Source organism: Carassius gibelio, chromosome A7 (assembly GCF_023724105.1).
Source record: "Carassius gibelio isolate Cgi1373 ecotype wild population from Czech Republic chromosome A7, carGib1.2-hapl.c, whole genome shotgun sequence".
Taxonomy (NCBI): domain Eukaryota; kingdom Metazoa; phylum Chordata; class Actinopteri; order Cypriniformes; family Cyprinidae; genus Carassius; species Carassius gibelio.
The window spans coordinates 31547149-31774577 of NC_068377.1; the positions used below are offsets into that span (position 1 = coordinate 31547149).

The window sequence follows — 227429 nt, forward strand, 5'->3', positions numbered from 1 at the left end:
TCATTTGAGGCGAGGACTAAACTTTTAAAGTGTATTTTATAAGAAGCGAAGAGTGTTAGCTCTCAAATTCCAGCCATCTGCCTGTCTTTTTTTAAACCCACAAGTTGTCAGGGCTCTATATCACTCTGTCAAGGAAGAGTGAGTGCATTGTTTCTCTTGTCTGCAGGCGAGATTTGGCAACTTTCTCTGGTGTAGATTATCATCAGATAAATAAACAGACTCCTCCATCAGGCCAAGAAGTGGAAGACAGAGATTCATTACTGAGGGCCTGCAGACAGGCGGGTACAGGCTTACACTGTCTCGCCAAAGGAAGTGGCTCAACTTGAACATGCATTTCTCACATTCAATCTATAAATCTGCCACTCTATTTAATTTTCTAATCTTAGTTTCCCACATTTCCCGTCTTTCTCGCTTTCACTTCCATTCTCTCAAAATCTCACTCTCTCTCTCTTTTTCCCACACAAAAGTAGTGAATCTTTTTTAGCCAATCTTGCCTCAAGTTAATTATTAGAACTTATAGACAGCGCTCAAAGGTACTGACTGTGACAACCAAATGTTGCACTGGCTCCTGGAACAGACAGGGACCCATATTTAACCTAGAATTTATAATGGGTGCCAGACTGAACGAGTTGGGTGTGATTTATGGAATCTTGGTTTTCAAGAAAAAATTGTAATACCTTTTAATAATCCATGCATACCTCATATAGCTTATGTGAACCTCATCTGTATGTGTACCTCAGGAATTCCATTTGCATATTTATTGTTTTTAGACACAGAAAAGACAGTACTACAAGTTTTTGTAAAGTGGCCATATATGTATTTCCTATAGAAATTTGAGCATGGTATTTTATTTTGTAGAGGTAATTCAGAGTATTTATATTTTTAGATTTATTTATATTAATATTAATCTTATTTTGTTCAGTATATAATAGCAATGTATTATTGTTGCTGATAATATTTATTTCCTACATTTTTGTTTGTAATGCTGTCACTTTAATTTTTTTGTGTTTTATGTGTAACAATTCTGTATGTAATGTATAAGGGTCAATGTACCACAAGATTTTGTCCTTAAAAAAAAAAAGTCTATATAATTAAAAAAGAAAAAATGAGAGGGTGGGGAGATTCCATACATATAGTACCAGACAAAGTTTGGCCACACCTAAATTTAAGTTTCTTGTGATCTAAAAGATTACAAACAGGCCTTTAAAAAAAAGGTCTCATTCCCTCAAAAGGAAGCAGTGGAAAAAAAAATGCTTTTGTGAGATATGCCAGACCTGTCTGCAATAATCATGGCCAAATAATCTGCAAAAGCTGCCAGCAATTAAAATTTCTCGCATAACAAGTTATATAGTTACAAACCAATTCATTATAGTTACAATCCAATATGGTTAATTGTGACCCCCTTTATACATACAATTATATTACACATATAGTTTTTTTGGGTCATGCATTCTTGGGTTAAAATAAAAATTATTGGGTAATAAAAATCATGACATTTTACTTTATGAATCTTTTCATCCCACTTTTTCTCTGTCATCTCTTGCAATCTCTGCAACTCTTCCCCTTCTTTATAGAGTTGAAAATGTCAAAATGAATATATATTTAAAAGCCACATTGACACAGACCAGATAAAGAGAGGCCTCCTATTGACAAATAGGCCAATGGTTGGCTGCTTTATGTGTCAATGAGTGTCGTGAGTTGTGAGCTGGGATGTTTTTAATTTTGGCACAGGTGGTGTGGTCTGAGAAAAACCATATTGCAATGCTTTCACCTGTTTGAGCTTCTCTCAAACGTCCTGTAAATCATTCAGTATCCTGACTAAAATACTTCTTATAATTTTTTTCATCTTTCTTTTTCTCCTTCTCTACTGTTACAGGCTTGATGACATCATGTCCAGATATCACTCCCCTCCTTTCCAGATACTCTTCTACCTCCTCTTCACCCTCTTCCCTCTCTCCCTTCTTTCTCCTCTTCTTTCTCAGTCTCCTCTCAGCTGGACCTCTCCTCATGACCCCTGCTATCACCTGGATGGGCGTCCACGCCACTGCCTATCTGAGTTCATCAATACGGCCTATGGGGTACCTGTGACGGTGGAGGACCTCCAGCAAGGACCCAAGACGAACATTAGCACTTTAACAGATCTTCATAACCCTCACAATCTCACGTGCTGGACGGCTGCCGAAGGCTTGGGGGGTGGGGACTTGACTTTAACAGTTCCCCTTGGCAGACGCTTTGAAATCACTTACATTAGTCTTCAGTTTTGTCAACAGGTGGAGTCGGTGGAATCCTACTCCATATCCATCTTGAAGTCAATGGACTTTGGCAGGAGCTGGCGCCCCCTACAGTTTTATTCAAGCGACTGCATGGGCACATTCGGCCGTCCTGTGCAGTCCATCGCTCAGACAAAGCACCAGGAGACGGAGCCGCTATGTTCAGATCCCAGACCATTGCAGAAGCATCGTGGAAATGTCGTGCTGGCCTTCTCGACTTTGGATGGACGTCCTTCCTCGCCAGATTTCGACTACAGTCCAGGGCTCCAAGATTGGGTGACTGCAACAGACATAAGGATAGTATTTCATCAGTCATTGGATAAAATTGAAAAGCAAGAAGAGAAACTCAACAAAGTGAGAGGCACATTTGGATGGAGGGAAAGAGGAGACAAAGCTCTGAGGTTTGGTGAGAAAAGCACTGGAGTTAAGACCTCTGAAATTTGGAAAAACAGGCAAGAAATACAGACTCCTACACAGAGAATTAGAAACAAAAGCACTCTGCACCAAAGTGGCCACAACGTTACTCGAAAGGAGATGGGACCTCAAGGAAGAGTGGGAAGGGGACGTAAGAAGGACAGTAACAAGCCATGCCAGGACGGCACATGTGATTGGTCCCTAAATATTCCTGAGCAGGGCTCCAAAGGGCAAGAGTTGAGGAGAAGAAGAAACAACGCAGGGAGGGGAAAGTCCCATTCTAAATCGAGAAAAAAAAATGCCCCACGCAACCTCGTTTCATCATCACGTTATGCCCCATTGAAACCCTCTCTCGCGCTTTCCGACCTGCAGGTCGGGGGAAGATGCAAGTGCAATGGCCACGCCTCTCGCTGTCGACGAGACAACCAGGGGCGTGCCGTGTGTCAGTGTGAGCATCACACATCTGGGCCGGACTGTGATGTGTGTGAGCAGTTTTTTTACGATCGCCCGTGGCAACGGGCCACGCCCAGCCAGCCACACCCGTGCGTCCGTGAGTCCAAACCTGTGTGTCTGCTTAAATGTCTGTTTTTACATAGTATTCAGTGCTATTTACTTGTGGAAAAATAGTACTTTCCACACAATATCATGTAAACAAAAAAATATAATTAAAAATCTTCATTATTTAATTTAAAATCCATTGTAAAAAAAAAAACAAAAAAAAAAACCCTTACTCTTAATGAGTATTTTTGCTTACTTTACCAGTTCAAACCACTAAAATTATTAAACTTGCAAAATTTAATAAAAATGTGTAACTCCAACACCTTTTATTTTACTTTGGATGATTACATTTATTTTATACATCTATCTTTTACAATCCGGGCTAGTAATTAGATCAAACTCACTCTCATTTGACAAAAGCTGCAAAGCAAGTAAAGTAATCAGTAGTGCCACATATTAAGACATGATGCATCCAAAATCACATTCTGGAGGTACTACATCTGATTTTGAACTCACTTCATTGTTAAAAAAAATATTTATATGGTATCAATATGGGTAGTATGAATGAAATTTGTACGTACTACATCTGCCATGTTGTTACTATCATGTGGCCTACCAGCGTCAGTTGCGTTGCTTGACTGCTAAATCCTCTCCTGTGGCCTCATGGGATAGTAAAGTGTCCATCGATAGCACACTTCAGAATCCAGGCAGAAGTAGTAGGCCATCTGGATACTTTTTGCCTACTGTTTTTGGAGTACTGTGAATTCAGACATACTACTCTTTTTGCATGTTGTTTTTCATATACTATACAGAAGGGAAGTATTTGATTTCGGATGCAGCATTGTTGTCAGATATTATTAACCTTATTCAGTTTTGCTTCTCAAATAAATTTGAACATACTAGAAAAATCTCAAAAAGAATTTCCATTACTGTATTGAAATTAAAATGTTATTTTTCACTCCTTTCACTTCTATTTTATAACCCTCTATCTGCCCTCACCTTTGTCTGTTTCTCTCTTTCCCAGCATGTGAATGTAACGGTCACTCAACTAAGTGTAGGTTCAGTATGGCCGTGTATCAGCAGTCTGGTCGAGTCAGTGGAGGCATTTGTTTGAAGTGTCGGCATCACACAATGGGACGCCACTGTCAGTTCTGCCAGAACGGATATACCCGAGACCACAGCAAACCGCTCAGCCACCGCAAGGCCTGCCAACGTCAGTAACAAATTATTTGTCTGTGTGTTTTATGTGGAAATCATGTTAAAGCTGGTCTATACATGATGAGTGAATCATTCTTGCCGTTCCACTAGTGAAAAGAAAAACATGTTTCTTTTTTGGCTTTGCCGTCTGTGGGGTCTGAGGTGTGTGAAAGGCAGCGTAGTCTGCGTCTATGTTTTGGCTACACTATGAGTGATGGAATGTGCACTGACACTTGCCCTTTGACTGCTCTCATATCTATGGCATGCTCACTGAGAAATTTAGTCAATGCCCCAGTATAACATCAGTTTATACTGCGTGCTTGTGCATGAATATCATGCATCAATGTTTATTTGTAATTTAGTGTGCAAGTTCATACAATTTATACAAAATCTAAATTATATTTTTAAAATACCATAACATCTATGGAAAATGCTAACAACTAAATATTTGAATTAGGTGATAGAATTATCTTAGAAATTTGGAAACTGAAAGATTTAGAACTTGTTAATGTTAAAACAGACCTGACCTTTTAAGCATGTCTAAATGTTTGTAGAATGGTTAGAGCTTTGTTTGGATGAAGAAAGGTTGAGCAGAAGCAGAAAAGCAGATCTTTCCTCTCAATGATCCCCAGCCATCACACATATGTTTTATGGGGAAAATCTTGCTCAGGGGTCAATGAGATGTAAATTACAACTGAAGACACAAACTACAGCTGCCTTGTTCTGTGTAGTATTACTCGTCACTTCCCTTCATGTGTCTAAAGCCGCTAGTCTCACACTAATACCCTTAGTCTCACGAAAAATATCTTCTCTCTTCCTTCCATTTTTTCCTGCATCTTCTTTCTACATTACTCTTGTGTGTTCTTATAAAATTCCTAATCTTTTTTCTTCACTTTCATTCTTTTCTTTTTCTTTGTCTCCCTCAGCATGCAAGTGCCACCCCGTGGGTGCAGTGGGCCGTTGGTGTAACCAGTCCACAGGACAGTGTTTGTGTAGAGAAGGAGTCACAGGACAGAGGTGTAACCGCTGTGCCCCGGGATACAAGCAAGGTCATTCCCCTCTCCAGCCATGTATTCGTAAGTATCACACCTTGCATTTTGATTGTATTTTGTATAAAATTGCTTGCCATAACAAGCAATGTATCTAGTAATGACATACTGATATATTAGCCAAGATTAGTAATCAGCTCATATCTGACCATCGACTGATAACCATGTTCTCTTGATGAACAGACATGTTCATCTCCCAACCTAGTAAGTTTCAAATTGTAGTCAGTACATGCACAGTTTTAATTGAGCTACAGCCTGTTTTTGCCTAGACATGCTGCAGTCTTAATTTGTATGTCAAGTGTGCATGACACAATGGATAAAATACATATCACACATCAGGGCTTTGTCTTCTAGAGCATGCGCACAACACAGTCCCATTAACACATATACATACAGTTCAACATCATGGTCTGACTATAAAATTAGACTAGTGCAATTTCAGTGTGGTTTAAACATGTACGTCATATTTTCTTTAAAAAATCATTTATTGCTTTAGCATAACTTTTGCATTTTTTAATAAAATTAGCAGCCAATCCTTTTCAGCTTTTCAGTAAACTATTTCTGTTTCCATTTTTGTGAATTTGAGTAAACGTTTTATAAAACAAATTTATTTTCATTTCATAAAGTCTGTGTACATCACACTTGCTGATGGATCATATGACACTGAGCATAAGAAATTTCTTTCAAAAACATTAAAAACCGCTTTACCGCCTAAAGTCCATTTCCATCTGCTATAGTGTTTTTCCCCTGGTTTATTTTTCACCTCAACTGCCCTTGACCCAATTTAACTCCAAACTTAATATCATTGTCCTTTTGCAAACTGCTGTTTGTTTATGAAGGATTTAGTAGAATCTGCTTTCCGAAACTCTAATGCCTTCCTCTCATTCCTGTAAATAACTGGTTCCACACAAAGTCCTGAAACTTCTCAGGTGGTGCCACATGGCTTTCATCAACATTACAATAAGGTTTCTTGGATTTCTAGGTGCAGAGTATTGCTGCATTTTTATTTCTCAAATTTCACGTAACGGTGCAAGCCTCAGGGAAAAGGATGCAATGGTATGGCGAACAGCACCTGTCGTGGTGCACAACCAGACCTGTTTCCCTCCCAAAATGACAAACACATAATTCTTCACAAGTTACAGCTCAGAGATAGAAGAGCTTGTTTGTTGTTCTACATGGATCATCTCAACGTGGATATTTATAGCATGAGCTCCCGTCTTTCCTGCACCAAAGGGCGAGCCGCAGCTAAAAACATAACCAGAAGCAGTGGAGCAGGAAACACAGTGTGGGGTTTTTACTTTGGATAACAGCGACCATGAAGTCTTATGTTATCCACATTTAACTCTATCTTTATAATACACCCTTTAAAGCAAAAACACTAAAATGAATTTAAAGCAGTTTGAGGATTGATATGAGTTATTGCTGAGCGTTTGGGGGGTTGGAAGAGGAGGATAAGGTGTCAGTGTCCCAGCTGTGTCAGAGATATGGGCAGAGGTACAGAACTCATGGGTAATATATGGTTGAGCCAGCGTTGCAGACCATGGGCCGTGTGTATGCGTGTGTGACAGAGGGTGTCCTGATAGCCGCCCTATTGACCTTTAAGACCACACACATGCATGAAATTGTCCGGGCTCACACACTGTGACAAAAGTATGTTTGTTTTTAACACAAGCATTCCACATACACTAAAAGACTACAGGGCAAACTGCAGTCAGAGCACACACGTCCCCTTTCTCCCTCACACACTCACAAATGGCAAGTATGCCCTAATGAGCAACCGCAGGGATTAGAACGAGTCACCCACAGCGGAGGTGTGAAAAAGAGGGAGGACAAAATGAAAGGCACACAAATAAACTTGTCACTGCTTGCTGTAATTTAATGAGACCCTCGTCCCCCTTTCTCTCTGTCTGTTGTTCGTTCAGGTATTCAGGAGTTTGCACCACCCACCCCAGTTTACCAGCCTCAGTACAGCATTGGTAAGCGATTGGTTCTTCCTTAGAAACAAACACACACACAAATTGTATTTTTTTAATTTAAAATATTAAGTTAATGATTTGATAATGTTATGTTTTGTTTACATATAATATAGCCAAAGCTTCGTAAGCAAAAGGAATGACATAAAAAAAAGAAAAGAAAAAAAAAGTGAAATAATATTCAAATAAGATGCACAGTCAACATAATAAATCATGTTAAATGTTATTTACTGCCCCCTAGTGGATTGTGTAACACAATTGTTTTTATGTTGATAGGTACAGACTGCATATGGTTCATTATTATTTACCCATTCAGTGTCAATATAGCTTTCTGACCGCATTAATTTCCCTGATAAAAATATTTTAATCTTTAGATTAATTTAGAACTATGTCTCTCTTAATAAACTGCACAATTTGAATTATTCATGTTCCTATAGTTAATAGTGTGGGATAAGTAATGCACCATATTTGACATATTATTAACCTATTTATAATTAATCATGATAGTTGTCTTTGTAGAGCTGCTTTGCTAGTCTGTTTTCTCAATACACAAACTACAGAATTACTCTTTTAGGCTGGCTTAAAATACCTTTAACTGTCTCTGCAATTACTCGAACAATCCATTATGATATAGAGTCACATCTTCTGAAATTGAAAGAGTTCCACACTGCAGTGCACACTGGCTCAGACTTAGAAGCTTTATTTAAAACTATATTGTTGTGTTGTTGGACCACTAGCCTCTAATGACTCCCTACAAGACCCAAGTATTGACACCAAACAGAGATAAGACTGAAAAATATATCCCTTTTTTAGGGGCCTCACAGAAATCTCAGATTCCCAAATTAAGTATTTTCCAAAGTGATACTTGAAATCTGAAATCTTGAAATCTGCCCTGGTGACCAGCAGAAAGTAAAAACCTCAGAGGAGACATTTTCTTTCTGAATAAAATTTGTTGTACCATTGACAGCAACAGAATATTGTGCAGTCTGCTATGATCATGGTAATATATACCTGCCGCAGCCGCTCTGCTAATATTAATATAACACTCCTGGACCCCTGTGCTCTATTAAATACTTGAATAGAGATATAGAACAGCCCTTAACTTTGCATTAGAAAGATTGATACGGTTGGTCTAGTTTGTACAAAATGTAATTAAAACATAAATTCCAGAATATGTGTGATTATTAACCTTTTCATTATTGCTTTAAGTAATAAAAAGTTTACAGAAGTTAAAAAAAGTTTTTATTTATTTAATTATTTTTAAGTGTGATTAAATTCTCTCCCTTTCACTGCAGGGGAGAAATGTCTTTCTTACTGTCCACCTTCCCAAGCAAGAGTCAAAATGAATTTAGAGATGTACTGTCTCAAGGACTATGGTAAGTTCTAAGGAATTTTGTTTATGTCTCAAAATAGAAAATAAAAAAGGCAACCGTGTAAGTTAAAATTAAGAAACAAAGTCACACACTATGTGATATAAAGTCACAGTTAAGGGAAACACGGTTGCAATTGTGAGATATGTAAATTACATAAAGAGTCAACTGCCTTTCGATTGTTTTCTGAATATGGTAGAAATAACTGGTGTTCTGACAATTTTGGCTATAGATTTTGCTACCTGCCATTGAAACAGTAGGTAGCACAAAGCAACAACAAAACATGCTACTCATCAGATTATGCTTTATTAACACGTACACCTACTCCAACCTTTTCCTTACATTAATGCAAATACAATAATTATGTGTTGTTCAGCATGAGAAAATTGCCGCAATATTGATGTGCACATGCTCAGTAAGCCCTGGTAGGACAATCTGAGGGGTACGATGAAATGCCAGGACACCAGTCCAATGTTAGGAAGAATTAGGATTTTTAAAGTTTTTGAAAGAATTCTCAACAAGACTTATTATTACTATTATTATTTTTAATCAAGTATACGGTAGAACAGTTATATTGTAAAATTATTTTAAATATTATTTCAAATTCTTTTTGTTTTTCGCCTGAAATCACCAGCTCTCCATTGAAATGAATGGGATCAAGTCACTTTGTTGTTGCGAGTCGCTTGTGGGAACGGGGCTTAACGTCCTTGTATGTTTTCTGTCATACTTCTGTCCCAGTGCTGAAGGTGCAGGTCAAAAGTAAGGAACGTTCTGGTCCCTGGTGGCAGTTTTCCATATTGGTGCAGTCAGTTTTTCGCATGGGCTCTACACATGTAAAGCGAGGCATTCAGGCCCTCTGGATTCCAGATCGGGACCAGAGCTGCGGTTGTCCTGCGCTTCAGATAGGTCGCACCTTCCTCCTGATTGGAGGGGAGGAAAGCAGCCAGAGTTGGGTCCCTGAGGAGAGACGGTTAGTTGCTGACCGCACCACAATGGCTTTGCAGTGGAGGGAACACTGGAGTCCCAAATTAAGAGGCTTCCGTGGGCAAGACACTCGGGGAAAGTGCCCACAGGGAAACACCACTGCACAGAAACACTCTCACCCAAACTCATACGAAGAATACATACCCCCACATCTTAACAAACTGCAGTCTGAGCCACACAGACCAAATAAACGTACACATACGGTGCATAAACAGCATCATTTAACCACACAATCTGGAGGATCAGACTTCACACACACACACAAAAGAGGAGGAACTCAGGGCACACAAAGAAAAGACACAGAAACTCACCTTGAGGAGGACAGCGAGGCTGAAAACGTCACTCAGGAACCACAACATGTGTTGCAGCACACCCAGGATCCTTTCTCAGGTACTTCAAAGACGAGTCAAGCCAATGAGCATGAGCAGTACCACCCCACAGCATGTCCAACATGGTCACCTGGGCCAGCTGTCTAACAAATTTAGATATTGTGAGCAGGAATAGAAAAGAAAGTTAAAGGAATTGTAAAAAAAAAAAAAAAGCCAATTAGCTAAAAAAAAAAAAAAAAAAAACTTGCTCTCAGGACATCCAAAATGAAGATGAGTTTTTTTCTTCATTGAAACACATTTGGAGAAATTTAGCATTAAATACTTGTTCACCAATGGATCATCTGCAGTGAATGGGTGCCGTCAGAATGAGAGTCTAAGCAACTGATAAAAAGATCTCAATAATCCACAAGAAATCCAGAAAACTCCAATCCAACAATTAACATCTTGTGAAGTGAAAAGCTGTGTATTTGTAACTTTTCTGATGAAGAAACAAACTCATCTACATCTTGATTGACCTGAGGGTGAATAAATGAACAAATATTCATTTTTGTGAACTATTCCTTTAAGAAATGCCTGAGGTGGGCTTGAGCTTCACAGAGCCAATCATAACAACTGAATACTTTTGTGGGAGTATTTTTGTATGGTGTGCTATATATAAATATTCATCCCCAGATTACAGAGCTATTTGTATTATTATTATATAAATATATTTGTTTTTCAGATTAAACATGCAGGCATTTTTCATGTCACATTCTCTGAGAAAGAAATTTTGCACTTTCCCTCTAGAAAGAGATGAGTCTAATCCAAACATTAAAAGATTTAAAATCGCATGTTTTCTCAAGATATAATTTAAATGTAATCCTGCTCAGTCCGCAGTATTTAGTCTGACAGTGAGACATGTGAGACTCTTATTGCTGGATTGTAAGAGGCACATTGTTTTCAGATCAGCAGCTGACAATTTTGTCCAATCTGGTCTCTATCACTGACAGACATGTTAAGTGTGGCTAAAGATTGTGTGCACACAGTTAGTAATTACATTTTCTATTGTTTTTGTAAATTTCTGTGGCTATCACACACACATATATATATATATGAATCACATTGGCAGTGAATTCAGAATTTTTAAGTCTCATTGTGACTATTTTAAGCTAGCTATCATATAATATGTAAATGTTATCATTATTTGTGTAACAAAATGTGACAAAACTTTTTTTTCTGTTTAAATGAACGCTCTACCTCATAATAAATATTGTTAACAAGCCTGGTAAAGTAGTTTATTTAATTAATACTTACATTTAATAATTGTCAAAGAATAGAAGGTAAAAAATCTGTGGAAAAATGTAGGAAAATGAGAGGGAAAGATAACATGATTCATTATTATATAAATATAAGCCATAATGAAAAAGTTCACACACATGAGACTGAGAGGGGAAAGACAACTGGAGAGACCGTAAAAGCGAGCGAAACGGCCAATGATGCACCTGCTTTGTTCGCACAGGAAACACCTGTTCCCAGCCTTCCTGCCTGGCAGACTGACGACAGTTAATTTACTGTAAAAAAAATCTCCCACAGTCTGAAGGGCCAATCTGCCCTTGTTTTGAGAACTATATTGCATAACTCTCGTGCCCTAATATCCACATGTCCTCTATTTTGTCTAGCAGCAGTATGTGTATTGGGTTCACACTCTCTCAGAGCCTCGTGGACACACAGTTGTGAGATGACATGGCATGTGTGACATTTTGGTCCCATAAACAATGTCATAAACAAACTCACCTGTATATTTAATAATGAATTTAAAGTAATGTCATGGGTTCCGTACAAGCTCAATAATCGAGAGCACCTGTGGAATAATTGTCCTTATAGTTGATTACCACAAAAATGAACTTCCTCTTACCTCTTATTTTCTTTAAGAAAAAAAAAGAAAAATAGGGGGAAAAAATCTTAAAATGGAAGGAAGAGTGAAGGAAGAGTGGAAAAGCGAAGGAATGAACCGATCTGTAAATGATAAAATACTGTTCCAGAAGTCAAACTAGATGTAAAGCATGATAACATGATTATACTGTAAAAATAATCTTTTTACTTATCTTCTCTGTGAAAAATTATATCCCATTGTAGGAATATTTTACCTTTTCTGTGTAAAGCTGTATTCTACTGTAGAAATCATTTACCTCATAGCCATGTGAGTGTGTGTGTGTGTGTGTGTGTAATGGAAGTTAAATTGACTGTTGAGGACATTTTATAAAAAACTTAATTCTGTCAACAAAAACTTCCTAAATCAGTTTTGAAATTTGGAAGTTATTAAAATGGCGTGATCTGGAACCTTTATACAGGTTATGCCCTTTTAAAGACCATAAGTCTATCCCTCACAGCCTCTTTACATTCACATAAAATTCAGTTTGGTTTCTAACCTGACTAAGCTCTATATTCTTTTAAAAACACAGAAACAGACTGAATACACATGGGATGAACGCTGAGTTCTGGACACCGCGTGTTTACTGCCTGGCAAGAGGAATTTTTACGAGACATGAGGCCTACAGTAGTTTACAGAGGCAAAGTTCAACAAGCACTACCACACTCACTCACGCTCACTCGCTCTTACTCTTCTGTTCTTTCTCACAGTGTGAGTAATGATACTGCTGACTGAACCTCAGTTTAATAAGCCTTCCCGAACATGTTGCTAACACAATCTCATTGAGATCACGCACACATACACAGACAGTCACAGGGAACCAGATACACACGCGGCTTCTGTTAACCCGAGAGTGAAGAGGTCAATGCAGTTGATCCCTTGCATGCATGCCTCTCATACGAACACACTGCGTGCATGGCAACAAGATTCCTGCTAGCTGTTAGCTCTAATAAAACCATTGCCACCTGTGGTAAATATCTACTAGTTCACTGTACCACACTGATGAACCTTAACAACAAACATAATGATCATCAAAAAAGTATTTAAATATTTATTGATTTCTTTAAATGTAAAAAAAAAGAAGCATTTTAATATAATACAGTATGATAGTAAAATATAATGCAACATTTAATTTTTTTCACAGCTCTCAATCAAATTAAATTTTCGGCCCTTTGTATTAAAAAGTTTGGGTACCTCTGCCTTTCAGCATCATTTATTGTGAAAAGTGGTATTAATATATTTTATATTGAATTATTATTTTAGAATTATAATTTTAAATAAATCTGTATTTTTATATTGAACTTAATACGTGCTTACACTTTTTTTAACCCACTGCTTACTGAAGTAAACTTTTTTTTTGTACAATGACAATATAAAGCTGAAAACAATTCGTTTTTACTATTTTTAAATAGTATACAATATATAGAGCTGCTCTGTATATAGTATGTGAAAATACAGCGCTGCGTTTATATTTTTGGTAGGTGTTCCGTGGCAAGTGAATCGTCATGTTTAGGGGTGCTTGGGATCCAAATGTTTCAGACCCTTACTAGAGTGATCTATATTTCATCTGTAAGCATCTGATGTACATTTCAATCAAATCTTAGTTTCAGTTTGACCCGCTACAGAGATGCACCCGTTACTAATAATGTCTGTCTTTCATTGTGTTTTTCCCATTCAGTCCATCATTCACTTCTTTTTTTTTTTTTAATGGCAAGATCTTTTTTGATCGACCCTTCTGCGTTAGCACTTAACCACATGAACCTGTTTTATTGGTGGCTATTTTCACGTGGGATCAATGATTTCATTTGTAACTCATTTGATGCTGTGTTGTAACCGGGGCATGTCTGGATGGTGTTATGGCACACATCTGACATTGCTGCACTTTTCCTTCCTGGAACGCTGGGAACGGGAGCACATTTCCAACTTTGGATTATAGATCAAAGTCAAAATCAGGCGGAGGGAAGAAGACTGAATCCCACCTCGGCCAGGTGGGGCATAAGCTGAAGTGAAAAGAGGTTAGGAAGCACGGATCACTTTGAAGTGCTGGTGCATGTCATGGTGAACTTGGTCTTGTTGAAGCTGAACCGCTGCGGATTGATTTGCATGGAGGTGGGGAGAGGGGGTGGGAGAGTGGCAGAGTTATTGGTGACCCCCACAAGTGTGTGTGTATGTGTGTGTGTGAGTGAGAGAGTCGGCCATATGTGATAGGATATTACAAGTGTCTCACTTCACCTTTCTCCCCTATTGCCCTCTTGGCCCACCCAGAGACTCAGTTTCAATGAAGTCCTCGTCAGCAGTTGCGCTTACAAGAAAATACTTTTCTGTCCTGGCTCAAATGTCACTGGAGTGACAGGTTCTCTCCAGTGTTACTTTTTTAGTATAACTGAAATACAATTATAGGTTAAATCAATATTTTGGATTATTATTTTTTTTTTATGTGAAAGTTAGTAATTTTATTGTAATTAATTTAATTGTATTGTATGCTTTTGTTATTTTAATTTTATTTCATTATTTTTTATTTTTTTATAATTTTTTTAGTTTTTACCATATCTATAGTTCTCTCTCTCTAACAGTAACTAGTCAGTTATTCTTCTTAAGTGTCCATATTCGGACCTGTAAAGGAGTGGTAAAACTCAAGGTAAAACTCCTGTTTGCACAAATTTCTATTGGATTGACAGGATTTTGCATGCAACATTTTGCAGAACAACGGTAAATGTGGCAGCACAATAATATTAAAGCACTAAAATATAGTCAACCCATGGTCATGTCACTTTTAATGACATTAAACGCTTGAAAATAACATATTAAACATATGTAATATAAAGTGAGTTAAACAGAATTTGTACAAATTTACAGACGACCATGGATACGCAGACAGAAAAGGAGTCTGGTTGCTGAAGACTCATGTCTCTATCTCATTAAAGTCCAGATGTTTTGCGAGAAGAGCTTCTGGAAGGTTCTGACACTGCAGATAGAGAAAAATCACCTGAACCTGATGAGAAACAAGAACATATACAAGTTAATAAATAAATAATTTAAACAAAAAAATCATGTGAGAGGATGCAGTGCCTCCTTCAGTCTATGACTGGATCATTGCCCTGTCAACTGTGATTGGCCACTTAATCTGACACTTTGTTAATGGTCACATCTGATACTTACAGATGGTCTACAAATCAATTAATTATCATAATACCTACAAAATAAAAATGAATTAACCAATGATGGCAAAAATGTGACAATTAATAATAATAATATTCAAACAACAAATAAGGCTGCATAATTAACTGAAATCTGAAATCAGGATATAGCTAAGTGCATAAACTCAATGTAGATCTAATGTAGATGTATTTAAATAAATATATATTATAAAAACAAGCTTTACATATAAAATATAAAAATACATTATGAAATTAAGACATAAATATTATATGTATAAATATTATATATACATATATATATGTGTGTGTGTGTGTGACTAATTATTCATATATATGTCACAAATATTATTTTTGTAAATGTACAGTTGTACCGTAATATTAATTACTATTATTTTAATTTCCATAAATACAGAATTGTTATTTTACAGTGGGTTTCTTATTTTGTCTTATTTTGTCTTATTATATCTCAGCAAAAATGTAAATAAATAAAAAAAATTATCAGAAAATTTTTTTAATCACAATCACTTTCACATTTCCCCAAATTATGCAGCCCTAGTTGAAAGCAATTTTTTTCAAAGAAAATGATAAACATAAAGAAGATTAAAAATGCATTAACTTGCTGAAATTTTAATTCAACTAAGCTTTAATAAGTGTCCATATGAACATAATTTTTTTTCCAGAACAAGTGGAAATGTAATGAACATAAATTGGATTAAAAAAGAAAATGGTAAAAAAACACACAGACAGGGGATTTTTCCTCCTGATTTCATAAGTCCACACCACTGTAGGGAAGATACACAAGTATCCACTCAGTGTAGAAAATTGTTGTTTCACTTCTTATAAAGCAAACCCCAGAACAGAGAAAACTGCATGCGTGTATGTAAGTGGTCAGGCTTCAAGGAAATGTTTTCACTCGACTATTTACAATACCACAGTTCTACAATGGACACATCAAACTTTTATTTAGTAATTAAAAAAAAATATTGAACTCACCTGAACCTCCACTTCTTGAGATATGTCGACACGGGCCACTGGGGGGCGCAAGAGGCTGGGGCCAAACACTGTGGCCAAATTACTCAGAGACATTTTATTCTCTTCCTTTCTCTCTGCAACACTGAGAAACACAAAAAAGAAAGATGTACATGAGAAGGTGAGACAAATAATAAAACAGAGAAACACCTTTTTCTTATTTACAATCATCAGCGCCGAAAGATATTCAGGTCAGTCTGAGGTGAAACTAAATCAGTGTGACTGTTACGAGTTGAAAGGATGTTTTGTACCGTCTCAGGTGATGTAAGAGGAAGAGGAGAGTGTTGCGGTTTACATCTGGTAGAGTCTGCAACAGAGTCAGCATGCTGTCAGCCCTGAGATATGGATCAGCAATGTCTGCCACAACCGGATTGAGTGAGAGATGCAAGTATTATAACTTTGAATGCTTCAACATCTTCATCATCATAATGCACAGTATACTTTTCTCACACTGCATGTTTACGCACAGACCTGTGCAACTGTGTGTTTGGGTGTGTGAAGGGCTCACCTAGTGCATCTGCAAGCTCTTTGAAATACTCAGAGGGAATAAGAGGTAAAGGAAGTTCCCTAAAGTACAGTTTCAGAGTGCCAGACACAGCATTCACATCTACAGTCCTCAGTTTACTCACAGCCTCACGGTAATCTACAGAAAGAGAGAGAACAGCACACTTTTCAGATAAGTACTGTGAGAATCTGCAAACAGTTTGAGACACACACTCACTAGTGTTGAATGCATGTTTTAGTGCTTGTATCTCGCTGCTGACTCCTGAGACCCTGTAGATCCCCTCTTCATTCAGACCCCTCCTCTCAACCTCCTCCACGCAGGAACGGACAATGTGAGGGACCAGCACACTCTCTTGCCTGTAAACACAAACACAGCCTTCAAACACTTCTTCTTATTCCATTTTCCTTTTCCTCTTCCTTTTTTGATGACGAAATACCTCTGTTTCTACATGTCTTTAAAAAAAAAAAAAACAAGCATCACAAACGTGCACACTAAGCACTTCAAAATCTCACGACGGAAGGAAGTTTATTAGTTTTGTAACAGTCCTCAGTATTTGGACACTTCGATCACTCTCAAATTACATGAGTTTCATTACATTACAAACATAAAATTTAGTTCACACGGGTGCTTAACAAAATAACCACAGTTCATCACATTATGGATGCTACATTGATGTTTGACAACTAGAATCTACTATTTCTATGTACGCTACTGCTCAGAAGCTTGGGGTTAGTAATATTTCTAATACTTTAATAAATTAAAAAGTAAATTTAATAAATTAAAAAAAAATTAATACTTTTATTTTGTAAGGGTAAACTCACATTGCCACTTGTCCAATCGGTACACAGAACACTGGTTCCTGTACTAGAGGGGCGGTGCTTGGAGGCTCAAGAGGGTGGGGCATGTACTTGATTGACAAGGTTACATCAACCTGGCCCAAAGAACAAGTGATTTTCTTCCATTTCTTAAGCATGTTGTCAGGGTCCAGCTGTAAACACACACACACGTATACACACACATAAGGTACCTTTCTGCATTACATTAATAACTAAATGGTCAGACTGAACCAAAACTGTACATTTGTGCAATAGAATCTAAAGCTTATGACTGTTTTATGTGAATACTTTTAAAAATTATTTAAAAAATCAGGTTTAGTGTCGCAACAAAAATACCGGTTAAAAAGGAAGATTGGTAGGTGATGACAAGAGGTTCATGTTTGGATGAACAACTCATTTAAAATAACACAAAATGAAGTAAACAGTACATGAACTCACATTTAATACCGCCCTGCCCACAATCTCATCCTGTGTGCCATTCTCATACTGAGACACTAACACCAGGAACAGCTGCTGAGCTCCATCCACTTGAAACACAAGCTCCTATACACCATAACACAAAGTGATCAATTCAAATCAATTCAGTCTATTAAACACAAAGCAAATCGCAGAATGCATGATCTTATTTCTAAAAATTCATATTGACATCCCCCGACTCACCTCCTCCCATTGCGGTGTAACACAGAAGGCTGAAAGGCAGGTTTGTTTTCGCCTGTCGTAAAACTCAAAGCCGTCCACCTCCACACACATATATGCACCTGAAAGGTCAAACGAATTTGAGACAGGAAGCTTACTGGAAGGTATTTTTATGCTTTTTTGGGCACATTGTATTTTTGCGCTCTGCTACCGTGGAAACAGTGTTTGATGAAGCAATACATAAATGCTTCACAAGAATATATATGATGGGTTTGTGGGTTTGATGTGTGGCTCTGAAACTTCTATTCTTGTAGAGACAACGCATGTTTTGTCACTTACTGCTCAGGTTTTGCAGACCACACGCCGAATGAACCATAACATATAAGCTCCCACAGATATGTGCACTTTCATCTGGGAAAGACACAACAGGAGAGAGAGAGTGATCCTTGTGAACAAGTGTGAGTGAGAGGACTGTGACAGCACTATTTACTGAAAGAAAGATACAGAGGGTGCTTTACTGGACTGAACGCAGTGAAGGGGAGGTTGTTGAGTCATTCTGAGTTTGATACAGGAACTGGTAACAGACAGCAGGTCTGGAGGAACCATCTCTATACCTGGGAAACACACACACACACACATGCATGCATGGGGTTATAATCATACAATCGTCAGAACAAAATACACAGTTGGATGAAGGTGCACTCACAGTTTCCACTCTGTTTCTCAATGGCTTCTTTCCACTCATTCAGGTCATACAAAGAAAATAGACGCATAGTGTGACTCTGTGGATGGAAAAAGCATATTTGACCAATAAAGAGAGACGTGTATCCATCTATCTATCTATCTATCTATCTGTCTATCTATCTATCTATCTATCTATCTATCTATCTATCTATCTATCTATCTATCTATCTATCTATCTATCTATCTATCTATCTATCAGGGCAATATACCTTTATACCTTTTTTTTACTTTCACACAATGCTTTGTCTGTTTTAAATATTATTCTAGTTAAAAATGACAGTTACATGATTTTATTCTAATTAATTAATTATTCGAATTTAAATTCTGAATTAGAATGTAAAAGGCATTCTGAATAATTACGTTTGATGTGAAAGGGCGTTTAATCTAGTCATACTAATAGTGTTTTTGTTCACAAAAAATGCTGGTTCCTCTCAAGACTTCTTCTTCATCCAAATAAACAACCTAAGGAGTTTTTTTTACTTGCCACTGTCACCTTTAAGTTCATTTCAATTAATTTGAGGTATTACCGATGTTTCTGTTAAACTCCATATTAACTGCTTTGGAAAAACGATATCATATCAACTATATCATGAAAGATGAAAATTACGTTCTTTACAAAATAGAAATAGAATAGAAAATAATTAATGCTTGTTGGATAGTTAGGATGTGCTCGAGTGTGTTCACACGTGTGAAAGTGTTGTGCTTTTACCTTTCCACTGGTGCTGTGTAGGTCTAAAGTTACAGATGGCGTGTTTGTTAAGAGCCAGATCTCACACTCTTCAAGTTTGCGCCTCAAGCGATCAACAGCACGAGAAACTGACACCTTGCCTCCTTTCTGCAAAAAACACACATAAATATCTTTCTCTCTGAAAGGGGACTTCCTACTTGACTTTTTTTTAGATTTGGCTAGCATCTAGGCTACTTTTGTCTAGTTAAACGGCTGAAAATCTCTCTTAGTCACGTATGAATGGCCTTACCATGTGTTGCTGGAGTGCTTGATTGAGCTGGTACATTTTGGCTCTTGTTTTACTAATTTTCACTTGGTATTCTGATGAGGGCAGATGTTCAGCTGCCCAGAGCAGCTTCAGGCCGACCAGCGGCAAGTACCAGCAAAACCTGTACTGTGCCTGCCTCCTTCATATGAAAACACAGTTAAGTCCATACACTATACACATTCACAACATATCAGACTACTGTGTTTAAAAAATCTAATTATTATGTAAAACTGTGGCTGTAACCCATCACTTTAGGAACTACTAATTACTTTTGAAGTACTAATACATACGTTTAAATTACTAATATTTACATTTAAGGTATTATGTGTATCATTAAAGGGTAAATAAAATAAGTGCTTCTGATGCCCAAAAAAAAAAAAAAAAAAAAAGTATTATCTGGACATTTAATTTTAATGGACAACTTGCACTGAGTCTCGTGACGCACTTCCGTTTTAAAATAATACAGCTCAGTTATTTCCGGTTAGATATATTTTCCGTGTGCCGTAATCATCTAGTTGACTTAACTGCCTATTAAAATGAGAGTCTGCACGTTGATTTCAACATCCGGACATTTTCCGAGACAGGAGAAGAGATTTTCTGATGATTACTGTGTGCAGATTTTTTCTAACTCAGTGGAACGTGTATGCACGTGTATTTCCCTGTATGCAAAGCCAATTATGAATATTCAAAGTAGTCGCACTGTCAATATGTTACTTATTATGTAAATGTTTAACATAGTTACATTTCTTCAAGGCGGTTACCGAACATTTATTCAGCCATTTTAGACATTAGAATAAGAGCAACCAATGCACACAAGCTATAATCCTCTTACGAAAATTAGCCATGGTTTTACTACACACACAAACACGTGCAATTTTTTTTTCTATTGTACACTAGCCATAGTTTAACCATGTAGTTTACATTTGTTTTACTTAAACATAGTAATAAACTGCTTTCTCATAAGAAATGGTCTGTATGCAGGTGCGCTAAATGCTGACCGGAAACTCCAGAGCTGTACTGAGTAGAATGCACAAGTAGTTGTGCAAGTAGTCCATTGAAAACCCCTGGTATACAAAGTATGGTGTCATATTTTGAGGTGAGCTGTGAACTGTGGAGACTCACCCTGCAGTTGTCAGTCTGGCACATAGCATCATGTCTGTGTACAGGAAGAGGTGTCTCAGGTAGTGCCCGTTCTCACACACATCTACCACAAACCCATCCCGAATCAGCTGACGTCTCTGTGGATGTGCACACATGTATATATGATTATAATGAACCCTAAATATTAAAGTTTAATAATAAAGTTTTTAAAAAAATCTCCATTTGAGTAAACATATCGCGTGAGCTGTGGGGGTACCTCTCCTCTGCTCAGCTTGACAGAACGTTTGCACTGCGACCGTTCATTGACCCCAGACAGGAAGCTGCTGGAGAGACGGAGCGCTTCCTGCAGCGTGATGCTGTCGGGGTGATCAGGGGGCGTGTGCTTCCACAGATCCTGAGGAGGACAGCGCAGAATGTTGACAAATCCATAGGCATGGATCAATATTAATAAATGAATGCAAGCTGTGATTTTAAACAGCGTCTCACGTGCAACACGAGCGTGGTTTTCATCACTCTGTCTAACGGTTTATACAGGAGAGCTGTGGAGTCCAATGTATGAATTATTAAATCTTCCCAGTGTTTAAAAAATATTCAAAACCATACAGGGAAGCCAAAAATGAATTATTTACCTTCAAATGTGTACTTGGTCTTGACATTGTCTGACCCTTTGGAGGACATCATACTCTAAAGATAACAAGAGACAAAGGTAACTGTGTGGTTTCCACTAAAAGACAATAGAGACAACAAAAAGGGAAGAATAAGACCTCTGCAAGCGTCCTAAACCGCTGATCTGACTGCATGCACTTCTGCACGATCTCCACTGCATTCTCATAGTTGTCAATGAAGCCCCGATAAACTCCTAACTGGTTGACCTGCAAAATGACATCAAGCTATTATACAATATACAAACAAATAAATATATCTGTGCTTTGTAGTATTTTTTTCCAACTGCCTGTTGGGAAAATGTGGGTTGCATAGAGTTTGAAAATGATAGCGGGTTCAATCTGATCGAACTCAACTTTGAATTGATGCAACAAATTTCATAATTGCTTCATAATACACTAGGCATGTAATGATGCATCTCGAGCCAGTTTCAAATCTATACAAATATGTGACGATTGAAGGGGGTTGAGTTGCCAAATGAATTGAGATACAATTTGGGGTGGGAATTTAACATGAAACTTTGTTTGGATCGTGATCAAAACACAGGGGTTTCCTCTCATTTTAAATGGAAAGAGTACTGGCAAAGCCTTAGATTGTTGATATGAAGAGCTTTCTTTTAGTTGGATTATTTATTTGATTTGGGGTTTGTTTTTTAAATTTCAGTTTAGATTTGTTATTTGACATATTTCAATTTCACAATGAAATGTGCATCATTTTGTCCAAGCAATATAAAAGGACACATTTCCATTTATAATTTAACTTAACTTTAATTTGGTAAAAAAATAAAATAAAAAAAATAAAAAAAAGTATTGTCAAATCACGATCGTGAATTGTGTCACAATTTGAATTGCATGACCCATTTCATACCCATAATACCCCAGATAATAGGTCGAGAAAAAAATGAGCTATATTTAACTATCATCACCGCTGTCTGCTCTGTAGTATTAATGATTGTGTGATATGATAAGTTTCACAGCATAACTATCCACAGGTTTGCATATAAAACAACTCACAAACTTAAGAAACAGGTCTCCCACAGATAAAAGTTGCATCACTGGGGCCTCCACCGTCTCCAGGCCTTGTTGTGCCCCTGGATCTATCACTTCATCAGGTTGTAATCTGGCCCTAAGGCTTGTGAAAAAGTCCTTGTGTAGATCTCTGAGCTCAGGGATTTGATAAAACACAGTCTGGACCTGCTTAGTGGACAACACAGGTTGAGAGGTTCCCGCTGCTGCCTTCAAAGCTTTCATGGGCTGCAGAGAAAGTGTAATTATAGAGAAAAAATTGAAAAATGTCAAAGAATGAAAGTAAGATTGGGAACTGAAATGAAACTTGTGCTGAAAATAGCTGATGTAACTGAAAAACACTTTATAAATACATGACAGAATGAGCATTAAGAAATCTTCATGGGTAAATGCCGGACACGATTCCCGTGAGGAAGTGGTTGTGAAACAACACTTTTCATGCATTCTGTAATTCAAACATTATGCTGCATGTCATCCTGGACTTTTTGGAAACTCTCTAGTTTAATGATAACCACTAATGGTTTGACTAGAAAGGGAAGCAATACTAAGAGAAACAGAAGTTGACCTACAGGAAGTGGCAGATGCGACAAAGTTTCTATTTAAAAAACATGTATCAGACTGGTAGAGAATCATAAAAAATAAGTGCTAAAGGATGTTTTGAGCTTGAGAAGAACTAACTAACTAAGTATGGACCGAAAAACTATGAATATACCTGAGGCGTTTGCAAACAAAGCAATAAATTGCTACCAGTGCCACAAATGGCATCACAGTCAAGCTTTATGTTTTTAATAAAGGAAGTATCTTATATGTAGGCTTAGTAACATACACTAAATATAACATTTATCTTTCTCTGATATCTGATGTTTACCACAGCGGTTTGTACTTCATAACTTCCAATTTAGAAAGTCTGTAAAGTTAGAGTCTTCTGATACCATGTTGAGGAAGTCCTTAGGCCAGGAAATAATATTTATAAATATGCGCAGAGAAACGAATGGAGAGAAAAAAGCGTCATATTACCGTAAGCAGTGTCTCAAGCTCTGTCAAGTAGATCTCCTCACTGATCAGAACCCCTTTCAGAACCACTGTTCTCTTCTGAAGCAGGTCATCTGGACTCTCGGTTGTCTGGAAATCATTAAAACATTGTCCTCAAGCCATATAACTGAATGGTGACCATGCTGGAGATTCACAACATTCAAATAATCCAGCACTAAGAATAAAAGCCAGTCAGCTCAGTAGGTGGAAACATGTAAATCATGTATTTGAATTGTTTAGTGCATCATCGTGATAAACGCCAGCGACAGTAGCAAAAATAGCAAATAGGCAAGAACTCAGTGATACATCATTCAAATCAGATTCATAAAATCTGTAAACATTCCATGCACTGCAGTCTTACTGGAGTAGTTGGCAAGAACGGCTCAGTTTGCAAAGGGCTTTGAGAAACCCATTCTGCCTCGTCAGTGAACACATCCTGTAGTAATTCAGAATCCACAATTTCATCCTCAGTCACTGTCAGAAAAACATAACATGATTTATAGCTATATAAGAGAGTAATAGATGAACAATGGCAGTTCAAAACTATTTATTAGTCATTAAATTTTAAATAAAAAAGGTTGAAGTTAACAAACCAGACACATATTTTAAGGATGTGTGAATTTGGGTTGAATGGTCTCACCAGGCGAGATGCCACAGCCCTTCAGATATTCCACAGCCTCCATGTAGAGCTCCATAAGCAGCAGCAGAGAGCTGCCAGAGTCACGGTGTGCCGCGCTACAGTTGTCAGTGTGAAGTGAATCCTCTCGCTTTCACACTGACAGTTGATTGTGGTTACTAAGCTCATGTTCTTCCTGCTTCCTCAAACAGTGCAATAAGATATAGGCGGGGGACGTGCAATGTTCATTAAAACAGAAAATAATGTCACATTTCCAATGACTGTTAAGACATGAAGCAATGTCAGCTCACCTGCTTTGAAAAAAAGAGGAAAAATGTAATCTTATACAGCTGTCCATTTGGGGTCAGATTTCTATTAATTTTATTTATTGCAGTTAGTTTTTTTAAAAGAAGTCTCTTAGGCTGCATTTATTTGAACACAAATACAGTAAAAATAGTAATATTGTAAAATGTTATAAAAATAAATTAGATAACAGTTTTCTATTTTGATTTTTTAATATGCTGATTCGGTGATCAAGACACATTTCTAATTATTATTAATGTCAATAACAGTTCTGCTGCTTAATTTTTTTTTTTTTTGTAAAACATTTATTTTCAGGATTCTTTGATGAATAGGAAGAAAATAACAATATTCTTCATAAAAGTATTAATTTCTTTCAAATTGAATTAATCAATCTTTCTGAGCCCAAACATTTGAAAATGTAGTGTGTCCGTTTACAACAAAAGCAACAACGACTATTTAGTTCAAATGTATTTTATTAATTATTATAAAAAGGCAAAGAGAGAAAGGTTTATATTTCAATCTCACTAGAAAAGTCCATTTGTGTAATGTGGAGGTCACTCACTGTTCAACAATGCCACCTACTGATCAAGAAATACTGAAAGCACCCTACATACAGGTCCTCCTCAAAAGATTAGCATATTGTGATAAAAGTTCATTATTTTCCATAATGTAATGATAAAAATTAAACTTTCATATATTTTAGATTCATTGCACACCAACTGAAATATTTCAGGTCTTTTATTGTTTTAATACTGATGATTTTGGCATACAGCTCATGAAAACCCAAAATTCCTATCTCAAAAAATTAGCATATTTCATCCGACCAATAAAAGAAAAGTGTTTTTAAAACAAAAAAGTCAACCTTCAAATAATTATGTTCAGTTATGCACTCAATACTTGGTCGGGAATCCTTTTACACAAATGACTGCTTCAATGCGGCGTGGCATGGAGGCAATCAGCCTGTGGCACTGCTGAGGTGTTATGGAGGCCCAGGATGCTTCGATAGTGACCTTAAGCTCATCCAGAGTGTTGGGTCTTGCGTCTCTCAACTTTCTCTTCACAATATCCCACAGATTCTCTATAGGGTTCAGGTCAGGAGAGTTGGCAGGCCAATTGAGCACAGTAATACCATGGTCAGTAAACCATTTACCAGTGGTTTTGGCACTGTGAGCAGATGCCAGGTCGTGCTGAAAAACAAAATCTTCATCTCCATAAAGCTTTTCAGCAGATGGAAGCATGGAGTGCTCCAAAATCTCCTGATAGCTAGCTGCATTGACCCTGCCCTTGATAAAACACAGTGGACCAACACCAGCAGCTGACATGGCACCCCAGACCATCACTGACTGTGGGTACTTGACACTGGACTTCAGGCATTTTGGCATTTCCTTCTCCCCAGTCTTCCTCCAGACTCTGCCACCTTGATTTCCGAATGACATGCAAAATTTGCTTTCATCCGAAAAAAGTACTTTGGACCACTGAGCAACAGTCCAGTGCTGCTTCTCTGTAGCCCATTTCCTGCACATGCCTGTGCACGGTGGCTCTGGATGTTTCTACTCCAGACTCAGTCCACTGCTTCCGCAGGTCCCCCAAGGTCTGGAATCGGTCCTTCTCCACAATCTTCCTCAGGGTCCGGTCACCTCTTCTTGTTGTGCAGCGTTTTTTGCCACACCTTTTCCTTCCCACAGACTTCCCACTGAGGTGCCTTGATACAGCACTCTGGGAACGGCCTATTCGTTCAGAAATTTATTTCTGTGTCACTTGAGGGTGTCAATGATGGCCTTCTGGACAGCAGTCAGGTCGGCAGTCTTCCCCATGATTGCGGTTTTGAGTAATGAACCAGGCTGGGAGTTTTTAAAAGCCTCAAGAATCTTTCGCAGGTTTTTAGAGTTAATTAGTTGATTCAGATGATTAGGTTAATAGTTAAACCTTTTCATGATATGCTAATTTTTTGAGATAGGAATTTGGGGTTTTCATGAGCTGTGTGCCAAAATCATCAGTATTAAAACAATAAAAGACCTGAAATATTTCAGTTGGTGTGCAATGAATCTAAAATATATGAAAGTTTAATTTTTATCATTCCATTATGGAAAATAATGAACTTTTATCATAATATGCTAATTTTTTTTAGAAGGACCTGTATATATTCCAACACAAAATGCCGCAGTTTGAACCCACTTTAAGAAATCAGTAAATCAGAAACAGTACATATAAAAATGTTCACCTTTGTCATCATGGCCTTAGCTAGGGTTTGAAAATTAGTGAGGTCTGAGATGGGTATAAGGTTAAGAATTGTGCTATAATACTGCCTACACTCAATCTTTAAAAGAGACAAGTGATGCAAATGTTTGTGAAAATTTTTCTTTCTGTTTTGAAGGGATGAACACTGTTAAATCATAGGCTACCATATTTGTTACATCAAGTTCAAGGGGTGAATAATTTTATCAGTTGTTTATTAATCATACAACAATAAATATGACTATTATGGTTTTAATTAATAATCATTGCTATATATATTATAACTGTCTCTTTTATGATTTTTTTTTAGTAGTTAAATTTTCACACTGAATTACATTGCATATAGATTTATTTATGGCTATTGTTTGCATAGAGTATTTCATTTCATTCGGTTACCTACTTTTTCTAGAGATCAGATATAGTGTTAGTGTTAAAACAGCCTATAGTGTTAAATACTACTGTTTTTGACAACATTGATAATGTTTCTGACAGATAATATTATTACATTTTTGGAGTTTGCAGAGTCAAAACTAATCAAGTCAGTTTTCAGGGATGCAATCTGGACCGTTTAAAAGATCAAATTCAGGATCGTATAAATGACATGTAAGTTTTGGTTTTGATTAAAATGTGCTCTGATTTCGGAGTTGCAGTGAAAAAGCCTTGTGTCATCTCACTCCACAATTATTAATGAATAACGTCTGTCTGCTGAGCCCTTATAGCCCTTTTATAGTATAAAGTGCGGCTGTCGACGTTTAAATCAGCACCAGTATGGCATTATTTTAATGACAAACACCATACACCAGCAGTGTGTGTTTAGTAACGTTGTGTTGACTGATTGGATGCAGTGCATGCACACGTGTGCTTGTTTATTAAAAACTTAGCCAGTGCCATTTATGTTTGAAACCCGCCAAAATTACCCAAAGCGAGCCCAAATTTTGTCTACCCGCCCAAGCCAATTTTTACCTGCACAATCAAATTCAAAACTGCCCAATTGGGCTGAAACTCGCCCAATCTGGCAACAATGGTCTCCTGGTAAGTGTAAGACTACTGACACCTAGTGGTTAGTTTTAGTACTAGCAGATACAAATACATTCTATAACTAAATGACCAATAATACAAGATTTTCAGAACTTTGTTTTCCCAGATGCTCACGCGAGCCTGTGAAATTAGGAGCTTTAAACTTTAAAATAGCTTTTAAAAACCAGGAAAGTTCCTCCTGCCACACCAGAATCTCTGCTGTATATGGATGCCTGTCCACAGGGGTTTTCCAGTGTTTTGGAGCCAGGGAGCCCTTGCAGAGAAGATTTTTCAAGGACACCCTCATGATTACAATAGTTTATTGTGGGTAGGAGTATAATGATTGTTTTATTTTTTGTTTTAAATGGTCCCCATTTTATATGATTTGTTTAATAATACAGCACAATAGTTTGTTCAGAAGCACAGAAGGTTGTTCAATGGTTTATATCTTCAGAATGTCACTTTACAGTGACACTTTACAGTTTACTATTGTACAGTTCTAAAATTAACAGAGGTGCCAAATGTGGTTTAGTGTTCGTGTACACACTTACTACTTGAAAAGAAAATGAAACCGAAAGTAAAATGGAACCGCTCTGACGGGCTGACGTCGGAGCTCTGTACACGCACAACTACGTCACACGCACGTTGACGAGACTAAGAAACTTATATAAACACTATTTTATAATATATAAACACTTTTTGACATAATATGCATTATATAAGTTACTTTGGAATAATTCAGCACATCTCAGAAAATTAGAAACACGTCTCAGAACAAATAGAAAACGACAAAGACAATTATGAAGACGTTGAAAAGGCATAGATGGCTATGGGTCTGTATGTTATCTCAGAAACACTGTTCGCTGAATTTAAATCGGGAGATTTTGTAAACAATGTTTACTGAAGGCTGACCGTTTACTCCTACGCCGGGCCTTCAACTCATCTACCAACATTCTGTAGAATCTGCACACCACAAACCTTCTGTGCCTGTTTGTAACAAGAGAATCCTTGGTTGGAAATTGTGGCATTGTAAATGTTTGTTGCAATGGCTTCCCCTCAGCACACACAGCTGAGTCTCTGTAAAATCCTGGAGGGGGCACTGAGGAACCAACTAAGTTCTGAAACTACCATCCGTCCTCTTAATGGAAAAAAATGGGCAGTACTTCTTCTGATAAAAAAGTTACAAAAAATAAAAAATAACCGTGAAACAGTTACTAATAAATAAATATAGCAACATTTTACATGTTTTAAAACAATAAGTCATTTAATCCATGCAACAAAACTTTGGCCTTTCTATGAAAAAAACAGTAGGTCTCTCTTTGCACAAATATTTAACTCTTTTGCCTTTGCCAAGTGCTTGAACTGTCAAATACTTTTAATGGTTATGTTATTGATATGTCACACAGAAAAGATGTGCTATGAAAACTATGGTGCTGTGTTTCCTCTACATTTATTTATAATTCAAAATGACTGAGGATGGACCAATTGATGCTTCATACTCACCTGGTTCCGGTTTGTATTTTGAATCAAAAGTAACTGAATGCCTTTGTATGTGCAACATTAATTTGATTTTTGTACCATTCTGCATGATGCCGGATAGGAACAAATTAAGATAATGTTTCTAACATCATATAACCTCAGGGACTGGTCGGATTTCTTGCTCCATTTTGAAATGATGGATGCCCATTTCCTTTTCTAATGGTGGAGCAGCTTACTAAGTACCTTTAAAACCACCAAATTAAATGATATTTTAATGAATCTGTAAGTCAAATAAAATCTAGGCATCAGAAGAAGTACAAAGGAAAATGTATGGAGAATTGAGGGAAGCAGAATGATGAGAACAAATCAAAAAGTATAGTGCAGTATACTCTTAGAAGAAAAGGTTCAAAAATTAACCTTTTGATGTTCCTGTAGATTGCAACTGTGGGGGAACCTTAAAGGTTCATTTTTTAATCTTTTTGAAAAGGTTCTAATTGGAACCTTCACTTAAAGGTGCATTAATGACCCTCATCAGTTCCTTTATGAACCCCTTTCTAGATACCAATAACATTGTTGTTATTGTTGTTGTTATTATTATTATTATACACTACTAATCCAATGTCACTATAAACACAGAACACCATGATTGTCCATAAACTTTTTAATACATAAATATGTATTACAAACTGAAAAAATATCTCCCCCAGCTGCTGTTCTTTGGCTCTCACTGATCTCTGTTTGTGCCTCAAGACTCTGTCTGTGACTCTTACCCCAACTGACCTTGACCTCTTTTGATACAAATCTTGACCAGATAGATCCTCCATCTACAAAATAGACAAATAAACATATACATGAAACATTCTCACAGGATAATAGAAATGTAAGTATTAAAGTGTCACACTATTTTTAGCAAACCTACCTCTACAATGGTTGCAATATTTTTTGATGGACTCCTGGAAAATGATCTCTTTTCTTACTTTACTGAACATGCAGCAAATGTAAGTTTTTCTTCAACATTAATCAAAGGTGTTCTTTCTTTTTTATTATTTGTTTTTAAGCACATCCTCTGCCAGTCTTTTGTCTCAAGAACTGGTATTTGGTAACAAGGGCTGAAGACAGCTTGTGTTCACCTGTTGCATACCTGAAAATAGAGAAAAACTGTTTTATGTATATGCGCATTTAATTAAACAGAGCTTGAATTGTTTTTGATACAGAAAACCTCTGGTCTAAAGTCTTTTTATTATTATTATTATTATTTTTTTTTTCTACAAATAAGCAATATGTAGTCTTGAGATGGATCCAGGTGGAATATCTACAGGAATTCCTACAAAAAAAGTTCACAGAAAGGTGCATATTAGTATGGTAAAAGCAACTCAATGATTTGCAAAGATAACAGTATAGTTCAGCTAAACATACTGTATGTAGACACCTGACCTAACCATCACAACTGAGCATCCCATTAAAAATGGGAATGCAATAAAGTTGCATTGGAATAACAACCAAATAAATAAATAAAAGAAAATGTCAAAGTCACTAAGTTCTTCCGTACATTCCATTAAATAATTATAATAGTAAATAATAATTAGTGAACGTGTCCACATATATTTTTAAAAACGTGCAGAATAGTAACTTACTCGTGGTGTCTGTGGTCTTGCTGGCATCTCAGTATTTAGGTTTTCTTGTAATCTTATAAATTAAACTTCATCCTTCATTTTTTGGGAATATTTAAGCTTTCGTAGTCTTAGTTAGATTCATTAAAGTGTCTCCATCAATTTCAGTATTTGTTAAAACAATAGAAGTCATAAAATTATATTTATAAAGTTAGAGTTAGAAAGGCAGTTATAAAGTACATACAAACAGTGTTATTTTAATTTGACATACTACCTTTATATAGGGACAATGGTGTCTCTTCTGAGGATTGATGATAATAGCGTCCTGCTGTCGTCCAGGTTCAGTTCCTCAGGAATGAAGTAGCAGTAAATTAACAAGCAATCAGTGTAGTTCACAGCGCCCTCTGCTGGTGAAAATAACCAATACACGAGTGCTCTGATAACAGGCAGGCTAAAATCTTGAAATAAAACAAAAATCTTGAAATAAAACATCTGAGAAAAGGTCTTGAGGTGTTTTAAAATTAAAATTAAATTAAATTAAATTTATGCATTTAGCAGACGCTTTTATCCAAAGCGACTTACAGTGCATTTAGGCTATCAATTTTTATATATCATGTGTTCCCGGGTAATCGAACCCCCAACCTTGAACTTGCTTGCTTGCTAGCGCAGTGCTCTATTAGTGCTCTAATATTGTGGCCACATTAACATCTTGTGTGCTTAATTCTGTGGCACATCGTCATTTATTCATTATGTAACACACAGTTATGTCATTAGCTAGGTGTTATTTTCATAGCTTTTCAAAAAGGTCATGGTTCATTTGATGTCTCACCTCAGATATTCGTGCTGCTCCACTCATTGCCGCTGTTTGCTCTAGGGGTGGGCGGATCGATCTAAATATTGATAGTATGGATGCCAACCCTGGTATTGGTAACGGATCGATACAATTGTAATTGAATCGATATTTTAATTTACATATATCTCATCCACGTTCATTATAATTTGCTCATGTCTTTTACCTCTACAATCCTGAACAAACGCTGCTTTTTCATCCTGGCCAGGCGGCAAGGAAGTCGACCGGAAGTTGAAGTCGGCCGTGTGCCGCCATCTTGTAGCAGAACTTCACTTGCGTTAGCATTCCCATTGAGTCCCATTCATTTTGGCGTCACTTTGACAGCGAATAACTTTACATCTGAGGCATTTAAAGACTCCGTTTGTCCATTATTTATTTCTAAAGATACACGACAATGTATAAAGGGCTCCATTACCTTCTATGTACATTATAGCCCCGTAGAAACAGTTTTTGTAAAAATAGGCTAATGATTGCGTCATAACCACTCGACTCTCTGGCGTTACATTTTAAAATACTATACAAAATGATTAATCAGAATACTTACCCCTGCTCACTCATAACAAAGAACTCCCCGCTCAAGCTCGCCGTCTCTGCAAGATTAATGATGGCAGTTTGCACGCACAGCTACTAGAAGATTTACATCTGTCAGACAGGTTGCTGACGTCGTCAAGCTTCGTTTGAGTCTGCGCGTCAGAAACGGAAGTGCTAAAAAACACTAAAAATGGGCTTCACTTGAGTTCCAATGGGGTCGCTGTGTCCATTTCTTTTACTGTCTATGATCTTGGCCCACATTGCTACTCCTCCCCCTCCTGCTGCTCTGCTGTGATTCGTTGTTGTCGTCACGTGACTCACTGACACAACGTGCTGAGGAACAGTGAACAGAGTGAGCGAAGCTGATAGTAGTGGTGGTCGATACTGTAAATTTGGTCTCGTTCTTTGTTTGTTCTTCAGAAATAATTGTGTGCACTTTATTTCATTTGCTTTTAAAACCAGAAAAAAGGGAGAGATTTTTTTAATTCTTTATTTATTTTATGTTAAAAGGCTGTAAAGAATTAATTCTACAGTGCCTAATAACTAATAATTTTGTGGACTTCAATACATTAATACAAAATATTGCCCTAAATAATTGAACATTAATTCACCTCAGAAATAATGACATAAATAATTTTTTTTTTTTTTCTAAGTATCGTATTGGTATCGGTATCAGCAATACTGACCCTGTATGTATTTGGTATCGGATCGCCCACCACTAGTTTGTGCTTAACGTTTTTTCCACGCGATCTCTGATCTGCGCATAACAGATTCAGTGCTTTGCGTTGCGTTACGTATTAAGCTCAGAAACCTTCGCCCTGGTTTAAATGCATATGTTTTGAGCATTTTTATTCTCAAAATCAAAACAATATCGTAATAATAAAAGTAATAATGATGATGATGATAATGATAATAATAAAACAATTACTAATAAGAAAGAAAGAAAAATAGATAGAAAGAAAGAAAGAAAGAAAGAAAGCAAGCAAGAAAGAAAGAAAGAAAAATAATATTACTGATGAAACCTTACACAACAAATATAGATATGCTTCACATTTGAAGGATTGTTACAAAATGACAATGGTGTTCCTCAATAATATAAACATGTCTAAAAAGGTGTTTGAGCTTAATTAGTAGGCTTTCTGAGATTTGAAGGTTAAATGTGGTAATGGGAAAATTTTAAGGATGTACGGCTGTAAAATATGAATATAGCATATTGAAACACAAAGTTTGTTTTTGGGGATAAGAGTTTCACTTCACCCTCTCCATTTAACACAGAATAGCTTCTGGTTCATTTATGAACATAAAACTGAACTTAGTTTTTTGTGATTTTTATTTGTGTTCTAAAAATTGACAACAACATGGCGCACTAAAGATTATTGTGCAATTTAGAGATATGTGAGGCGGTCACGAGTACAGACGAAACACACATCACAACGAGTAAATGAATAAGAGTAAATGATGCTGAGTGTGTAAATTAATAATTTACTAATGTAACAGTGTTAGGCAAATCGTGTTCTAACTGTACTCATAGTCTTTACATTACATCTTAGAAAAAAGGTTCATGAAAGAACCTTAAATATGCTAGGTTCTAATATGAACCTTTTACCAAAGCAAAGGTTCTTAAAATAACTGCCAAATAACCAGTGGATCATTATAGAACCCTTAAGTTCAACTTTGAACCTTTTTGATAGCTAGAAGTTAATTTTTGCACTTAAAGGTTCTTTGAACTCTAAAGGTTCAATCTCTTCTAAGAGTGATATATGTTTAGGTTTTACAAGAATGGAGAGGGAGAGGAATACTGTACAATTAAAAATGAGCTGGGGAACTATTAGATTAGAAAGGGGTTTATGTGTAGATAACAACCGGCTAGATGCTACTTAAGTAATAATTAGAAAACTAAATATTGATTTAAGTTGAAATATTTCAACGCAGAGCTCCTGTGAACACAGACGGACATTTAAGGGATACGGTTTTTACAGAACATTTCACCACATAAATAATTAAGGCAATAAAACAATTATTGTATCAAATCTCACCAGTTTGTTAGTTCTATTATAATCCGTTACAGTGTACAAAAAAATCGTAGGATGAAATGATTAAACAATTGTACACCATTTTGAATCTGAGTTTTAATACTTTATTAGCTAAACAAACGCAAAGCTTCCACCAAGAAAATCTGTTCCTAGAAAGAGTACAGCGCCGACTTCAGTTACCCGGATGAGCCTGTGTTATCAGCTTTTACCAGCTGTTATCGAGCAATAACATACCTCGGAATGTCACGACTGTCCAATCAGAATCAAGTATTCCACAGAGCCATGTAATAATAACAATTGATTAAATTATTACAATTTAACATGTATTTAAATAACTACATTATGTGTATATTTACTTTTGAGTTGAATACATAATTAATTAACAAATATGTAGTAAAATGTTTCGATCATTGGGGTGTGGGGCAGGCACCCCATCCACAAACCCACCCCTTCATCTATTACCAGCAGCAGCCTCAACCATGTGGGCTTTTGCCGCTGGGCCTCTGAGACCTGTGATGAGCAGCACCCCTCACAGCATCCTCTGAGCACCTGCTGCCTCTGCACACAGAGTGCCTGCTTTACACAACATCAGTGCTCTGAGATTTCAACTATTAGATTCTTTCGCATTTTATGTGAATAAATCATTTAAAAATACAATTCTGTCTGTGGCAAAATTTCTACTTGCATATAGTTCTTGTACAGCATGTATTATTTTCATTAGAAGTAGTTTGCTATGGCCACAGACTGTTCATTATTGGTCTCAAGTCTCAAGTCATTTCAAGATTTCACTGCTGCAATCTGCAACGAGACACAGACATATGAAGCAGAGCTGAATCCAATTTTTTTTCATGTTCTGACATGAACACAAACACAGGATTAACCTTTGAGGTAGCCAGTCAACCGACATACTGTATTTGTGGACATACCTAGAATCACACGACATATTTGAACTAAAAACTTGCATATAATGGACCAAATAGACATTTAGTCGTCTAATACATTTCAAAGTCACCATAATTTTTACATAATGTTAGAATGCTTTTATGTTTAATGAGATGCCTGTTTGTTTTTGTTGAGTAAAACAAAATAATACAGGTTTGAAAAGAAGGTGAGTAAATGATGACAGAATTTACATTTTGGTGAACTATCCATTTAAATGGAATTAACACTGTAAGTCAATCTGTGGAAAATATCTGTGCATAGTGGATTCAGTAGCTGAATGTGTTTTAGGAGAGCGGTATAGATTGTAAATAATATATAGTATTAAAACAAATCAATTCAAAAAGTGCGATTTCTGTGCTTGTATCTTCAAGGAAAAAAAACAACTCTCTTGTTTCGACCATTTTGCCCAGGCTGCATTTTTTTCTCAAAAACAAGCAATTTCTCAGAGCTTATCTTGATTTATCCAGACTGGACCTCTCCCACTCTCTGCACACATTTCCTGTCTATCCACTCTCTTTCTCCCAAGCAGCAGAGGACAATGTGCATAAGAATCTGTGGGAGTGACAGCCTTTGAATGCTCATTTCCTGAGAATAATGGATGGTATGATGGCTCAACTCCAAACTGAAAAAGTGAAAAGCCACAAACGGTAGTCCATTATTAGCCTGCAAACACAAACCGAAACCGTGTTAAGTGTGTGTGTGTTGGGTGTGTGTGTATACCTACCATATTTTGGGGACAAATTTGTACCCAAGAGTGAGCTAAACCTAACAAAATTTCAAAAATACTTCCTTTGGGGACTTCCTCATTTGTTAAACTGGTTTAAAAATAGAAAATACAATGTTTGTTTTTGTTTTTTTGTAAATACAAATGCATAAGGTTTTCTGTAAGGGGTAGGTTTAGGTGTAGGGTTGGTGTAGGGCAGGGGTAGGCAAGTTCGGTCCTAGAGAGCCGCAGTCCTGCAGAGTTCAGCTCTAACCCTGAAAAAAACCTTTACCTAGATGTAGCCTTAGTAATCCTGTAGACGTTGATGAGCTTGTTCATGTGTGTTTGATAAGGGTTGAAGCTGAACTCTGCAGGACTGCAGCTCTTTAGGACCGAACTTCCCTACCCCTGGTGTAGGGCAATATCACATACAGTTTGTACAGTATAAAAACCATTGCACCTATGGAATGTTGCCATTTAGATAAGTAAACGTATGTGTGTGTGTGTGTGTGTGTGTGTGTTTTGGGGACAAATAGCACAAACAGTTTGTACAGTATGAAAACAATTATGCCTATGGATAGCTAAGTAAACATGTGTTAGTGTGTGTGTATGTGTGTGTGAATGTCCAGATTTAGATAGCGATGTAAACATGTTTTTGTCTGTGGCTATGTGTGTGTTAGTTTTGTGGTTAAAGTGATTCTAAAAGGATGGTGCTGTGCAAGTACTAATTTCGTTTGTAGTCTGAGAAGTAGTCCGGCATAAATATAAATTCTAGGTAAAATAGAGCATCACAGTCCCGACCACAGCCCAAGAGAGCTCTGGTACCAGAAGTAAATTTCCCATTCATTTCTCCCATTGACTTTCGGAAAAATCCGTATCTAAAGAGTTTTAGAGCATGTGTGAGGATAACCAGCTACGGCTGAACTTATAAGCATAAAACATATAATTTCGAATGAAAAAATTAAGAGAAAATCCAAAAAAAGTCAAAGGTACAAGACTGTGTACATATTATCATTTCGAGCGCAGGAACTACTCATCCCATAAACCACCGCGCCTCATTGAATTCGACTGAAGCCTCAACCGCGAACGAGGCAACGAGCCTTTTGAGCGACTTCCAAATCTGATGACGGCCGCCCGCGCAAACTTTTTCTCCAGTGAATTTAATTTTATATAGTGAATTTACAATCGTGTAAATAAATAGTGTTTCATATAAGTATTGTGTATTGATTTTTATATTTATCATCGTGTATTTTATATTGTGTGTGTGTGTGTGTGTGTGTGTGTGTGTGTGTGTGTGTGTGTGTGTGTGTGTGTGTGTGTGTGTGTGTATGAAAGCGGTTAACAATAACGTCAGCAACATGGTGCATTGCTTTGTACCTGACTGCAATCACCGCTCAGTCGTCAACACATGTCGTTGTATTTATTTTTTTATTAATGATCTTCAGTCTTCACGGACCTTCGCGGGGTTTAACCAGACGGTTACACGAGCTCCACCAATCAGATGCATCACTGTGGGATTGTGGGTAATGAAGTACTTAGCCAAGACATCGCGAATAAAAGGCATTTATATCAAAACAGGGTTAGTGCCCCATGATCCTTTTGCGTTTATATGAGCATATACTATCGCTTAGTACAGCTGTAGCTGGTTTTAAGTCTACCATGTATGGTTACGTTTTTATGGCTAATACCCAAAATGTCAATGCAGAAATTGCATTGAATTTTTACTTCCAGCACCAGCTGTGGGCAGGACTGTGATGCTCTACATGTCGTGGGTTACAGGAACTTCCCCCACTGCCTTGAGGTTAGTAGACTGATAGGAAGTTGTCCTACAATTCAAAGTGCAGAAGTGAAACTTCTGCTTCACATGAAACGAAACTATGTACTGTTTAAGTTGTTGAACTGTTCAAACTGCTCAAATGATACAGATGTAAAGCAGGACAGTGATTGTTCATAGTTTGCCTCTGACAGTTTGTAAAAGCCATTCTAGTTCTTCGTGATTAATTTACTATACTGAGCCTTATTTTTTTGTTCAGGAGGCAGAATGCATTCTCTGTGTTGTGGTGATCTTAATCTTTTGCATGTCGCTTACACAGCCAAATCTCTCAACCATAACCAACTGAGTGTGTGTGTGTGTGTGTGTGTGTGTTTGTGTTTGTACTTATTTCAACACTGCTATCAATGCACATTCTATCATGCTTGGAGTAAATAGATTTATTAAGTTTCAGTTACTTTCCTAAAGCAATTACTTTATTTGAATAGTTTAGTTTCTTCATATCATTAATGTACATTGGGATGTTTTGTGTCATATCAAATGCTATTTTCTTTTTTATTGATCATTTTAGTGTTGTGTGTTACAATGGTGTTTTGTCTATGTGTTTATGACCATGTGCACCATCTATAAATGGGTACTGGTCAAGTTTTATTGACAGGTGGTGATCTTATGTGTCTTTAGAAAACAAGTCAGTTCAAAAATCGCAATTTCTGTGCTTGTATCTTCAAGAAAAACACGACTCTTGTTTCGTCCAAATCTCAAAATCAAAATCAAAATATTTGTAAAGTAAATTTGAGGTAAAACGAGATTTTAATCGTTCTAGATTGGAATCTTTAGATTATATCACTTAAAACATATCGCTATAAATTATATTATACATGTATAAACATCTATTATATTAAATGAAATACCTTATTCAGGGCATTACTAAATAAAAACAAATGAAAGTCTTTTTCCATCTAAACAAACATCTGAAAACAAGAGCTTGATCCATGAGATCATCAAGAGAAAGTAAACATTTTCACAATACCTGTAGGCCTCTGTGGTAAAGCCTCAGTACTTGGAACTCACTACATATTTATAAACGTTTAAAGAATTTTGCAGTAATGGGGAAGCTTTTTTTCATTAGCATAAATAGAGTCAAACAGGATGTGAACAACCAGAGAACTTTTGCCTGGGCAACATAGCACTGCATTCTCAGCACATGCTAAGATTAATGTTTGTAACAATTTACTACAAGTTTTGCAAATATGCAAAGTATGTTGCAGCTGTGAAATACCATATTCAGAATTCAAGAGTCTTTTATTTGCATTTTGTGTACATGACTTTTATATAGAAATACACAAATGAATATGAATATGAAAATAGATGGTGTCACAAGTTTTGGTCTTGTTTTCACACCTAAGATTAAGAAGAGTAAGCACTTGCACAAATATAATCAAACAAACATGGCAGAACAGGTTTTATAATTACCTTATTTTATCATTGAAATGTTCCATCTAATACAAAACTGAATGATTGTAAACCTGTATTTGTACTATAACATATTGAAGCAACAAAGATCTGTTTTTCATGTAACATATGTCTATGCTGTGCTTATTTTTTGTAATTTTTATCAGAATGAAAAAAGTGAGTTACAAATATCTGAGTATTGGTTGCAGAACATAAGAGAAAAACATTGCAAAAAAACAAACAAACAGTGAAGCATGAGTGAAGTGAAGTGACTTTGCTGTTTCCATATCACCACTAGGTAGAGAGGGCATCCGTTTTCACCACCTGCACCTACTTTTTACCCACACTACCAAGACTCACTGCAAAACTCTAACTGTGTATGATTTGCTGGGTGACTACAGCGCCAGAACGAGCACGAATCTTGATTTCTCGAGACATCTGACACCAGGCACAAGTATAACAGCAGCAGACAGTGCAAAGGTCATCACAGCAGGAACCCTGAGGAAGAAAGCGTTTTAATAATACCACTGAATTCATATATGTAAAACATTTTAGTATTAGTTTCTTAGTATTAGTTAAGTATGAACTGGTTTGACCAAAACAAGTTCTTATCCCTTTACCCACAACTGTGGGTGTTATCACTCTGCATGACATATTTCCTGTATTTGACCCAAATGTGCAAGAGAGTGTGAAGACAGCAATACTTCGCTCTTTAAAATAATCTTTAAAATGTCTGTTAAGTAGTCTCTTTGTAACAGACGAGATAATTTAATTGTGGTGCTTCTAATTAAGTGACAAAAATCAGTTGCAAATGTTTAAAAAAATATACATACCTCTGCACCAATAGAATATGCAGTACTTTATGTCTTACTATACCACATTTTTTGGTAATATATAATCAATTAACTTAAACTATAATTTCCCTTGATATTGCATAATTTCGAGGCATGTGAGATCATGAATATGATGGAATAAGGGATACACTTCATTTCTCCACACTGAAGTGGTATTAGAGAGAGAGTTGATTAAAGGTCCCTTCACACCAAGAAAAAATACTTCAAAGATAACTAGATTAATAAAGTTATGAACAAACTTTGAGGTTGACTTGAGAAATCCTAGCCTGAAAGTTTGAAGCTGTAATTGGTAAAAATAAAAATGGTTTAAATTTGAAAGTTTAGTTTTAGAAGACCTGGAAAACCTGCAGTATTTTTATTGGCATGTTATAGAGAATTGTAACATTGAAAAAGAATAATACGATAATAATGTCTGTCCACAATATTATGAAATAAATGCTTTAATAGATTATTAAAGACAATAACAATCCCCATATCTGCTGATTGGCTTCATCACTCTGTCTCCTCTCCACCAGTAAGCTGGTGTGTGGTGGGTGTTCTGGTGCAATATGGCTGCTGTCGCATCATCCAGGTGGATGCTGCAAACTGGTGGTGGATGAGGAGATACCCCCTGACTATATAAAGCGCTTTGAGTGCCTAGAAAAACGCTATATAAATGTAAGGAATTACTATTATTATTATTATTATTATTATTATTGTTATTATTATTATTATTATTATGAAATGTGTTTTGGAGTGTTATGTTGTATTTATTGTCTACTGGCCAGTATTGTTCTTTGACGGTCAATTGAGCAACAAGATCACAGCGCATCTCATTTCTTTCAAAGATGTGTCCTGTTTTCTTGGGTCCTTCTGAGTTCATTCTTTCAAAGTAACCTGTTAAGATGGGTCTCCACGAGAATGCACATTTGTTCTTTGCTTTCTTGGAATTGAGAAACTGCCTTAGACTCAGAAGAAGAAGAAATAGTCAATCTGAAAGTGATTCGGTGACATCGTTACTCTGTGCCAGTGTGGTTATAGATTTTTACTTTTAGAAAAAAAAATTTAAAACAAGATTTTTGTTGTTATAGTACTACTTATAGTCCTTAGTGTGAATGGGCCTAAAAAAATAGCAAATTTTAAAAGAAAATGTTGAAACTAGTGCACACTTCAAAAAAGATACTAAAATAAAAGGTCAACTGAGGTTAACACATGATAAGTATACAACAGGCTAAGGTGAGATGATTACTGTAGGTCTTCTATTCCTGACATGATTTCCTTAAATAGCGTTGACGAGTACTGTGCGTTCACACCGCCGCTGTCGAGAGCGTCAAAAAACGCTCTGACCTGTCCTGCTCACAACGCTGCAGGAAGATTCGTGAGAGCTCTGACTCTCTGACACAGATCAAATTCTTGCATCAGTTCCCTCGATTTACTATTTAGTTCAGTTGATTTATAAATTGTGTGCACGATTTACTAATTAATTCCCTCGATTTTATAAATTGTGCGCACGATTTAGCAAATCAAGGGAACTCAATAGTAAATCGAGGGAACGCAATAGTAATCGTATGCACTTTTTAGCACATTGAGGGAATGAATTAATAAATCATGCACACAATTTATTTATTTTTTCTTGCATGTCATGTGTAGGGTTCCGTATAATGTAAAAAGCACCGTAAAAATACTCTGATGCAAGTAAAACTTCTGCAATTAAAATGTTACTAAGCCCAAGTAAATATAATGAAGTATAAACATTACTTAATGTAAATATAATCAGGGAAATTAGTTTAAAAGTAAACTGGGAGTCTGGGACTACTGTACTATTATTTATTATATCATTAGTTTACTATTCCTATATCGTTACTGCACATCAGCAACTCACCAGGAACATGAACAATCTCAGACACCTTGGTCCACGTATCATTTTTAGTTTTTTTATGTATTTTTTATGTCCCTTTACACAAACAGGGACACATCATAGATTATTGCAAACCCACCACAGCAATAATCAACCTGTCCTCTATTTTGCTTGAGAACTAATGTGGTCAGAGCTGCGTTCTCTGGAATCCTCTCAAGCGGTGGACCTCTACGTTCCGATTGGTTGCTGCCGAACTGCGTCATAGCTCATTACCATAAAGTTGCCCTGATTTCAACTCTTCACAACACTCTCAACGACCAGCAGGTCAAATTCAAAACACTGTAAATATGTTAAGTCATTGTAGTAGTAATAACTGCCTCTTTTTGCCCCAAAAAGTTTCATGACCAATACATTTTATCATGTCAACGGCTATTGGCAGGTGTGGCAAAAAGTAAGTTTTAGACCCTGGTTATACATGGCTAAAGACTAAAGTCATAGTGCACTTCAATCATTAATGAAGGTTTATAGTGCCTCTGACATAGATGAAATACTTCAGTGATTTTATTGTAAGCATTCAGGCTTTTATGTGGTTATGCTGTACTACCATAAAGTCAGGGCTATATGCTTACATTTTTAATGAAAATAAACAAAATAATTCATTCTAAATGGATGATTCATTCAGGAATGAAGCAAGTGACTGTCTTTAGAAATGGGTCACGCAATCACTGATTCACCCAATTCATTCAAACGCAGATTCATTCACAACCAAAACACCGCTGTGTTTCTGAGATGCACAATGGCTTGGAACAATTTTTCATTGGCCAAATAGATCAAAACAGACAATATAGTGTTTAAAGAAGTGTTATATATAATCAATATCACATTTGCAATCGTGCTGATAATTAGGGAAAACTGCATTCTTATTTGTGTGCTTACTGAACTATATGGTATTTTATAAATGTGACCCTGGAGCACAAAACTGGCGTATATTTTTAGCAATAGCCAAAAAAAACATTGTATGGTTCAAAATTATTGATTTTTCTTTTATGCCAAAAATCATTACGATATTAAGTAAAGATCATGTTCCATGAAGATATTTTGTAAATTTCCTACCGTAAATATATCAAATCCTAATTTTTTATTAATAATATGCATTGCTAAGGACATAATTTGGACAAATTTAAAGGCGATTTTCTAAGTTTTTAGATTTTTTTGCACCCTCAGATTCCAGATTTTCAAATATTTGTATCTTGGCCAAATATCTCCCTATCATAACAAACCATATATCAATGAAAAGCTTTTTATTCAGCTTTCAGTTGATAAATATAAATTTCTAAAAATTGGTCCAGGGTCAAAAACATAAACTCTGTAACCTTGTAAACACAGACACAAAAACAATGTTCAATCACTGAAGTTGTAGCCTGTAATACACTACTTTTTCATGTTTGCTGTGATGACTAAATTTGTGAAAAGTAGCCATTAGCAGTTTTGCAGTGTAGATGCATTTTGGAAGTTGTAGTTTTTAATTTGACTGTATTATTCAAGTATTTATGAGCTTTGATTGTATCACTTCGCAGCTCTGGCCCAAATATATTTTTAAAGACACAGGCAGTTTTTGAATTTCTAAATTGTGTGATTTCACTGGTTTTGAAACAACTGCCACTTCTCTTTGTCTTTCACTGGGAACCAACTTTACAAACATCTGTTCTTCTGTTCTTAAAAAAACAAGAAGTGGGTGAATTATATCGGGTGGAAATGGGGAAATGAAATCTCTCCTGGGGTTTTCACTTGTAGTTGTAGTAGTTAAAGCACTTATTAAAGAAAAAGATACAAATAAGTACAAATTCATTGAAATTCCTTGTATACAAGTTTTCAAGGACACTTTAGAGATTGGCATAACATAAGTCACAATGGGACCATTCACCAAAATATGAAACTTCTGTCATCATTTACTCACCCTCATGTTGTCCCAAACCTGTATGACTTGTTTTCTTCCGCAAAACACAAATTAACATATTTTGAACCAATGATGAACATTTTGAACCAATTATGTTCTGGACCCACATTAAAGCTGCAGTAGGTAACTTTTGTAAATATATATTTTTTACATATTTGTTAAACCTGTCATTATGTCCTAACAGTAGAATATGAGACAGATAATCTGTGAAAAAAATCAAGCTCCTCTGGCTCCTCCCAGTGGTCCTATTGCCATTTGCAGTTACGGACCGCTCCCGGTAAGAAATCAACCAATCAGAGCTGCGGCCCGAAACTTTGTTTATGTTCAAAATGTAGAAAAAGCGAGTACACCATGAATCCATTTTCCAAACCGTGTTTTTGGCTTGTCCTGAATCACTAGGGTGCACCTATAATAAGTGTTTATATTGTGACTATTTTAGATTGCTTCGGGGGTACCGCGGCGGAGTAACCTCGTACCTTTGTGATTCTTCATAGACATAAACAGAGAGAAGTAGCTCCGGCTACAATGTTCTTCCGCAAGACGCAAGCAGTTCTGTTTATTAACCGCTAGAGCGTCAAAAGTTCCCTACCGCAGCTTTAAATGGACATAAACAGTCAACTTATTTTTCAGTTTGTATTTCACAGATGACAATATAATAGAGGTTTAGAACAAAATGAGAGTGAGTAAATGATGAAAGGATTATAATTTAGATTGTACACATGCAGCCAAACACCTGAGCCATAAATGCAATGTGACTAATGACGTCATGACAATGCTGTTTGGAGAACAGTAGCCTGCTTTTAGGAACCCTGTCTTTTTTTTTATAAATCACCCTTCTCTCAATTTCATGTGTGTATGAACTCACATTAATGTTATATTGTTCTCTCATTTTCTGACGCAGACAGCAGGAAACCAGCAGACAGCAGTCCAGCAAGGGCATGCAGAAACACCAGCCAAACTGAGATGCAGTCTGACACTGCATACAGGGGAAACACCAAAGGGCACAACAACCTGAAACACACAGGAGGGTTGATTTAGTTCTGGGCCTGCAGTAAATTTAAAGGTGAGCTCTTTTACACCTTCGTCCAAGTTGGAGGTTGAACAGATCTTGCTGGTGCTGCATTTTAGCATTTTCTAAAGTATTATCAATCTGATCTATCTATCTATCTATCTGTCTCTCTCTCTCTCCGTGTGTGTGTGTGTGTGTGTGTGTGTGTGTGTGTCTCTAATATATATATATATATATATATATATATATATATATATATATATATATATATATATATATATATATATATATACACAAAAACACAAGTTTAGAACATGACATCTGAGACACACACACCCTGTGGTTTAGAAATAAAAGATATTCTAAAGTTAACTAGATGATATCATAAAGTTGACCTACATCAATTATAAATTTTTTCCAATTACATTTTGTGCTTTAACAAGAAGGTGTGCATACTTTTTGCAGTAATTCCCAGCGTTTACGCAGAAGTTATAGATTTCATAACATCAGAACAGGTTTGGAATCAGGCAGGATTTACCATTCAAACAAGTTACAACAAAGAAAAGGGATCCGTGAAATTCATGGGTCAGTAGGTGACTTACAAGTGCCCATATCAGAACAGCAGTCACAGAGGCCTGTAGTCCAGGTACCAGATGAGACATGCTGGGTTGTCACAATAGTAGTAGATTGTACTGCCATGACTGTAAGGGACGGAGGGAGGAAGCAAGGGTTGGGGAGGGGATGTGGGGTGAAGGGAGAGAGAGAAAAGGAGATGAAGACTGTGAAATTTAAAGGGGTCATTTCATTTTTTCTTTCTCTTTGGAGTGTTAAAAACACTTCCAAAAGAGAAAACAATTAGAAATCAGTGGTTAAGTACCTACAACACTGTTCTGGAACAGTTCAACCCAATTATTCAGATGTGTGCAGCCCATTTTATGGAGAATGAGGACCGTTTCAAGGAGGAGTAGCTTACAATGACATTGTCTGTAAAGTGGGGCAATTCCAACTTTGCAAGGACAGTCTGGGGCATCTTGACTCAGTCTGTAAGTATGTTTACATATTTACTAATGATTCAAACACAAGTTTTGAGCACTGTAGAGTAGCGCTTGTTGTTTGTCGTTTCTCCTATCACAAATGCAGACATGGTTTCAGGAATTCTGAAAATTACAATGCATTGGACAACTGGCCAATCAGAGCACACCTCATTTTTCAGAACTATGAGCTTTGTAAAAATCCTTGCATTTCAGAAAGGCAGGGCATAGAGAAACAATAATTTACAGTACTTGGAAAATAATGTGTTTTTGAACCTTAAACACCATAAACACATTGCATTACATCAAATAATGTTATTTTTGGCAACGTCATATGACCCCTTAATCATGCCTTATTTCAGGTTTAGAGGTGCCAACCTATTTGGAATGTGTTTTTTTTTTACAAATTTCTTCCGCACATTCTATATCCCATTGAAATGTAAACTGAATTCAGAGCTTGTCATTAACTCCCTTAAAAGCTATAGAGTTTTGAATGTGAAGGTTAAAGGTACAGTTAATTGTTTCCACAATGAGATTACTGAAGAGGAAAATAACTGGTTGGACAATTTAAGAGATAAAATAGGCCTACAACTTCATGAAAATGTATTCTACTCTTATATATAAGCATTAAGTAGCATATAAAGCGATCAGACTGTGATTATTGCCATAGTAAAATATTTCGATAATTAAACAATAGAGACTTAGCAGGGTCTCATAGAAATCTTTTCGCATTAAACACTCGATCATTTAAAGAAACAAATCCTTATTATGCAATTATTTAGTTAAATTTCGATGGCTTTTTGGTAAGATTTCTTAAGACAAATATAAACTAGATTGAAACATTTCGACATCTTAGTAAATAAACGAATGATTTACCTTGCTTTCAGTTGCTGTGGTGGTCTGCAGTGAAATGAAACCAAACTCGAAGGTCCTGCCACAAAAAAAAAAAGAAAAAAAAAAAGTTTTTGCTTCAACTGCTTCAGCGGAAGGCGTGTCAACAATGTAGACAGTAACAAAGTATTTACTTGAGGTTTTTCTTCTTCTTCAGAACGCCTAGAAGTGATTTCCCAGCATATGTTTTTTTTTAACAGTGACCAGTTGCAAATGTGATATTTATACTACACTTCAATAAGTTCAGCATCTCGGTGTTTGACTTGAAGCATAGCACTGACTGTTCTGTGTATGACGTCAAAGTAGGCTACAACAAGAGCAATTAGAGAGCATTTTTGAAACTTTTGTTTTGATGTAATTTAATTATTGCTGTTTTGCTTATGTTGTTGTTTAACCATTGTTGCCGTTGTAAAGTTATATAGCTACAGTTATGTTGCTGGGTTTTAATTTAATCAAATGTGGATGAATAGCTTTACGTAGATGTGCGCACACACTATGGCAAGCCGTTTTAACATTTAATCTGTAAATCGCACTTGCATCTAATTAAATGTTACTAGTACTTATTTTTTAGATATTATTTTTTTTTCTATTAAGTACTAGTTCTTATTCATTAACTACTAGTGCTTACTGCTTATCCTTTTGGTACTAGTGTCTTTTGTAAAGTTACCAATACTTATTGAGTACTAGTAACAATAGAGTACTTAATCATTAGACACTAGTATATTTTCTGTAGAAAAGGCTGGCAATGTATATAGCCATTAAGGCCCTGGTATACTTCAAAATAAATAGAAGAACAAACTGATATGACGTAATTTCAAACAAAATCAGGCCAAAGTTCATTTTAAGTTCGTTTCGCCAGTTTGAAACAGCTCACCAAAGCAAACTTTCTGGGGGAGTCCATTTTGGCTCCTAAACACCTTTGAGCTTCCTTTGGTCCATGGCGGTTACGCAATTGGTGGGTGTGTTCTGGAACTAACCTTCTTTGACATGTAATTTTTTTTCCAGGGATACCTTTCTAATTTAACAGAGATATAGAACAGTATCTCCTAAATACACTGGAGTGACGAATAGCTGAGCTGGCACAAATATGTCCACACCTGTACAATGGTTCGCGGAGAGACATTAACGATTCAAAGAAAGCATTTAATTCCTAGAAAGATATTTCTACGAACTTGGGGCTGACGACCTGGAGCTATGCAAAAAGTGATGCAGAGAAACATTCCAGACAAGTTTTCTAAAGCCATGAAAAGAATGAAAGTGAAAGTGACATTCAACTACGTATGGTGACCCATACTCAGCATTCGTGCTCTGCATTTAACCCATCCAAAGTGCACACACACAAACCATGAACACACACCCAGAGCAGTGGGCAGCCATTTATGCTGAAAGGAAAGAGTTTAAAGATATAAGATAGCAAGTACCTAATACATGTGTTTCAAATAAATGTTACACCATACTGCTGCTGTTACTGTTGTCCTTTCAATAAGCGAATTTAAAGGCTATACAATAAATGAAATACCAAACGAACATACAATAATAATCCTTTGTTTTTTATCAAAAGTAAATCATGACACCACATAAAATATAAAAAGGTTACAATTTATCCATTAAAAACAATAATTGAACACTAATAAAATAAAGTAACACACTGACTCTATATATTTACATCTATATATTTATAATATTTTTTCCACATAATGCTAAAGTTTTCAGACAATGAGATACTTCCCATAAAGGACTGATTATGGAAACGGTATGGTTCTTTTGTATAGCAAACATGATACTTGTCTCTGAACTGCTGCTAATTATTATTCTTTTGTCTATAATATTCTGACCATTGGTGACCATCTCACACCTAGATTGTGACCATTTATAATTTCAGAGTTGTTGTGTTTAGGGCATACTTGCAAGCATCACAACACATGTTTATATTAATCTATATCCCGCCTCCAGCAGCGCGAGGGTGTTGGAATGTTCGAAAAACAGTATACCTGCTCAGCCTTTTTCGAACTTCTTTTTGCCCCCAAATGAAGAACGAAAAATACCTTTGTTTGAAGTATACCGGGGCCATTAGTGCCCCCTTGTGACTTTAAGAGGTTTTGCACTGATGACTTAGCATTTCCCTTTAACAATCCATGATTTAAAGGGGTCATATGATATGAGTTCAAATTTTCCTTTCTTTTTGGGATGTTACAAGCTCTTGGTGAATAAAATTTAATTTGTAAAGTTTCAAAGTCTCAAATCCAAAGAGATATTCTTTATAAAAGTTAACACTCATCCATAGCCCCCTGAAATGACTCGTTCTGACACGCCCCCACATATCTATGTCAGTATGTAGGAATATTTGCATAATGCCACCCTGATGTACATGAAAAGAAAGTATTGTAGTATTGTTGTTGCTGCTGCTACCCTGTTGTATAGACGCTGTGTGTTTCAATGTGAAAGCGAAACTATGTTTGGCCCTCCAAAAGAGGACGTGATCCGCTTCTTCATGCCTGAGGCTGATCCGTGCTGGTCGCTGAGGAAATACATCAACTTTGCACTGTGGACCACTGAATCACATGAGGTTGCTGCAAGACCAAGGTACGCTCCTTCATATAATCTGCCTGCTGCACTGTTCTCAAGCCGCCCGCCTCTGCTCATTCAAGCCGGCCACGGCTCACTCTAGGCCCCTGGCTTCTGCTCACTCAAAACGCTGTGCTGTTTTGTTGAGAAAGTGAAACTACTTCGTTTTTGCCTTATAAAAGAAAACACAACTAGTAATCATGTTTATATCAGGTTTATAATGGGTTTTATGTTTTTGTCTAATCGCTCTGGCTGCACAAGGCATCACAATATGTTAAGCGGCATAACATTCATTTCCATCACATGATTGAGACATTCGGCCAATCACACTGCACTGGGTATCTGGCAAATCACTGCACACCTCACTTTTCAGAGAGATGAGCCTTGTGAAAATCGATGTGTTTCAGAAGGTAGAGGAGAAACAATAATGTACAGTATGTGGAAACCCTTAACCTAAAACCGCATAAACATATTTAATTACACCAAATACACAAAATAATGTTATTTTTTGTGGCATCATATGACCCCTTTAATAGTACTAACAGGACACAATTCAGAGCATTGACATTATTCGCTGTTGTTGTTTTTCTATTTAGTGCGTTCATATACAAGTGAGTGATTGTTGCTGTATTTGAAGGCATAATTTTGTGTTATTGCTAGTTGCTAATTATAATTGTGCATGTGCGATTTTTACATTTTACAATTTACGCATTGTGTATTGCATCATCCATATGGCACCAGTGTACACATATGAGAGATGGTTAAATAACAATATCGGTGTATAATACTGTAAACTTAAAGTCACTTTGAGTATGTGTATAGTATTATTTACTGAATAAGTGGGATGTTTGTGGTATTTAAGCCATATTTATCTGTTCTTCCTAGCTCACGTGTCAGAGAAAGTGATGCCATTTTCACAAGTGCTAATCTAGTCTGTACATGTCTGAATCGATCATTAAATCACTAATTTGCCACTATGCCATATTGCTATTATGTTTAAATATAAATATTAGGGGTGCTCCGATCACGATCGGCCGATCGTTATGCGCATCTCGTCAGTAAAGCCGGTTCTCTAATCAGCGGTTAATTGCATCAGGTGCGTGATTGCTCATAGAGCAGCTGTTACTACACAGAGCCGTTGTTAATAGAGAACATGCGCAAATCACGTTAATTTTCAGCGTTTTTTGGCGCATCTTCTCAGTTAACAACGGCTCTGTGTAGTAACAGCTGCTCTATGAGAAATCAGGCACCTGATGGAATTAATCGCTGATTAGAAAACCGGCTTTACTGACGAGATGCGCATTAACGATCGGCCGATCGTGATCGGAGCACCCCTAATAAATATATTATGTATAAGTAACAGAGTGAGTTTATATTTCATTACTAACAGGTTATTGTAATTTCTGTTCGTTTAGAACCACTCATACTAATCTACTCTCCAAACTACTCTGTACTAATCTGCATGTTCTCTGCTACCTGTAATCCAGTCGTTCAAGGACTGTAAACCCTCTACAATTCTTAAACCATTTAAGGATACGTCCCACCCCCCAAGGAGCAGCTTCCAGATGATCCTCTGAAAAAACAACAAAAACAAAACAAGGAGACCAGGAGGGAGGTGGAATGGTGGAGGGTCAGGGGGAGGCATGGGGGGCTAGGTCCATTGAGGGGAACAGGAACAGGAAGTGATGGCCTAGCAGGCAGTCAGGGTGGATCAGACAGTTCAGGAAACCAGGGTGGAGCAGGCAGAGCTGGAGCTCACCAGGGTGGCGCAGGTGGAACTGGAGCCCACCGGGGCATTTGTTATGATTGATGATCAGATTACTTTCTCAGACCACATTGCTAATACTGTCCGATCCTGCAGATTTGCTTTATTCATCATCAAGAAGATCAGGCCCTTTATTTCGGAACATGCTGTACAACTTCTTGTTCAAGCTCTTGTTCTGTGGCTGGACTATTGCAATGCTAACTTGGCAGGTCTTCCAGCCAGTTCTATCAAACCTTTACAATTAATCCAGAACGCAGCAGCAAGATAAATTTTTAATGAGCCGAAAAGAATACACGTTACACCTCTGTTTATCAATTTGCAATGGCTACTAGATGCTCGCATAAAATTCAAGGCATTGATGTTTACCTACAAAACTACCACTGGCTCTTGCACCCATTTACCTAAATGTATTACTTTTAGACCGCAGTTTGCAGATGCCCATTTCCACTTCCATGGCATTGGAGAAGCAGTTCCGCGTAAAATGCAGTTTGCACATTCCGGGAACTCACGAGCTTCCAGGCCAAGTGCATGCAACCACTCTCGCCTATTTCAAGTCTGCTGGACTGCTGTTGCAACCAGCAACACACCTACGTACAATCCTGACCACTGTAAATAAATTTATGCTAACTTGAAACTATCCTAACTGATGCAATACTATGCTTCTAACAATTCTAATGTTACACTAACAACTATGCTAATTAACTACAAAGGCTTCACTAAATAATCTAAATAACTATATAAATGCTATGCTGAATATGTGCTAGAATACTCTATCCTGATCATTTTCAATACTCGCAATTCCAACTCCTGTAAATCCTATAGTGATTTTGACGGAACAAAATGGTTTTATATTGCTCCTACCAAGGGCGTGGTGAGCTGGAAACTGCTTACGGCACCTGCCACTGCTTACTTCACGTACTACCGCAAACATCCAATAGGAAAAATCAACTGCAGTAGACACCATTTAACCTGAAGAGGCAGCACTCAGACATTTTTACACCATATATTGAAGAATTAAAACACTTTATACTCAAATGTCAAAAAGGTTACTTGAATCAATGAACAACATGAATAAATCCCCATTCTTACAGATCATTAACTTAAAAAAATTGGTTTAGGGTTTAGTTACTCTTTAAATTATAATAATTTTATACAACAGTGTGTAGAGCAATGCAGTGTTTTTATTTCTTGAATTGATCTATTTTTGAATTTATCATGTGAGCCGGTGATTCAACAGTCCATTCACTTCTTTCGTTTCTCACTGAATCAGCAATTTTGAACAAATCATTTGAGTTGAATGATTCAATAAATAATTTATTAAAACAGGGATTTGCTGCCAGCTACGGGTGGTTTTATTGTCAGTTCTATGTGCCAGCACAAAAACACATTCAGCTAAACATTGTTAAATTAACAGTATTGACCCAAATTCCTCCGTTTCAGGCCCAAGAAGGGGAAAAAAGCTTAAAAAGAATAGTTTGTTTTATAAGGCTACTTTTGTAATCATTGTGTAACATTAGCTATGGGACAAACCCCATAATGCCCCCTCCACCCCCCACCAAAGACAATAAATTGACCACACCATCCCACCTGAAATGTTTTTACAATTCAACTGCTGCTTATAGATTAAATGTTAAAACAGCTTTCCTTACACAAACTTGAGTTCATTACCATCCTGCTTTTGTGACTGTGTAGGGGGGTTCAATGAAATAGTTTTTTTATTTGGTCAACTCACTTGTTTCACTATACGTCTGTAACATTCTAAAAGCTATATACTACAAGTCAGCAGGTGTAATATATTGTAGTAATGTATTTTTCTTTAATTATTATTATTATTTACAATGATATAATAAATTTACCAATCCAGCAAACTGGGAGAGGATCTAAAGGTCCTGAATTTATGTATTTAGCAGACATGCGACTTACATTCAGTCTAACAATTTTCTCTTAACATGTGTTCCCTGGGATTCAAACCCCAACCTTGTGCTTGTTAACGCAGTGCTCTACCACTTGAGCTACAGGAACACTATTTAAACATTTTAACATTTTAAAACTGAATTACTTGTTTTGGAAATTACTGACTGATTAAATATTGACGCCTTGGTCGCAAGCTGTGCCTGCCTCATGGTTTTACAAAAAAAAAAAAAAAATTAAATCATCAACTCTATCAGAAAACCACAAACAGAGTTCCCACAACAATTGTTTAACTTCAAATTCAAGGACCTTTCAAGGACTTTCCAGGTCCAATACCATCAAATTCAAGGGCTTAGTTCAAGGGATAGTTCACCCAAAAATCTAAATTAATAACTCACCCTCATGTCGTTCCAAACCCATGAGACCTCCGTTTATCTTCAGAACACAGTTTAAGATATTTTAGATTTAGTCCAAGAGCTCTGGGTTCCCCCACTGAAACCATCATCAAAGTAGTCCATGTGACATCAGAGGGTCAGTTAGAATTTTTTGAATCATCGAAAATACATTTTTGTCCAAAAATGGCAAAAACTACGACTTTATTCAGCATTGTCTTCTCTTCCATGTCTGTTGTGAGAGAGTTCAAAACAAAGCAGTTTGTGATCTGGTTCGCGAACGAAACGATCTTTTTGAACCAGTTCACCAAATGGAACGGAATCGTTTTAAACAGTTCGCGTCTCCAATACGCATTAATCCATAAATGACTTATGCTGTTAACTTTTTTAATGTGGCTGACACTCCCTCTGAGTTAAAACAAACCAATATCCCGGAGTAATTCATGTACTCAAACAGTACACTGACTGAACTGCTGTGAAGAGAGAACTGAAGCCGAGCCGAGCCAGATAATGAACAAAACATTGACTCGTTCGAACTGGGCTTTAAAAAGCTTTCCTAACAGTGGCCCTCCTTCACAAAACTTAACATCTAGTATAGTTTAATCATAGACAGAATTCAAAATGTTTCAATACAAACATTTTAATCACATGTAGCCTTAATTAAGAGACATTTCAAACCTTTAACCCACGGCAGTTGTTTTCAACCTGTGATCTACGGTGGTATTGCAGGCGGGCCGCTAATTATTTTCTGTTCATTTCCAGTCCATTCTAGGGCTGTGCGATTAAAAGAAATTGTCATAAAATCACGATTTGAGTGTGCACGATTTCTAAATCACTTTATAGCGCGATTTACAGCGGCCCTGACCTCCCATAGTATGCTATCCGATCCAATCAGAATGCATTGCACCTAGCACGAGAACAGCAGAGACTGGGCATATGCTTTACTCCAGGTTCACACACTGTCTGTGATGCTCCTTTTTTCTGAGCCCATGTTAAAGCTGCAGTCGGTAACTTTTGACGCTCTAGCGGCTAATAAACAGAACTGCTTGCGTGTTGCGGAAGGACATTGTAGCCGGAGCTACTTCTCTCTGTTTATGTCTATGAAGAATCATAAAGGTACTGGGTTACTCCGCCACAGTACCCCCAAAGCAATCTAAAATAGTCCAAATATAAACACTTATTATAGGTGTACCCTAGTAATTCAGGACAGGCTAAAAACATGGATTGGAAAATGGATTCATGGTGTATTCGCTTATTATATACATTTTGTATACTTTGAACACAAAAAAAAGTTACAGACCGCAGCTCTGATTGGTTGTTTCTTACCGGGAGCGGTGTATTTCTGCAAATGGCAATAGGACCACTGGGAGGAGCCAGAGGAGCTTGATTTTTTTACAGATTATCTGTCTCACATTCTACTGTCAGTACATAATGACAGGTTTTACAAATATGTAAAAAATAAATTTTTACAAAAGTTACCAACTGCAGCTTTAACCGATCAGAGCGTTCACACTGCAGGCGGTAAAAGGCTAGAAATAAAAACGTGCAAACATAATTAATATCTAACACATGAGCATAGAGAGAATTGTGAGTGCACAGGACGCAGTGAGAGGAGACACGTTTTAAGTACGCATACTCTCTCCGTGCAGAGCAGGGTGTATCTGAGCAAGTACGTCTTGTTTTGTGACAGAACAAAGGAAATCTGCATGCGAACAGAGTGATTCACGCTCGTGCATTATTTTATTGTGCTTTTGCGTTATATTTATGCGCTTTCTCTGCTGACCACATACACATACTGTATACACACTGCAAACACCTGAGGCACCGCTACAATTGATGAGCTCTATGAACAATGCATGGCATTTAACAGTTTAAAAATAACCATAGAAGACAAAAAAAAAGCGGGATTAAGTCAAGTCAGTGTTATTGCCAATTATTCCACATACAGAGAATTTAAATTGCATTACTCTCAGACCCTTGGTAAATACAGATAACACTTACGGTAAAACATTAAATACAGATAATAAAACAATAAAATATAAAGTGCGTACAACTATACCAATATACAAATAGGTCATGTTAAAAAGAAAGAAAAGTAAAGCAGCACAAACCACATGGCAGATAAGAGTGCAAACCAGTGAAGTAAACATTGCATATTTTTGGCTAGTGCAAAAGAGCTTACTCATTCTGTGTTGTAAGTGTTATTTAGTAAGTGTCAATACTGAGGTAGTGAGCAGACCAATGCTGTACAAAGTGTCTGGTGCAGATCCCGGAGTGTTTGTGGGAGCTGATGGGGGGGGCGAGGTTTATAGTTCAGTGGTGCATGGAGAAAAGGGGGGGGGGCAGGTCTGGGGGGAGTTCAGCTTCCTGACAGCCTGATGAATGAAGCTGTCTTTCCTCCATGATGGCAGCAGGCTGAAGAAGCTGTGTGACGGGTGGGATCACCTGCGATGCAGAGAGCTTTACGGGTGAAACGGGTTCCATAAATGTTCTGGAGGGAGGGGAAAGAGACACCAACGGTCTTCTCAGCTGCTCTCACTATGCGTTGAAGAGTCTTCCGGCAGGATGCGTTGCAGGTGCCATACCACATTTTTTCTTCTAAAGTGGACCAGACCAGAGTTTGAGAACAGCACATGAGAAAAATTTGGGCCACATGATGTTCCAATCCAATGAATCTCTCTGTCCAATGTATTTCCTGTCGTTTGTGACTACAAGAGAATAAAAATGAAAATAACAAATGGTTTTAAAAATGTATCATATAATGGGTTGGTAGTGACCAAGGTGAGCTTTGAATAACCCCCATGTTTTATAGAAATCACATAACATCAGTCACAGTGAAAACTTCATATTTAAAATAAACCTTACATTCAAAATACATGAATAACCACAAGAGGGACAAATGCTTTCTTTCTCCAATTCCCTTATTCTTGGAACTCTCTAATTACATGTTTAAGCTATAGCTAAAATATACACCTATACATATACACCTTTCGATTTCATCAAAAGTGGGACAATGAATAGAATCAAGTGATACCGGGGTAAAAGAGAGCAGGTGCTTTCATTCTTTTTCACAAGAAGGACCAAAAAAAGGAACATATAATTTGGTTTCCTCCTATTACGGAAGTTCTTTTTTTTTATGGTCTCCACACTATACGGTGTGTTTAACAACTGTGCCATTCTGTTTAGTACTGTGTGTGTTTGTTGGAGGGAAATTTCCACCTGCAAAATACAAGCAAAAACAAGTAGGCATAAATATATGCATACTTAACATATTGATAAGATTTCCAGTAAAGGCAAATACAGACAGGAGCAAAACATGTGGATAAGACAAAAGCATCTGTTAAAAGATTTCCTTTGTTTGTTTTTTTAATGCCATAAGTGTGCAAATGGGAAATTAACAACGTAGGTGTACAGGATCAATTCAGAATAAATACTGTCATACTGAAGACAAGAACTAGTCTTGTTGAATACTGTCATACTGAAGACAAGAACAAGTCTTGTTGAATACTGTGATGAGGATGACCTCTAATGGTGAACTGGGGAGTAGTTATTCCAGAAATCAGGTTTATGTGATTTATGTTTATAAGTAATTAAGCGGATAAACTCAGCATTCAGCTCCGAAAACGGAGGTAAGTAGGTTATCAGGGCAAGCAACCATATCAACCTACTCTCTGAACATAACCTGGGCCGGAGTAAGTTATGTTTCAAGGTAAGTTTACCTCAGCGCTATATATATATATATATATATATATATATATATATATATATATATATATATATATATATATATATATATATATATATATGTTATATTATTGTTTAATCTATTTTAGCGCATTTTTCACTTTTATTTTTTTATTTTTATTTTTAATTTTTTTATTTTTTATTTTTTGCATAGGCCTAATTCTTGATGAGTTTGATTGACAGCAGTGTTAGCCAAGTGTTGTCCAGGCTGTTTTAAGGGGGTCCCGCATGGAAACTCATGCGTGTGCACCCATTCAGTTGAACTGCAATTTGCAGCTGTGTTAGAAAATGTCAGCAAAACAGCAGCAATGTGTAATTCTGTAAAAAACACTTTTACAAACACTCACTTTTACACTCGCGAACCAGTTCATTGTGTGAAGCCGTCAACACTAATGTCAGGCCGGTTATGAATGGCGGTGCCTAAAGAATTTAATACCAGCTGTTGCCAGTCGTCCTTACAAATGTATTTAGAAACTGTGTGACTGACCCCAGCGATTAACTGTACAGGTTTTCTAATTTGTAAGCCTATTAATTTAAATAACGAAAAAAAGAAAATGAAAAAACATGACATTTCTGAATAAAATAATTGTATAGCCTAATTTGGTAATATCTAATTTATCCCTAGATACTGTTTTGCCCCCTTGCCAAATTATTATGAAAAAAAAAAATTATTATTCATATTTCGTAGTAATATTATGGTTAATTTTCGGAAGGGAACATGGAAACACTAAGATAATATTAAGGCAGATGCGGAGGTGAAATTATCATTAAAACATTTTATTAACTTATATGCTATCAACATCAAAAAAAAAAAAAATAATAATAATAATTATATAATCACAGGACTATAATACATAGGTCCTACAGCACCAGGGGGGTGACTGACACCGATGGAGTTGGAGCCCAGGATGGAGCAGAGCAGCCACAGAACCAGGGTGACACAGAGGATGCGGAGGGCAAAGGCTCAGGCGACAAAGGTGGCGGTGGGGAGGTGTGCCTTACACCGCTCGCTCAGGCTGGTAATGTAGAACGCAGAGCGAGCATTGCAGGAAGTGTGTAAGGCACACCAGATCTAAAAAGTCCCTGGTATGGTCCTCCAGCGAATGGTCCTGTTGCCCTAGGCAAAGGAGTTGAACAGCATGGTAAATCATTTCAGGCAGGAGGAGAAAAAAAAGAAACAAAAGAAAAGAAAAGAGGAAAAGGAAAACGCTGCCAAACTGTACTCCCTTTTGTTGGTTTGCTTTTCTGTCCCGGTCTGGTGTGCAGAACAAATCACACAACAAAGAGTTATAATCAAAAGAGTTATTTTAATAATCCACAGGGGAGAATGGGCACAACCAAATGAATAAACATCAATAGCAGACAACGGAACAACGGAGAACACAGGCTTTAAATACTGGGAATGTAATCAAGAAGAACACAGACAGGTGTGGAGCTAATTAAACATAAACCATGGAAACTAACTAGGCAGGGTAATGAAGACACAGAAAACTAAACTAAAACAGATCATAGGCTACATGTGACAGTTTTATATATATATATATATACACACACACACACACATACATACGCGTTTTTGGAAAAAGCATACCTCAAATAAGTAAGGTTTGGGCTAATCACCCGAGAGATCAGGGTATTGTTAAGTTAACCTTGCTTTCTGGAAATCCCCCTTGGAGATATTGCAATTGTAAATTACAGACTTTCAGGTGGTTGGGTGAGAGATCATGAATATTTATCAGTAATGAAGAACCGGCTATAATGGTGGACTGGTAGAACAACTTAAAAACATTGTAGTATCTTCTTTTTCTGGCTTAGAAAATAAAGTATGTTGCCATTGATTGACTACAGTTCTATATTCAAAAGCACATTTGTAGGTTCATTAAGATATAAACGCTCCTCTCTTTCCAATGTCTAATTTGACTTCAAATAAATAAATAATGTAAAAACTGGGTGGCGCTCTGTCCTAACATTTACTTCTACTTTCTTGCAAGGATAAAGGGCCAAACAGAATACCCATACGACCAGTAGTCATTTTTTTGCAGGTCTTGGTCTTGTCTCGGTCTCAGACTAAAGGACTCAGGCTTTTACTTCAAGACCGGCCAAGACAACTGCGGTGCTAACACTACATTTCATGTCAGATTTTTTTTTTTTTTTGTAGCATCGTTACTGTGATTGGATGTTAAATTTGCTTCAGATTCAATCAATAACATTTGTAATTTCACACATTTTGATACTGTTACTGTTACTGTTACAAATACAATTTTTCAAGATATGATTGCAAAGAGTGTTTTTATGAGATTTTGTTTTTGTATAATCTAAATAGCATGAATAGAATAGAATGAGCTTTTATTGCCAGGCCTGTTTACACATAAGAGGAATTTGTTATCATGACAGAAGCTTCCACAGTGTAACAGAATGACAGTAACAGAAAAAAGGAAGAAATAAATAGAACAAGTAAATAAGGAATAAAAATATACAAATTGACAATTGTATGTACAAATGTATAAAAAGTTGTATGTACAGGTATGTTATGTGCTAATTGAAATGTAGACTAAGTATGTGTGTTAGATAAGTGTATAATAGTGTGTGATCCATGTTTATTGTTAAATGTTCATGAGATGCATTGCCTGATGAAATAAACTGTTTCTGTGTCTAGCCATTCTGGTACTCAGAGCTCTGTAGCGTTGACCAGATGCCAACATTTCAAAGAGGGAGTGTGCTGGATATGAGGGGTCCAGAGTGATTTTCCTGGCCCTTTATCCCACTGTGGATGAGTACAGTTCTTGGAGAGTGGGGAAGGTTGTATCAATGATTTGCTCAGCAGTCCAGACAATCCTCTGTAGTCTTCTGAGTTAAGATTTGGTAGTTGAGCTGAACCAGACAGGTATTGAAGTGCAGAGAATGGCTTCAGTGATGGCAGGGTAGAACTATTTTTAGCACCTCCTGTGGCAGTTTGAACTTCTGCAGCTGGCGAAAGAAGTACAACCTCTGTTGGACCTTTTTAACAGTGGAGTGTATGTGAATGTCCCACTTTTTTGGGGGAAGTCGTGGCCTAATGGTTAGAGGGTTGGACTCCCAATTGAAGGGTTGTGAGTTCTAGTCTCGGGCTGGACGGAATTGTGGGTGGGGGGAGTGCATGTACAGTTCTCTCTCCACCTTCAATACCATGACTTAGGTGCCCTTGAGCAAGGCATCGAACCCCCAACTGCTCCCCGGGCGCCGCAGCATAAATGGCTGCCCACTGCTCCGGGTGTGTGCTCACAGTGTGTGTGTGTGTGTTCACTGCTCTGTGTGTGTGCATTTCGGATGGGTTAAATGCAGAGCACAAATTCTGAGTATGGGTCACCATACTTGGCTGAATGTCACTTCACTTTCAGGTCCTGAGAGATAGTGGTGCCCAGGAACCTGAATGACTCTGCTGCAGTCACAATGCTGTTCATGATAGTGATGGGGGGAGAGCAGGGGTTTTCCCCTTGAGTCCACGATCATCTCCACAGTTTTGAGTGTGTTGAGCTCCAGGTTGTTAAGACTGCACCAGACAGCCAGCTCTTTAACCTTTTGTCTGTAAGCAGACTCGTCACCGTCCTGAATGAGGCCGATGAGCGTGGTGTCATTGCAAACTTCGGAGCTTGACAGAGTGGTCTTTAGATGTGCAGTCATTGGTGTAAAGGGAGAAGTGTTGATAGTGTTAAAGGTCGAGCACACAGTCTGCTCCAGTCCAGAAGCATGATAAGCACTGCACATGTACGCTTTGGTGCAGACCACAAAACGAATCTGACCTATTTGAATTCTACACAGAATGTTAAATTGTATAGCATTGTGGCTGTCATACCCTGTCAAATGCGTAGGCTGTTCATATTACACAGTTTAGCCATAAATTGCTATTTCAGAAACTAATTTGTATGGGAACTTTATACAGGCTAAGTGTTTGATGCAAAAATGTGCTTAGCTACAGATGTTGCAATAACATATTACAAACAACACAACACTCTAAGTGTCTTCTATGTTACAACACTTAGGTGTCCTGTCCCCTACTGAAAAAAGTATGATCTCTCGATATAACTTCACTGTATAAAAGTTTTATTTTTATAAGACACTTGCCACATTTGACGTTTCTCATGAAAACATGCTGTGCACACAACAAGGCGCCGAAATGAGTGCAACTCAAACACGCCCCTCCTCCGTTCTCTCTCTCTCTCTCTCCCTCTCTCTGCTGCTCTAGAGAGGGAAGTAAGCGACTCTTTCCATCACTAGCTTGACTTTTATGCGAAGTCCACAGGTTTTATTTTTTGACCGACCAGAATCAAGAAACGAATTCACATGAACATTCGGATTCTTGAAGAAACTCCTACCACCGTCGAGCCAAATGAACCGTCCGCACGCGCTGAAAGCGTTTTGTTCGGGAACGTTTTGTTTCTACTACTGTACACGAGCGAGGACTGAAGAAGCGGTAGGATGTCAAATGCTACAGATGATGTCAACTCGTATCCACACGTACGTGTTTGGGCAGCGGGAGTTTCTTTGATCATTTTGGCTTTTTTCAACTTGATCATCAACTGGACCATAGTGCGCGAGGTGCGTCTGCGGAGCCATGCGCGCTTCGTCCTCGTGTTCCATTTGCTGTTCTCCGCGCTGGTTTACTTCGCAGTCAGCTTTAGCTTTAACTTACAAAGTTACCTGAAAGCAGCGACCAGGCCAACCATATGTCTGGCGCTAATCAAAGGTCTGATGACAAGCGGCTCCAATATCATCCTCACCATCACGGCGATGGCGCTGGACCGTTATTTTGCCATATGTTACCCGCTCCACTACAGCAAAGTCTGTTTTAAACCCTGGCCATGGCTCATCGGGATCCTAACATGGGGACTGGCGTTGATTATTCCTCTCACCCTATCACCCAAAATAGAAAATGGCACTGTGTCATGTGGAAGAAAATCTTTGCGAGGCGGAGAAATGCACAAAATCGTTTTAATATCCATCTGTACTGTTCTTATCGTGTACAGCTATGTACGGATCTTATGTGAGGGGCGTCGTCTGGGTGTGTTGAACCGGCGCAACCGGGCTGCTTGTAAGACTATCGCTCTCCACGGCACGCAGCTGGCCGTCTTCATCCTCCCGAATTTCATACTGTTTTTGCTGCATATCCTTAAAAGCAAAGAATTACTCGAGAGTTCCACAAAAGAGCTTTTTGCTGTCATAAGTTTCGCTTTCTTCAGCCTGGCGCAGTGCATTGCGCCGATAGTATACGGACTGCGTAAAGAGGAACTACTGGAACATCTTAATCACCGGTTCCCGTGTTTATCCGTCCAGTTGAAACGCATTTTGGAGTGGACTGTCAACATCACACATCCCAATCGGCGTCGCCAGCAAAGGTAGGTTAATACAGTAGAATAACAATGTAACGCGTACTTGTCTCTGCCAAGGCGCATTACGCATCGCAATTTATGCGCATTTGGTAACGCGCACTCGACATCAAGTTAAAACTTTTAAGGCTTTAAGTTGGTTTAAGAAATAAATGTTTTGCTTTTGCTTATGGTCTTATGTGGACTGTGATCTGGTGAAGAATTGGTTAGGTTGATTGGATTGTCATACACTGAAAAATACATTTTCCAGTTTAGATTGCTTTTACAGCTAGAAGACACCAACACTGGTCTACTTTATCTTTCATTAACTGCTTTAAACAAGCAAAAATGCTGAAAAGTGAGTTTATATCCCTGAACTAAATGCTAAAACCACCTGTTTCACATGTTTGCCCCTATTCTTGCATCCAAAAAATCCCCTGCAACTCAAAGTCAAAACAAGCAGCCTAACTCAATTAAATACTATCAAATCCTCCTGAGATGTAAAAATTTCGTGTCCTAAACAAAATGTACAATTTTACCTATTTCTATTCAACATTTTAAGTATTAAAGGATCTTAAATGGGACATACTGGCATACTTTGTCATTTCAAATATTTGGGGGTGTGGCCAAATATGTTTTAGCAATAGAAATATGGAAATATAATAATAATAATCATTTGCTCATTGCATATCAAAAGATAATATAATACAAAAGTCAAAATATCTTCGTATGGGATTCTAAATAGTTTCTTTTGCTTGGACTCAGGAGAATATATATACTCTGGTCCACAAGATAAATATTTTGATACAGTACATGTCTGTGTGGGAGGCACAAATCTGTTTCCACATCAAACTGTAAACATCTGTCATTGTTAATTTAGTCTACGCCATCTAAACTTCAGCTCTAAAGTTTTTAAAACAATATCCAAATTCTACTTTAATATATTATAAAATAGTTTATTCCTGTGTTGTCAGCTGAATTATCAGCAGGCATTACTCCAGTCTTCAGGGTCACATGATCCTCCAGAAATCATTCTAACATGCAGATGTGCTGATAAAGAAACATTTCTTATTATAACCAATGCTGAAAACAGTTATGGTGCTTAATATGTTTGTGGAATCCGTTGATAACTAATTTTTTTAAGGATTCTATGATTAATAGAAGCATTATTTGAAATGGATATCTTTTTGTAAACAAGTCTTAAAGTCACTTTTGATTATTTTAATGCATCTTTGCTGAGAAAAGCATTCTTTCCATTTATAATAAATCTACTGACCCTAAAGTTTTAAACAGTAGTTGTAGACCTATGTTAAAGATTTAGAAAGATTGCTTATATATTTATTGAAGGGTACTAGTGCTTACTTTGAATTACTTGATGGTTTTATCAGGCAAAAGTCACATACTCACATCTGACATGTTTTCGAACCTGAGAAACTACTGACAAAAATAAAGAAAATGTCTTCTCTACACTGGTTTGCTGATCTCCCAGCCGGATCAGACTGGTTTTTACAGGCTGGGAGGCCATATTAAATCAGCCAAGACCAGTAAACCAGCCCAGGCAGGTTTCTCTCAGCAGTCATTACAATGAAACGGCCATACTGAAAAATTATTGACCACCAAATTGTTCATGATATGAAATCCATGCTGGAATTTTTGTTAATTTTACATATTGGGTTTATTTCAGGGAGCGGAGAATGACTTCAGAGACTTTATTATCAAGAGAGATCTCACAGACGACTGTGTGACATCTTTGGATTAAGATGGATTTGGATTTTCTTTTTTACAGAGACTGGGATTTTTTGTTGAGAAAACAAACTTGTGACTTTCAGAAAACTGAGAATTTCTATTGTTCAAGACATGAATTCATTAAGTCGGACTATATTACAGCAACTACATGGTGTTCAAGAATTAATTTTGCCAAATGGAGAGCTGAAGATTAAGTCAACTGTGATTTTTAAATGAACATTAACTGTAAATAGTACCAGTGACATATTGTCATGCGAACCAGTAACAATTGTGCAGCAAGGATCAGAATTCTTACTTTTCTAATAGCTATACCAATGTCTTCTCTCTTGTATCCTTTGTACTGGCAAAACTTAACAGTATTTCGCAGTCATATACATATAAGCTAATGACCCAAGTAAACAAACTAAACTTGACTGTGAAACAGGTTCAGTTGTAATGTATGTGTTGTTAAACTGGTGGCAGGTTTGTAGTATTTGATATATGGTTTGTAACCACTGCACCTTGAGTTGTCAAGACACACTGGCTTAATAAGGTCACTAATGCTCTTTTACGGTTTCCTGTAAACTGTCTATTTACAATATAATACTGCATTCACAGGCTAATGCACTGGTGAAAGGCCAAAACGTTCGATTCTGTGAAATTTCAAATACTGTTAAGCACTGCAACATATAGTGAGTATTTATAATTACAACAGGCCAGTGCAGCTGGATTGTTAACAGGTGTTTTTTGTATGTTTGCTTTATTAGTAATTACATGCCTTAGGGGAAATGCAACAGAAAATGAAAGGGAAAAAAATCATTTAAAATAAATGGCTTTACAAAAAAATCCAACAGGAGGAACAAACATACATCTCTCACAGGCATCATACATCTGTGTAATTTCTAAATTACAGACGTTTATGTGATATTGGCCATTTTTAATAAAGATCTTTTGTATTTATGTTAAGATCATAATGTTATTTAGTTCACCAAAACAAAACATTTCTTAGTAACAGAGACAAATGACTTGTTCATGATATGAGACTCAACAGAGTTTCTTTTTTAGCTGTGAGAAAAAACTTCTGGGTAAGTCTGGATACGACGCTTCACATTAAAACCATGGATTCAGCTAAAGGTGAGGTTCAATGTAAAACCGATAAATAAAAATGTTGTCCATCAATGACATATTGAAAACATTTGCAAAATAGCAGCTAGACCGGATATTGGGCTGAGGTTTGTTGACGAGTCTGAAGTACTTCAGTCAGAGCTTTAACGCTCTTCAAAGCAGACTAGGTTTCACCATGGGTTAATTTATTATAATTATTATATATATTTTTTATTTAGGCTTGATAACATATACAAAAAGTACTTAACTGATCTTCAACGTACACCCAAATCTGCAAGTCCTACTCATTAATTTACATACATTATTATAAAACATTAAAGCACTCCTGTGGTCGAAGTACACAATGTGACAGACTCCACTCATTATGGATTGGAGCACTGAACAGTCTGGGTTAAGAGATATGGGCAGGTGTGACTGACTGGTTAGAGAAGAGATGCTTGGGTGATTTAAAAGCCCAGAGGATGAGGAGATACCACCCCTCCGTTTTCTACCACAGCAGCAGAAATGGCACGCAAGTTCTTGAAGATCTGCTTGGATGACCCTGACCTGAGGAACTTGATGTCCTGCATGACTCTCTCATGGGCCTAAAGGAAAGAAATCGCAGATTAATGCTTAAAGATGGGAAGAAGTTAAAGGAGAAGTAAAAAAAATAAACATGGATGCTGAACACTGACCTCAGTAACCCAGGTTTCACACAGCATCTTCTCGTGCTGTGCAGAAGGGTGAGCTTGGCTGAGAGACCTGGATGCTCTGAGAAAGGAAAACGATGAAACAAGTGCAAATGTTATATCTTAAGTAAAGCTGAATGATCTCTCCTTTAATTAAGCGATTAACACCTGTATTTTCAGTAATGCATGACCATCCAGTTTACATTTTCTATTCATTTATACATAAACAACCAGACTTGTATGTTTTTAGAAGGAAAGCTTGAGCTAACGGTCCAAAATAGCTTACTGCTATTTTTAGTAATAGCACTTATTTCCTTTTTTAAGCTGTATGATCTGAGGTTAGCTTTACATCAGTAGTATGAATGATGTCGAAGTTAAACACTTCGGGCTAGGGTTTAAAAAAAAAACACCATACCCTGAGTATGAGCAGTTGTTATGTAGATTTATACATATAACTTACCTGGACAAGACCACAACCATGGCGTACAGATCAATGGCACAGTCTGCAACTCGCTTCAGAACAAACTGTTCATCTAAAAAGCCACATGAACAATCACAATGAGAAAGGTTCAAGCCACATGCCCATATGGACACCTGACAAAAGCTTTTGACACAATATTTAGGTGTAATAAGGAAAACATGTAAAATGAAAGCAAAAAACAACAGGAAGAATTGACCTGAAAAACACACACGCACACAAAAAAAAGTCCACAGCACATTCCCAGCACTGACTAAAGCAAATAATATAATCTAGCAGCACTATGCAAACACATCCCTCACCAATGATTCTCTTTCCATGTTTCAGGAGAAGCTCTTCAATAACAGCTCCAAACTGCTCGATGGCTTTAACAGTCTTTAAGAGAGGGGAAAAACATGATCTTTAAGCCCTGCGATCTACATCTTATTTAAGCTTTGGTATTCTTGCTGGTATCCTAGCAGTTTCAATACGATTACTTCTGAATAAATATAATTCCAGCACTGGATGAACATCTCAGTGTTGTCCAAGCACTATGGCTTTGCTTTAATTTACCAATTCTCCACTGTGGTTTAATTCTGGATGGACCGTTCCCTGCAAACTCAGTCCTGTCCCCAAGCCTGCCTTCCTGTCAGAGACAGAGAGATAAAGACAGACATATTGGAGGTTTATCAAGATGATGCAAAGTACATGACAATGCAAAACAAAATGTCTTGCAAATGTTTTTAGAGATATGAAGGTCTAACCTCTTGGCTCGCTTTGTGATTTCACTCGTCAACATCCCAGCATTACCAAAAGGGTTCTTCAGAGCTTTCTGCAAGCTCTTTAGCTGATTGCCTGCATTCTACCGAACAGAACACACATTTGAAATGTAATTTCCATACAGTTTTTAGTAGCACCAGATGTCAACAACCACACGTGCTGTAAACTTTAGGTGGTTTTGCAGTACAGGAAGCAGGCAGTTATGTTCTCAGCAGTGTTTTTCTTTCCCCTTTTACCTGGAAGCCGTTGAGCGCTACGAATAGTCGCAGGATGTCATTGGTTCCCTCAAAGATTCTGAAGATTCGCAGGTCCCTCAATACTCGTTCCACACCAGCGTCCTGCACCAATAACATGTTGTATCATGTGAGTGTGAGACTGTGTTGAATTCCCACAAAAATAATCGATCCATTATTTTAATTCAGTTTAAACAGGATATTACACAACACATGAGAACACGACAATTATAAAAATAAAAAAATCCTGATGATGGAAGTAAAGCTATCGCAATTGTGTGAGAAATACAGTACATGAACATTTTTTTATAATTAAGATTAAAGTGACAAGACATACAGCCAAGTATGGTGACCCATGCTCAGAATTCGTATTCTGCATTTAACCCATCCGAAGTGCCACAGACAGCAGTGAACACACACACACACCGTGAACACACACCCGGAGCAGTGGGCAGCCATTTATGTTGCGGTGCCCGGCGAGCAGTTGGGGGTTTTGTGCCTTGTTCGAGGGCACCTCAGTCGTGGTATTGACTGCCCGAGACTCGAACCCACAACCCTAGGGTTAGGAGTCAAACTCTCTAACCTCTAGGCCACGACCTCCCACATAAGTCTGTTATGCTCACCCAAGCTGCATTTATTTCATGATTAATACAATAAAGACAGTAATAATTTCACAACAGCAACAAGTTTCACAACAACCATTACTTCAGTCTTCGGTGTCATGTGATTCTTTAGAAACAGTCCTAATTTGCTAATTAAGTTCTCAAACTTATATATATATATATATATATATATATATATATATATATATATATATATATATATACATATATTATCAATGTTGAAAACTTTATTTGCTGCTTAACATTCTATGGGGAAGTTAAACAAACAACACTTTAATAACACCTTTATAAAGCAAGGGGAAGTTAAACATGGTTTAAAAGTGACAGAACAGACATTTATAAGGTTACAAAAGATTTATATTTCAAATAAATGCTGTTCTTTGAACTTTCTATTGACCAAACAATTCTTAAAATAAAATGTATAATGGTTACCACGATAGCAAAAACAGTTTTCAGGTTTAATAAGAACCATTATTAATAATGGAGCACCGAGTCATTGAGAATAATAATTAGCAGGAAGCAGGGATAAAATTACATTTTAAAATATATTATTAAAAAAAATTGTGTGTGTGTTTGTGCATATCTATCTATCTTTTATATATAAAGTATAAAAAGGTGTATATAAATAATTATTTATGTATGTATAACAACAAGTGGAGCTGAGAGACTTGTGGTTCTTATCAGATCAGTAGACCAAAAAAAGACACAAACTAAGAGGAACTGATTAAACTCTTCTCTGGAAATTAGCATAGACATCCCATCTTGATCATTGGCTAGAGGCTGCATCTGCACGTTGCATTCTAACTGACACAAGAGAAGAAAAAAACCAATACAACACAACACAGCCACGATCAATTTCCAGACGTGACCTACATTTAGCAAAGACCAATTTTATCTGTGTATGGTTTTGTGCTGCGGTGTGAAAGGTTAGCACTGCCATGTCCCTCACTCACTAACCAATCATATTGTTGCTGAGGTCTTCCTTTGCAAGACACCTCCAGTTTTTCCACCACACTGGGACAGAACATATAGGCCTTGAGGGGGTGATTGCCCACACAGTAGGTGTTTTTCAATGTTCACATTTTGAGTCACAACGCAGACACTTATGTTGCAACCTTATTGCAGCATAATTAGAGTCTGGTTTCTGAAAAAGCAGCTGACAAACATCTTTGAAGAAAACCAACAAAACCTTATCTATCTCATGTATTTTTGGCACTGATATATCTGATACACAAAATAATAAATACAATTTAACTTGATCTAAAACCAGAGAATCATGCATACCAGCCCTAAAAAAATTCTATTTGAAAGCATTAAAGGAATACATCACCCAAATAGGAAAGTTTGCTGCAAGTTCACTAACTTACAGGATGTAGAGGAGTTTGTTTGTTTGTTGAAACAGATTTGGAGAAATTTAGCATTACTTCACTTTCTCACCAATAGAACCTCTGCAGTGTCAGAAGGTTCTATTCTATTCTATCCAAACAGCTGAGAAAAACATGACAATAACCCACAGGTAAACCATGTGACTCCAGTCCATCAATTAATGTCTTGTGAAGTGGAAAGTGGCGTGTGTATAAGAAACAGATCCTTCATAAAAATCTTTAGACCATTACTTCTAGCCAAAATAGGAATCATTATCCCTTAACCCTGTTATCCTTTCACAGCAAAATCCACAACAAATTCATTTAGAACCGTTTTTTCTTGAAAATGGTGCTTGATCTGAGCATACTTCTCACCTGATTCAGATGAGACAACTTTTTCAGTAGAAAAAGCAATATTATGGATAGTGGACTTAGATAACCGGAGCCGATAACAAGAGTCTTAATGATGGTCAGACATTGATTGATGGACTGGAGTTGTGTGGATTATAGTGATGTTTTTATCAGCTGTTTGAAATCTCATTTTGACGGCACCCATTCACTGCAGAGGATCTATTGGTGAGCAAGTGATGTAATGCTAAATATCTTCATATTTGTTCCAAAGAACCAAGAAACTCTTGGACGGACTGAGGGTGATACATTTTCAGGAAATTGTTGTTTTTGGGAGAACTGTTTCTTTAAGGGATTATGGACATAGAAGTATGGCTTTCTGAAAATAAATCTGATTACATTTTAATGTATATTTTACATTTTAATGATCACAATGCGATCAACACATACACACACACACACACACACTGACCTTCATGAATCCCATTCCACCCATGATCTGAATGCATTCATCCGTCACCAACCAAGCTGCTTCCTAGAGGAAAATCCAGCAATGGTAAATTTGCTAAATATTCTTTAGACTTCCAAAAATGTTAGATTTCCAAAATATTAATGTGGGATTGAATACTAGAACAATTGGGTTGAACAATGTTAAACACTTACAGAAGCAAAGATTTTACTAATGGCCGCCTCGATCTGGAACTCAGTGGCTCCGCTGTCCATATTCCCACTAACCATGTAAGCCATGGACTAAGTCCATGGAGAAAAGAAGAAAGGAGGGAAAAAAAGAAGCATCAATAAAAATGTTCTGAACAAATAAACTGCTTAATGTAATGGAAAACTGACACAGAAAACACAACAGATGATGAATAGGCTATGTATTTTTAGACGTTTTACACCACGTGGCCCATTCAAATCGTTCAGAAATGATGGAGAAGCTCCCACTTCCTCTAAATCAAGTGGAAGTAAGACATTCATACACTGAGCTCTGCAAGTGTACACAGCTAAAACACTGATTTCTGCAAAGTCCATGAAGAGTTCACTGACCATTAGAGATGCTTCACCTTTGGACTGTGTAAAATATGGTTAATGTATGGGATCAAACATAAGCTGCATTTACTTGACTCTATAAAAGGATGTCACATAGTCCGTGCCCACCGTAGGGCGGGTTGTTGAATGAGAACAATAATTATGATAAAATGATAAGATTGTGATAAATGTTTATGTGTGAAAAGCGGAACAAAACAGCACTACTCATATGAAGTAGTTCAGAGTTTACACGGCAGCACGAGATCACTAAAGCAGATGTGTTTACTCGCTGATGAATCACGAGAGCACTAAAAAGAGTAGTGAAATCCAGTGTGAAGCGACTGAATTCAATCAAAAACACAAATGATTTAAAATAGATTAACGCCAGATGAAACAGCACTGACAAACAGCAGCAACACTGTGTGCAACGATACAGTCAACCGGCTTTTGAATCTACAAATCATGACATTTACCATGTATTTACTCTAGTAACACTAACGGCACCATGGTATGTCAGAAATGTAAGATATATCAAATTCTATTATATTATTAATGTAGCTTTGTATTAAACATATTAAAAGAGTAATGAAATATAATTACAGTATCTTTTTGATTAAGCTATAGCATTTGTTAATTTATACTAAATGTATTTAGACTACTGCTTTTCATACAAATAACTAGAATTCATATGATTGAATTTTTAATATAGCATTGAAGTGCTATATTTGTGGTTTCAACTCCAGTTATCATGATTTATGTGGAATAACAATGGTTAATTTGGGGGGGGGGGTGAATAAAAGGTTAGGAACCACTGATAAAGTTAGTAGGTGGTGTGTGTGACTTTCAAATGACATTGTTCCCTGAGGGGAAAGTCAACATGTGACTAAGCTGTAAGTAAGCTCACCTCGGTCACATACTGAAGCATTGCCATTCTGGCCATCTTCTCCTGAATAGCACCATAGTTGTGGATCTTGTTACCAAACTGAGTCCGGTTAGCAGCATGGTCAACCTTTTTGAGAGAAAATAAAATAAAAACATAACTGGAAATATAGAGACTATGCAACTGGTGAACATGGAAAATTGAAATAATAGCTTGAAAAAATAAAAATAAAAATCAAATTTATCAAATAATATGAGGGTATGGTTTTACAGCAGATGCATTCCCAAATGCTTCCTTTGTATGACTTGACACTTGCTATGCTGAATCTAACCTTAAAACAGACTAGCAAGTGAAGACTCACAGGGCAAGTGTACTGCAGTGAATAAGATCAATGCTAAGTTTCAACTTTCAAGAGTTCCTGGTCTGAGACAGATACACAAACACAGAGACAAACATAGATGCCTGTGGTAAGAGAAAGCACCGAGGCTGTCGAGAAGTCGCCTCCTCCCTCGCCGAGAAAACTGTTTTAGCCCTCAATCACTCAGCAACTAAACATTGCATGAAAGCATATTGCAATAGGTGCACCAGCATCCTGTTCTTGTACAATACATATTGCCTTCAAGCTGTATTTTATCAGTTGGCCAAGAAATCATATCTTTCATACATAAGCTTTTAAGAAATTAGCCAACTGTGATGAGCAACGAGAGAAAAATACGCTGGAAAATTGTGGTGAGGCATGTGCCAATACAAGCTCCGATGCCACGTAGCACGGGGACAGTGCACTGTGTGCTGAGGAATTTCCCTGCATATTAAGCAGAGGAAGTGAGGATGATGGGGTGCTGGCGGGTGGGAGGAAGTGGCCTTACATTGGCGCTAACAAAACAGCATGCTAGATGAACAAAGTACGAGAAGAGGAAATGAAAAAGCGAGAAAAACTTGCTGGAACAGGCATCAATGAGGCCAACAGCTTACAAACAGAACAAACATCAGATAACGCTCACTTATGCACACATACGCACCGCTTTGGAGATGACACCCTTCATGGTGCCAGAGAGAGCGGCGGCCATGCCGAAGCGGCCATTGTTGAGGATGTTCATGGCCACTTTGAATCCACCTCCAACCTCTCCCAGCACACACTCCGCAGGGACACGCACATTCTCAAAATACACTTCTGCCGTGTTGGATGCTTTAATGCCCATCTTTTTCTCAGGTGGACCACTGAGAGACAAAGAAAAAGAGATGATGCATTTGAAGTGAATTTGGAAAGAACAGAAGATAAAGAGATAAGAAAGATGATGATGACAGAGGGAAAATTTCAACTCTTGAAAGATTCTTGATCAGAGAACTGCTTCGAGGCAAACCCAGCACTTACTGCGTGACTCCTCCGAAGCTCCTCTCCACAATGAACGCTGTAATTTTGTCCTTCATCTCTCCAGTCTTCTCATCCTTCATGGGAGTCTTTGCAAACACAGTGAAGATCTCAGCAATGCCTCCATTACTAAGACAGAGGAGGCAAAGAACCTGTTTATTATCAGTAATGCAATATGATGGGGACTTCAATCTTTTTCAGGCCAAGGACCCCTTTGTGGATGGAAAGATAGAGGAGGGACCACCGGTTACATATTGTTAGAATGTGTTGCATTCTAAAGCTAATGGATGAAAGAATCCACACAATTTTGACAAAACGGGAATGCATGGTTATAATATACAGAACCAAACTGTGTGTTGGTGGACGCTAATATAATTATCATTATAATTATCGTTCTCTGGTGTGAACAGGGCTTAAGCCTGGACTATAATAACAAGCATACAATATTATACTGTAATTATAATTAATACTTAATTTAATTGTTTTTTTTTGTTGTTGCCTATTTTACTTCCATCAAGCCCCCAAAATTATATTTCACATTAATTTAACAAGTAGCAGAACACCTCACCTCATCAAGCTACACAATGTGATTGTATCGGGAAAGTGTGGCAAAGTTCAAAATGTAAAGGGGTTTAGGGTTAGGGGTTTAGAAAATCCCCTTTGCCTCCAGGATGAACAATAGAAACGATGCCTGCTAAGCTCCACTAATTATAACAGATCTTCACGCTATTAAACATATGCATTTAAGAGCTAAAATGCACTGTGGAAGTTCTCAGGCTGTAACCCACCACACACACACACACACACACACACACACACACACATGACCAGAAACGCTGTTTTGAATGACTGTACTGCTAGGAGAGGCAATTAATGGCAAGATGAGCTCATCCAATACATGACATGAACCAGCCTGTAATTTGTTAAGTGATGATGCCCCCTAGTGGCCACAAGGTGAGAGGTGAACATCTCTGCCACCACACTATGGGTCTCATTCATGAAACATTCGTAAATATACGAGTAAATATGCGCGTAAAGAGAACTTCCCGAAAACTCTTCTCCTGATTCATAAAAACTTCGTAAACGTCAGATGTGATAGTGAAATGTGTGTGTGTGTTAATGAATTCCAATCAGGCGTAAATGGGACGCGCGTGCACGCTCACTCTCAATTACCATAAATCCCGCCTATTAAATCCGACTGACAACTATATATGAGCATCATATTATGACACCAAACGAAGGATTTCAACATGTCTTCTCAAAAGCGACTGAAAAAGAAACATTTCTCAGCTGCAGAATTCGAAGTTTTATTATCAGAAGTTCATTCAAAACGCCACATTTTATTTTCAAGCGTACTAGTGGCGTATCAGGTCCTAAAAACGGAAGTTTGGCAGCATATTAAGGATCCTATTACTGGCTCTCATAATAAAAGTTAAAAGAAAGACCGTATGTAATTAATATATATAATATTTTTTTCAAAATGCTGTGTAAATATGTACCCGATTAAGGTGAATTAAAATGCAGCCGTATTAATGAGCAAAACGTTCAGAGGTTAAAAGCACTATTTACGCGTGGCTGGGAGCAGGTGTAGATTTCTTTCGTACCCCCTAACATTTGGAAAATACAAACGTTTTAATGAATCCGAAAATTTACTCCAAAACCACTTTTTTGCGATTTACACAAAAATTCGTTCTGCTGGTGTTTCATGAATGAGACCCAATGTGTGTGTGGGTGTTTGTGTGCATTTAAAAGTCAAATCACATCGAACACACCTGATCCAGATCTTGCTTCCATTCAGGGTGTAGTACTGGCCGCAAGGGGATCGAACTGCATTGGTTTTAATGGAGGCTGCATCAGAACCACTCGCTGGTTCAGTAAGACAGAAGGCAGCAATATGCTCTCCTACCAAAAACACACAGGGCAGAGTTATTATTTAACAAAGAAGATAAAGATCTTAACTTTATCTGTCAGGGCAAGTATTAAATATGTGCACTAAAACAAAACATTTGTGTCACACTATCAATGATAAAATGAGTGAGCGATGATGAGGAAATGTACAGGCAGCATTGTATGTTATGTGCTCAAGCAAATATGTTGGTGAGAAAATTGTGTGTTCGGATCAGGTAAAGATATATCTTTTTACAGCATATCCTACATATTTTCATACTGCTCCTTTGTGAGTTACGTTTAAAGAAAGCTTATGCAAGTTTCAGGTTGCTTACATTGACAATCTGTGAATCCTGCTTAAAAAAAAAAAAAACAGGTGGAGCAATGCAAGTGATATTCTGTAAGGTAAGAGTACAATCCTTTCCGGCTTTAATGAGAAATTTAATGTGATGTAATGTATAAATTCATTTGTCAGTCGGACGGTTATTTTAATGTTGCTGTGAAATCCTAGGCTTACTGTGGTGCGATATCAGTCACTTATGAGAAAACATTGGTATAAATATATATATTTATTTTATGTGTATTGCTTATGGACCTTGAGTCTGGAAATAAAGTTGAATCAAACTGAATCGAATCTCCTTCTAAGAAGTCTGCTCATTATGGGATTTTCAATGTCAGATTCTTACAATGTTTAGATTTGGTCTACTAATCTTAAAAGTTAAGTAACATTATTTTTATATTTGTGAAAAGCGCAATTACTGTGCAGTCAAGTTTAGTCTACAGTCTACTACTGTGCAATATTTGTTTACATGCTTTAAAATGCATTTTATAAAGTTTATTCAACATGAATAAATTACTTAAATCATAGTTTGCAATTATGTGTTTTCTAATTAATCATCGACCAATTTTTCAGTCATGACAGCCCCATTTGGAATATTTTTAGCTGACTTTGAGTCAGACAGAAAATAAGTTTTACAATACAAGATGGATCACTGATAGTACAAAATATACCATAATATTATGGCTATTTCTAAATTCTATATTAAGTCACAGTTAATCATAGGTGCAGTTGTTGTGTATGCTCTTCACATTATCAAACACACAGTAGCTTACTCACCAGTGGCCAGCTTTGGAAGGTACTTCTCTTTCTGCTGAGGGTTACCAAAAAGCAGGATGCCTTTGAAGCCAATGGACTGATGGGCCCCAAGAGTGATGCCCACACCCAGATCATGCATCCCAACAATCTCCACCAGCCTGGCATACTGTTAATAGAGTGGTATATGCATAAATTTCATGTGTATCTCTAGGTTTCTATTTGTTTTTGTCTCTACCTCCTTCTCAAATGGAAGAAAAATGAAAACGGATCTGTGATCTTACTTGTGTGTTGGTGAGTCCCACACCACCAAGATCTGCAGGCACCTGAAGACCAAAAGCTCCCATCTCCTTCAGGCCTTCCATTGTGTGTTCCTCCACCTTCTCCAGAGCATCATTCTTCATGGGGTCATTCACTTCCTGGAAACACACACAGTAACATTGCAAAAACAAAACGTTTGACTGCTAACATATTTGTGCTAAAATCTCAGTTTCATGTGAGCTACATTTTAGTTTATTATATTAAAAGAATGTTTTGGAGGTAATACAACTTTAAATGCCTTTAGAATAAAGGTGGATAGTATAAATATTGTTTTGTCCAAATATGGGACGCTTTCCCAAGATTTAATTTTGAGCTTAATTTTCTCACATTTTTCCATTGTTTTCAATGCTATGTACAATGAGTGTTTGCAAATATTTAAGGAAATCAGTGTACAAAAAAATAAAAAATAGAGAGATAGGTGAAATAAACTTACCTCAAAAAACTTACTGCATGGCCCAACTAACTCCTTGAGGAACTGTGACTGCTCTTCATTGAGCACTACATGGACGAATGAGAAAATATTCAGGACAAAAAAGACCGTAAACTCACACTCAGCAACACTGATGTGTCAATATAATGCATTGACACTACAAAAAAAACAAAACAATACTATAACATTTAAAAGCAAAAATCAGTCTAAAATCAACATTTCCCAGCTTTAACAAACATGAAAAATTGAAATTAACATCTGGCGACAAAACAATAATACAAGGCCAATCTAAAACATACTTTAGCACAGGGGAAAAAAAGACTTTGGAGTCACCTGAGGGGAAGGGGAAAACCTGAGAAGTGCTGATTTGCCCTTTGAACATGTTCACAGCGAATGACTTTGACTCCTGGTGGGAAAAAGTTATGAGCCTCTTACAGCAAAATAACAACACTGCCCTTATATTACAGAAAGATCATGAAAGTGTGTGGCATCATATTAACTCATCAGAAAATATCTCAAGAGAATAAAAAGCAGCATTTGCAGTTATTATAAGATTTCCTTCTCAAATCAATGCACAATGTGACTGAATCCAGCACATACACTCACGTACCACAATAGCCATCTTATCAACCTTCTCAGCTGTCGTTGTGGCATCACTGCCGACTACATTCTTGTCCAGAACGGCCTTGGTAAAAATAACAACCTCAAGTTACTGTTATGCATGTAACAAAACTACACAGAAATATACAGCATTCAATTTTTTAAGTACTTAATAACTATTGGGTTAATATTGCTTTCTAAGCTCTTCTACTGAAGACCCTTTTCGGTTTGATGGGTTCAAGTACAAAGTGACAAAGATTTCCATGACTTGACATTGAGACAAAAAAAAGGCTGCCAAGTCCAGCAGAGAGCAATGACAAGGATCATATTACTTTCCCTTCTAAACCTTCTCTCACATACAAACAAATAACCTCATTCACACAAGACGTGTGATAGTAAATCAACCATAATAATATTTTTATATTTTCCTTACTCTGAATATTTATTCTGAAATGTAGCATCTGATTTTGTTTAAGTCAACCACAATATTTACGTAAGACCATATGACGAAACACCCAGTGCCAAGATCCCGTGTGTCATGTGAACTTTACTCCAGATTTATACTAATGGGTGTCGGAGGACAAGCACCTGTCTTTTTTTCCACAGGACCTGACCGACCCAGATTGGCCACAGCATGATCTGCGTATCAGTTCTGGTGATAAACTACTTGAACTGACTCTGTGACATAACCCATGTTTGGAAATGTGATAATGAATACATTACAAAGATATGTCTCACCTCCGCGGCCTGACTTGCGTAAAAACGAGCATTTCGCACTGCCACAAGAGCTCCAGTTTGGCGCTGCACTCTGTCAAAGGAGAGAAAGTTGGAAATATAACATTTTATAACTCATATATTGTCTTAATCACTTCTGCATGTTTAACTATCCATCTATCTAACTACATAGATAATAATCATTAAAACAATAATAATAATAATAATAATAATAATAATATTTATATATATATATATATATATATATATATATATATATATATATATATATATATATATACATACATATATATACACACACACACACACATAAAAAATACACACACGTTCATTCAGGGGACAATTTTTAATTATCTTAGTTTCGGTGTATTCGATATTTGTTTCACCCTTCAGATAACGAGAAAAGCTTTTTGTTTTACATAATAATAAGCTCGAGCCGAATGAAAATATGGATCTCACCCTGTAATAGCTGGTTGTAGACGGAAGACAGAGCTGCAGATCGCGGGACTCTGAGTAACTTTACGCAACAACATGATGATGTTTAGGCCGAGATTCCTGTCTTTCTTGCCGAGCGTTGTTTATCTCCTGTGAAGCGGAAATGTCAAGCTTCCCTATGTATCGAGGACAAATTAAAAAGTAATTTAACGCCAATAAACATGCATTTAATGCTGCCAATACATCCAAAAAAAGGATCGGAGTGTCCTAGAATGCAGCAGAACCTGTTTTAATTCGCCCAAGACTGGCTCTTCCAGTTAGTGTCTCTTTCGACCGCAGACTGCAGCAGACAATCCTCCTGCGAACACTTCCGCTGAACGAAACACGAAAACACGACTGAATGAGCGCCCGAAATATGAAAACTACTGACTGACGAAGCGGTTTGATAACACTGTATAACTTGCTGCCTAGAGCCTCAGCCTACCGGAAGTCCACGTCCTTTTCTTTAGTGGCAAGGGAAGTGCCAGGTAGCGCTGCTGCTGATCTCAGATCAGCTTTTACAGACACTTCGAGAAGACACTTCGGGGGAGGCGCTACAATAACAGCCGAAGGTTCCTTTGTGTGTCACAGTGAAACATACATTCAGTTATGTATAATATAATATATGTATAATATATTATTCCATATATATATGAGCTAACTTACACAAAGCGATTACATTTTCGCTATATTTACATTGACATGATATATAACATGAATTAAAATGCCTAATCGAAATGAATACATTTAAAATAATTTGTACTGGTGGTAATAAATAATAATAATAATAATAATAATAATAATAATAATAAACATGTATTAATTTGGCAGATGCTTTTATCCAAAGAGACTTACATTTGAGGAATACAACAACGATGTATCAAAAGATGGCAATAAGCACAAGAAATGCCCTTTATACAAGGCTTCAGTCATCGTTCAAAATTAAAAGTTAGGACAGGAGGATAATAAAAGAACAGAAACGTTTTATTATTAATAATTTTATTATTATTACTTCTTATAATTAACGTTTAAACAAAACATTTAAAGGTTACTTTTTGAGAAAAAAAGTTAACTTTTTTATTGAAAAAAGGTCGAGTTAAGGTATCTTTGGGTAGATCATTTTCTGTACAGGTACATTCCTTTGTACATTTTCTGTACAAACATTGCTTTGATCCACACATTTTGTAATTAATAAACTGAATTGACAAAATTTGAACAGTGTGTTAAATTTTAGATAATCATCAATTATAATAAAAAAGTGATTGGTCGGCAGTGGTAACGTATTCATCCAAAAGTTAAAATTCAGAAGATTATACTTACCATCATGTTGTTAACCTCAAATTTACAAGATTATTTAAACTGAAAACAAAATGAGAATATTTTTTTGTTTACATTTTAATGCCTGTCAAACTGGGAAAATAACAACACTTAAGAGTTAATTCTCATTAAGTCTCACTTGCAATACATTTAGAAATGGCACGTTGATGCATCACACCACATTTGACATCACTGAACTCATGCCATTGATTCGGTCATGTGTTGTAAGGTGGTGTCAAAGTGACCGTTTGATTTTGCGTATTGAGATTTGAGAGCTGCAGTGGAAGGAAAGATTTTGCATAACTAAAAATGTGTGTGATTTACACGAATAATACAACAACCCATGGTGATTCTATATTTAACTCTATATAACACTGATACAGTAGTGATGCATATATAAACACTCTATATAGTATATAAGATAAAGTCTGAAACTAAATCACAAAAATAACAATAGCATCAAACACTTGACAATTCTCAGAGAATGAATGACTAGTTTCGGAGTCAATTCTATCAAATTTATTTGGAGTGACAGCATGCAAAAGTGACAGTATCTGATGATATTCAAAACGTAACACTTCAACATGGCATTCCATTGAGACTCAGTAATTATGCAGCACCTGAATATTTGGACCTTTATATCTATAAAAACTCATAAACACTAAAAATATAAAAAGGCGCTATTATTATCAGCCATGCAAAGATAAAAAAAAAACATCTCTGGAGTAGAACATAGAATGAACAACCTATTCTACCCAGAAAGTACCTTTTATGGGGTTAAAACTTTCTCTGCACGTACCATTTTAGTACAATCATTTTATAGTCTGCCTATTTTTGAGGGTACTAGCAAGTCTTTGAGAGGGATTGAATCAGAAGAGTTCTTAATCTCAGAAACTGACAACCAAATATTTGTTTCCATGAACCCTGGCTCCAATCAGCAGTACAAAGACAGTTTACAAAGGCAATTTTTTAAGCATATACAGTACATAATACATGAGAGAAAAGCTTTCAGAATTCCTTGGTACACTTTAAAGCACTACTTACAGACATAATACACCTGATCGATTGTTGCAACCTTTTGAATCCTTTTAAAGGTTTTTGAAGGCATGCCTATAGTTTATATCTTGCGATTCTGACTTTTTTTCGTATGAGTTCTAATTTTGCATCTCGCAATTCTGTTTTTTTTTTTTTCACGTCCTATTGATTAAAAAATAAAAAGCTAATTTTTCCTCCCACACAATTGCAAGTTAATATGCCGCAATTTCCTCTCAGAAATGCAAGAAAAAAAGTCTAAATTGTGAGATAAAAGTTGCAATTACCTTTTTATGTTTTTATCCCATGACGGAAACAAGCTTCCATGCTTTATTATTTTTATAGAAGGGTTTTCTTAAAATGTAAGTTTTAATTCATCACTGTTTTTAAAAGCATTTTGTATTCTAGTGAATATCGTGTCGGTCATTTAAAAGGTGTGTAAAGCGAATTTGCTTTTAGAAATATTTTCTGGAAAATCATGAGATCTTTGTCTTTGTGGTATTAGCCGCAACAGGGTCTGGCTTTGACTAAGGCAAAACAGATTTTGAAGTCTGTGCTATGCAAGACTTCCTACCCTTCTGTTAACCCTGTTCCTACCGTCAAGAACAAAAACTAACTCTAAAGAGCTGCACTGATAAAGTAAACTACATCTCTGTCAGTCACAGAGTAGAACTCACAGTTATCAGGTGATTCTAACCTCTCTGCTTTCACTCCTTCACTTGTGCATCGACGGTTACATCCTTCATTACATCACATCCACAAAAAACTCACTGGGGTTTCCCATGGCCAAATGGAAAGACTGCCTAGAGGCAGTTAGCTCAGGCGGGACGGAGCCCAGGTCTCGGGTTGGTGGAGCTCCTGGAGGCCCACCAGGGGTGCCGGAGGGGGGAAAGCCAGGGTGGGGCGGCAAAGTAGGCGTTTGTGGGTGTGGGGCTCCAAGTGCTAAATGTGGGTGTGGATGCTGGGGCACCATCATCACCATCATTGGGTTGTAAGAAATGGGGATTCCAGGCGGATATGGAGCAAGATGAGCCTGCGGGACACGATGATGCGAGCGCTGGCTCGAGCGCTGACTGGAGCGACTGTGTTCGCTAGGAGTGGCTGAGCCGTGGTCTCGTCTCAGGCTGCTGCGAACAGAGTAATCTGACTCGCTACCGCTGCCAGAACGCGAGTCAGCTCCGCCCCCACCAGGAGATTTATCGTCACGTACGCTACCTCCCGCCGTGCTGCCAGATACACTTTTACTGCCCCTTCTCTTCTCTCCATCACTGCGTGTGGAGCCACTGCTGTGACTCCCTGAGAGAAAGAGAGACAAGAACACAAACAGTGTTGACAGGGGTATAAAAACTTTTTATTTGTATACCAATATTAGTTAAGTTTATAGTGTTTTACACACTGATCTATAAATGACTGGATCACTCATCATGTTGTTATCTACCAACGGCCATTGAAGCCAAAGGAAGTGTTCGATCAAAAGTGTTACTAATCCCTACCGGCAGAGAGCACCATTGAGTTACATTCAAACCGCTGACCTAAAATCACCCAATTTGAAGCAAATCAGTCAAACGGATTAGTTGTTATGTTATGTAAATTAATTTTTACTTCAGGTGTTATCTGCAGTGTTTACGGTCTTTTGGAGAAGGATAAGCGATACGTTTAAATCGTTTAGGTAAGTGAACATAATTATTCAAGAATTATTAAACATGAACATATTAGTATCAGAAATGGATTTGAATATATTACAATGACTAATACAATTACGTTGTTAATATTGTTCTACAATGAAACGAAAAGCTTAAATTACTATCTTGGAAATAAAGCTTTATGACTTTAAATCCTTAATGTATATAGTCAGTTATTTCTATGAATACATTCAGATTTCAGAATGAGCACTTTGTCATTTGTTTTATATGTTGAGGTCGTGTCCATCTGATGTTTATCATGTTCGTGATGTTCGCTACTGTAATGAACGTAGCTTTTTACGACATAAAAAAAATAACCGTTTACATTCCTAGGGTGTTTGCATTGCAATAATGTACAGAGATACTTCAGATTTATAAACGCTGACTTGTTAGGTGATGTTTTCTCATTAAAATCATACAATTTCCAATTAATTCAACAGAACGTTTACGCACACTAGGGATTACCAATATGGCGGCGCGACGGCTTCACTTTCATGACGTCATGAGCAATCCAGTTCTATATAATAGATCAGTGGTTTTCGAAGTCAGAACATAAAATGTTTTTAAAAATTATTATCATTTTCATATTACTATTACTAAAATACCATTATATAAATGTAAAATAAAACAGATGAAAACAAAACAAATACAATACAAAATACAATGCACAACAAATAAAAATACAAATGAAAATAAATAAGTGCAGCGTATTTCTAAATTTTAGTTACACTACAATTAAATGTTTTTTGTGAGGCTGCATTTAAAACATTAGTTAAAACTGTGATACTGTGAAATATTACTATGGGCGTGGACTGAGGGTCAGTGCAGTTTGTTACCTTCACTGTGCTGGCTGCCTGCACTGCCTGGGCCGTAGCTGTAGTTGGAGAGCTCATGGTAGGGAGGAGGCTGGTTGGAATAGGGGTGAGGGTACTGGTACGTGAAAGAGTGGAGCAGAGGCCATGGTGTTGCTCCTGGCAATGGAAGAGGAGCCAGAGTATCCTGGTCTGAAGCACCACTGGAACCATCGTTATCGTTAAGAGAAAGGTTGGCCATGTCTGAGAGGAAGTAAAATTGAGAGATTAAATCAAGTACGCATTTAGGCAAGATTAACAAGTATTTTGTTTCTTTAAAATATCATCTTAAATAAAAGCTGATTTTGCTTACAATTTTCACAGTTACTGAAGTCTCCAAATATGTAATAACACTGTTCAGAGAAGGTGATTTTGTTAACAGTGTGTCTGATGAAACCGGCCTTTAGTAGGTTACTGGCATATTTACGAGCTTCCCGTCTGTCCTGAAACCCATCGATGTGATGATACAACCACTCAACCACGTCAGAACCTGTTCACACAATCATAAAGTCAGAGGAAAAACAAACACTGGATTAGATTGAAGGTCCATTTGTCTCATAGTCACAAAGATCACTTAGGAACAGTGTGTAAATACAGTCTCGGGTAAAAGCCTCTGACCTAAGAAAGCATTGGGAATGGTGATCTTCAGCCACATTCGGTCTCTGACCTCCAGACCGGACTCAGGAGATGCCATGGCCTTAGCAACCGAAGCCATGTCAGAGCGAAGAGACAGGTTAAACTCGTCAAATCCTACAAACAGAGTAAGAGAGATAATGGGGCTAAGAGAGACTGTGCTTGTAAAAGGAGAAGACAAGCACAGTACTTACGTTCAGTTTCTGTGACAGATGAGCTGGAGGTGATTGTGCTGCTAGGGTAGGATGGAAACACCCCTGTGAGAGCTACTGAATGATTGACCCATGCTGCTGGATCTATGGGCTGGATTGGCTCATCTGACAGACAAGAGGGGGAAGAATGTAAGATAAACGAATCTCAAATAATATATAAATAATTTGAAACAAAATTCTACATTTACATTACTATTCAGAAGTTCGAGGTCAGTAGGACTTTTAAATGTTTTTGAAAAAGGGCACTTACGCTCACAGAGGCTGCATTTATTTGACCAAAAAAACTGTAAGACTGTGAATTCTTTCAATGTTGAAAACAGTTGCACAGCCTAAAACTGAAACTTGAATCTTCTGTAACATTATTAATGTCTTTACTATTCTTTTGACCAGTTGAATGCATCCCTGCTTAATAAAATTACTGGTTGCACTTTATTTTACAGTACGTGTACTTACATGTACTTATAGTGTACTTACAGTGTATTTATCTAAGAAAGTTCTGGTAATAAAAGGTAACTACATGGGGTAGGGTTAGGGTTAGGTTCAGGGTTAGTACCTAGTTATTACATAGTTATTTTAATTACTATAAGTAAATAGTATGTACATGAGGAACAGGACTGTAAAATAAAGTGCTACCTTACTTTTAAACATTTGAGCAGTTATTTATTAGGCCTAATAAATTCCATGCAAGATTATAATTATTAATTTTAGTAAAGTGAATTAAACCAGAATTAAAATTAGACTCACTGCGTGGCAGGGTGAAATAACCTTGTGGAGAAGGGTCCCAACATTTTGCCACAGTCAGGATGATGGGTCTAAGAGAATAAAAGTGATATTATAACATTGCAGGTTATTTATTATTGTCTACTAATATATTTTTACTAATAATAACAACTTGCATAGAGTGCAATACTTGGTCTTCCTGCTGCAAGTAATGTCAAAATAATTTGATTAAGAATATAAGCAATATATTTATGAGAAAGCTTTTATTGTCCATTGGGAAACCAGTGATATTTTCTTTGAGCCTTGATTTCTGGAGGATGTAAAAACGGATGGATGGGTAAATGGATCATCATCTGTGGCAGCCCAGAAAATTCTAAAATACACTGCTTGCTAAACCTCCAATTACATCAACCTGTATCTTTTGCTCTTCATTTTGTTGTATTAATGTAAAAAAAAAAATACTTTTTTTGTCAGAAATAGAAACATAAATTATTATGAAACTGTCCATTTAAAAAATGGGACGTTCCCATGAAGACTTGAAGGCAAGCTTAAAGCAATTCTCACAGACTCACCCAGGTTTATGGACAATCTCACGGAGCACTCTGACCGCATCATCATTACTCATGTTCTCAAAGTTGATGTCATTCACCTGCACAGAAACAAGACAACAATCAGTCTGACAAACATTAGAACCAGTCATCAAAACTGCATTAACCCTGCAGCAATGAAAGTACCGATTCTCCGTTTAAGGATAATAACTACTGAAATGGCCGCAATGTTTGTGTCTTGAAGCTGGATGTGGCCTGAAAATATAGTCTTAAAGATTTTAATGTTGAGTATTTAGGTTTGACAGGAATTAAAACAGCACTCTCACTCATCTGACAGGCCAGTCCTCCATTGAATAGGTTTCAATTTGTGACTGATTTCCCAGAACAAACCACTTCTTCCTATGAGTGTGTATACACAAACACACACCTGCAGCAGCATGTCTCCAGGTTCAATGCGTCCGTCTGCAGCTACAGCTCCTCCCTTCATGATGGAGCCAATATAGATGCCTCCATCACCTCTCTCATTACTCTGACCCACTATACTGATGCCCAGGAAATTATACTTCTCTGTAGGACACAACAAATAGAAAGGAGCACAATATGGATGAAAAACAATTCGTATTTAATAAATAGCAGGACAAAAATGGAGGAACAGGTAAGAAATGGCTCTTACCCATGTTAAGAGTGACTGTAATAATGTTTAAGGACATGGTTGAATCTGTCACACTGCTGAAAGAGGAAGCCTATAACAAAACACAAACAAGAACTCATTAAAACTTAGTTAAATAAAACAAAATGTTCAATTGTATCAAATACTTAGAGAGAAACTCCACGCAATAATTACATTTCGGTCATCATTTACTCCCCTTCATGGTTCCCATCCAGTATAACTTTCTTCTGTGCAATATAAAAGATGATATTTTGAAGAATGTTGGTAACCAAACCGTTTCCATTGCCTCTGACTTTCATTTGACGCATATTATATGGAAAATACAATGGAAGTAAATAGGAAACCAAAACTGTTTGGTTACCAACATTATTCAAAACATCTTCATTTCTGTGCAAAAAAAAAAAAAAAAAAAGGTTTCATACCCTCTCCAGACGTGGGCGCTGTTTCCTGCGTCTGCGATGGCGTTTCAGCAATCTAGATGCTGTGCTCTGTTCAGTGGAGCTGCTGAATCTGATCGCAAACATTTAGTCAAATAAACATTCACAATCAAGGCATAATCTGCAATATTGATTAATCCGTGCTTCTCAACTGGTTTTGCTTCAGGATAGAGATTTTATTATATAGTAATGGTTACCTAATTACCTAATCTAATACAAACATACAAACCTTTTATCTTCTACCAGTGAAAAACGAATGTGCATTAAAAAAAAAAAATTTAGTTTGATTGGAAGCGTGATTTAAAAAAATAAAAAAAACGAGAAAAAAAAATCAAAACTATCGATAAAAGCATACAGTGATGCTGACACGCTCTTGTAAAGTTCAATCACTTGATTCAGATAACAGAAATAAAACTGGCCTTAAAAAAAAATTACACAACTTAAAAACAGAGATCTGATTGAAGTGGACTTCTGCAAAGATGAAGTATGTCATTTTCTTGACGCTACAAAACTTTTTCCAACTCCAATCCAATCTTTAATCAAGCGCACTTGCTCTGACCTGCTCATCGTATCGTCCTCATCTGAATCACAGAAGCTCGTGGTGTCCAGTTCACTGCTCATCACTGTGGTGGCACTCTCATAGCCAGCCAGGTGTCTGTCCATACGGGACTGCCCATTCATACGTGGACCTGAGACTAAAAGAGAAAGAGTACAGCAAAATAAACATAGACTGCTTTGTCAACATATGGAAATACTACTGACATAACTGATAAAAATGAATAGGTAATGTCAAACAAGCAACACAGGAAACAGAACAGACCATGTTGATCCAAGCTCTCTCTGGGTCGAGGTCTCTCTCTCCTGAAAGACACGACTGACTCAGTCTCTGTCTGATCATCTAAGGAATCCACGCTGCCTGCTGTGTTGGGACTGAGCGCGCACACACACACACACACACACACACACACACAATGCAATGATTTACATTCAAGACACATCTGTACATCTTTGCATGCTGAGCAAACCTTAAACTTTTAAAAGCCAGCTGCCTCTAGCAAACCAATCTCTGATGAGAAACTTGAGAGCATGAGTCACTGGGGGTAATAACCTTCTTAATTAGTATATTTGACCTCATTTCCAGTATATATATATTTAAAAAAAAACTTAGAATAACATAAATTTACCTGAAAAGCCAAACCAGTTTTAGATTTTAATCACATTTATCATAAATATAATTTATCATGCTTCATTAGCATTTTTTTTCTTGTTTTATACCACAAAGCAAATATTTTGACTTATCTATGATACAGGCTGTCTATTTTGAAAAGCAAATACCCCAAAAAGTGTGTTTCCACATCAACTAAAGCTGTGCCTCCCATTCGACAACTTATAATGAGAATGTGTATTTTAAGGGATGGAGAGAGAACTGCTGCAGTCACCAACCACAAAATGACATTCAATGGCACAAAACAGACATGCAAATTAACATACTGGAAGGAAGGGGGTCTGGAGTCTCCAATGCCCCCCGTCCTCTCGGGAGGAGGTGGAGGAAGGGGAGGAGGGGGAGGTGAGGGCTGAGACTGGACCTCTACCGGAGGAGCAGGGGGTTCGGCTGCAGGGGTGTCTGAGGACACCAGCTAACAGAAAGAGAGAAGATTGGTGTGAGAGTGAATATGAGCCATAAAAAACAAGGAACTAAAAAGGATTATGGGAAAAGATCTAATGACGATAATAACACAAATTATTTTTTACCCAACACATACTCATGGAGCTCATTCAAAAGTGTAAAACTGATCACACAATCCTTCAGGTCAGACATATCCAGTGTCTGGGTTTTACGTAACTACAATTTAAATGAAGACCAAGTTGGAGAGGTACCTAGCGGCAAGCAGACAGGAATCTCCATTCAGCTCTGTTTGGGGCAATCAACCTTATCCTTAAGCTTGAATATTAGTGCAATTAAAAATTTTACTTAATGAGAAAAGTAAAAACATCTTCACAATCTGCAAAAAAAAATTGTTTGCTAAAGCTTAAAAAAGTCAAAGCCATGTACTTGAGATACTAAAGACATATCAGATGCATTATAAGAGGCCACATACAGTATCATTGTAAGCCCTTCTCCTTACTTCATGCTAATGGATGCTAGGTTATTGTACACAACTCCTCAAGGGACCTTGAGCTATCCTGACGGTAGTCTACTATTTCCACCCCAAAGGCTCTGGTTTCATCTAAGCCTTTTGATTTAAGCACCTGCATTTCTTTCAGGGCTTTTAGACGAGGCTGGATTTCAGTCTTCGTGTGAAGGGCCTGACACACTCTATTGGTGCTCTTTAGAGTTTCACTGTGACATATATCAAAACAGACATGTCGCTACAGGGATGATGAGTTTCAGCGAGGTTTAGTAAAATGGTGCAGTTTGCACTCAGAAAACCGAGAACTGTAATGACACTATTAAGCATCATATGAGAGTAGAGAATAAATTAAAAAAAAAAAAAAATTATATATATATATATATATATATATATATATATATATATATATATATATATATATATATATATATATATATATATATATATATATATATATATAGTGACGAGTCAGCTGCCTCCTCCCTGATTATCACCGGCACCCCATCCTAAATCGCCGCCCTTCACCAGGCTCCCGACTGGAGTGGGTGTGTGAGAGGAGGGGCGCTGGACGAGTCAGGGCTGGCGGCGTGTGATGGGGCACACCTGAAGGAAGTGGAGCCTCATTACCGCCGCTGTTTAAAAGCCCAACGCGCCTCTCCTCAGGAGACCGGTCTCTTCCCCGTGCATGCACACTGGTGTCCTCGTGGGTCCAGGAAGGGTGCGTTGAGGGACTCCCGCGCCACCAAGACGTGAGCTGCCGGACCCGCGATCCGGATGGGAACCGCACCCGTATACACGGCCGACGGGCCAGGATGCCGGGCCGTCCATCCCCTACCAGCGCCGCGGCCAACGAGAGAGACGCGGCCGCTAGGAGAAGCCGCCGCCCCTCACGCCCCGGACCAAGGAGGGGAGCGCGTGCGGCCGCCGGACTCCGCCCCTTGCCTGGACCCTTCCTCGATGAACACTGCCCGACCTACACAAACCCTGCAGCACGACGAGGACACCAGATCCCCTGTTATTTTGGACACTTTTCCCCTTTGGCCACTTTTTCCCTCTGTTATTTTATGATTTCTGTTAATAAAAGCCTCTCCGAGGCCTGACGCCACGCCCACTGTGTCTGTCTTGTGCTCCTCCCGTGACTATATATATATATATATATATATATATATATATATATATATACACTTTATTAGGTACACCTGTTCAATTGCTTGGTAACACAAATTGCTAATCAGTCAATCCCATGGCAGCAACTAAATGCATTTAGGCATCTAGATGTGGTGAAAAAGACATGCTGAAGTTCAAAACATTTCTAGGGTTTACACAGAATGGTCCAAAACAGAGAAAATATCCAGTGAGCGCCTCGTTGATGTCAGAGGAGAAAGAGCAGACTGGTTGGAGATGATAGAAAGGCCACAGTAACTCAAATAAACACTAGTTACAACCAAGGTATGCAGAATACCATCTCTGAATGACAACACGTCAAACCCTGAAGCAGATGGGCTACAGCAGCAGAAGACCACACCGGGTGCTGCTCCTGTCAGCTGAGAACAGGAAACGGAGGATACAATTCACACAGGCTCACCAAAATTGGACAATAGAGGACTGGAAAAACATTGCCTGCTCTCATGAGTCTCGATTTCTGCTGCAACATTCAGATGGTGGGGGATATTTTCTTGGAACACTTTGGGCCCTAAGTGTCAATTGAGCATCGTTTAAACGCCACAGCCCACCTGAGTATTGCTGCTGACCATGTCCTTCCCTTTATGACTACAGTGTACCCATCTTCTGATGACTACTTCCAGCAGGATAATGCACCATGTCACAAAGCTAAAAATAATCTCTGACTGGTGTCATGAACATGACAATGAGTTCACTTTACTCAAGTGGCCTCCACAGTCACCAGATCTCAATCCAATAGAGCAGATTTGGGAAGCGGTGAGATTCGCATCATGGATGTGCAGCTGACAAATCTGCAGCAACTGACTGATATTATCATGTCAATATGGACCAAAATCTCAGAGGAATGTTTCCAACACATTGTTGAATCTACCTTACGAAGAATTAAGTCAGTTCTGAAGGCAAAAGAGGTCCAACCCGGTACTAGCAAGGTGTACCTAAATACACCAGTGTGTGTGTGTGTGTGTATGTATGTATGTAAAGAGCTACTGCTGACTGACAGAGAGAACTGGAACAGGAACAGTTCTTACCCAGGAGACAACTCTTCCATTGAAGCACGGCAGCTTGGCACTGTCATCCGAGATCTCCTCCTTCACCACCCTGAGCAGAAACAATTACACAAGAGAGACAGCATTAAAATTAAGGAACACACATTTTGACAGATTTATGTAGGCTATTTATACATAAATGCATGCATCTAGACAATTTTGACTTTACTTATGGTATGTATATCCTAGATTTTTACAATATATTAAGAAAATATGAGTGCTTGCACTTAAAAAACAACACAGTCACAATGCTGATATTTAATTTTAATATCCCAATTTTAATATCCCACTTTTTTTTTCTCCCAGTATTATATTCTGTTCCCAGTCATTTTTTTTCCACGTGGTCAGCAGGCTACAAAATGACCACTGAGCATGCGCAGGTTGTGTGAAGAAGTCCGTCGCTACCCACACTTCTCTAGGTTCACATTACTATGTCCAGGCTCATGTTAATAAACTGAACACAGTTTAGGTCCGGCAGTGCATTCCAGGAGCAGTGCAGTGCAGCAATCATTTCTACAAGTTCATTTTTGCTGCACTGCAAGTGAAGAAATAAAGTAACAGCGCATTGTTTGCGGTAAATATGAACATGGATTGACACAAACATTTTGTAATTACACCAAAAATACATTTAATTAAAGTCTACTGTGTTTCACAGTCAACACATAAAACTTTGACTAAGTTTAAAGTGCTTTTAGATAAACAAGGCAATAATAGATGGCACTCGTGGAGGTAGTAAAACAAAGTTCTTTATGAACACAGGGTTGCTTGTAATAAAGATTTAAATGCAAAAGAAAGGGCAGCAGAGCTGACTGTTTCTGTCAATGGTGAGTTTTAATTTAGAATGTTTGTGATAATGTAAGAAAATAAGTTTAAATGTTTTGCCACTTGCTTGAGCAACTTCATTTATCAATCTAGAAGTAAATGCAAAAGTAAAAAACATTGAATAATGTGTTTCTTATATTTATTGTCTATGAAAGATTATATTACTGTAGTGTGTAAAAAAAAAAAAGAATCGCAATGCTGAAAAAGCATTTTACAATTGCAAGTTACAATGTTTGGATTTTAAATCAAAATAATGGATAAATATTGTGTTTCTAGTAAACAGCCATGGATCAGTTGCAGACCCCTGTGTGAAAGCACAGTCAGTGCTGCTACTGCACCACTAACCACACATGGGGTCTAATTTACGAAACTAACATACGACAGAAATGACAGTCATTTCAATGCAAAACCTGGAGTTGATCAGCATGGACGTGAGTGGTGGCTACGATCAAATCTCACATCTGGGGCCCGTTCTTCGTACGTCGCTAACTCAGTTAGCTGGATTTGAATGTTGACGATTTGGCGTGATCTTGGATCGTTTGGTTCTTCGAAGCTCATCCCGGAGCTGCTGTCATAGCAACAGTTCCGTTAGCTTAAACCTGGTCGGGAGGTTCTGCTCAAACAGAACTGATACTCAAAATATGTCTGTTACCACCGCTACTTTAGTACAAGAGTATCGTACTGATCCAGGAACAATAATTTAAAATAATAATCATTAAAAAAAATTTTTTAAATAATATAAAAATGCTGTGTAGTCCATAACAGCCTACTATAGACAGCCAGTTTTACTCACTGAAATATTTATTTGTCATAAAAGTATTACTTCATAATTGTATTAGAGTCTTACACATATGCTATACAGATAATAGAGTCGTGCATTATTTTGAGTGATGACTGCCAGGGCTCCAGACTGCGACCAAATGGTCGCATTTTGCGACCAAATTTTGAGAGTGTGCGACTGAATTTTACATCCAGTCGCACATGTGCGACCAGTAGATTTGCACACGCACGCACGCACACACACAAACACACACACTTGCACACATACTAATGAGACGCGAGCACACACTCGCGTCTCATTGAGTGATGCCTGTCTGTGAGGCGGCAAATGCGTGTGAGAAGAATAGGGAATGGCCACTGCAAGTGGCTAAAATGTGTGGAGGGGGAGGGGCCTAGAGATAATTGAGCGCGCGTAAACATCTGTGGGAAGGAAACAGAGACAAATCTCATCACAACCTGATATGTGCGTGCGTCTGAGCTATGAGCAAGCGAACTATTGATTCGTTCTTCCGACCTTCGGCTAGTGTACCAGTGCCAGAGTCTACAGTGTCACCGTCAGATGATGATTCAGAGTCAGAGGTTGGTGTGGCGAAAAAAAGTCCGCACCAGGGCCGGCCCGCGGCATAGGCAAATGCTAAGGGCGCCACTCATCCATAGGGGCGCCAGAATGAGTGAACTTTTTTTTTTTTTTTTTTTTACCTATATTTTTTTATAATAGGATACTATTTAAAAACCAATAATTCGAAACACTTCCAAATAAAGCAAAAAAAAAAAAAAAAAAGTCTGGCTCTTCAATCTTCCCCCACCCATCGAGTGCTTGAAGTGCATCAGAAACAGAGCGCGCGCACGATTAGTTGTTGGTAATTTGTTGTGTAGTGTGCCCGACGCCGCATCCAATGTAGACAGCACTGTTTTTGTTAACACACAGCTCGTAGTAACGGGCCTGGCGGCTCGCGCCCGTTCTAGACACGGTGAAAGTTTCCTGATTGTGACGCAAGGCCGAATTTACATGACACATTATAAATGATCATAGTCTGCGATAGATACACTGCCAAAAAGAAGAGAAGAGGATAAAGACAGAGGTAAAGAGATGTAGTGAAAGAACAATTTATTGAATAGGAGTAAGATACTATAATTTCATGGCAGTTATTTTTACCTTAAACTTAATGTTAGCAGTTGTTCTGAGTTCTGAGTCCACAGACTGTGATTTTGTACAATCTTGTCAGTTTTAAGACGCATTTTTTATTATCACTTTTTTTAAAATAATGTTTTACTCTACAGTTGTGCAGTTTTGGGGGGATACAGTACAGGCCAAAAGTTTTGAAACATTACTATTTTTTTAAGTTTTTGAAAGAAGTTTCTTCTGCTCATCAAGCCTGCATTTATTTGATCAAAAATACAGAAAAAAAATGTAATATTGTGATATATTATTACAATTTAAAATAATTTGTTTTCAATTTATTATACTTTAAATTATCATTTATTTCTGTGATGCAAAGCTGAATTTTCAGCATCATTACTCCATTCTTCAGTGTCACATGTGACATCCAGTCTATCACATGATCCTTTAGAAATCATTCTAATAAGATGATTTATTATGAGTGTTGGAAACAGTTCTGCTGTAGTGTGTGTATGTGTGTATATATATATATATATATATATATATATATATATATATACATGTACATACATACATACACATGGGGCGCCAGGTAAAATCTTGCCTAGGGCAGCAAATTGGTCAGGGCCGGCCCTGATCCACACTCACCATTTTCGAGAAGACTGGCTGTAAGAATTCAGATGTCTGAGGTACTATAAGCATTAGAACTACCTTTCACCAAATACAAAAGCCAGCTCAACCTTCAAAGGAAGAATGGCTTAAAACTTAACGAAACATACAACAACGATACAGCATGCACACAAACTTTTTTACTATGCACATTTTTTATTCTGAGTGTATGGAATTTTGTTTACTATTTGTACTGTCTTGACAGCGATGGTGCTGTCAGTTTACCTTGTTGTTGCATTTTCAAAAGTGCAGAATAAAATGTGACACTGAATTTGAAACAGCACATTGTAATTTCTGCATCTATTATTAAAGTATTTATTAGTAATACAGTGGAAATTAGTAGATTTGGTTAGCATGTTGATTTACGGTGTGTGCCCCTAAATTTTCTGGTTGTGCCCCTAAAATTTTCAGTTGGGGGCCACTGTGCTCCTAGTGAAAAAAGTTAGTCTGGAGCCCTGACTGCTATTATAAGAGTGGCTTGATGGAGCGCAGGAGATGCAGATAACATGATACTGACCCTTAAGAAACTTTCATTAATGCTGTCACGTAACAAATATGTCCAAATATAAAATGAAATGAATAGATAATTTCTACATTGAAATAAAAATGTAAAGACTGCACAACTATTATAAATTGCGAATCGAAATAATTGGGAATCATGAAAAAAATTCTAATAAAAATAAAAACATGTATCTATTATCTGTTTCATGTATCTAATATAACACTTATGTAGTTTTGTTTGCTTGGCTGTTTCCTTATAAAAGTCTAGAAATTTGTCAAGTTTTTCATCAGGTGTCGTTTTAAATTATATGACGTCATTACATTGCCGTCTTGCCACCAGTCAATCGCTGCACTGCTGATCATGGTTTCGAGTATCGATACATATCCCCTTTTAAGCCAACACATGAATGCGCAATTATCTCAGATAACTCAATCCAGCGATACTAATCATACACAACAAGTGTGTTCGAAGAACCCAATTACCCCGATCATGATTAGCACGATGATATCATCTTGGATGTGTCATTTGATCTCGGATGCAATAAGTGACGTACGAAGAACGGGCCCCTGGTCTCAGCTTGTGTACGCAACATTTTGAGTTAGGCCTTGCGCGCAGAATTGTAGAATGACAGCATTTTGTTTTTATTTTTATTTTAATTTTTCAGACATTCGAACAAAGCTCAATAGTCATTCGTTAACCAGTAAAGATTTTATACAGGTCTTTAGCTTTATATGCACAAATAGCAGTGTAAAAAAAGACCACGAGGATTCAATTGTTGCATCAGGCACCTACAGCGTTTCTGTGAAAGGAGAAAAACTGGAATTAAGTCTATAAAATAAATTTAAGAAATGGATCACACAAAATATAGAATGGACCATAATATAATTAACAGAAGGACAAAAAAAAAACACTGCAACAAGTATAGGCTACGCTCGTTTTTGTGACACTCTTAATGCATGTTATTTGCTTTCTTTATATCTTTATTTGATTTAATCCATCTGATCTGCCTTATGTATACAAAGAACAACAAGTTCTACCATTGCCTGACATTACAGCCATTCATCATCAAACTACAATGCAGTCAACCAAAAATAAAAATTGTACTGTTCATTTTAAAAGGTTCGCTGTAAAATCAGCGTGCAGTTCCCAAACAAACATTTTTGCGCATTTGAAGGATTTTACACGGATATTAGAACTAGAGTGAAGTACAAATGTTTAGGCTACATATTGAATAATAGTTATGCAAACAGATGTTATAAATATGGTAAAAATGGAAACATTTGAATTCTTGTGGTATGAGACATATCACGTGAGATATGTGAGACGTGAGCCCAATGCCATTTCAGCTTTGCTTGATATTTGTATGCAGTTTATAATGAATGCCACTTTAGCCTACTTTGTGTTGTATTTTATAGTTTAATATATAATTTTATAACTACTTATTTTTCATTCTTCGTTCTGTTCTGAATACCATTAAATTAAAAAATTTAGTTGTAGAGTGAGGGTAACTAAATTAGCTGTTTATAATTTACCAGTTTTTAAAGAGCCAGTAAGATGAAAATTCTAAGCTTCCTATCACTGTTTATAAGTCCTGTACATTAGGTTTAAATCCATCCAAGGTTAAAAAACATTGTCATTTTGTCAAAATATCATTTCAATATTACCTCAATTCTCAGAGATCCCCAAACGGTTCACGCGAAGCTGTTCAAAAGATTCATTTTCCTTAAACCCCACCTTTCTGTAGCATACTGTGTTCTGATTGGTCAACTAACATAGGTTTGATTGGTTGTTCCGCACACACCTCCACGGTAAACTATGCATTGGCATCTGTTTGGGGTGAATTATGTCTTATTCCTCTCATCGCGAAGCAAACAGTAAAATAAAAAACTTGAACAGTCTCGCTGCTTTTTCTTCTGTGTGGGTGTATTCAAGCCGCGCGCTTCAGTTTGAATCTGAATAGCGCGTTCAGCGCGGGGACGTGGTCACATTAGAAGGGAGACGTGAAAAACTGACATCGCGTTGTTTTCATATGGATTACTTTATCACAGAATATCTGTTTTAGGCAGCACTTGTTTGGTTTTAAAGTAGACATGTCAAGCTTTCTATAGATATCTCTCTCATGTCTCTTCGCTGAGTATTCACGGAGTTACACTTCATTTTAATGACGTGTTTGTACATGACGATCAGCGCAGAGAAAGGCTGCAGACAGCACACATACTGATAAGACGCTCGGGAGAAAACAGACACATAACTTCATAATCATACTTCGCGTTGTGATTAGGAGATGCTCGTTGTTCTAAATAAAGTTGGTAATGAACCATCTTTTATGGCCAAACGCTTTGAAAATCCCGCTGTACTCACCGAGATTAGAAAAGCAGTCATCAGTGAAATGTTGTGAACACAACAAAAGGGATTTGTTGTACTGCTCTGGTATTTTGGTGAAAATGAATTTTAGCCATTGGTTCTTCTGATCTTCATTCTTTGGCAGTGAAAATAAAACAAACGGTCTCCTCGACATGATGCTATCACACCAAACAGAGCGTCTGTGTGTGGGGGTGGGGCAGATCAGAGTTCCTTTTCTCCCAACACGGTAGGCGGAGATTATTATGCAAAGTGCTCCTAGTGACGTACATAGAGATGGGCAAAAGATTTAAAATCTATAACGACTTGTTTCAGCGATTCAGAGTCGACTCCTTACTTTAGAAGCCAATAACTTTATAAATCATGTACTTTTTGGTTTAATTATTTGTACATTGTTTACACAGATGGACAGCTACATCATACACTGTAATACAGGCAATTTTTGATTTCCCATCTGTGTGGCTCTTTAAATTATAGACAAGGCCTATGTATAAATTACATAAATTAATGTAGCCTAAATGTTTGCAAATACAAGGTTAATGGGTGTTTTTGGAGTAAGATCAATTTCTCTTTCATGAGATTACTTCCTCTTTTTGGCCGTGTTCGGTTTCTCTCGGTCGTAAACTCTAGGATGAGGTTTCTAAGGCCCTGTCCCAAATGGAACACTTCATGTGCATTTGCTGTCTTATGGACTTGCAATGGCTGCCACGTGCACATGTCCGTTAAGTCCACGAGACCGTAGGGGGTCCCGCTTGTCATTTTAGAATTCAGAAGAGTGCTTGCACCCTTTGCGTCCGTTATGCACCCCCCAATCCTCACTTCCACCAAGCCCACACTGAGGCAAGCTCCACAGCAGACTTCTACCCAACAGTCAAAGTGGCATTGCATCATGCAAGTGAGGACTCAAGAGGAAGACCGCAAGGGTTTAGAGTGCCATTTGGGACAGGGTCTAAACCAGGGTGTTTTTAGGGAAGTGATATTCAAATGATGATTGTTTTCTGCTGCCACATTTACCAACGTGTGATCATTCGTACAATGAGATTGGCGACATACAAATGTTTCATGAAGTCACACGTGAACTCTGTCGTAAGTTGATTTGTGCACTTTGCGCTCGTTTCTATGTTATGATAAACGAGGACCATGGAGTGCATGCGCACTACAAATGTAGTATGAGGCCACCTCGCATACAGCTCACTTAATCAGGCTTGTGCTGTTTGTAAGCTATTGGGCAAATGATCGGTGACAGGCCTCAAAAATCCTGATTGGTGCACCCCTATTTACAATATTACAGTTTTTACAGATTAATGCAATCTTGGTGAGAATAACAGACTTCTTTCTTACAAAAAAAAACAAAACAAAACAAAACAAAAAAACACTGACCCCAAACTTTTGAATGGTAATGTACATGAACTCTTACTGATGCTGCCAAGGCTCAACAAGACAGATGACTATTTTAGTCAACTATATAACATTATATTGTTGACAATTCAGCAGACCACCTCTCATTGCCATGAAATATAGAATACAGCACTGGAAAACAAATGTTTAATTTGGCAAGGCATAACGATGGATGTAAAATGTATTTTGTATGTATTTTTAGTAGCAATGCAGGGTAACACTTTAGAATAAGGTTCCATTAGTTAATGTATTAATTAACATGAACAAACAATGAATAATACATTTATTACTGTATTTATTCATCTTCGTTAATGTTAGTTAATGAAAATACAGTTATTCATTGTTAGTTCATGGTAATTCACAGTGCATTAACTAATGTTAACAAGCACAACTTTTGATTTAAATAATGCATTAGTAAATGTTGAAATTAACATGAACTAAGACTTATAAATGCTGCAGAAGGATTGTTCTTGCTTAGTTCATGTTAACGAAAGTAGTTAACTAACATTAACTAATGGAACCTTATTCTAAAGTGTTACCCAATGCAGCACTGGCAGCACATTAAGCCAAAGTATAATCAGAGTTAGGCAATTGAATATGTATCAGCAATATAACAGCGATACGTTTTCTAATCTCAGTCTTCTCTCCATAAACCATTGCTATTTCTTATCTGCAACCAAACAAACAATCGACTATGATGCAGCTCCACAACAATTTCACAAAGCACTTCCTGAAAGCAAAGCTCTCCTGCACTTTTAACGCTTGTGAAACAATCCCACCCCCAAACCCTCTAAGGAGGCTAATTAAGCCCAACATCTGTACTTGAAAAACAACTCTTGACCTCTAACACAGCCCACACAAACTGATTTTAACAAAAGCTCTTACAAAAGAATGAGCTATGGACTTAAGACCCTGTTACAATTTGGCAGCAGCCATTTGGATATTTATTTTGGGGAAGTCGTGGCCTAATGGTTAGAGTGTCAGACTCCCAATCGAAGGGTTGTGAGTTCGAGTCTCGGGCTGGATGGAATTGTGGGTGGGAGTAGTGCATGAACAGCTCTCTCTCCACCTTCAATACCAAGACTTAGGTGCCCTTGAGCAAGGAATCGAACCCCCAACTGCTCCCTGGGCACCGCAGCATAAATGGCTGCCCACTGCTCCGGGTGTGTGTGTGTGTTCACTGCTCTGTGTGTGTGCATTTCGGATGGGTTAAATGCAGAGCACAAATTCTGAGTATGGGTCACCATACTTGGCTGAATGTCACTTTCACTTCACTTTTATTTTCATTTGGACTATTTGCACTTAACACAGTCTGAGAAAAAAATGTAACAGGAATAAAACTGCACACATATCTAGGCCTGTATTCTTAAGGGGGGGGGGGGGTGAAATGCTATTTCATGCATACTGAGTTTTTTACACTGTTAAAGAGTTGGATTCCCATGCTAAACATGGACAAAGTTTCAAAAATTAATTTGTACGTTTTTTTCCCCAAAAATACTCCTTCCGGTTTGTCACAAGTTTAGGAAAGTTTTTTTGAGTATGGGTCTGTGTGACGTTAGATGGAGCGGAATTTCCTTATATGGGTCCTTAGGGCACTTCTGCCGGAAGAGCGCGCGCTCCTGTAGAGCAGAGCACTGAGAGCACAACAGACGTCCACTGATTAGAGCGAGAGCGTCGCGAAATGTCACAAAGGAAGTGTATTTTTGGTTGCCAGGGCAAGACAACCCTGCACAGATTACCAAAAAAAAAAAACAGCATTAAGGGACCAGTGGATGGAGTTTATTTTTACAGAGCATCAACGGAGTTGTGCAAGTGTTTTTGTTCGTTCCCTGCATTTCGAAGATGCTTGTTTTACAAACAAGGCCCAGTTTGACGCCGGATCGTTTATTTCTTAAGGATAATGCAGTCCCAACGAAAAAGGGTCACGATCGTGTGTTGGAACCACATGCGGTGAGTAAAACTGCTTCAAATACATCTTTGTTGTTGACTTAGCTATCGACGCGTAAGCACATCAAGTAAACAACATGCGATGTTGTCATCAAACTGCACTTTCCACGTGTACAGCTTAAACATAAAGTGGAACTTAGTCATTTTCCAAAACCGCTAAGCAAATATATACAGTTTCAGGACATACCACATACAGATGTCGTTGCTGATGCTGCTCTTGTTAAATTTCAGCCTCTGGATCAGATTCTGGATCATAAATATACGCTGAATCTGACTGTTAGCCATGGTTTGTTTTGGATAATGTTTTTTTCCTCACGGTACTGTCACAGCTTCCAAACGCTCTCAACGCAAAAGCCTATTCGCGCTCGTGATTCTTTAGCTCCGCCCACACGTCACGCCTCCAAGCGCTTGTGTTTTTCTGGGAAAAAACGGTACAGACTATCTTTCTCTTATAAATATAATAAAACTAAGACTTTTTGGAGTTATGAAGGATGCAGTACTACTCTATAGGTACTCAAGATTAACAGGATATTGAGTGAAAGCGAGCATTTCACCCCCCCTTTAAAGGTTCTAAAATTCGTATCAGAGAACTTCTAATTAAGATTAAAAATCTTTAAAGAGTCTTAGCTTAAAAGTGATTCAGGACCAATCCGAGAGCAGTGAGGAGGCGGGGCTGACCCAGTTGCTAGCTTTGACACAGTCTTATGAAAACTGTGATTGGTTGGTTGTCCAAGAAGGAAATAAAAAAGACTTGATAAAATTCGCATTTTAGGGGCTAAATTTCAAGTTATTGGTATTTGGGTAGCTTCAACCCACGGACATGAAAAACAAACGCAGACTTGGCAACACTGGTTCAGGTGGAGCGGCAGTTACTACACAGAGCCGTAGTCTACCAACAACTAACACAAAATCGCTTTCAAAATTGACAGAATCGCCTGCGATTTTAAAATCGATTTGGTGTAGATTGTCAATGAATTACGGCTCTGTGTAGTAAATGTTAACCAGTGTTATCAAGTCTGTGGTTGTTTTTTCATGTCCACGAGTCGAAGCGACCCCAATACCAATAACGTGATATTTAGTCCCTAAAATGCGAATTTTACCAAGGCAACCCTGCCAAAAAAACGTATATTTTAACCCTGGGAAGCAATATTTATCGGGTAACCTCATGGAAACGCACTTGGGCTAGTTTTGGACTAGTTTTGAGAAGCAACTGGGCAGGATTTGTTGTGAAACCTGGCAACCCTGATCTGAACGCACGCGCTGGAGATACACTTCTACTTACAGGAGCGTCTTTATTGATGAGATGCGCATGAAAATCGCATTTGACTTTTTGCACAGCCTTAGTAATTACTTCCATTTCTGGTGCTATGGCATTTTTGTGCGGTGTCAGAGAAGCATGGCTCTAATAAGATCGACACAAACATAATCCCTGCAGGATCTAATGTGTAGCATCTTATTAACTCACTGTGCATTGTGCAACACATTTCTTCTCCTCTTTATGTTTCATCCATTTCTCCACTCCTAAAGAAACTCTTAAGCCTCTTAAAAGTCCTCATCTGTACTCTTAACGACTTTGGAATTACTTTGAATTACTTTTTTCTTTACTAGGATCTTTTCTTTAATTTTAAGAGGAAACACCCACATTTCTTAGAATTTTGTTTCTAGGAACAACTCTTAGCACTAAGATTTTTCAGGAATACGGGCCCTGGTCTGTACCCTTAAGGGAATATAAAAATAAAATAAAAAAAACGCAGAGAGAATGTTGAGGAGGCCTGGAGAAACCAAGGGGTCCCCAGCTTCTCTCTCTCACTCACTCACTCGCTTTCTGTTGATTCTATCCCAGACACTAAGCAAATGGTCCGTCACCAGCCTCCAATCATATCCCTTCCCAAACCCCAGCCACTGCCACACACAGTCAGACTGACAGCTGGCTCAACACACTGCAAATCAGCACTGCAGCATCACAGCGCCGCCTGCTCCCTGCCCCACTCCACTACCGTATCAGCTTACATCCGCGTCCGACGCCATTCAACAATAAACACACACATCCACCCTTTTCCACAATAACAAAAAGGAGACATTCTCAGCCTTTCTTCCAAAACAGGAAAGAAGAAACGATCAAGTCTGCAGATTTCACTTTCCCGGTAAAATCCAGAGTAATCAGATCCCAGTAATGCAGTTACATCAATTCAGCGGTGTTTTACTAGAACAAGACACAGATGGCTGACATTTTGGCTGCAGGGTTAAAAAATTGCTATTTTGCAAATCCCTTTACCTGTAAACCATGTTAGCTCCACTCTTATGATGAAAATTTGTTATTGTTAATGAGAAAGGCAGAACAGATCTGCTCTTGTTTTATGGTCTAAGTAAATATTATGAAAGCCATTTCTGCCAAATGTACAATGTAATTGTGACATTTTAGATCACAATTTGGAGAACTACAAGATGCAAAATCAGAATTCTAAGAAAAACAAAATCTGGATTCCAAGATATATAATCATAAATGTGAGATAAAAACTCATGCATGCAGTATAAAAAAAATACAACAGATTAATGTTCTAAAACATGTTTTATTGACTGTACATTTACAGTGCTTCAGGTGAATGTCTTTGATTTATATCAAAATGAACCTAGTGTAAGCTGTCCAATTTATGGAGCATTTACAGTCAGGTGATAACAATCCAAATTTGCTTAGATTACAGACATTCCAGTAGCATCTGGAGAATGCATTACTGACAAGTAGGTAGCTTAGATTTATTAGCTGGTATTCTGTCCATGGCAGGACGATTCAGGACAAATATGTGGTTAAAGACAAAGAACTCTACTCTTTATAATAATAAAAAAGACACCAAGACAGCAGTGGGACACTAAAAACCTGGCCTGTAACCATGTAAAGGATGATAATCTCACTACACAAGGAATATAATGTGTAGAAGACAGAATAGCTACAAATTACAAACTACCAAAAGTTTAGAGTCAGTAAGATCCCTTAATGTTTTTTAAGAGGTCTTACCAAGAGTGCACTTATTTGATCAAAATAAACTAAAAACAGTAATATTGTGAAAATTATTACAATTTAAAATGTTTATATATTTTAAAATGTAATTTATTCCTGTGATTGCAAAGTTACATTTTCCATAGCCATTCCTCCAGTCTATCTTTGTCACATGATCCTTCAGAAATGATGCTAATATGCTGATCTGGTGCTTATTATCAATGTTGAAAACAGTTATGCTGCTTCATGTTTTTGTAGAAACTGTAAGTAACACTTACTTAATAATAAAATAAATTAATATGAAGTTCAGAAATACAACATTTATATAAAATATTTTGTAATACTTTAAAATACTTTTTGTTGAAACTTGTCATTTTCGATCAATTTAATGTGTCCTTGACGAATACCAGTATTGATTTTTTTTTTCGTACTGACCCCAAACTTTAAATGCATATTAAAAACTATTTAAGAAATTACACATCTTAGATCATAATTCTTACACCAAGCCTTAAAAGAATATGACTAGGGTATATTTAATATCAAACAGTTGCTCAAGGGTACACAAACAGTTTCTTTCTACACAATTCGTTTATGGACAAGGTATTTTCATTTAGCCTAAACCTGCAAAGCACCACTGCAAACTCTGATAAACTCTGTCGAGAAGTGCCTTGAATCAACTAGACCACCCAGACCAGTGTCCTTCTCGTGTAAAACCCTTATCTAACCCTCACAACAACATCAGACACAAAATAAACACAGATGTATTTCTTACACATAAAGGCACTTTGTTATGGCTATTCGTGCACATATTTCCCGCATTCACTCACCCGAAGTCCTGGTCCATAGACTTGAAGAAGAATTTGTAGTTCGGCTTATTCAAGACCTGTTTAAAATCCAGTAGAGTGATTTTTTCAGCCGCTATGGGAATCTTCACCAAGTACGGCGTCTCCTCTTCGTCAATGTGATAAATTATTTTAGTCTCCGCCATGTCTCCCAACTCAAGACAACTTTCCCGTTGTTCTACGAAAGTATGGAAGAGGCAGCAGCTATGCTAGTAATGTTAGCCAGTGCTCCGGAGAGAAGGGGGTTGAGAAAACTCGTCTACCACAATACTACTATCCAATAACACTGCCCCGACGAGCGCATCCAGTATAAACAAAGAAAACAGCGCTATTGTGCCTAACTTTTGGTGTCTTGAACTCCCAAAAGTGTCATGATTTCTGTTAAAATGTTAAAAACACACCTACCACCAGCTACACTGTAACAACATTTCCCTCGTACAAAAAACACATGGGGGATTTGAAATACTTCTCGGCTCGGGCCATATAGGCGTGTGACGAAAGAGAGGCGCCCAGGCCTTCCCACTGGTCCCTTGTACTGGGGCATGTCCATATGAGTGGTGCTATTGTGGAACTAGGGGGGATTTTGATTAATCCCAGTGAATCGAATCTTTTAAAGCTGCAGTAGGTAACTTTTGTAAAAAATATATTTTTTTTACATATTTGTTAAACCTGTCATTATGTCCTGACAGTAGAATATGAGAGATAATCTGTGGAAAAAATCAAGCTCCTCTGGCTCCTCCCAGTGGTCCTATTGCCATTTGCAGAAAGTCATCCGCTCCCGGTAAGAAACAACCAATCAGAGCTGCGGTCCGTAACTTTGTTTGTGTTCAAAATGTAGAAAAATGTATATAATAAGCGAGTACACCATGAATCCATTTTCCAAACCCTGTTTTTAGCTTGTCCTGAATCACTAGGGTGCATCTATAATAAGTGTTTATATACGGACTATTTTAGATTGCTTCGGGGGTACCGCGGTGGAGTAACCTGGTACCTTTGTGATTCTTCATAGAAATCAACAGAGAGAAGTAGTTCCGGCTACGATGTTCTTCCGCAAGACGCTAGCAGTTCTGTTTATTAACCGCTAGAGCCTCAAAAGTTACCTACAGCAGCTTTAAATCAGTTCCCTAATAAAAGATTTGTTTACGAACCATTTCTGCAAGTTACGCCAGTAGGTGGCGAGGTGGGTGGTGTAGGTGGTGTTGTGTTGTGACTTATAAGTGAATTACTCATTCAACTATTTCACCAAATCGACAAATTCAATCAGTAAAATTAAACATTGTCCTGGCCCCTCCACGTGTTGGTTATCAACAGTCCAGAACACGTGAAATAAAGTGCGCACATCCGTAATAAAACGTCCCTCACGCGGCTCCGGGGGCTGTATGTAGACCTCCTGTAGCGAATGCATGCATTTTTCTGAGATAAATATCCTATTTTAAATGTAATAAACATTTTATTTCTCACTTACGCTGACTTGATTGAAATACAATCAATCGCGCGATTTGTCACAATGTATGCATCCACAAACTGAAAACATAATTGAAAATGTAATTTGCATTTCTTTTTGAATATTGTCCAGAATATCATTCCATGCTTCTACAAGCTTTGAAAACAGGAAAATTAACAGTCACGCGCTACTAAAAAGACTTGAGTAAAAGACAAATATGAATCAATCTACATTAATTATAATGATTCGTTCGAAACATTATATTATTATTATTATTATTATTATTATACATAATATAAAATACATTACATAGGCTTATAGCCTATGTCGAGTTTTTGAGTTGGCCTATTACATAACGATATTGACAAATCCTCGTCAATTAACATAATTTTTCCATTCTGACAACTTGTCACGTGTGACATGCTATCATGAGCACGTTGTCACAAACGCTGAAAATTTGTTAAATTAAGCTGTCTGTTAAAACTTTTTTCAATCAACTGAATTGATACCTTGCAGTGGAATCATAACTGCTCACACAGATGTATTAATGTGTATCATCCACAAGAGGGACTCATAAGCTATAATTTATGAAAAAACCCGTGTTTGAAAATCTCCATGAATTTTTTTTTCTTGTAATTTAACAATGCACTTTTTATAACAAACAGAAGGCTGCAGGCCTATCTATCTATCTATCTATCTATCTATCTATCTATCTATCTATCTATCTATATATATTGCATACAAAACATAACACTGTACAAAAAGTTTGAAAATAACCAATAGCTTTATTACAAAATAGATCATAAATACTGGCATAGCAGTTAATGACAAGGATGATTATGGGATTATACGCACACTATAATATGAACATGAAAAATGGGTCCATAAAGCATTTCTAGACTTAAATCAAATGGATAAAATTGATTAAATTCAATAAAATATTAAAGCAAATACCATGACTAGTGGAGTTATCTTCAGAACCCCACCATTTTTTTGGAAATTTAACTATAAGGGTTCAGTTGTAATGAATGTACAATATTAAGTCAATGGATATAGTTCAACTTGATCCTCTAAAATTTGTCAGACAGGCTCCACAATAGGCTTATTGTTGTCTTCTTTATTTTGAACCATACACTCTAAAAAAAAAATTTTTCAACCCAAATGGGTTAAGACTTTTGGGTCTTTTTTTGTTTGTTACCCCTGCTCCTGGCTCAGACATACATAAAAACCCAGTGTTTGAGTAGTTTCTGTGTTACTCAGATCAAGGGTCAGACATAACCCAGCAGTTGAGTTTATTTATTGTGGGGATTTAGCATCTTCTTTGGGAGAGAGCAGTTCTAAGAGCCATCTAATTGATGCATTTCTTCGGTGTGAATCACATAAAAAGTGTTGTGTCGGTCCTTTCACGTGATTGATTTTTTTAGAGCATATCTGTTATTGCATAATTTAAAACCTTAAACATTGCATGCTGTAAAATGTTTTGCAGTGACTTCAATACATTTTACGTGTTCAAATTTTGGAGTTTGTGTGCAGGAGTTTGGAGTCCTGGTCGTACTCTTGATAGCAAACTGGAGTAGAGGCACCTCAGTTTGTGCAGGCATTGGTCGAGACTCTGACATGATGAAGGAAACTGTAATCCACAGAGAATGTGGATTTTAATCTTCATAAAATAAGGAAATGATCATTCCTTTTCTCAGAGAAATGACAGATTGGTGTGGAATAAAGGTAAATTATGTGAAAAATAATGCGTTTAAAAAAAAACGAAGCATGAAAACATCCACCCTATAATCACCCCTTTATAATTAAAATATAAGCACTGCAGATTTTCATATTCAATATTGCTAATTGTATGTTATTGTCATTTGCAGTGGCAATTTGCAAATGTAGCTGAAATAAGCTAAACAACACTAAACAAAACCACTTGTGAGTTGATATTCATTGTTTTCTGAAAGATTGCATGTTGCTATACGGTGAAAATCTGTCACACAATCTACACTTTAATATTAAGAACTGGCAAGGAAATAGAAAGGACAATTAAATATATATTTATATATTTGTGAACTCTTTGCACAATGAGTTTTAATTGCATTTTTTGCACAGATTATCATTGCTGTCATTTAGAGAACGAAAGCTGTTCTATTGGCGCTAAAGTTTATAGTGCATAAAAGAAGGATGAAAGATTCACTCACTTTTCCAGTCCTCTTTTTTTTTCAAGGTTAAATAGTCTGAAGTTTGGGGGAAAAACTGTTTTGGATCAACTTCCTCCTTTTTTCGTCTTGATCACATATAACTCATCAGGACTCCTCTTTCAGGATTAACACAAATACCTTTAGGCATTTATACAACGTTATAAAATCAGTGAGATTCATATTTCTATTACATACACGCAAACACACACAACAAACACTGAACTTTGATCTAAACACAAAAGTATAAGATAACAGGGTAAACAAGTATGAGTTCTTAAGAAGTAAGTTCAAAAGGTTATGAGGGATACCAGAGAATACAGGAAGAACTCCAAGGAAAGGACAGCTGGCTACAGTCAGTTTAGCATGGCACACCCAAGACCAGTGCATTCTGGGAAATCTAACAGTAGGGTAGAGTGGTTTTGTTTGGAGAAGGCTAATAATGTGCAGCACAGCCCGGATGTATTGTATTTCCCTTGCTGTAATCACGGTTTATTTTCATAGAAGTTGTTTCCTCCAAACTTACAGTAAATAACAAAGTCATGGATTCCAGTAAGCTATAGGGAAAAAAGAAAAATGGTCATTGTATTTACAATATATATTTAAACACAGTTTTCTTGTACAAACGTAAAGAAAAACAAACAAAAAATTCAGAGTTTGACTAGTTAAGACGTCACCTTAAAGGGGTCATATGATGCGATTTAAATTTTCCTTTTCTCTTTGGAGTGTTACAAGCTTTTGGTGCATAAAGAAGATCTGTAAAGTTGTAAAGACTTAAGTCTCAGATCTAAAGTGATATTCTTTATAAAAGTTAAAGCTCATCCACACTCCACTAAAACAGCTTGTTCTCGCCCAAACATCTCTACGTCACTACGTGGGAAGATTTACATCATGCTATGTTCATGCAAAGAAAGAATGTGTGCCTTTTATTCTCAAGGTTGCCGCCATTTCATGGAGTTGCTGTGTTTCTCCTTGTAAAAGAGAAAACATTTCTGAACGAAAACTTTTCTGAAGACAATCAGTTCCCTTCAGAGGTTCATTCATATAATAATTTGAATTAGTGAGAATGAGAAAAGTGTGAAAAAATATAGCCTATATTGACGAGGAAAGTCCACTGATGAGTTACAAGCATCAGCCTACATTTTATTTTATTTTAACTAAGGGCTGTCAATCAATTAAAATATATAATCCCAATTTATTGCATGATTGTCAACATGTGAATAATCGCAACTTAAATCCCACATTTTTATCTGTTCTAAATGTACCTTAAATTAATATTTTTCCCCATTGTATCACGGACAAGGCTAGTCCCAGACTAAAATACATGTTTGAGCTGTCTGAACAGAAAATATCTTGTTTATTATTTGTGAAACCATAGTTATCAGAGCATGAAGAATAGACATGATTCATAGGTCATAGATGTTTTTCAAAGAACTTGTTCATGTCTATTAGACATGGAAAAAAAATAGAAATACTAGGTTCCTATTACTTCTCTTTCTTCGACTGAGTAATTTACTTACACAAACCTGTTTGCAGTTTCGCAAGACTGGACAGCTCACTTCTTCTGAATATTTGTTTGCGTATATGTGACATATACTGTATTTTGGTGCAGCTAAATTCTAAAACCTGTTTTCACTGATTCATATCAAATAGCCTACACACAAGATAAAGACAATAGCTGTGCTGTGATTTCTGCTATAATTGCATGTAAAATTAGAGAAGCAACATATCTGTTTTAACTGAAAGCGCAGCTCCTCTCCTTTCAGCCGCTCCCTGAACAGAGCAGAGGCAGACAGAGAAGTGTGCGCGCGCTGGGAAAGAGAGACCTCGCGCGGCAGTCAACTTCAGAAGCATAATATTTTAATTTGCTACAAGCAGGATACACAAGAAGCACGTTAAACTCGGATACGCAGACACTTGTCGTGGTAATAAACACCGTAAACAGCAACCGCGTTCGCTGATCTCGCATGATAAGCATTTTTGGTGGCCCTTAGCTTTTGGGGCCCAAGGCAGTCGCCTACCTTTGCCTAATGGGTAGTGTCCGCCCCTGATAAGAATTTACCCTGATGGATAATGGATTTACTAAAGTGACCGTAGTTCAACTCTAGTATTTGTAGATTTCCATGGTTTAACCATAACAGTAAACATATAACCATGTATAAACAAATATATATCCTAATTAGTTGTAATTAAGGTGTATTGAATGTTAAAATGCGTTTCAAATAGAAAGTTAACTGGATATCATTATCCATTTTACTGATTTTATCCATTTCATGATTGAAAAGTTCAGTTTTCGATGATACTGGCCTTTTAGTATCGGTATTGGATCGAAAACAAAATACGTGGTATCGCTAAATCCCACCTGTGCTTAGAGACGATGACATCACTTTGTTTAGAATTGCTTGTCCTGTTTGACTCCTCCCTCCTCCTACGAAGCCTTCTTCACTATAAGTATGAATCCCCGGCACTTTACTACCAACTGCTTCGAGATTTCGCATCACGACAGAAGAAAAAAAAAATACAACATGTGTCCAGAAACGGAGTGCGGAATCTGCTACCGATCTTACAACCTCGGTCGTCGGTGTCCTCGCCAGCTGTGCTGCAAACACACGTTTTGTGAGAGCTGCCTGGTGACGCTCGCGGGGTCCGTGGAGAGCCCTGAACCCCGCGTAATGTGTCCCCTGTGCCGTCACTCGACTCCGCTGACGAAGGCGAGAATCCAGGAGAACCTACCGATAGACGAAGACATTTTTGATAGACTAGTTACCGCGGGCAGCGTGGAGGAATGTGCGGATGACGATGAAGACACCGATAAGCCAAACCGGGACGTGGTCATCCTACCAAAAGAGGACGTCCCGCCGCCGCCAAGATCGCGAAAAGGACACCTGAGGCAATGCTTAAGTCGCCTGTGCAAAAAAGTCACCGGGGGTGCGCGGAGAAGTGAGTATCCTATCTCACCTCGATAACTTCTTTTCAACTGTTTGATAATTTATGTTTAACTAGTATGTTTGAATGTCTTTAATACATATATTGAGTTCCAAGAGAGTTAATTGTCATGCGTCTTTTTCGTTTTCAGATTGTTTGACCGATGAAGACTTGAGGGACCTGGCAAGGATGGTCGGCTACATGATGTGAAAGACAACATTTCAAGTTGTTGATTGTCATTCAGACAATCCTTAGGCCAAAAGATGCAACCAAACACAATTAAGGGAACAGATGAAACCATTTAAGTATGATCAATATTGAAAAACACTGGTTTACTGCTAATCTGAACATATGGGTGGATGTGTCCCCTTCTGTGACTGTGGGGGTCACTGCCCTGCCTCCAGGTTATGGATGACACCCCGCAGAGGGATCCTGGATGATGTGTTTGGGAGCTGAAGCGGTGGAATGTCACCTGTGAAGGAGGACTGTTTGCTGTCGGGTGTGGCTTGTCACCATAACAGACGTTTAGGATTGTTAGCAACCTATAAACACAGCAACAAAAACGTAAAAAAAAAAAAGACCCACCCTTCCAGTATAGCTTTAGGCCAATGTTTTTGGTGCTGTCTTTGCTGTTACAAAAGACTGTAACGAACAAGTTTTTTTTTTATATATATAATTTCTATGAAACATTACTTGTGTTTAATAAGTTTAATAATAAAAAAGTTTGGTTTTCAGTGTTACATTTGTATCAGATGACAGAACTTGGATTATATTTATCTTTTTAAACAAGTTTCATGATTATTTTTTTAAAAATGTGTATAAGTATTTTATATTTTAAGAAGACATTATAGGATTACTGTATACTGATGTGTACCAAATAAATATTTTTATAATTTTTATGACAGGTTTAGCACATTGTCTTTTTTTAATCACTACATATACTTGTTTTAAAGGAAAGGACAGCGTAACAAATTTTCATCATACTTTCAGAACTCATAAAATGTGAATGTGCAAATGTGCACGTCTTTAGCTTTAAATGTATTCAGGTGAGTCTCATTAGTGATCACCAGTATCCCGATCAACGATATTAGCGTTTTAGTGAGCCAACATTAGGAGGCTAACTTTGAGCAGGTGGTGCACGAAAGCACAAGCGCATTAGTCCTTAAAACATGTCTCTTCAATTCTATCTGAGGTAAGCATTCAGACCTTCACTTTAATACAACTGTTTTATTTTTGTAATTTTTTTGTTTTATATATACATATATAATTTTAAGTCTGACTACTTTTTTTTTTTTATAGACTGGCTTTGGTTGGTTTGATTCTTTCTGTTGTGGCATGTTTGCCTGATGTGTCAGTTGGTAAGATTTTGTTGTTTTGATTGCTTCTATTGTCCTAGTTTGCAAGTGGCTTTAGATAAAATCATTTGCTATTTGACTTAATGTAACTTTAGTTTTTCAGTAGATACTTGGAACAGCTGTGATTAAAAGTCAAAATGTATTGTCCTTTTTGGATGGTTTCTCAGAATTGCATCTAATATAGCATGACTATCTAATTAAACTGGCTTTATTTTTGTTGCCATTATAAATAATAACAAAAAAATATTGTTGGTTCATCACCCAGTGCCCTTAGGAGACATCACAGATGATTCAAAGATCAAAATACAAGTGTTGGAAAATGTCAAAAGTGTTAGTCCAGCCATTCAAAGTCCAGTAAGAGGCAGACTTCAAAGGCAGTTTTTACAACAATTTAACAGCAAAAATCAGCTACCCAGGACCAACCTGGCCTCATACAGCCAGAGAAATGATGGCAATGCAAAAAATCCAAGCTTCAGCCGCACTGACACAAGAGCTTCTTCAGATGTTCTCTATTACCATTCAGTCCCAAATAAAGTCCAGACCAATACCAATCGCAGAAATAATCCTGTTGAATTTTCAAGTGTCAAATTTAATGATGGAATTGATGCTAAAAGAAGCTATGCTTTGCAAACAGTCAGACAGGATCAAAATCTGTTCGACTTTAAAGGGAGCCAAATGGGCTCTAGCGATCCAAATATAGCCCAAAGGCTAGTGAGGAAAAATGGTGGAATGCATGCAGCCAATCTGGATAGATCTGGCTCATTTGGATATCAGAATATTTTGAAATCAGAAAGTTCACAACCATTACGACGCAATGAACCCTATTTGAGGAATAATATTCCATCTGAATATATGTCTAGAAGCTCAACTGTAAACCAAATGAGGCACAAAAGTGATAGAAACATGCTGTTTGATCATTTACCTCAAAACCGTGGCCAGAATCCAAACGTGCTGAGGAATACATCTCCCTCAACTGTTAGAGCAAATCAACAAGAGAGCAAACCATTACCACATACTTCTTCTGCTGGGACTGCAGTCATTTCTCACATATCCTATGCGAATACAAGGGATCTAGCTCTTTCCAAGGTGTACAAACCTCCAACAATCCCGACCGCAATATCTCCTGGCTTTACGGGATCAAATTCAAATAGAGGTCATGACATCGTTCCGTTAAAAAAATCTCTCCTATTTTCTTCTCAACGTGATCGTGTCAAGCTGTCTGATTCTGAAAGGGTTGCTAGTCCCAAAACAAAATCGGCCACGAGCAGCTACACTTTCAAGGACGATCAGTTGAAATCTACACAAAATGAGTACCAAAATAGGGGACAAAGTAGGCCGAATCTTGCGCATATTCAAACATTTCACAGTCAAAAGGAGTATGATAATTTGGCTACAGGTAAATCTGCCTTCAGGCCATCAGTGACCAATAATGCCCGTTCTTACTTCCTATCAGATGAGAACAGTAGCATCCAGATGTCTGCGTTACTCGACCGGTCAAAACATAACACGGACTTGACTCCACAAGGGCAGTTTGCAAAAAAAACAATGTTAGTTTCACAACGTGCTAAAAATATGAACCTACCATACACAACAAATCGTTCATTAAAGTCAAGTCAGCATAACATCCGAAATAAGGCCGATCTGAATCAATCATTATTCGTTCAAAGTTATCCTGCACTAAATCTTATGCCTGGTAACACAATAGAGAGCGTCCACCGCGTTAGTCCATCTGTGGCAGGCACTCAAGGCACATCAGAAAATTCAGGTACATCTAGTAGCCAAAACAGACCATATTATCTAACTTCTGAAAAGCCATATGCTTTTAAAGGTTTCGCATTTGTCCCTTCATTGCAGACATTTGTACAAAAAACCGAAATGCACTCTGGCCAAAAACCTCTCTCAAATTCTGTGCAATATGCACCTACTCGTCCACATGCAACCTTAAATGCACTCGCTCAAAAGCCATTGATGCGTAAGAGCTACCAGAAAGTGCCTTTTCAGTTCAAGGACATTGAAACAAGCCAAGAAAAGCAACCTCTGGATCAGACAGATTCTTTTGATAATGGACCTCAGCATGCAACCGTCTCTTCTACTGTAGGTGCAAGTAACCCGATGTCTAATGCTCCAAAGCCCCATGTTGTTAAAGCTCAAGCTGTATTGATGAAAACCTCTCTGAGCGGCACGAATACTTCAGCAAGACTTACAAATAATGGAGCTGTTTTCCTTCAGAACCACCCTAAAACGGGGTACGGTGGGTTGACGGTTGATAAAGTTCAGTCAAAAACATCTCAGAAGTGGACTTCAAGTAGGCTTGCTTCAGCACATAGCTTGAAGAAACATGAACGTCTGTTGAGTCCGACAAAGGAAACCAAAGACGGAAACACTGCTGGAATAACACAATCAAATATTACTGAATCTTACAGTCCCATGAGATTGCGGCCGACGAGCAGCACTGTAAATAATAGGTGGGCCGAAGTGACTCAAGAAGGAAAGAGATCTGAAGAAATTTCAAACCATCAGAATGTCTCTGCCATCCCAACCTACCAATCTGCAATATATAGAGCTGCTGACATTAACAGACATAAAACTAATAGCTCCGCAAAGCTCACTTACCAGTCACCTATACACAGATCTTCTATAAAAACTCCTGGCAAAGCTAACCTAATACAAAGCCAGGGATCAAGACCCACAAGCAGCTTTGTAGTAGGAAGGTACATTAATAAATTTGATAAAACCTCAGCCAAATCAAACATCAACATGTCTTCTACAAAAATGGGCCTAAACGCTTATAAACCAGTTCAGTTTTCAGATATAGCGGGTAGCGCCTCCTTCACTAACGCTGCTGGCAACACGGCAAAGAAAGAAGTGGATCCTGAAAGCAAGCAATACCGCTCCAATTCAACATCAGTGATAGAGGAAAGTATGATCTCATCCTTACAAAATGAAACTGATGACCGTACAGTGGATTTAAGTGTCCCTGAGCTTATGCCAACTGCTGCTATAGCCTTCACCAAACAATCACCGCTGCCATTTACAGAAGAATATACTCCACGTCAGCCAACTGTCTATTCCTCCTGGGATCTTGGGAATCTTACCTCACCTACAGCAGAGGGTACCAATCCACTTTCTGAGGGAACATTGATACCCAATACAACTTTGCTGGTCAAACTGACATCAGATTGAGGTCTGTCTCTTCACGTTTTCTACTGTATGTACTCCAGTGGCAACTGTCATTAACCCCAACAGACTTAAATGTGAAGTGTTTTTCTCTTCTGTATTTTAGATGGCACCAGATCTGTTGTCACTTTCACTTGCATTAAATTTGTGAGTTCTGAGTTTCCTAGTTTGTGCTTTACTTCCCCTTGGTAATTGTTATTTTTAGAAGATAAACATGGTTGGTATTAGTACTCCAGCAATAGTCCTAAGCATAACAATGTAATCAATTTGTAAAACGTAAACAATGCATCCATAAGACACACTTTCTCTTTCCTTCTCCTTGCTGATACCCCCTAGAATTCAGTTTGTTAGACATTTATTTTTATTTCTGGATGCTACTGACAAAATATGATTTTAATAGTTCAGGCCAAATTTTCTCTGCGTTAGGCTAGACTTGTATGACTATTTTAATGAAGCTAGAGTTGGGTCATTTCTGTTGTGCCGTAAATCGAACTTTTTAAGATAATCAATATGCTTGTGTTGTAATTTAAGGACCGATCAAAACGAAATTATTTGACTTTTTAAAACTTTTAAGGTCGGTAGTTATGTCAACCAATATATAATGAAGGTCGATCCAAATTAATTTCACAGCGCGTGCCTCATACGGGCACCAGATGGCGTGTGCGCGCTGTCAGAATGATCTCACAGGGTTCTTCGAGTTCATTGTGGACTTATTTTGTTCTTTTATTTAGGACTGAACTGCTAAAAAGAAACTACCTGAAAACAAAGGCATGTGTATTTGAGCAAGCTTGCGATGTGTGAACACCATTATTAATCTGAACTGTTTTGAAAATAGCCTAGCAGATCTATTAGAGTATTAAAAAACACAATTCTAAAATGACTTTATTCATAATGTTGTCAGAGAATTACTCCCTTGAATGAATTACCATGTTTGACAAATAATTTCTGATCATCATAATCATTAATGACAGTTAGTCTTGCTTCTACAATGCCGTAGTATCAAAGCCATAACTGCCACCTTTGTAAAAATGACCCCTAACCTTTTCCCACTAGAATGGCCTGTGTATAAAAAAAAATCCCCTTTTCTATCCTCCATCCACCCTGCTTGAGGCCAGGACACACACACAAAAAAATAAACTGAGGGGTTTTCTGTCAATCTTGATTACATACATTGTACAATGGATTACCACAATCCCCCTAAAAATGCTTTGATAATGGAACATTCCACTTTAAGACCTTTGCAGTGAGAATCAAAAGCTTTTCTGTGTGTAAAAGCTGTAAAATTGTATTCTATTTCTAATGACTAGTCATTTGCAATTTAGCTGAACAACAAATAAAGGTGGACCAAAAGACACAAATGCAAAAATAAATCCCTATGTGTGCGTGAACATTTTGCATACTGTCATTTTTTTTTTTTTTCAGCCAAGTCTCCTTGTTTCCCTCCCTCCCTTTCTCTCTCAGGCTGCATGCGGGGGAATTCTGTAGCATGTGTCTGTGGGTTCTCAGGCAGCTCTTAGGGGAAAATAAAATCTAGAGGCCCCGCAGTGACGTGACCCTTCCTTGCTCTCTCACCGCTCTGCTATTCACACTCTGTACAGCTAGGCTAGGGTACAGGGAGCCTTTTTGTTCAGATGTGAAGCCAACTTCTGACAGCTTCAGTCTCGAGCATTCAGAAAGAACCCCACAATCTCATCTGAGCTTCAAAAGAAACCTTGGTTTGACTAGAGTTATTCTGTGTAAACCAGATTCACTGGAACACAAACATGGCAAATATGGCCACATTTATTTGGCGTCTGGGAAATATAGATACATGGTGTAAAGGAAACTGGCAAGAGAAAAGGGTCCAACAAAAAGCTGTTTTAGTTTAGCGATAATGACAGGGTATTAAAATGCATTAAAACATAATTACCTTCCATGCTGTGGGCGATGAGTACACACAGCAAACCTACTGTTCCCCATCGACCTGTGTCTGCTGAACTTTGGTTAGACCTTCCACTCAAAGGACTGAGCGATCAATGAGGCTTTACTGACTACACCTGTGCCACATTGAAATCTGTGAGGACAGGAGAGGAAACAAGAGACTGTATGTACCAAAGTAGCTTGTGATAACCACTAGTACTGTGTCGCTCTCTCTATCAAGCGCACATACTCACTGGCCTTCCTGTCTTGCTTAGCCAAAAGGGAAGTAATAAAGCAGGAGGACTTCCTGCTGTATGGCTCAGTGTAAGAATCAATTGTAGTGTTTGCTTATTCCTCTGTACAATGCACATTTTCTGTATGCTTCACCTTGCTGCCAATGCAGTGTTGAAGACATGTCAATGCCATTTAAATACTTTAAAGTATGGTGAAATAAGCATAAGGCTTGGTTTTGTGTTATGTTGAACAATTTAATCTAAATGACATTGTGTAATATATATATTGAAAAAAGCTGCACCTTTACTGAGAATCTTGTTTCTTTTTTATTTTACAATAAACCTTTAAACGATTACATGCTCGGGTACTTTATCAAGAGTTTCTGCAGGTTTTATGAATGGAAATTTAAAGAATACAACGAATGGAACACATTAATATAGTCTCTAAATTATTTAAATAAAAGCTTTGATCTTGAATAGGTTTGCTTCCAAACCACTAGAATATGGAAATAACTTTTATTGTTGCTTCTAATCACTGCAAAATTAATCAGTTATGTCTTGTTTTCCATAAATATTGTTAAATCAAGATACACTTGAGAAGCAAAATGACATGACGTAAGCATAAACTTAATTTTGTTCAGTTTCTCAGTGAACAAGACTTCATATGTTCAATTTGCATCTCAAGTAAATGTACCTTGATTTGAGGATCTTTAGATATTTAATTGTACTGAAAAACAAAACTCCTAAGGAAGATATTCATTTTTTGCAATACATGCAACATTTAATGGCAAGACTTTCTGCTCCGATTTAGGAACTTTTTAGGCCTTTTATGTGGAAGGGTGAAATAAGAATTTTTAAGACCCACAGAAACCCTTTTTATCCGAATCAAAAGAGCCCTAAAGTATGCGCACACACACACTTATTCTGCTGCCTTCAGCCGTGTGCCGAGCCACAGACCCTGTGGACAAGATGGTGAAACTACAGACACGTGTGGATTACCAGCAGGTCATGGTTGGCAAATACATGTACCTTCACTTCTGTGTTTCTCGTGTAGGTGAGAGTGTTCGTTTCATCACAGAGCAAAGGCCATCAGGTTTTTCCTGCATGTGCTGTTGATGGGTAAGAATATAAAAAGCAGTTGCATAGCAAGTGTTTCTCAATGCACAGAGTTTGAGGTTTAATTGTGCCGGGGCCACTGGATGTTCTGAATAATACAAGTACTCCTGTGGTAATAGGCCACCCATGAATATGTGCCCTGACTTCCAGTCCTAGAAACCCAGCCTTCGACTGATGTCGGTGTGCACGTACAAGTTGAAACCAGGCCTTCCACACAAAGATCCCTTTTGTACTGGTGATACGTGCATGAAAAATGTGTGGAATGACCCTTAAGACTCTGTATACTGTAATCTATCAGCTCTGAGTAAAACTAGACAACTTGCTGTTCACTGGTGTATAGCCGAGATACTGTTACCACTCTATCTGTTTATAGAGGACAGTGAATACATGACAGGGCACATACTATGGAAGCTGTATCTACCTCAGAACAAAAAATAAAGACAATTATGAGATAGAATGAAATAACTAACTATAAGTAACTCACAATTGAAAGATAGTTCACATTTACAAGAAATAAAGTTGAAAGTCTGACAAATAATGTCACTCTGCAACATGCGGAAAGTGAACCAACTCCAGGGTAAGGCTAAAAGTAGCCTAATAACTACGCACATCATAAACCCAACTATTTTAGGCAAGTAGCCTATACCAGGCTACCAGATGTCAGAAGTCAGAATGAGCTTTATCGCCAAGTGTGTTTACACATGCAAGTGATTTGTCTTGGTGACAGGTGCTTCCAGTGCAGAAGAAAATACAGACATAGAGCAAACATACATGATAGTGCAGACACACATAGGCATTACACAGTAGAGATGAAATAAAACACAAATTGAAATGTATTATCCTATAGGATTTGAACAATCATTATGTGGCATTCCCCTCCTGATAAAAAGTGCAGCTGGTTATGATCATTGTGTATTTGTCAGTCTGGATCCAGTAAACACCATTTGTTACAATCACAAGTCAAGATGGAACACCCTGAAACAGTTCAGTAAAGAGTCAGGAACAAACATACTACATATACACACTAGTGCAAACATAACCATCACACACTGAATATCGTAAATAAATATCCATATCAATCACTGAGGGTTGTCAGAAGCAGATAATAAGGCAAAATATAGTTCATCCAAAAAATACAATTCTGGCATCATTTATTCACCCTCAAGTTGTTCTAGACCAGCAGAAGGAAGTCAAACAGGTTTGAAAAGACAAAATAATGACAAATGGTTCAATTTTAAGTCAACTGTCCCTTTAAATTAATTCAGAAGAAATTCTTTATAAGATAAAAGATCTTCCATCATAATAAAAAGTAAAAAAAAAAGAAATAAATCACATGAGAAAATCATGTTTTTAACATTCCTGTTTTTATTTTACCACTGTTGGCCAGCAATGGGTGTCACTTGTGGGAGTGTGTGGGGATGATTTCAAAATGATATCCTTTACACACCCCCGTTCTGGACTATCATTGGTATAATCCAATGTGGAATGGGTCAGCTAGCATCCTTGCGTGCCAGTGGAGGTAAGCTACCGCAGGACACCATCACAGAAGCACCCCACCCTTAGAGTAAAAATAGACACTTAGTGTCACTGAGCCAAATGTCTCTTGCTGGTTCCTTTCAGGACGCTTCTGTGAAGGGAAGAGGGAGGGAAGAGATGCAGAAACGAGACAGGCTTTTAAGTACTAATGAATGCATGGCCAAAACATCTCATGCACGGGGCAAAGGGGGTAAAGAAAGAAACAAGGAACAGGGAAGGATGATGAAGCAGTCAGTCAACACATCTGTGATGCTAGATTAGCTAAACACCATGAAGAACACTATGTGAGATTTATAATAACTTCATCTTCATCATTATCAGCAGAAGAATTACCATCAGTGTTGTTGATGTCTTTAAAGACACCCTTTTCCTTCCATAAAATGTACATAAAAATTAAAGAATAGCAACCTTCAAGCACATCAGTCAATTCTTGAACAATTGAAAGTCTATATTCAGAAAGCGACAATTAAAAACGAGGCACTTTTTAACAACTGTAACTGAATCACTGAATCACTGAATATTGGACACGAACTGTTCAAGTTTCTGTTGAAGGTCATTGTCATTGGCTCCACTGTCTTGATTGTCCTCTCTGATAGGTTCCTGTGCTTGTCTGTTGAGAGTCCAGAGAGCACTGGCGTTTGTTGCTCTTCTCTTCTGGCGCATGTTCCCGTTGCTTGCAGCAGTCTTTCAAAAGTGCTTGCGAAGTTTGCTGGGCTTTGTTCTTACACCTTACTCCGTGTTTCTGCTCTGCATTCAGGTGCACGGGAGAGCGCCGGTGTTCCGTTTCCCAGAGTTCCATGTTGCTGCAGCCTCAACATTCTGAAAAACACAGAAATTAGACACAAGTTGTTGCATATTCTAATACAAATGAGTGGCAGTGTTATTGTTGTATCACTGATATTACTTTTATAGTTATTGATAACTTTTTGAATTAGATTTTATTTTTAGATTTTCATATTTCAATTTTAGTTACAGTTTTAATAATTTTGTGGTGTTTTAGATTAGTTTGCATGTACTTTTTAGGTTTTGGCTTATATTTAATTAACTTTATAATAAACCTGATCAGGGGAGAGGCTGTTACATTTTGATGTCTGCAATAAATAAATCTGCAGTCTAAGAATACATTAAACTGAAACTGGCTGAGAGGTCTTGTTACCTCACACTGTTCAATGATTTGTGCAACTGCAATAAAATCAATAGATATGTTCTTTTGCAGCTGTTCTTCTCAGAATAACTATTTGTAAATGCACCGTGACATCGAGTTGCAAGAGACCATATTGCTCTGAAAATGTAAATGAGTTTATGAGAGGACTAACAATTCTAAAAACAGAAGACATGTCGCATGTGCTGAAGATTACAGTAGATTTTAGGATCTAATGGATGGGATGTTGTATGTGTATGTACTATCTTCTTCTTAATTTTTGCAAAAAATAAATAAAGTAACATACCTATAAAAGCTTTGCATGAACCAACAGGTCAAATATCACCCAAATCCAATATCAAATCAATGTTATTAAAAACAAAAAAATGTTATTTAGTTGTTACTGAAGGGAAGTAAACAAAATGATGACTGATGACCTGAAAATTGGCCAATGTTCCTTTTCCTTGTTGCTCTCAATTTTGTAGTCTTGGCTCTAATTGTAAAACGCTTGCCCCCCTCTACCTCTGCCCTCACTGCGCACAGCTATATTTACTCCCTCCAGAACAAGTCGTTCCAACCAGAGCACAAAGAGACTCAATCAGAAAGAGAGCGAGGAAAAGGCAGGAATCAGATGAGCATCTACACCAACGTTTGGCAATGCAGCAACTAAGACACAAATTATACTGGTGACAGGTCATGCTAGCCTTTTCAACAGCAAAAGAAAACATTGAGATTTTACTACTTTACTACTTACTGTGTGTCCAATTTAAATTATTAGTTGTGTTGCGATAACATTTATGCAGAAGATAATAAAAAATAGACACAGAAATACTCACTATGATACAATAAGCATTATTATTATTATTTATTTGCACCTTTTTTCATTGCAATACATGTCTCTGTTTATAATCAATGGTGGCACTTCAATAACCGATGAAGTAGAAAAGTGTGCATGCACACTGTTAAAAATTCCTTTCATCACAACACTAGCTACTTTGTGCTAGTTTGGACATGACAGCTGCAGTGCTGCAGGTAGAAAGCCATTTCCTGCACTAAGAGCCGTGATGAGATGAGACCACAGATTCATCCATCCATCCATCTCTCTCATTTCATCACGTATCCTGCCATCCGTACACTGATCAATTTAACAAAGCCTCTGGGACCATCTCTCTCCCTCTCTCAGTCTCTGCTCTGTGACATGTTTTATGTTTAGTCTGTCTGTCTGGGTCAGCATACATTAGTTCAGTGTGAGGGCGAGTGAGAGTACAGTGGGGGGGGGGGGGGGGGGGGTTGGCTTGTTGTTCTCATTGACTCGTTGGATGGAAATGGTGCTTATTTGCACATTTTTTATGCAATATTCAAATTTTGCGCAAAAGTTAAATTTGCCACTTTGCATGGAAATCCAGCTAATAATATGTTTATCCATGTATGTATATATGTGTGTGTGTTTGTGTGCCATTCAATGGGATCTTACAACACGGACATGAAACAACAGCTGTGAAAGTTCAGCACACACACACACACACACACACACGAGAATTAGTAAATGAATGACCTTAGCAAAGCAAGAAGGAAAGTCCTGCAAGTAATCAGGGTTTATTAATTAAAGAGTGTGTGTGGTTGACAACAGGTATCAGAGTGTACACGTGTGGGTGTTGTAAAGTACATGAAAATCTGTGTGCTTGTGATAACCCCTTTGAGTTTTCATTTATTTAATATTTTTGAATAAATACTCAAATCGTTCATAAGTCTAATCACTGCTGAACTCATGTTTAAGTCCACACCACAAAATGCTGCAGATTTCTCTCTGAAATCAACACAGAAATCGTGAAAAAAGTCTGCATTTTCCATCAGGGCCTGGTGAAAACCCAACTACGAGCACTAAACTAACAAACACACTTTCCTGACTCATCTGTACCCTCTCTCTCTCGCTCCTCAGCATCAACCACTTTTTGCTGAATGTTTTTGCAGAAACATGCAACATAAATCATAGTTTGAATGTCTTTTTCCTCCTTGCATAACAATATATAATATTACACAGCAATAATATCATTGTATAATTAATTACTTTAAATATCTCAATGCAGCCCACTAAAATGAAACGACATATATCACATACCCTTCACATACAGAATACTCTGTATCTTGTGAAGTGAGTGATCTCAGTTCTGCTCACCGCTGTGCCATTGGGCTTGACATTTAACCCCAGGCTGTTTAAGACATACCGCAGTTACATAGCACAGAAACACAGACAGTTTTAATAAAACATATTTTCATATAATCATAAAAATACTAACATTATTTTTGCAAAAAAAACAAACAATAAAAAACATTGATAATAAAAAAAATTAAATGCTGTTCTTTTGAATGTTTCACTCATCCAATAACATGATTTCTAAAGCATCATGTGACACATAAGACCGGATTAACAGCTGCTGAAAATTCAGCTTTGTCTTTACAGGATCAAATTATCATTTGAAATGTGAGTCATGAGAAAATAATTATTTTAAAACATGTATTTTTTATTCTAATAAAAGCAGCCATGGAGAGCATAAGAGACTTCAAGCTCATGTTCAAGATATTTCATGTTCAGAAACATGAGAAAACAATCTTACCGACCCAAACCTTTGAACAGTATACACAGGCTTAGTTAAAATACTTTGTGGACAAAACTGTAACCAGGAGTCAGCTAATTCCCATCTGATTTCGATATAAGTGAATTTAAAAACCAACAACAAACATTGTTTAGTGAATTTCTGCACCCAAATTCCTGCCTTTTCAATAGGAATCCATGTGATCATGAATTCTGCATAAGGACAAAAGATTTCTCCACACAGATTTTGCATCGGGTTCAAACTGGTGAAGTAGATTAACCATGCAAACTAACAGAAAGCTGCTTGGTTTAAAACAGTATCTCTGTGTCATACATCGCTACACTATTTATAATGGACCTTTTTGCCTGCAGTTTGCTAAAGTGACCACAACTTTAAGATGAGTAAGAAGTGACCGTCCTTCTTTAGACAGGTAAGAAAATGTGTGTGTGAATATGTGCCCACAGTTGGGAAGAGTTTTGCTCTAGGTCTTAAGAAGACTCAAGAGGAAGCTGTATATTTATTGAGCGATGCTAACTGAGCCCTTTCAGAGCTTCAGCTTTGGACTGAATTTGTCCACACACACAGACACTCACGTGCCAGTTTACTTAGCTTTATATCCGTTTCAATTACTAAAAACTAAGCCAAACAGCTTTTGAATTTTTGGAATAAAAACATGATTTGGTTATACTGTATTAACCATTTCTCTAAATGAGGACCCCGAAGGAAGGTTTTGTCAGATGTAACTCAATTTGTCCCCAAAGTATAGCCAAATAAAAACACAGATGCACATACCCATGAAAATACCAGGTCAAAATACAGATCCAAAATGTTGGCACATCAAATGACTAATTATTAATAAGTGCTTACTTCTCTATTTTTTTTCCTTCCCACCATCCTCCTGTCTCCCACTTTTGCTGTCACTCGCCCCTGTCCCCTGAAAGTGTAATGTTTCACTCTGTAACTCTACTCTGCAGAGCTTCAGTGAGAACTGTTCAACACTTATGCACACAGGGCAACAGGCTGTGGAAAATATTTATTAATGATCTCTAAATGAGGGATGAACAGCCAAGACAATCTGTTTTATTTCTGCCACTTCACTGAGCCTCTATCCTGGGTGTTTCCCTGCTTACAGTTAGAGACGATGAAATAGGCTTCAGCATCTATTCAACCCTATGCAGGACAAGTGCCTTAGAAAACAGATGGATGAATGGCTGGATAAGTTTTTTTTGTTTTTTTGCTGTACAAGAAAAAACTAAAACTGATTTTATTAAAAAAAAAAGTATTTGGACACTAAAGCAACACTTACACTTAGGGATGCACGATAATATCGGCACAATATCGGTATCGGCCGATAAAAGCTCAAAATGACCATTATCGGTATCGGCCGATATGAATATTTCTGCCGATGAGCCAAACCGATATTCTCCAAGTGAAATAATTGACCTGTTTTTCAGATGTGAATGTCAGTCTACATTTGTAAAATAATACATTTATGGTAGAATCAGTACAGAAGAGATACATGGATTTCTCTTCAGTAAAATTAAAGTTTAAATATATCAGTATATATTTGTATATATATCGATATCGGTATCGGCCAAAATTATTTTGAAAATATCGGCATATCGAATATCGGCCAAAATCCAATATCGTGCATCCCTACTTACACTAATTTCATCAGTCAAAAAAATATAAAAATAAGTGCCATGTGCAGTCAAACAATATTTGTTTTCCAGAGCTAAATTATTAACTCTTTAATTCTAAATAAATAAAATGGCATTAATGGCATTTTGGTGGATTTATGAAATACTGTACATCAAATTAACACAAAAATGTTCTGATAAAATATAGTTGTTAAACTTGTTTAATATGTCCATAATTATATATATTTAAACACACACACACCCACACACACAAATACTTTTTTCTTTTTTATAAATTGCATGTGTCCTGCTCTTTTAATCTAATGCAATGATATAAACTAGTTTTCAAAGGTTCGGGGTCCCTTATGCTTTATTAATTTGATGAAAAAATACAGCAATATTATGAATAATTATTACAATTATTATTATTTTTTTTTATTTATTATTATTTAAACTTTTGAACAGTAGTATTTTAAAGTGTGGGTTAAGTTAATATACTATTTAAGTTAAGATAAGCTTAAGTTAAGATAAGATACTATTACTAAGCTTAAGATACTATTTGAGGCTGCTTGATATTAAAAAGAAAGCTTAAAAAAGTGAGAGGGACTGAGAAGTTATATAATAATTAGTTTTGTCTTGTCAGGCTAGCTCATAAAGTTTGTCAGAAGCCCTGCAGCACTGAACCTGTCAACACACACACAGATAAGCACACACACCCCCACACTTGATGAATGACACCGACATCATTCACAAAATAGAAAGAAAGAGGCTCTCACATAGATCATATTTTAAACAAACACACCGGGCAGAAAGTATGGCATATTTAACACAATAAGTGAAAGTGCTGAGTATTTGTTTTTACATGAACTCACATGCACATACACATACACACACACACACACACACACACACACACACACACACACACACACACACAAAGTGCCGCCTCCTGGGTCACTGGATTTAATCTCCACTTTTTCTCATCTTGTTAATGATGATGAGATGCTGCAAGGCCATTTATCCCTCTGGAGGTTTAAAAGACAGTGTGTGCTTCAGTGTTGGCGTGTCTGAGTGTTTGTTTGTGTGAGTTTCTGCGTATTAGCAAATGTAACCTTCCTGTTCCCTTTTAAATAAATAAAAAACTAAACATGCACTCAAAAACATAAACAAGACATTTTTAGAAAGTACGTGGACAGTAATTACAGAGGGAGGTGTAAGATGGAGAACATGCAGAAAGGAATAAGGGGTGAGCAATGCTGACGCACATGATGAAGTAAGCAGCTAGCTGATGTTTTTGCACATCTGTACGTCACTTCTAAGCCTTTCGGTCACTGCATATTCAAACCAGAGAGAGGAAGAGAGCAAACCGAGAAAAAGAGACAGAAACAGATAAAGCGCTGCATGGGGAGAACAAAGAAAGCTGGAAGATTTGCAAAGAGTTGCAAAGAAAAGAAGCGAGGGTTGAAAGAGAATATAGAACAACACACAGAAAATGATGTGAAGAATTGAGGTTGAGCATCATTCTTCACTGTAGAGAGATAGTTAAGGCAAAAAAGAAAATGCTGTTGTTATCTGCTTACCCTCATTATAAACAGGTGCTGTTTGCTGTTACTGTTTCTGAGGAACACAAAAAGTAAGCTCTTGAAACGAAGCTGTTATGCCATCATTTTTAAATTTGGACATAAGCTAAACAAGAGCTTTGGTTATAGCTGAAAAATCCTATTTTTTCCAATGATGGCAAAGCTGAAATTTCAGCATTCATTACACTAGTCTTTAGTGACACATGATCCTTCAGAATAGATTTTTTGGTGATCTTTCTCTTTAAGTCTTTGACAGGTTGACACTCTGAGAAGTACAAACTGTGCAAACAACCAGATCACTGAGATAACAGCAGCTTCAGACTGGAGTGCTGGGCAGAGACAGGTTGATTTAGTTAACTGAATGTATGGGAGTGTTACATAATTCACCCTGAGGCCCAGTCTGTTCTTCCTAGCTCCCAACAAGCTTAAACCAGTCTTTGACAGCTACACTCACAGAAACTGTCTCACATATCTACAATGTACAAATACTGTATCTGCATGAATGAGCATGCACTCATACTATACTGTTAGATTATAGTGGCTCTGATTGGTATAATTAAGATTATGATAACATTCAATCATTTAAAAATGTTACATTCTAAAAATGTCATTCTAAAATCTACAATATCTAACAATATATAAAAACAAACAATATATTTAACAATATAATGCATTTTATAAAGAAAATCTATTTATAAAAATGTTATTTTATACAAGAGATAATACAACATATAATAAATAAAAAATATGTATTACTAAAAACAATAATAGTTAATATTAGAATACATTTAATAATAATATAAGAAATTTTTATTTGTTATATTATGAACTGTATATTAAAATCTTTCAATATTTAAATAATAATAATTATTATTATTAACAACAATAATAATAAAGTATTAAATTATCAAATTAATTGCAAATTATCAGTTTGGATGCTCCTCTGTGATACTAAAAGTACTTTAGTACTTTTCTTGTCTCTCTCTCTCTCTTTCTCTCTCACTCTCTCTCTCTCTCTCTCACACACACACACACACACACACACTAAACTCCTGACTGCGGGAAAAACTTTAATCAGAGATACAGACTTTAATCAGTTTTGTTTCCCAAAGGCCCTGTAAAGCTTTTTACACACACGTCTAGTTAACAGTGGAATTGAACAACAAGGAAAAGTGTATAGTGTGTGTGTGTATGTGTGTGTGCGTGTGAGTGAGAGTTTGGTGTTTACATTTGTGTGTTTGTCCAGAGAAGCCAGATCCCATCCCTGGAGGGTGAGCACACATTTGAGGAGGGCGGTCATGGCCAAAGACAGAATTGAGCAACTGAACTCTTAAACAGAATTAGAAACATTAAGCAATATCAAACATTGCAAAAGAACATAAAAAACTGTTATGTAAAAGAGGGTCAATGTACTTACTGCACAGGAATATTAATGTTCATAACAAATAGTTCCAACCATATTGCTGAAAGATGGTTTGCTGGTTTGTGTTGGTTTTTAAAGCCAGCCCGAGCTGGTCTTCCACTGATTTAACAGCACTTCCAGCTTGAGAGACTAGCTAAGCATTTGAGGCTGTAAGCATTAATTCTGTGCACTTAAATGACACCGAATAAATGCTAAGTTAATTAATGCCCAGTCAATTAAATTGTTTTAAAATGAATGTATCTTATTAAATGTTCAGGTAAAAAAGAGTAATAGTGTATAAAACAACTTCCCAGATACAGAAGAGAAAGGAAAAACTGTTTTAAAATGTTTTTTAGTAATGTTTCTTTAAATGACACTTATTGTGTAGGTGAGTATAATCTAATTAGTGCTCTTTTATAGACCTTTAAACCCACACTCAGACACACAAACACAAATAATCTAAGACTGGAAGTCTAACCAATGCTTTAAGCCATTTAACAAGATTAAGAAAATATAAAGAGAAGGGTATGTGAGCTGATCTTCCAGATCACTGCTGAAATCCCATTGACTGCTGAATCAGCTTGTTCCTGCAAGAACACCTCTAATGGAAGAACAACCTATGGTGTAAAACAGACCCACACACGCTACTACTTTTCAAAGGTTTGGGGTCAGTAAGTTTATTTTTTTTATTTTATTTTATTTTTTAAAGGAAATATATACTTTTATTCAGCAAGCATGCATAAAATTTAACAAAAGTGATGGTAAAGACATCTACAATGTAACAAAATAAATAAATATAAAATATAAATATAGTAGCTACTTCTTTTATATTGTAACTGCTTTTTAATATTTAAACTGCTGTTCTTTTGAACATTCTAATAATCAAATAATATTAAAGGGGGGGTGAAATGTTATTTCATTCATACTGAGTTTTTTTACACTGTTAAAGAGTTGGATTCCCATGCTAAACATGGACAAAGTTTCAAAAATTAAGTTGTACGTTTGAAGGAGTATTTCTGTTCCAAAAATACTCCTTCCGGTTTGTCACAAGTTTGGGAAAGTTTTTTTCGAGTATGGCTCTGTGTGACGTTAGATGGAGCGGAATTTCCTTATATGGGTCCTTAGGGCACTTCTGCCGGAAGAGCGCACGCTCCCGTATAGCACAGCACTGAGAGCACAACAGACATTCACTGATCAGAGCGAGAGCGTCTTGAAATGTCACAAAAGGAGTGTGTTTGGTTGCCAGGGCAAGACAACCCTGCACAGATTACCAAAAGAGAAACAGCATTAAGGGACCAGTGGATGGAGTTTATTTTTACAGAGCATCAACGGAGTTGTGCAAGTGTTTGTGTTTGTTCCCTGCATTTCGAAGATGCTTGTTCACAAGGCCCAGTTTGACGACGGATTTGCGTATTGGTTATTTCTTAAGGATGATGCAATCCCAACGAAAAAGGGTCACGATCGTGTGTTGGAACCACAGGCGGTGAGTAAAACTGCTTAAAATATCTCTGCCTCCTTGTTAGTGCGTCCCCTCCCATGCCGGAGACCCGGGTTTGAGCCTCGCTCGGAGCAAGTCGTTTCTGCTGCTGCTCTCGTTCAGTTTAAGCCTCGGGATCTGATTCTGGATCATAAATAAACGGCTGAATCTGACTGTTAGTCATGGTTTGTTTTGGGTGGTTTTTTCCTCACGGTAATGTCACAGTTTCCAAACGCTCTCAACGCAAATGCCTACTTGCGCTTGTGATTCTTTAGCTCCGCCCACACGCCACGCCTCCAGCCGGTCGTGTTTTTCCGGGAAAAATCGGTACAGACTATCTTTCTCTTATGAATATAATAAAACTAAAGACTTTTTGGAGTTATGAAGGATGCAGTACTACTCTATAGGTACTCAAGATTAACAGGATATTGAGTGAAAACGAGCATTTCACCCCCCCTTTAAGGAAAAACCCCCCCCAAAAAATATTAAGCACCTTTTGTCAACTGATAATAATAAGAAATGTTTTTGAGCAGCTAATCTGCATATTAAAATGCTTTCTGAAGGACCATGTGACACTGAAGACTGCTGAAAATTCAACTTTGACCACAGAAATCCATTACATTTTTAAATATATTTTAATTTGGAATATTTCACATTACTGTTTTTTAATCTGTATTTTCCAGTAGTGTCGTGTAAATAAAAACTTGGAATAGGTCATCAGAATTTTTTATTTTTTTTTACTGTGGTGATTAAAGTATAATTCCTGTAGCTTTTAGATAGTGTGCACTGTAAAACTTGCATGTGCTTTAAATTTACTGCAAGAGCATTCACACTGAAACCATTTATGCATTTTTAAGGCAGTGTATCAAATGAATATTAGTTAAATACTTAAATGCATTGTTTTCTATTCTGTTGCACTCTGTCTAGTTGTTGCAAGAATGTGCCTTATCTAAAGTCACCGGAAGAACTCGTCTGATTGGGATCATGTAAACCCAAAAACAGTATTATTATACAGACTTCCTTAATAGAGATTAGTCTACATCACTTCTTGTCCTTCATTCAACCAACCCAACAAGTCAGTTTTAAACGTGTCCCTAATGCTCACACACTTACATCTACAACTACAGAATGTAAGAGATCTACTGTATGTAAGAGATCTAGGTGTGTGAAACTCGACAGAAGTGCTTGCTGAATAATGCCATGAGCTGAAGAGAGATGTAACTAAGAAAAGCAGAACTGCACTGAACACACACCCTAACATGGGATGGCATGGGTAATGGGAGTGGGTCTTTCCATTACCTTTAACCTATGAAACTAGATCTGAAGAAGACCATGTTTACTCCAGTTTCAGCAAACACACACACACACACACACACAAATATGCTCACTTTTCTACATGCCCATAGGTTTCAGAGAGAGATGCAGTCATAGTCCTTCCAATGCACTTCTGTACCCATAACATCAAGCCTAGATAGAAAGAGAGAGAAAAAAGCCCTGACAGGCCCATGAGCCTTTATTTCTCCTTTCCTTCTCTTATCTGCCCATCGTTCTGTCTTGGCTGTCTCAGCTGACACCATCACTCTCAATGGAATGAGGCTTGTCAGATCTGAGATGAAGAGATTATTCACACACACACACACACACAACACATACGCTCACACATGCACTTAATGGAAATGTACTGCACCTCTCTGAGATTGTGATGATCGGTCGATGTGAAAATGTCAGATGATTTATTCACTATATCTTGCAATAATATTTCACGTATTTTAAATTTACGATACATGTTTTTGTATTTGTAGCAGTCATGAATTAACACACAAGTTTTAACTCTAATTTAAATATACATTTCCTGGAGTAAAATTAACACTACCAAAGTTAGATTGAACTCCATCAATGTTAAATTAAAACTGCCAAGTTTGCTGTACAATTTTATAAAAATGAGGCTTTTCTATTATTCTTATAAGGTTATTCTAAAATTCAGATAAATATATAAATGCATCTGTTCTGATGCATATAAAAACGGTTTCCTTTTTTTACAACACAAGCTTAACAACATAAAAGTCAAATTTAATTCCATAAGTGTTGAATTAACATGGCAAAGTTTGTATAATTTCTAGCTTTTATTGACAATTATGCTTAAGCCTTAAACAAATATTTTTGTAACAAACAAACTTGTTTTTGTAAGCAAGTTAATGTTTAACAAAAAATATAAATGCATTTAATTTCTGACACAAATAAAAATGATTTTCCTAAAAACACACTGAAATGATTTTGTGGTGAAGCCAGTGAAAATATTGGCAAAGAGAAATCTGAACTACTGACCAGATGAGGTAAGCAGAAATAATACTTGTTAAGCACTGAAATTAAAGAGAGAGAGAGAGAGAGAGAGAGAGAGAGAGAGATTGATGACAAAAGAACATGTAAAAAATGAAAGATGAAAGGTGAAGAAAATTGCCAATGGAAAAAAAGTGGACAAAAATAGGCAAGATGTTCTGAAACAACTTGGGCAAGAACTCTCTGAGGTCAGAGAGGAAGACAAACCAAGGCATGGTCATATGCGTCTCTATAGCAACCGTGTGTATCTCTGTTCCTTTGACGCAATAAAATGGCAGATCAAACTCGACAACACTCTCGTTTTTTCTCTCTGGCTCCACATCGAAATACTGGCTCCTTGCTGTCCGTGTTGTGAGTCATTGTTTGGCCTTGGTCTATGCTGTGCAATAGGACTACTGAGATAAAACTGAATGAGTATCACATGGGTAAATGATGTAGGTAAAGTGCAACAGGACTTTCAAATGCATATTCAGTCGAAGAATATGCAGCTGAACATCTTCTCACAGGGTAAGGGTAAATGATATGATTCTTGTTTCAATCGCTCATTCACTCAAATGTGAATTATTGGTTGATGCAAGCGAGTACATGGGCCTGTTGCACAAAATGATTGTGTTTTTGCATTAAACCTCAGAGCTCAGTAACCTGTGCATTTAATTTGGATGTGTTCTTAACAGTTCAATATTGCAATTTATTCAACCTGTTGCGCCCCATGTGAAAATAGCTGAGAATGCAATGTGACATATTTTGCATGAATGCATAAAATAAAGCTTGCATATCTAGAAGCCTTTGCAATCACATCCTTCATATATAATCACATATATATTATTTTAGGTATAAATGTCACTCTCCTTTCCCCCTCTGTTGCTCTGTGTAAAATAGGGAATGATTTGTCTATTTATCCTTTACACACAGATATCCTCATTTCCTCTCTCTCAGTGCAGTCAATAGAAGATTAAGCGTCAAAAGACAGTAGCCCTGGGCTCTAACTGATGCTACTCTCACACACACACAAACCGTGCAGTAAACTGGGCACTTGTATAAAACATTTACTGCCGGGCACGCATCCAGACACACACTTTGCACAATCTATGTGTGCAGGTTTAAATTCTACCCTGTTCGTTTTATTCTGCTGCACACCCTGATGCTAAAAAACTGCAACTCTACAATCACTTCTGCCGAGTTAAGCAGACCTGCCGGAGAGACGAGCGGAGGCACAAAGCAGTCATGAGGGTGGAGCAGGGGGAGGCCCGTAGCACCTAGCCTCTAAGGATTGTGGGTATAGCTGCAGGTGCAGCGGGGTCAGTATTACTGACAGATGTAGCGAGTAGTGACTTTGACGTAATCACTGTCTGAGCAGATGCAATAGTACATAGACAATCATTACATAACCACATCACTGGAATTAACAAAACATAACACACACACACACACACACAGTTGTCATCAAAATGTAACATTCCCTTTGCAGTATCTGCAAAATGTTAATTATTTTACTAAAATAAGAAGGATTTTACCAAATGCATGTTATTTTTTAGGTTCAAACGGTCACTGATGCTCCAGAAGGAAAAACAATGCATTAAGTGGTTGTAAACTTTGTAAACGGAACAAAGATGTGTACATTTTTCCTATTTTGCCTATACATATATATATTTCTTCATTTAGTACCACCCTACAGAAGCTATAGAAGTAATTACTTTTTTCCCAGAAGTAGGCATGCAACAGTATCAAATTTTCATGTTGAGATGAATTGCTAATGCTTTTATCACGGTACACAGAATTATGACGATAATGAAATTTAGTTGCAAAAAACAAAAGTGTAGCCACAATGTATAACAGGTTTAATAACTTTTTTATAAGAAAAAGAAACTGAACATTTAAATATGATAAAGCAATACACAAAAAAATTATAAAGTAAATAATGTCACACAGATTAAAGTACAAAAGAATTATAAACACCAATAGGTAACATCTTAAAATAAGATCTCATTAGTTAACCTAAGTTAATGCACTAACATTAACAATGAGCAATAGCTACATTTGGAACAGAAGTTATTAGTCTTTGTTATAAAATATACAACGATTAGTTCATGTTAGCTCAAGTTCATTAAATAACACAGAAGCAGCTTTTGATTTTAACAACTTGTTATTAACTATTGAAGTGAACTATGATTAATGAATGTTTAGAAGAATTTTCCACTGGCATTTTATGTTAACTAAGTGCATACGTGTGCAAAAGTGAGTTAGCATTTAATATATTAAAATATTTGCAGCAAATGGCTGAGGATATTACACACACAAACACAAACACCTGTGTGATGGTCTATAGACTGATGAGGGACAGTGTTGTAGGTTTTGTAAATCACGTCAACAGTTCATAAATCTGAATCCTTCGTCAGAATGTTCAGTCTCTAATCACTAAAACCCAAACATAACAGCTCCATTCATAGAGCGGGACAAGCAGCCACCAGATATAGAGAAACACACACTCACACAGTTACCTGGACTGTAAGGAGATGTGAAGCTTTAGTCTGTTGAATTGGGATTGCTGAAACCTTTCACTTCACTCACACACACAAACACCTAATTCAGTACTTAAATCTCAAGTGTGTCATTTCTGCACCACCAGTAGTAACAAACAAAATACCTGCAAATAATTTAATGCAATGTTATTTGTAATTTAATGTCATTTATTCCTTTAATGGCATGGGAAAATATTCAGCATCATTACTCCAGTCTTCAGTGCCACATGATTCTTCAGAAGTCATTGTATTATGCTGATTTACAAATTACATATCAATGCTGAAAACAGTTGTGATGCTTGCCTCTTTTTTAAAATTATTTTATTAAAAAGTCTTTACTGTTACATTATAAATGTCTTTTTTATACTGTCATTTTTTATTAAATTAATGCATCCATGTAGAAAAAAAAAATTAACTGCTTAAAAAAAACCAAACATTTGAATGGTAGTATATAATCAAAAAGGTTAAAAACATAGGGATAAATAAATAAATAAATAAAGTTCTGGCTTCATTTACCCTCACCTCTTTGAATTTCTTTACTTCTGACCACAAAAACGATGTCATACAGAATGACAGCTTCAGTCAAACAGCTTTTTTTTGGAAAAAAGATGCGAGTGATTGGTGACTGAGGCTGTCAGCGCCTAGCATTCTGTCTAACATCTCTTTTGTGTTGTGCACAGAAGAAAGAACGTCATATGGGTTTGGAACAACACAAGGGTGAATAAATGATGATTTTTACATACAAGTTCTAAAAGCTGTTATATTTTATATAGGTGTTATATACACCAACACTCAAATTCCAATTCACCTTTCTATTCAAAGTATTCAAATCTAAGACGAACACATATTTTGTCAGGATATAGATGCTGATATCAGCACAGCCCTGAGCAAAAGAGCAGCTATAGAGCCCAGGTGTAGGCTTTTCTACAGAAACAGACACCTTTGTTCATTTCTCTCAGCTAAATCTGTTCTACAAGGACATCCAATATTACTTTACCAAGCCCGTCCTACTTTCTGCCCTCCCGGACCAGTGCTACTTAACATCTAGAGCTACAAAATATAGTACGTATTAGCTAAAATTAATCAGACTAACTATAAACCTAGGGCACCTCACAGAGGTCAATGAAATCACAGTCATACAGTATATAATGAAATAAAATACTCTTTCCGTTGCGCAACAGCTTTTGCTTCACAGCAGTGCAGACACATTTACAGCTGTTTGAGTAGCATATAATCCTATTCGGATTATTCAGTAGGAACTGCGCGTTCCAGAAGATCTGCCAGGCGCATTCGCTTGTCCACTCTCCAACTCCAGAGGGTTTGTCGGGACATGGAATCCTGTGGGACCATACGTTACTCCATCCCATGGACGTGCATAAATAACCACAGATTACCTACTGTCAACTTTAATCCCTCTCAGTCTCTCGCTATATCTTTCTTTCCATCTCCTTTTCTATCATGTATACGCACACTTTCCATCTCTCGTGTTCGCTTTCTGGCTGACCACTATCAAACCAGCTGCAACCAGATGTGGTCCTTCAGGACTACTGGGATTGTGGAGCTCTGATTCAGTCTTTACAGACTGAATATTATGACAGCCCTCAGTAATAATAAACTAATCATTACAGATGAGATGATCAGTTATACGTAGGGACACAAACCATGTGTATGGGATGCTATAAATAAACTTGGAAAATGTTGACAGTGATAAACATACTGGTAAGAATTGAGTGAGTCAGTTGTAAGATTGAAAAACACAGCTGTGTTTGGCCATTTCATGGATTTATACATTTAGCTGAAGTATCACTGACAGTTTCCAATGCAGAACTGCGAGGAAAAAATACAGGCAGATTTTTGGATCAGTGTCTGGTGTGCAGTGTTAAGAATCAGTGTTTGTGAAAGTGTTATTATAAGTTATTCAAATGAATATCACATGCTCAAGAGAAGAAGTTACAATAAATTGACAGCATTTGTGTTAATTAACATTATACCACAGTTGCTGTTAACGTGTACTAAACCTATAAAATTGCTTTAAATATTCGGGCCTCTCAAAATGGGTATAGCCAAATGTTGTTGGGTGTGCATGCACCTTGTCAATCCAAAGCATAAATTAAGTCCAAAAGTAGCATTTACTAGTATGTATAGGTTTTAGGGCGCATGAGTGCACAACGGATGACATTCTTTGAATAAATAGATGTGTGTCTAAACGAGTGGAAATGTGTGCAGACGGTGGTGGAAATATAAACTATGATCCAGTTAAGCAAAATCCCCACGAGTAGTACAAAAAGCCACTATTACCCAACAATATCAGAGTAGGGGACCATTACAAAATTGCTGAAGTGTCTCTGTGTTGTATTATGTGGTTATGGGCATTTGTGTGTGGTTTTAAGAGATAAAAAAATTACCTGAGCTTCACTTCACCCATAACTCTCCATTTAGGTAAATGTTGTCTTGTGGTTATAATATGGATGAATGATCTTTCTCACTCTCTCTTGTTAACACACCTCCCTCTGTGTGAGCAGCTGCGCTGGTCTAAATCCACTGCTCTCTACGACAGACTGAGATACACGTGGCACTACCACACAGCAAGAAGAGGAGTCCTGCCAGAGCTTCAAACAGTCTCAGCGTGTGTGTACGAGTATGTAGGTGTGTGTTTGAGAGACTTTAAGATGCATAAATTAAGTGGCTGACTTGCTGATAGCAGGTTATGTTCCCTCTCATGCACAAATAAAAAAAAAGACTTCTATGTATATTGCATCCTAATTCAGATACATTATATTTCTCAGGCATTCATCTGCCATTTCTTTCACCCTTAACTTTCTCTCCCACAACTTTCCTTCTATTTCTTCAAATATCGCAACCTCTAACTCATCTCATTCTCTATTTTCTTTCCCTTGACTGTTAGTGGGAGTTTGGATGTGGCCAGTGAGACCCAATCTGGAGTTCAGCCAGGGAAACTGCTTTCATCGTTGTTCCCCGAAAGCACAGAAACCCATAACAAATGAACCCAGAAATGTTCATACCATTTCCTCAACTCCCACCAAACATGAAAACCTGATCTGACTCTAAGTTCCTCTCCACTATCTCTCACTTTCCCTCTTCCCATCTTTTCTCCATCTGCCATTCGCATACTGCCTGTCTGCATCTCACTTTCTCTCTTTCACTCCCATTGTGCCATCTCTTTCTCACCCTTGTACTTTCTCTCCCTCCTCCTCTCACTTGCTTTAATCTTTTCTCAGATTGAAGGAGGGTGGGGGGGGGGCTTCCCATTCTACATTCTCTCCCAAAAATCTATTTTGTCTCAGCTCTTTTACACTACTCAGACAGAAACGTTTTATTAAAATGCAAGGGAAAAAAACGGTGCAAGGGAGCGATGAGTTCAAGCCTACTGGAGCTGAAACGCACACGCAAGGGCACAGACACACAAACACACACACCGCAGCCAGGGAGGAAAGCCACGAACAAAAGGATCATTTATTACATGCAGAGAAGGGGGGTTTGCGGGTTGAGACCACGTTGGGCCAGCGCAGTGCTGGCCCCTTCTCAACATTCACAGCCAGCTCGCCGCATTCCCCCCCAGTGCCGATGCCATGCTGTCCACTAAATGCAAAAGACTTGCTCAACCACTTAATGCTGCAAAAATAAGCCTATATCTTTCTCTCTTCATTCTCTAGGCTAGTTTTCAATTCAACTCTACACTCTTGTGATAATCTTATCATTTGATTTAAAAGCAGGCTCAAAATCTGGGCCATCAACAATTTAGCAAGAAAATAAGAGAACGATAGTCAAATCAGAGATTTCTACAAACAACCACTTTAAGCTTTCTCTTTTTCCACAAGAGTCACCGTTTTCTTGCATAACATAAACTGAACACGAAGCTTTAGACATATGTGGTTAGCCTGCTCTGTCACTATTTGTATAAAAAGACAATTTATGCAAACTTCCCCATCACTGTATGGCAATCCCAAATCTAGCCACAAACCAATATGTGAATTTAAAAGCATACAGAGGGAACTCAAAAAGACGGTAACTCAAACTGAATGAAAAGACTGTATTTAGCCATTTGCCCTGTCATTGTAACCCTTCTATATACATAACTATTGAGGATGCTTTAATGTTTAAGCTCAAAGATAAACACTGGAAAGTTCTAAAATACATTTAAAACGGTAAATCAAATTTAGGATCCCAGGGAATGAAAGAAGCAGTAGACAAAACCACTGGTTATGAGATTTGTGAAAGGGAACTTTCCATGGGTCTCTGATCAGTATTGTTGGCATTGTAATGCCTGGCAGACAGGTGGCTCTTGTATCTAGAGGCACCAGGTGGATATGAATAAAGAACAAAACCATGGCCTCATAAAGTTTTGTTATGGAACAGACTGTACTCTGTTTCCAGTGCATCATCAGTGTGTTGTTGATTAAAGTGGAACTAAAGCAGAATTAAAAACAGTGCAAAATCAGCCACACAAGAAAACAGGCACAATTCTATCACCTTAATAAGAGCATTAATGGGGTGATAATATATTATAGTTGCACATATGAGATTGCATACCCCTTGCAGAATCTGCAAGATGTATTTAATTAATAAAAAATAAAAGATTAAAATAGCATTTTTCGAAAAGTTTTTTATTATTATTTAAAAAGTAAAAAATGAAAACATTTGTTCACTAAAAACCAAGGAGTGTACTTTTAAACAAGTAGGTTGTGTAAAATTAAAATTTGTTGTATTATTTGTCTTGGGAAAAATATCCTATGAAATATTATGAAGAGCAGTGCTGAATAAAAAATAAGATGGATCTTTTCTGCAAGCAATAAACAGAGGATGCAAAAGGAGTACTTATGGACTCAGTTTTATGAGATACAATATGTTCAGTTTGCTGAAGATATTAATAAAACTTCATTTTCAAACTTCATTCAGGAGTACTTTTTAGACTAAAACTCATTTAGAGATGAGTTGATCTTACCTGTACCATCTTTGCTGCCACCTTGGTGTGTCCGTAACTCCTCTGACTTGTAGAAGTCAATGCTAGCGTACATGTTGAGGTTTGAAGCACTACCACCTGAAACACCAGTTCCTACAGAGCCCCCTGCTGGTCCTCCACCCAGCACAGAGGAAAGGATACGGGCAACAGGTGTGTGGACAGTTGCTTGCCCATCTGTGGCAGTATGGGAGCTTTCCTTGTTAGCCAGGTCCAAGTCTATGTAATTGAGACCCTGTTCCATGGAGGATGTCTGTGAAACAGATAGACTGGGTAGTCCAGGATTGATGTACTTAGATGAGATGTCTGCTGAGCCACTGTTCCCCCAAAGCATACCCTCAAAACCATGCCGACGGGCTGTAACTTGGGTGTGATCAGGGCAAGAAAGAAGTGAGGAAGGAGCTTGGAACGTTTCAGAGCAGTGGCGTCGACGACCTTGAGGATCTGCTCTGATAACTTTAGCCCCATGATCTGGGTTTGGGATTTTGGCAAGTGGAAAGTCTAGTCCTAGTCCCAAACCTAGGGCTGGAGCTACTGACTCAGGCTGGTCTGGCAAAGTGGCTTTTGGTGATGTACAATTTAATGTGCTGCCTAAGTTCAGGCTAAAGGCCATCTTTGTGTAGTCACCACAGGCTGGGGGTGAGTCTCCTGGATGTGGTACATGCATGGTTTTTCTATGTCCCATCCCACTCTCTTCATCATCGTAATTTAGAACTGTCGATCTGTGCTCATCATAAGCTTTAGGGGCTGCTGCAGGTGTGACAGGAGGGGTGGGAAATGGTGGAAATCCAAGTGATGTGAGGGAGATGGGTGAAGGGGATGGTGAAACTCCTAGCTCCATATTGACATACTCAGAGGCAGTTGATGGAGGGATAGGGGTTGAGGAGCTATGCGAGAAAGGCAAGAATCCAGCGACACAAGAAATAGGCCTGGGTAAGTTGCGGTGGGTACTGGGTGGAAGAGAAGCATCTTGCCGAAATCCACTGGTTCCATTACCTCCTGCCTTTAGGTTCCTCTCACCCTTGAACTCAATACTGACATACTCCCCAGGGCTCTTAGGCTCAGGAGGAAGGGGTGTCTCACGGACTCTGGGTAAAGTGTTGGCTTTAGAGACATCCACAAACAGACTAACAGGCCTGCCCCTCTGAACAGGATGTCCTTGCTTTACCCTTCCAAACCCTTGCCTTTGCTGCAAGGATCCTTGCTCAACATCCTTTGCAGTAGTACTTGTTGCTGCTCCTCCTGTTATTTTGACAGTCTTTTCTTCACCTTCACCTAGGCTCTCACTGCTAGCAGAACTGGAGGAGTATGAGGATGATGAGAGGGACAGATGTCGGCCAACAGGGGGTTCCTGATGCTTAGCCTTGCTATTAATAAGCCCCCTTCCTCCACCCAGACCTCTATCACCATTAACCAAATGCTTCCCTCTTCCTGGCCCTTCCCCAAAGTGTGTTGAAGAATTATGTTTGTAGGAGCGGGGTAGAGAATAGTAGGAATATACCATCTTAGGTGGAGGCTGCTGAGAATGCAGATCAGATGGAGTGTGGTGCTCAGCTGGTGGCGGAGTACTACTGGCAGAGCGGGCGCTGATAGGTGACATATTCATGTAGTCACTGCCAGTTCGGCTATCAGCACTGCTGCTGCCAATCCAGACAGTAGGGACCCCCCGTTGGTCTGGTGAACAGCTACTATTGGGAGACATCATCATATAGCCATCTGTGCCAGAAGGTGGTGGACGGATCTGCCGTGGGGGTGAAATGCTATTATTGGGGGTCATGGCCATGTAATCATCAGCAGATTTTGAGTCTGGATCTGAAATTGTTACTGAGAGGGAATGAAAAAGGGATACTGGGGGAGCTGTAACTCCTGGCAACATGGACATGTAGCCATTATCCATTGCTCCATTAGCTACTCCAATGACATAAGGGACACCTGTTTCACCACTACCAGCATCACCTTTAGGCTCCGCAGCTACTTCCAAGTAGCCTGTTGCTCTTGCTGCTGCTCCAGAATCCTGCTTTGATTGAAAGGATTCTCGGCTGGTGGTTGTGTGAGTCATAATTGCATAGTCATCCTCTTCAACAGCTTCTTCACCAGCTCTACGGTGTGGTGCATGTCTCTCTAAGGCCATGGGTGGCAGGGAGGCCCGCTTGCTCATTATCCTGCCCTCCGCTTCACCTTCTCTGCTAGAGGAGCGCCTCAGAACTCTCCTGGTTTGGGGTAATGCATTTTGGCCTGGCTGAGGTTTGGATGCTCCTCTCTGACCCATTAGGATGTAGTTGGATGCTACATCCCCAACAGAATGCCCACCTGAGCTGCCTGCAGACTCTGCCTGCATTGTTGGGGTTAGCAGTGAATGCTCTCCAGGGCTGGAACCATATTCATCTGAGGAACCATAGTCACTAAGAGAACCAGAGACAGAGGGCTGTCGGGGAGGCATTCGACTGTACATGCTACCATTACCAATCCCACCACTGCTGCTTGTCCCAGTTCCTATTGCACAAAACTCAGATCCAGAAGGTAGGCTTGGTGCAGTTGAAGGAGCAGGGGTTGAGATGGATCTCATTAGTGCATGCTGTGCTTTGACTGGGGTTGGTGCACGAACGGATGTTGATCTTAGTATAGGGGTATTAGAACATGACCCATTAGTCGTGGGATTCGAAAATGTTGCATTCCCTCCAGTTGTTGCACCACCTCCATCATCAACTTTTCCCCCATCATTGGATGTTTGAGTTCTGGGAAAACTGTAGCGAGAAGTTGGAGAAGTGCTATTACATCCTCCGGTAGTCCCAGGTGGTTCGGTCCGTGGACGTCTTGTGAATCCAACCTGACTGGGTGGAGGATTGGGATGATGGCGTCGAGATGGAACACTAATAGGATTTGATGAAGTGGTGCCACCTCCCGCTCCGGCGGCAGCTGACTGAGACTTGCTACGTTGGCGAAACTCCTCACTCAGAGCCTTCATGGCTTCCAGCAGAGTCTCATGCATATTCTGTGCTACCACAGAGTCTTCCACTTGCATCCAAAACTCTCCAGGGCCAGTTACTGCAGAGCGACCCACCTCCACGAAGAAGAAGTTTTCAGAATGACCACAACGCCTCACATTCATCAGCTGGAGCACAACAGCAGCTGCATCAGAGTTCAACTTGACAAAGTTGACTGTCTTTTCAGTCAGGCAGAGCCGGTAGATGCCAACTAGGTTCTTGGCTTGGCCCAGACCTTTAGGCCAAACTTTTACTTGCCAGACTTCCTTGAAGGCAGGACCAGGGGATGGTAATCCATAGTCTCCCCCATTCGCACTATCACAGAGTGCTTTACCTACAGAGAGGAAAAAAAAAGTCAGTTTAACCATACACCACAAGGTAAATTTAAAGATCCATCATACAAACCCGAAAGTAAGCACATCTTAAAGGAATAATTTTTCCAAAAATGAAAATTCTGCTATTAATTAAGCATCCTCATGTCATTCCAAAGCCCGTTAGACCTTTGTTCATCTTCGGAACACAAATTAATATACAACAATACAATAAAACACAACTTCAAATGAACACTTAGTACTCATATAAGATGCACCATGAATTAACAGTCAATAATGCAGTGTATGCAATGTGTCCCATAGAGTAAAAAAAAAATTAACAAACTCAGAGACAGATAAATAATAATGAGCTGCAAAAGATGTCTTAAAAGTCTTAATCTAGTTCCACTAAATTTCTTTAGAAAAAACTTGACTTTGAGGCCATTAGTTTGGCTACTTCTCACTGAGAAAGCATCCCATCTTCAATTCATCAACTCTCCTCTCTGCAGCCTATATTCATCCACATTAGGTGTTCACTGTTAGTAAAGGCTTTCTTTCTCTCACTCTCTATTTAAAAAAATCTTCCTATTAGTACAATTGCTGGCAAACTTCTACAACCAACAGTTCTGTGAAAACACACCAGATGCTCATAATAATCTAGGAACTTGTTCTTTAAGTCTATTTTGTGGGGAAGTCATATGAGTTTGACTACTAACCCTAAGGTTGTGTGTTCAAGTCTCGGGCCAGCAATACCACGACTGATAATAAATGGCTGCCCACTGCTCCGGGTGTGTATTCGTGGTGTGTGTGTGTGTTCACTGCTCTGTGTGTGTGCACTTTGGATGGGTTAAATGCAGAGCACGAATTCTGAGTATGGGTCACCATACTTGGCTGTATGTCACTTCACTTCACTTAACCTCCAAAACCTGTTTTTCGGAATCATTACTCTCTGGACTTTGCATAAAATTTGCCTGGCTATAGTTTGGATAAATGTACCAACTGCATCAACACACCACTATAATCTGGAAATAATGGAGCGAGATGAACTTCTCATTACTATACTATGCAAAAAGCATAACCAATACTATCTAATTCATATTTATGTGTTTATGGCACTAAATATAGTCAGTTTGTTAGTGTCCCAGCAAATAAGAGCATGTTAGAAAATGTAAAGTGTTCTTGAGGGCTTGTACATATAGCTTGGAAAAACACTAAATACACACAAAAAAACACATAATTGTACACAGTCTCTTGCTGTGAATCTGAGCATCACAATGCTTCCAACACAAATGAGAGAATTACAACCATATGCAAAATTGTGTGTATTCTGTCTTCCGCTCTTTCACTTAAACGGAAGAGCAGCTTCCTTCAAAGGTTGTTTGCCCCACTCTATGTGTGTGTGATTTTATGTGATGTGGACCTCCCCTGGATGCTTGTGTGAACTTAAGTGATGCTGGTAGCCTGCATTAGATGAGTCATAGACAAAGCCACACATGACTTTTTAATGATTATACATACAAGATTCTCTCTTTGCCAGTCCTACACTCTTGAACAATGCTTTCAGTCTCAGACACATCCAGTTGACATATTTAAAAAGCAAGAAATTGAGAGCGATGAAGAGCTATAGTTACTGAAATTTAAATATTTTTGACTTTTGACTTATCTAGGTGGTTGCTAAGTCATTTGTAGATGGTTACATGTTAGACAATATCAAAAGAGCTCACCTGCAAGTCTCTATGATATTACTAGATATGGCTTGGGTCTCTTCTTCAATGCATGGCACTGTCTTGATATTAACCCATGCTAAAAAAGCTTACCCTCGTTCTTTCAAAGACTCCTTTTAACAGCATGCTTGGTGTTCATAAGATCACTTGCTTCACATTTTGCAGAAGCACCCACCACTTTTTGGGGAAGTCGTGGCCTAATGGTTAGAGGGTTGGACTCCCAATCAAAGGGTTGTGGGTTCTAGTCTCGGGCCGGACGGAATTGTGGGTGGGGGGAGTGCATGAACAGCTCTCTCTCCACCTTCACTACCACGACTTAGGTGCCCTTGAGCAAGGCATCGAACCCCCAACTGCTCCCCGGGCGCCGCAACATAAATGACTGCCCACTTCTCCGGGTGTGTGCTCACAGTGTGTGTGTGTGTGTTCACTGCTCTGTGTGTGTGCATTTCGGATGGGTTAAATGCAGAGCACAAATTCTGAGTATGGGTCACCATACTTGGCTGAATGTCACTTCACTCACTCACTCACTTGAGGCTGGCAGTGGTCCATGTACCTTTGATCTCTTGAACATAACATGCCATCCTCGTTTTGATATTTTGATAAATAAATCACATCTGAACACGACCAACATTTTAACAGCAATGATCTCATGAGAACAAAATTTCACAGTACATCTGCAATTAGGAGGGCCATGCTAAACACTAGCGTGATATCTCCAAAAAACATAGCAGCATGGTCATACATAATTGAGCATTTACTAAAGACTTCATGAGAAGAAAGATGTGTTTAAGGAAAGACGGAAAATAGCTAATACGATTAATGCATCTGTATATCAAATCCCTTTCATTCAGTTTAATTTGCAGAGAAAACTTTAAGTAATTTGTTGAGCTTATGAAAAGAGTTAACACAATGGGACTGTGGTGCTTTGAAAACTGTTCTTTCTATTTGACATTTAGCTCAACCAATGGTGTGAATTTAGTATGGGAATTTTTTAAAGCATAAAATCAATAATTTTATAAATATGTACAATGGTCAAACACAGACCAACGAAGCTAAATATTAAAAGCACCTGCAAACCTCACGCACACTACCTTGCTCACACACAAAGGGAGGCAAGGCAAATATTCATTTTAATCTAATTACACTGCCCTTGGTTTCCCTCTGATTTTGCATGACTGGGTCATCTACCTCAGCTCTAGATCAGATTAAATACGCCCATTAAATATGATCAGATTAATTATCCCCCTGTCCTGGTGTATCTCTCCTGCTATGGCAGTATTTCCTACACAAATAAACAGATAACCATTCGAAAGTTTGTTGGCTTATTAATAGTAAGGATGTTAGTTAATTGTTAAGTTTAGGTATGGGGTAGGATTAAGGGATCTAAAATAAAGAACAAGGCATTAACATGTGCTTTATAAGTACTCATACACAGCCACTATGCCAGTAATATGCATGCTAATAAGCAACAAGATAATAGTGAGTCTGGTCCTTAAAATGAAGTGTTACTAAATAAAGTATTACCAGATTTATTTATTCTTTTTTTTTTACTTTTTGAAATAAATCAGTTATGCTCATCAAAACTGTATTTATTTGAGCATACAGTAAAATACAGAAAACCAGTTATATTGTGAAATATTACAGTTTTCAATAAAAAAATACAAAACTTAAAGGGGTCATATGACTAAAACATAAAATACAAATAATTTTCCACATACTGTAAAATGCTTTGCCTTTCTGAAGCATTTATTTTTTTACAAAGCTCATGATTCTGAAAAGCGAGGTGTGCTCTGATTGGCCAGCTTTCCAGTGCGTTGTGATTGGCCAAATACCTCAAGTGTGCGATGGAAATGTTATGCCCCTTGCCATACTGTGATGCCGTGTCCCAGCCAGCGCGAAAAAAAAAAAAAAAAGAAAACCTTGCAAACGAGGCATTGGTAGCATGCAGTGGGCACATAATTACGGATTATAATGACTTATACTGTCTTTTTATGCGGTGTGTTGCATGAGTGTAAACATAAAATCATGTCTGCATTTGTGATCGGAGAAACAACAAACGACAAGCACAACTCAACATTGCTCAAAATTCACGTTGGAATCATCAGTGGCAAATCATTTAAATATGAAAACATACTTACAGACTGCGAGTCTGCATTATTTGTCAGAACACCGGCATTGTAGGCTACTCTCCCAGGAAACAGTCCTCGGCCTTCGTAAAATGCACAGCACATATCTGAATATTTGGTTTGAACTGTTCTGGAGCAGTGTTGTAAATACAACTTAACCACTGATTTCTAGTCGTATCCTGTTTTGGAAGACCAAACAAAGTAGTTTCACTTTCACAACGAAACACATAGCGTCTTCACAACAAGGGGGCAGCAACAATATGACAGCGAGAATCAAAGTTATGCATTCTTTCTATACGTGAACATTTGGGCAGTGTTACGCAAATCTTCCCACATCATGACGTAGACATGTGGGGGCGTGTTTAAACAAGGCATTTTAGGAGCGTGTGGACAAGTCTCAACTTTTATAAAGCATATCTCTTTGGGTTTAAGACTTTAGTCATTGCAGCTTTAGGGATCTTATCTTTTCCCAAACAGCTTGTAGTATCATATGACCCCTTTAAAGTAAAACAAGAAATATTTCTTATTATATTATATTATATTTATATATATATATAAACACTATATATTAGTGGTTAAAATTGCTCAAATATAAACAGTTTGCAAGACTTATTGGGATCATAACATCTAGTCCTATCACAGATAAACTTGCACTATCATGTGGAATGTGTATGCCTGCTATTGTTTAATATACATTACCTATCTACTTTCAGGTGTTTAGACATAGACAAACAGTCCCAAATGGATACTGACACACTGAGAATTGTTCAGCACACACACCGACACTAAGAAAGTAGGTCACAAATAACAATGCAGTAAAGTCTGGCAAGGTCACTGCAGCTGTGGTACAGTGTATGGCACAAACCGAACCAACAAAATGACCTTAAAATCAGCTACAGGCCATATCCAGATCTAATCAATCAATTAATAATAAAAAACGTCTAATCTTGATTCGTCTGCAACCATAAACCACATTTAATCCAATGTTGTGCTTCGTCTGAGCTTAAGTCTGCCGTCATCACACTCACTCAGCGTATTAGAGGAGAACAGCATAGCCGCGCTGGCGGTATGCGTGTTACCATACACCAGCAGAGGGACAGGATGGGGCGGGGGGGGATTTAAGGTGAACAGGCACTGTTACATAAGCGTTGTTTTGAAGTGTAGCGCAGCACAAATCGTAGCTGTTTGTAAATAAATAACCACATGTTGACGGAAAATTCAAATACTGAACATGCAACCTAAAAATCGAAATGAACCGGTTTTAGTCAAGTGAAATATATTATTTATTATGACTGCATCAACTTGAATACATTATACTACCCAAATGAAAGTGGTTTTGACTCTGGATATACTCCTGTTTTAACAGCTAACTGCTTAAACTGAGTGTGACAGCCATTAACACGAACAATCACTTCAACAAAAGAGCAATTCAACTGAGATTTGTGTGCATGTGAGCACATAAGGGTTTTAAAATAAAGGCTAATTGCTCTATTTAGGGCCAAAGTTCAGTCCTGATCTTTCTCTCTCCTGGTGCTTTGAAAGATAAGCAGAATGCAGCAGAGTAAAGAAACAGCTGTGTGTATTAGAGCCACAAACAGCCAAACGTCCCTGTCTGTCTCACATGTCCGCCTAATCCCTTTTCCCTCAGCAAATAGAAGTATTCACAAATAACCTCTAAAAACTAATTTCAAGGTGACATTTAAGTTATGGACTTATAGATGTGAAACACTTTAGATTATTAAAGGTATATAAATACATCTAACTCAAACAAGCTTTGGTGTAAGTTCAAACAGCTGTTGTGGTTTTAAGTTACTTCAGTACGCATTCTATTTGTAGACAACTCTTACTTGCAAATTGACACAAAAAAACTCCTAGAGTGTCGATGGTGAGATAGTTGGTCAATTCTTGAAATCATTTTGTTTGTGCTAATATTATGCAACATTCACCAAAGGGAATACTGATGACTTCCTGCAAAACTATTTGCCATTTACAAAACCATCAAATAGAGCTAAAACATCTATTCCAAGTTTCCAACCAGCAATTACACACACATTGTGTACACATTATTGAACACAGAATGCATTTTATACGTTCTTTGCAAGTCTTATACTAATCAAAAGCACAAAGGTAGATTATTCCATCTCAAGGGCTTATGGGTCACAAAGCAGAACAGCAGATGCAACAATATCAAGCATGGCAACTGCACAGGCAGTCATAAATATTCAACACAAATTCCACAAAATAGACAATGCTATGCAGTTCTGTTGTTCACACGTTAGAAATTAACTTATCTTTATCTTGGATGGCATGAGGGTGAGAACATTTTCATATTTTTTTTTACTTTTGGGTGAACATTCCTTCACAAATTTATACATCATAAATATACAATGATATATTACATAAGAAAATATTTTAACAAGACATGATTTGCTGTGATCATGCTGCTAAGTGGCAATATTGATGAGAAAGGGTGGTGATTATTCTGCACCAAATGTCTTAGTGAGGACTAAGTGATCTTGATCAACCTGAGAAGACTCAACACACAAGCTTCACACAAAACCTTTCAAATAGTTTATCTAATTTTTCCACAAGGAATGCACAAGTGTCCCCTACTCACAAACACACTATCTTTTTTTTAGCTACTTTCACACATGTTTTCTGTTATCACTGCACACACACAGATGCTGGCACTGCAATTTTTAGCTGGTCAGCATTATCATGAAGTTTCCAGATCTGCTAGTGATTTTTGGTTTCAGTGCCATACGGAAGCATATCAGTGGTTCTCACTCTGCCAAACCAGATTTGGAGTGATGAAAGATGTAACACCCGAGAGGAAGAGTCTGCTGTCCACAGCCAGTAGCTGATACTGACCAATGAACATGCGTGCACACACATACACACACTTACCAGATACAATTCTTGCATATACTGTAAAACATCCAACCTCAATTTTGTCAGACAAACTCTATTTTGAAGGTTAGCTGAACTACAAAATGTCAAAAAATTTGACATTGCATAAGAACTTAAAGTTAACTTTAAGTACATTTAGTATGAGCTACTTAATAAATAGCAAAAATGTACAATGTCATGTTTGTAGGTGAGGGTCAAACTAACAGGAGCATTTTTTATTTTTTTTTTCTAATAAAACACAAGCATGTCACTTTGTTTTCAAATGCGTTAAACAGAATTTCAGCTCGTTAGAATTTCAAGTAGAACTGAAAAACAATGGCTTTTCAAAGAAGTTTCAAACAGGTGACTCAAGTTATGGGTTGAGTCAATTTATGTTCCCTTGGGCCACTCAAACAAACAGACTGCAGAAATCACAGACTTCACATCACTTTTCATGTCATTTTATATATATATATATATAAGTGCTGCTGAGAAATATGCATTCCATAATGAGGGAACATCTTCCACAGGTGAGAGATATCAAAAAGCAGGTTTAGTAGTACATTATTATATATTATGTTAAATTTTAACTGTAAAAATCATTATATAACATAATTTGGTAACTTAACTCGTACTGTACATGGAGAAGCAACTGCTATTATTGATACATATAAATCAGTAATCTGTATAGTTTTTGTAAGAGAGGTTTTTGGTCTGAATCCACTCTGTAGTTCAATGGAGATTGAGAACGACTGCAAAGGCCATTCAGAAAAACAATAAAAAATAATAAATTCTAGTGGAGTTAAATACATTTCTGCTGCGAGATGTTTCATAAAGTGGTGAGAACAGATCTGGTCATGGTAAGAGACAGTGACTGTAAAGTGCCACTCTCTTGTTTGGTACACTGTGAACTGTGTCTAGCACACTACCATTTAGAGATAAAACAACCTTAAAAACAAGCCATTTTGACTCAAAACAAGCTATATAAATAAGAAGCTGATTTCCACGAAAGCACTGCTTTGTTGGTTAAGCCATGAGAACTACAGTCATTTCCCAGAAGTCTTTTCAGTCTAAGTGGTGCTTCAGCGGTTGAGTGATTGCCACCATATTACTCACACTATTGACCATACATTCTCTTTAGGCTAGCAGTCTAGAATATTTATTAAATATCGCTCTGGTCCTGAACAAGTGAACCCAACAACCTTTCTCTGACTCACAGTCCTCAGAGATCATTCATAAAAGAAAACAATAGACATTGTGAACAATCCTTTTCACAACGGAACTTATTAAATCAAGAAGCAATAAAATGAAGTCAACTTTTTTGGTACAAAGCATGTTTGAGGGTGTGTATAATGCGAGAAAACAGGTTGAAATAGCTTAAAGGGTTAGTCCACCCAAAAATGAAAATCAGGCTGCATTTGACTCAGGCATCCTAGGTGTATATAACTTTCTTCTTTCAGATTAATCCAATCCAGAGTTATATTACAAATTGACTTTGATCTTTCAAGCTCTATCGTTGCAGTCAGCGGATGTCGCATTGCTTCAGTCCAAAAGAAGTGAGATAAAAAGCACCCTTCCATAAAAAAGTGTCTCACACAGCTCCTAGGGGTGAACAAAGTCCCCTGTAGCAACTTGATGCATTTTTGTAAGAAAAATATCCATATTCAAAATGTAATAATCACTTTAATCTGAGGTCAGACTCAGCATTGCTCATCCGCCGTTGAGTCTCATGAAAACCAACCTTTGTTTAGAGGATCAGAAGAAACTACGTTTTCTTACTTTAGCAAAGGAAAACCAGTCTCCCCTTGGCTTACATTAAAAATACTCCGACATTCTTTTCTACAAGTCCTCGTTTTGTACTTCTAATTAGTGAACACAAGCTAGATTCAAGCGATGATTACATTTTGATTAGTACATGTATTTGAATGTATACATATAAAATAATGTGAATATGAATTAATATTAACACATATTAAATATGTATCAATGTGTAACTTAAAAACAGTTTATCTATTTAGCAGACATGGTATCCAAAGCAACTTAATGATCAGGAGCAAGCTGTTGCTGGTCTAGTCCTGTGAATTGCTTTATATACACTGAGGAGCCTAATGGATATTTTTGTCACAGACTTTCATTTCAGGATCTGGTCATGTTTAAACAGCACTTAAGGACAAGCTATGTTGTAAAACAGGGTTCATGGGGGTCAAACAGTAGTTAGCAATTCTGTGATCTGCTTCATTTCATCAGATTTAGCAGTTCAAATAGAACAAGCTTTCACATCCTTTGGCAGTGTCTGTGTTTGCACGCGAGTGTTTGTATGTGTGTGTCCAAAATCTCACAAAGACACCATATTAAGGAGATGAGTGAGGCTTAGGAAAGTTTAACCTTTGAGTATCAGCCATGAGCCAGACTGGCATCATAGGCACATACAGAACAAATACACACAGACTAATGCACAAACACAATGTGTTGTACTTGAGACAGCAGTGGCAATGTAGTGAGGTGCTGTAAAGTACAAAAAAGGTCACAAAGGTTATTTTATGTTACAATATAAATATTTGGTCAGGATAGGCTTCATGCATGACTTGACTTCATCTTTGTAATTGACAACAAAGAATTTAATTTAATAAAATGCCTTTTTATTGAACAGAAAGTAGTATTTTATCTCAAAATAGCAGACACCTTAAATAATAAAGTGTGTATCACCTGCAAGCAATACCCATATGTGTCCAGTGGTGAGAAAACCATTTCCTCAAACCTAATTTCTTCCTCCTTTTTGCAGCTGCACAAATACAGAACATGGAATATCTGCTCACAGTGCTGAGGCTGTTTGCTATTTGTTCAATTTAATTGGCATCAGAAATCCACACAACACATGCAGGTGAGATTCCCATGACCCACTTTATTCACATACAGTATACACTACCTTTTAAAGGTTTTGATGTTGGTAAGATTTGTTAATGTTTATGAAAATGTTTTATTTGATAAAAAATATATTAATATATTTTATAATGCATTTTTTTCCTGTGATAGAAAAGCTGAAGGTACAGCAATTACTCCAGTCTTCATTGTCACATGTGCCTTCAGAAAACACTCTAATATGCTGATTTAATGCTCAATAAACATTCCTTATTATTATGATTATTAATGCTGAAAACAGTTGTGCTGCTTTTTATTTTTGTGAAAACCAAAAAAAAAAATGTAGGACTATGATAAATAAATAAAAAACAGCATTTTATTTATTTTTTAACATACATCTTTTGTAACATTATAATTGTCTTTACTCACACTTTGGATCAAATTAATGAGTCCTTGCTGAATAAACCAAATATTAATTTATTTTTTGAACCCCAAACCTTTGAAGTGTAATGTAGCCCATCTAATAAACAGTCCATTAAAGATTTCCTTTACATGAAAATAGTTAACACTAACTATGTGTGCATGTGCTTGAATGTTTCATTAAGCCCAGCCCCTAAACCAGATTGTTCATCATTGTTTCCACAGCTGAAGCTTTTAATGATTGTGTTCTCTGTGTTCAGTAAGTGGTTAGTAATATACAGATAAAATAGACAGCTGCAAGTCCAAAACCTTAGTCAAAGGGAAAATATTCAACTATTTGCATCACTTAACTCCTTAGCCTTGTTCATAGTGCAAATTCTTGTTCTTGTCAGTATGAGGTTATGATTACTAGTTAAATCTCAGTTGTTGTATGTAAACATCAAAGCACAGATCCACATTTTAAAAGCCTAATTATATTTTATAAATGCAATTTGTAATGCCTACGTCAAGTAATGTCGATATGTAGATTACTGATGCATGCATGAGAATGAATGAAAGAACACAGGAGAAAAGATCAGTGTGAAAGAAAATAAATGTTTAAAGGAATAAGTCAAACCCAAGACTCAATGAATAGCAAATGAATAAATCAAAGTGGATGAAGGCAGCAACTGAAATTTCATCCCCAGCGTAATTTGAAAAGCCGCTGGACAGATTCTCAATTATCATGGCTAGTAATGCCTGTAAAGAATATGGACAGGGAGCATTAAGATGTTTATTAAGATAAACGCATTAAGATGTGTAAAGTTGATTTGAACAACATTCCCACAGGTCATCTCACAGTTGACTGGCCCATCAACATGTTAAACTCAGCAGAAAGCATCAATGGAGGTAAGACAGATGTCAAAATATTTAACCAGCCCATCAGTCGACTGGTTTGTTTAGCTTATTATCCAGTAAGGGGTGTTCTGGGTGACAACTAGAAGGGTCATCTCTAGCCTGACCCTCACATTTTCTTAAGATGTTATCTCCTTTAAAGGGGGGTGAAATGCTCGTTTTCACTCAATATCCTGTTAATCTTGAGTACCTATAGAGTAGTACTGCATCCTTCATAACTCCAAAAAGTCTTTAGTTTTATTATATTCATAAGAGAAAGATAGTCTGCACCGATTTTTCCCGGAAAAACACGACCGGCTGGAGGCGTGACATGTGGGCGGAGCTAAAGAATCACGAGCGCCAGTAGGCTTTTGCGTTGAGAGCGTTTGGAAGCTGTGACATTACCGTGAGGAAAAAAACATCCAAAACAAACCATGGCTAACAGTCAGATTCAGCTGTTTATTTATGATCCAGAATCAGATCCCGAGGCTGAAACTGAACGAGAGCAGCAGCAGCAAGGACTCGCTCCGAGCGGGGCTCGAACCCGGGTCTCCGATGGGAGGCGGACGCACTAACATGGAGGCAGAGATATTTTAAGCAGTTTTACTCACCGCCTGCGGTTCCAACACACGATCGTGACCCTTTTTAGTTGGGATTGCATCATCCTTAAGAAATAACCGATACGCAAATCCGTCGTCAAACTGGGCCTTGTTTGTAAAACAAGCATCTTCGAAATGCAGGGAACAAACACAAACACTTGCACAACTCCGTCGATGCTCTGTAAAAATAAACTCCATCCACTGGTCCCTTAATGCTGTTTTTTCTTTGGTAATCTGTGCAGGGTTGTCTTGCCCATGGCAACCAAAAACACTTTTGTGACATTTCACGACGCTCTCGCTCTGATCAGTGAATGTCTGTCTGACTGTGCTCAGTCTCTCAGTGCTGTGTTATACGGGAGCGCGCACTCTTCCGGCAGACTTGCCCTCAGGACCCATATAAGGAAATTTCGCTCCATCTAACGTCACACAGAGCCATACTCGAAAAAAAACTTTCCGAAACTTGTGACAAACCGGAAGTAGTATTTTTGGAACAGAAATACTCCTTCAAACATACAACTTAATTTTTGAAACTTTGTCCATGTTTAACATGGGAATCCAACTCTTTAACAGTGTAAAAAAACTCAGTATGCATGAAATAGCATTTCACCCCCCCTTTAATAACCAGTAAACACCATAAAGTGACTTAATACACACACACACACACACATTATGTAAATTCAAAGAGTCTTTGCATTGCATTCAGAGTAAAATAAATGAAATTCAACCCTTTGGTTGCAAATAAATCCTTTTCAGAATCTGCATATGTCGTTGGCACTGATAGCCTGGTGGTTAGTGTGTCAACATGTAGTGCAACTGTGTTCATGGTGACCTGAGATTGATTCCCACCTGCTCCCCTCTCTCCACTCAATGCTTTCCTGTCTGCTCTCTACTGTCCTCTCCAATTAAATGCATAAAAAGCCCGTAAATTAATAATCTACATATGTATCTGTGCATATAGTTGGTTCATTCATTGTGTAATGCAGTAATAGCTGCTTGGACTCTTGATATTGGATTGTAAGGGTTGCCTCACATGTTGGGTTCGTTAATGGTACAGTATCTCCCAGACCCAAGGAACATGCAGTGCTGTGTAATTGCTGTAGGAGTCACGGTCACTGCTCTTTTTGTATGTTTACTCTTTCCAAGTGTACCTGCTTTCACCAGTACAGTTCATTCTAAGAGTGAGTGGTTATATAATATTCACTATCTTTTTCAAATTCACATTATGTAAAGAAATTGTCCATGTGATTTAATTAGCAACTTTTAGAAAACATTACTAGAGATGATTTAAGCCGCGTTTCCACCGCAGGAACTTTACCCAGGAACTAGGGACTTGGTCCGGTACTTGGTGTGTTTCCACCGCAGGAACCAGGAACTAAATAAAAGTTCCGGGTAAAAAAATGCCCCCCAGAAAGTCCCTGCTTGCGAGGTGGTACTTTTTCAAAGTTCAGGAACTTTCGGGGGTGGGACTAGGCGCTGAACACGCTGATTGGTCGGATTCACGCCGCATTTCATTGGTCGACTCCAGGCAGCAGTAAGTTCCATCCGCCATTTTCAAACATTTGTTGCGGTGCGAACATTCAACAATGGAATCTAATAAAAAATACGATCGTTGGACCGACGAGGAGGTGCAGGCTTTATTAAGCGTATTTTCAGAAGAGGACATCCAGCGGGAACTGGAAACGGCGACCCGCAATGAAAAGGTGTACTTGAGAATGTCGAGTCGGCTATGCGAGCTCGGGATAGTGCACACAGGAAAACAATGCCGAGAGAAGTTGAAAAAACTTAAGCAAGATTATAAGAAAATAAAGGATCACAACAACAGAAGTGGATCCGACCGGCGAACCAACAAGTGGTTTGACCGCCTAGACGCGTTACTAGGACACAGACCATCATTTTCTGGTGCAGCGGTGACGTCGGACTCCGCTACTGCATTGTTGGAAGCCATGCCGGAATCCGACGAACAGTGGGTTGAAGGTAAATACAAATATATGTATATATCACATCTAAATGATATCGTCTTAAAGTCGTTGTAGTGATAAATCAATCTAACTTTTTTTACACTATGTTTCTCCAGACGAATCGAGTGGGCCGAGTGAATTGCAGGCAACAGAGGTCAGCGTGTTTTCCCCTGCAATCACCAGTAGCCCTCGTCTCAATTGTCCCGCTGAATCACACACACGCCAAGGTATTACCCACGTTTGTCCAAAAACATAACTTTTCTTCAAAACTGACCTCATGGAAATGTTAATGGTTTTGTGACATTGTGTTTATTTGATATTTAAAACTAAGATTGCCCATGATCAAACATTAAAATATGGAACATGATGGGCCAACACGAATGGTTTAAAAGGAAGTTTTTTCAGAAAAAATAATCCATTGAATAATTTTTGATGATTCCCTTTATGTCAGGGTGGACTGTGTGTTTATTACCACATGTTGACTATTTTTCTTTCACTGTAGGCAAGAGGAAAAGGGATAGTGACTTCCTTGATGCATTGCGAGAGATGGAAGATGCTAATCGAGCCGTCCTGCAGCGTGGACAAGAACAGCGAGACGAGTACATGAAGCTGTTACTCGAGAGCCAGGCTGAGGAGAGAGAGATGAGGAGGCAAGAGTTGGCATTCCTCCAGTCAGAAGCTAGAGAAAGCAGGCACCAACAGAGAGACTTTCAGGCTGGGTTTCTGTCTGTTCTTGGAGAGTTTGTACAGTCTTTCAAAAAGTAGCCACGTGACTGAACAGATTCTCGTTTGCACTTTAAACCTTTGTCTTTGCACGCCTGCACACACATATATATAAAAAATATATTATATATATATATGTGTGTGTGTGTATAAATGTTTCTTTGCACTGTTGGGAGTAGATATATAGTAGTCAACATTTGTAGTGGATCAAAATCTGTAATGTAAGTGGTCCTAGAATCTTCTTATAAAGTCAACTCTGCACTTTTGATCCACGTCAAATGATGACTACTGTACTTTATATACCATTGGAATTACTGCAGTTAAGTTTTTTTCTTTGGCTGGGCTGCTGCCTGTTATTGGTCAGGTTCTAAAATACATTTGCACATTATTATTGAATTTTTCCAAAATTTTATTTCTATTTGTACATTTTATATTTTACTTTTGTCCCAATTACTAATGTAAAATAAAGTTTGAAGTGTGACTTGTTTTCCCGTGTCTTTTTTTTTTCAATCATTATTATTTTTTTTAAATTCATTATTAATACTTTTTAAATGTTTTGGTTAGAAGTTAAAACATGTAACACATAATACATTACACATACAATATGTAAAAGGAGATACTACTTGAATTCCCTAATACTAGTAATACCCATAATGCTGTGACTAAGTACTGACTTGCAGTTTATCCATTAAATTAATCCATTAAAAACTAATAAGCTGTGTATTTATAGTTACAATCAAACACACATTACAGACTCATATTACAATGATAATGCACTTCAGTTTTAGTAAATTGAATTTATTAGAAGAAAGTTGTACACTGCTTTTGTTGCAATGTTGTATTACAGGTTTATCAGCATGAACACAAGGCACATCACAGCTGTTCACATTACATTGCAGTGATACTGCAGCTTACTATGTTGTCGTCAAAAACTGCATTAGAGCTGTGCGTGCATCTAGTCCCTCAGCCTCTACAGTGGCTGACTGAGCACCATCAGGCTGGTTTAATGCACCTGTCACCCATTCTTCCCTGAACTCATCACCATTCATCTCACAAAGGTTATGCAGAACACAACATGCTATCACCAGGGATTTGACCTTGTGCGTACTGCAGTCATTTCTTTTTAGCAAACACCTCCATCTTCCTTTTAGTCTGCCAAAAGCATTCTCCACCACCACCCTGGCTCTGCTTGTTTTTTGATTGTACACAATTTTTTGGGGTGTCAGTTGTCCGTTGTCAGTAAAAGGTTTCATCAGCCAGCTCTTCAAAGGATAAGCTGCATCACCAAGGACAAAGTATCCCACATCATGTCCACAAATGTTTTTTGTTACATCAGGTAGTAACAAACCCCTATCAACTAGTCCCCACAAACCTGACAAACGCAGCACTCTGGCATCATGCAGGCTGCCTGGTGCTCCAACAAAAACATTCCAAAAAAGTCCCCTTCCATCTACAACAGCCTGCAGGATGATCGAATGCCAGCCCTTTCGGTTGAAGTACTCTGTGTGGTAGTCCTCAGGTCCAAGAATGGGGATATGTGACCCATCAATTGCACCTACACACTGTGGCAACCCCCATCTGCGTTCAAAATATGTAGCCATTTCTTTTAACTTTTCACTGTTTGGTAATTTAATAACTTCTGGCATGAGTACTTTCTCGACAGCGGAGCAAAAATCATGAACACATCGACACACAGTAGCAACTCCAATTCCAAATAAATGAGAGATGCTTCTGTACTCGGAGTTGGTTGCTAGTTTCCACAGTGCAATGGCGATTCTTTTTTCGATGGTTATACAAAGTCTGTAGTTTGTGTCTTGTCTCTCCAGTTGAGGTTGCAATCGACGACAGAGGTACATAAAAGTATCTTTAGACATCCGGAAATTCTTTATCCACTGGGCCTCGGTGAAAGTCGAAACCACGCTGTCCCACCACGCAGTTGTTCTATTGTGTACCCAAACTGATGGCGCAACGCGACGTATTCGATAGTACTCGCAAATCTAGAACACACAAAAGTGGCAAAAATAAGTTCACGAAATCTATAATAACATTAGTCACAACTCTGGATAAATTCGATTTAATTATTTCTTACCAATCTTGTTCTTTCTGCTCGATGTCGCGCGTTAGTCCCAGCCATCTCACGGTCGATGTCGGCAATTGCTGATAAGACACGTTGTCTCGTTTTGTATCGAGCATTACGAGCTTTCTGGATACGCTTTACTATCAGTGCTCGTCTTTTTTCTGCCGTTTGGTTCATCATTTCTTGAGTAAACCAATACAACATGAGCAGAAGCAGCACTCCTTGGATCTCATCCATTCTACCTTTTCTGTCGCGCAAGAATGATTACGGTCTGTACCTGACAAGAAGAAGCAGTCGCACGCAATACTACGTCACCGGACAAATTAGCATAATCTTCCCGGTACTTTAGACCGCGGTGGAAACGCAGAAGGCAACGGGTCTGGGGGGACAAAAAAGTTCCTGGTAGAAAAGTTCCTGGGAGAAAAGTTCCTGGTAATGTCGGTGGAAACGCGGCATTAGTTGTGTTTTATCGCAAAAGCAGATTAATGCAGATAATTTGTCAATAGGGGCCAATATAAATTAACAAAGAAAGTTTTGCAGTAGTATTAAACTGCAACAAAGAAACATGGTAAAATATGTATGTTTGTCATTTATGTATTTGCAAAGTAAATTTGGTAGTTCTGTAACCAGTGGGTGTGGGGGGACTATGAGCCCTTTAATTAAATGGGTCCCCTTTAATTATTTTGAGGGATTCTTTTACGGTTTAGAAAATCAAGATTTTTCATTGGTTATTTCAGTATAGTGAAAACAAAATAATCATTCAAACTGAGAATAAATTATATAAAGACAGCGAACAAAGAACACTGAAGCCATGCATGACTTCAGTCCAGTATGAGTTCACTTTCGCTTCAACTCCAGTTAACTGAACTAAATCTCAGCAGACTGAAAGTAAATAATTCACTGAATAATTCAAACACTATCTGTAATACTGTCCTAAACACTGAGCTATTGTAAATATTATTTAACAGATATAAATGGAAGTAGATAAACATGCACTGCCTTGACAGAAAGATTGGGGAAAATGTTACTGAGGGATCTCGCAGGATAAATTAAACTGCAAGTTGAGCTCTAGTGAGAAGACATGATAAATTAAAAAATTAAAAACCTAATAAATATATAGATAAATAAATCAATAAAATAACAGGAAAATAAATGAAGTTATAAATGACATGAATAAAAACAACTGAAGTGCATTTATAATAAAATGTAACCCTGAATTATTTTTTTTTAATTACTTTTCTCCTTAATGTATTTTTCCTTTATGTATTACAGTATTTTATGTATTTATTTTTACTTTTATTTTTATTCTTCTTCTTTATACCTTCATATATTTTTATATTTATTTAATAGTGTATTTAAGTTTTTATTCATGCATTCATTCATTTTGCATATATATGTTTAATTCCCACATGTATTTATTTCCAGATTTATTTATTCCATTATTTCTTGTTACTTTTCCGTGTGCATTGCAACATGGAAATGAGGGAGTCCTTGTGGAGCTCCGCTGAATCATTGGTTGAGAAAGTTGCAAAATACTTTTTCACAGATTCACATTATTATGTTCAATTATTTTATAGTGACTGAATTCAGCTACTTATTCTGTAAAGTCTGTCATTAAGCCAACCATCAATGTCGTCGATGAGTTTCTAGGTTGATGACGCCTCTAGACACACTTGGTGGAGATTTCGAAGTTGTGTTCATTTTGTAATCACAAAAAAAAGATATACTGTAAATTTAGAAATGATTTGAAAATATACTGTCAAATCATATCTAAATATTGTTCAATATACCCAATACGAAAATGAACACTTTACAGTTGGTTTTGTGACTGTAAGACATTGTAAAATGTTAACTGCAAATGCTATTGAAATTACAAACATGTATGCCAATGTCATATTTAACTTTTGTATATAGACGTCAGCTTCCTGTAGGCTGCGTTTCCAATACTTCACAGTTCACACTCCTGTTCAGTCAGCGGCAGTAAATGCACCATTTAAGATGGTTTGCCAACTGCCATAAAACATCTAAAGAAAAAGAAGGCCGTGTTTTCAAAATGCATTGTGAGCCAAAGTAGACCATGAAGACATTTGGTGCAACAGGTTTACAATTTAATTTAGGCTCATAACGCTTTTGGGATTTTCTCTGTGATTACAAAATGAACTATAAAAATGAAGTCTATAAACCTCCACCAGGGTTTATCTATGGTCTAGAGGCATTATCAACCAAGAAACTCATCAACGCCATTGATAGTTGCGGGCTTAAAGGGTTAAATTATTAAAATTATGTCATTAATGACACCCTCATGTTGTTCCAAACCCGTAAGACCTCCGTTTATCTTTGGAACACAGTTCAAGATATTTTAGATTTAGTCCGAGAGCTCTCAGTCCCTCCATTGTGTGCACGGTATACTGTCCATGTCCAGAAAGGTAAAAAAAACATCATCAAAGAAACGTTAGTCCATGTGACATCAGAGTGACAGTTAGAATTTTTTTAAGCATCAAAAATACATTTTGGTCCAAAAATAGCAAAAACTACGACTTTATTCAGCATTGTCTTCTCTTCCGTGTCTGTTGTGAGAGAGTTCAAAACAAAGCGGTTTGTGATATCTGGTTCGCGAACAAATCATTCAATGTAACCGGATCTTTTTGAACCAGTTCACCAAATCGAACTGAATCGTTTTAAACGGTTCGCGTCTCCAATACGCATTAATCCACAAATGACTTAAGCTGTTAACTTTTTTAATGTGGCTGACACTCCCTCTGAGTTCAAACAAACCAATATCCCGGTGTAATTCATTTACTCAAACAGTACACTAGGGCTGAAACGATTCCTCGAGTAACTTGATTACAAAAAATGACTGAGGCAAATTCCTCTGCCTCGAAGCCTCTTTTAATTTATTTTAAATCTCACATCAGGTTCTTTCGCAATGATTTTTTTAATGTGACACAACTTGTTTATGTCACCCACAAAGCGGAAGGAGACACAAGCGCTGCGTCCGAAATCTCATACTGCAAGGAGTCAGCAGTGTTTTGATTTGAGGGCGCGGGCAAACGCAAAGAGAACGTTGTGGCTTGTGTCCATTGCAAGATAGAGCCGGCATACCACAACTAGGGCCCTATGATTTCCGCAATGCAGAAAACGCGGAGGGAATCGCCGAATCCAATCATAAAAACGGAATTTACAGTTTAAAGCGGAATGGCACGGAATTTGCCAAATTTTGAATGAATTCATCAAAAATAGGTCATTGCACTTACATCAAATCACGATATGGACTAATATCTGTAAATAACAGTCTATTTGAATTTGAATCCTGCATGTTCTGTGTGTCTGTCTTAATGAATGGAGCAGAAGGGCGTCTTCCTGCATTAACACACACTGAAGCGCGTGACACTCGTGGTGATTTCAGCATCTGCTGTCTCACTAAATAAGGACATGAACACATGAACAACATCTCCAGACCAGAAATGCTCTGACAGTCACTTCATGAGCACTTGACTGTTTGATTTGAGTAAAACTAGCGTCACATCATCACATACAAAGAACTGTAAAGGTACGTCAACCCGTCAAAATAAAAGTCCTGTGTTACTATTGTTCAGCAGAATTTACATAGCCTACTACAAAAAAAAAAAATAATAATTTTTTTAAGGTTTAATCACACAACATTTCTTCCATGTTTTAGTTTTAATAGTAAATCCCGTTTGTTTACCAAAAAGTAAGTTTGCTTAATTTTCAATAATTAAAAGATTAATTAAATTAATGTTTTGTGTGTTTAATGTTTAATGTGCATCTCAGAAAATGCTTTATTTAAAACCCTAACTGAATGGCACTTAAATGCACTTAATTAATCTGTCAACTTTGTTTTCATTGTTCACAGTACAAGTACAGACAGAGAAACAAATTTTTATTTTTGATGTATGCATTGCAATCTATGCATTTAAAAAGTAAAAAAAAAAATCTTTCTATAAAAGGAAACTTAGTTGTTCATTTTAAGATACCCAGGAGTCTTATTTTCTCTTGTATAATTACTATTGCACTTTAATTAAACAAAAACACACTTTATCCGATTACTCAATTAATTGATGGAATTTTTGGTAGAATACTTGATTACTAAAATATTCGATATCTACAGCCCTACAGTACACTGACTGAACTGCTGTGAAGAGAGAACTGAAGATGAACACTGAGCCGAGCCAGATTATGACTCGTTCACGAGTCAAGAACCGGTTGCATCGGTTTTCGGATCACCAGTAGTTCTTTCGGACAGTTCGATTCAATAAACTGGTTGAAGAAAACGGTTCACCGGCTCTTTTGCGCACAACGTAATGGCGTCATTGGCGATGATTGCCCTTAATTCAAGCCTTTGGTTCACCTGGGCTCATAACACTAGCACAGAATCAGTTCAGAATCAATCACCAAAAGATTCAGTTCGGTTCAGACGCTCTGTGTGTCAGTCTGCTTCACGCTGAATCACACATGCGCAGTATCATCAGCTCCTCGGTTCTCGAATCGTACGCGTCTGACAGAAACGGTTCTTGACTCGAGAATGAGTCAGTCTGTTGTTCATTATCTGGCTCGGCTCGGTGTTCATCTTCAGTTCTCTCTTCACAGCAGTTCAGCCCTAGTGTACTGTTTGAGTGCATGCATTACTCCAGGGTATTGGTTTGTTTGAACTCTGAGGGAGTGTCAGCCACATTAAAAAAGTTAACAGCTTAAGTCATTTGTGGATTAATGTGTATTGGAGACGCGAACCGTTTAAAACGATTCCGTTCGATTTGGTGAACTGGTTCAAAAAGGTTAAATCGAATGATTCGTTCGTGAACCGGATATCACAAACTGCTTTGTTTTGAACTCTCGCAACAGACACAGAAGAGAAGATAATGCTGAATAAAGTCGTAGTTTTTGCTATTTTTGGACCAAAATGTATTTCTGATAAATATTCTAACTGACCCTCTGATGTCACATGGACTCCTTTGATGATGTTTTTACTACCTTTCTGGACATGGACAGTATACCGTACACACAGCTTCAATGGAGGGACTGAGCTCTCGGACTAAATCTACTTTGTTCTGAAGATAAATGGAGGTCTTACTGGTTTGGAACGACATGAGGTTGAATTATTTATGACATAATTTAGATTTTTGGGTGAACTATCCCTTTAATGACGAAAATGTCAGGATAAGTAACGTAATTCAGTCGCTATAAAATAATTCAACATGAACCTGTGAAAATATTTTGCAACTCATTAGTTAATCCCACAAACTTCAATCTCTGTCAGTTTGATATTACTCTTCTGTGTGAGCTTTCAACCAATGATTAACCGGAGCTCCACAAGGACCGCCTCCCTCATTTCCATGTTGCAATGCACAGACAAGTAAAAATAAATAAATTAATAAATCTGGGGAAAAAAATGTGGGAATTAAAAAAAAATGTATGCATGAATAAATACATTTAAAAATAAATACATATATGAATTAAATATACAAATAAATAAGAGGATTATTCAATTAAATTAAAAAAGAATACAAATAAATATAGAAAATACATATAGTAAAAAGGTCAAAAATAAATCCAGGATTACATCTTATTAAAAAATTAATTATTTTTGTTTTTATCAAGTCATTTACTTCTTTATTTATTTTCCTGCTATTACATATATTTATTTCATTTCTGCAGGTTTGGTCCTCCATAGATGAGGACCCAAAGTCTCCATTACTAAAGCAACGAGAAAGTCTGTGGATGTGTTCTAATCTACCATTTTACATGAAACTACAGCACATTTATTTCATTATACAGGAGAAATTGGAGGAGATGGCAAGCAAGATGCAATGAAACGAAGCTTATCGCGTTAACACCTAAGTTAACCACTCTTCTGCAATCTCTTGATGCTTTATTTCTCAGACTTACTCTTGCATTGAAGTTCCACCATCGCCTGGTACCATTCCTCCTGGTCCGTCTCGTTCTCCGCCGCCACCACGAAACTCTCAGCCCGCGTGTAGAGCACTATCATGTGTTTATTCTTCGAGTCGGCCCGTTTGTTGATGTTGAAGCACGTCTCCAGCGCCAAAGCCTTTTTAGGCACGGGCGCTTTACCTCTAAATTTCTTTTCGCTCTCGTAGTACTCGAGTCGAGCCGGGCCGCGCTCCGAAGCCGTCCGAAGCACAAAGTACCGCCGGTGCATGGATTTCTGTTTGCGGAGATACCCGCTTTTACGGACGTCCTCTGTGCTGCTCTGCGAGTCGGTGTTGTTCTCCATGTCTCGCGGGGTCTGTTTTGCTCAACCGCGCTGAAAAAAGTTCAGCCCTAGAAGTTGCAGACGAAAACAAATATAACCTCCTTCCACCTCTTCTGTATCAAAAAAAGTCATGTGCACATAAGGCCAGGGAAGTTCCAAGAAGCAGTTTCTTTAAAAAAAAATATATATATTAAACGCTACGCTTTTCCATGCATGAGTCGAGCAGAAAGAGGGAGCAGACGAGTCCTCGAGCGCGCACACGCGAGCACATGTGGAGCGGCGCGCGAGAAATAGCGCAACTATTACTATTTAGAAGAAGCTTTGGGAGTTAAATAATCTCATTACTGTAGTGTACACTAGACAGCTCCTCGTCACCCCTCCTCTCCAGCGCAGCGTTCACTGCTACTGTGTGAAGCTCTGTCACCCATCAGTCTTCTGTAGTGTGTGTTTGTGTGTGTGTGTGTGTGTGAGAGAGCGAGAGAGAGAGTGTGAGGGAGGGAGAGGGCGCGCGGAGAGTTAAAGCTGTGTAGAGCGCGAGGATGTGGATCAGAATCGGATTTCATTAGCCTCTGTCTGGACTGTCCTGACTCAACACTGCTTAAAACAAATTACACTTTTTTAACGGTCAAAAATGTATTCGTTTAAAGAACAGTATCTGTTTTGTTAGCAGTAGTAATAATAGTAGGAGTAATATTTTTATTTTTTTTACTAAGGAATTCAACATTGGTTATCTTGTGATTGGTATAAAATGTATTAAGTAGCCTACACAATTTGTATTTTATTTCTTTGCGTCGTCATTTTGCACGAATTTACATATTAATGTTGCCCATTTAATTCAATTGGGATTTTAAAGCAAAACAATACAGTAAGTATTAGTAGCCTACCAAGTGGTATTTATTTACATTTAATAGTTACTAGTGCAACCGAAAAAAAAAAACTGTTCTGTAGAATACTAATCACTGTAGGATTATTTACTATTTTAAGTAGTTAGCCTACATAAAATAAATACTTGTTTGAAGTAATAAACGTTCATTGTTACACTCCTCGTCATAAATCTATTAAGTTATTGCAGAAAATTTGTAGAAGTGATAAATAGAAGGAAAACAATGAGCAAAATACTTAAAAATAAGTCTGTTGTATCATCCTTTAATACATTGCCAAACATTTTTGGTTCTACTTTCCGTGAGGAGAAAAATGGTTTGGCTGTACCGTATGAATAAGTCTGTAATGCAGGTGTAGATTATAAATAATAAATAAAAGAAAAAATAAACAAATTAAATCCTCAAATTCTTTATTAAATAATTTAAATACTTATTTACTTTTATTCAAAAAGATTATTTGCGACCCCTAGTGTACTAATTGGTCCGTTGCAGCTGAGTTTTTGACAACGTGGACAGGACATTTATGATTTTAGGTAAAAAAATTATATTAAAATGATATTAATAAATATATATGGCGATGTGTGCATTTTTAGAAGATGCAGTGGTTAACCCAAGTAATACTTTGAAGTAAATATATAAATGAACATGGCTATTTCAACTATAATTCTATCAAACCTCAATCACCCGATCATAAAAATTAGACAAGGTCAAGTGTGAGGTGAAATTGATACTTTTCATTTTAATTTTTAGTTGAAAGCCCTAATGTTCATAGAGTGCAAATACATTCAAAATGCAATAATAATCTTCACAGAATACAAATGATGCTGTCGTAAAAAGATATTGCATGAAATTCCAAAAGCAGCAAATTCAGTTTGATTTGCATCACATAAATAAACAATACACATTGACACAACAGTTATGGACAGCTTTATGCACATGGATACATCTGGATACAAAGACATTCTATATGAATCCTTTTGCAAAAGAAGTAATTTCTACATTATACAGAAAACTTGACGATATTAGACAATTTTTGGTCCATACAAGGAACATTTTTTCCCTCATAATAACTGAAACTGCAGTACATTCAGCAGCTTCCTGCTCAGCTTGAGAAGCGCATGCAGTTCAACAATGCACACACAAATACTTATTAACGTTTTAATTGAAACGTCAATGTCAAAATAAATAGAAACAAGCCTGGCATACATTCACAGACAGAAAAGTGAAGGAAATGCCTGTTTTGTTTATGCCATTTCTTTAACATGCATCTGAATCAAATAAACCAAATCGGCACTGAGGAGAAATGCATTAGTGAGATGATCTGAAGCTTGAATTGCTCCTATTTTACTATAATGTGTCGACCTCAGTGTTTGAGTGTAGTAAGTGGGCACTCAGGTTAGGGTGAAATTGGCACGAGAAGTTCTAATGTGTGGAAAGATCAAAGCAGCAGCTTGTGTGTGTGTGTGTGTGTGTGTGTGTGTGAGTGAATGGCTCTCATAAGCACCTTTCATCTGAAGTTCTCATTCCTGATATGAGGCAAAACCCACACAAATGTACACAAACACACACACAATCACATCTTAATTTATAGCATCTGGTACAAAAGGGAATGTACAAACAACACTCGCGCGCACACATACAACAAAGCATGTACAAATAGTTACTGTACATGTACAATATCTGCTAACAAACGCACACACCTTTAAACATACATGAAGATGCACACAAAAGTGTTGGGTGTTTTCCTTTAGGTATGGCAAAGTAAACAAGCTCCACTCGCTCTCCTCTTTCTCCATGGCCGAGGTGGTTCAGATGAAAGGGTTCAGTGATGCTCCTCTGCTCGGGTAAACATTCCCCTAAGAGAAGTCACAGAGACGCTCTTAACCCCTCACACACACATACTGAAAAATGTTGTATGCTTATAGAAGTCTAAGACCAGTGCTGGGCAGATTGCTTAAAAATTGTAGTCCATTAAACACCACATTACGGCAGGGTTTCCCAAACTAGGGTTTGTGAAGGAACTGCAGGAGGTTTGTATGTAAAAATAAACTAATAATTAAAAGAACAGTTCACCCAAAAATGAACATTTGCTGAAAATGTACTCGTTCTCAGGCCATCCAACATGTGGATGAGTTTCATCGGAACAGATTTGGAGAAATTGCTCCCCAACGGATCCTCTGCAGTGAATGGGTGCCGTCAAAATGACAGTTCAAAGAGCTGACATACATCACATAATCCACAAGTTATCAACACAACTCCAGTCCATCAGGTAACATCTTACAAAGTGAAAAGCTGCGTGTTTGTGATAAATCCACCATTAAAATGTTTTTAACTTTAAACCATCACTTCTGGCTAAAATACAAGTTAATAATCCATAATAACGATTCCTTCAGTCAAAAAGCCCACCCAGTTTTCATCTCACATCAAAATCCACATGTATTTGTTTAGAACTGTTTTGAACGTTTTGTCTGTAAACACTGCTTGATCTATGCACATTTCTCTCCTGATTCAGGTGAGACAACTTTTTCATTTTTGAAAGAAAATATTAGCGAACTCGTATTTTAGCTGGAAATGACTTGATGGGTTTGTTTATTACAAACACGCAACATTTTGTTTCACAAGATTTTAACTGATGGACTGAATGTGGATTATTGTGATGTTTTTATCAGCTGTTTGGACTCATTCTGACGGCACCCATTCACTACAGAGGATCACGTGATGGGTTACTGAATTTCTCCAAATCTGATGAAGAGACAAACTCATCTACATCTTGGATAGCCTGAGCAGGAGTACATTTTCTGCTAATCTTAAATCTTAAAAATCTGCAAAACAAATAAATAATTTTAAATTAAAAATAAAATAAAAAAAACGTACTAAAAAAGACTAAATATTTAATTTATTTTATTCTATATGGCCCCTCAATCTTCCTTCCTTTCCCTTGATGAATGTAATGTAATCTAATTACAAGTATTTAATTTTTGCATAAAATAAAAATATAAAAATTACATAAAAATTACATAAAATCAGTTACTACCCAGCACAGGTTAAAGTCTGTAATTTAGTTGAAACTACAGTCTGTAAATGATTTTATTTACTAAACCCCTTTTATTAACTCTTAGAATAGAAAGAGAATCATGCTTACAGTAAAAGGGTTGACAGACATTGGTCGTGGGACTTTAGGTACAGACTCTGGGGCAGGAAATGAGTTGAAACCTACAAACAAAAACCATCAGGATAAAAATAGCACATATTTCACTTCAGCTCAATGAAACGGCCAGTCTCTGTGGTCATCTTGAGTTTTCACTCTGCAGGGTCTCTTCTTAAGTGCTAATTCCTGGCTGATTCTTAATGGACTAATTCATTAATGGACTATTTTAAGAACAAGAGTTTCACTGCCATTAAGGAGATTTAAAGACTTAAGCTTGCTATACTCACCGTTCGCTTCCTGGTTACTAGACTGTTGGTGTGAAAAAGCACTTTGGGTGGCAGGTGCAGGAAAAGAGACAGATTGAGGAAAGACGGCTGAGGAGGAGGCATCATCTGTCAATCAGAAAGCCAAGATGTCCTGAACATTGCATTTAAACACAATAAACATATGAATATCTATCTATCTGAAATCTGATTGAACAATCGGTCCATCTGTCTATATATCCATCAGCCTGTGTGTCTGTCATGTTTATGTCTATATGTATGTGTAGATCAGCAGACATGCAGTCACACAATATCTAGATACAATAGTTAGAGTTGTGTTTTACTCTGGACATAAAAGACAGTTTGCATGTTTGAAAAGAGTGTCAGCACTCAGGACATCATGATAAATGTGCTGGCTGCTAAAAACAAAGTGTATTATTTAACACTTGGAATTCAGCCAACAATACATCCAGCAAACCACTCTCTTTGCATCGGTATTCCACCGTGACATCACTGTTTGTGTTGGCTTTGAGATCTACCGCTAGGTTTACAGCATTTGTGGGAGTAAGCATTTTATTTGATTTATTAGAGTAGGGTCTCACAATAGATCCACAAGGGAACACCAGCATATCCAGTTATCAGATTCATTGCTTTATGGATTAAGTTCCTTTTAAGCCAAGGACACTCTATCAGATTTATAGCACTGTAAAAATGTATCCTTCGCGAGACATAACCATGGGCTTGTGTCCCAAAATCAGATTAATGCTGACTCTTGGCTGCATAGACCTTTCAGTGGGAAATGTCCATATATGTCACTGATCAAATTAAGGCTTGGTTAATCTGCAGTCTGGAATCTATAGGGGTTGCATGCATTTCTTTACAGTCAGTTTCTAAGATAACCTCAGTCCATAAATACATTTTATTGATATACTAAAGGTAAAAACTGATCCTAGCTCTGATTTCTTTCTAAAAGTGCTGCTAACATCACACTTCAAAAATCTGCATTGACTGCATTACAGGCTTCCTGTTTTCCAAAAGGCAAAAATGAAGTGGACATGGGTGCACATCTCTTACCTGAGGCTGTGCTTTTGAAGGGGTTACTAGGAGACAGAATAGGCTGGGTGCAACTGGCTGTAGAATTGAAGGGGTTTGGGAAATCTGGAAGAGAGAGAGAAAAATGTGTGGTTGTGTATCACACACTGCAGAACGTCTCTCATTAGCATTAATTGTACTTGGGATCCGATCCAGTTTTGACTTAATTATTGTGAACTTGCAGATGTTTCCATCTAAGAGACTTTTTGCTATAAGGTCATCCAAATGTTGAGTGTCACCCCCAAGTTATGGTTCTGTTTAGAAAATCTCTGGGAAATTTGATGATTCTGTATCTATATATTTAAATCTAACATAACGTGTTTACTCAAAAATAACTTAATAAAGTTGAAAACAGAAAGGCAATGCATGCTGCACATCAGATTCAGTTCTGGACTGGCTAACTAGCTGAAGTACAGATTACTACTCTGAATTGCTCACATGCAAAGGTTTGAGATCCAGAGGTGGCCTCTGGAACACCTGGAGAGCTGCAAAAGAGAGAAAAATAGATTGAGGGAAACTAAAGACAATTCACTAGTTCACAGAAATGCCATAAACAATCATCTAAACAGTAATGTGGGTTGGAAGATATTGTTTTTCTATTTAGTTTTGGTTTATGTGTAATAACTTCTATTTTATTTGAAGTTTTACCTTGCAGGGGTGGAACTTGAGGACGGTCGGTTACTGAAGAGGGTGCTGTACTGAGGGGGTCCATCAGAGGGAGCTGTTGTAATGGCTACAAAAGTGTTAAAGTGCTTGTCAAATCTACATACTGCGTGTAGCAACAACCGTTTTACATTATTTGATAAACTGAGAAACTGTAGGTTTAGTAATGTTATAAGAAAAAGGTACAGATAATTTCCATAACATTATTTCTTACCTGTGACAGGTGTGTTGTCTAAGAACACTTTATCAAGCTGTGATAAGGCTGCATACTTATCCTGAGTGACAGGGGGTGGAGCAGCAGAACTTAGCGTGCTGTGGGCGTGGCTTAGACCCCCAAAATCCAAACTCAGCGATTTAGGAAAAGCTCTAAATGGAGCTCCACCCCCAGTTGACAGAGTGCGACCTGTACCAATCAGAAAATCTATCAGTGATGATAGTCAAAAGTATTTTGCAGTTAGTGCTATTTTCAATAACTGAAATAAAGCTGAAATAAAATACAAATATTATATGAAATACTTAAACGAAAATTAGAAATGTTGTCTTGGCAACTATCTGAAAAAAGTTCAAGTTAAATCACTACAATTACTAAAGTTGAAACTGAAATAAATATAAATTAAACCTTAAAAAAGATACTAATAAAAATCCCAAAACAACACATCAAAATGAATAAAATGTAAACTATAAGAATCAAAAATATAAAAATAAAAGCTAATTCCAAATGTTAATAAATACTAAATGAGTAAGACACTATTTGATATATATATATATATATATATATATATATATATATATATATATATATATATATATATATATATATATATATATATATATATATATAGCTTTAGGTTTAAATTTAAGAATATAACATCTACATTTTCCCCATGCATTCTGAAAAGTATCTAAATCTTTTACATACACATGTTCAGATTCAAAGGAGAAATTCAGACAACCATGCAGTTCTATGCTATATTTTTATATTTTATGAAGAATGTTCAAAATGCCATGCAAAATTAACTGACAAGATGCTAGAGTGATGCCAAATTGTTGCAATGCTTGTTCTAGAAGCATCGTTCAGTGGTTTTTAAGCTATTCTGGGTGGTTGCTAGGTAGTTGCTAACCGGCCCAAGTCAAAAGGTCTCACCCCTGAGTTTCTATGATATTCTAGTCTCTAGATGTGGCTCATGTCAGTCCTTTGATGTTAGCTGATAGGATTTTTCTGCCTGTATTTATTGTCTGTGAGGCAAAAATCATACGTCCAACCACTTTAGAGAAGTAACTGCACCCCTCTCCTCAACAAGCTGCACGAGTTGTGATGATCACACGTCCATAGCATGAAAGCATTATTTGCTGAAGTTTAATAAACAAGATGATTTAACCACATCCTAATATTCCTCAAACAATTCTACACACTCTTCCACATCAACAGATTATTGGTGAGTACAGACGTGAGACAGGTCTGGGCTATTGTCTAAATATACCTTTACTTTAAAGCCTGTGCCTTTTTCATTATCAAAGAGCAGATTGTCTCTCCTTGACCTGGCACAGCTGTGATGTAGGGCTTTGAAGTATCTGGCTGGAGCAGGGTCCAGGACACATTCAATATCATTCTGTGACTTTAGCATGGCACTGCTGGTATTTAGAAACTCTGCAGTGAGAAACATCTCTGAAGCTTGGCTGAACTAGGTGATGAGCAAAGGTGCTTTCAAAATAGCTTCCTAGATTTTGTAGCTCGTTTTACTTTACTGGCTTAAATAATACTTCAAACAGCTGAAATCCTGAATATCTGTCTGTATTTATCTTCTCTAAGACTAGCTTGGTCATCTGATCTTGATCTAAACCACAGTCTTTCCACTGGGTTATTGTTAACAGCATTATTGCATGGAGGCTCAATTATGCATAGCATTAAACTCTTCCTCTGCCTCTTTCTGTTTCTTTCTCTATGACATGCTCACATATGCACAAAGATTATATTTTATTTTGCTTGTCATGGCTGGCCAGATGGTCGGAGGTATAGCTGAAGTGTCTGCATTGCGCAATCACTCATAATTACATACAACGTTTAAGCGACTTACCTAAAGTAAAGCTGTTTTTGAAAGTGCTACTTGCTGTGAAATAAAGGATAAGGGAAGGAAGATGAGATGAAATGAAACTGTTATGACTCAATATTGAAGAAAGAATTGATGGACAATGAATTTTTAAACACTACAGAAATGTAGCTATACAGTGGGATCCAAAATTTTGGGACGGCAATACAATGTTTCAATGCAATTTTCATCCAAAATTTTTGCACGCTGATAAATAAATATGACTTCACGTTGTGTCAATCATGTTTACACACTGCTTCAGAAACTCTCATCTGTCATAACAAATTTCGGATCAGGTTTGATTTTCTGCGTTTTCGCATTCTGTACCATGCATTTTGATAGGAAAGGATGGTGAATACAAAAAAAAAAAAAAACTCGGTGTGCATAGATCTTAACTCTAAAATGCACATAAGTTTCATTTAAGTTACTTAGTTTTTTTCTCCATTTGTTAACATGTCAATGTCACAATTTTGCTTACTCTTGATTAGTGGCTTATAAATAATGCAGAATTTTAATTATTACTCTCTAATCTGAATTATATTAAATATATTATTTTCAAATTCCGATCACAGCTTACTTTTAAATTTAAATCATAATATTTAAAACAAATCTCTTTGTTTTTTAAGTGTTTCAAAAACATTATATCTATTTCCAGGTTTAAATAAAATGAAACCCCAGATTTTCGATGTGGACTTTTGAATCCCATTTCATACTTCACAGAAATGTATTCTATGTGATAGACACAATACGTGCGTGTCTTTGCGTACCTGAAGGACGTGGAAGGGCTGGAAAGGAGGAGGGATGATTCTGGTGTCCCATTCCCGAAGAAATCGTTCCTGGTCTCTGTCTCTCCACACCACTTAACAATGTGTCTTAGACAGAGAGAGAGGAACATAAAATAAAACTGACAGAATAAATTATAGTTTAATGATGAGTCACGGTACAGTACAACTGTGTTTATAATCAGAAGAGGGAGGTAGATAAGACAGAAGCAGGGGGAAGGGGGGACAGGAAAAGTGGAAGAAAGCAAAGCAGATGGGTAGAGAAGAGAGTTTAAAGGCTGTACCTTTAATGGGATGATCTCTGAAGCTCTGTGAGCGAGTTGGTCTGGCAGTGAACACCTCAGTACAGCTATCAGCTGAGGAGACGGCAGGACCTCTATCCCATATTGACAACTGGGACTGGGACTGGCACTGTGGGGACACACACACACATTCAGTATTAAAAATCAGATCGGCACCCTCGGTGTGACACATTTTGGGGCTGGTTTTCAGATCAGAGATGAAAGCATGTAAAGGCTGGAATAGTTTACATGACTTTTAAAATCTTTTAAAACACTCTGCATTATATACTTGCCAACTTTGTAAATAGAGACAATAGAAAAACTGATCATCATACGCTACACTACTGAGGATCACACACTACCACACTACCAGGAAGATCTCATGCTGAAACATCTGCCTTGTTTCTAGGAGACGCATGACAAATTTAAACCACATGTGTTCTAAAATTGGCTGAAAATATCAAACATGGATGGAATCATAGTCTCAAGCTAAAAAAAAAACAGAGTCTGTGAACATCATACACTATGCGATTCTCTATGAAATTTGTCAACTCAAATCTGCAGACTGGCATGACTTTCGTCAACTAGCATCAGCTTCTCCAGACTGTATCTCCTGTACCTCCTAAAATGCGTAATAAATATGCTTTAAATCCTGTTGTCCTCTACAGTGGACATGTATGAAATCGTTGTCTTTTTATAATTTTTTTAACTCTATAATATTTTCCTGAGATGTTACAAAATATTGTTATTTTTCATAAGGGATTTAAATTTGATTACTTAATTAATGTCATTTTTAAGGTCCAAGGAGAGGGAGTGGTCATGGTGAAACATTGAAACATTTGCTATCTCTGCTTTCCTTATTTTTGTTTTGTTTTTGTTATTATTAGTTAAGTTAGACGTTGAACTTGAGTTAGATTGGTTTTGATTGTTTGTTTTTTTCCTTTGGTGCCACTTGTGTCCTTTTCCCCTCTGTTTTTTTATTTTGTTCTCTTCTAATGTTTAGATAAAAATTGTATATATATATATATTTTTTTTTTCCTTTTTGCTATTTTGATACTTTTACATTATTTCTATAATTACTATTTTATTGTAAAAAGAAACCACGTTTGATCGAATTTTTTTGTCATTTCTCTCTCATTTTCTTTTGTCTTCAAATCTTTTTTTTTTTTTACTTCCAAAGCTTTCCTCATTTCTTCCTCACCAGCATGCGAGTGGGTCGGGTAGTGGGGTTCAGAGGATGTCCAGGCGGAGGCTGATTCTGAGCGGGACCGTGTGGAACTGGAACAGCCTGAACCCCTGGACCCCAGGGGGACTCGTTCACATCCCTGCGAATCTTGCTCTTCGAGAAATGCCTGGAAAAACAGACACTTCTTAGTATTGCATTCTTTGACTTTCATCTACACATAATGCAGAGAGAAAAAGCAGAATGGTTTAGGGCATGTATTGATTATTCGGTTTGATCCACACTGAAACTGCCTTTATGACCACACTTCTTCTCACTCACCATTTCTTTCTCTCATATTTGTCCTGCAAGAACTCTTTCAGCTTCTGTGTGTCACGCACGTCAAAACAGCCATCTGTTTTGAGGTCAAATGTGCAGAGCCAAGTCCTCCTTCCAACCTAACGACCCCATAAACCAAGAACATAATTAATCTCATGAACAATCTTTATACAGCCTGTTACAGGCCAATCGTCATATAGCCTAGTTTGCTAGCATTTTAACGTGAAATTAAGACTATGCACCATTATTTAGAAAGCATATTGCATCTTTGTGGTTATGTTTGCAGTTAACTAAAAATCTTTATTATTACTAAACATAAATAGTTAATGTTAACATGTCAAACAGCTACTGTTTGTTGCATTACAAGGAAACGAATATGTGTTCTAATATGATGTTTCAGAGTCCAAATGCATACATTTTTAGCATAGAATAAGCTTAGATGCAATTTATTAGGCTCAGTTACGCTTTGTGATTTGTGTGTGGATCAGTAACGATTTAGCCGTGTAGTTTTCATTTATCATTCACTTCAATGTCATCACTTGCATTGATATTTGCTGTGCATGTCTGTTCCTTCTCATACTCAAAGTGCTTTACTGACAGTAAGAGGAGGAATGAAACAAATGAAGTTATGCAAGCAATGGCACCCACCCTCTGAGCATTCAGAGTTGGCTTCAACTGCAATGAGCAAGAATCCTGGAGTGCCAATTGTGGGTGTGAATGTGAGCATGTGTGTGTGTTGGTCGGAGAGTGAAAGAGCAGTGTCTGTACTTGAACCCCATTCAGATTTGCTCACACATTTACGGGAAAACCACAGTACTAAAAAAAAAATCGATATATTATTCTGTGCCCACTCACCATTTAAGCACAGATGATTTAATACAAAACATAATAGAGGCTCTTGGTGTCAAGCTATCCAACATTTGCTCCATCCACAACTAAGTTAGCCTGGTTCTGCAGTTTTATGATGAAAGGCATCAGATGTTTTTAGTCTTTCTATAGTTTTCTATGGATGGCCTAGATGATTTTACATGCACATCCACTGTACATGTACAGCCAAATATAAACTATGAAAGTCTATCCCTTACACATGTGGTATTTTCTATTAATAGAATTCAGAGTATGATATATATGAAGTTGTTCATGTTTAAAATCAGACAATGCACAGTATGTATATGCAAATTATGCTCTATATTTGTGTTTTTCTAATGATTTTGAAAAACACCAATACACATTTGCCATCTTGTATGACCTCTAAAAATGAAAGGCAAGTGGTTCCCAGCATCTCTTATGAGCATGTACTGCTAGACCTGTCATTCACCTCGTTCCCATGGTTTTGCAAAAACTCCACTTCCTGTTGGGAGAAGGTTGTCATGGAAATAGACTTAACTCTGTGGGGTGGGTTGAGCCCTCTCCTGAAACACAAACAAACCGCAAGCACAAACTGCGTGGTTAAACACAGGTTCGGAGGAAACGTTCAATGGGTGGTCATTTATTTTAATACAAACAGGAGACACGTGTGAGATAAACAGTGCAGGATGTGACAGGGCTGTGAACGTGAACAACAACCTCTTGCAACAACAAATTACAAAACTGTGAAGGAAGTGTGCTGCTTTTTTTCTCTCTCTCTCCAGTGCTAGTGAAGAACTAGCTATTTGTGTACATACAGTAAGTGCAGTTGCATAGTGAAATCGTGTAGAACTTGAAGTAGAAGCACCGCTCAGTGGAATCACTCACACCATTCATTTGCTGACATGCAGAAAACACGCGCTTACATTGATGCCAAACCTGAAATCATGACGAAATGATACGTAAAACGCAAGCGAGCCCAGGACACGCCTGAAAACGACAAAGTAGTAATTACCGACTGACTTGAATGTAAACACAACTAGAGATCTCTCAAACGCACGCTCACAGCGCTACAATGTAGTCACATAATTTTTTTCCGGAGTTCGCCGAAGAACGCGAATCAGAATCTTGACGTGTGATAATCACATGCATTATTACTCACAGCATTCCGGAGCATGACGTGCATACGAAGCAGCCCACGGTGATGTCGATGTAAGTCACCCCGGGCTGGCTGCACTCGAAGCAGTGCTTGTTTATTCCCGTCTGGGCGAGCTCTCGGACCTTGCGGGCGCATATCTCCTGGTTGTCCCGGTGCTTTCGGTTCGACATGCTGGAGCCCTGCAGTCGCGCGCACTCCCTGGCCCTTAAGACTGTTGTGGGGGTGCCGTTCACTCGCCCGTCGTCACACTTTAATTCCCCCGCCGTAGTACGTTTCTTCTCACGCCTGCATTCTGAAAGCGACTACGGTGACTGGTGGTCTTCTCATGCACTGACTTGAATTGACATGAGACGATCTTACATGCGTAGTCTCCCGTGGTCACGACTGACCGATCCGCCCGGAGTTTTTCCCACCGCCCTGTTTATTTATTCATTGCGGGGCGCAAAGAAAATCCGATTCTCCCGGAGCGGGATCATTATTCTTCCGCGCTCTGCTGATTCCTCTCCGTTCACGGCGCGCAGACTCCGCTGTTGCGCACCCAGTTCTCCGATTCTCTAATTCTGAGGGGAATGCGAACATAAACCAAGAAGAGGATGAAGGAGGCAACTTAGTGCACACTGCGCCTCTGGAAAGCGAATAAAGGCAGCGGGATAAGTGGGGACTAATCTGCTTAACAGGGTGTTTTGTTTGTGATGGCTGTGTGCTCATTATTTTGTGCTTATTTATTTCCAGTGTTACCCAGCAACGTGAGATTTTTTATCTCGTACACGAGTAGGGTTTATCACGCCCTTCTGTATGACGTTTGAAATAAAAAATGCTGTCCTTCGTGTGTTTATTAACTCTTTGAATGAAGCACCCAATCAATACTATGCAGTGGGAACCACCATTGGGGGGGGGGAAAGAATAGCATAATGATCAAAACGAAAACACGTTTGATTAATTTTAAGCGAGTGCATCCTTTTGACGCATTCTCGTGTTATATCACATTAACGGAGACATCCCGCCAGTTATACTGATGTAATGTTGGCCTGGTTCCTGGTCTTGCACTGAGTGAAAACAGAACACAGGATGCGTTAACTGCAGTGGCAATTTACCACCAGCAGAGGAAGCTGTTTCGCCAAACATCCGATTTAGCTTTAAGGGTAATTTAAATTGGTTAACATAAATAATCTTTAAGGTCACTAGTACAGATAGCACACGTACGTCTGTTAAAGATCGCTTCATCTGCAAAACATCTGCTGTGTACAAATATCTGACAGTCAGTTTTACTTGCTAAATCAAACACATTAAAAACATTTTCTTAACGTATTTGATATCTGAAAGAATCAAATTAAATTAAATAAGAAAATAGTATATCAATATAAACAATTAGAAAAATAAAGAAAATATATACTGGGATAGTGAGGTGTTCCCAGGCCAGCCGATAGATATAGTCCCTACAGTGTGTCATCGGTCTTGCCCGGGGCCTTCTCCCGGTGGGACGTGTCCAGAACACCTCCCCAGGAAGGCGTCCAGGAGGCATCCAGAACAGATGCCCAAGCCACCTCAGCTGGCTTCTCTTGATGTGGAGGAGCAGCGGCTCTACTCTGAGCTCCTCTCGAGTGGCCGATCTCTAAGGGAGCGCCCAGCCACCCTACGGAGAAAGCTCCTTTAGGCCGCCTGTATCCGGGATCTTGTCCATTTGGTCATTACCCACTGCTCATGACCAAATGTGACAGTAGGAACCTAGATCGAAGGGTAAATCGAGATCTCTGCCTTGCTGCTCAGCTCCTTCTTCAGCACGACAGACAGGAATCACCGCATCACTGCAGAAGCTGCACCTATCCGCTTGTCAGTCTCCTGCTCCATCCTTCCCTCATAAACAAGACCCCAAAATTCTTGAACTCTACTTGAGGCAGATGCTGATTCTCATCCCAGCCACTTCACACTCGGCTGCAAACTGTCCCAGTGCACGCTGAAGGTCCTGGCCCGATGAAGGCAACATGACAACATCATCTGCAAAAAGCAGAGATGAAATCATGTGGTCCCCAAACTGGACACCTTCCGGTACACAGAGCGGATCTCATCCACTTGTCACCGAGAAGCTTCTTAACAGTAGAACGACAAAGTCCCCAGTTGGAGCACTTTCCAGCACCCCTCCCAAAGACTCCAGGATAAAATATATTCCATTTGTTGAAATTTACAAAATATAGTGGATTAAGCATTACATTACGTCAAGGTTTCTGAAACTGGGGTTTGTGAAGGAATTGCAGGAGGTTTGTGAGATTAACAAAAAAATTACCATTAAATAAATCATAAAAATGTAAAATTAAATAATTGTAAAAATACATAAAGATAAATGAAACACATTCTAAAAAAAGAAAAGTATTATTTTATTTGTTCACCTACATGATATGTGACAATTACCTGAACCTGCAAATTTGACACTTAATTATTAAAATATTTATTTTAAAATTTTAAGGTTACTTTATGTAAATATATTATATGAAAGATATAAAGAAAGACAAAAAAAAGAGGAAAATTAGAAATAATGTGAATCTGTGCAATTTAATGTGTTTGAAAGACAAATGCCTTCCAAAGACATTGTAATAGATGGTTAAATAAACTACTGAGTGATAATTCAAATAAAAATGAATTGTGTTCATCAGTAGTTCATGCAACTTTGAAACACCTGAAATTATATTTGTTAAAACTCAAAGGCTGTGTAGCAACCTGACTAGTGAGTGATCTCTGTTTGAATGTCCACAAAACTGCAAGACTTTCTGAGTGTATATATAAGATTTGAAATTTTAGGAAGGAACAAATTAAAAGATGAAAAAGAGTAATTAGGAAAAATGATAAATTATGAATACTTTATTGCTATTGTGTGAATAATATGCAATAATTTAATCCATAAAAAAGTAACTGTAGTCTGATTATGAGTATTTTAAAATGTACCTAATTTAGTCTCAATATAAGTACTTACATTTTGAAATCAGATTATGTAATCAAGATTGCATGTAACCAGTTATACCCAGCTCTGATGATTAGGCCTATGCTAAAATGAGTAGCAAGAGTAGACTTGCCACTACTTTGTTTACATCGATTGAGAGAGATATGTGTTGGTAAAGTTTTATTTAGCCTTCATGTGTAGACGTAGGCGTACACTTGCTGCATGGGATTATTTTAAGTTTACATCTTTGACTCAGACTCACAGTTTTTGCTTGTGTTTCAGTTTTCACTTGATTTCTTTCAATGCTGTCAGGTGGGGCTGTCTTATGAACAACAGGTTTAACCGGGACTTTGTATAACCTGCAAACAGATTTAGTGACAAAAGCAGTGCGTCTTTGTTGACACGTGATGTAGAAACTATGGGGAAAACTCTCTGAAAAACCCTTCATATGAAACTGAGATGTGGAGGACTAGTCATTCACTTGTCTTTTCCTTTTGAAATAACTGACTACACAAAAAAAAAAAAAAAAAAATGCTGGTTTATTTCAACCCAAATTTGGACTAAACAAGCTTTTGGGTTAAAATTTTAATGTAAAAATGTATCCCAACTGTTGGGTTAGTCCATATTTGACCCAAATTTGGGTTGAAAGAACCCAGCATTTTTTTTAGAGTGTAGGCTTTATGAGACTAAAGCAAAATGATTAAAACAAGGTATATTTTTCAGGTAACCTAAGCCATAAATAATAAGTAATAGCATCGGAAGCATAATAAATGTTATTCTCTCTTGAAAACAGCTAATCCACAACCTGCCAATTTGTCGGTGCAGCAGAATCCGAAACCCGGAAATAATGTGCGCTCGCTCTAAGTGGGGTGGACCAACTGTGGCATATTCAAGAGCGGAAAAAAAGTTCTCCTGCGAAGTGCAAACAAGTTTCAGTTTTACAAGGGAAACGTAGACGGACATGCTGTTTGATGAGCTGGAGCACGAATCGATGTATAAACTACGAACCTGTGGACTAATAAATGGAAGAAACGCGCAGAATGGAACGTATAATGAAAGCGCGCTCTTGAACATTTAGGAAGAGATGAGGCCATAATTATCGGTACGGTTTACTTCATTTGCTTATACCAGAACTCGTTATTTTTGTATTTATATTATTAACAAATTATTATTATTTTATTGACTTGTCGCTCAAGTGAATTGCCTGAAAAAGACAAACTTGGGTTTAGTTTTGAAAAGATGCGTTTGGCTTTCACAAGGCAACACCCGACTGACCGGTATTTATAGCGAAACCTCCAATGGAAACGACTGGTTTAAGTCATCTTTTCTAAACGATTCCTGATGTTGTCAGCACGAGTGCTCTCACAGCGTTGGACGTTTACGGCATAAAGGAACTTTATTAGGACAAACCACATACAGAACTGTGAGGAATTGCACATAGCTACAGAACTGTGAGGAATTAAAAGAATTGTTCGCATCGACTGTGTCCTTTATAATTCCCAAAATGACTGTTAAACTGGATTTTGAAGAATGCCTGAAAGACTCCCCTCGATTCAGGTAAGCTACTTGGTGTTGTTGTTTCTTTTCTTATCACTGTGAAAATATTCAACATAAAATAATGGCAAAAAATAATAATGCATACTGCACATTATACACCGTTTTATTTTTATTTTTATTTTTTTACAAAAGACAGGTCACGTGCACCACATTTAATGATAAACTTGTCTGTCATGTGCAGAAGGGATGACGTAGCAGGTTTCTTTCCGAGCAGTTCCAGGATCAGGTCAATGGATTCAGCGTAATGGTTTTGCCCCGAGCGTGCTTGAATAGAACTGATCTCAGATCAGCGCTGAGTGTAGCGCACAGCACTGGAAAGAATTTGCTTAGGTCACAAGGAATGAATGGGATGATGATTAAATGGGTCTGTGGACAGCAGAAAGGGATTTTTCTTTTCTTTTTTTAATCTTGTTAGATCTGTTTGACCATTCACATGAATATATAATGCTAGAAAATAGTATAGTAGCCTAATTTTAAAGGATAAAAAGTTTTAAGTTGTTTTTAAAATTGTCATATGCAACTTTTAGTGGAAGTTTCTTTCTTTCTTTCTTTCTTTGATTGGTTTGGCTGTAGATTTAGTGGGCAGCATAATGGAAAGTTTGAGTGCCATGTTTTAGTGGCTGCAGAGGGAACAGACTCAGAGGGTGTAGTGAAAAAATTAGGTCATCACCACTTAGAGATTTACTTGCATAAACGCACGCAATATGCCTTTTTATCTGTCATATGCGGATATAAACATACAGAACCTGAGGAACTCGTCTACACCAAATGCACAGCCGTGCACGGGCGCTTTTGACCTTCGTGCACAGAAAGCAACTGAAAAGAAATAGTTTGCATAAAGATGTAAGAAGGCCGCTGACACAAACACATTCGAGGCCTAGTTTACTTCAGACTGCGGCTGCCTCCGGTTGCTTAGTAACGGCTGAGTAGTGGTGGGGGAGCAGGAAGTGAGACGAGAGAGATACTGAAATGATAAACAGGAGACAGGAAGTGTGTATTAGGGGTGGATTGCGCTGGAAACTACAACTTTTTCATAATTACACACACACATTCATGCACTAAAAAGTGCATTTATGATGAATACACATACATGTAAGCTCACATTACACATTGAGGCTGGAATACATGATAGATTTTAAAACACTAGGCATCATAAACTTGCCAACTTTGTAAAGACAGAAACTGCGCATCTTAGAATAAATGCCTGTTGATTACACAGTACCAGACACTCAAATTATTCCGACCACGACAAACTCACACGATTACATGCACTTCATTACTAAATGTGTTTAAAAATCAGCTCAAAAGTGTTCGATATCCCCAGACCGGATAGAATCATAGTCTGAAGCTAAAAAAATCTTGATCTGTGATCATCATACACTTTGTGATTTTCTGTGAAATCTGTCAGCTTTGAAAACTTGCTCTGAGTTTCAGCAACTAGCGTCAATTCGTAAAGTGTGGGGAAAATCATGTAGTGTTTTCCAGCCTATACAAATGTAACAATTTTCTAAAAAATGAATGTATTTCAAATTTTTTTTTGTAATATTATGTTTCTCCGTTACTATTTCTGTATTAAAATTTGAATTAATGTTTGCTTGAATATAAGCATCTTAATTCTATGTCTGTTAACCGTACATGTGAAAAAGCGGGAAACCACAAAGAGCTGAGCTGTTTTACTGTGTGTTCAATGAGAAAGTCTGATGACACACACAAACGAAGATTCACTGATACAAACACACATTTGAATACAGATATAAATGCACACAGTATCACTAATTGAAATAATAATAGTCCTCTTAATACTTCCCTTGACTAACTTGGTTGTGTTTTGTGCAAGTAAATGGTAAAAAGGTATCTGCTATGTTTCAACAGGGCAGAAATCGAGAAGGTGGAGGTCAACGTTAATGAACTGGAGACAAGACTTGAGAAGGTGAGGAAATGCTGAAAGACTCACCATTCATTGTAGCATCACTCTGACTAATGTTCAAACTTATAAACAAACCAGCAACACTTACATATAAATGTCAGCACATAACTCGTTCTACTAGAGACATTATTCATACCTCAAAACATGTGGCTTGTTGAGGAGAAAAGTGAAAGTACTACTACTTTTCTAAGTGCTCAGGCTTATGATGGTTGCCCTGCGCACGATAAAACATAAAAACGGTGAAATATTTAGAGATTTGGGTCAGTATTTATTTTTTAGCAGTTTTGCATGTTCAAGCACCATACCCACTCACATTTTCTTTAGTCTCTGCTGGCCATCTGATAATAAAGGCTTTTAATCTGAAAGAGTGCCATGGCTATCCTAAAGTTTTCTTTGATGGACTATTATAAACCCTAGACCAGAGAGCACCTTGACTTTACAGTTCTCCCAGAGATGCACTCTCTACTATTGGACTTTGTTTGAAGTCTCTGCTACTCTTTTAAACCATAACAGATCACAGTCTCATATTTAGACTCAGACCATAAATACACAATTAACACCCAAATATCCTTGCTGCAGGTATATTGTTTTAAACTTCAATGCTCAATTCCCTAATTTGAAACAAAGTCATTGTTCCTCTCTTCTGGCATGCATCTCCCGCACTACGGTCTTGCAAAGAGGTATAGTATTGTGCAGAGGAACCACTAAGAGGAATTGCCAATAGAAAAGCTTTTAACCACAATCCAAGATAATTTCCCTTGAATTGAGTAGGCTGGCTAGTTTCGGATCAAAAACATTCATCTCATGAAAATTTGTTAAACAGTTGCTCACAAAATTCGTTTGTAAAGAGTTTTGTAAGGTTTATGCTGTGTTATGAATAATATGACATTATTTAACGTCCTGAAAAGAAAAAAAAAAACGTGTGTTTGTGTAGTTGGTGAAACAGTGCCACACTATGCTGGATGCAGGCCGTGCCTATTGCCAGAACAGTAAGAGCTTTGTAAATGGCCTCAAAGAGCTTGGAAACCACTGTTCTGAGGACCGAACCATGGGGGTGAGTGTATCAACGGATTTCAAATGAGCTTTTCTTACTGTACACAAAACCCATGTGGGCTAGACGATACCTGAGATGGTAAATGAACATGTGATCACCCATAACAGCATCAAAATAAGAAGGAAGTGATACAAAATTATCGTCATTTCCAGATCTTTACAATTGCTTTACAAGTGCTAACAGAACATGTGTTCCTAGACATTATAAAAAAAGAAAACATACCACATTTAAATGACTTTTTAAAAGTTTATTATTTTTTAAAGAGATTATAACATTTGTTCAGCAAGGATGCATTATATTGATCACGTATAAGTCATTTATAATATTAAAAATTTCATGTTTTTAACATTATTAATAATAATAAGAAGAAGAATAATAAGAAATGTTGCATCTAGCACCAAATCATCATATTATAATGATTTATGAAGGATCTTGTTACTCTGGAAATCCAGCTTTGCCATCACAGGAATAATTTAAATTTTAAATATATTAAATAATAAATTATTGTAAATTGTAATAATTTTCACAATATTACTGTTTATACTGTATTTTTGATCAAATAAATTGTCAGGATAAGAGACCTCTTTCAAAAACAGTAGAAAATCTTAATCTATCTTAATGCTATATTGAAAATGCAAAAGGAAGATCCTGTGTAGCTCTATGAGTTGAAAATGATTGAGAGTTAATAGAATCCTAACAGAGGCTGTGCTTCTTTCTTTCAGGAGTGTTTAGAAAAGTTTTCTAAAAAGCTGTCAGATATCGTTAGCGCTCAAGAGGTGAGTCAAGTTCTTTGTTTTTACTTCTTTACTGTTTCTACTAGTAACCAGTGTACCAGAGATCTGTCTGGGGATCCTGTTCCTGTTTTTACTTTTCTTCTGGCTTGTGTCCCATTCCATGAATGATACCTCTCCCAACAGGAGGTGATTGAAACCACACAAAAGTCTGTGAAGTTGAAGCTGCAGAATTTTGTGAAAGAGTAAGACGTTTTCTTCCTCTGGCTGGTTACGAAGGCACATTTGCTTTTCTGTACCACTCTATCAATAACATGAAGCTGTCTGTAAACGTATGCATGAACTTTTGAGTCACAGTTAAGAAAAATGCTGAAATCTCATAAATTTTTCCTTCCCTTTATTACTGAAAGAATGGTTTTATTGCGATTTATTAAGCTCTTCTCTACTGTATCTCTCCTGAAGGGATGTGAAGCGTTTTAAGGATGTACGGAAGGAGTTTGAGCGTAGCAGTGAGAACCTGGAGGCGGCACTGAGCAGGAACGCACAGGCACCACGCGGGAAACAACATGAGGTGGAAGAAGCCAGTAATAACCTCCTGAATGCACGCAGAGCCTTCAGATCAGGGGCACTGGACTATGTGCTGCAGGTACAAACATATACTTCCATATAAAGTGGTCTCAAAATATATTTGGACACTTGAGTCACATTTAAATATATAAATATCTTTGCATCATTGCACTATGTGGGCTTATATTTTATTTTTTTTTTCCTCCTAATTTTAGATTAATGTCATTGAGTCCAGGAAGAAGACTGAAATTCTAATGGCGGTATGTGTCAAGATCTAATATATATATAATTTGGAATTGTATTATAACGTTCAGGACTGAATGGTAACTTACAGTTACTCTTGCTTGTGTGTTTGCCTTCGGTGTGAATGTCTGTTAGATGCTTTCTCTCATGGATGCCCAGTTGTCGTTCTTCCAGCAAGGCTACCAGTCACTCACAGAACTGAAAAACTACCAAAAACAACTGAGCGATGAGGTAAGATATTTGTCTGTCGGTCTGTCTGTCTATTCATTTATCCATCCAGTTGAAATGGATGCCAAAAGCATGGAAAGCTGCTTGGATACATCACTGAAAAAAAGAGGAAGGAAGGTGGGAAGGGAAAAGTGGGAAGTACCAATTAGGACAAATGCAAGTGTCGTTTGGAAGGGGAAACATATCAGATTGAGCATATTGTAAAGTAAAAAAATTCAGAAGTTACAAAAAAGAAGACAGAAGGTCTAATGACAAGAATGTGATGGTACAAACAGAGATCACATGACAGGAAGTTTTCTGTCAGAGTGAGCAACAACAGGAAACAGTATGTATCACACAAAGTTTGTGTGTGTTGGCAAACACTTTTGTGCTTGCAGAACTGTAAAACTGCTTGAAGAATAGCAAACACCAACCAGTTTTATAAAGACCAATTGTTGGACTTAAATCTTACATGCATATTCTGAGATCTGTTTTCTATTAATTCTACTGACGAGTTACTTGAGATCAAAAACTGCATATTTGATGTTTAAAAGCAATTGAAGATTCATGTATTTATGCAGCAATGTTTTAACACATGCAATGACTTGATGTTACCGAGGAGCATGAAGCTGAAATGTAGAAGTTTTAGACAGGAAACTTACTCACCTCCTACTGGCCTGCGAAAACCACAAAACCTGCTCATAGCTTCCTGAAAGCACAGGATATGGTGAAAAGCTTAGCGATACAAATGTCAAGAGAGATCTCTAGAGCCTTTTCATAGCAGTGATGTTCATTAGAGCAATATACAGATTAAAAATGAAAAAAAAATAGAAACATTGTTGGGATAGAGGAACAATTTATAGATAAAAATGCAATCACTGTTGAAAGAACCAGTATTGAATTAATATGTGGTAAACTTGACTATAACTTAATATTGGCATGTAGATGTCTTCAGTCAGGCCAGGACTTTTATCAGACATGTGAAGTTTGGTGCAGATTGAACATATTTGAGTTAGTGTAAAACATGACATTTCCTGTTGCCAACAGGTGGCACTATGAATTATAACTGATTATTGACATGTAGATGTAGACCAGGGGCTAAACTAGTCTAAATAAAAGTTTATGCAACCGCCGCCAAGACTCTGCTCTTTTGGGGCAGATCGAGTTACAATAACATTTTTTTTTTTCATAACGAAACATCAAAATTTGTCAGGTTGCCAGTGACATGCCCTTTCGACAAAACTCAAGATCTTGACATTTAGAATCACAAAGGCCTTATGATTACACTCACCAAATGTAAAGATGAACCGATTAAAACTGTAGGAGTTCTTTAAAGTACAAGAATGGCAAAAAAAATCGTAGAGGGTATTCAAAATGTCTGACTTCCTGTTCCATTTAGGACCTCGCTCCAAGAGACTTTTTTGTAGATATTGGGACATTACATGAATGTACTGAATTTTGTACACGTACGTGAAAAGTAGCAGGAGGGACGGTTTGTTGAAATTTTATAGGTGCCGCTATCAAACTGTTTTGAAACGCCCACGCCCAATTCTGAAACCCATAGCAGGTGTACATTTTTGCCAGTTCTGACACATGTGCAAAGTTTCATGAGTTTTCGAGCATCTTTAGGCACACAAAAATTCGCTTCACTTTGTAGAAGAAGAAGAAACAGAGCAATTCCAAGAGGGTCCTCGCAGCATTGGAGCTCGGGGCCTAATTAGAGGGGGCTGGGAAAGAGCTGTGTTTTTATTAAATATAGTGTAAGAGAACCAGGGCCAAGAGGAAAAGCAGTGTTTTAATGAAGTGACAGCAGAGAGCGGAAAAGTGAGGGGGAGAGAACAGGAAAGTCTGTGGAAGATAACAACCGAAAGTGGAGGTGATCTTCATGACCTCTTCTTGGTATAGGTCAGGAAGTTGAACAAGGGCCAACATGTCTTACATTCTTTCACATTCAGTTCAGCCCTGAATGACATGCACTTTGACTTCACTAAATGTGGTCCAAAATCCTGTCGCACCCCAGAAAGACTACAATTATAGAAGACTTATCACCACAACTCTTGACTAGAAAAGTCACATAATAACTATAATAACTATAGTGGGGATTTAGGCTTGAGCCTCTTTGCATGTGTTTATAATTGTGTGATATACAATTAAACTTCCATTCTGAGATTTAGTTAAATGGCCCAAACCCCAGCCTCAAAGAGTTTCCCTCTTTTCAGGATTTTCTATCCTACCTGCCAAACATGCCCAGTTTGGATTTTCTGCTCAAATCTGATGTTTGTGTGGTTGTCACATGCTTTTTAAAATTGGTTTAAGATACTTGTCTAAACAGGCAGTGTTTCCTTGACTGCATGTGTAAATAGCCATTATAACATCCACAAAACATAATTATATATATATATATATATATATATATATATATATATATATATATATATATATATATATATATATATATATATATATATATATATATAACTTTGGACTTGCATTGACAATAAATGCATTTAAATGTATAAAATATATTTTATATATATTATTTTATAGGTCACATTAAAGATAAATCAAGCATGCATTTATGATGAAAATTAGATAGATTTATAGTCAAATAATTTCATTCCAACTTGACTTTTCAAGCAAAAAATATATATAAATCTGATTAGAATACATTTTATTTCTACATATAACAAAGTGACCTAGGTCAGAATTTAAAATGACAGTCACTGTGACTCTTTCTTGTTACACATTCATAAAAAAAATATACAAAAAAAAACACATTCAGATTTGGGCCACTGTGTTGTGAACACTGCCTGTGTAACTTTGGTTTAGACACAAATAATGTGATTGTCATTTTCTCTAGTATACTCAACTAGTCCTGAATTCTGCAAGAGAGAAAAGGGACATGGAGCAGAGACTCGGTGCTGTCAAGAAAAAGGTAGTCAGACTCTTAAGACACACACACCATTGTATCTGTACACAAAGACACTATACATGCATCTGAGGGAAGATATATATATGTGTGTCTGTCTTCAGGATGTGTCATATGATGACTCTATAATGGACTTCAGCCCAGATGCACCTAATGGCATCGTGATGGAAGGTTACCTGTACAAGAGAGCCAGCAATGCTTTCAAAACATGGAGCAGGTACAGCACTCCAGCAATTTATGATTTCAATCAGAAATATTAACATGATTTTAAAACAAATAATTCAAATGTATAAATGATTTTATTAAACATTCAATAATAATGTTTATTCATGTTAATATAATATTAATAGCAATCTAAATTAATTAATAAATTACTTAAAAATAATCATAACTTAGTGGTTTTAAGTTAGTTTATGGAGGTCTGTGATTATGCACTTATTTTTCACAATTTTGTTTAGCCATATTTTGAAAGCTGTCATAAATGATAATTATTTTATGTGTAATCATTTTATGTGCAGTTTTGTGAGCAATTGCAAGTCTTTCTCTGTTTGTCTCTCTTCATGTGTTTTTTTTTTTTTTTGTAGCTGTATTGTGGTTATAATTTTAATATTAAATGCATGTTCTTGTACATAGCTTAATTTGCTCTTTTACTACTTTCTCTTTTGCACATTTGGCCGTTGCGTGTGATTTTCAGAGACTACGAGTTCTGAGTTGAATTACAATCATATGTCTGATTGCATTATTAATACCTTACACGGCCATGATATGTGTGTGTGTCTGTGTGTGTTCATACCACAGGCGCTGGTTCTCCATTCAGAAGAACCAGTTGGTTTACCAAAAGAAACATAATGTAAGTATTAAAGAAACATAATGTAAGTATTAGATTGCCTAACATAAGGATAATCTAGCGTTAACCAATAGCAGTAATGACACATCAGTTTACACACACTTATACGGATACAATTGCACACCCATAAAACAGACTAAATATTGGGAATTGGAAATTTATAGAGAATTGAGAGGCTGTTTTAATTGTTCTCTTTTTTTGGTGACCTTATAAACATACCCAGCACATGCAGACCACATTTGTTTGATTTAAACAAGCTCTCTTTCTCTCTGAATCAGGAGCAGATCACTGTTGTTGTGGAGGACTTGCGTTTATGCACAGTGAAGCCCTGCAGTGAACAAGACAGACGATTCTGCTTTGAGGTCGTCTCTCCCTCCAAGTTAGTCTCTTTGTGTTTCTGTCTGTCAGAACTGGAATATAATGCGTATGTGTATTTGTAAGCATGCAACATTTTTCTGATTCTTGTAGTGTCTGGGCTCTCTATGTATTTAGACTGTACACAGTGCAGTAAACAGTGTGTGTGGTGTGTGTGTTTGTGTAGGAGCTGTTTATTACAGGCTGATTCAGAGCGACAGCAGCAAAGCTGGATCACCGCTGTCCAGAACAGCATCGCCTCAGCTTTCCAGGACAGAAGAGATGACACTCTTGGCCCTGTATGTCACACACATATATTTTTATTCAATTTGTAAATATTTTAGTGTGATTTCTCCCCACTTTTTTAAATGTTTTATTTACTTTTGAAATTACACTAGTATTGATTACTGTGAATTTTTTGTAAAGTTTTGTTAAGTTGAAAAAACGCAGAAGGTTTACTGTGAGAGGCAGGATTAAGGGTAGGGGTGGGTTTAAAGGTGTATATGTAATGTCTCCATTAAAATAGCTTAGTAAACCTGTGTGTGTTAAATAGAGAGATCGCTGTAGCTCAGTGTCTGGGGGGAGTGTGCGTCTGAGTTCAGGGGAGCCGGAAACGTCTGGTCGGGAGGCCCTGGAGGAGGTGCAGGCCATCTCAGGGAATGGGCAGTGCTGCGACTGCGGCGAGCCTGGACCCGACTGGGCCTCTATCAATCTGGGCATCACGCTGTGCATTACCTGCTCTGGCATACACAGGTATCACACATACACACACACACACACACATACAATTACATAATGCATCACATGAACATGCATCTGAATTGTTTTTTGTGTCTTGCAGGAGTTTAGGTGTCCACTTCTCGAAGGTACGATCCCTGACGCTGGACTCATGGGAGCCAGAGCTCGTCAAAGTAAGCATGGATGCCATGTTCTTATATCCATGTATGAGATCAAGTTTTTTAATAGTTACACTATTTTTAACTATCTCTCTTTTGGTCCATTCTGCTCTTGCTGTTTCTCCACTGTCACTATTTCTTCAGCTCATGTGTGAGTTAGGAAACACAGCCATTAACAAGATCTATGAGGCACGTATTGATGAGATCACAATCAAGAAGCCCCACCCCTCTAGTCCAAGGTACAGTAAAATATATACAGTAAATATTGGTGTTATAATTAAAAAAACATAGAAAATTGTGTTTTTTTATTAAATATAATCTGTATTTGAATTGTTTCTTCAGACAAGATAAGGAGTCATGGATTCGCTCTAAATATGTAGAGAAAAAATTCATCCACAAGCTCCCAGAGACTGGTCGAGTAACGGTTCTGCGGCGCTCCAGTGCCCGACGGAACCGAGAAACCACACAGGACAGACCCAACACACGCCCTGCCCTCAAACCCAAACCCAACCGAGCCACTCTGCCACGACTCACAGGTACACAGACATATACGGCTAAACACATGCTGTAATTTACACATTTACTTGCACAGTCAGGCCCAAAAAACTGTAGTTTTATTTGTATTTATCCCCTGCAATTCAGCATAGAAACACACGGTGTATTATTGTAATATAAGACAAAAAAAAAATCTGAAAAAAAGAAAGAACGTTTCTTTTAAAAAATATAGAAATACTTCACCCAAACGTTTTAAATTTGCTTAATATTTACTCAACCATTCAATCCATTCAAGATGCAGACGCGTTTGTTTCTTCATCAGATTTGAAGAAATGTATCATTACATCACTTGCTCACCAGTGGATCATCTGCAGTGAATGGGTGCCGTCAGAACGAGAGTCGAAGCAGCTTTTTGCTTCACAAGACGTTAACTGATGGACTGCATGCAATCACGTGAATTACTCGTGGATATGTTTTTATCAGCTGTTCGGGCTCTTATTCTGACGGCACCCATTCACTCTAAAGGTACTGTATTCACTGGTGAGGCAGTGATACAATGGTAAATTTCTCCAAATCATTTCTGATGAAGGAAAAAATGTATCTACAACATGGATGGCCTGATGGTGAGTGATTTATGATTAATTATGCATTCAATGTAATTAAAAACTAAAATACAGTATGTTTTTAGAAGTCCTCAAATAGTCATCACTTGGAATAATTTGACCATTGTGTCTTTGTGGGGGGGAAGAGATCCTGCATGCAGATGGAAATTAGATGCTAGTAAAGTTACTGTTACTGAAAACAAAGAAGGACACTAATAAAAAACCTTGCATTCTGTTGTGAACAAACTTTTATGTAGGTTGCAGTGAAGAGTGCACAAGTATGCTGAGTCAAGATCAGTTTCATAAACATTAAACTGTTTCCTCTTGTGGTTCTGTTTTAAAAGATGCAGCTGAAAGACTGAAGATGTGGCAGTGTAATAATTCATTGTAAACTAAACATTGCATCAGAGCGACATTAAACTTTGCCATGGAAGTTAGAAAATTCATTAAAAAAGGTCACGGAAAAGTCATGGTAATGAATGCAATTTTAAAAAGTCAATGGAATTACTATTGCCAGTATAAATACAGAAATATGCGAGCGTAACCTCTGTATTGGTCATAAACGACTGGGCAAAAAAACATGGAAATTTATAAGTCATAAAGCATGAGAACCAATACATATGTGGTGTCTATACACAAAGGTCTGTGTTTTTTGAGAAATAAATGTAAACTCTTTTGCTTCCCCTTTAAGTTATCTCTTAAGCAAAAAAAGTTTAACAATAACCAAGCTGAAATACAGTAAATCTGAAAATAGTATTAAAAAAAAAAGCTAAACTGTAGTAACTGTAGCTGTGATATGCACAAACAAGCTTGAAGACACTAGTTAATTGAAACGCTGAAGATAAGTGTCTCTTCCAGTCTCTACTGATCTAATCAGTGGACTGTCACTTGATGTTTCCCCTACAGGCCTGAACCCAAGTGACATAATGAAGAATTCCAATTCCAGCTCTCATAAAGGTTACACATACACACTCACACACACACACACACACATATGATATTCATGCATCTGACCACACAGACAACTCCTCACTCTCAATCTTTCTCTCTCTCTCTTTGTACAGATAATGATGAAGAGGAGGATCTGAGTGGTCTTCATCCCGGGGCTTTGCTGTATCGATCTGCGGCAATGCAGCATTTCCCTCTCATGGCAGATGCTCTGGCGCACGGCGCTGATGTCAACTGGGTCAACGTGGCTGAAGACAGCAAAACTCCACTAATACAAGCTGCTATGGTTGTAAGTGTTGGTGTGTGTGAGAGAGTGAGAGAGAGACAGAGAGAGTCCATTGTTCATGTTGTAAGTGTGTATTGCCTAAGAGTTGCAGTGAATAATCACTGTGTAATTCTCTCTGCAGAATTCCCTGGCAGCCTGTGAGTTTCTCCTACAGAACGGCGCTAATGTTAACCAGGTGGACTCAAACGGGAGGGGACCACTACACCATGCTACCATTCTGGGACATACAGGGTAACACAGGCTTAGATACTAGGGCTGCATGAAAAAAAACATATTCTGATTTATCTGCATTTGAACAATTGTGATACAAATTCTTAAAATCCTAGGATTGATCTTTTACTCTCCATCAGTGTTTCATACAACACCATCAAAAGTGGTGCACTCTGCTGTTGAATATATGATACTGCAGTTAAATTTAAAGCCTTGTGGGATAACAAGATTTTACTGGTGTTTGTGGTCCAAGAAAACATGATTTTCTATTAGTCTATTAGTGTTTTATCACAGACTGCACACACAACAAATTAATCATAAAAAGATTTAAATAAATAAAAACTGTAGAAAATAATCATTTTAATGCTACCTTAATTTTCATAGAATGATACATAAAAGCTACTACTAGTGTAGTCTGATTCACTGAATAAATGTGTGTGTGTGTGTTAATAATAAAACATACTGTTCAACAAGACAAACAACCTTTTTATATTCATTCATGGGAGTTTATGATTGTATAATAATTTTACATATTGTTATTATAATATAATAATAATGATATTATAATCATATATATAATATAATAATAAGTTTTGCACAAGAAATACAGGTAACACTATAGAATACTGGTCCATTAGTTAATGTTAGTTAACTACTTTAGTTAACATGATCTAAGCAAGAGCAATCCTTCTACAGCATTTATTAATCTTAGTTGATGTTAATTTCAACATTTACTAATGCATTATTCAAATCAAAAGTTGTGCTTGTTAACATTAGTTAATGCACTGTGAATAAGCATGAACTAACAATGAATAACTGAATTTTCATTAACTAACGTTAACAAAGATTAATAAATACCGTAATAAATCTATTGTTCATGTTTTGTTCATGTTAATTAATAAATTAACTAACATTAACTAATGGACCATTATTCTAAAGTGTTACCGAAATACAATTACAATTTGACTTTCGTTATTATCCACAGGGCAGTATTTGGCTGTTATTATTATGCATTAAGTACAAAATGAAAATAATAGAAAATGAACTGCATAGGTTAGGGCACTGTTGAACATTTGTTTGGTATAATTGGCATTTAATAAATTTGTAAAAACCTCCAAAGCTAAATCAGGATCGGCTTCCCTTAAGACATGATATGCCCAAATGAATCAGAATCAAATCAAATCTATATGAAATCAGAATAAAAAATGAATCAAGAGCTTGTGAAGCAAATGAGTATCAATACCCAGTGCTGCTGTCATACATGTATTGTCATACATATTTCTCAAATGTGTCTCTGTGTTGGTGTAGGTTGGTGTGTCTGTTTCTTAAGAGAGGAGCAGACTACAACGCAAAAGACATTGATGACAAGGATCCAATCGGCATTGCCATAGATGCTGCCAATGCTGACATTGTCACGCTGTAAGTAGACATAGATAGACAGAGAGTATCAGCTGAAAAGGACACTAATTAGCTTAGAGTACAGTTAATGAGGTTCTTCCTGCTAATAACTCAATTAACATATCATCCACTGTGGTTTTCCTCCTAGACTCCGGATAGCCAAGATGAACAAGGAGATGCGGGAGATGGATGGCACTCCATCAGGTCATTCTGAGGGGCGGGGCTCTGGTGGTGGGGGCGGGGCTGGGTCTGTGATTGGACACACTAAGAAAAGCTTTCAAACTATCAAGAACCATCTCAGTGGTCGGGCACCAGGTGGCACGAATTAACTGACTGTAAACTTAGATGACACAGCAGAGGAAAACTGAGCTTAACAGATAGTTAAAGAAAAGAAAGGACCGTATGTGAATTTGAGCACTTTATAAAATATATAGAAACACTGAATGTTAATAGATAACACTACGTTTCAATAGCAAGATATGAATCAAATGTCAGTGCTTTTAGTACCTGTGGTCAAGTCTTGATAAAATGTTATATAGTATGTTTTATTTTGCATTTACACAATGCTCGTTTGTATGGATGGTGTTTGTTCAGCTATTAGAAACACCTCAAGTGGAATTTATCGTGTTTTCTCTTTGCCTGTCATAGGCTTCAGATGATTGAAAAATCTGAATACTACTACATTAACCAGCTAAATTTGATTTATTAAATGTTCAGAGATACCTGATCAGGCATTAACAGTGTAAGATAAAGGTTAACTCCACAGCCGTTCATTACAGTGCTTGCAAGATATCTGCATGTTGAAATTTCTCTTCTTCTTCTGCTTTTTTCTTTACAATTTTCTGCAATTACATAATTCAACTTGAACTGTTTAACATAATGTAGACCCATCTTTTTGTATACATTTCCTGATTTAGAAAAGCTCCATTGATTTACATATCTATCTATCTATCTATCTATCTGCCTACCTTTCATTCCTTCCTTTAAATGTCTACTCGTTCATCTAATCATACCAAAAAACATAAAACTGCTATCTTGCAAGCACTAGTATTTCCTTCAGTAAATGCAAAGGATTCAGCTGTTGTAAAGGGAGGGCCATGAATATTTGTCATTGTGTTGGCTATCATCACCATTCAACCAACATGTGTACAGTTAACGATCATAAATATTTTGAAGTCAAATGTTCAGTCCCTGGTGATCATTTGCTGCGATCACTTTTAATTTAATATTTGGCTTTCCTGTAGGATTCTGTTACTCTGAATCTGATACTGTCATTGCATTGCCAGTTGTTTACAGGTGTGCTATCTTTTGGTGCTTAAGCTTTTTGCATCTGTTGCTTTTTGCATCTTGTTGATGGCAGTTTGTCCTTCTGTATCTCTGTATACAAATCTGTTTTTGCTGTTTGAGCGTGTGTGTGTGTGTGTGCATATGTGTATGTCCTGAGACGGGTGGCCAGGTGTCTACTGCTTGCAGTGTGTGTCCTCTGCAGTGCGTGCTACAGGTAATCAATCCACTGCTACCGTACGTCTTTATGTATGCATAATCGCTGCACTTATGTACAGTTACAAACCCAAATCAAAGCTCTTCCTCTAGGTGATTGGTGTTCTCATCAGGCTGATTCAAACATCTTTTTAGACTCCAGGTTTCGATCATTTCACATGCACGGGGATATATATAATTTACACTCTCATACAGTATATGATTGTAGTACATACTCAGTCTTGTTTGTTTTGAAAGTAACATTTTGAATGTAATGGTCTGTGAGATCATGTGCACAGAGAATCATGCAACAAATATGAAAGGATAAAAAAAAAAACAGATTGTTTAAATTTGTGCTGCTTATTACCAGTATTCAGCTAATAATTTCTCTCTCTGTGTATTTCTTTCCTCCTGCAGGTGATGACACCTATCATGATATTTTCAGGGATTTCTCCCAAATGGCCTCCAACAATCCAGAGAAGCTTAAGCGCCGTAGTACTGACATGAAATGAACCACCTGACCACTAGATGTCAATGTTATACACACACACACACACACACACACACACACTTAACAAAACCTCCAGTAGACAAAATGAAGTTGCCACATTCTATTGTTTTTCTTTGTTTTGATGAAAAGACACCCACAGTCAACATCTCTTATGAAATGCTGCTTCATTTGGTTTGTCTGCCGTACATGAGTGTGGGTTTATCCCCGTTTAGGATTTATGATGTCATCAATCATTTTGGTGTCTCCTGTCAGTTATTTTCATTGACCTTCTGTAGCTGAATAATTTATCATTTCAGCAGCTTCACATCCAAATGGTATGACAGCAAGACATCAAGCCAGACTGTAGTGATGGAGTGGATTGCTTCTATGTTTCTCATTTAGTAGCAATGAATTCTTCCTAATTTTTCCTCGAGTTGCTTTTCTTCTTTTTAGTCACTATGTTGTGAGCCACAGTGTTAATGCAACTTGAATGTACTTGTTACTTTGAGTGAGAGATTACTGTTTGCTTGGTTATTCTGTATAATTTTATTTTATTGTTTATAATTTTTATTTGTCTTTTTATAAAAAAAACAAAAACAAACAAAACAAAAAAAAAACATTTAAAATGGTTAATTGATGTTTTGTGTGCATGCATGCAATGATATAAGGAATAGGTATAAATGAATAACCATGAAAACAGTAGAATGTGTAGCTAAATAAATAAATGATTCATGACTTATGACTTATGTGACTTGCATTTCTGAGAATTTTGCAATAAAACCTGAAACACCTTTAACACTTGAACTATTATTACTACCATTCAATAGTTCAGGGTCTGTAAAAAGTGTTTTTTTTTCCCCCTCTCAATATTAAATTGTATAAAAAGGGCCAGTAATGACGTTACAAAACATTTATATTTTAGATAAATGATATTCGTTTGAACTTTCTATTAATCAAATAATTCTGAAACAATGTATCACAGTTTCCAGCATTGCTAATAATATGAAATGTTTATTAAGCAGCAGCTCAGCATATTAGAATGATTTCTGAAGGATAATGAGACACTGAAGACTGAGGAATGATGATGACAATTCAACTGTGCCATCACGAGAATAAAGGATATTTTAATATATATTAAAATAGAAAAATTGTAATTGTATTAATATTTCACATTATTACTGTATTTTAGATTTTTTTTTTAAATGCAGCTTCTTTCAAAAACATAAAAAAAATCGTACAACCCCCAAACGTTTGAATGAACCAGGGCCCTACAGTCACACTATCAGTTATCTGTATATATTTTTAACATATCCTGCTCAGTTGCATGTTCCTGCTTGTACTTCTGTCATGATATCTTAGTTTAAATGATGCTTCATAACATAATTATTTTATTTAAGCCTTTTATTTAACCACATTAAAACACAAATCTGTCTAAAAAACACTGGTTGGTACTGTACTGTTCCATTAAAACCCATATTGACATGCTGTGCACTTCTTGGAAAATTACTACATAACTTGAGAGTCATTGCCTGCTTTGGGACTCTAAAGCTAATAGAATTGCACTGCAGTATATTTTCTAAACTGATCCAAATTCATTCAAGTCTCACTTTTCACACTATGCAAGCATACTGGGGTCTATAAGCTAAAGAGTGCAGTGCATCTGTGATGTAAATCTCAAAGCAATAAGGCCCTTTCACATGAGTAAGCAAAGTCTGTAGCTGAGCTCATTGACTCTCACTCTGTGGAGATTAAGGTTCATGTGTTTGGTTTTATGAGAAGTGCATCTTTACATCAGCATTATTGACTAGTATTCAAAGAAGGTTTAAATGCATATACAGGTGCTGATCATATAAATAGAATATCATCAAAAAGTTGATTTATTTCACTAATTCCATTAAAAAAGTGAAACACACAGACTGATATATTTCAAATGTTTATTTCTAGATGACATGGCACTCCAAACCATCACTGACTGTGGAAACTTTACACTGGACTTCAAGCAACATGGATTGTGTGCCTCTCCTCTCTTCCTCCAGACTCTGGGACCCTGATTTCCAAAGGAAATGCAAAATTTACATAACTTTGGACCACTCCTTTTTGAAGCGAGACGCTTCTGACGCTGTCTGTTGCAAAGAGTGGCATGACACAAGGAATGGGACAGCTTAAACCCATCTCTTGCATATGTCTGTGCGTAGTGGTTCTTGAAGCACTGACTCCAGCTGCAGTCCACTCTGTAAATCACCCCCGAATTTTTGAATGGCTTTTGTTTCACAATCCTCCACAGGGTGCGGTTATCCCTATTGCTTGTACACTTTTTTTTCTACCACATCCTTCCCTTCGCCTCTCTATTAATGTGCTTGGACACAGAGCTCTGTGAACAGCCAACCTCTTTTGCAATGACCTTTTGTGTCTTGCCCTCTTTGTGCAAGGTGTCAGTAATCATCTTTTGGACAACTTCAGTCAGCAGTCTTCCCCATGATTGTGTAGCCTACAGAACTAGACTGAGAGACCATTTAAAGGCTTTGCAAGATTTTTTGAGTTAATTAACTGATTAGAGTGTAGCACCAGGTGTCTTCAATATTGAACCTTTTCACAATATTCAAATTTTCTGAGATACTGAATTTGGGATTTTCCTTAGTTGTCAGTTATAATCATCAAAATTTATAGAAATAAACATTTGAAATATACCAGTCTGTGTGTAATGAATGAATATAATATACAAGTTTAACTTTTTGAATGGAATTAGTGAAATAAATCAACTTTTTGATGATATTCTAATTATATGACCAGCACCTGTACATTAGTTTATGAACAGTAAATCTCTTGCATTAATAAAAATATTTTTTTAAACAAAAAGGTGTTGAAGAATGTAATGTGTAAAAAAGACTTTAGTGTGTGACACTTTGATCAATGAATCATAAGTGAATTTTGTTTGTCAGCGACCTCTGTGGAAAATGTAAATCGATATTCACTCTGAAACCCTTCACAATGTGCAAGATTCCCATAATACAATACTTCAAGCATCAATGAAACACACAAATCACATGGTACAATTCAACCCTGAAATTTCTATCCGACAATGCTAGCATGACAAAGAATATCTTGTGATCATCATCTTCTTCCATATGCATTCAAGAACAGTCCAGCTGTAATCAAGGTAAGGTAGAGCAAGTTGTGTGTAAAAAAGTAAAAAGGAATAATGCTCTACATGAGGAGCAGAACAGGATTAGCACTGCAATGTTAGCATTTATTTTGCCTTCATGCTTTCGTTTACTATACTGAAGTAGCCTCCAGCACCAAACTTACTGGCAAAACAAAATGCACTGCCTATATCTTAGATTTTACTTTATGTGACAGCATGTCAGGCATGTGCTGAGTCTGCTGACTAAGCAGTTTAAAGCTTGTGTGGAATCAAGGAACATCTTGCTAGCAGCCTTTATGTTTTACTAGCCATGAATACAAAATGACCCTTTGTTGCCGACTGACAAAAACCACAAGCATCAGTCTTTCCACCAAACCTTGAAGCTGTATTTGTGCAACATTATTAACTTTCTGTTAGAGAATTCCAGAGGTAAGTATGCAACAGTAATTTACAATAAAAATGTTAATAATTCAATTTAAAAAAATAATAAAATAAAATAAATAGTATTTGATATACAGCGCCATCCATAAATTCAGAAACGCTCAAGTCAAAGTGGCATATTTGGACAAAATCAGCAAAAATCCTTATTTGGTGGTGATTTTGAATTGACAATATATTTGAAAATGTATATATAAAACAAAAGTAATTAAGTAATTTAATTAAATGTAATAATAATTTAACCATATTTTAATTATTATTATGTAATCAAAAAGAATAGCTGTTCTTGATAAATGATAACTTGATTACTTTATTGTATTTGTCATGATAAAAAAAAATACGCTGGTATTGACCTATTATACAACTTTTGAAGGGCACCAATTTCATAGAGCATCTCCAAAAATGTATGTGTATACTTGCATTCATAAGGAATGATTAAATAATCCACATTTGTTTTGAACTTCATATTTTTTTAATTTGAGTTATAAAGTTTATTCTTATGAAATTACCCACTAAAAGTCTTACTGCAAAATGCATTATGAAACCAAAAATGCAATATGATTTGTGATTCCTATGCCAATAGTTGTCTCTATCCCATATGACAATGCAAAATAGTCTTCTAAAAACTACTACTATGACTACCACTGATTATTTTCTACCATCACACAATCATAATATTTCCCCTGAAGTAGTATAATGCACCATTTCCTGAGGTATTTTGTCTCTTTTAAAACACCTTTAACTCCTTTTCCGAGTAGGATGTATCATCCAAAGGGCACAGGTTATCAGGTACAGAATTTGAGGATAGAGTTTGTTTCAGTAGTCCATCTTCAATGGAGCCATCCTGAGACTTCCTCTTTGAAGGTGATGAGGATGGAGGGGCCGTACAAGACCAGAAATAGGGAAGAGCCATAGTAACTAACATACCTAACACCAGGAAACTTCCAGCAGCAATAAAAGATACTGTGTATGACCCAGTACAGTCCTTCAGCCAGCCTGGGAGGGAAAAATGGAGATGGAACAATCATTACATTGCTGAACGTGAACCTAAAGATCTGATTCAATGCCTTTTAAAGGAACAGTTCAACCAAAAATAATTCAGACAATATGATTTTTTCACTGGACAAAGCAATATTATGGATTGCCAGAAGCAACCGTTTGTTTTCTACAAACACACCCTTTTTCATTTACAATCCACTGGATTTGTGTGGATTATTGGAATGTTTTTTTATGAGCTGTTTGCATACCTGCCAACCTTGAAGAAATTTTATGAGTACTACAACCCCCCCCCCCCACCCCCCCACATACACACACATGCGCGCGCAGCCCACCGCTAATGTATGCTCCACCGTTGCACACACACCTGTGAGAAACCTATGAGATACCTAACACTATAATACATTTTACACACATAATATTCTTTCACCAATTAAAATTTATTAGTTACTCCATAACATATAAAAGTAGACCATAAATGTTATACAATTTCTGCAATCACTCCGAACATTTTGTACTGGAGGCATAGCCAATGGAAACTTCTTCCACCTGAAAATCTTGTCAGAAATAAAAGTAAACTGAGGATATTCTTTCTAAATAAATAAATCAAAACATTAAATAAATGTGCAAAACCAGCAGTTATCAATATCAAAATCAGTTTGCTAAAAACAAACAACATTTTTTTGTACAATTTTCCATGCAAAGTGTTTAAACTTTTGCATTGTTTAACTTGTTAAAGGTTGCAGATTTGGCTTTTTTAAGTAGTGCATCAGTGAAAGTCTCTTTGTAACAAATGCTGCTTTTGGAGGCAATCATGACTTTTCTTGTCACCAGAGAACTAAACATCTCTGTGCTCATATTAATAGATTATCATTCATGTTGAAGAGAGCTGAGAATTTTTTTTTTTCAGGTTTTTTCGGGGGAATTAATTGAAAGAACAGCATTGTTTGTTACATTTGTTACAGTTACATTTATATTATTTACATCAAGCTTTTGAATGGTATAGTATTGCATATTGTTATTGAAACTTCATAATGTTTCACTTGATTATACATTTACTCAGGAATTATAGTTTGGAAAAAGTCTAGCTAGTAAAATGTTTATACGTTATATGAAAACTAGTACAAGTATATAAATAAATAATAAAAAACTTACTCATGTTTATGATCTCTGCTGAGTAAAGTGCTTCATTCTTTTTTTCTGAGGAAATCCAAATCTCAAATACTCAACCACATCACATTTTGGGGTGACTTATATCTTATTCCTCTCATCGCGAAGCAAACAGTAAAATAAAAATAAAATCTTTATTTAACATTAGAATCTGAATAGAGCGTTCGGCGCGGGGGCGTGGTCGAATTCGAAGATAATGAAGGGAGATGTGAAAAACGGACAAGACATTGCGTTGTTTTCATATGGATTACTTTATCTCTGAATATTTGTTTTCGGCAGCACTTGTTTAGTTTAAAAGTAGACCTGTTAATCTTTCCATAGATATCTCTCTCATGTCTCTTCATTGAGTATTCACTGAGTTACAGTTCATTTTAATGACGTGTTTGTAAATGAATATCAAAGCAGACAAAATAACCTTATCTTTAAATAAAATGAATGTGATGATCTCATGAGCTCCTACCAGACAGTGGCGCTCCCAGCAGCCCTCCAACACTTTCTATGAGTTGCAGCAGGCCAAGGGCTCCCAGCACTCGACCTATGCCCACGATCTCCGGTAACAGCGCAAAGGCCAGCGGTGTCATCGCTCCTGCACAAAACCCATAGACCACACTAATAACAATAAGTCCTGAGTAAACCACAGCAACAGGAATGAGCATCAGGGAGAGCCCCAGTAACCCAGTCCACACCACCAGCATGTGCGGCATCCGTATTTTACCCAAGTCCGAGAACCAGCCAGAGGCTATGCGACCCACGATATCTGCCACACCGGTTACAGAGATTACAAAGGCTGCGTTGTACTCAGTAAAACCAATGTGACGGCTGTGGGCGACCAGATGAATGTAAGGGATGAAGTAGCCAGCATTGAAGAAGGTAATGGCCGCGGCATAAGTGAGGAAGCCTCTGTGTGAAAGCAGGGAGAGCTCAAAGCACTCGAAGATACGGGACAATAAAGAAGAACATTTGTTGAGCTTGGTCAAGTTTTCAGTCTGAGAAAGGCACAAAAAGAAACAAGCCAATATAGTAATTTTGCCTCAAACATGTTAAACTGCAGAAAAATCACTATATATACTGTATAAAAAAGAAAAAAACTTTTTGATGATTATAATATTTATTAATCACTAATTGTTTAATAAATGAATTATTAAAAAGGAAAATATATACACTCCACCATTCAAATGTTTGTGGTCCATTAGATTTTTTTTATGTTTTTAAAAGAAGTCTCTAAAGCTCATGAAGGCTGCATTTATTTGATAAAAAATACAGGCAAATCAGTGACACTTTGAACTGTTATAATTATTAAAAATAACATTTTACTGTTTAAATAAATTTTAAAATATAATTGATTCCTGTAATGCCAAAGTTGAATTTTCAGTTGTGCTGCCTAATATTTTTGTGCAAACTATGATACATTTTATTTTTATTTCTATTGTCTGCTGAATAGAAAGCTTTGTGAATTTTTTTTTAATCTTTTTTTGTTGTTGTTACTTTTTCCATCGGAAAATTCTGCATCCTAGTTATTAATATTATTTATGTGGAAATATTTTTTTCAGAATTCTTCGATGAACTGTACATTCAGAACAGCATTTATTTGAAATAGAAATCTTTTTTAACATTAGAAATGTCATTTCCAGTTACTTATGATCAATTGAATGCTCCCATGCTGAACACTAGTATTATTTTCTATTTAGAAAATCTTACTGACCCAACTTCTAAATGGTACGTATGTATAGAAAATGTCATTAATTTATTCAGTAACATAAAAACACACACCTTCAACACAACCTTTGGTTTCCCTAGAGGACGAATAAGAGCTCCACAAGCAATCATGTTGAAGCTGAGGCCTCCGAGGACCAGCAAAGCTCCACGCCAAGCATAGACCTCTACTAGATACTGAAAAAGTGGAGAGAAGGCGAAAGAGGCAAGACCGACGCCTGTGAAGCCCAGGCCTATGGCTAGAGATCTCCGCTTGGTAAAGTACTGCATTACTGATGCAACTGTAGGAGTAAAGACCAGCGCCCAGCCTAAACCTGACAGACATTAACATAGAAAGTAAAAACACAAATCAGGATTCTGACATTGGTTAGTATTAAAGACACTCTTTACAAGTGCATCTACCTGAAATGAATCCCATGGTTAGGTAAAGATGTAAAAGAGATGTTGCCTGGGAAGCCAGAATGAATCCCAGGCCTGAAAGGAATCCTCCCATCATGACAACTGGACGAGTTCCACACACATTAGATGCAGCTGTGCCTATTGGACCTGCAGGGAAGCATATAAAATTAACTGAATGCTGAAAGCCAAAGTGTGTGGTTTGACCATATTGTGTTTGTTGATATAGACATGAACAAATTAATGAGTGAACTTACTCATTAGCTGTTGCATGGCCAAGCCAATAGATGTTATCCAGGACACCGCCTGGGCACTCTCACCAAAGTACTGCACAAACTCCACAAAAAAGATGCCCAGACAGCAGATGAGCCCGAACACCAGGGCAGAAGACACGAAAAGAGACCCCACCACCACCCAGCCCCATCCACCATCAGGTGGCGCCACCTGTGGGGACGACTGCTGCTCTTCCTGCGTCTTCTGGGGTTTTTCCATCATTGCACTGAAGAAACAGATTAAAGAAATAGTTCAATCAAAAATGAAATCAGGTCATGCAAGATGTAGATGAGTTTGTTCCTTAATGGGAACAGATTTGGAGAAATTTAGCATTGCATCACTTGTTTACCAATGGATCCTCTGCAGTGAATGGGTGCCGTCAAAATGAGAGTTCAAATAGCTGATTAACGCATCAAAATAATCCACATGACTTCAGTCTATCAATATACATATTGTGAGGTAAAACCTGTACGTTTGTAAGAAACAAATCCATCATTAAGGCATTTTTAATCTTTCAACTGGTACTGCCAAAATACCAGTCCATATGCATATTTCTCCCCTGATTCAGACAATACAATTTTTTCACTGGACTCGTAGATTTTTTTGTCAATTTGGACAAGTTATGTATTGATACACTTCTTTAAATCTTTTCTGATGAAGAAACAATCTCATCTACATCTTGGATGGGCAAAGCGCGAGTAAATAAAAATTTTGGGGTACATGTCCATAACCTTCAACAATGTCATAGACAACATTAAAACATCTTCAACCAAAAAATGAAAGTAATAAGGTTACCAGTTTAAATTCTAAAACGAAGAAGATGGGTGTCCATTCTTATTAGGCCTGGGCGAAAAATCGATTGAATGATTTAATTCGAATTTTTTGTTACAGGCGATTTAAAAAATAAGTAAATCGAGTTTTTGTGTAATGGCGCATTTTTGCCTCCCCATAGCGTTGGCAGTATGGCAAGCAACAGCAACAACATCACAGCACACACGAAACAGCAAGCGACAACATGGCTACCGGTGAGAGTTGGAAGTTTGTTCCCAAGAAAGGATTAACATTTTAAAATCGTAAAAATTGTTTGGAACTGGTATGGGTTTGCTGCGACAGACGTGGAGCAAGAGACCCCAGGCTGCCTAAAGCCCATCGCAGTCAAAAGCAGCAGCACCAGCTGAATTTGAAAATGGGGGTTACATTTGTCTTGCTTTTGATTAGGGCTCCTCCGATCACGATCGGCCGATCGTTTTGCGCATCTCGTCAGTAAAGCCGGTTTTCTAATCAGATTAACGATAGGCTGACTTTTGATTAAATAAAAGCAAAATTTGCTTTAAGTTGTCTGCTGTTTGTACTTATTGCTTTCCTTAAGTAGGGGGGAAAATTGGAAAAAAAAATCAGAAATCGAATTAAAAAAAATAAAATCTGAGATTTTTTTTGGCCATATCGCCCAGCCCTAATTCTTATCCAGCTTTAATTTCCTCTAGCACACACACACATACCAGTTTGTTATTTTGAAAAAGTAAAGTCTTTTAATTTAGTCTGTAACAAAATGTTGATCATGAGGTGGACTGCGCAAAAACAAAAGTCTCAAATGAATCACGATGTGGGAAGATAATGTTGCCCAAATTTTCACGCAAAGAAAGAAGGCGTATCTTTTATTCTTGCTGATACCACCGGCGCCATGTTGTGTAGATGCTGTGTGCTTCATTGTGAAAGTGAAACTACTTTGTTTGTCCTTTCAAAAGAGGATACAACTAGAAATCAGTGGTTAAGTTGTATTCACAATAGTGTTCTGTCTGCAGCATATTTTATGGAGGAAGAGGACTGTTTTCTGAACCAGTAGCCTACAATGCGTCTGTGGCACAAAGGCTGTTTCTATAAAGTTGGGCAGTTTCGACTTTGCAAGGACAAACTGGCACTTCTGAATCAAAGCCTGTAAGTATTTTTTTTATATAAAAATTATTTGCACTGATGATTAAAGCACAAGTTTTGAGCAGTGTAGAGTAGTGCTTATGTTTCTCAGATCACAAATGCAGACATGATTTTATGTTTACACAGCGCGATAAGCAATGCAACATGTAAAAAGACAGTAGAAGTCATTATAATCAGAAATTATGTCCCCACTGGATGCAACAAATGCATTTTTATTGGGTTTTATTAGTTTTGTCTAGTTTTGCTGGGAGATCACAGTATGTTAAGGGGCATAACATTTCCGTCACACATTTGAGGGATTCGCCAATTACAACACACTGGATAGCTGGCCAATCAGAGCATAGCTTGCTTTTTCAGAGCAATGAGCTTTGTCAAAATTGTCCAGTTTCAGAAATGCGGGGCAAAGAGGACAAAAATACTGTACATTATATGGAAAATAATGTGTTTTCTGAACCTTAAACCGCATAAACACATTGTATAACACTACATACACAAATGTTCTTTTTAGACATTTAATTATACATTTAATGGTAACCTAAACTAAATTCTAAACTCTGTTTGTAAAGAAAAGTATTCCACAAATCAATACCTGCAGACAGAGAAGAATATCATAAACCAGATAAATTCAGATTAAATGTATATGTAACATGACAAGCCTCCAAAAACTGTAATGAACTACTTTACATGAAAAATGCATAATATATGTTTAACTATTAAAATACAGCTACCTCAAAAGCACATTTTTTTTATTACACTACACTAGAATTACACATTACTCTATTTCAGTTTTAAATATCGGTCTACATACTTGATCTCTGGATGTGACAGAATATAACATTAAGCGTGAGTCTTGTTGGAGAGTGACGTGGAAAAAACATCTTTTTCTGTGTCTCGTCATTTTGCATTGTTGATATTTAAGTATACTGTTACATGACAGTGACAAAGACGTGATTTAGTCGACCAGACTGAATGTCATATAATACACGACCCTAACGTAGTGTAAACTAAAGCAAGCAAAATATAATCCGTTTGAAAATGCATTTGTTTCAGGTAAATATGTCTGGAACAGACCGTTAGTTACCTACCCATAACTCGATCACTCTTTCCTGTCAACTCATTATTAGGTCAAATCAGATAAGCAGCTTCTTTTTTTCAAATGCATTGATAAGCAACACTCACTGTTAAGCACATCGTCGACGGGGACTTTCTGTTTCACCTGCTCGTGACATGAGCGGCTCTTGTGCTATTATTCGCACGTGCGGTTTAGTTTCAGCGAAGCTCCGCCTCTAGAGCGCGCTCACGAGCAAGCCTAAGTTTCCATTCCTTTAGTCACCCATAAACTACTTGTGCAAAGTTAGACAATAATAGAGCAAATTCAGAATGCTGTCAAACATTAAAACTAGTGTGAGTGAAGATTAACGTTCTCTATCAGATAAAATAAAAGCCCCCTAGCGGTAAATTCATGTTACATATATCAGTTATAAACAGCAGCTACAATGCTTACAATATGGTTATTGTATCCTTGCTGGGGGGGCGTGGTTGAGCCTCGTGGCCAGCTAAGATGAACAAAACACCTTAGACTTATTTAAAGTTTTAGTGTGTGTGATTTAATTATTTCTGCAGCCCATGTTTGTAGCCTATATTCTCACTAACACTTCATAGCTACTTCAATCTTCCTGACAACATCTGTGTGTTGCCACATGATTGATTGCCCTCGGGCTCGGGAGCAGATGAAAACAGACATGTCAGAGAGCAGTTTCAGTGTTTGATCATCAAAAAAATAAGAAACAGCGGGTGGTGCTCCTAGGTCATCCTAAGAAGAAAACTTCTAACAGAATTACACATATATGGACAGACAGGTAATGTGTGCATGAGGCCAGTTTTTGTCTATGGCCGGAAACAGGTGCCAGTTGCTCCATTGTTCTTATTACAGGACCACCCGTAGAGAAGCTGAGACACTTTAGGGTGAGTGAAGGGGTCTAATGGGGTGAGTCGTTGTGAGCTTATCGGAGGAAGGAAGGGCTAAGAGTTGAATTCTTTGTTCTTCTGGGCTCCAAGAATCACACAGGCATTGAATTTAAAGTTGAAACATTTCACTTTACTTCATAAGTGCCTTGATTTCACTTTACTTCATAAGTGCCATGATTGACTACTTTCAAGTTTAACCAGTTGAGGAACTCTCTAACTATTCATGTGATTTTGAAGAAGTAGGATTGCATGAGAACAGCGGACCAGGGTTATGATAGTTAACAAAATCTAAAACCAAAACCATAAAAACACATTTTTGCTATTTAAAATGACATTTGAATAAAACCCCTTAAACTCAATCCATGATACTAAAACTGTAACAGACAAACACAAACACAATTAAGAGAAATTAATTTAACTTTAATTTGTATAAAATAGGTCTTTGTCCAGCAAAAGAGCGCAACATAAAATTGTTGATATCATTATCCTCATCATCATCACTCTTTACATGTATATTAGTTTGGATAGTGTGAGTCCTCAACCTGCTTTGGACTCTCAGCAACTATAATACACCATAAAAACCATGAAACGCTCTCTTCAACATAGATATCTTTAAAAAGATACACTGAGAGGCTAATCCTCCACAAATGTACGTTCTTTCTTCTTAAACACAAATAGGCTCCAGGCCTTTTTAATTAGGATATTGACATACTGAATAGCATGGTAAAAAAGCAATTAAGATATATTTGAGTTTGCTTCTTAAATAAGAAACACAATATAGTACAAACAACAGGAAGGATCATTGAACAAATAATAGCAATACTTTCGGGCAAAACAAACAAACAAAATAAATAAAATGACAGCATATTAACAAAAAAATCATACAAATTTATCTTTTATATGTTCTTTCTCAAACATACTTAAATCCTTCAATACTCTTCCTTTCTTTATCTATCTTCCTTTCATAATCGTTCTCACTTTCTTACAGAATTCCATTTAGCCAAATATTTTTACTTTCATTCAGCTCTTACGCTTACAGTCTAAACTCCTAATAAACACCTTCACACTCTGCCACAAACCATCTTTAAGTCTTAACAGCAAAAATAATAATAATAATAATTCCATACTGTCTTAAGCCTTATTTGGATGATAATTGTTTATCATATTGTCACAATATTTTAGTATTCCCCCCTGGAAACAATTACCATCTGAATGGGGCTGCACACTTTTTCACAATGATTTTCACCATATTTCCTGCCACAGAAAAAGTGGCCAATATGAAAACAAAATACTTTTTTGTAACAGCAGAAACTACGATTAAATAGCATGAGCAACATAGAGTATGCAGAGCAAAATAAATAATAATATTTTAACAAATAATAAAGATAATAGTCAGCACATCTAGTGCAGGAGTACTGCATTCGTGGAAGACTACATTCATTGATATAATTAACGTCAAGCTGTCCTCGAGTGCAGCACTCCACCTCTTTAAACTTTTTACAATACTTTTTTATAGATCCATCAAATTCAGCCTAAAACTCGCTGTTTTGTCATGCCCCTCAGCAAGCCTGTAGCAGTGTGGGCCCAGGTTGGTATGGGTCAACCAGAACCTTGTAGCGGATCTTAGTGTTGGTGATTGCACCGTGTTTCTGTCTCAGGTGAAGCCTCAACTGGCTCTTATGGCGGAAGTGCAGGTGACATTTCTCACACTGGAAGAAAAGATAAGCACAGAGAGAGTGAGGTTTCAGCATCACTTTGCAGTAGAGAGAGGTGTGGAGTTGTGCGTGTATATATATTAGATATTCAAATATAAGTGTTTAAATATAACTGACGCTGTAAGGCTTCTCTCCAGTGTGGATGCGCAGGTGGCTCTTCAGCGTCTGTAGGTGGCGGAAACGTGTTCCGCAGGTGTTACATGGGTACGGCTTTTCCCCAGTGTGGATCAGAACATGGGCACGCAGGTGAGCTACCTACACATTTCACAAGGACATCATTTTAGTTCAACTCTTTTTATTGATGCTTTTCAAAAATAGAGATAAAAAAGGAAAAAGACAATAGATCAACATTTGTTTTGACTTATATGTATGCATATGTGTTTGTGTGTGTGTGTGCATACATAAATAAAAAAATAGTTTATTAATAAATTATTGTCCCAATTATTGCTATATATATATATATATATATATATATATACAGTGGGGATCGAAAGTTTGGGCACCCCTTGCAGAATCTGTGAAAATATTAGTAATTTTAAAAAAATAAGAGAGATCATACTAAATGCATGTTATATTTTATTTAGTACTGTCCTGAGTAAGATATTGTGCATAAAAGATATTAACATTTAGTCCACAAGACAAAAACAAATGCTGAAATTATTAAAATAACCCTACTCAAAAGTTTGGGAACCCTTGGTTCTTAATACTGTGTTCTGTTACCTGATGATCCTCAACTGCTTTCTGTTTTGTGATTGGTGTTCATGAGTCCCTTGTTTGTTCTGAACAGTTAAACTGAGCAGCGTTCTTCAGAAAAATCTTTAAGATCCTGCAGATTCTTCAGTTTTCCAGTATATTTGCATATTTTAACCCTTTCCAGCAGTGACTGTATGATTTTGAGATACACCTTATCACACTGAGGACATTTGAGGGACTCAAACACAACTATTTAAAAAGGTTCAAACATTCACTGATGCTCCAGAAGGAAACAAGATGCATTAAGATCTGGGGGGTGAAAACTTTTGAACATGATGAAGATGGCCAAATTTGTCTTATTTTGTTGAAATATAATTTTTTTCCATTTAGTTCTGCCCTTCGTAAGCAACAGAAGATACTTGTATGTTTCCCGGTACACAAATTAAGTACAATTTACCTTGATCTTCAAATTCCAAAGTTTTCACCCCCCAGCTCTTAATGCATCTTGTTTCCTTCTGGAGCATCAGTGAATGTTTGAACCTTTTTTAATAGTTGTGTTTGAGTCCCTCAAATGTCCTCAGTGTGATAAGATGTATCTCAAAATCATACAGTCACTGCTGGAAAGGGTTAAAATATGCAAAGATACTGGAAAACTGAAGAATCTGCAGGAACTTAAAGATTTTTCTGAAGAACGCTGCTCAGTTTAACTGTTCAGAACAAACAAGGGACTCATGCACAACCATCACAAAACAGAAAGACAGCTGAGGATCATCAGGTAACAGAACACAGTATTAAGAACCAAGGGTTCCCAAACTTTTGAGTGGGGTTATTTTAATAATTTCAGCATTTTTTTTGTCTTGTGGACTAAATGTTAAAATATTTTATGAACAATATCTTACTCAGGACAGTACTAAATAAAAAATAACATGCATTAAGTATGATCTCTCTTATTTTTTTTTTAAATTACTAATATTTTCACAGATTCTGCAAGGGGTGCCCAAACTTTCAATCCCCACTGTATATAAAAGAATGATACATGTGATTCTGTGCAGATGTACCTGGACAAATCGGGCTCCACATGTGTCACAGCGGTAGGGCTTTTCTCCAGAGTGAATACGAGAATGAGTCTTTAAATTTGCGGGCCGGTTGAACTGTGCTCCACACACATTACAGCAGTAAGGCTTGTCGCCTGAGTCAGTCGGGACATAAAAGAGTGAAATGAATGAGAAAGAGGTCAGAACTTGTAATAATAGAACTTGTAATAATAATACAATGTTCATTTATTTACAATTATAATATAATTTATATTTTTGAATTTATAATTATAATTTATTTGAAATGTTTTAAATAGCGCCTTTAAAATAACCTTCTTTAAGTGATTTACACAATGAAACAATAATACACACATATGCATGAAAATACTTTTTTTATATATATATAAAGTTTTCAAGTAAGATTTGAACATACTAAAAGTGACTGTGCCTCACAGATCACAACTAGATTTGACAATTTAAATTGTAAGTAAGTTCAGCCAACATTATCTGCTGAGTCGGCAGCCTCACCTGAGCAGGAAGGTTTTGTGTTTGTGGCTTGATTTCCAGGGTTACTGAGCTGTGCAGAGAGCTTCTCAAACTTGATTGGGTGTTGGCCCAGTAAATGACTCTGATTGGCAATTTGGGCACAAACATAAGGACTGCAGAGGCCTTTTAGAAATGAAGAGGATGAAATGAAGAGGATCAGATGAGTCTGAGTATTTTGGTAAGCACGTGTGTTCATACTAAAACTAAGAGATGCTCCCTGACCTTTATTCTCACTCATTGGAAGAGTGCTGTCCATAACATGATGGGGACTAAAGTATATGTTTTGCTCTGATGTGTTATATGGAAGAGACCATGTATTCCTTGAGGAAACAGAACAATGGTCAATACATTACACTGAAGATTTGGTTCATTCCTAGATAACAATACATTATTAATCAGTTACGTCAGAAGTTCTTTAATTGATAAAGGGGGAAGAGATTAAACATACCTATTATTCAGACCAGGTTTCTCCCCTGTCCAAATGTTATTTGTTGTTTTAGATGAGGCTTCAATCTTATCACTGACAAAGGGGGTGTGGCTTTGTGCTTGCCGCTCCTCTCCAGGCCCCTCCTCCTTTATAGGTGTGGCACAGAGAGGGTTGAGGACAATATACTTGTACTTCTTCCAGTTACAGGCCTTTGGGTCAGGAGAAGGCTTGGATTCAGATCGCTTCTGTAAGGATGAAATATTGAAAGATTTGTGCTGAAGGATAAAGAAAGACATTTTAGGAAACTTTTAATGCAGTGTTTTTTATTTGATCAAAAACACAGGAAAAACGTTCATTCCATTTATTCCAGTGATGGCAAAGTTGAATTTGCAGCATAATTACTCCAGTCTTTAGTCACATGATACTTCAGAAAGTATTCTAGCAATGATTTGCTGCTCAAGAAACATTTCTTATTATTATCAATGTTTAAAACAAATGTATTACTTCATATTATTGCGGAACCAGTTTTAATTTTTTTTTTTTTTTTTTTTGCAGGATTCTTTGGAGAATAGTAAGTTTAAAAAAAAACATAATTTATTTTAAAATATATAGTAACAAATGTTTTTATTATCAATTTAGATCAATTTGCATGCTTTCTGATTACAAATATTAATTTCTATCCAAAATAAATAAATAAATAAACATGCACACCTTTAGCTGGGGCGACAGACTGCAGCCGCTGGACTCAGCAGGTGAGTTGGGCTGCCCGCTGGAATGAGAAGGACTGTCTGGAGATGGTGTGGATGGGGTTGCAGGTGAAGATTCCTCTAATTTTAGGGTCTGAGTCAGGCAAGTTTCTAGATCTGGCGAGGCAAAGTTCTCCCTTGGAACCCTGTAAATACAGTCAGTGCATATCACAATTAAATTGATAGCAATTTTTTGAGATGGGATACAGTTTAAGTGTTAAATGCAATTCAAATACTTATTATTAGACAATCCTTGTATAACCCTTTTACCTGGCTCGGTCTGGGGTGGGATCTTCTGCCTCAGCAGTAGGCCTGGAGGGGGAGGAGAAGATGGTGGGATGAGCAGGTGGTGACCTTCCACCAAGGGGCGCTCTAGAGGCTGGCTCCATCATAGAAGGACTGACAGAGATCCTTTCACTGAAGGAGAAAAGAACAAACTTTCCGTTTATATATTCCAGAAAATTGCTTAATTTAATTAAAAAGTGGATGGCCACAAAACTGCAAAATTAGAAACAAGCAACCCATACATCATGGATTTGATTCCCAGGGAATGCATTAACTGATTAATGTAAATGTATCACAATGCATTCACAATGACGGCAATAAAATCACTGGTGATTTTTAAGTTTCTTTGGCTACTTGATTGTGGAATCCAATCTGGTATTAGGAAATGAATCTCTGTCTGAACTCCTACACTCAGTTAAAAAGGTGAAAAACTGTCACTGGTCCAGTACACTTTAAAAAGGTACTAATATATACCATTTAGGGGTAAGTAGGACACAAAAATGCACCTTTCAGCTTGTGTACCTTAGGGTACAGACCCAGTGACATCTTTATACCTTCTTTCTAAGAAATCATTGGAAGAGTACACAGCTCACAGTGCATGTTCTTTCTAGTAGTTTTTGTGTCACACTGCTGCTTAAAGTTTGAGCTCTGATCAAAATTTTAGCATCATTGTCTCATTACGATTGCAGTGTTCTGCTACCTCCTCTGCTTCGGTCTTCATTCCTATTCTCACCTGTGAATAAATGCTCTGCAGGTGTCAGCGACATGCTCCATCTGCAGATAGCTGGCAGCAGCGAGCACGCCAGATACTGTCTGTGGCGTGAGAGGGAGGCAGGAGGTGTACATGAAGTCCAGCAGCAGGGACACACTGCCTGCGTCCAGCCCCACCGGCAGGGTGAGAGAAAACCCCCGCTCAGAGCCAGCACCGGCCGCTCGACGAGAGAAGAGAGTGTAGAAGAATCCACTGTGAAAACACACATATGCATTTTTAGATGCAAGCAAAGGTAACCAAAGCTGGATTCAAAAAATGTATTAAAATTTTGATTGTAGAAACAGTGGAAGATCTTAATAAGAGAAACAAAGATTCAACCAAAAGCAAACTCTAAAACCAAAAAAGCGTGTCTACTGTGATACAATATATTTGTAAAGATCTCATAAAAGATCTCATGCAGGAGTGAGCTAATGTCTTCAAACAAAGACAAATCTTGGCACAAATGGGAAAGAAGGCCGAGGGGGCAGGAGAGAAGAAGTGAGGGAGGGTTAGAGAAACTGAATGGCTGCACTCCCTGTAGACCAACCTGCATGCGATGAGCACGGCGCAGTGGGCGCGCAGCCTGGCGGTGCCCACAAGCAGCGTGGCATCTGTAAGGATATCCCGATGCCGCAGTTCATTTAAGTTTAGCAACACATCGTTGGAGTGACGGGTAAATTCCTTAATGTAGCCTTTCACCTCCATCACATCAGCAACAGCAGCGTGCTCGGAGTAGCGGTATCCCTCTTCCATTTGCATTGATTTTTCTGTTTGATAAAGGATGTAAAAATAATTTGAACTAATAATATTAATAAAAATAATAATAATAATAATGCTGTTCTGGTAAAAAGAATAATAATAATAATATTATAAAAATAAAATATTATAGTTTAACATGCATATTTATAAAATGTAATAAAAAGAAAAAAGACTTTTAAAGCCAATTGATACTTATTGATATTTATAAATAAAATTATGATAAAATCTGTATATTTATATATATTTTATGTTAAAAACATAAACCAACATTTTAATTACGGTTAATTAAATAACAAGTCCAGTCAAATATGAATTATGGTCGTGTGAAGCTTTATCAGAAAATATGTTCAGTAAACATAAGCACATTTTTACCTGACAAAGATGACAAAATTAGATTCAAAAGTGTCTACTTGGGAGACCAGCTCCCTACTCGTACCTGCCATCAAAAACAGAAAAATGCATCAAGTTTTAAATAGAATGTTAGTTTTAAAACAATGTCATCGACACAACAACATCTGCAGGTGTCAGAAGCATTCTGCAAAACTGTGATGCACTGACTATTGCATTAGTCTAGTAGCAACTCGTCTAATTGAGACAATTTTTTTAAATAAAATTACTCCATTTCACACCAACAGCAAATGCATCATAATTATTAAAAGTCAAAAAATAACTGCTGAATTTGAAAACAGTGGAAAAATGACCAAGTTGTCATTCCCTTAGCACATTTTGTTCACAAAGAGCCTCCACCCATGAAAATGACGAAACCTCATTTATAACACCTCTTTAACTGAGTAAGGATCCATGTGGTTTGAACATAACAATTAAAAAGCATCACATTTCTGAGGAACTAAATGGAGCTGGGAATTCATATGCTAAAAGTAAAACTTTTTCTTCAAGATAACATCTATACAATCTTAATATGCATTAAAAAGTTTTCATGTAAAACTCACCCCGACCAGCAGGGACGAGAACACACGCCACCCTGTTCTTACAGCCCCTCTCTTCTGGTCCCAGTTTCAAACAAGTCACACACACACACACACGGCCTAACCTCTCCCTCACTCAGACGTGTCTCTGAAGAACTGACCAGTCTGACCTAAGAGAGAGCATCCTTTATAACGCTGGGCAGGAAGTCTCATTCAGTCAGGGTGTTTATTTCCTGTGTTAAGCTGCCTTTTCACACTGCTCCTGGGTCAGTTTTCTGGCGTTTCTTATAATGACTGAGGTCCGGATCTAGATGGTCTCTGATCAGGGGAAAAAACATCAAGCTTGAATCCCCCTCTGCTGCCCACGTGCTGGAAGCTCAGCGGGAAAAGTCTCCAGGCCCCTGTGTGCCAGTATTTATATTTGTGTATTAGACCTCTTTTGTGTTTACTGATGACAGGAAAGTGGGTGCTTTTTGATGCATGTTGCATGTTTTGCATGTTTGTATGGAACTTAAGAATTCAGGGAATGAAGGTTTGTGTGTTAGAGTGTGTAGGGTGTGTTGGCCTGCGTGGGCTTATGAGTATTGTTAATGGGTCAGATGTCCTGTCAACACTGTCCAGGAGTTCAGCTAACCAAAGCAAACGTGCATGAGTCTCTATCCAGGAGAACGGAAACTGTCTCAGAGGAAGTTTGTGCAAATACATCAACTTAGTCATATAAGAATTCTTCTGACAAGCTTGTCTTTTGAGGATTGAGACCAACGGAAAAGCAAATAAATATAAGATCAGATAGAACTGTGCAAGCTAATCCTGCAAAATAAATTGAACCTAAAACCTCAGTCTCAGCTCAGATTTCTAATCTGTATAAATGTAAAATGTCTGCACAATATATATTGCAAAATATAAAACAATTATGTGATAGCAAAGCTGAATTTTCAGCTTCAAGCATTCAGTAACTCCAGTTTTCCGTGTCACATGACCCTTCAGAAATAATTTCTAATATGCTGATTTGTTGCTCAAATAACAGTCAAAAACAGTTAGTGCTTTTTTTGTTGTTCAACATTCAACTTAACCAAATAAAGAAAATAATATATATTTATCTTAAGAATAAACTTATAAGAATAAATAATAACCATTCTAAACACGAAAAGAGCCATATTTAAGAAAACAGTAATCACAGGGGTAATGACAAAATATTATAATAAGTAATATTTCATATATTTATATATCATCTAAATCAAACAAAATCCCAGCTTTTTATTCCTAATTTTCAACAGCTTTTAATAAATTTTATCCACTTATCTACATTTGAGGATAAAATGCTTAGCCAAAATCCTTTATGTATGACTCCAATATTTAATATTTACATTGAGACTTCATTCATGTATAGCACAAACATTGCAGGATAAGTATTGCACCAGAGTCTTGTCAAATTAGGCCTCACCTGCCTCTCTCAAGGGTTGCCGGAAACCTCTGTCTGGCTTCCTGTGACAGGAGAGTGTTTGTATGTGTGTGCTTCTGGAAGCTTGTTATGGGCAATGAGCGGAAGGAAATAGGAGAGTTTTAAAAAAAAGTGATATGGGTGATATCCCTCTCTCACGATTGAAAAACTACTGAGTGACACCTAGAGAAATGCAGCCTGCAGATGTGCAGGAACTATAGAACACCCCCTCCACTCCACTGCCTGCCCCCCTTAAGGCTTCCTGTGAGACACACACAATTATACACACACACAGAGTCAGAGACAGGGATGAAACGCCCGTGCAGGACATCCGACAATAAAGCAGGCAGGAGAATGAGACAGGGGATATGGGGGCCGGTGCAGGTCTCCAATAGCTTAAAAACAAGTGGAAAGTTCTTCACTCATGGTTCATGGAAAGTTTGGAGGGAAAACTTACCAGTGGGCATAAAGACAAAGATAATTAAGTCTGTATGAAATTTTTCTTCAATTAATTCACTCTTCTATCATGCACCAGGGGATGACTGCTTTGACATTGCATTTACTTTTTTTTTTTTGTCAGTTTTAGACTAAATATATTTTATTTTATTGCCATCATCTTATATTTAATTGTGCATGGTCATTTCCACAGTTTTCACATGTAGATTGTACACTTCAATAAAATCGTATTAATGTAATAACAGTGAAGACTGGATTAATAGATGTTGAAAAAGATTGCATGTTTTAAAAAAAAATACAAAGTTATTTAAATCGTAATCATAATCATATTCCAAAGATTTAGATTTGGTCAAATAACCTTGGTTAGCAGAAGAGCCATTTCAAAGCTTAAAAAGAATAGAAATATAAAAATAATATTACCAACATCTATATTGTTCAGGATTCTTAAATTAATTTTAGTTCACTCTTTCATTACCCACCAGGCTGCAATATTAGAGAGAGTTTATTACTGTCAGTTAATTTGATATTGCTGCAATATTGCATTTCCATGGTCGCCTTTGGCATCATTGTACATTCAGAAACACTAATCATTTTAATAACACTTTTAAATGTAATATTTAACATATCTTACTTAAAATTAGGACTAAATAAGTTAAAAATTAATAATTAATACCAAATACATGCAAATGATTTGAAATTTCCCAAAATTCAGTCAGTTTCTTGTATTAAAGTGAAATTGATCATAATTCTTTTTTACATCACATAATAATGTCAACCATCACAAAAAAGCATATAGGTGTTGAGCATTGAGAAGCTATTATGCAATTACTGAATTCATTCTCCTTTTTTTCTGTTGAAACCTGCACCGTGTTTGTTGATATGAGTCGGAAGTATCTTTTAGACGGGGGTGTTGAGTGCGTGTGTGTCCTTGTGCTCCTATTTGTTTTGATGCTGACTGCATCAATTGTGTCTTTGGTGAGAGGGAAAAAGAGAGAGAGAAAAAAACAACAGGAGAAAAACAGAGAGGGAGATGTGGGTCTAGGCGACTTCCAGGCATTGTGTGAGCTACGGAAGAGAGGGGGCGGCCGAGGAAAAGTGAGACCATTACTAACCGAGCTCGGCCAATTAGCGGAAACCATACAGACTGGCAGCAGCACAGATCCTCAGAGCTGCGTGCCTCAGCTAGTGTCCGGCAGCACGGCCGGAGTGGGCTGGGACCGCTGCATTGTGATTCTCAGAGCTGCTGGGAGTCTCTAATGAGTTTTTATGTAGCTGCAGCCTAGTTGAGTCACTGGTTTTTCTTTCTAAAAATCATGAATCATGGAATGAAAAGGTGGAATAATGTTGTTATGACTAAGATGCACTGAAGATGAAAATGTTTAAGTAGTTCGCTCAAAAATTAACTACCTTTTAGTAGTTAAAAAAGATGATCATTTGAAAAAAGTCTTTCTGTTTTGCTTAAAAACTGATAGTCAATGGGGTCCATAGTATATGATGTACATATTAACTTTCCTTAAAATGTGCAGAAAGAAGGATTGCACTTTTAATAAACTGCCTCTTCCTGTTGAAGCGGAGAGATTTGGACATATAAGGACATGCTTTGAGCTCATCCGGTGTGGAGTATGCATGAAGGGGGTTGTTTGTCCTTTTGAGGAAGGTGGTAGGAGGTAAAGGCATGGACAAAAATGGACAATGAAGAAAGTTAGGATGTACTGAAAGAGATCACAGGTTAAGATCAAGTCATGTGCAAAATAAAATTCATGCACACTACCATTCAAAAGTATGAAATCAGTACGATTTTTAAATGTTTTTGAAATAAGTCAAAAAAAATTATTTCAGTGAAGCAAAGCTGAATTTTCATTATCATTACTGCATTCCTTAGTGTCACATGATCCTTCAGAAAATCATACTAATATGCTGATTTGTTGAATGTTAAAAATAGCTGTGCTGCTTTTGTGGAAATATTATAAATAAACCATGTATGAGCCAGAAATTATTAACATTCTGAAGCCTAGAAATCTTGATGTAAGTGCTACCCATTTAGAGAATAATGTTTCTCTTAAAATGCTGTGCCAGGATCATTAGACGAGAAGCCAAGTAATCAAGATGTTTGCTGAATTGTCTGCAGCTAAAAATGTGTAAGATATTTTGGATCATGAGTTAACCTCTCTCATAACCACCACACGGCTATTCATAGTCTAATGCAACATTAACAATTATCAGCAAAAAAATCTAAGAACAGTTCCCATAATCAACAATACTCTATTCATATTCCTGTCATTAAGTATTTTTTTAAGAAAATGATGCCAAAAGCAAACTCTTGTACTGATATTATAGCTTTTTTTAGTAGAGAATTTGATTAAAATCTTTGGAAATGAATCAGAAATAGTACTTTTTAGTTGTTTATCGTCACCCAGGTCAACTTGGTAACTTTTTGGAGGAGTTGGATGTCTCATTCTCAAACTTCCCTGAGGACTTTACTCCTCTGGTACTACTCGGTGACTTCAACATCCAGCCAGAAAAACCACAGGCTACTTCATCACTCTGCATTCTTCATTTGACCTCAAGCGAATGTCTACTATGGCTAGCCACAAATCAGGTAACCATTTGGACCATCTACACATACTGCTCCACAGACAACACATTAGTAACTCCATTTTACACCTCAAACTACTTCCTCATCACTTTTAACCTCAATCTGACTTCTGACACAACACTCTCCTCTACAGGTCACCTTTTGACACAGTTAACCAGCAGATCCTCCTGTGCACCCACATTAAGATGGGCATCTCAGGAACCGGACTTCAGTGGTTCAAGTCTTACCACTCAGGTAGGTCCTTCAGTGTGTCTTTCTTGGAGTCACAACTTCTGACTACTGGGGTTCCTCAGGGCTCAATGCTTAGACCAATTCTCTTCTCCATCTACATGTCATCGTTAGAATCTGTCATTCAGAAACATGGGTTTTCCTATCACTGCTATGCTGATGAGCCTCAATTCTACTTCTCATTCCAACCTTAGCTGTTTGCATTGCATCTTTTGTGACAGACATTTCTGACTGGATATAGAACCATCATCTTCAATTCAACCTTGCTAAGACAGAACTGCTCATGGTCTCTGCAGCCAACTCAGCACTTCATCACAACTTCTCTATACAGCTAGGTTTGTCAACCATAACTCCTTCCAGGACATTCAGGAACCTTGGAGTTGTGTTTGATGATCAGTTAAGCTTCAAAGACTGTATTGCTACAACAGTCCAGTCCTGCAGATTTGCATTATACAACAGTAGTAAGATTACACTTCCTATCAGAGCAGGCCACACAACTCTTTGTCCAATTTGTTATTCTCTCCAGACTGAACTATCGTAATGCTCTTTTGCATGGCAGGCCTTCCGCCATGTACTATCAAGCCTCTGGAACTGATCCAGAATGCAGCGAGAGTGGTCTTCAATGAGCTGAAGTGAACCTACATTACACCTCACTTCATCAGTTTGCACTGGTTGCCAATAGCCGCTAGCATCATTTTCAAGGTACTGATGTTTGCCTAAGACAACTATTGGCTCTTTTTCATCAGCAGCTGAACAATTAGAACTAGCACTTATGTATTCTATTCTATTCTATTCTTCTAATTGTTTTTTTTTTTTTTGTAAACTTGCTATGAGTACTGTGCTGGACTAACTGAAACTGGTCACATCACTTCTATACTGTTGCTCTCTTGTTTGTCTGATTGCTACTGTTCTCATTTGTAATTCGCTTTGGATAAAAGCATCTGCTAAATGATTAAATGTAAATTTAATGGAAGTCTCAAACACATTTCCTTTTAGTCCGAAGTACACTGGTCATATCAGATCTACTTGTAGACAGACTGCTCACATGAAGACCATTCATTCATACTTTTTCTGTAAATACCAGACCTCTCTTAATGAAATATTCTAAGAGCAGCAATGAGAATGACCAACCTGTTGAACACTTGGCAGCAGAAAACTTTAAGGAGAAAGTGGAGAAGAGAAACTGATACTGGTTCCTGTCAGCCATTTCCTCTCAAGAGCCCTTGACTTTAGTCTGATGGTCACTTAGAGTTTCAGAGAGCCAGACACTGGAGGGTGTCACATTGTGGTCTGTAGGTGAGGGGGCAGATATTATCTAGGCAGGTCATTTAAGTGGAGCACACTGTGTTAGTGTATCATTAAAAATGAAATTGTAATAATTGGTTATTGAAAAAACCAAACCTGGCAAGTAAATCTCAAGGTCTCACACAGGAGGTCTGAGATTCTGTTAATATGTTAAAATTGGATACCAAAATTTATTTTGTAACATAGAATTAAAATAATGGACATGCACGTTGTTATTCATACACATTACAGTTTTGTTTAATTATTCAGTTGCTTTTGCATTGACTTGTTTAATCAACTCCAAGAGTTAAATGATAGATTCATCTATCAAAGTGCAACTGAAGACAGCTCAACATTCCATTTCAATTTGAGAACAAGTGATATGCCTGGGATTAAGCTGCCCTAGGCAATAAATAAATCCCTCTTTCTCGCTTCCTTTACAAGGACTGACACCATATGTCATTCCAATATGGGACACACACAGAGGGTATCCCAAAATATGCTTCACAACACCCTGACATCTATGGCAAGCTAATTTAACATTTATTCCTTTAAACTAACTAGTATATTTTTTGTTATTGTTGTTTGTTTGTTACTAACATTAATCTCTAAATTATTTGCAAGTAATCCAATAGTAACTTTTTTAAGTATCTTTTTCATTTTCACTAGTACTATCGTGTTTTTTAACTGACACTATAGTTATTCCAAATGTGATGTATTAAATTAATCACAAATATTTATTCATTACTTACTAGTATTTAATCATTTGCTATAAGTCTCTATTTCAGAAGGGACAAGTAACTATTCCAGACTAATTGATTTTTGTCAGTTAAGTCATTCAGATGTCAACTATTCACTTTAAACTATTATTTATTTAGGTTCTTGCTGGTGCCTATTCCAGTTTTTCATAACATTTTATTATAGGTATTAGTAGGCTACTTATTTATGAGACACTATTGTGTGTGTTTATATACTTATATATATATATATATATATATATATATATATATATATATATATATATATGTAAAATATTGCAACATGACAATACGAACAACAATAAAATAAAAAATGGACTTTAACTGTCAGCATTTCTTAGAGAGTGTCTGGGTTTTGTGATCCTGGTTCACGTGCCTTTATCCATGCAGGGCTTTTCAGAAAGTCAGTGTGCATGATGATAATATGAGATTAATACACCATTTTTTTTTTCTCAAAACTCACTAAAATGTGACGTAATGTAGTTATTGTATATAATAAACTGACGAATGAATGTATTATGAGCTGGAACGTTAAGGCCTGTAAACACCAAGCACATAACTATAAAGATAACGATGAAGATATAGTTCTAAAAATCATTCTCAATATTAAAGAATAGTGGAGTCCACACCACAACTATAATTTTTTTTTTTTTACAAAATACTCTATTATGTCTTCTTAACCCTTTCGAGTCGATTAACGCATATATGCGTTTTGAGTCATTTTCACCTGATAACCCCGAAAAGAACTTAAATTACACTCTCAGTTTTAATCGTACAGATAAGAGCAATACATCAATCGAATCTGTAAAGGGTCTAGTTTTTTTTGGATACAGACATAATAACAAAAAACCTTTGTGCACTTATAAAATAAAGATAACAAACAAGGAGCGCTGTCTACAGTCTTTGTCTCCGCTGATCGTCATGTACAAACATCTCATTAAAATGAACTGTAACTCCGTGAATACTCAACGAAGAGACATGAGAGAGATATCTATAGAAAGCCTGGAATGTCTACTTTTAAACTAAACAAGTGCTGCCGAAAACAAATATTCTGAGATAAAGTAATCCATATGAAAACAACGCAATGTCTGTTTTTCATATCTCCGCTCATTATATCTAATGTGACCACGCCCCCGCGCTGAACGCGCTATTCAGATTCAAACTGAAGCGCGCGGCTTGCATACGCCCACACAGAAGAAAAAGCAGCCAGACTGTTCTTCAAGTTTTTATTTTATTTTACTGTTTGCTTCGCGATGAGAGGACTAAGACATAATTCACCCCAAAAAGATGTGATGTGGTTGAGGATTTGAGAAATGGATTTCCTCCGAAAAAAGAATGAAGCACTTTATTCAGCAGAGATCATAAACATGAGTAAGTCTCTTTTTATTAATTTGTACTAGTTTTCACATAACGTGTAAACATTTTACTAGTTAGACTTTTTCCAAATACTTTTTCCAAACTATAATTCCTGACTAAATGTATAATCAAGTGAAACATTATGAAGTTTCAATAACAATATACAATACTATACCATTCAAAAGCTTGATGTAAATAATATAAATGTGACAAATAGAGATAACTCTAACAAATGTAAAAACAATGCAGTTCTTTTCGATTTATTCCCCCTAAAAAAACCTGAAAAATATTATCAGCTCTTTTCAACATTAATAATAATAATAATAATAATAATAATAATAATAATGATGATGATGATAATAAATGGGGTTTATTTGGTAGAAAATAAGATTGTTAAAAGGATTTCTGAAGGATTGTTTGACTAGAGAAAGGATGCCAAAAAATTTGAAAGTCAGCTTTGATTGTTCCTAATAAACTGTTTAACTGCTCCCCAAGTGGATATTAAATTATGTTGTGGGATAATTAAATATATTCTTAATAAACTACAAACATAAAATTATATACTTTTATTTTGTTCTCACATTCTTTCTTGTAAGTCCTCCCTCAGAGTGGCACAGTTGAATGAGAGGCTCATT

The 227429-nt window shown here is 37.3% G+C and overlaps 13 protein-coding genes across 24 annotated transcripts in view; 4 read left to right on the plus strand and 9 right to left on the minus strand.

The window, feature by feature from the left end:
- LOC128017215 (netrin-1-like) overlaps nt 1–11342 on the plus strand; it is a 16912-nt gene extending 5570 nt beyond the window's left edge. The window contains exons 2-7 of the mRNA XM_052602484.1: nt 1877–3234; nt 4207–4395; nt 5306–5455; nt 7351–7404; nt 8697–8777; nt 9510–11342. Of these exons, the coding sequence (XP_052458444.1) occupies nt 1890–3234; nt 4207–4395; nt 5306–5455; nt 7351–7404; nt 8697–8777; nt 9510–10231 (2541 nt within the window). The 5' untranslated portion in view covers nt 1877–1889 and the 3' untranslated portion in view covers nt 10232–11342. The remainder of the gene's footprint in view (nt 1–1876; nt 3235–4206; nt 4396–5305; nt 5456–7350; nt 7405–8696; nt 8778–9509) is intronic.
- Nucleotides 11343–14750: 3408 nt separating this feature from the next.
- Nucleotides 14751–24523, minus strand: LOC128017216 (active breakpoint cluster region-related protein). Its single transcript, XM_052602485.1, has 22 exons — nt 24358–24523; nt 24079–24191; nt 23703–23807; nt 22674–22913; nt 21762–21869; nt 21627–21681; nt 21484–21536; nt 21254–21391; nt 21019–21134; nt 19879–20035; nt 19611–19736; nt 18864–18939; nt 18676–18771; nt 18497–18568; nt 18182–18279; nt 17960–18064; nt 17507–17673; nt 16902–17041; nt 16689–16823; nt 16432–16537; nt 16145–16265; nt 14751–14985 (listed from the first exon to the last, which is right to left on the minus strand). The coding sequence occupies exons 1-22, from the start codon at nt 24410–24412 to the stop codon at nt 14896–14898; spliced, it is 2472 nt and encodes an 823-aa protein (XP_052458445.1). The 5' UTR covers nt 24413–24523; the 3' UTR covers nt 14751–14895.
- A 14567-nt stretch (nt 24524–39090) lies between these two features.
- Nucleotides 39091–47081, minus strand: LOC128017219 (placenta-specific gene 8 protein). Its single transcript, XM_052602490.1, has 5 exons — nt 46973–47081; nt 46824–46878; nt 45519–45617; nt 44773–44918; nt 39091–39757 (listed from the first exon to the last, which is right to left on the minus strand). The coding sequence occupies exons 3-5, from the start codon at nt 45613–45615 to the stop codon at nt 39629–39631; spliced, it is 372 nt and encodes a 123-aa protein (XP_052458450.1). The 5' UTR covers nt 45616–45617; nt 46824–46878; nt 46973–47081; the 3' UTR covers nt 39091–39628.
- Nucleotides 47082–61460: 14379 nt separating this feature from the next.
- LOC128017218 (olfactory receptor 50-like) lies at nt 61461–65248 on the plus strand. Its single transcript, XM_052602489.1, has 2 exons — nt 61461–62587; nt 64242–65248. The coding sequence occupies exons 1-2, from the start codon at nt 61671–61673 to the stop codon at nt 64300–64302; spliced, it is 978 nt and encodes a 325-aa protein (XP_052458449.1). The 5' UTR covers nt 61461–61670; the 3' UTR covers nt 64303–65248.
- LOC128017217 (very long-chain specific acyl-CoA dehydrogenase, mitochondrial) lies at nt 65013–79171 on the minus strand. 3 transcript variants are annotated; one of them, XM_052602488.1, is made up of 21 exons: nt 78944–79171; nt 78684–78809; nt 78228–78297; nt 77500–77574; nt 77223–77295; nt 76893–76957; nt 76423–76557; nt 76163–76307; nt 74931–75060; nt 73162–73287; nt 72809–73007; nt 71814–71918; nt 70544–70630; nt 70353–70415; nt 67549–67650; nt 67297–67394; nt 67106–67178; nt 66856–66928; nt 66536–66608; nt 66082–66157; nt 65013–65991 (listed from the first exon to the last, which is right to left on the minus strand). In XM_052602488.1, exons 2-21 carry the CDS (start codon nt 78755–78757, stop codon nt 65854–65856), a joined length of 1980 nt encoding a protein of 659 aa, XP_052458448.1. In that variant the 5' UTR covers nt 78758–78809; nt 78944–79171; the 3' UTR covers nt 65013–65853. The 3 variants fall into 3 exon arrangements, with proteins under 3 accessions (XP_052458448.1, XP_052458446.1, XP_052458447.1); XM_052602486.1 differs by having other exon boundaries at nt 78684–78835; XM_052602487.1 differs by having other exon boundaries at nt 78684–79171.
- A 1340-nt stretch (nt 79172–80511) lies between these two features.
- Nucleotides 80512–117657, minus strand: LOC128017222 (segment polarity protein dishevelled homolog DVL-2). Of its 2 annotated transcripts, none has more exons than XM_052602495.1 (15): nt 117593–117657; nt 91143–91212; nt 88292–88437; nt 87621–87730; nt 87360–87495; nt 86786–86873; nt 86367–86436; nt 86121–86260; nt 85718–85794; nt 85170–85237; nt 84408–84530; nt 84199–84330; nt 83894–84070; nt 83566–83784; nt 80512–82343 (listed from the first exon to the last, which is right to left on the minus strand). In XM_052602495.1, exons 1-15 carry the CDS (start codon nt 117640–117642, stop codon nt 81793–81795), a joined length of 2157 nt encoding a protein of 718 aa, XP_052458455.1. In that variant the 5' UTR covers nt 117643–117657; the 3' UTR covers nt 80512–81792. The 2 variants fall into 2 exon arrangements, with proteins under 2 accessions (XP_052458455.1, XP_052458453.1); XM_052602493.1 differs by lacking the exon at nt 117593–117657 and adding an exon at nt 104582–105137.
- On the plus strand, nt 110603–115841 carry LOC128017221 (E3 ubiquitin-protein ligase RNF182). 2 transcript variants are annotated; one of them, XM_052602492.1, is made up of 4 exons: nt 110603–111166; nt 111303–112343; nt 112451–112509; nt 112772–115841. In XM_052602492.1, the coding sequence occupies exons 1-2, from the start codon at nt 110680–110682 to the stop codon at nt 111359–111361; spliced, it is 546 nt and encodes a 181-aa protein (XP_052458452.1). In that variant the 5' UTR covers nt 110603–110679; the 3' UTR covers nt 111362–112343; nt 112451–112509; nt 112772–115841. The 2 variants fall into 2 exon arrangements, with proteins under 2 accessions (XP_052458452.1, XP_052458451.1); XM_052602491.1 differs by lacking the exon at nt 110603–111166 and having other exon boundaries at nt 112241–112343.
- A 2173-nt stretch (nt 117658–119830) lies between the features above and the next one.
- LOC128017223 (insulin receptor substrate 1-B-like) lies at nt 119831–166413 on the minus strand. 3 transcript variants are annotated; one of them, XM_052602497.1, is made up of 5 exons: nt 165583–166345; nt 140121–143453; nt 128651–128751; nt 127423–127459; nt 119831–121286 (listed from the first exon to the last, which is right to left on the minus strand). In XM_052602497.1, the coding sequence occupies exons 1-4, from the start codon at nt 165929–165931 to the stop codon at nt 127451–127453; spliced, it is 3792 nt and encodes a 1263-aa protein (XP_052458457.1). In that variant the 5' UTR covers nt 165932–166345; the 3' UTR covers nt 119831–121286; nt 127423–127450. The 3 variants fall into 3 exon arrangements, with proteins under 3 accessions (XP_052458457.1, XP_052458456.1, XP_052458458.1); XM_052602496.1 differs by lacking the exon at nt 127423–127459; XM_052602498.1 differs by lacking the exons at nt 127423–127459; nt 128651–128751 and having other exon boundaries at nt 165583–166413.
- On the minus strand, nt 158384–160605 carry LOC128017224 (uncharacterized). Its single transcript, XM_052602499.1, has 2 exons — nt 159691–160605; nt 158384–159598 (listed from the first exon to the last, which is right to left on the minus strand). The coding sequence occupies exons 1-2, from the start codon at nt 159913–159915 to the stop codon at nt 158516–158518; spliced, it is 1308 nt and encodes a 435-aa protein (XP_052458459.1). The 5' UTR covers nt 159916–160605; the 3' UTR covers nt 158384–158515.
- Nucleotides 166414–167695: 1282 nt separating the features above from the next.
- On the minus strand, nt 167696–179352 carry LOC128017225 (arf-GAP domain and FG repeat-containing protein 1). 4 transcript variants are annotated; one of them, XM_052602500.1, is made up of 15 exons: nt 178617–179350; nt 178394–178444; nt 177927–178020; nt 176612–176727; nt 176309–176459; nt 175111–175237; nt 174812–174916; nt 174033–174065; nt 172172–172360; nt 171943–172027; nt 171733–171779; nt 171277–171360; nt 170227–170331; nt 169934–170004; nt 167696–168647 (listed from the first exon to the last, which is right to left on the minus strand). In XM_052602500.1, the coding sequence occupies exons 1-15, from the start codon at nt 178781–178783 to the stop codon at nt 168600–168602; spliced, it is 1473 nt and encodes a 490-aa protein (XP_052458460.1). In that variant the 5' UTR covers nt 178784–179350; the 3' UTR covers nt 167696–168599. The 4 variants fall into 4 exon arrangements, with proteins under 4 accessions (XP_052458460.1, XP_052458463.1, XP_052458461.1 ...); XM_052602503.1 differs by having other exon boundaries at nt 178381–178444; nt 178617–178684; XM_052602501.1 differs by lacking the exon at nt 174033–174065 and having other exon boundaries at nt 178617–179352.
- Nucleotides 179353–182386: 3034 nt separating this feature from the next.
- On the plus strand, nt 182387–199504 carry LOC128017226 (arf-GAP with coiled-coil, ANK repeat and PH domain-containing protein 1-like). Of its 2 annotated transcripts, XM_052602506.1 has the most exons (24): nt 182397–182647; nt 182805–183102; nt 184975–185032; nt 185964–186083; nt 186806–186859; nt 187001–187059; nt 187277–187460; nt 187597–187641; nt 187760–187855; nt 190692–190766; nt 190865–190977; nt 191559–191610; nt 191886–191986; nt 192149–192260; nt 192515–192714; nt 192803–192872; nt 193002–193096; nt 193200–193393; nt 194861–194911; nt 195019–195191; nt 195310–195419; nt 196707–196817; nt 196945–197000; nt 198693–199504. In XM_052602506.1, the coding sequence occupies exons 2-24, from the start codon at nt 183050–183052 to the stop codon at nt 198785–198787; spliced, it is 2277 nt and encodes a 758-aa protein (XP_052458466.1). In that variant the 5' UTR covers nt 182397–182647; nt 182805–183049; the 3' UTR covers nt 198788–199504. The 2 variants fall into 2 exon arrangements, with proteins under 2 accessions (XP_052458465.1, XP_052458466.1); XM_052602505.1 differs by having other exon boundaries at nt 182387–183102.
- Nucleotides 199342–210133, minus strand: LOC128017227 (monocarboxylate transporter 13-like). 2 transcript variants are annotated; one of them, XM_052602508.1, is made up of 6 exons: nt 210005–210133; nt 206878–207119; nt 206627–206770; nt 206282–206538; nt 204972–205497; nt 199342–203341 (listed from the first exon to the last, which is right to left on the minus strand). In XM_052602508.1, exons 2-6 carry the CDS (start codon nt 207113–207115, stop codon nt 203073–203075), a joined length of 1434 nt encoding a protein of 477 aa, XP_052458468.1. In that variant the 5' UTR covers nt 207116–207119; nt 210005–210133; the 3' UTR covers nt 199342–203072. The 2 variants fall into 2 exon arrangements, with proteins under 2 accessions (XP_052458468.1, XP_052458467.1); XM_052602507.1 differs by having other exon boundaries at nt 209911–210035.
- Nucleotides 210134–211192: 1059 nt separating this feature from the next.
- On the minus strand, nt 211193–218848 carry LOC128017228 (B-cell lymphoma 6 protein-like). The gene is made up of 12 exons (XM_052602509.1): nt 218700–218848; nt 218122–218185; nt 217538–217757; nt 216973–217203; nt 216225–216371; nt 215920–216100; nt 215230–215453; nt 215004–215101; nt 214764–214904; nt 214260–214390; nt 212626–212763; nt 211193–212502 (listed from the first exon to the last, which is right to left on the minus strand). The coding sequence occupies exons 3-12, from the start codon at nt 217747–217749 to the stop codon at nt 212353–212355; spliced, it is 1653 nt and encodes a 550-aa protein (XP_052458469.1). The 5' UTR covers nt 217750–217757; nt 218122–218185; nt 218700–218848; the 3' UTR covers nt 211193–212352.
- Between the last annotated feature and the right edge of the window lie 8581 nt (nt 218849–227429).

Excerpts from the sequence above, each read along its gene's own strand:
- LOC128017223 (XM_052602496.1), bottom strand. The coding sequence starts at position 165,931 with ATGGAGAACAACACCGACTCGCAGAGCAGCACAGAGGACGTCCGTAAA. Across the intron at positions 143,454-165,582 it reads GGTGGAACTTCAATGCAAGA|GTAAAGCACTCTGTGATAGT; the intron begins GTAAGTCTGAGA and ends TCCTCTCTGTAG. Across the intron at positions 121,287-128,650 it reads CTCTGGACAAACACACAAAT|AATGTTGAGGCTGCAGCAAC; the intron begins GTAAACACCAAA and ends TGTGTTTTTCAG.
- LOC128017228 (XM_052602509.1), bottom strand. The coding sequence starts at position 217,749 with ATGCAAATGGAAGAGGGATACCGCTACTCCGAGCACGCTGCTGTTGCT. Across the intron at positions 216,372-216,972 it reads TGCAGAGCATTTATTCACAG|TGAAAGGATCTCTGTCAGTC; the intron begins GTGAGAATAGGA and ends TTTCTCCTTCAG. Across the intron at positions 216,101-216,224 it reads CCCACCCCAGACCGAGCCAG|GGTTCCAAGGGAGAACTTTG; the intron begins GTAAAAGGGTTA and ends CTGTATTTACAG.
- LOC128017219 (XM_052602490.1), bottom strand. The coding sequence starts at position 45,615 with ATGGCAGTACAATCTACTACTATTGTGACAACCCAGCATGTCTCATCT. Across the intron at positions 44,919-45,518 it reads CTGTTCTGATATGGGCACTT|GTTGTTGTGCCCTTTGGTGT; the intron begins GTAAGTCACCTA and ends TGTGTGTTTCAG. Across the intron at positions 39,758-44,772 it reads GAGAACAATATAACATTAAT|GGTTCCTGCTGTGATGACCT; the intron begins GTGAGTTCATAC and ends TTTCTTCCTCAG.
- LOC128017227 (XM_052602508.1), bottom strand. The coding sequence starts at position 207,115 with ATGATGGAAAAACCCCAGAAGACGCAGGAAGAGCAGCAGTCGTCCCCA. Across the intron at positions 206,539-206,626 it reads AACCATGGGATTCATTTCAG|GTTTAGGCTGGGCGCTGGTC; the intron begins GTAGATGCACTT and ends AATGTCTGTCAG. Across the intron at positions 203,342-204,971 it reads GCTGGGAGCGCCACTGTCTG|GCTGGCTGAAGGACTGTACT; the intron begins GTAGGAGCTCAT and ends TTTCCCTCCCAG.
- LOC128017221 (XM_052602491.1), top strand. The coding sequence starts at position 112,321 with ATGTCTCTTCAATTCTATCTGAG. Across the intron at positions 112,344-112,450 it reads TCTCTTCAATTCTATCTGAG|ACTGGCTTTGGTTGGTTTGA; the intron begins GTAAGCATTCAG and ends TTTTTTTTATAG. Across the intron at positions 112,510-112,771 it reads TTTGCCTGATGTGTCAGTTG|TGCCCTTAGGAGACATCACA; the intron begins GTAAGATTTTGT and ends TTCATCACCCAG.
- LOC128017218 (XM_052602489.1), top strand. The coding sequence starts at position 61,671 with ATGTCAAATGCTACAGATGATGTCAACTCGTATCCACACGTACGTGTT. Across the intron at positions 62,588-64,241 it reads AATCGGCGTCGCCAGCAAAG|GGAGCGGAGAATGACTTCAG; the intron begins GTAGGTTAATAC and ends GGTTTATTTCAG.
- LOC128017217 (XM_052602488.1), bottom strand. The coding sequence starts at position 78,757 with ATGTTGTTGCGTAAAGTTACTCAGAGTCCCGCGATCTGCAGCTCTGTC. Across the intron at positions 78,298-78,683 it reads CTACAACCAGCTATTACAGG|AGTGCAGCGCCAAACTGGAG; the intron begins GTGAGATCCATA and ends CTCCTTTGACAG. Across the intron at positions 77,296-77,499 it reads TTGATAAGATGGCTATTGTG|GAGTCAAAGTCATTCGCTGT; the intron begins GTACGTGAGTGT and ends TTTTCCCACCAG.
- LOC128017224 (XM_052602499.1), bottom strand. The coding sequence starts at position 159,915 with ATGGATGAGATCCAAGGAGTGCTGCTTCTGCTCATGTTGTATTGGTTT. Across the intron at positions 159,599-159,690 it reads GAGCAGAAAGAACAAGATTG|ATTTGCGAGTACTATCGAAT; the intron begins GTAAGAAATAAT and ends TGTGTGTTCTAG.
- LOC128017216 (XM_052602485.1), bottom strand. The coding sequence starts at position 24,412 with ATGGAGCTCTACATGGAGGCTGTGGAATATCTGAAGGGCTGTGGCATC. Across the intron at positions 21,870-22,673 it reads GAGACCTGTTTCTTAAGTTT|GTCAACCAGTTAGGAGTTTA; the intron begins GTGAGTTGTTTT and ends GTCATTTTGCAG. Across the intron at positions 21,682-21,761 it reads GGTTTAGGACGCTTGCAGAG|AGTATGATGTCCTCCAAAGG; the intron begins GTCTTATTCTTC and ends TGTTATCTTTAG.
- LOC128017225 (XM_052602500.1), bottom strand. The coding sequence starts at position 178,783 with ATGTCGAACCGAAAGCACCGGGACAACCAGGAGATATGCGCCCGCAAG. Across the intron at positions 171,361-171,732 it reads TGGATCTCAAACCTTTGCAT|ATTTCCCAAACCCCTTCAAT; the intron begins GTGAGCAATTCA and ends TCTCTCTTCCAG. Across the intron at positions 168,648-169,933 it reads TGTCTGTCAACCCTTTTACT|GGGAATGTTTACCCGAGCAG; the intron begins GTAAGCATGATT and ends GACTTCTCTTAG.
- LOC128017226 (XM_052602505.1), top strand. The coding sequence starts at position 183,050 with ATGACTGTTAAACTGGATTTTGAAGAATGCCTGAAAGACTCCCCTCGA. Across the intron at positions 190,978-191,558 it reads GCTTTCAAAACATGGAGCAG|GCGCTGGTTCTCCATTCAGA; the intron begins GTACAGCACTCC and ends TTCATACCACAG. Across the intron at positions 191,611-191,885 it reads TTTACCAAAAGAAACATAAT|GAGCAGATCACTGTTGTTGT; the intron begins GTAAGTATTAAA and ends TCTCTGAATCAG.
- LOC128017222 (XM_052602493.1), bottom strand. The coding sequence starts at position 104,742 with ATGGCGGAGACTAAAATAATTTATCACATTGACGAAGAGGAGACGCCG. Across the intron at positions 91,213-104,581 it reads TCTATGGACCAGGACTTCGG|GGTGGTGAAGGAGGAGATCT; the intron begins GTGAGTGAATGC and ends GTTTCTGCTCAG. Across the intron at positions 87,731-88,291 it reads TCCAGACCCCCTTCCTTCCA|TCCCAACACAGCAGGCAGCG; the intron begins GTATGTTAATTT and ends GTGCGCGCTCAG.